This window comes from Rousettus aegyptiacus, unplaced genomic scaffold, assembly GCF_014176215.1.
Source record: "Rousettus aegyptiacus isolate mRouAeg1 unplaced genomic scaffold, mRouAeg1.p scaffold_m13_p_12, whole genome shotgun sequence".
Taxonomy (NCBI): domain Eukaryota; kingdom Metazoa; phylum Chordata; class Mammalia; order Chiroptera; family Pteropodidae; genus Rousettus; species Rousettus aegyptiacus.
This window is the reverse complement of record NW_023416287.1, coordinates 10204145-10459754: the sequence shown is the minus strand read 5'-3', so window position 1 is coordinate 10459754 and position 255610 is coordinate 10204145. Positions and strand designations below refer to the sequence as shown.

At 49.9% G+C, this 255610-nt stretch overlaps 4 protein-coding genes and 2 pseudogenes across 13 annotated transcripts; 3 read left to right on the top strand and 3 right to left on the bottom strand.

Moving 5' to 3' along the window:
• Window positions 1-1375: 1375 nt before the first annotated feature.
• SLC12A5 (solute carrier family 12 member 5) lies at window positions 1376-37975 on the top strand. 2 transcript variants are annotated; one of them, XM_016152342.2, is made up of 26 exons: window positions 1376-1569; window positions 14929-15023; window positions 15368-15499; window positions 15870-16016; window positions 16876-16930; window positions 17425-17555; window positions 19288-19529; window positions 20227-20438; window positions 22038-22208; window positions 22508-22606; window positions 22748-22805; window positions 24112-24286; window positions 24926-25044; window positions 25331-25429; window positions 26366-26485; window positions 26802-26906; window positions 28153-28321; window positions 30054-30249; window positions 31185-31354; window positions 31750-31881; window positions 32746-32853; window positions 33966-34088; window positions 34180-34379; window positions 34718-34732; window positions 34979-35112; window positions 35319-37975. In XM_016152342.2, exons 1-26 carry the CDS (start codon window positions 1449-1451, stop codon window positions 35408-35410), a joined length of 3420 nt encoding a protein of 1139 aa, XP_016007828.1. In that variant the 5' UTR covers window positions 1376-1448; the 3' UTR covers window positions 35411-37975. The 2 variants fall into 2 exon arrangements, with proteins under 2 accessions (XP_016007828.1, XP_016007829.1); XM_016152343.2 differs by lacking the exon at window positions 1376-1569 and adding an exon at window positions 8907-9304 and having other exon boundaries at window positions 35319-37966.
• Window positions 37976-38797: 822 nt separating this feature from the next.
• On the bottom strand, window positions 38798-67700 carry NCOA5 (nuclear receptor coactivator 5). Of its 3 annotated transcripts, none has more exons than XM_016152344.2 (8): window positions 67565-67700; window positions 56439-56505; window positions 47703-48008; window positions 46116-46252; window positions 44884-45010; window positions 42888-43087; window positions 41215-41535; window positions 38798-40748 (listed from the first exon to the last, which is right to left on the bottom strand). In XM_016152344.2, exons 2-8 carry the CDS (start codon window positions 56474-56476, stop codon window positions 40159-40161), a joined length of 1719 nt encoding a protein of 572 aa, XP_016007830.1. In that variant the 5' UTR covers window positions 56477-56505; window positions 67565-67700; the 3' UTR covers window positions 38798-40158. The 3 variants fall into 3 exon arrangements, with proteins under 3 accessions (XP_016007830.1, XP_016007831.1, XP_036085232.1); XM_036229339.1 differs by having other exon boundaries at window positions 40569-40748; window positions 41192-41535; XM_016152345.2 differs by lacking the exon at window positions 56439-56505 and having other exon boundaries at window positions 67565-67699.
• Window positions 67701-85273: 17573 nt separating this feature from the next.
• CD40 (CD40 molecule) lies at window positions 85274-95457 on the top strand. 3 transcript variants are annotated; one of them, XM_016152341.2, is made up of 9 exons: window positions 85274-85396; window positions 88342-88420; window positions 88753-88878; window positions 89190-89336; window positions 89707-89800; window positions 92381-92442; window positions 93724-93810; window positions 94013-94041; window positions 94612-95457. In XM_016152341.2, exons 1-9 carry the CDS (start codon window positions 85346-85348, stop codon window positions 94768-94770), a joined length of 834 nt encoding a protein of 277 aa, XP_016007827.2. In that variant the 5' UTR covers window positions 85274-85345; the 3' UTR covers window positions 94771-95457. The 3 variants fall into 3 exon arrangements, with proteins under 3 accessions (XP_016007827.2, XP_016007826.2, XP_016007825.2); XM_016152340.2 differs by having other exon boundaries at window positions 93724-93825; XM_016152339.2 differs by having other exon boundaries at window positions 93724-93834.
• A 23465-nt stretch (window positions 95458-118922) lies between these two features.
• Window positions 118923-119041, top strand: LOC118610548 (annotated as a pseudogene).
• A 14531-nt stretch (window positions 119042-133572) lies between these two features.
• CDH22 (cadherin 22) lies at window positions 133573-253011 on the bottom strand. 5 transcript variants are annotated; one of them, XM_016121235.2, is made up of 13 exons: window positions 252936-253001; window positions 210199-210251; window positions 202396-203059; window positions 193111-193405; window positions 180158-180277; window positions 170940-171107; window positions 167162-167355; window positions 164376-164629; window positions 155169-155305; window positions 143865-143986; window positions 143627-143744; window positions 137730-137981; window positions 133955-134900 (listed from the first exon to the last, which is right to left on the bottom strand). In XM_016121235.2, the coding sequence occupies exons 3-13, from the start codon at window positions 202651-202653 to the stop codon at window positions 134335-134337; spliced, it is 2484 nt and encodes an 827-aa protein (XP_015976721.2). In that variant the 5' UTR covers window positions 202654-203059; window positions 210199-210251; window positions 252936-253001; the 3' UTR covers window positions 133955-134334. The 5 variants fall into 5 exon arrangements, with proteins under 5 accessions (XP_015976724.2, XP_015976725.2, XP_015976721.2 ...); XM_016121236.2 differs by lacking the exon at window positions 210199-210251 and having other exon boundaries at window positions 252936-253011; XM_016121237.2 differs by lacking the exon at window positions 252936-253001 and having other exon boundaries at window positions 210199-211159.
• LOC118610305 lies at window positions 191236-191354 on the bottom strand (annotated as a pseudogene).
• Window positions 253012-255610: the final 2599 nt, after the last annotated feature.

Here is a 255610-nt window from a genome sequence, read left to right as displayed (position 1 = left end):
GAGGATTCTGGAATGATCGGAATGGTGGTCCGGACTAGGCGAGAGATCTGAATGCTAGATTGAAGAGTGTGGCCTTGATCCCACAGGATAGCAGAGAGAGTTGACTGAAGGGTGGGAGAGGTGAGTGGAGATAATGGGCTTGATCAGATTTGGTCATCTTCTGGACCTAGGGCTCAAGTGGGAATTTAGCAAGGGATTTGGAGGACTTCCTCTGAAGTGACCTCTGGGTGGAGCTCTTTTCTCCCAACTAATTCATTTTTTGCTCAGGAATGACCCGCATCCATCGGCATAAAAAAATCCTTAATATGGCTTGTTTAAAATTCTTCTGGACCTCTGACTTTCTCTAGATACTGTTCCATTTCTTTGCTCTCCACCCCCATCCATAGTAAAACTTCCCCAAAGTATGGATTGCTACTCATTGTCTCCACTTCCCCAATTCCTATTCCATCAACTACTTCCAGACTGGCTTGCACCCCATTACAGCACTGAAACCTCTCTCCTCAAAGTCACCTATGATCTTCCTGTAGCCAAATGCAGTGGGTACTCCTCCGCGCTCATCCTACACCATCTCTCAGGTCGTTTAACACGGTTGATCATGTTCTTCCTGAAATTTTTTCTTCACTTTACTCTTGGTCCTACTCTCACCTCACTGACTGGATTTTCCTCTTTCCAACCTCTAAATGATAGCGTGCCCTTGTCCCCAATCCTTGGACTTCTTCTCTCTGTGCACACTCATTCCTTGTGATCTCGTCTAGCCCCACAAGCTTTAAATAGCATCTCTGTGCTAAAGACTCCAAAATTTATGCCACCAGCCTTAATCTCTCATGTGAGCTCCAGACTTGAACTCTTGGGCTCCACCTTCTAAACAAGCCTTTGCATTAGTCATCACCACCTTAATAAAAGACGATATCGTCTGCTGTCAGTCATGTTTAAAACCTGGTCAACCCCATAATCTAGGAATCTGTTATACTCCTCATTCTAGTACAGTTTCTCAACCTCGGCACTATTTGGGGCCAGATAGTTCTTTGTTGTGAGGGACTGTAAAATGTTTGGTGTCTTTCTCTAGGAGGTAGCTGGATTCATGGACAGATGCCAGACCCATTCAGGGTCCGTCCTCTTCCCCCTACCGCGGGCTGCAATGCATGGTAGGTGGACTGCAGGGCGCTGATAGTAAACCTGTGGTTCATGGCCGGGCAGCCTTGGTATGAGCCTGGGTGGTGCAAGTGGCCTCTACCACTAGATGCCAGTACCTCCCTCCCTCCCGTTGTGACCACCAAAAACGTCTGAACATTGCTAGCACAGCGGGCACTAGGACCCTGAGCGGCGCCGCGTCCGGGGGGCGGCTGGCGCGGAACGGGGGCAATCCGCTCTTTCTGTCTCCCAGAGCCCGGCTGCGGCCACTTGTGCGATCCGGGCCGTACTGCAGCCGCCCGGGCCCTTTCCGCACAATGAGCCGTAAGTTTACTGTCACCTCGCTGCCCCCAGCAGGGCCCGCGGGGACTCCAGATCGAGAGTCCCACCGGGATTCGGCCGCTGAGATCCTCCACCTCTCAGGGGAAGACGCCAAAGGTAGAGGCCGCAGGGGGCGGGGCCTGCCGGAGTGGGCGGGGCGACAGAGGGGGTGTGACCACGGTGGGCGTGTCTTCTGTTGGGGGGGTGGGGCGCCCAGAGGCGCGCCAGAGAAGGGAGACCTAGGGGAGAAGGAGGGAGGAGGGTTGGGAAATTGTGAATGAGGGGACAGATTCGAAGTGGGCGGGGCCAAGGGAAGAAATCGAGATTAGGAGCGAAGCGGTGGCCCTTGTGATGGAGGGATAGGGTCAAGGGGTGCTGGGCTGGAGGACACTAAAAGGGCGGGGTCATCTCGGGAAGGAGGCGGGACCAGAGGGCAGAAGGTGGAACCAGGGAAAGGGGTGGGCGGTGTGATTAAGGATTGGGTCCAGAGCCAATGGGAGGAGGCAGGACTAGGTCGGTTTGGGGGCAGAAAAGGGCAGGACCAGAGGGTAGGTAGTTGGGCCTGGAGGATAGAGGTGGGGTTGAGGGCGGGAGGAAAAAATGAGTTCGGGTCGCTGAGTCAGGTGCTGGGTCATTGGTGCCTGGAGGATCCTGCAATCCTCGACCTCCCTGGAAGCATCGTGGACAGCACCAGGCATCCCGGGCAGGAGATGGGAGAAAGGGAAGCTGGTTTAGACCTTCGGCAGCTAGATCCTGGGAAGATCCTGTGGGGACTCCAGTCCCAACCCTCAGGGACCCACTTAACTCCCTCTGCTCCAGGTCCAGAAGGGCTGAGTGGAGCCAGTTAAGGAGGGATTGGGGGCGTCTTCCTTAACGGCCCAGTGCAGTGGTCTTGCAATGAAAGTTACACGCAGAGTACAGAAGAGAGAAGATGGGCGGGATCCTTTTGGCCTTCAGTAAAGAGTTAATATCTTGGATACACACACAGTCTCCTCCGTAGAGGGCACTTGTCAGGGGGCACTTGCCACTCAGGTCTGGAAGGAACGTAGTTAAGTCGGCTTGGATGGCTCCCCGAAGAGCCTCCCCGGACCGCTAGGGGCCGCTGCTGAGCCACAGGTGAGCTCACACTGACTCCAGCAAAACCAAGCACCGAAACCCCTTCTAGGCCCTTTAGAGATTTCTTTGGCGAATCCTCTCATTGTATAGATGAGTAGACTGAGGCCTAGATTTCCACAGGGCTGCAGCCCGTGAACCAAAGGCTTCCTGGACGTGGCCACTCAGATTTCTTGGGCTCCTTCCACTCTTCATCTTTCCCATAATCTGTCTGCCCCCGTTCTCTTTTCATGAATGTCCTTACCATCTTTCCAAATTTAGAAGTCAGAACTCCTGGAGACATTCTCAATGTCTCCTTTTACCTTCCCAATGAGGGTCATCACCTCTTGACCACTCCGCCTCGAAAACTCCTGAATCTGGCCACATCTTTCCTCCTTGTCGCCATTACCGTGGTCCAAACCTCTCTCCATTGTCTCTCACAAGGCCTTTACTTTTTTCACTGGTCTTCCACCTCCAACCCTACCCTAATCCCCCTCCACAAAGCTCCCCATTGCTCGTAGGATAAAGGCTAAACCCTTTAGTCTGTTATTCAAACTTTTTCCTCATGGGCTCCTGGTATACCTGTCTGTGTTCATCTCCCCACCTCCAGTAGCCAGGGAAACTCCTACTCACTCTGTAAGTTATAGCTCATTTAGCCTGTTCTGAAAAGCTTTCCATCTTCGCTCACTCTCAGGGAGAAGCAGTCATTCCTCTTCTGCCCACCCCCTGCACCATTAGAACACATGTCTCAATGGATGAAAGTTACTTACTTGTGTATCTCCTGCATCTTAAGGGCAGGAACCACATCCTTTTTAAAATGTTATTTTTTATTATATTAATTTTATTTACTTATTTACTCTTAATTAAGGTATAGTTGACATACAATATTATGTTCCTTTTAGGTATACAATATAATGATTTGACATTTATATATGTCTTACAAAGTGATCACCACAATAAATCTAGTAACCATTAGTCACTGTACAAAGTTATTACAATGTTATTGACTATATTCCCTCTGCTGTACATTACATCTCTGTGACATTTATTTTGTACCTCTTAATCTCCTTTACTTTTTTCACCAGTCCCCTCCATCCCGCTTCCCTCTGGTAACCATCAGTTTGTTCTCTGTATTTGAATCTGTTTCTGTCTTGTCTTTTTGTTGTTGTTCCTTTGTTTTTGTTTTGTTTTTAGATTTTACATATAAGTGAAATCATAATTTATCTTTCTCTATCTGACTTATTTCACTTAGCATAATACCCTCTAGGTCCAACCATGTTGTTGCAAATAGCAAGATTTTATTCTTTTTTTATGGCTGAGTAGAGACCATTTCATTTTATCTTTGTGTTCTGAATTCCAAGCTCACAGCCTGGCACTTAGCGGGGGCTTAATGCTCATCAGATGAGAGGGGGAGTGGCAGTAGGCTCCTACTTCTCCTACCCTTGCCTTCTCTCCTCTCTTCCCTCACCCCCTGGCCTGAGAATAAGATGCTCTCTTTCTCATTTTGGCTTTCAGTTTTGGATGTGCAGGTGTGTGCACAAACTGGATGTAAATCTGGAAAGCTGTGTGCCTATGACAGAGGCAGTGTGTGTTGTGTGTCTTTGTGTCTTGAGGGAGGAGCATCCCACGCTAGCTCTGATGACCCATGAGGTGGTCAGTGAGTCAGTGCTTATGTGTGTCACTGTATGCCATTGTGTTGATAGGCATGTTGATGTGTGTATTTCTGTATCTATCTGTGGCGTGAGTACTTGTGTGCTGAGTTTATTGTAAGTTCTATCTTGAGAATGATTGGGGTGACTTTTAACCTTTTAGGCCCTGATACAGCCTCCAGTACCTCCTCCTTGGTATGTCTGCATGGGGAACCGGACAAGGGCTCCCTAGGGGAACCAGATATTTGATGGTATCTTTCCCATAGCTATTCTTGTATCAGCCCTCTGGCCCTAGGGAGGTACTCTTCCCACCTCCTGTCCTCACCTAGACCCACAAGGAGGGATGGCAGCATGTGCCTGGTGGGGGAAGACTTAGGGGAGGTTTTGCATGTCACTTGTATATGAGCATTGTCTTTCATTCTGGACCAGAGGAGTAGAGTTTGTCCCTGGAGTTGCTTCCTGCTGCCAGGAGATCAGCTATAGGTGGGAACATAACTTACCGGGGCGAAAGAAGCAAGTCAGAGGCTGAGCTTCGAATCAACTACTAACCCTGGGCTGCAGCCCCTATGCCTCAGCTGTCTCATCTGTACCGTGGGAAGACTGGGACTTACTTGGCTAGAGAGAAGTGGACCTGACCAGTTGTTACAACTCTGAACTACTCTCCTGTCCCTTTATACCACTCTCTGCTTTGCTTGTTTCTCATGGAGGAAGACAGAGCATTCTTGGGATGTATCTCCATAGAGTGAGAGGGAGTCAACTTATGCTAGGGGGATGGAGCAAGACCACAATATAGCCCATCTACGCTCTAGTTCGGGCTCTGTGTGTGGCCTTGGGCACATTGCTTCCTCTCTCTGGGCCTTAATTCTTTCATCTGTATTATAAAGGAGTTGAACAGGAAACTATATGAGGGTTTTTATAGCCAAAAAAATGCTAAGATTCTTTGATTATCTAGAAGGGTGAAGTTCTCTGCCTCTCCCATACCCAAACCTCATGTTTCAGTCTCTCTATCTATAAATTGAGACAAATGACACTGGGTTATTGGTATAAATATCTGATCTGGAGCACTCCAATCTGCCTAAGGAGTGCTCCAGTTAACCCCTCCTCAAGCCGGAGCTAAGAACCTCACTGCCCAGTACCTCAGCCCAAGGTGAGCCCTGGGAATCTCCATGGCAACAAACTGGTTATGAACGGGGCTGCAGTTGCCATGGTGACGGGCTCCTCGAGCTCTCTCTCTCACTCTCTCTCTCCCCCCCTTCATCTCCCCTTCCCGCTTCTCAATGAACCAGAATGAACTGCAGGCCCCAGTTCTCCAGGTGGGGTTGGGGTGGGAGGTGGTCACAGTGAGAAGGGGGTTTAGATTGAAAAAGAGGGAAGATGGGCTGAATCTGTAGGGGAATAGGGGGCTGTTGGGGTGCCATTGTCATAGTGACAGAGCTGCAGCCTGTTAATTAAGCCCCCGGTTGCCACGGAGACGATGGTGGTTGACGTGCTCTGCAGCGAGCCCTGTATGTGGGGTGTGCTGTGCTCTGGACTCATCAATTCACTGAGGGTTTTGGGTCTGGAGGACAGGGAATGCAGGTGGGGGAAGAAAAGGCTGAAGGAGGGAGTTCAGGGCCATGGCTCTGTGAGGTCAGAGCTGGGGGTGGGTAGGTTAGGTCATGGAGTAATGATACATAGATAAGGATGCACAGAGATTGAATCACTAAGAGGAACACTATGCCTGCCTCCTGTGGAAAGAGGACCCAGTCTGGTGGCTCCAGCTTCCTCCAAAGAGCTCCTCATTCTGTTTCAGTGGATAGATCCTTAAACTGGAGGTTGGAATCTGGATTCTAGTCCCCAGTCTGCTGAAGAAAATTTGCACCATCCCATTTCTAGACTCCAATTTCCCCATAAATGGGAAGTGGTAAAAATAATTTATAAAGTTGCTTCCAATTCCCAAATCCTGATACTTAGGAGGCAGCTTCTCTGAACTTCTTTTTCTTTTCTCTCTGAGAAGTATAAGGCGGGAGGGGGGATCATTTTTCGAGACTCAGAGTTCAAAAATAGGACCCTGCTCAGCTCTGCATTTTGTGTGACTTTCATGAGAGGGTTCCCCCAGCCCCAGATCTTCCTAGGGCACTGTGTGGGGATGGGGTGCTGAGCTGGACACCATGTTCCTGGGGCTCAGGGCTGAAGGACACCTCACTGGTGACCTTATTGGCCAAGCCAGGCTGGCAGTGAAGGAGATGCCTGCAACATATTTGCTCAAAGCTTCACTTCAGAATGTTGGCCTGGGGCCAGAATAGGGACCCATCTCCTTGAGAGGTGGAGGGTGTGAATTGAAGGTCTGGGGTCTCCCACTGGGGCCATGTCCTCACTTCCTGGGCTCCTCAGGAAGGGCTCTGTGGCATTAGTTGGAGATAAATGGAGAGAACACTAAGAGTTTTCAGAGAGGGAAGAAGTTCCAGGGATTATGAAACCTAACCCTTTAATTTTACAGATGGAGATACAGAATCCCTAAGAGAGGGTCTCTGTTTTGCCCAGGGGTACTCAGAGTTTTGGGGCAGAGGACAGGATGGCACCATTATCTCCCAAGTCCCAAGTGCCTTGTAAGATATGAGCTATGGTGAGGGTGGACAGATGGGGTACCCAGGGGAGGAGGAGTCACTCCTTCCTTCACCTGTACTCCCTTGGGACCTAGGTTTCCTCTGTGGATGAGCTCAGTTGTGGAGTGGCCAGGGCTCTGGACCACAAATGAAGGGAAATATTTCCCATGAGAACATCCCAGTTCTAGGATTGCTGAAAAAATCTCAGCATTTAATTTATTTCACAACACTCCCCAGGCAAGCATACTACCATACTACCTGTTTTTACTATGTTACCTTCTCAACAGAGTAGTGGAAAACCGTAATACTGCTGCTGCTGGTAGTGGTGGTTGTGTGTGTGTGTGTGTGTGTGTGTGTGTGTGTGTGTAGTGGAGTGCTTAGAAGTTCTTGAACACTGGCCTATATACCTGGAATCTTTTTAACCCCTGTCACCAATCCAAACTCATCTCACTTTTTGTGGTTTTTTCTCTGGGAAAGCCAAGACCAATTTCCACACCTGTCTGGATAGTTAGCTCTCCAGCCTTACAGTCCTTCCAGTGTCTGCAGAACCCCGTGGCAATGATACCTTATTGGTGGACCCCTCAGAGGCCCTTTTCAGTCAGTTGCTGAGGATTCCGTGGTTGACTCGACTTGAAGCCACTGACAAATGTGTAAAGGGGAATCTGAGCAGCAGGCCCCTGTCCATGGTTCTCAAAACTCACGTTCTGGAACCGGTTCTCCATTCATATGGATGGCTTTTGAGGACCCTTGAAGGTCTTCTGGGCCAACCCTCAGTTCCAAGCTAAGAGACCACTCCAATCTAGCACCTCTGATGCCTGAGCACAAGAAAAGGGAAAGCTCGTTTCAGACGCAGTCCCTGTTCCTTTCTTTTAGTAGCCAAGAATCAGAGGTGCTGAGCAGTGTGGATGTGATTGTATCCTTGTCCCCTCTTTTGGAAGCAGAGCCAGGTTAAAAAGAGGTTATGTTGAGGAGAAGAGTCCTAAACTGCAATTAGGTAACCTGGATCTTAGACCAAGTTCTGTCATTCACTAGCATTGTGTCCACAGGAAGTCATTTATTTTTCCTCTTTGAACCTTAACTTCCTCATCTGTAAAATGAAAGCTGTGCATTAGACAAGATGATCGATGCCGTTCCTTCCACCCCTGGAAATCTCCTGGAACTTAGAGGGTTAGTGTGGGGGGCTAAGTTGAGTTTGGATTCTAGGGGTGTTCAGGGGTCCCAGGAAATCAAGGTTTTTGGGAGCCTGTGTCAGGGAAGGGGGAGATACACAGACAGCATGTCAGCTCTGGAATCCTCAGAAAGCAATCCTGGATTAGGGGATTAGACACTACCGCCCCAGGAGAAAATCTGATTCCAAACAGACAGGCGGCCTCATTTCCCCATCCCCCACTCTGTCCCTAGCTTGCCTCCGACTGGCCTGCCTTCCCTAGAGGCTGCACCATCCCTGATGGGGAGTTAGCACTCCCTGGAACCTCACTGCTGCTTTCTCTCCTCTTCACTACGTCTCCTTCCTAGGGTCATTCTACATTTAGAGGGTCTGTGTCCATGGACTCCAGGTATTTGTCTTGGGAGTGAGATGCTATGAGATGCTAGGACTCTTGTCAGTCTAAGCACAATGAGAGGGTTCACTGTGACTCCTCAGGCTCTACTCCTCTCATTTTAAGACTGGATGAGCCAGAAGGTTCAGCTCAGTGACCCTAAATCCCCCTGGGAGCAGCACAGTGCTTCATTCAGTTAAGGCCTCTGGCCTTTACACATCCCTAGCTCCAACCACTTGAACAGCGATAAGGGAGAGGGTCTGATTCTCCACCCCGCTTCAGGGCTGGCCTCCCCTGCTTTGCAAACAGGCTCCCTAGGGACCCATATTCCATGGTGCTTCACCCCCTTCATCTCAGTTCCCCTCATCTTCCCCCTAGGGGTCACCCCAGACCCCCAGCCAGGCAGCCGCTTTGGGGCCGCTTCCCGGTGGCCGCGACCTAGTTCCCTGCCGTTATTTTTAGGGCGCAGGATGGCACCTGCCCACGTGCCGGCCCCGCCTGCGCCGGAGAGTGGGGGGCGGGCGGAGCTGCGTCTGCTCAAGGGAGGCGAGGCCCGGTCTCCCGCAGCACCCCCTCTTTCCCACTCGTGCACACCCTTAGTTTTAGTGCGAGGGGGCCTCCAGGCACGCTCCGCCTGCCCCTAGTCCCCTCTTCTTCCCTCCCGCTCTCCGCGGCCCCCCCAAACCCCGCCAGTGGCTCACGCCTTCTGCATACGGGATGAGGTGAGCAGCGCCGCCGCTGAGAGGGGGCGCGCGCGGGTGTGAGCGTGTGTCCGTGTGCGAGTGTGTGTGCGCCGGGCGGGCGGGCACTGCAGTTTCTTCCTCCGTGGAACGGAGAGCGAGAGAGCTAGAACGAACGAGAGAGCGGAGAAGGCGGGCAGAGGGGAGCGGGCGAGGCGGCGCAGCCTTCCCCCCGGCCCGGCGCCGCGCCGCCACCATGCTAAACAACCTGACGGACTGCGAGGACGGCGATGGGGGAGCCAACCCCGGTAAGCAGCGGTCCGGGGGCGGCAAGGGAGGGGGCGGCGAGGAGAGGAGGCAGCTCTGGGGTTGGAGGCAGAGCGGGGGCCGCCTCATTCAGAGGCTGGGATTGACCGGGGCGGTGGGCGCCCGCGGCGGCCTGGAACCTTGCTCCATTGGAATGCGCCAGGCGCTGTCCGAGGTGCTGGAATGTGCCGCGCCAGGGGCAGGGCTGGGGACTGAGGGGTTGCCGTTACCCACAGCTTGGGAGGCAGACGTGGGTTAACCAAGCGGGGGAGGCGGTGGGAAGGGGATGGAAGAGCTAGAATGGGCTGACGTGCAGCTCGACGGGCGAAGGAGGGCTCCTTTCCCTGAGAAGGGACCCCAGCGTCCTGGCGCAGAGCGTTGACCCTTGGGGCTGGGGCCGGGGGGAGGGCGGGGGGGCGCAGTCTGCTGCAGTCCCTCGCTCTGAGACTTCCAGCCGAAAGGTGGGGGGAAGGTTCCTATGTGGAGTTGGAGCCATATGACGGCCCCCGTCTGGGCTGCGGTGTCTCCTTAAGAGGACACTTGGTGCAATCCAGGCCCCCTCCCCCAAAGCTACCCGAGGTCCGATCTCAGACTGAAGCGTACCTCTCCCGGAGATTTTGAGCTCTACTTTGCAGAATCTCTCTCTCCCTCTCACGTCCCCGTGGGTTTCTATTCAGGACGGGAAGCAAGATCACCCTTCTTTCTTCCCTCTTTCCCTTTCCTCTCTGTACCCTGAGATGGCAATGAGGTTTCCAGGGCGGGGCAGGGGGGAGTCTTTCTAGTCAGCTTTGCTAGCTTCTCCAGTAAGGCCTCGGGAATGGGGATTCCAGCTGCTGAATCCCCAGCACCGCGTCGCGACACTGCGGACGCGCTGCGGTGGGTGCGGAGACTTGCTAGGAGCCGAGGGGCTTGGAGCAAGTCCTTTCGCTGCTCCGACTCTCCCCCGCCCCCCTCCGCGGTGTTTCTGCTCCGAGGTCTTTGGGGCCAGCCACCCCCTCGGGCTCCCAGGCCCCCCGCCGCCCCCCAGCGGTCTCAGCCATCCATCACGGCTGTCAGCCGCCCCCAGCCCCCACCCTCCAGCGGCGCTGCGTCCCCTGCGCACTAGCGCGCCTCCCGCGCTAGCTGCCTGCGCTCAGTGCCTTCAAACGCTCCCCTGGGTACTGCTTGACTCTCTGGGCCGAGATTTCTGCAGACGTCCCTAGGGGATGGCTGAAAGTTCCTAAGGGTTGAAACAGCAGGGTCTTCCAGGGACTGGCAGCCTTAACTTGAAGTCCTTAGGATCCTGGATCCGAGTCAGAGCCAGGTGCCCTCTTGGGAAAGCTGTGGACAACAGGGTCCCCGATCCTTTGTCTGAGACCCCCCTCTTCTTCCCTAGGGCTGAGTGGTATCCAGGGATATTAACTACTGGCTCTCCAGCTCATTTCTTGCCCCAGTGACACTGGGGTCGCCTCATCCCGCAGCCGCCCTGCTCCCCAGCAGCTTGGGCTGCCAGAGAGGGGGTTTTGGCTAAGTGAAGTCTGCAGCAGCACTAGGCATCTCAACTTGGTGCCCAAAGAATGAAGGGGAGCCATTTCCACTTGGAATCCCCTTCAGATGCTTCCACACTGGGGACAGGGGCTCAACATGAGAGATAATCTTTCTGCTCCCCCAGACAAGGGATATATGGTCTGATCCCCTAGCCCTTGCTTCCTCTACCCTGAGGTTGGTACTTTACAGGGCCTGGGGGTTTCCAGGGGGTCTCAGGAAGCCTGAAAAAGAGGTATCTATGTGTGTGGAGCAGGAGTCAAAATAGGAGTTCCCTTCAGTTACACCCCTTCCTCATTAGTTTCTAGACTCTGAATGTAGAGGGCCCATCTGAAGACCTCTCCCTCTATAGTCTGGAACAGAGTGGCCAGGACCCAGATCAGGCGTTTTGGGTCCCAGAGAGAAGGCCTCCCAGAGGCAACTGGAAATGGTGGTTGGGGGCTTTAAGAACCTGCTGGGCTTGAAGGTAGAGAGAACCCCTAGCATTTCTCATCCTAAATTCCTGGGGATATGGGGTGGGGGGACCTGGGTTCTGACCTCAGGGAGGTGGGAATGGCCTGAGTAAGAGGGCTCCTCTGGACTAAAGAAGAATCCAAGAATATTATCTCTGGCCCCAAGTCTCCTTTCCTCTTGGGGTCTGACGCCCGCCCCCACTACCCCAATCTGGCTTGGGGATTCCCCCAGGCCTGGCCCCAGGCCCCCCAGGGGGAGGCTCCTTGCCGGTGCTGCTCTCCTGTTTCCTTCCCCGGAGCTCTGGCCGCCGCAGCTTAATTGAAAGCCGATTCGGGCTGAGAGCTCCCAAGGGGCGGGGTGTGTGTGTGGGGGGGGGGCGGGGGCGGAGAGGGCTCAGCCTCAGTCTGGCCCTGCCTCTCTTGCGCGCCACTCTGCGCTCCCCCATCACCCGGACTCCTGGCTCCAGGGGAATCAGGGCGAGATTCCCCTTCTCAGTCCCGCTCCTTTGAGAACTCATGAAGCTCACCCACCCTTCCTACTCGCCTTCTCCGCACCCCCGCCCCACCCTTCCATAACTAGTGAGCCCGGCGTTCTGGGAGAGGACGAAATCAACCCTGGCAGACCAGGCCAAGAGTCTGGAGACCAGTCCAGTAAGAGGGTGGAAAGGCGGGACCCAGAACAAGCCTACCGAACCGCCCCCTCCCCTGCCCTCATCTCCTGGCTGCGATCCGGCCCAGAGTCTGGCTCTGCGCTGCGCGCCGCGTTACATAAGCGCCTGCGGGCGCGTGGCCGGCTCCGCGCAGCGCTCTCTGCCTGCGCGGTCGCCTTGGAGACAGGCTTGGGGGTACCTAGTTGCGGGGTCTCCAACCAGGACGCCCCCTTCCTGCCCTGCATTCGTCCCGGGCCCCATGAAGGAGGAGAGGCTTGGGAAGAGGCCTGAAAGGCAGAGAAGAGAGGCTTTCATATGGTTGTCTGGGCATGAGAGCGGAATCCCCGGGGAGAAGGGCCCAGTCCAGGTGGGCCCACAAAAGACAGGGTCCATAAATCTTGCAGCTGGGAGAGGGGTGTGCGATGGGGCATCTGGGCTGGGTGGGGCACCACGTATATTAATAATAATGGTAATAGTAACAGCACTAGCTACACTATGTGCGAGTCATACCCAATAGGCATTATTTCACTTAATCCCCATCCTACAAATTAACCATGATTATTATCTCTTTGCGAAGGAGGAAACTGAGGCTTGGAATTTAAGTGACTTGCCCAACCTGTCAACCCAGCAGGTGAAGCTGGGACTGGGATCTAAATCTTGACTCCAGCCTTTTTTTTTTTTCTTTTTCTTTTTTAACCATTAAGAAATTTGTTCTCATCTTATCATCATTCAACCCCAGTAGTTCTCACCATAGTGAGATGAGAACTCGAGGCATCTTGTTAGCATTTTCAAAGGAGAATGAACCCACCTAACTTTTATTTCTCCTGTTCTCTGGCTCCGGATAGCTCTTCCAAGGCACTGGGGTCAAGAAGGAAGCCTGGGGGTATTTACTTACAAAGACTTTTCCTGAGCACCTATTACTAGCTGGGCTTCCACTGGGAGGATGGGTCTGTTATTCCCAGGAATTCTTATATGTGAAGAGAAGAAAGAGTGAATGGTGGCCCCCTGTTTGGGGACCAGGAGTACCTGGCTTGATGGACGAGGTGGAAGTGATGGCAGGAGTCAGTGAGTGGTGGATTCCTTTGAGCAGTTGAGGCTCCGCTTCTTTCTCCTTTCAGAATTTAGAGTCAGGATGAGATTGGATTAATAAAAAGTCATGTCTGGGAGTGGACCCTGGCTGGGAGACTAAGGCAAGTTTCCAGGAGGTAGGGAGAAGGATGGGGAGGATTCAGACAGATGTAGAGAGTGAGAGATAGCATGCGGTAGCTATTGATTTATTTCAGGTGACAGGTGTGAGGACAGGTAATTCAGAATATGTAGGGCCTCAGCTGCACTCAGGATTTTGTCATCGAAGAGTTTCTGTAGGGTCTAGAAAGATGTCTACTGCTGGGACTCAGCCCTGGCACTGAGCAAGGGTGATGGCTGGAGCTAAGGGAATGTGCCTGTGGGGTTCCCTTATATCTCTTTGAAAGGACCCTCTCCTTGATGCCCAAGAGACTTCTGCTTTGGGCGAGCTCATCCAGGTGCACGGTTTCACACACTTCCTACACATCTTTTTATGGGTTTCTCCCATCTATTTCTTCTGCCCAGCCTCTCTCCTAGGTCTCAGACTGGTCCATATATCCAAGTGGCTTCTGGACTTATTCAGTTGAGCATCTTACAGTGCTTCACTCTCAATCAAATTCAGCTTCTTCCCCACCCCCCAATCTCCTCCTTTCCCATTTATTAAATGACACCATGACCCACCCATTATCCATGCTAGAAACCCAAGGCATTATCCTAGAGTCCTCTTTTCTCCATCTCCAAACATCTGGCATAGAAATATGTGCCAATAATTCCTGAATCTGTTCATTGTCCTGCATTGCTCTCATCTGGGTCATCATCAGCTTTTGCCTGGATTACTGAAAGTCCCTAACTAGCTTTTATATTCTTCATCTAAAGGCCAGAGTGATTGCTGTAAAACACAAGTCTGTTCATGGCACTTCTTTGCCTGAAACGCTTCGATGACTTCCCATCGCCATCTGGATGAGGTCCCAAATCTTTAACATGGCCTAAGTGTGTAAGGACCCAGCCCACACTTACCGTCCCCAGGCCCATCTTTTCACATGCCACCCCTTATCCTTCAGGTCTCCCTGCTCCCACACACCTCCCTCAGACCCCAGCCAGATCCAACTTCTTTCAGCTCCTCCAGCCCACTCTGTTCACTCTCACCTCTGGGCCACCTAACGTGCTCTTCTATCTGCCTGGAACACCCTCCCACTTCCCTCCCAGTCTAGCTCTTACTCATCTTTCAGTTCTCAGCCGACACGTCACTTCCTCTGGGAAGCCTTCCGTGGCCTCCCAGGCTGGGATGAATGCCTCTCTTGTGTTCATACAGTCCCTTTTCCATCTTCTATCACATAACTTACCATTCTGGGTTGGAAGTTCCTGGTAACTGGTTCACTTGCCTTGCCTTTGTGTTCCCTGAGGGCAGGGATGGAATCTTATTTTGTGTTCTACTTCGCCTCCCTCCTGTGCCCATATTGGCACATGGCAGACATCCAGCAAATATATGTTTACTGAAGATGAATAAAGAGCATAGGAGGTGCCAAAGGGGGTCACTTTTCTAAAAAGTGGAGTATCCTTGGAGTCTCAGGCTGTAGTATTCTCTGCCTCCCCCAACCCTGGGAAAAAGCATGCTTCCGCCATAAAATGACAGGATGGGCCCAGTTATGGTCTAAGAGGGGACCCTGGAGAGTCGAGGGTGCCCTGGCAAAGTAGGACCCCCAAGAGCAAGGACACACTCACACATTCATTAAATACCAAGTACATGCCAAGGAGTACACAAGGCTCTTAATACATGCTGTCAACTAAAATTCTGCAGGCAAGGTAGTATTAGTTCCCTTTTTCCGATGTGCAAACCAAGATTCAGAGAGTTAAAGTGGCCACACAGCTGTACTGGCCCAAGCGAGTGGATGACAACCAGTTGGTACCAGGCCCCTGACTCCTCTGCCTTCTCAGGTGATGGCAACCCGAAGGAGAGCAGCCCCTTCATCAACAGCACCGACACAGAGAAGGGAAAGGAGTACGATGGCAAGAACATGGCCCTGTTTGAGGTGGGTTGCTAGGGCCGTTGGACCCACGCACAGTTCATCTCCCCATTCGTCAGGCTCTCCGTCCTTCCCTAGGGAACAGTGCTCTCCTCTCCATCTCTCTGTCAGGGCCGCCTTCTTCCTTGAGCCTCCCACGTCTCTCCTTCTCCTTCACCCCTGCTGCCCCCTCTAGTCATTCTACCATCCTCTTTCCCCGTTCTCCTTGCCTATTCCTCCTCCTTCCCCATCTCATCCCAACCTCAATGGTTTGCCTTCCTAGTCCACATATCTCCCAGCCTCCTACCATCTAGCTCCCTATCCCCTCCTCTAGGCCCCAGTGTCCTAACGATGCTGCCCTCCCTCCACAGGAGGAGATGGACACCAGCCCCATGGTATCCTCCCTGCTCAGTGGCCTGGCCAACTACACCAACCTGCCCCAGGGAAGTAGGGAGCATGAAGAGGCAGAAAACAATGAGGGTGGAAAAAAGAAGCCGGTGCAGGTGAAGGCCTTGGAAAAGAAGGGATGAGAGAGGAAGGCAGAATGGAGGGGAGAAAAGGTGGGGGAGGAAAAATGGATTCAGAGGAAAGGATGAAGGATGGAGGTAGAGAGAGAGGAGTTGGGAGGGAGGGAGGGAAAGGGATGGGAGATGAGGGATGGAAGGGAGGAGGGAGGGGATGATTTGAAGGAGAGGTGATGGACACATGAAAGCCTGGAGATGGGAACAGGAGGGGAGGAGCGAGGGGAGATGAGGATCAGAGGGGAGAGGGATGGAGGATGGGGATGGAGAGAATAGGAAAGCGGGGGATAGAAGGCCTAGGGGATTGGTAGTAATTAGGGGCTACGGAAACTGATGCTGGCCTCCCTGGCAGGCCCCACGCATGGGCACCTTCATGGGCGTGTACCTACCGTGCCTGCAGAATATCTTTGGTGTCATTCTCTTCCTGCGACTCACTTGGGTAGTGGGCATTGCAGGCATCATGGAGTCCTTCTGCATGGTCTTCATCTGCTGCTCCTGTGTGAGTGACACCCTCCCCTCTCCTACCCCCTGACAGCTGGGCTGAGCAGGGACCTGGGGGTGGGAGGAGGGAGGAGGGAAGCATGAGACCTGAGCTTTTTATAGGAGCTACCGTGTATGATCTTTGAGAGTAAATTAGGTCTGACTGGTCCTTCCTGCATCTCACAGGCTGATCCCTGATGGCTGTTAACCAGGTTTTACCTGAATGTGTGTGTGTGTGTGTGTGTGCACGTGTGTGTGTGCACGTGTGTGTGTGTGTGCGTGTGTGTGATTACACAAGTAATTATAAGATTCATTGAGGAAAAGATAGGTGTACAGAAAGAAATAAAATTCACCTATAATCCCATAATAGTTAATATAGGTAGGTCCAGACTCACAAAAAAAGGGATTATGTGTCACAAACAACTTTGTAATAGAATTCTTCTTATCTTTAAGAAAAATCAAATATTCACTAGACATCTACGTGTTACATTTGTGTTTCTTCACACATGACCCTTGAGCCACTTCTGTGTGTGCGATAGCCATTGTGGAAGCTATTATCCTATTTCGTAGATGAAGAAACTGAGGCTTAGAGAGGAAAGTGACTTATCTCAGCCAAGACAGCTGGTCAGAGGCCAGGCTGGGGTTTCCAGAGCTCTCTGATGCTATACCTTGTGCTTTGTCCATGTGAATGGTGAATAAGAGCTTTTCTTGACAAGAAAGACTTGGCAGGAGTGGAAGTTGGAAAAAGACCAGGGAGATGCTCAGTAGAAAAGGACTTGCAGGTTTGGTGGATGTTTATGGGGCATAAGGTTTGGCCCCCACCCAGGTCACTGCAGCCCCCACCCCAGCCGCCACTCTGATGATCTCTTTCCTCACAGACGATGCTCACGGCCATCTCCATGAGTGCGATTGCAACCAATGGGGTCGTACCTGGTATGTGACTGGGACTTCTTGGAGGGGGTGGGGCCTAAATGGTCGGGAGTGGAGTCTGGATCGTTGGAAGGAGGGCCAATGCCCTGGGCTTTGGGGGCCATCAGGACGCAAGAAAGGAAATCTTTCAGACCTGGGGGATGAGTTATGATTTTTGCGGGGTAGATGGGGCAGCTGTACGAAGGGGAGGTGAGGGAGGCGGTTGATGGTGTTGGGCAAGGCAGTGCAAGAACTCCCTTTGTCTGAGACCCTTCTCTCCATCATCCTATTTTCTGAGTCATGACCTCTGTAGAGGGGTAATTAGCAACATGGTAATTAGTGCTGCGAAATCCACTTCGAGTGGCTAGCTGGGTCTTCCGCCAGTCCTAGAGCTGCAGCCTATAAGGCCCGTGAGGCCCAGAGCACCCCCCTTTCTGCTTCTGTCCCTGAACCCCCTTAACCTTAACGGAAGCCCAGTGCCCCTTGAACCTCTTGCTGATACTAGGTTCTTTCTGCAGCTGGCGGCTCCTACTACATGATTTCCAGGTCTCTGGGCCCAGAGTTTGGGGGCGCCGTGGGCCTCTGCTTCTATCTGGGCACTACCTTTGCTGGGGCCATGTACATCCTGGGCACCATCGAAATCCTGCTGGTGAGAGGGGCCGAGGAGGAGGTGTGGGGTCCCAGGCTGTCAGACAGTTAATGAGTGCTCCCTGGACACCTCCAATAGCCCACTCAGTAAGGCCAAAGGGAAATCAGATGTGGTTGTGCCTTTAAAGAGTTCACAGTCTAGTTGGGGAGACAAGATGCAATAATTATGTAACATGAACAGCTGCCGTTTATCAGGCACCCACTGTGCTCTCAGCAGAGTTCCAAGTGCTTTACAGTCATTATCTTGAATCCTCATGAGGTTTAAGTATTATTATGCCCATTTTACAAATGAAAAGCTCAGAGAGGTGAAATGACTTGCTCAAGGTCACTCAGCTACCAAATGGCAGAGGCAGCTTGATTAAGAGTAAAAATCGTGGTAGAAATAATAATAGCAATGTCACACGACGGCTACCGTTTTATGATTGTTGACCACGTGCCAAGGACTGTGCGAAGTACTCTATGAATATTAATTGTCAAGGGCTGATGGCTAGTGGATTGCAAAAGAGAAGGAGGAGTACTTTATTTTATTCCCGACTCTCCCACGAATTAAAAGATGTCCTCGTTTTCCAGACGAAGAAGGCAAGGAAGGGATATGAGGATGTGTAGGGACTGTGAACTTGTGTCTTTCTGACCCAAAGCCAGTGCTTGTCCACCCTGCCACCCTGCGTTGGAGAATTAGGGCCGAAAGGTGTTGCAGCTTCTGGTTTTGGAACAGAATGGAGAATTACAGGGACAGGAAGAATGAATGGGGAATACGAGACTCGAGGAAAGGAAAAAAGGACCTGAGGAACCAAATTATGAGAGAATTGAAATAGACCTTTATGACTTTTACAAAACTACATAATTTTAAAATTATTATAAAAGTAGTTCTGCCCATCGCATAAGTTGGAAAAATATTGAGGAGTGCAGAAAAGGAAATAGCAATCGCCAGAAGAAAATCAGTAACATTTTGGTGTATTTCCTTCTAGTTTTTGTTTTTCTATATGATACTGTATTCTGTCTTTATAAATTATAACTATAGATTACCCTACATAACTCAACACTCTCTTTGTAAATATAATTTATAAATGAAAATAACTTTTTAAAGAATATAAACATATTGATATTTAAAAGAGAAAATACAAATGTGCAAAAAGAATAAAAATTATCCATATTTTCACCATTCAGGGAAAACTATACACACAGACATCATTATGCATACATGTGTATATGTTTGCATATAAGTACACATAAATATTTATAAAAATGAGATCATAAGACATATTTTTTTTAAAAAACTTGATTGTTTTTACCTAATATAACAAGGTTAGCTTTTTGAATCAGTTCATGTAAATCCGTTTTTTTCAAAAGTTCCATAGTCTATATGGAAATGTCATGATTTATTTACTCAATTCTCTAAAGATTATCTAATTTATTTCTGCCTTTTTATTAGAAATAACAAAAACACTAAGTAATTATTAAGAATTATACTCAATAACCAAAATAAGAGAAATTAAAAATTGCTCCCCACATCTTTGTAATGCATTTTTTAATGACTGTATAATAGTCTTTGCAGGAGAGAGCATGACCTCCACCATTCCCTTGTCACAGGATGTCACTTCTAGTCTTGCACTACTGTAAATTTCCTGTGACCGGTATCTTTTCTCTAAATCACTTCCGGTTATTTCCTTGAGGTGATTATCAGTTAGTGCTTACTAGGTTAGTTGCCTGACCTACTTGCCCCTTTCCAACAGGCTTACCTCTTCCCAGCTATGGCCATTTTTAAGGCAGAAGATGCTAGCGGGGAGGCAGCAGCCATGTTGAACAATATGCGTGTGTATGGCACCTGTGTGCTCACCTGCATGGCCACAGTGGTGTTCGTGGGTGTCAAGTACGTCAACAAGTTTGCCCTTGTCTTCCTGGGTTGTGTCATCCTCTCCATCTTGGCCATCTATGCTGGGGTTATCAAATCTGCCTTCGACCCACCCAACTTCCCGTAAGTACTGCTGCTCTGAGCCTAAGGCGTTGTCCTCCTCCTCTGTGGCTCAGTTTCAGGTCTGCACACCAGTCTTTGTCAACACTCCCCTCCCCATCTCCAGAATCAGAGTGGTTGTGGATTCAGAGCAACCTCCCCTGGGAGGGAAAATCCTGGTTTGAGGACAATCTCTGTAGGGTAGGATGACATTCCTGGCAGTGGGCACATTTCCCTTGTGAGGGTCAACTGCTTGCTGGTGGGGTGGACTGAGGAAGAGCCAACTGGAACAGTTTCTAAAGGGATGAACACTCCACGTTAGGAAAACATGCCGGGAGTGGGAGACAACCTCCTGGAATGGGACAGCCACTTAGTGTTAAAACACCTTCTGCAGCATAAGAAAGTACACAGAAGAGAATGTGGTCCTGCCTCTCTCCCTAGGGCAAATTCCCCTGCCCAGGAGAGTCACACACGTATAGTGCTGTCCACGGTGCTGAAACATTTTTTCTCTAAAGCGGTGGTACTGGGCTGTGGCTGCGTATTAGAATCGCTTGGGGGAGCTTTGAAAAACGCCAATCTGGGCTCCATCCTAGTTAAATCAGAATCTCTGGATATGGGGCCCTGGCATCTGTGTTTTTTTAGAGCGCCCCTGGCGGCTCTACTGTGAGGCTGGAGCGAGGTTATGTCGCTCCCCATCTTCCTCCCTTGTTTTTCTCCTTAGGATCTGCCTCCTAGGGAACCGCACACTGTCTCGCCATGGCTTTGATGTCTGTGCCAAGCTGGCTTGGGAAGGAAATGAGACGGTGACCACAAGGCTCTGGGGCCTTTTCTGTTCCTCTCGCTTTCTCAATGCCACCTGTGATGAGTACTTCACCCGAAACAATGTCACAGAGATCCAGGGCATTCCTGGCGCTGCCAGTGGCCTCATCAAAGGTCTGGGGGAGGGGAGAGGGCTGGTGTCCAGGGAATGCTCAGGGGCTGTGGGTTAAACAGTTAGGATTAAGGGACTCTACTTGGGAATCAGTTAAAGTCAATCAATTTTAATTGATCACCTACTCTGGGCCATGTTCTGTCTTTGGGATCACGGAGGGGTAGAGATGAAAGGGAGCCTTTGAGTATCTTATCAACTAATAGGAAATAAAGTCATTAGCTTAACAAGCACCTACTATGTGCCTAGAAAAGTGCTAAACATCAGGAACACAACATAAATAAGTCACAGTCCTTGACCTCAAGGAGTCTAATGGCAGACGTGGATACAATAGCAAATAAATTCTGATATGCATAGATGTGTGTTCAATGAACAGAGACCTTCCAGAAGAGGGAGTGGTCATGTGTATAAGGTGGTGAGATGAGGCTTCCTGGACTCATCCGAGAAGGCTTTTGAAGGACAAATAAGAGGTTTTCAGTTATATTAGGGAAATGAGAGAATTACAGGCAGAAGAACAGCTTGCCTAAAAGCATGCAGACACGGAGGAGCATATTGTGTCCTTCCAACCACAAGTAATTTGGAATGACTGGGGCATAAAGTTCAAAGGAAGGAGGGGCAAGAGATGATGTTGGGGAAGCTGGCATGAGCCGGACCGTGGTGGGCCTTGGAAGCCACGTTGAAGCGTTTGGACTGGGTCCTGAAGGCAACCAGGAGCCACCAAAGGGTTTTGAGTGAGTGAGGAACATGGTCAGCTTGTCATTTCTGAAGGTTTACTCTGGTTGCTAATGCGGATGGGCTAAAATGGGGAAGAGAACAGAGGCAATACGTCCAGGAGGAGGCTGACACTGAGTCCAGGCGATGGTTTTCTGACCTAGAGTGAGGGAGTGAGAATGGAGAACGTCAGTAGGAATGGAGCAGTGTTCTCCACCAAAGCTGTGACGCCCCACGGGGGACATGTGGCAAGGTTTTGGAGACAGTTTCGGTTGTCACACTGGAGGGTTATTGTTGGCATTTAGTGTGTAGATCTCAGAGTGTTGCCACACATCCTATAATGCTATAGGACAGCCCTCCACAGCAAAGAATTGTGTGTCCCCAAATGTCAATAGTGCCTAAGTAGAGAAACACTGGGAAATAGAGAAGGGGCACATTTGAGAAATATTTAGGAGTAATGGACAGGAATTGGAGATAGTTTTGAAATGCAGATGGAGAAAGGGAGCAGTTGAGGGCAATGTCAGGGTGTCTGAATTGATGGTAGTGCCTTTTACTGAGATAAGGGATCCGATCCAGGAAAGTAGTTGGTCTGGGGTGGGTGGGTGGGTGATGAGATCAGTTTGGGACATCGAATCTGTCTGAGATAGGTGTGTCTGCCCCCAATAAACTAGGTGATTTGAGGACAAGGACCAAATCTGACTCGTATGCAAAACTCCCGCATGTGGTGTGGCCAAAAGCAGGATCATAAGAAATGTCCGTGGAAATTAAACAGAGCCAAGGCCCGGGGAGAGGTTGTTGACCTTCACCCTTCTTTTTGGTCACCCCACCTCCTGGCCCCAGAGCTCTGGCATCCTGACTTCTGGTCTTTCCTGAGCATCTTGTCTCGCCCACAGAGAACCTCTGGAGCTCCTACCTGACCAAGGGGGTGATTGTGGAAAGGCAGGGAATGCCCTCGGTGGGCCTGGCTGATGGCGCCCCTATCGACATGGACCATCCTTATGTCTTCAGTGATATGACCTCCTACTTCACTCTGCTGGTTGGCATCTACTTCCCCTCGGTCACAGGTGAAGGGGAGCTCAGGGAGGGAGGACTCTGGGAGTGGATGGGTGGGAGACGGTCAAGGATTATGTGGGGGACTTTCTTGTCTAACAACCCCATCACATAGGCAGGAGCCGACAACTCAGTTCTCATTGGGCAGACGAGGGAATTAAGGCCAGGAGAAGCCAAGTAACATGTCCAAGTTCTCACAAAAATCCATGTGCCAAGATCAGATCCCAGGCTTCCTGACTCCAAAGCCGGGGTCCTCTCTCCTCAGTCAGTCTCTGGTCTCCCGTGGCTCTTGTCCCAGCTGCTCTGTTCACAGGGATCATGGCCGGTTCTAACCGCTCCGGGGACCTGCGGGATGCCCAGAAGTCAATTCCCACTGGCACCATCTTGGCCATTGCCACCACCTCTGCTGTCTGTATCCTGCACCGCTGGGCTGAGACCACAGTGGGTAGGGAGGGCCAGAGGGCAGGCAGCTGCTTCCTCTCCTGCTGGCTCAGGATGGGTGACGATGGAGGGGAATGCAACCCTAGGAATTCTCCTTCATTCTCTGCTGCAGATATCAGCTCTGTTGTTCTGTTTGGGGCCTGCATTGAGGGGGTCGTCCTGAGGGACAAGTAAGTAAGGGAATTGGGGCTGATCCTGTTCTGGGGGGTGGTCATAGGGGGCTGAGTTCTGGGAAACAGACCTAACGGGGTGCTGAACCTGTGCGAGAGGGCTCGTGGGAGCCTTCTTATGTTTCATCCTTCTCATGTCACTTCAGCTCAAAAGCTTGGATGGTGTCTCTTTTCCTTTAGGATATGGACACTTTCCTTTTCTTTTTCTTTAAAATCTATTAATTCATTTACTATTTCCCAGATATATCTGTGTGTTGGTCACTCACTGTCCAGGGTCCTGGGGAGAACAAAATTAAACAACCTGTGGCTTTTGTCCTGAAGGATCTCTTTGTGCATGGTAACCATAGTTGTCAACAGACTTGAAATGCAGAGCGGAAGGGGTGGTGATAAAATAAAGCACACGCCCTATGGAAGCACACGGGAGGCTGCAATCCAGTCCTCAGAGGGTCAGGGAGGAGGAGGTGATGCTAGAGGTGCCTCGTACACATTTTCTTACTTATCCTTCCTACTTTAAATGTCGAGTAGAGATTACTTAGGTGTCGAGAAAGGGAAAGAGTATTCCAGGTAGTGGGAACAGCAGAAACAAAGATGGAGGAGAGAAACAACTGAGAGAGCGAGAGAGAGAGAGAGCGAGAGTGAGTGAGAGAGAGAGAGAGAGAGAGAGAGAGAGAGAGAGAGAGAGAGTGAGTTTGCATGGAGAGTTAGGCTAGAGCCAGTCTTGGAGGCCTCATTTTCAGTACCAGGAAATTGGAGCTTTATTTTATAAAAAATGAGGGAAACTCTGAAGAGTTTTAAGCAGAGGAGTGACCTGGCCAAATGGATGACATATATATATATATATATATATATATATATATATATATATATATATATATATATATATACACACACACACACACACACACACACACACACACACACACACATACTACACCTATTAGTTTTTAGGGCAATTTAACCTCTACTTATCTCATTTTGCTTAATCAGAGACCTCCCGCAAGATTGCAAGGAATTGAGCAGGTCATCCAGTATAATTCATCATCTCATCCTTTTGTATGATATGGGTTTATAATGATCCTCATTTTATAGTTGAGGAAACTGAGGCAAGAAGAGGTTAAATGACTTGCCCAAGGTGACACAGACAGAAAGTGCCCAGAACGTCAGGGCCTTTGTCTCTCCCTTTGTCCCTACAAGAGCTCTGTGGAGGGCAGAGAGATGAACCTGAAGATGGTGTGGGAGACCTGCCTGGAGATCCAGGTGCCACTCCTTACCTAGCATCTCCTGTCCCTTTGCTGCTTCATTCCAGGTTTGGCGAAGCTGTGAATGGCAACCTGGTGGTGGGCACACTGGCCTGGCCGTCCCCCTGGGTTATCGTCATTGGATCCTTCTTCTCCACCTGTGGGGCTGGGCTGCAGAGCCTCACAGGGGCCCCACGCCTGCTGCAGGCCATCTCCCGGGATGGCATTGTGCCCTTCCTGCAGGTCAGTGGAGGGCAGAGTGTGGGGAGAACAGAACAGCCCCTACACCAGCCAACCAGGCCCCCGCCCAGAGAGGCTATGTGGTGAGCCAGGGACATGGCAAGCCTTGAACTGCCTTCTGGGGCCCTTCTGCTCTGTGCTGCTGTTACAAAGAATGTGTGTGCCTTATTTGGGATTTGGCCCATGGCCAGTGCCATCTCTTTAGGCAGAGTTGTCTGCTCTTGGGGGAAAAAATAAATGGTCCTCCTTTGGCCTAGCGATCGGGCAGGGACTCAAGGAAGCAGCCAAAGGGCAAGAAAGGGGCAATGCTCTCCATGATGCTTAAAAATAAAAGATTTATAGTGCACACAGTCACAGCCACTTGCTGGCCTCCTGTAGTTCCTCTCCCATCTGTCCCTTCTTTTCCCCTTAAGGGATCATTTGAACTTTATTGCACTGGGGTACCAATGTCAGGGTGGGTGAGATATAGCAAAATCCTGGTATTCTTTTGGGTACCGCTAAAAGATGAGAAACACAGCATCCTCTCCCTACCTCCTCATTGGTTTGGGGTCCCTTGCCTCTAAAGCACTGGTCCCCAAGACTGGTGGAGACGCAAGAAGTCCATAAGGCCTCAGGCCCCCATGACGGTTGCCCTGTCCTCAGGTCTTTGGCCACGGCAAAGCCAATGGAGAGCCAACGTGGGCCTTACTCCTGACCGCCTGCATCTGTGAGATCGGCATCCTCATTGCATCTCTCGACGAGGTCGCCCCTATTCTCTCCATGTGCGTGTTCGCTGTGACCCTGGACAGCCACCCAGACACAACCCCAGGAGGTCCCCCACTGTCACGGAAACCCATCCTTCGTTATACAGAGATTTATCCCCATATGTGTCAGGGTGTGTTGTAAGGGGATTTGGCCTTTGAACCCCTTTCTAACCACCAGAACGTGATTCGGCCACCACCCTCCCCCCCCAAATTCCTTTCCCCTTTTCTCCCTTTCTTCCTCTATCTTTCTCTTCCTGCCTCTCCTTGCATCTCTGTCTCTCCCGGGGGCCTTTCTGTGTTCCAGGTTCTTCTTGATGTGCTACATGTTCGTGAACTTGGCCTGTGCAGTACAGACGCTGCTGAGGACGCCCAATTGGAGGCCCCGCTTTCGATATTACCACTGGTGGGTGCCATGTGCCCCCTCCCGGCCCCAAAGAACCATCTTCTCATCTCCATCCCAATCCCCACCTCACCTAGCCCATCCCCTCCAGGTCTAAGGGTCCCAAACTCCAGCTTTGGTAGCCCAGCTAGCATAAGACAGTTCTGGAGAAGGTTCCTTTATAGTCACAAATAATAACATGGCACGATCATAAATGGTTTAAACTGTAATCCCTCCCCTGTCCAGAATGTTCACCATCTTACCATATGGGTGAGGAAACCTCAGTTTCCTCACCTGTGAAATGGAATGATAACTGCCCTTGCCTCATAGGGCCCTTGTGAGCATCGCAGTGCTTGGTGCCCGGAAGATGCTCCTTATGTGGAGGCTGGGGTTCTTCTGGTCATTTTACTTTAAGCCTCTTCATCCTCGCAATAGGCCCGTGGGGCAGACAGCAGGAACGATCACGCTTGTTCTGCCAAAAGGAAACAGAGGCTTAATCAGGGGAAGGAACTGGCCCAAAGCCTCCCAGCAAGACTGGCATATCTGTGCTAGAACCCAGGTGCCTGACTCGCACTGAGTGCTCCTGCTTTGCCAGTCACCTCTTCCTGGGGGCACACTCTTCCTGGGAGATCCTGCTTCAAACTCTCCCCAGAGACCCCTGCCCCAGGATCCATCTGGAAGGGTGGTCTGGCAGGGTCTAAGGCTCTGGGGCAGGGCACGGTGCTGACTCGGGAGGTGGGTGGAGCGTGGGCTGGTGCTCTGTCTGTGGCTGCTCGTCTGTCTGAAAGGTGCCTTATCTCTGCGGCGCTCATGGGGGTGATGGCGTGAGTTCCCCTAGACATGGCTGTGCCCTTCAGCTCTTGCCCAGGCCCCGCTTCATCCAACTCTTGCTGTCTGAGCCCTGGAACCAGTGACAGCCCCACCAGGGCTCAGAGGCTGGGTCTCCTTCCCATTGTGTAGGACACTCTCCTTCCTGGGCATGAGCCTCTGCCTGGCCCTCATGTTCATCTGCTCCTGGTATTACGCCCTGGTGGCCATGCTCATTGCTGGGCTCATCTACAAGTACATCGAGTACCGTGGGTAAGTGTAGGAGGAGGGGAGGTGGGGGAGGGGGCAGGGGACGATGGCGTTGGGTGGTTGGGGGCTGGGGTGGGGATGAGACAGGCAGTAGATGTAGAGCGGAGGAGACGAAGTGACATGGGGCAGGACTGGGAGATAGGGGACAGGAGCAGAGGGGCCGAATGAAGCTTCGAGAACTGGAGGTGTCAGGTGCAACATGCATGCCTTGTCTGAGCCTGAGATAGAAGGCTCCGCCCTGAGGCGGCCACTTCGGCGTGGACCATTCTGCCTGACACTCCCCGTTCTGCCCTCATGTGATCCCCTTCCTGGCCCCCAGGGCAGAGAAGGAGTGGGGCGATGGGATCCGAGGCCTGTCTCTCAGCGCTGCTCGCTATGCCCTCTTACGCCTGGAGGAAGGGCCTCCACACACCAAGAACTGGCGGTAAGCATGGGAGCACATGTGTGAAGGCTCGGGGAGCCCGGGAGCAGGCCCTGACCTACCTCACCTGCTCTGTTCTGCTGAGTGGTGCTCCTGCCACAATGCTGTGTCCTCAGCCTCTCAGCTGAGCTCCATCTAAAACCTTCCCACCTACAGCACCAAGGCTGGGCTGAGTTCCAGATGTTTGTTCTCCAAAACTGCCACCCCAGTTTTCTGGCCATCTAGTCATCCATTCATTTATTCCGTTATTTATTTTAAAAATGTATGAATGCATGAAATGTGCCAAGCCCTCTTCTGGTCTGGGGATAAAGTAAGCTCACAGTTCTGTGAAGAAGGCACGTGCAGAGACAGATAAACAGAATATCAGGTAGCTTTTGCTCTGGGAGAGGCGGGATCAACCACTTCGAGGGTTATAGATTTATAACAATCCCTCCCATCTTTGGTCATGTGAAAGTCAGGGACCAGAGAGGGTTCAGAAGTCATAGAAGGCAGAACTGGAGCCAGCATCATCGGCTCCTGCATCTCAGGCCAGGGTGCTTCCTAACCAACTGCTGTGCAAGCCCTACCCCTCATTTACCTCCCTCAGGTTCACTTTGCCAAGAGCAACGCCTGGAACTCTGAACTATACCTAGGGCATCACTGGCTTGTACTTGCTGATGTCTACTAAACTGGGGCTTCCAAAGACCAGAGCTTTGAATTATTTGTCTGTGAATTCTCAAATGCTCGGCACAGGGTCTAGCCTAGAGTAGGTGCTTAGAAAATGCTATTAAATCGATGGGTGGTTGGATGGATTAGATGGCTAAATGAATAAGGAACTCAATGGATACATAGATGGGTGGATGGCTATGCGTGTACATATATATGAGAGGGTGGTTGGGTGAATAGATAAATGTATAAATCAATGGTGGTAGGTTGATGTACGGGTAATTGAGTGAATAATGGATGTATGGGTAAGTGGATATAGATATAAGTGGACGACTGAAGGATAAAATATGGTGGATGGATGGATGAGTGAGGTGGATGGAGAAATGGATGGCTGAATGGACGGATGTGTGGGAGAGGTAGCATGGGTTGATATTAAAGGAAATGGGTGGGTGGCTATTTAGGTGGATGGATGGGCGATGGGAATGGAGGTAGATGTGGGTGTAGAAGATGGATGATTGGTGAACTCACTGGCGTATGGGTGTAAGGTGGGTGGGTGGTGTTGGGCGAGTAGCAGAAGGATCCTGTGACTTTGCACCCTCTTCAGGCCACAGCTGCTGGTGCTGGTGCGTGTGGACCAAGACCAGAATGTGGTCCACCCACAGCTGCTCTCGCTGACATCCCAGCTCAAGGCAGGGAAGGGCCTGACCATTGTGGGCTCTGTCCTTGAGGGCACATTTCTGGACAACCACCCCCAGGCCCAGCGGGCAGAGGAGGTGAGTGGAGGCTCTGGTGGACGACAGTCCTTGGCCCTTTATACTTCCCTTCCTTCCCACCCATGGGATCAGTAGGGGCTCAGACTTTACTGCCCTCTTTCTTGGAAGAGGGGTCTGAGGGCTTAGGGAGTGAGTTCCTTAGAATCCACTCACAGAACCAAAGACCATCAGAAGGCTCATTTTATGGATAAGGAAACTAAGGCTTAGAGAAGCCAGGTTCCTGGTCTAGACAGAAAACAGAGACTCAGATTAGGACTGCTTGACTCCTCCTCCAGACTTCTTCCTGCCAAAGTTAAACCTTTCGAAGTGTTTTCACATCCGTGGATCCTTTCAATCCCCACACAGCGTGGAGTCAGCAAGGGGAGTAGCCGCGTTTGGGGCAGGAAGAAACTGGAGCTCGGAAGGAAAGCGACTTGCTGGAAGCCACAAAGCTGGCGGGAAGCATAGTCAGGATTCGAACACGGGTCCCTGGCTCCATGTCACCTGCTTTTGTCCCCCTCCACTGGTTCGTGCTCGCAGAGCAGTGTACAGAGCCTTGTGGGCTGGGGTGGCCGTTGTTTCTATTAAGAGATACTAACAGGTGTCAGAACCCGGTGGGTAGCAAAGGACGTGGGTTCTGTTCACGATTCAGGCCTCTCTCCCCTCAGGCTGTGACCAGTTTTGGAGAGAAGAAAGGGGGCCCGAGCGAGATGAGGTGATCTGGGTAGGGGCACCCTTAATGGCTTATGACAGTTGCTGTTTCTGCCTCACTGGGCCGTTCACACCAATCTGTCAGAGCCCAGAGCTGGAGGCTTCCACTGGTTAGTTTAATTCAAGGTGCAGTGGCGGAGGATGTGCTGTGCACCAGGCACTGAGCTAGTCACGGGGGAGATGGAGACTTATGAGACCAAATCATAGCCCTCAGTGGGGTCACTCAGGGCTGGCGGGGAAGATGGAACATTCACAGACAGCGCTCAATGGCTCTGATGCTGGTAGGTGCTATGCCACAGTTTACAATTTGTCAGGCAGTACACTAAGCCCTTATCCCACATTATGTCACGTAATTCTCTCTATTCCTAAATGAAGTAGCTGTTGCGAGTCCCACTTAACAGATGAGAAAACTGAGGCTCAGAGAGGTTAGGCGATTTGCCCAAGGTCTCACAGCCAGGAGGTGGCAAAGGTAGGACATCGGGGTAGTAGTTAAGAGTGTGGGGGCTGGGTCAGACCCTCGGAGTTGAACCCCTACCCTACAATAGCATCCATTAGCAGTGTGGCCTTAAGCAAGTTTTAATTTCTCTGAGCCTCAATATCTCCATCTGTAAAATGAGAGTAATGAAAACTAAAAACACTTTTCTCATAATGCAGATTAAACACTAACTTAAAAAATTGTTAAACAAAATGGCCATGCAGAGGAGCCCAGCTGCACTCTGGGTGGGAGGTGGCATCTGAAGAAGGGGACATTTGATTTAGGTCGGGCAGTGGGGAGGGGGTCTGGGTGGTGGTGGAGAGCTTGCAGGACGGTGGGAAGTGTGGGGTTCAGTCATGAAGAGCTTCGATTGATCAACAAGGAATGAGGGCCATAGGTGATGGGGAGCCATGCAGAACTCTGGCACCAGAGGCTGACATGGTCACAGCTGAGCTTCAGGAAGATCAGAACGATGGAGGGAAAAGATGGGAGGAAGGGAGGCTGCAAGCAGGGCCCGGGGGGCCTGAGGCTGGTTCTTTCCTGACGTCCCCCCACCCCCTCCCCCAGTCTATCCGGCGCCTGATGGAGGCAGAGAAAGTGAAAGGCTTCTGCCAGGTAGTGATTTCCTCCAACCTGCGCGATGGTGTGTCCCATCTGATCCAGTCTGGGGGCCTTGGGGGGCTGCAGCACAATACCGTGCTAGTCGGCTGGCCCCGCAACTGGCGACAGAAGGAAGATCATCAGACCTGGAGGAACTTCATCGGTAAAGCTGGGTCGGCTGGGGGCGCTGGAGGGCTGGGGGCGGTGGTGGATCGAGTGGAGGGCTCTCCATTCTCCTGTGAGCCTGGGGCTGTTTCCCAGGCATGAGAAGGGCGGATTCGGCACATGCAGGTGACCATGTTCAAAGCAGCCATGTGCCAAGCTCTGTGCTGGGTGCTGGGGCCCCAGGTGTGAAGGAGACAGTCTTGGCTCCTACTGAGCTCACAGCCTTGGAAGAAGACAGTGCAGGGCTGTGGGAAGAGCTGCAGCTCTGAAGTCCCGGAGACTCGGCTTTAAATCTCACCTCTGGTCCTTCCTAGCTGTGTGACAGCTCACAAGTTACTCACCCTCTCTGAGCATCAGAGTCCTTGGTAATAATAGTTGGTAATGGTAATATAAAGACTAACATTTATAGACTGCATTCTGTGTGTCAGATGAGTTGAAGCTTTTTCTAAGTCTCTAATTCTCTCGGCAGTGCTGTGAGGGCTGGGTGTCATTACCTCCATTTTATGGGCGTGAAGCTGAGGCACAGAGAGATTAAGGAGTTTGCTGGTATATCCAGAGGCTGCACTGTTAACTCCAGGCTATTTTTTGTCCTTTATAGGTAGATAATAGTTACAAGGTGGATGTGAGGATTAAATGAGGCCATGCATGGTAGAGTTTTTAATGATCAGAAAGGGCAGGCGATGCTATTGTCCCTTGACGGGTGGGGAAACTGAGGTGCAGAGAGGTTAAGGGGCTTTTCTAAATCCAAATAGCTAATAAGTGACGAGGCCCAGGTAGATGCTGGTTTTCTGACTACTCAGCTGAAGGCCAAGGCGGGGTGGGGTGAGGTGGAGTGGGGTTCTGGAGGCCAGGAGTCCCTGTAGCAGCTGCTGGGTGCAGAAGGAGACCAGGGTCACTGATTTCCTGTCTGACCCTCTCCTTGGCCTCCCCCAGAGCTGGTCCGGGAAACCACTGCTGGTCACCTGGCCCTGCTGGTCACCAAGAACGTTTCTATGTTTCCCGGGAACCCCGAGCGCTTCTCCGAGGGCAGCATCGACGTCTGGTGGATTGTGCACGACGGAGGCATGCTCATGCTGCTGCCCTTCCTGCTGCGGCACCACAAGGCGAGTGTGTGTGCGCGCGCGCGGGCGCATGTGCGCATGTCTGTGCGCGAGGCTCGGGCTCTGGCCAGGGCCCGCCTCCTTGTGAGCTCGTGGCAAAGGGATATGATCACCTCCTCTGTTTTGATGTTAGGGACTGACCCTGTCTCCCTCGCAGGCGTCCTTGCATTGTAAAGGAGAACAATGCTCAACCCAAGCAAGTGATACGTTAATGGGGGACCCTCACCAGCAGGGGAGTTTTTGTAGGGAGTGGCTGCTGAGATAGAGGATTCGGGTCTGCATGTATGTGCGGCAAGGTGGGCGGGAAGGGCGAGGGACAGGGGCCTCTCTAGGTTCTGGCTCTGGATCTCCTCACTGCATCAGGGCTGGACCTTTCTGGGTCTCCTTCTCCCCTCTAGGTCTGGCGGAAATGCAAGATGCGCATTTTCACTGTGGCCCAGATGGATGACAACAGTATCCAGATGAAGAAGGACCTGACCACATTTCTGTACCATTTACGTATCACTGCAGAGGTCGAGGTGGTGGAGATGGTGAGCGCCCAGGAGCCACCCCTGAAGTTTCGGAGTCCCGCCCACTTGGCCCCCTTCCCTCTCGGTCCTAGCACCAATTAGGGCAACCCCAACGACCATCAGCTTATGATGCTGGGTCCCTTCCCTCATATCCACTTCTTAGCCTCTCACACTTTTACCCTAGTGTCTGTCCATCCACCTGTCGGTCCCTTCCTTTCTCCCTCCCTCCCTCTCTTCTTTTTTAAGAATAGCCATGTCAGGCACTGTTCTGTGTACTTTATATATTTTGGTTCTCGTAGCAACCAATTAAATAGATACAATCATTAGAATTTCCATTTTAGGGAGTCGAGATACAGAAAGGTTAAATAATTTGCCCAACAATACACACTCAGTGGCAGAGCCAGGGTTCAGAGCCAGGCAGCCCAGCTCTAGGATTACACTGTATAACTTCTCATCTATCTATTCCCCTCAGTTGATTTCTCCATCCACCCATCCCTCTGTGTATTCACTAATCTACCCATATGTTTATTAATGTAGTCATTCACTCATCCATCTATTCATTCATGTATATATTCATTCATCCCTTTGCTCCTTTTTAATTTCTTCCCTTTTCTATCCACGCAGGTAATTCATTCATTCATTCATTCACCTGTTCATGTGCCTGGTCCTGTGCTGGGCTGAGGCGGGAATGAGATCCATTGCCTTCAAGGAGCATCGTCCTTGCCTCTGACAATTGTCGATTAAACTAGGTCATTGGCTAGGGAAGCGCTAGGCTGGCAGAAGGAAGGGGGCCTGCTTCCCTTCCCTCAGCCTTGCACCTGAGCTCAGATCTCATGCTTTGCTCCCATGCCCCCTCACCCCTCCCTCTTCCCTGTCTGCCTACAGCATGAGAGCGACATCTCAGCTTACACCTACGAGAAGACATTGGTGATGGAGCAGCGTTCCCAGATCCTCAAACAGATGCATTTAACCAAGAACGAGCGGGAGCGGGAGGTGAGGTTGCCCTGGCTGGGCTCTCAGACCTCAAGCTGCTGCCAGCTCTGGGTCTGCCCAGGGTTGGCACTCCTGGCCATTGGCACTGTCACCTTCACCTAGAGCATTACTCATCACCCTTATTCCTCCTGGCACCGGGCTCACTGGCAGCAGGGTAACATATTAGAACTGCACCTAGCACACCCTGCAGATGGATGCAGAGGGGCTGTGGCATGGGTGACGTATATTCCCCTCTGTGTGTGACTTCTGGGGCCCAAGGGAGAATATGGATCCTAAATACATATGGATGATGGATGAGCTGCCTGTGTAGGAGACAAGGGATCATGTGACAGCTCCTCAGAGAGAGGGTAACAGATGGATATTCAGGGATGTAGCTGATGGTGGGAGTTACGGGTAAACCTCCAAGAATGTGGTGAATGGGTTCTCAGGGGTAATGATGATGAGCCTCCCGTGGGGTATGGGTGTAAGATCTCTTAGGTAGGGGTAATATGGAACCACTAGTGCCCTGGAGTTTGGATAAAAGTCCCTCCTCAGGGAGTGGGGTCCTTTGGGAAAATGAATGATGGTACCTCAGGGCTGGGGATAGAAATCTCTCAAAGATGAGTGACAGGTTGCCTGGGGAATGGATGGCAGATCCTACAGGTGAGGGTGACAGACCATGGTTGATGGGTCTTCCAGGTGTGGATAATATATTTCTCAGATAGTGTTTGATGGATCTTCAGGAGGATGACTGATGGCTACCTCTTCGATCTGGGAAAGAGGTCCCTCCAAGGATGTTATCCAGGGGTGATAGCAAAAATCATAAGAAATGGCGTATGCACTGACCAATCAGAACTGACACTGGACCATAGTGCTAAGGAGGAGCCCTGCAGGGCCATGGGGTAACCCTTTGGTTGCCGGATGGCAGGGAGGTGAGGGGTTTTGGAGAGGCATTGCAGCGGCCAGGTCAGTGAGGCAATAGCTACTTGGTATGGAAGCACTGCAGTGTGTTAATGCTGGTACAGTTCCGGAAAGTGTGCATCCTGGCTGAACATCAGCTCTGGTGGTAGCTCTTTGCAGCGCATGGGTGATGACTCCCAGCAGAGCTGGCACCAACCTTTGTTGCTCCTTAGATCCAGAGTATCACAGATGAGTCTCGTGGCTCAATCCGGAGAAAGAATCCAGCCAACACTCGGCTCCGCCTCAATGTCCCAGAAGAGACGGCCGGTGACAGTGAGGAGAAACCAGAAGAAGAGGTGTGAAGCTGGGGTGGTTTGCCCCCAGCCAGTGGGAGCAGAATTTTGGTCTCCAAAGGGGTCATGTGCTGCTCCTTTGTTCATCCCTCAGGTGCAGCTGATCCATGACCAGAGTGCTCCCAGCTGCCCCAGCAGCTCACCATCCCCTGGGGAGGAGCCTGAGGGGGAGGGCGAGGCAGATCCTGAGAAGGTGCATCTCACCTGGACCAAGGACAAGTCGGTGGCAGAGAAGAATAAGGGGCCCAGTCCTGTCTCCTCCGAGGGCATCAAGGACTTCTTCAGCATGAAGCCGTACGGGCTGGGGGCTAAGGGCTGGGGTCTGGGGTGAGCCTACAGAGTCTTGCTCCCATGGCTGAGCAAACGGGCAGAAGGTGTCCTGGGTTGGCACTCGGAAGACCTAGCCCAGACCTTGTCTTGGTTTCCCCATCTGAGGACTTGGGGATCTGGCCTGACTGCTGAGGGTCAGAACTCCCAGGTGCAGACAGTGGACAGGTGAAGCCTGCGGGGGCTGAGAGAGCAGGGCCGGTGTGTAGACAGGGTGGACGATGGTGGCTCAAGTCCCCTGCCTCTCCTGCTTTTTCTGACCCCTTTCTTTTTCTTCCTCTCTGCTTCTCTTGTGTTTCCTGAAGGGAGTGGGAGAACTTGTAAGTGCTACAGAATTTTTTATTCTCTCTCCTGGGTTGGCCAGGGTCTCTTACTTTCCTCACTCTACCATGAACCCTCCATTTGTGCCCCTGACCTCTGGGGTCTCTGACTAGCTCAGCTTGGAGAGGTCTGGGGTTGGTGGTCCCAGGCTTGCAAGGATCGGGTCCTAGCAGCCCAGTGCACCTGGACCCAACTCTCCCCTCTCCCAGGCTTCACGCGCCCTCCTCCCCTCCTTCCTCCCGCAGGAACCAGTCCAACGTGCGGCGCATGCACACGGCTGTGCGGCTGAACGAGGTCATCGTGAAGAAATCCCGAGATGCCAAACTTGTTTTGCTCAACATGCCTGGGCCTCCCCGCAACCGCAACGGTGATGAAAATTGTATCCTGGACTTAAAATTGGGGAGATGAGGGAGGTGTAGGTCTGTGCACTTTAGTCCTAGCCTTGGGTTGGAAGAGCTGATCCAGTCTGGCTTCAGGATCAGCACCTCGGACAGGGACGCGGGCCCAGAATTCCCTGGGGGCCCAACGCGACACCAGTCCATCGGGAGGGAAGGGGACAGGTCTTTCTCCTTGACCGGAACTCAGACATGGAGTTCCTCGAGGTCCTCACCGAGCACCTGGACCGGGTGATGCTGGTCCGCGGCGGCGGCCGCGAGGTCATCACCATCTACTCCTGAGAGCCAGGACCTTGCCACCCGGGCCCTAGCGCGCCCGGCCCGCGGCTCCGGAGCCCTCGCCGCGCCCCCCGCCGCTGTCACCGTTTACATACAGACCCTGTGCCCGCACCCTGGCCCCTTTCCCCGTCGCCTGAAGCCCGGAGGCCACGCCCATCGGGGTTGGCTCGGAGAGGACCCGCCCCCTACGCGGAGACGAGAGCCCCGAGTCCCCGGTTGGCGCGCGCCGTTCTGTCGCTCCGGCGGCGCCGTCCTTTTTCTAAGCCGGGTCTCGCCCCGCTGGAGGAGAAGCTGCAATAAAGGGCGAGAGGAGGCGCGGAGAGGAGCCGGGGCTATGAGGACCCCTAGGTAGTCCACGCGGGCCCTTCCCCTCGTCCCGCGCCCCGCCCCGCGCTGCCCGGGTCGGTCCTGCAGTGCGCTGCGCCCGCGCTGCTCGCGGCTCCCGGCGGCCGGGCGGGAGCGGGGTGCGGCGGCCGCGCTCCGCCTTCGCCGCCGCCCCTTCGCTCGGAGCCTCCGGGCGCGGGCCGGCCGAGCCTATACATAGTGTACAGGAAACATCGCGTGTATTTTTAACGTCCCCATATTTCTGTGACTGGAAGCGCAACGGACTTCTCTCGCTGCTGTGGAGCTCCCCCGCCGGGGGCGCCCGGGGGCGGCGGAGGCCTCGGGAGGCTGGGATTTCCTGGACGTCCGAGAGTTTGAGAGCAAAAGTGCTTTAGGCCCAGGCGGGAGTCGTGGTCCTGGTCCCTCGACACCCCCGCCCCGCTCTCGCCTCCTCGCTATTTCCGCGCGCCCTCGGCTTCCGACCCTTCTTCCCTCTAGTTCTTTCAGGAGACGAGGTGAGACGAGTGTCCAGCTTGTCCTGGATTCGCCTCCCAGCGGACGTGAGCTTCCACTGAGGCCGCAGAGGGGCGCACAGCCTCGTCTCCTCCGCTCTTGAGCAAGCTGGGGCCAGGATGGGGGGTGGGCGCTCCTCAGGGGAGAAGGGAGAGAGGCCTCGCCCCGCCCGGGCAGCCCCGCCCCGGTGCCTTCGCTGGGGGAGCAGGCGTCTCTCCTCAGTAGGCTTGTCGCCTGCTCCCCCTATCCTGTGGCTCCTTGCCAAAGACTGAAATCAGGGAGCTGGAGGGCGTCCCCTCCCCGAAATTTCCCTGGGACAGGTGAAGGAGGAGAGGGGAGATTTTGGTACGGGGGCTTTGCCCATGGGTGAGGCCCCACGCGGCCCCTGATGCTCCCACCCCTGTCCCCATCCAGCAGCTGGCAGCTCCAGCTTCGGGGACTCAGCCACCTTCTCCGCGTCCCGAGGCGGGCATCGCTGCTTAGCAGCGGCCTCCAGCTGCGTCTCCCAGGCACCTGGGCCTGGGGGAGGGCTGGAATCGCCATGTGCTTTGTTCTTAGCGCCTCTCTGCCCTCCTCCAACTGAGACCCAAGGCCTTTGGCTTCTCCAACTCCAGTCCTTGGCGCTTCTGCTCCACCAGCCGGGTCAGAGGCGCCCTCTATTCTTAGAGAAGGCGCATTGGCCAGGTTCCCTTCCCCCAGGGCACATTACTAGGGGGGACAGGCACTGCATGCTCGTTCCAGCGCCCTCTGGGACTGGGTACAGTACCTCCAGCCCCAGGGCCCCGACTTTTACACCTAGTTAGACATCCTGCCCACGTCCCTGAGCTGGGGCTATTGGGTACTTGTGACCTCACCATCTCTTTTCCTTTGAGCCCAAGCCAGAGAGTTGGAGCTGATGCCATCTAGACTGGGTCAGGTGTGGCTGGTAGGTCTTGACGTCTGCCAGTTAAGCCAAGGCCCCTCTGAGATTTTATCAGGGGCTGGATAGATTCTTCCAGGAAGTAATCAGGAAGTTGGAGATTAAATTAGACACCAGCCCTCCCTGCTACCGCCTTCTTACAAAAGACCTCTGAGCATCATGGCTGGGTCTAGCCTTCCAGGGGCCCAAGCCTTCGGGCTCAAGTGGTGGGCTGGGCAGGACAGGGAAGAGACTGTATCACCACCAGTTAGGGAACCAAAGTTGCACTATCTGGGCCCAGACTGTCTGGCTGGCAAGAGCAGTTTCCGTTGATGAAAACAAACATCCCACAACAAAAACCCAAGTTTTCTGTGCTACATGTGCAATATTTGTTATGAATGTTATCACGTCATTCATCAAATTATCTTTACAATCATTGTAGCTAGATGTTTCATGTCCATCCAAGTGACTTTTATTCCGAGTGCAATATTTCAATAGCCTTGTAGTGATAACTAGTGTTGCTTTTGTTTTAGATGATCTCCGTGCAGGGCAATGCAATTAAGTTGAAAACCCTTGTAAATAGGAGAGGTTGCAAACCAAATCAAGAGTATTTATTACTATTATTAGGCCTGCCTTTAATTTTCAGTGTTTCAGTATTCCGCATTCTGCCTCAGTATTGATCTTGTGTTTTTTGTGCCAATATGAAAAGGAGAGGGTTGGTTCTTTCCTTTATTGTTGAATGCTCCCATTTAATGCTTTACAGCTTTTACTGTATTTTTTAGATCCCCGTCTGCACAAAATGCAATAAAAATAATTTTATTATACCCTTCACAGCCTGAGATGTACTTTTGGGACACATGAGGGGGTAAGAATTAGTAGGTGGTAAGAGGGATACTCAGGACCCCGGAAACACTTTCACTGACAGAAGCGGGACGAGCTGGTCACCCAGGTCTGGCTGCCTGTGAGTGTGCGGACAGTGCTGGGGCCCTGCCCTAGAGGGACAAAGGAACTGCTGGCAGGGGCTCGTAGAGGGAGCACCGCACTAGTATCTCCTCTGAGGTAGTGAGCACTGACTAGTCAGGTTCAGCGCTGTCTGCATTTTGGTCCGTACCCTACTTGGAGGCCTTGCGCCAGTCACTTCACCACACCCGTCCCGAGTTTCTTGATGAGGCTATTAAATGCCTTTCAAGGTTCTTATGGCTTCTGTAACTATGGTTGTGCCAACTTCCTGCATAACGGGCAGAACAGACGGTGGCAACTGAGATGACATCAAAACAGGAGTGCCCTACTCCACTGGCCATCGGCCAGGAATGGCCTCCTCATGGTCCTGTTTCCCTTTCCTAGAATAAGAGGACAAGCCTGCTGACACACTGAAAGCCTACCACAAACAAGGATGTTTAACACAGCATTACAATTAGCCAGCGGGCTTTTGCTCTGAACTGTTATTAAAGTGTCTAATGAGGTGAGCTGTGAAAGAAGAGAAGTTAGGCTTTGAGAGGTTTTGAGGCCTGAACACAGGCTGAGGACAGGAGGGGGCAGGCCTCATGCAGACTGAAACCAGTCGGTGCTCCGTCAGGAACCCTTACTTTCCGACCCTGGGCAGGAAGGCTGCGTCAGGTCCTGCAGATAGTCACACCCAAAAAAGATGACACCGCTTTTACTTTTTCATTTTAATTAAAAAGTAATCATCTCATCTCATTAATAACACAAGAGTTCCAAAGAGGAAAAAAAAAAAAAAACCACTATATAACACAAACAGGTCAGAACATAAAACGCTGCCATCTGGGGACCTTGAGGTTTTGAAACCATTGTTTGCTCAGCCATTGGCAGGGACCCAGCTGAAGTTACTGCTCTCCCTTGTCCCTGCCAGGGGTCCCTTGAGACTGTGATCCACAGGGCTCTAAAGAGCACCATCCCTAGGGAGAGGGCAGTTTCCTTGGGCTCTTTGAGCAGCAGCCATTAGTCCTCCCTCTAATAATCTCTCTCTGGCTCAAGTTATAAACAGTCGCCTATATATCCAGCTACCAAACGTCTGACATCAAAATGGTCCCTACCTCCTGCTTCTCAGAAAATAGAACAAGAGTCCAGATGAAAACAAGAGCCTGATTTTTGAGCCAAGAGCTCAAAATAATTGCTAAAAAATGGGTGTTCACTGCGAGTCCAGAGTTGCCTTCTCAATCTCAACTCCATGAAACTGCTGCTGGAGGAGAGGCTGACAAATGTTAAGGGGGTTGGAGTGGCTGGGGCCCAGAGTCACGGTTTGTGTTAAACTGCTGGTGACTAGAGCTATTCAGTCCATTGGAGATCCTCCAATGAAATGAAAGCAAAAAAAAAAAAAAAAAAAAAAAAAGGAAATCCAAAACAAACAACCCTGGGTCATGCAGAAAAGTACCTGTTTCCGTGGCTGCGGACACTCAACAACTCCAGAGAAGCCGATTTATGAATCCTCAAGCAGATCCCCCAACATGGGGGTGGGGCATAACGCTGCTCCGCCTGCCAAGCCCAATCTGCTATGCAACCCTAGGCAGCTGTAGGCAGGAGCTCGAGCTCTGGTTGGCCTGTACGAGGCTGGAAAACCTTAGTAGGTTCAAAATGAACAAAGGCAGTGGCTACTGACATGAAAATGCCATTCTAAACTCAGCCAACTGGGGCACTCCCCTCCATCCAGCTGTCTGACAGAGACCAGAGAAACCCATTTAATATAAACTGAGCCCGGACACCTATACTGCCACCCAAGTGATCCCAGAGATATTTATTTTCTACAAACAAAAAAACAAAAACAAAAACAACAACAACAAGAACAACAAAAATACAGCCCCAAATGCAGTATAAACTCTCGACTCTGGATGGAATAAGTAACGTAGCCTTGGGCAGAAGAAAGCAGGTGGTAGAAACTTATGACATTCGATGTGGACCTGGATAGGCGTAGAGAACATCCTCCAATAACTCTATTTAAACGCAATAGGTAGGAGGCGGCCAGGGATGAGGGGGCTGGGGGTAGTTGAGAGACTGAGCCTCAGTAATGCCTCTGGTAAGATCCCATGGGTGCCTGGGGCCGCCCCACCTGTGCTGTGGTTTGGCTAACCAGGTGGGAGAGAGCAGGGCCACTCTGGATCAGGGTATCCAGAGCCTTCTGTACACTTGGATTGTCAAAGTTGATACCCGTGGAAGACATGGGCCTCTGGCTCGCTATGTTGCTGGCTGGTGCCAGGCGACTGGAAGGCTGGCCAAAGAGCCCTTGGGAAGGAGCCCCAGGCCTGGGGCCCATGTTCCGAGCAGATCCTGCCTGTCCCAAAATGTTTGGAGGCTGATTGCCAGAGGCCTGTGATCTTTGCTGAGGCTGGCTGTTTGCTGCTGTGGAAAAATTCTGGTTCTGGGTGTTTCCGGCAGCGACTGAGGGGGATGCAGAGCTGCTGTTGGCCGCAACCGTGCCGCTGTTGAAGAGGCTGAGGATTTTGGCCTGAAGCTCTTGCTGGGAGGTGGGGGGTGCAGCTGGAGTGGGTGTAGCAGAGGGGAGCACTTGGCCGCTCTGGAGCGGTTGGGAGCTTGGCTGTGTCTTCAGCGAGGCACCCGAGGTCGCCCCGAGTGGTTGGCGGGAAATCGGGCCTGGAAGACAGGAGGAGGAGGTATCTGGTTGAAAGTACCCACCATGGGCAGGAGGCTTAGCAGCCCAGGGAAGAACAACAATCACTGATCACATCAATCACACAGTACAAAGACTATAACATCGATTTTCCAAAGGGGCCACTTCATGGTCTGGCTATCTCCAGAAGACAGCCTAGTTTCCCAGAGAACTACTTAAAGAAAAAAGGGCATCCACCTTGGTTACCAGGGAGCCAGCATTTCTAGTTTGTTAACTTCAGGGATGAGAATTAACTTCAGATATCAGAATTCCATGCCCAAATCTTAATTATCCTTCTATTGGCACAAAGGCCCATGGGCAAACCCAAGGGATGGGCTCATTTCCATTACCCGCCCCAAAGAGCCCTGGGCTTGACACCCTCCCAACAGAGCCTGGGGATTAGAGAAATGCAGAGTCAGAACTTCACCTCGGCCCTGCCACGTAGCTCACCAGGCAGAGAGTCGGTGCTGCTCCTCATAAGCCGCTCCTTCCTCTCTCGCAGGTAGTTGATGATCTTGTCAGTCTCTTCGGCAGTTAGGTACCTGTTGTCTGCCAGCAGGTTAATGAGGCTTTGGATGGCTGGAGGGTGGCCCCCACGCACTCCTTCTTCAGGGCCTCCTCGCTCTCGTTCCTGTAGAATGGCTTCATTGGCCATCTTGGCTGCCTGTCTGGCGATCTCCTCCCGTTCCTTCTCCCGGCACTCATTCTTGTAGCGCTCATAATTTCTGGCCACCAGCACCATGGCGTCTGCCTGGGGCATGTTGCGGTGTTCTGTAGGAGAGAACATGAGTTATTTTCTCCTATGACGGATTTCAGTACCCACCTGTGAGACTCTGCCCAGCTTTCTCCAACTTCAAACCAGAAAGAAAACCATTTCAGTGACAAAAAGCCTTGGGGTGGGGGATGGGGAAGGACAGGAGATGAAGTTGGGAAGACAGGAGAATGGATTTCTGTGGTGGGGAACACACACCTTTGTAAAGAGCTGCTTCTTTGAGGAATTCCTAGATCACAGACTTGTAGTAAAAACCAAAGAAACATGACAGTCTCCCACAGAGTCAGAAGGACCACGTGGGGAATAACCACGGGAGGCAGGCTGCAGGGGATCAAAAAGACCTTCTGTAAAGCCTGGCTCTCCACTGTGCTTCTCAGGATAGAGCTGATCTACTGTTTTTGAATTCATCAGTTCGAAGGTCGTGGATTAAGACCAAACTTGACCCTAAATAACCTCCTCTCCTCACCTTGGGCAACATGGCTTACAGAGTGGTGAGAAGACTCTTTGGAACTTTATATAAATATCCACACACCTCATGACGCCTATTCCTCAGAGAGACAAATGACCCACTGGAGAGCCTTATTCATTTTATGGTTATGGGTGTAATGGTCAGGCGAATAGAGATCCTGAATGTGGTGACTAAAGGGAAAAGTCTGTGCAGTGAGCAGGGCATCGGCTTGCTGAGTCTCAGCAGTCTGGGTGCAAAGTACTAAAAAAGCCACTTAAGGGAAAGACTTCAAGGAACTTACCCTGGGTCTCTAAGAGGTCAGAGACTCTTCTCTATCCTTACAGTCCCTCTGCCCACTTCTCTAGCACACTTACAAACAGTATCCTAATTGTCTGTTGTATTCTCTGTCCCTCATTAGAGAGTTGGTGAAAGCTAGGATTCTGTTGCACTCAGGGTAGTATGCACCAGAGGTGTGCTGGAACCCCTCACTGGCGAGGGCCGACTGTATGCATCTTTTTCCAACTCTCCCTGAAGTAACTTCATGTTGGTGGCTTGAAACAGGACACAGTGAGGGTATTTACACCACACAAATCAGCTAATGCTATAGAAACCTCATTGCTCCCATCTCCCCACCAAGAACTGATTGCTAAACGTTTGCAGCATACCACCATACATACCTAAAGGTTAAATATAATGTCTTAGAGCAGGCCCAATATCTGTATCCATTAAAAGAAAATCAGATGAATAAATGATTATGTTAGTCTCCTCCAGTGCATTTATCAAAGGGCCCTACCATATGTGAGCTGAAATATAAGTCATTTGACCAAAACCTGCTTTGAGTAAGGCATAAATTAATGGACTAGTGACCACCTCTGGAATTCTGACCCATTTGGGCCTCCATACCTTGTGGGGTTCCAAACATGATGTTGACTGTACAGGAGCGGTGAATCTGGTGTTGCTGGGTGATGACAATAGCAAAAGGAGACCCTCCCCTGCTAACATCCTCCAAGGCTTGTGAGAGTGAAACCTCTGTGTTGAGGAAGATCAAGTCCACTACCATGCCTAGGTCTCGCACCTTCCGCCCCACAGATTCAGCATAATCTCTGTAGAAACAAACAGGATCCAGGTGAGCACTCCCTGACCAGCTCCTTATCTGCACACTATTGTACCTCAGCCAGCTGTATGTGCTCCTACGGAGAATTCAAATCCTAGCCCACCAGTATCTTCAGGCTTCAAGGATCTTAATCACTTCCTTCTCTTTATACTGGCTCAGAATGGTCACATATTAAGTTGCTAGCAGCATAGTATTCAGTAGCCGGGTCCTTCTCTTGATTCTCTAGTCCACTGGTCCTTCCTTAACACCATCCTACTGCTTAAGATTTGCGGCACGTTATCTGTCTTTGGGGAGGCTGCATAACATAGTGGGAAAAGCATGGGCTTTAATGCTAGTAAGACGGGTTGGGATTCCAGCCTTAACATTTACTTGCAAAGCTGTAAAGCTTTAAGCAGATCCTTTTCCCTCTTGTAAAGCTCAGTTTATCAATAAAACAGGGAAAAATGGCTCAACTTTTATGTCATTTCCTTGACCTTCTCTCCAATCTAAATTAGATCCTTGATGTATTTCTTCTCAAAGGACTCATTACCAATACATTTATTTTGGTCATCTGCCCAGCTCGGGTATAATCTCCACAAGAGGAAGGGCTGTGTGTGTTTGCTTACGCTTACAGCCCCAGTACCTAGCACCTGCCGCATATACAAAAATTTGCTGAATGAATACACACGTAACATGATTGTGAAGATTAAAAATAATTTACATACAGTGCCTAGCATGGGGTGGTACAGAGTAGGTACTCGGAAAATAATAGCTGTTAACGTGCCGAAAAACAACACAAAAAAGTTCTACAGTTAAGGCAGCATCTACCTCTAAACAAGGTAGCCTAGAGCCTGTGAACTCTGCCTGCTGCTTGGTGTCGCAACACCTATTTCCCTAGCCTCTGCCTTGGAATCAGCTCTTTAACCCCACACTGCTAGAAGTACTAATCACCTGGGGAAACGGAACAACGCTACTGCCAAGCCTGCAAGCTGCTACACTCCCTCTGCTTCTCTGCTCTGTTTCTTAAAGGAAAGAATGTTAAAACAGAGGTGGAATAAATGGTGCTGTGAACTCTAGATTGACTAGCATGGTCACTTAACAGTTCTGCAAGGCCACGGCACTTCACAAAGAAGGTTTGGTACTTGGCTGACAAATCTCCAAAGTATTGAGGATTTGGAGTTGCTATACAGAGGGAGGCATCTATTGCTTTGCCTAGCCAGCATATATTCCTGCTTCGATTTCCTTTGGGAAGGCAGTCCTCTCACTCAGTCTTCATGGTTCCACAGGGCTAATCTATCTTTAGTTCTAGGGATGGGCACATGACCTAACCCTGGCCAATTAGAGTATCTCAGTACCACTGGCCAAAGTGAATGAATGGTCCAGGGATGGGAAACTGAGCCAGATCAGCTCAATGACAATCAATTCCAGGACTTTAGGTGGAAGCACTGGGAAGGAAAAGCTCTCCACTGGGTTTGCTAAGCCAAAAGGATACATGTCTAGGGCCAGTGCCATTCTGCCTTTTCGAGTAGAAAGCCTGTCAGAAACCAAGTCTTGATGATATGGTTTGAACTTGGATATAGCCATTCATGAACTTTCCAGCCAAGCAAACTAAAAATTTCCCTTTGAGGCCTAAGCCAGTTTGCAATGGGTTTTCCATCACCTACAACTGAAAGAACTCTGGCTAAGTTAGCACAGTGGTGCCAGAATGCACAGACCCAGTGCAGTGGGCACAGCTGTCAAGAGGAAGCCTGAATTTCTCTTCTGACCCTTCTCCTTACTCAGGAGAAATATCCAAAGGGTTCTTACTTAGTCTGCTTGTTGACTACAATCACAGAACAATCAACGGGCCTCTCAGCATCAAAGCGTCTCTGGATTTCTTCAAAATATTGACGATAAAGCTCTTCTCTACGTCGTTCTTCACGTTTCAAACGCTCTGCAAGATACCACCAAGGAAAACTGAAATATGGACTGTTTGTTCTATAAAAATAAGTCAGAGGCCTTACTTTGAATCCTGAACTATTTGTAGGCAAAGGTCGTCATTACATACACACTCTGAGTAAATTCTCTAGACTGTGATCCCCGGCCTGTTAGGACCAGGCTGCAGAGCAGGAGCTGGGTGGCCGGCAAGCAAGCGAGGCTTCATCTGTATTTGCAGCAGCTCCCCAGTGCTAGTAACACCGCCTCAGCTCCGCCTCAGATCATTAGGCATTAGATTCTCATAAGAGCACTGGTCCCTGGTGCCAAAAAGGGGACCACTGCTCTAGACTGCCTCCTAAAAATAACCATTATTATTATTTTTCACTATTGTAAATTCATTGAAATGGAACAGTTGGATTAAAGAACGTGGTCATTCGAATGTTTCATCTGATACATATTGCCACACTGCCCTCTAGAAAGGCTCTTACTGATACATTCCTTCGCAAGGATGGATCACCTAGTGCTATTTTCCCACATCTTAGTCAACATTGGATATTGCTTAAAAATTCCTACCAACTTGACAGGTAAAAGATGGTATTTCATCATTATTCTAATTTGCATTTTTGGGACAACTATTTAAGACTCTTTATTGACAGGCACTTACAATTTGTTTTTGAAAAAAATCAGGTAGTAAAGTTTTATTACAAATTAAAAATAATGCTCTTGACTAGGTATGAAACAATTAAAAAATCTTTAAAAGATGTATTGAGAAAACCAGGCTTTTAAAGTCCACATGCTTCACAGATAATGCAGATAGTTGTAGTTATTTGGTCAATGAGCAAAAAACGCAAGCACTTTGGCTCCGATCTTTTGTTCATTTTATTGTTGGAATTTCATATTTTTTTTCTTACTGAATGACTAAACCATATGATGATACTAATTTGCATTTAAAAATTATTTTGAGCTGAATGCTCTCTATCTAGTAATAGGTTATTTGTATTTCTTCCTTCTGTGAACTGCTTAGCCAAGTCATCAGACGCTTTTCCATTGGTTATTCGTTTATTCTTTCTTTTGTAAAGTGTTCTACCAGTAACAGGAATAAACTGTTTCTGTTACCTTACCTTTTGCTCGAGACTGACTTTCTGGGCCTGGAGGGCCTCGTCCATCAAAGTTATCTCTGTAACGGTCAAAGTAAGAGTCATCCTTTCTCCTGCAATAGTCATCCATTCGTAGGTATCGGTCATAAGAGCTTTCTCTCCTATAAAGAAATGTGCACAAAATTAAGACTGTCCTATCCTGCAAAAATCTGATATAGAGAATTCTTCAAAATGCAGTCCCCCGGGAGGAAGTATGCATAGTATGACACAGGACTTTGGGATTAGACAAACAAGGTTTGTACAGGCACACCTTGAAACTATTGCAGGTTCGGTTCCAGACCACCGCAATAAAGCAAGTATTACAATAAAGGAAGTCATAATCTTTTTGCTGGTGAAGGGACTTGCCCTCAATTGGTAAAAACCACAACATCTGTGAAGTACAATAAAACGAGGTATGTCCCTATCTGGGACTCACTGCTTATCAACTCTGTGGCTGCGACTGAGTTAACCTGGCTTGCAAAATGACTGGGAGGATGTAAAGAAAGCTCTCAGCACAGTCCCTGCCATAAAGTAATTACAAAATAACCGATAGTAATTACTGACATTAGTTTTGAGGAACCATTCCATGCCTCCTTCTTTCTCCTTTTCCCTTCTCTGTGCCTTTTAAAAATTGTGGTTAAAAAAAAATAAGATATATATTATACATAATTTTCATCACCCTGAATAGAACACTCTGAACACAAACTCTGTACCCATTAAGGATTAACTCTTTATTTCCCAATCCTGTAACCTCTAATTTACTTTCTATCTCTATTAATTTGCTTTTTCCAGATACTTTGTATAAGTGGTATAACAATTATCCTCTGTGTCTGTTTGGCTTATTTCATGTAGCAACATGTTTACAAGGTCCAACCATGTTGTAGCAGGTGTCAGAATTAAAATCTTTTTTATGGCTGAATAATGTTCTACTGTATGAATCACATTTTTTATCCATTCATCTATTGATGGACATTTAGGTTGTGTCTGCCTTTTGGCTACTGTGAACATACAAGTATCTGTTTAAGTCTCTCTTTTTAATTATTTTGGGTACAATCAAGAGTGGAGTTGATGGGTCATAGTAATTCCATATACCTACCAATTCACAGCTCACCAATATTTGCTATTTTGTTTTCTCAAAAAAAAAAAAAAAAAAAGAAAAAGAAAAAGAAAAAGAAAATATTATAGCCATCCTGGTAGGTATGAAGTGGTATCTCATTGTGACTTTGGTGCACATTTCCCTAAAGACTAATGATGTTGAGCATCTTTTCACATATTTATTGGTCATTTGTGTATCTTCCCTGTGCTTCTATACTACCAAAACAATTTGCACTTTTTTCCTTCTGCACATTGCCCTTCATAGCATAGCGATAGACTCAGATTCATTGTTAAGCACAATTCATCAAACATTCACACATTTCAGTAAATATTTATTGAACAGCATATCTAGCACTTGAAAGATAATGGAAATATAAGGCTGATAAAGTCATTGCCCTTCAGACTTTCAATTTGTTTAGCAAAACACACATAAAAAAGACTGTTATAAGATAAAAAGCAGAAGAGCTGTATCTGTACCTGTACATGGGATCTCGGGAGTCTCTCATCTCTCTGTATCTATCGTACATGGGGTCCCGGTGATCTCGAAAATCCCTAGAGTCTCTTAGATCACGCAAGTCTCTAAGATCCCTCATGTCCCGAGCATCACGCATACTTCTGCTGTCTCTGTGGTCACGAATGTCTCTCTCTCTGTGGTCCCGCAGGTCTCTGCTATCCCGGACATCGCGCCCATTTCTGCCATCCCTGGGCTCTCGCCTTGGGCTTCCTCGAATTGGGGATCGATCACGTCTTGTATCTCGACTGTCTCCAAAGCCATATGGATCTCTGTGGAAGGTAGCAAGACAATGCTAAGACAAAGAAAATGAAGGCAGCTAACCTTTCAGCTATTTATTGGAGGAAGCTCTCACCCTCCAAGCGTTTTTCCTCTAAAACATGGCAGCCAAGCAGTGAGAACATGACTAAAATTTTAAGGACAACCACCCATATGGTCAGCAAATAAAGACTAGTAGGTTGTAGGATCTCAAAAGATTAGGACAAAAGAAGAATGTATGACCCAAAGCCAAAGGTTCTGACTAAAGTCACAGTATTTATCAGGCTTCAGGGAGTAAGTAATTCGGTATTCCTTACGCATGCCAAACTATCATGTCAATCTCAACAGATTTTCAAAGTGAAAGCATCTTTCCTGCAGAACCTATTTTCTCCCACCACACTTGTGTGAAAAGATTTTAAAAGCGAGAAAAAGTTGGGGGGACATAGTAAAGGGACAGACTCATGACGAAAAAAAAAAAACGAATGGCACAATCTCATACAAAGTAATGGTGATCAAAAGAGTTGTCTTAAAGTGCAGAAAACTTCACTTAAAATGTCTAGGAAGATAATCAAATTAAAGGAAAAAAAATACATTATGATCCACACAGAAGAGTATAAGAACGCTCAGTTTGTCTTCTCACAGTTACTGAGAGTGGTCACTCTCAATTCCCCCCTCTTGATCTTCCCCAGCAAGCATGCTCCTCCTCTAGGTTTACGTAGAACCCGGTTCCTTTTTGCAGAGGTTTGTTCTTTTAAACAGTGTTTGAAGTCAGATATGTTGGGCCTGCTCTGATTCAGTAATCTTCATGACCCATTCCACTCCACTGGAAATTCAACCTCAACAGATCTAAAATTAAGCTTCTTATTCAACCCATTCAGTCCCATTCCTGACTTCTTCACTTATGCCAAAAACCACCTAACCAGTTGCCAAGGTTTAGGTTCTTCAAAGTTAACTTTGATTCTTCCTTATCTTCAGTAAGTCACTTGAATCCTGTTTTTTTTTTTTTTTTTCCCCTTTTCATTGGATTCATAAATTCAACCCAAACCGTTATATCTATTCTGGCACCAACAACTTTCCAAAAAACAAAAACAAAAACCAGCCTTCCAGATTTCAATTCATTCAACGCATAAATACCATATTAATCACTCGAATTATCACCAGTTACCAACTGCAGCTCGACTCTCACTTTTCTGGGCACTCCTCCCTAACAAATCTGGCCTCTTTCCAACTATTACCTCTCTTCTATTTCCTGATTCAACTTACTTGGTTCTACTTAAGCTGTTCTTATGACTTAACTCGCACAACATAACTATCTCAATATTTCTGTTCATATGATTTTTCAGCCTGGAATATCTTCCTGCACTAATCCAAGAATCACCCAATCCTCACAGGCAAGTTCATGTTTCATGTTTTCCAAGAAATGATCTCTAATTTCTCTAGTAACTACTGATCTCTCCTCCTGCTCAACTCTTAAAGCACTTATTATTTCTATTACTCATCTTGATCTGGTAGTTACCGTTTTACGTCTTCTAGTTTGGCCTACATTAAGTAGTACCTCCTCCATAAAACCTGCCCTGAACTCTTGATCTTCCCCAACAAATATGCTCCTCCTCCAGTCCTTTCCATTTGAAAAAATGCCACATCTACCTACTCAGTTACTCACTCAAGCCAGGAAGCTGGATGTCATCCTTTCCTTAAAGCTCCACTCACTCTTCCAATCACATATTCAAACTCTGTTCATTCTTTTTCTGAAATTGCTATCTATTCTGTCCACATTTCTTCACTTCCAGTGGTACCACTGAATGTCAATCCATAATCGCCTCTCCCTAAAACCACAGCAAGTCTTTTAGTTTTCCCATTTCTGCTCTTGCCTCTTTTCTAGTCTTTCTCCAGATTACTCTAGAGCGGTCTTTTAAATATGTAAAACCCTTCACTGGTTCCCAAGATTATTTAAAATTAAATCCAAAATCTCTAGTGAGGTTAGTTAAGATCTTGGCCTGTCTTCTCCAACCCTGTCTCACCCTCTTCCTACTTTACCGCTCTCTTGCCCTACTGATTTTCAACTATATCTAGCCAAGGTTTTTTCTGATGCGTTAACTTGAGCGACAGACGCGAATGCATACTCATTTTCCATGTTTCAGCGTAATTCTCACTCCCTGATTGTTAGTTTAAAAGTGTATCTTCTGCCCCTAAATCCTGGCCACATCTTCTCATAGCACTGCTTTTACTTCTCATTTGTCACAATTTGACCTACTCACTTGTTCAATGTCTGTCTGGCATGCAGATGCCGCAAGAATACATTGAATGAATCTTCCTCCTGTACATACTTCTATTACTTCCCTTATCACACTGTTCTGTAATTGTTTACATGGCCTCCCTACTAAACAGTAGAGGCTTTTTATTCCTTAGACACAGCATGGAGTTCATCAAATGTTCAATCAATTGTTCAAGTAAACTGCAAGGCCTCTCAAGAGCAGGAACCATGTTTTGTTTATCCTTTTGCTATCTATCATGAGTACACATATTAGACAACCATCATGATGCCATTAGCTGGGTAGAAAACCTCAATTTCACTTCATCCACTTGGACACAGCAAGAACAATTTAAATGCCAATTTTGCTCCTATGGAAGGTCCTTGTCACATGCTTTAAGGCTCACAAGTACTCCTGATTTGTGGAAGCAAACATAGAGGACACCAGGGAGTTTAAATGAGGACATCTAAACATTTTTCTTTTTTATTAGAACAAAGTGCAGACTAACCAAGATTCTTACTTCAATTTTTCTTATTATACCATATAATCCTTCCAACATGTGTAACATCTGTATAGTATATAATGTGGGCAAACACTCAGAACCCAATGGGAAGAGACAACTGTAAAGTATTTTTGGATTAATGATCATCAGATAAACCTGCCTTGGGGAGCAGTTAGAAGTAGTCATTAGAGATGGAATCAGATTTCAAGTGTTCTTGGCAATCAGGGATGAAAGAGATCATGAGCCTGACTGGCCACAGACCACACGCAAAGCCTCAGGCTGGTGGAAGTAGGGGTGGGGATGCAGGTAAGAACTCCATGTCACAGCACGGTTATTCACAGCCTTAGGATAATTATGCCGTACTTGGTTCTCATTCTTTAGAATCCACTGAAAATACCTTACTTACCTGTCAAGAGTTCATCCCTGGAGGCTGACCGATAACCTAAATTCCCAAAGCCTGGGTTCAAGCTTCCAGTTTGTGAAGACAAGCACTCCCCCTTCCCTCAATGAAAGTCCATGTGCAACAAAGCTACTAATTCCCTTTCAATTGCCTTCTGGGTAAAAATGTAGAAGAGATGATATTCACAAGGGAGAAAAAGAACCAAAGGAATAGCAAAAGTAGGGACAGAGAAGATAATAATTCTCTAAAATAAAAAGGCTATTTTCCTTCCTTCAAAAGATGAGCAGCATGGTAGACTACTGTTCTGAAGACAAGAACAAAACAAAAAACCCTTTAGGGTCACTTTAGGACCCAAACAAAGAACTCCCCCAGGACAAAAGAACTCCAAGGGCTCCTGCTGCTGTCCCCCCCCTCCACCCAACATCCTTCTCAAAGCAAGAGCCAGCTATCAAAAGGGTGGTACAGTGTGCAGGATTCAGAGTGCCCCAAGGAGGAAGCCTGCTGAATGAGATGCTTGATCTCAGATACCAAGTGGGTTAGAAGCAAGCTTCTGGAACATAAGAAGGTTCACAGTATCATCCCATGGCACCAGAGGTGTTTTACTGGAGACCATATGCAGTGTGCCCTCAGTACCAGGTCATTAGAGGCTAAAAAGAAACTAAACGGTGGTTAAATTAATTTCAGCACTGGCATTCACAAACTGAAGACAGGTGACAAACACTACTAAAATTGTTATGTATTTCTCATCTACTCAGCAGGGAAAAATAGCCGAATGCTCTTTGCCTTGAGAGAAATATAGCCATATCATTTGGAAACACTTGTAGGGGGAGGGAGGGATGGGTAAAGGGAAAAGCCATGGCTCAAATGGCAGGCAAGTGATATGCTTCTGGTTGAACTGCTTTGCTTCCTGGGGACTAAAGGGGTGTGCAGGGTACTATTCATTTGAAAGCCTACAGAGTAAGAACAGATAGATGATTATCTTGAAGACTGTGACGGACTTCGAGTTTGTCTTTGGCCAGAGGCTGAAATCTCAAGCCCAGGACGGGTCTTTGGTCTTGGCTGTACAGGAGGTCAAGAAAGGCCTCTGTCCTTTAGTTAGCATCTCCTTTCTGTTCACAGGAATATTTTCCTTGGGAGGACCAGCCTTATTTTTTTGCTCCTGAAAAAAAATCCTTCATCAGCTCTTTGTACTTCTATTGTTACAGATACTGTCCACAAATATAATTATCTAAATGGCTGGCTGCTGTGTGATGCTGATCCCCCACCATGAAGGCTCCATGCTACTGTCAGAAACGGAGGCAACAGATACATGCGGAATTTTGCCATTAGGTCCAGGTAGGATGTGGAGTGCAATGAGATAGCACATTTTACAAATCCAAATTTTCTAAGTGCCCATAACTCTTTCTTGGAAGCATGTTGATGATCTTCTCAAGCACAACTATGACTTTTCTGTTGGTGGAGGTGGCACTTGCTGAGAACTGTAGGCTCTTCTTGGTGGAGGTGGCACTTGCTGAGAACTGTAGGCTCTTCTTAAGTTCAGTGTGGAGGTAATCAGTGCCTGGAATCTTTAATTGTAAGGCCCACCTAGAGCTAGGGCTGTCTCACATCCAAGGAGCAAGCAGTTATCAAAGGAATTCACACTGTGGATAGGTAGAAACCACCTCAGGCCATATAAGAAACTTGTCTACAGCTAGGTTATTTCTGATGAACCCAGTGCTCAATAACATTCACCGAAGAAGCACCAGGCCTAATATCCTTAATAAAAACATGAAGAAAACTTTCTGCAGAGCTTTTGATGTAGACAAGTTGTTTGTTCTTCTTTAAGTCATATGGGAAGGTTGAAGAAATTCAGTCTCACTTGGAAGCGATGGCTATGTAGGGGTATGCTCCAAGACCTGGATTGCCAAAGTGTTGATCTACGGATGGAAACTGAGAACATCCGAGGTACAACCAGAATCATGGTCCAGTCTTTGAAGGAGGACTAAATCCTAGCACCAGTGATAGACAACTTGCATTGTAACTATGCAATATACTCGAAGGAATCAAATGAAGTGGTCCATGAGTTAGATGAGAATTCAGGTTGAAATCTGGTCCAGAGCAGGGACCTCTGATGCAGAGTTCTGTGCTTGGCTGGGCCAATATTGTCAGAATTACACACTGACAGCTGGAGTCAGTAGGGAGGCACATTACGGAACAGAGAGCCATGCCAGCAGAACTGTGGCTTACAGAGACATTTGAAGAGGTGATAATCCTGTGAAAACTCCCAAAGATACGTAGGTGTTTTGACACTCAAGGTTAAAGTCCAGCAAAACAAGGTGTTACAAAGGTCTTGCCAACACGCTTAAAAACAATTTAAAAGTAGCAGCACTGAACACATAAAGGTATAGCTTGAAGGAAATATTTGCCACAGGTGCAGTGTCGTATGCTCCCGTCCCTACTGCATTCCCTGTGGGAGGGGGCGCATCAAATGATTATGACTGCCAAACGAAGGCCGTTTGGTTGTTGTCAATACACTGGTACACTTCGAATTACTTCGAAGCTTTGAACAGAGGCACACACTCAAAGAGTGATGTCCAGTGTTCACCTTCAGGGAAATGGTCAGCCCCTTCCAGGCTAACCACTCTATCTTGCCTAACTGCATTTCATTCCTGCCCTACTGGTATATCTGACGAGATAATGCATGATCACGGTAATAATCAAAATGTCGTTCTATTTTGAATAAAATATTCAGTTTGTCTGGTTTTGGGGTTTTAAAATTTTTATTTTTAATGGTAAAAAACTGGGACTCTTTGCTCAGGTTTTAGATGAAGCTCAAAATAGATTTTACTAAATGTGAACAACCCTCTTCCCTGAACCTTATTAAGCATGACTGTATGAAACTTCACCATGTTAAATAACATGCTGAGGAGCCCAGTTAGGGGGGACATATCACCCAGGGGAAGACTGATTCTTAATGGAATTTGAATTAGCCTCTCTCTCTCTCTCTTCTACTGACTATAAATAAAGCAGGAAACCACTGCCCTATCCACATCCCAAACCACCTCCTTTTACAATTTATTTCTGAGGAAGGTGTTATTTTAAAAGGTATATAAAAGTGACATATATTTATGTATCTGGAAGGGAGAACATTTAAAAATGTCCTACAATGCTGTGTCTTTTTTTGGGGGTGGAGGGAATATTAAAAAAAAAAAAAAAGCTATTTCTTCCATTACGGATGAAATTAATCTTTTAAATTTAATGACCTGGCAATGGCTACATTGGATTCCAACCAGGGGAGCTTGTTATTTCCCCAACACTGCCAATGTTTGTTGAAAGCTACAATCAATTGAAAATGTTAAAAGCATTTTTGGTCAACTATCATTAATAGGATGACATAAAATATTCTTCTCAATTCATACCGCAAACATGAACTACTCTGTATTCTGCAATGTTTGTTTTTGTTTTTTTTTTTTTTGGTCTGCTTGTTTTTTGCGGAAACACACAGACATTATCTAGAGATCATAAGCATCATGGGGACAACAGAGTAGGGGGGTACTTTACTAGTGGAGTCAGTGTCTTTATAGTTATCAATTCCACATTCCTTTTCATAAGCTACCTAGTTCAGAAACATACACATTGGAGGCTCCTTGGAAATTGGATACACATCCTATCTCCTTTCAAGCCATTTGGCAACCACAGCTTCCAATAGGAGTCCACATTTCTGACCATTAGATGCACACTCTTAGCCTCCTGTACTCCATGTTTATTGGGGCAACAAGGTGCAACACAGATGGGACTGCCCAACATCTGTAGCACAGTTAGATGCAGCATAACGAAAGCAGATATTATATGGAACTGTTAAAGTTCTGCAGGATTCATTTATGTTCTTCAGGATACTCAAACATACCCACAAAATCAACCAACAAAATATTTACCTGCAAGCTGCAGGCCTTCTTTATGGTGTCAGAGAGAACGGACAGAATACCAATGTATATGCTCACTTCTGCAGTGAGACTGGGGCATCCACCTGATAGCTGTGGGGTAGCTGTAGCTGTGGTGTCAAGATTCAACTCCTCTGAGCAGGCAGAGTGCTCAAAGAATACAACTGCAATCGGCAGCATGACCTTGCCCCTAGAGTCTGCTTGAACTCTGCAGATCGGAATTGTGTAATCTATTTCTGGTAGCTTAGAAAATACCCACCCTTCACATCCAAGTGGGGGCATATACATCAAACATACAGCAGCCGTTCTTTCCTTAAGTGGGCAACAAAACATAGGTGGTTTTTGTCCCAAAGCAGATAGCTGTATGTTATGTGTAAGTGCTTAGCTTGGTGTATTTCCAGGTGACCTGCGGAGCTACCGGTACAGACTAGGGTTCATGGTAATCAGCAGTGTTCAGTTCATTGTAGGAAATATAGTCTACTGTAGTATGTGGTTTTGGTATATAGTTTACTGTGGGAACTTGGCATTTTTACTTAGGGGCAAAGGCAAAATCCACTTGGGCCATGAAGAGTCACCAGGTATGAAATATATCAGTCTTCATTTCACACAAAACTGCACACAGTGCATCCGCTTGTGTATTGTTATGGGGCCACAACATACTCATCTTTGGTGTGAACGGTAACATTAATAAGGCTCTTCTTTGAGAGAAGGGGCCAATTTAATGCATTTCTCCAGGTACACATCAGGACTATCTCTTTTGTAAATACTGGAAGAAAAGATATATTGGGAAAATACCTTTATTTCCAGGAAAGCTAAGACAAAGGAAGACTTTTGAGAGGTGGAGTGTTTTCGCCCTTTTTATTTACCCTCGGTAGGTAGGCCACGCATGCGCACAAACGGGATCTGCGGCACAGGCACAGGCAGCAGCAATCTCCCAAGCAGCACTTTCCATAAACCTGGGCCGTCAGCTGGACCGTCAGCCATTTGGAATGAAGAGTTGAATCTCTGCTGCCCGCTGCAGTGCAGCGTGGCACACACCAACGACCCTGGGACACTCCTCCTTCTGTGGAGGCTCTCATTGACACGTGAGCTGGGGACAGACAGAGGTTTATCCTCTTCCAATCGCCTGCAACTCATGTTGCAAACTGAACTTGCTGGGTTTGCCACCGAAAACACAATGCTTCCTCTGCATCTCCTGATGTATGTTTAACAAAAGCAGCAAGGCCCTTCACACATGGTTCATGTTCTTATTGTTTGCTTGAGCTTTTCTTATTTGTTGGGGGAAGAAAAGACCCTTGATGTACGAAGTTGGGCTTAACTCCCCAGAGCCCAACTCTCCCAAGGTAACTCACTGCTTCAGGGTACTTTACCTTCGTGTGGGGCTGGGTCTTGATGGAGCCGTATTCATATTTCTTCTTTCCGCTGCCTTATTAATATCTGAAAAGAATAATCAACCCATCTGTTCAATGCTACGGAATAAAAACAATATCATCAGCACATTTCAAATGAAAGCAACAACAAAAAAAACTACAATGACAACCAGATGGTGAAAGAAAATCCATTCAGCAGACACACTGTCACTTGGGCAATTTTTATTAAGTTATGGCAATACATTGTCATAGCTTGGTAAGGAATGTTCTTCAGTTTTCTAGCTAACACATAATTTGTGTAAAACTGATTATGTCAATGCTTTAACACTGTCAAGTTCTAAACCTATCCCCTCCAAAAGGGGAAAAGGTTGTCTTCAAAACTCTGAGAGCCAGCTGTAAGATTCTTTTTTGAGGGGAGAAGAGTGGGAGAAAGATAAGGAGTGTTAAAAAAAAAAAAAAAAAAAAAAGAACAAAGGCAAATAATTCCATTTTATGTTACAAATAAGAGCTGAACTCCATTGCCTTAAAACTTCCATATTCCATGAAGCAGGGCCTCCTTTTAGTGTGCCTTGTGTTGTATTCCATTGGATAGACTCTTCCAGAATGAGATGTAGGAAAGAAATGGATTAATTTTTTTCTAAACAAAGTATATCACATGTTAACATCTACAACCCTCATAGATAAGTACCTAAGAATTGGCCTTTGGTGTAGTAAGGTTAGGTAATAAAACACCCCTAAGAAGTTTTTATTAGAGAAGCCTGGCATATACGACTAGGTAAGTGAGAATGGTGGAATCACATTAAAATTTATAGAAAAGTCAATCTGTGTAGTTAAATCCTGCTTGCTAAAAATAAAATAAACCAGCTCTGTAAAAACTGAAGTGAATAATAAAGACACTATGTTTAATAAGAATTAAAGTAGCTAAAGAAATGGGCCAATCTATTCCCAAAGTAACACCTGACAATTTTATATCACTTAGATACATAAATGCATTAAAAATTTCATACTATAGTTGAAATGTAACTGCAACTACCTGCTGCAGTGTAGCTTAGTTGCCAATATTGTATCTAATGATGTTAAATGGTATTAAGCACTCATATAATTAGAGTGCTTTAAAATAGTAATTACGTATTTTAAAAATTTCAACCAGAGTCCTATCATGTGAAAGATAACAAAAAACTTAAGAGGTCTGGTATTGACTTCACCCTGCTATGCTGTACACTTTTCTTTTGAGTGTCCGCTCAAGTGAGAATGATCTTCAATTTCATTTTAAGTCAGAAGTCTCTTTCTATCATGCCTAGAAAAATGGCTTCTGACAAAACTGAAGGTAACATAAATCTAAATATTCAGAGAGGCATATTCTATCTAAATTGTCTCTTACTTTTTCCATTAAGTAGACACAAGCTATAATCTCTCTATGTAGGACTCGGCCAGTGACATCTGACCACGGCTTTGGGACTGCATATAGCACTTCACAATTTATAACCTTTGAAGTTCACTAACATCTGAATTACAATACATATTATATAACGATAGGCCCAAGTTTAGAAGGGCCTACTGACCTAGTCTGCTCACTTACTTTGTACTGCTTTCTAATATAGGGTGACTATGATTCAGAGAGAAATGTGAAGTCTTTGATTATTTAAGTAGTTTTCAAAGTATCTCTGGAATACAATGGGGGTGGTAGTGGTGTGAAGACTTCTTTGAAATAACATATTTTCCAGCAGGATTCCATATGCTAAATGGGTCTTGTGAATTAAGAATATGCATCTCAACAATGATTTCACCTGGATAACATTAAGGTGAGAGTACAGGACATATGATATTACTTGAACTGTTAAGTTTCTATTAACACTACGTAATTTGCCCTCATCATATGAAAAGGACTATTACACTGTATAATTATCTCCAGTTCTGTGAGTGCCTACACTAGGGCTGAGGAGACCAAAGTAGTCATACATTATATAACTTTGGGTCAAAACTGCTTCCAGTTAGAATGAAAGAAGTAAATATTTTACTTTGAAGTTGGTGATATTTTTTTTTTTGGCAATTATTCAAAAGATTTTTTAAAATTCAAGATTATATCTTTAAACCATTTTGATTGTAATTTGCCTTCTAGTATCTACTTTTATTGAGTAGTCCAGAGCAATTATATTTGGATGGTATGGCTTGTGTGTCTTCTGCAAAAAAAGAGAACTCTTAAACTATTTTCTTAAGTTTAGGGGTTAGCAAACTTTTAGTGTGGTATGTCATTTGTTTGTTCACCCCTATTTAAAGAGTTCCTTAAATCTCTGTCTTCGGTGAGATATGGAGAAAATGAGACCTGAAAATTTCGGATAGTCTCACTGCCATCCAAGAGGGCTGCTCAAGTTAGGATAATGCTGTGGGGGTTTCCAGTGAGTTATGAAAACAAAACTGTCATCGCCATCAATCCCCATACACAAAAAAATCCTGACATGCATATACGGAACTTTTGGAAAACCTAGGAGTTCAAAAATACAGTTAAGAACACAGAAGCTACCACAAATACAAATAACTTCAAGCAACTAATCACAGTATAGCAAAGACTTAGTTTCAGTCAAGAAAAAATGCCATGCCCCATCCCATTTTTTTGTCACACAATTTAAAAACTTATCAGTTGGAGGTTGATTTGAACAAGTGTCTCTTTGAAAATGCAAATACTGGGACTTGTAAAGGGGGCTTTTGTATTCCATTGAATAAGATCTTTTTCTTCCTAAATCTTTATAGAACTATATAATCTACACAAAGAAAATAGACACAATGTTAATGCAAAGGAAAAGGGAAAAAAGATGGAAAGACAATGTGGGGACCTTTCTGAACATTAGGTGGGGAACCACAACTGGAAAGAATTTAATCGAGAGAGGGTAGTGGCAACTTGGGAGTCCCCAAAGAGAGGTGGAATGCCTCCTCTGCACAGAAAAGGGAAGAAATGGTGTTTGCTTCTCCTCCTGCTCTATTTTATCCCAGCCCACAGTCTCTAGGTATCTCTTCCATCTCAGCTTGGTTGGTACCTCAATACTTTCTTAGTTATATTAGCAATGTGAATACCATTCAAAATCACCATCACCATGAGCTGCTTAAGCTTGGCCTGAATATCTATAATTTCCAAGTGGTTTTCTGAAAAGAGTTAAAAACACTTCTCAAATAAGGATTTTTAGACAAGAAAAACAGCACCAAGTAAAAGGATTTACATAAAAGGAAAAAAAAAAAACACCCAGAAAATAATCTAGAAGACATGACGTTATACAGGAAGTGGCAGAGCTGTTTGAAATCATCAAAGAATGGCGTAAAGAACTCTCAAAGACACAATGCCTAATCTACAATTTTATTTTAGACTAATATGCCAGACAAGGTTCACACAATGGTCCTTGAAGATGCTATAAATATATATATGCATGTTTCATTCACAGTAAGAAGTGCTTTGCTCTATTTTTTTAAAGTGTGCCACTATAAAACAACTCTTTTTACTTTAAAATCAATTTTTATACTCCAAGCTATCACAGTGGAAAACGAGGACTATTCTGAACAATTGTAGTATGAACCACAGCACTTAGTGATAGTACCACTATTGGCTGTTGAAAGAATCCAGAAGCCTATACAATTTCAATAAGTGATTACAAATAAAATAAAACTCCCCAAAAGGCTTAGTTGAAAACCGAGTAACAATCGGGTATCACTATATTGGACATACATGATGATAAAGATAATGACACTTGGAAAACCATACTGACAAGACAGTGGATATCACATGTTAAGCTCCCAAAATTGGAAGGGAAAAAAACAGGACTTCTCACTTAAACTATATTTATGAAGATGACTTTGATGGTATATTGTAACATCAGCAATATTACGAGTTGTATTGTAACTAGTCAGGGATAAGAGAATGTTCTGCTTTAACCATTAAGCTCGCTTTGAAATCTGCGCATTCCCTCCTATTTGATTATCTCTTTCATTCTCTAATTAAAGTAATTATTATCTTTAACTGTATTAGAATATTATTCCTGGGAACAGAAATGGGGGAAACAAGGATAACTTACATTTACATAATGCTTATTCTGAACCAGACACAGAGCCTGTACTAAACATTATACACATTATCTCATTCAATCCTTTCTACAACTCTTGGAGTTAAGTACTATTATGATCTCTGTTTTGTGAGTGAGGAAATCTGAGGTTGAGAAATTAAATGACTTATCTGAGGTCACGATGATTGTGAGGCAGAGCTAGGACTCAAACCCAGGTCTGTCTGACACCAGAGTGCTTAAACATTATGCTCTGCAGCCTCAAACAGGGAGTAGAAAGACATGGTTTCCTTTTTGAACATTCTTGCTAGGTAGGACTGCCTGATCAAATGCTGACGGAACCTGGAAAAGATGCACTCTATGCTAGTCACTTCAATGTTCAAGTGCCCCAGACACCCAAGAGGGTAGGACCTACCTATTCAATTACCGCTTCAATTTCTATCACCTCAAACTACAATGCTTCTTGCTTCTGCTGACATTCTATTCACTACAACTCTCCGGACAAAAATTTTCTATCAAAACTTAATTTCCTGCCCTTTTTATTTCTTTCGAGGAAAAAGCACTTGGTTGGGATCAGCAAATGCGAGTTCTAGTCGTACTTGGGGACGGGGGTAGGATTGGATTTAGTTGAGTCACTTGAGTTCTCTGAATCTGATAAAATAGATATTCTACCTGTGTTATTTATGTTGATTCAAGGAGAATACCAACTAAGAGAAAAAACTAATTTGTATTCACAAAGGTTGTGATCTAAATTAGTAAAAAGTCTGAGCTACAAAAAAAATTAAAATACAGGTTTATTTAAAACATAAAATTTCAACTGTACAAGTGGAGAGCCTTAGAGAACTAAATTAATAATTGAAAATGACTGTTTACAATCAGTATATCAAATACTTCTTTGCCTGAGTCACACTCTACACTAAGCCTTAAGACATGGAAATAACAAGGCTAAATTAGTCTCCGCCTTGAAGAAATTAACTGTTTAATAAAGGAGGCATATATACACATATAATCACAATACAATTTAAAGTGGGATTATGGCAGAGATAGTGAAGGCCTAACTATGTGTATGTGTATGGCCTGGGAGAAGAGCAGGGCAGAGGGGAAACTGGGAAGACCGGGAGGGGAGGTGGAGGGAGGTGGAGAAGGAAGGGAAGGACTAAAAGTAACATTTAAACTGAGTCCTGAAGGATGAGTAGGAGTTTACCAGAGAGAAGTCATTTCAGCACATGCAAAGGTAAAAAGAATGATGTGAAGGACATGAGTAGAAATACTAGAAGAAGTTTAATGTAAGGACTGGGAGACTAGGAGGAAAAGAGAAAGGGGAACTAAAGATGCAAACCAGAGTTAAGACTAGATCGCAAAAAACTTTGCTATGGAAGAGGAAGAAAGTGGCAAGAGGGCCTGTCAGGAAGCTACGAACTGAACTACCACAAACGGAACCTCAATGAAACCAGATAAGGAAGGCCTACTGTATGCATGTTATCCAAAAAAGGGAGGAGGAATTATTTAACCTAAGATGTTTAAAACATTGCCCATTAAAATGTTCTTCATTATATAGTTCTTCATTATGCAGTTTGACACTGCAGGCAACAGGTGGGAGAAAATATTGAAAAGGTTATCATTTTACCTTCAATAAAGACAGATAAAATGAACTGATGGCCAGAGGAGTCAGTAATGAATAGCTAATAATCTACTAGTTTGACCCACTGTTTAGGAAGAAAAAGACGACCAAACATCCTTTCTTTTTTCTAAAATAAATTTTCAAAAAATTTAATTGTGGTAAAAAACACATAATATACAATTTATCATTTTAACCATTTTTAAACATATAGTCGAATACTGATAAGTATAGTCACACTGTTGTGCAACAGACTTCCGGAAATTTTTCATTCTGTAAAACTAAAACACTCTATATCCACTAAACAACTCCCATTCCCATCTCCTCATTTACATGTATATCCTTTTTATTCTCCATTTCTTTAACGAAGATATACCAGCACCACCTGGTAAGATGATTAAAAATCAGATTCCCAGGCTCCATCTCCAACTTTGAGAATCTGAAGAGGAAGCCTAGGAATATGTATTTAACAAGTTTCTTAGGTGATTCTAGGCAGGTATTTGTGAACTACTACTCTTTTATCTTTATCTTTTTAGCATACACATAACATATACTTAAGTCCTCCATTTAGAAATCTCACAAACTCCTGAGTTAAAGGGAAAATAACTTGTAATCTGTTACCCCCCCCCAAAAAAAAAATCACGACAATGGCTAAAATCGGTAAGAGTATATTCCCTGAAAAAAGTACAGAAAGCATAATCACACAGCTACCTCCAAAAGAAATGGAATCATGAACCCAAGTTTCTATAGTGCTAAAAGTAATAGTAATATCCAATAAGGTCGGTACCTTCCACTCCTGGGAGGAGTGCGCAGCCCACCAATTCTCTTCAATTTCATTTGATCTTTTAGAAAGTTATTCTGAAAATTTAAGCTTCTTTTTCCAACTACCTAGTTACAAAATGGCAGGAAAAAATATTAATCACTGAGTTTGCTACTTTTTGATAGCATATTATCCATTTCTTTGGCTAATAAAAGGCAAACTGCCAACTAAAGTTCTCTGAATCCTGTAAACTAGACTTGTTTGTATTGTTTTGCTGGCAGGGGACAGAACTCCTGCTTCTTCTGAAGAATTCTGTTTTCATATCTAAATGCAACTCTTTGCAAAAAGAAAAAAATGGCCACACATATAATTTCACATTCACACCACTAAAAGTGAAGTGGAGGAAATCTGAAGCTAATAAGCAAACCCTGGAATCTTGGTGGGTCTGCTTTCTTTGTTCTCAAGAAGGTGAAAGCAGCCTACTGAATGGAAGGAATTAAAATACTGAAAACTCCACAGATATTCTAACTATTCCTATTACCTTTAGTTCAAATTATGAAGCCAAAAACATTTTATAGTTAAATTAAGGTCTTGCTTAAAATGAATTCATTAATGTAAACCCAACCATAAACCAGAGTTGTCAATTCCTATTAGTAACCTGCGATATGAATAGGTTAGTACTAGAATCTGCTTCAACCTCTATCTCCAGTGAAAACTCATTTTCTAAAGTCCTAAACCAGGGGTTCTCAAAACTTTAATGTACATAAAAACCACAGGGGTGGCTTTTGAAAGGCAATTCCCTAGTCCCCATCTCCAGAGATGTAATTTGAAAGTGGGGGACAGGGAACTGCATCCAAGGATCTGTATTTCCAACAAGCTGTTCCAGTGACTCTGATGCTGTCCTAATGTAAGTTTCTCAAAGGCTGCAAAAGGTTCAATTACATGTTTGTAATCCTAAATTTTAAAACTGAATGAAAATCATGTTTTTCCCATTTTTTCCTTTGGGTATCAAAAGTAATTTTTGAAGAGGGATTAAAAGTAAACTTCTTGTATCATCCCTGACCCCAAATACATGTTATTACTATCTCAATCTCCAATTGCATAATTAAGTATACTCACTTAAAGCCAATTTACTTAAAATTTAGAGTTCTCCAAAGCTAGCCCACTAGCTGCAGGATCAACCAAATCTTCAGTAATTCAATCATTCCAGATCCAAACCAGGGGACCACTCAAGATATTTTATAGAGCTAAAGTTATAAGACACTTTGCTTCATAACTGTTCTCCAATGCAACTTAAGCTGCGTGATCACTGCTTAAAGTTGTTAGTCTTTATATAGGTCAACAATAATGTTGCTTTGAACATGAAATAAAGGTAAGAGTCTTATGGTCTGGAACGTTCTGATTCTTTAAGGGGAATTATTTTAATATAAAAATATTTGGTCCAATTGACTATTATCTCTTAGGTTTTTGGAGACAGGATAAAGAATGAAAATGACCATCCATATAAATAATCATATCTGGTGGTAATAAAATCACTATTTAAAAAGCAGCAGGCATGCTGGTATTAGATATTTAGCTGTCAGTGAACTTCATATTTCCCTAATGTGCTACTGCTTTACACATGGCCTTACCCTGATCCTTTCATTATGCCTCTCATTAATAAGAATAACATAGAGGATAACTTTCTGTTGGTTATTGCCATTTTAACTTCTCAACAGTTTACTTTAACTCTGCTTAAATCGAATAGTCCAGACCAGGGGTCTCCAAACCCAGGGCTGCGTACGGACAGCAGGAGGTGAGCAGGAGGTGAGCGGCTTGGGCCTGCAAGCAAGTGAAGCTTCATCTGTATTCGCAGCAGCTCCAGCTTAGACCAGGGGTTAGATTATCATAGGAGCACTGGTCTCTTATGCCAAAAAGGTTGGAGACTGCTTGTCTAGACAAATGAATATGCTGTCACAGGACACATCTTTTGGCACCTAAAGCTAACTGAGCTTTAAATGCACTTGTCTTAAAGACATACAGCAATCATTAGTAAACCACAAAGTACAGAGAGGAAACAGGAGAAAGAGTAGTACTGGTACTGCCGGTATCTCAAAACACTCACGGAAAGACATCAAGATAAAGGCATCATGATACTTTCCTCTCTTAAACTTCTACATTGCACATGCTTAGCATGTTAAAACCTCTGAGAAGTTCTGGAGTAAGGATACCACTTTACCTCAATATGTCCCAATTTTGCTTGATCATAAAATCTTTTATTTTCAATGTTTTGAATGCGTTCTACTAAATCTGTGATTTGAGCAAGAAATCTAATCTCTCCGAAGCACTATTTCTTCATATGCAAAAAAGATATAATGTCAGTCTACCTATCTCACAAGATAACTGTCAGGAGCAAATGAGTTGATATTTGTAAACTGTATGTTATCATTACCACTAAGAGTAATAGTGAATTTAGAAATAGACATTTCAATCTTTATAGGAGTCAAAAACAAAAATAGCCAAAGGGTAGAAAATATTAAATATATTTCCTCCAAATGGTTTTCATTCTTAAAAGCACAACTAAGTTTCAGTAATATCACAGCAGTAACAAGTCATACAAAGGTACTGCCATCTGCAGGCTAAAGAGATGGAATACTTGCAATGGTTATTTAAAATGAAGTTTTAAACCATTAGGCACTTTTTCTCATCAGACTTCCTAAAACCTTTCCAAAAGATGTTTATTCTTCGCTTTTGAGCATGGTAGATGAGACTGTTTGCTGAAGTTCTGCAACTGACTCATTTGTCCTCTACAAAGGACTGCTGCTTAGAAATGTGAAGAAAATTACCTTAGCTTTACGTACTTACATTGTGCTTTTATCAAAGTAATCAAGGAATATATATTTTTTAAATATTGCTTTTGAGGAAAAAAATCCTTGAATGGCCAGAGCTGACTTTTCAGAGTTACCTTTCAATGAACTAAAAGTAAATCTGCTCTCTCACACACAAAAACAGAACTTATGAACAGATTACAGATAGAAGAGACTAGACTGTTAGCTTACAAATAAATTAGTTAATGCCTCTTTCAAACATGTGGTGTTCACAGGCATGGGACATTGAGCAAACTGCACCTAGAAACATTCCTTCCACTCGCAATATGGTTTCTCCAGCACATTCTACAAGAAAAATCACTGTTTCTATGCTTTAGGTTAAAAGATTTTGTTAGAGGTTTCAAAGAATATCTGGAGGGTGACAGATGAGCTAAGAGAAAGGCAAAAATCTAGAATGAAGGAAGAAACTTATGTTAGCAAATAGCCAAGTGATCTCCAATACCCACAATGCAAAGTTTGGGCTTTACTGGTTTGAAAAAGTCAACATGAAAATTAGTTTTCACACTCAGACTGACTCATACAGAAAACATTAAATCTCAAGTTGTCAAAATCCAAAACTGCTCCATCAGCGTTCGCAGAAACATCTTTTTAGAAACTGTAGTGTGACTACCACACCACAATGCTACAAGAAAACTGAAGAAGCACACACTTGAGCACACAGTTCCTACAGTTCCCTGGGACTATCATTTGTAAGTCAATAATGACAGCGATTTACAATGAGAAAGCTTATAATATTAATGATCAACTCTGAAGATCCTGGAGCATTTCGTAGATTCTGTTATGCCTCAGGGAAAACTGCACGGTGCAAAAGCCAGAATGACAATTAACCCATACTCCTAGGGCAGCGTTTCCCAAAGCGTGGAATGCAGAATAATTTCAGGAGCAACAAGGACGCACTGTTTATTTTAATAGACAGGTATTTATTTTTTTATGAGCATTAGAAAAATAACTGGCTTCCATTATACGGGTTGTGATTTACGTTTCCACCTTAAACAAATATACTTAAGGGGGGGGGAATTTAAAGGGAAAAAATTAACATTTGGTAAACAAACGGAAGTACAGATGGTACCCGGACATAAAGGTGCAACGCGAGAGCCTGGAATTTGGGGAACGCCGTCCTAAAAAAAGCCCCTGGCAGGTTGTCCTGGAGTGGAAAGTGCCATAGATCAAGACACAGGAGAGCCTGCAAGTTGGGCGCTGGCTCTGTCGCTAATTTCCGGGGTAACCACGGCACAGTTTCTTTTCCCGTTCTCTGGGGCCCAGGGTTCGCGTTATAAAATGGGTGGGGGTGTCACATGACAAGGAGACGCCTCGAAGATGCTGTTGAGGGGCCGCGAGGCGGCAGCGGCGATCAGGGACAGCGCTCGGTTCGCCGCACGGCGCTCTACGCCCCGGAACGCCCGGCGAGGCGGCTCGCCTCCGCCCCGGTTCGAATCCCGACTGCGCCATTGGACTCGCCGAGGACCTGCAGGCGAGCGACTGTGCCATTTGGAGAAAGGGGCGCGAAGTGTGCAGCCCTACCCTACAGAGAAGCCTGGAGGACTACTGTCGCCGACTGGTGCACGGACAGGAGGCTGCGGCGCGGCGCCGCCAGACCTGAGCCCACCCCCGGCCGCCCCGAATGGCCGGGCCTGGGCCTGACAGGAGCCGGAGGAGGCCGCGTCCCGCACCGGGCATGCGCAGCCCCGCGCGTACCCGGAGGGAGCCGAGGCCGCAGCCGCGGTCGCGCGTCGAGCGGGCCCTCCCGCCTCAGCCTCCCCATCCGGCCGGGGTCCAACTCAACCGTCTGCCCGTCAGCCCCACGCCTCGGCGGACGGCCACCGCTCCCCGACACTCACCGCTACCAGCGCGGCGGGCTCCCGGCCGCTCCTTCGCCTCAGGCCCGCCGCCGCCGCCGCCTCCGCCTCAGCCCACCTGCCCGCCGTAGGACAAAGGCGCCACCAACCGACCGGCGCGGGCACGAGGCAATGGCGGTCGGGGCGGAGAGTGGGGGCAGAGGGCGCGCACGCAGCGGCAGGCGCGGCAATGTCGCAACAGCGCGCGGGTTTACGGCAGGGCTGAGTTGGGGTGTCGATCTCCTTAGCAAGGAGGGCGGGGAAGTGGCTCCCGGGTGGCCGTTGAGAACGCTGGGGGTTGCCTAGTAACGGCGTCCCCGGCTGTGGTTGTGTCCTAGGCCGGGTCTCTCCACCCCAAAGAGCTTCGCTTGTCTTCTAATTTCCTGAGCTCCTTCCTTCCTCTCTGTGAAAATAGATCGTTGAAACCCTAAAATACTTTGATTTAGTCTCGCGTAAAACTAAAAAAACAAAACGCCTTGGAAGTGTGTCTTGGAGAATAATATATATATATTCCTGTAACTTCTGGATCACAAGGAACAAAGGGAACAGAGGTAGAGAAAATGTTCTATTTAAATTTACATTTAGAGAAAATGTTCTATTTAAATTTACATTTCCATAGGCTGCGTATGTACCCTATTAGTTTCACTGACAAGAGGCAAAAGGCTTTGGTGATATAATCATAGTTTCTTTTTGAGTTCTTTATTTTTTCCGGGAATATTCAATATCAAAAATAAATTTCCCAGAATGTAAATGTCGACTGTGAAGCATGTAAAATGTTGTAGGGAATAGAATTTGCTCTCACAGTTGTAAATACACTCCATCACAGCTATCGCTATAAGAGTCGGGTAGTCTCTTTTATTAGGATGCCTCGGACCCCATGGGGTGTAGTTTTTCTCTTTGTGAATAGTACATGCCAAGTAAAAATGGTGGCTGTGGAATTTGAACACTAGAAGAAGTCAGATTTCTTTGACAACCATTCATATGTTCGCTCCTTCACTCATTTACTCGCCAAATGGAATGTTCGTTATACACCTATTAGGTGGTCCTATGATTTATGATACACCTACTTGCTAGGCATTATCATGAGCAAATGCAGACCCATCTGTTATCTCAGAGATTGCTGTCTAGTGGAGGGATGGAATTAGGTATATCATCACACTTGTGTGTGTAATTGCAAACAAGTAAATACCTGAAGAAAAGAAACAGGGATGCACTCTATTGTCTAGTTTTTCACCTTGTGAATAGTGCAGGGTATGTCCAACGTCTATGAAAAGATAACACTTGGCCTTCAGATCCTTACTGTAATTCATCATGGCACCTGGGGAAATGGAAGCTGGGTGATTTTTCCCGCCTCAGCTGAGAGCTCCTGGGGGGCAGATAGGAACTTCTATTCCCAGGGATTTCCCCTTTACTTTCCCCCAGCTTGTTCACTCTATGTGAGATTTTCAGGATTTTTTGGATTCACTTGCTTTCTTGGTGTACTTTTGTGGGGCAGGTTAGGAACCACACTTGACTCAGTTCAGAATCTTGTTTCTTTCCTTGGTTATCCTTTTTGATGTTTGTGCCATAAAGCTGTATGTACCCTTTTTATCATTTGGTTGAATTGATTGTCTTAATTTTTTGGATATTTTAATTTTTTTTGTTATTTTTTTGGTTAGATATATAGGGACAGAGATTCTCTAACCCAGTTTCATCTTACTATCTTTACCCACCCAGAAATTTCATATGATCTCATTTACTCTTCACAACAACCCCATGAGATAGATACTTCATAATTTAAACTTTAAAAATTTCTTAACTTTGTAAACATACATTAAAGTATATAAAATATTCCACATACCTTTAAACTCACCACTAAGCCTATCCTTCCATCTTATTCCCCTCCCTTCCTGGACATAATCACTTCCCTGAAATATATTCCCATGTATATTTTGTACTTTTATTATGAAGATGTGTGTATCTCTCTCTCTCTCTCTCTCTCTCTCTCTCTCTCCTATCTTTCTTCCTAATCTGTATACTATTGTTTTAATGAATTTAGATATATTTTCTGTATCCTTTTTCAACTTGCTTTTATCTTTTTAACTGTACTAAGTTTTCAAGATTTAACTGTGTCGAAACATATAAGTAGAGTAGTGGTTCTCAAAGTACGTTCCCTGGACCAGTAAGCAGCTTCAATAACGCTTGATAACTTGTTAGAAATGCAAAATTTTGGCTCCACTCAAGACCAGTCGAATCGGCAACTCTAGGAGTAGGACCCAGCAATTTGTCCTTTACCAAGCCATCCTGGTGATTCTGATGCACCATATAATTTTAGTACTGCTCTAATTTATTCATTTTATTTGCTGTATAGTATTTCTTTTATGAATCAACCACAGTTTATGTGTCTGTACTAGGGAATAGTTAGATTTTTTTCTATTGCAAAGAGTACTATATTGAACATATTAGTACATGTCTCGTTGGGTACACGCAGCAGAGTTTTCTAGGATACCTGCTTAGGAGTGAGATTACTGACTTTGTAATATATTACATCTTGAACTTAAGGAGGTTTAGCCAGACTCTTCTCCAAAGAAGTATTAAAGTATACTCCTGGCAGCAATGTATAAATACCATTTCTAGATATCCTTGCCAACCTGGGAAATTTTCAGATTTTATTCGTTTATTTATTTCTGCTGAAGACTATAAATATGCAATGATGTATTGTTTTAGTTTTCATTTTTCTGAATTTAAGTGATATTGAGCATCTTTTCTTACAGGCTATTCACGTTTCTTTATGAATTGCCTGTTGGTATTTCTAGACCATGTTTTTATTGGGTTTATTTATGTTTTTCTTATTGATCCATATAAATTGTTTACCTGTTCTGGATACCAGATACTAAAGTGAGGTCTTCTTGCTGTAGTTTGTTGTTTAATTTTGTTAATGGTGTCTTGTCGTTCAAAAGTTTTGAATTTTAACATACTCATATGTTTCAACATTTCCCTTTATGATTTGTAGTGTTATGTGTCTTGTCTAAGAATTCTTTCCTTTTCCTAATGTCATATAGATAGTCTTCTTGGTTAATACTATTACTATGTCCATTTTATGGATGAGTTAGTTGAGACACAGAGAGGTTACACGACTTACCCATGATCAGAGTACTGGAGGTGAGTGACTTGATTTCTTGACCCTTGAGTTGAATTGAACTCCACAGTTTAGAAACTTCTCCCCATCCTGTTCTGCTAGTTGTCTCATGAGAACACTTCTCAGCCTTTTTCTTTAGATGTAGAGGATGTGCAGAGCTCAGATAGGCTGCAGGTTACATGCAACTCTCATTTACCACATAATGAAGTGCTCTGGATTCTTAAAAATATCTTTACATTTTTCAAATAATTTCAAATCTAAAGAAAAGTTGCAAAAAATAGTACAAAGAATGTCTTTCACTCATTTTCCCAAAATGTTGAGCATTTTACTTGTTTGCTTTATGAGTCTGTGTGTGTATGTGTCTGTATTATCTCTGTACTAGCGAATTTACAGGCCTTATTTGAATTTCATCAGTTGTCCTACTGATGTTCTTTAGAGCAAAAGAAACAAATTTTTTTTTCCTGGTTCAGGATCCGGTTTAGGGTTACATGTTGCCTTTCATTTTCAAGTCGCTTTGTTCTCCTTTAGTCTGCAACAGTTCTCCAGTCTTCTTTATCTTTCATGACCTTGACATTTCTGAAGAGTACAGGCCATTTATTTGATAGCACATCCCTTATTGGGGCTTGTCTGATGTTTCTTCATTGTTAAATTCAGGTTATACATTTTTTGGCAGAAATACACAGTAGTCATGCCATGTCTTTTTCAGCCAGTAATTTTCTTTTCACTCTGTAATATTATGTGCATAAATACATTTTTTTCCAGGCAAAGGGATTAATATCTCTTTATTTCCAATTCCCAAAAGGGTTCACATGACCTAATAAAGGCCAAGAAATTTTTCACTTCTCTGTGTTGGTCTTGGCGGAAGTCCTTGGCCAATAGGACTGTCTGAGAGAGGCAAGGAGAGATGCATTGAGAGTGAGAACAGAAGGGCCTACACCTTAACTTCACAAGCTTCACAACTGCCCCGGGACCTGCCTGTGCTGCTTTGGGGATTTATCCAGTGCATCATGTAAACAGACCTCTGATGCTCCAACTTTCTTGGCTCAATTCTATTAGGGGAATTTACTATTTATGAAGTCTTGGATCAGAACACAGGCTGTGGACCCAGACTGGCCTACGATCATAACTCTACACCACCACTTCTAGCTGGGGAAACTTCGGGCTGTTCTTTAACCTCCCCACATCTCATTTTCTTCATCTGTAAAATGGGAATAAGAATAGTATATACTTCCTCAGGTCAGTATGATTTAAGTTAAATTAAATGAGGTAACACATATCACACATAAAGCTCTTAGAATCGTGCCTGTCTCATCCTGTGAGCTCATTAGTCTATAGATCTCATATTCTCCAGGTTCATTTTATGACACATGATCTGTGTCTTTTTGTAGATTTGCTTGCGCTAACAGACAATGGAACACAAAGGCCCTTAGGTTTTCATGGACTACTCTGTTCACAGGTGGAATAAATGGAATAAGATTCAGTAGAAGCTGATCACTGAGTCCTTGTTCCCCAGGACATTGGGGTGGGGGTAGAGGGGACTTTGTTATGATGATATTGAGTTCTTGGTGAGCCCCAACAGAGCTAATAATTCCATAAAGCAAGCTTCTACTAACAAAGTGGCAGCCCATTAGGGAGCCCAGCCTCTATGACACATCCATTTATGTTTGTATAGCTTTGTACAACTGTGGCAATCAGAACCATGGCCCCCCCAAATTTTTCCATGTCATAATCTCTGGAACATGTGAATGTATCACCTTATATGGCAACAGGGAGTTTGCTGATGTCATTAGTTTTAGGATCTTGAGATGAGGAGGCAATCTTGGATCACCTAAGTGGGCCCAGTGTCATCACAAGGGTCCTTGTAAGAGAGTCAGAGTCAGAGAAGGAGATGTGATGATGGAAGCAAGCAGAGGTTGGGGAAAGATATATATGGAGAAAGAGATATTGGAAGATGTTGCTACACTGCTGGTTTTGAAAATGGAGGAAGGGGCCATACAAGGAATGCAAGACTCCTCTAGAAGCTGGAATAGTCAAGAAAACAGGTTTCCCCCTAGAGCCGCAAGAAGGAACACAGCTTTGCTGACCCATTTTTAACTTTTGACTTTTCTCCCACCAGAAAACTTAATAAATATATTTTTTCATTTTCTAATTTTACCATGGTTCACTCTTCCCTTTTTAATAACTAAATATTTAATTTAATTAGATTTGATTTCGCTATATGCTGTCCTGGGTAGGTAGAATTTGATTCCATCTTTCTCCAAGCTGTCTCAACACCAAATAGCCCCAAACCATTTTTGCATCTCTTTGTCATTTCTTTCTTTCTTTCTTTCTTTCTTTCTTTCTTTCTTTCTTTCTTTCTTTCTTTCTTTCTTTCTTTCTTTCTTTCTTTCTTTCTTTCTTTCTTTCTTTCTTTCTTTCAGACTTCAGGTCTATTCATTGTTTCCATGATATCTCTGTCTCTTTTTGGAGCAATTTACACTGTTTCAAATATTACTCAATTATCTAGATGGGACACATTTAGTTATTTTATTTCCAGAGCCATGTGAACTATACTTGTGAAAACATCTGAAGAGAATGGTCTTTGATGTAGGTAAGTGAATCTTATTTCCACTACTCAGATGACTAGGGCAATCTGAGTAATACCCCCACCTTCACTTGCAATTCTCAAAGGCTCCATTTCCTAATTTGCCTACATATATTGGAGTTAATGATAGAATGTAGGTATAATAATCATAAAAACGGTAAAAAGATAATGTCAGAGAGTAAGATAGGTTAGCTGAGTCAATGGCTCACTGTTTCCTCAATGGCTCACTGTTTCCTGGAGGTTCTGATGCAGTGAGTCTAGGGTAGAACTTGAGAATCCATGTGTGTGTGTGTGTGTGTGTGTGTGTGTGTGTGTGTGTGTGTATGCATGTATTTAAAAAAAAAAGCTCTCCTAGTTTTACAAACCACCGAGCTGGGTAATTAAAACTGCGGAGATAACATACCTAAAAGTCATTTACCATGTTTCAGGGTTCTCACAGATAATCCAAATTGAGAATGTTAGATATCTTTTATGAGGGTTAGAACTGGATAACTGTCCGAGCCAGTACACAGAATCTGAAAGACGAGTGTTCTAGAGGCAAAACTTAGTGACGTAAAACAACTATTTTATTCTCGTTTATAGTTCCTGGGAATCAGGAATTCGGGAAGGGCTTGGTTGAGCCATTCTGGCTCAGAGTTAGTGAGACAGTGGCTGTAGCTGGAACCGCAGGGGGCCGGGCATCTCTCTCCACATAGTCTCAGGGACTCTCCATGGCCTCTCTGCATGGGCTGGCTTGGGCTTCCTCACAGCATGGCAGCCTCAGAGCAGCTGTGCTGCTTCCACAGAACTCAGGGCTCTGAGAGGGTGGTTGAAAGAACCAGGCAGGAGCTATATTGCCTGACTTCTATGACATAGCCTGGGAAATCACATAGCCCATATGTCTGGTAAGTTTCAAAGGGTGGGAACATAGGCCCCTTGATGGGAAGAATAGCATGGCTCCCCTGTAAGAAGGGTGCGGATGGGAGGTACGGCTGTGGCCTTCTTTGGGAAACAGTCTGCCACAGAGTTGTCCTTCACCCCCACATCTAGTGCACCAGATCCTTTCCCTCAGTCTGTTCTCAATTGTCCCCCTTCTCTATGTTTCCCTGGCTACCACCTAAATGATCATCACTCCTAGCTTACCATCAAACTAGGCTCCTTGCTTCCACTTTTTCTTCTCTCTAATCCTTTCTCTTCCCTCCAATTCTTTCTCTTTCAAAGCTAGAGTGATCACTTTATATAACAAGTCTGATCATCACTCCTCATTGTACTTAGAATAATGATAAAGCTGCTTTCAAGACCGTGCAAGGTCTAGAAGCTTTCTGCTGTTCCCCTTGCTTTCCAACCTGCAACCCCATTGGTCTCTTTTGGGTCCTACGGTTACTACATTCTTTCCACCTCGGGGCCTTTGTACCTCCCATTCATTACCTCTGCTTAAAGCACCCTCTCAGCCTCTTTCCTATATCTCCATCCTCCCTCCTCCCTTCTCTGTCACCTCTTTACTCCTATTCGTCCTGAAGTTTTAGTTAAATATCTCACTTCCCATCCACACTCAGAGTAGAGAGATAATATAGAAAGGTAGCTAGAAACACAGACTATAGATTCAGACTACTTGGGTACCAAATCCTCACTATACCATTTGCTAGCTGTGTGACCTTAGGCATGTTACCTAACCTCTCTGTGCCTCAATTCTCTCCTTTGTAAAACAGAAATAGTAATAGGACCTATTTCAAAGAATTATTGTGAATGTTGCTGAGTTAACATTTGTAAAACACTTGAAAGAGCGCTTGCCACGTACCGCTCAGTAAGCATTAGCTAGTCGTATTTGTTAGCCTGTCGTACGTACGGTCTTGCAGGACTGTGCACTTCTGCTGTTGAAATTACTTTTCCAGTCAGAGGCCATGTAATGAAATGTGAGGAGAATTTTCAGGTTACCTCCTAATTTGTCATTTTGGACGCACAGCTGAGGATGAGGGAGTGCCAAATATATTATGTCCTTTAACTGGGGTTCATGTACTTGAATGGGAAAAACTTACTTTCTTATTTTCATTTACCTCTGACTGAAATTAAGTCTTTCTTTCAATTATAAATGTAGGCAGCAAACAGTAGCATTGGCAAAGCCTGCTACATTGTCTCCAATAGAAAGTACAGCTATTTCGTATCACATTACCGTCATTGCAGATATCTTGAGTAATTGTTTGCATTCCTCATTACTTTGAAATTACAGAAATTTTAGACTTGCTACTGTATCTTATTATTTAATCCATTAATATAAAAGCACATACAGTGCTACATCACACATTTGTCTTTTTAATATTTTGATGACTATATTTCAATATAATTGGTTTTCTTTGTAACTCATATTTTATGCACTTACAAGCATTTTTTTTTTTTTTTTGAGAAGGGTTCTTAAGCTTCTCCAGATAGTCAGAGGACTCCACAACATTAAAAATCTTAAGAATCCTGCTCTAAAGAAAGTAGTCAATGACTGGCATGAGAATCTCTCCTCGGGCATACTAAGAAGTGAGTGCTTTCTTTGAGTCAGTCAGTGTCTGAGGACTTTATATATATCTTTATTTAATTCCCAAATACCCATGAGGTAAGTCTTATTACTGTACCCACTTTGTAGAGGAGAAAATTGAGGCTCAGAGAAGTGGGCATACTACCCAAGATCACAGAACCATATACTAGTGGTGGAATCCATATTTCTTAAGGACTTCAATATCCTGCTTTTCATATAAATCCTCTTCATCCTTTCACTACCCTGCAAAGTAAATATCCATATCCCATTCTTCCATTTTACAGATGAGGAAACTGAGACTCGAGGAAGATAAATTTCTTAGTCAGGATTCAAACCCATTTCTGTCAGGCTCCAAAGCCCATGTACCCCACTGTGCCCTGTGGCGGTAACTAAAGGTATCATGGAAACGTACCCTGGGAGAGCTGATGGTTGATCAGATATATGACCTAGGCAGACCTTCCCATGCCATCCATCAGGATTAGATGGTTTGGAAAGAAATGACTACTTCTACTGCGTTTGCTGTGGAGTTACAGAGCTGTGCAGGGAGCATCCTCCTGGATATGAAATACACACCAGCATTTGGAAAACTCCATTAGCTGCTATTGTCTAGACAGAGAGTTAAAAGTAGGAAGCAGGAGATAAAAGAATACATAAAGAGGAAGTTCTGTATTGGGATCATGCTGAAACGGAAAGAACCATTATTTTGAAACCATTAATGATGAACTTGGTAAGGATCAAAGTAGTCTTGTGACCTGTAAATCTAATGAAATGAAAATGAGGTAATGGTATGTTTTATAACTACTGATGATTTGAGAAGCTGGAAATTATCTCAGCATGAATACTATAAAGGAACAGGGAACAATGGAAGCCATCTAGAAAAGGATCTTTATTCAGCTTTATTTATAGCAGATATTCGTCTTGTCTTTCAACACGGGGATCACAAAGGAGTTTGTGTTCACCTTGCTGGGTGTATAAAAATATGGTTGTCACAGTCCCTGATGTTGCCTTGCATAGAACCTCGCCAGTACAAAGGAGGGAAAGTAGGGGGGTGCTGTGAAGAGGAGACTGAATAGCCGGGGCTGGGAGAGGTGACAGAAGGAAAGAGAGAATAGAGGGAGAATAAAAGAACTAAGAGATTCTTTCTGCCGTCGCTCACCTCCCATTCTCTAGATCTGAGCTGTCTAATATGATAGCCATTAGCGATACAGGACTATTTACATATATTATGAGTAAATAATGTAAAAAATCCACTTCCTTGATTGTACTAATCACATTTCAAGTGTTTGGTTGGCACATGTAGTTAGTGGCTAGCATGCAGATATAAAATGTTGTCATCATCACAGAAAGTTCTATTGGATGTCACTGATAACCACCCAATTCCACTTGTAAGTCCAGAAGTATTCAAAGTCCAGGGTAAGTGGAACCCCATGACTGTAACATCCTTGGCCCATGGGAAGCCAAGAAGAGTAGAGTCTTCAGAAATGGGACATCCTAGGTGCCGATGTGACCTTAGGTGAACTGCATGCACCCTCTAGGACTCAGTTTTCTAATATCAATGATTAATATCACTTTTTTTTTTACTAGATATTATGAGAAAATTACATAATTACCTTAATCTTTATAATAACCATGTGAGCTATTAGGCCCACGTTACAGAGGAGGAACCAGAGATTGTGCTCAAGGCCACATAGTCAGGAGCAGAACCGAGCCTGAGACCTAGACCCCTGACTTCAGAGGCCACACTCCTGCCCACCAAGCTGCAGCGCCTCCTGCTGCTGGCCCCTCACCTGCAAATCAAAGTGTCATCGTTGGAGTTTCCCAGAAACAGAAACCGAGACAGGATTTGAGCGCAATTAGCTTATTTGAGTGGTGGCCCCAGAATCACCAATAGGGGACTGAGGAAGTGAAACAGGGAGGGAAAGGAAGCCATTGCAGGGTGGATTCGTGAGCAGGTTGCACTATGGGCAACTGGGGCTTAATCATGATGTAGGAGGTGGTGTGGACGCTGGAACTGGGGTTTTCATCCACCAAACTCCTTGTTTGTCATTGGTAGAAGGCTGCTCCCAGGGGCATTAACTTTGGCACTTGTTTCTTGCCATAAAAGGCCTTCCAGGAGAAGATCACAAGGGCTTGAACTAGAGGCAGGAGCAGTGAGTATGGAGGGTACGAGAGTGGGCTAACAACGAGGTGCTGCTGCGTACGAGATTGGACTAAGTGCACTTTCTGCTCTAACAAACTAATGGCTGGTGGCATTTGGTATTAGGTATTTTTGCATCATTAAATCTGAAACCACGATGATTAACAGTCTGCCAGAAAATGTGGACGGGAAAACCTGGAGGTACAATTTGACATCTGAGCTGATTTTTAACATGAATGACAAAGTAAAGGGTTAGTATCAATGTCACACAAACAGCTCTTTTTAGAGGCCAGGACTTTGCCTAGTCAATGGAATAACCCCAACTTGTGACACATAGTAAGTGCTCAGTGAATTCCTTTTGAATGAATACATGAATAGATGAAATTGGTAAAATAAAAAAACGACAATTTAGTAGAAAAATGAGCAAAGTTAGTTCATGGAAGAGGAAATCAAAACGATTGACAAACATTCAATAGGATGCTCATTTTGCTAATAATTGGGAAAATGTAAATTATAGCAACAATGAGCTCTCTCTCTTATCAAATTGTCAAATACTAAAATGAACGATAGCATTTAGTGATGGAGAGAATGCAAAGTAAAGTTCCTTCCACATATGAGTATTTCTTAAGTTTTTTTTGGAGAGTATTTTGAAAATGCCTGTTAGCATTTATAATATCTATACTCAGAAATTCTACTTCTAGAAATGTATTTTATAGAAATAAATGTATTTTATAGAAATATAGAAATAAAAGCATGAATGCCTGTGGATATGTGTTGTTACAGCATGCTTTGCAGAGGTTAAAGCTTGGATGCGGGTTGAGTGTACAGCAACAGAAGACTGGTTGAATCGATGTGACAAGTTCACATGGCGAACTATTATACAGTTATTAAAAATATAATGTGTCAGATCTGTGTCTACTAACCTGAAACAATTTCCACAATACACTAAGTGAGAAACGTGATCACAAAAAAATAATTAAGATTTATTTTCTTATGAAAAGAACAAATTAAATAGTTAGAAGGATACCTGCTAGGCTGTTATGGGGAGGGAGGTGTAAAGATAAAAAAAAAAGGTATTTACAAAAGTGGAAATAATATATGGTATAATATAATATTATAGAAGAATGTAAAACAGGACATCTATCTATGGTGTACTTGGGAAAGAAAAATCTAAAGGTACAAATGGACAAGGACAAAAAGTTGACATGTACAAATAAAAACATTGATTTAATTTTTGGTCTGTAATGACGTGTCTGTTTCATACGTATATCTTGAACAGGAAAGGCTTGATTTTTCACCATGTTTTATATATATGGAAAGATACAGAATTGTGTCTCTTGATCCTGATTCCCCAGCTTTATATTTTTTCTTTTAATTCACTGAAAAGAAGTTACCTTCCCATAGGTCTTTCCTCAGGGTTTGGCATTTTTAAAGCAATCGGGCTTTTGACTTTTGAGGATATTTCCCCCATATTACTAGGCTGAGCGAGAATCTGCATCCTTTAGTTTTAGGGTCTGGTGTGTGCCCAGACTTAGGAGAAAAGTGCCATCCTGCATAGAAAACTACGACTCATGGTAAGTGTTCTGAAGAAATATTGCAGTGCAAAAGAATTGTTTTGGCTGCTTAGCATCTGAATGTCCTTCTTACTTGAGGGTGATGGTGGGGGCAGGGACAAGACCCACCAAGGAGGCCAAGAAGGCACAGATACTTTATTCCTATCCTTTGGCAGTCAGAATATGGAGTGTAAGCCAAGCATGGCCACTCTGATGTCCTGTCCCAAGACTTTGAGGGAATAGTGCTCAAGTTCAGGGTCAGTTAGAGCTAGTACTAGTGATCTATTGCCATGTAAGAAATTTCCCTAAAACTTAGTGACTTGAAATAACAAACATTTATTATCTCAGAATTTCTGTGGGTCAGGAATCCAGGAGCAGCGTAGCTGGGTGCTTTCGATTAGGGGTCTTTCACAAGACAGCAATCAAGGTATCAGCTGGGTCTGCAGTCACCTGAGGCTTCACTGGAGCTGGAGGATCCACTTCTATACTCTCTTATGCAGATCATGGCTAGATGCTTTGGTTCCTCACCAAGTGGTCTTCTCTACAGACTGATTGAATGTCCTCATGATCTGGCAGCTGGGTTCCCCAGAGGACCCGGTGAGGGGCAGTGTAGAGGGGAAAGAGGAACAAAGAGAAGTAGGGAGAAAGGAGAGGGAGGGAGGGTGGGAGAGAGGAAGGAGAGAAAGAGAGGATATGCAACAGAGCATGTAAGCGACAAACTAACTGTCACTTCTCTTGGTTTCTATTGGTCACACAGACCAACCCTGGTATAATGATGGAGGCAGACTACACAAGGGTGTGAAAACCAGAAGGTGGGCTTACGTGGACTGTCTTGGACGTTGGCTTGTAAGACCTGTTCTGTAGCAGGGTCTTGTCTACAAGGGTCTTGTCTATGTCTCAATTCCTGCGGTTCCTGTTTGAGTTTGACTCTTTAGTATTCCTGTCAATTCTATAAACCTCCCAATCCCTTCCAATAATATTTTCTCCTACATATTTCGATTCACCAGTTCTGTCTTTTCTTGCTTGCAGTGACAACCCTGACTAGAATGGGTGCTATGAGAGAGGGCAGCAGTGGGGAAAGTGGGCTGGCGGTGGAGGAAGTCACTTTAGATAAGGAGATCAGGGTGGCCTCTCTGAAGAGGTGCCCTTTGCTCGAAGACCTGAACGATGAGGTAGTCAGTGGATGAAGAATGGGAGGAGGGGTATTTCAGGCAGAGGGAGCAACACAAAGGCTCTGAGAGGCCTGGATGGCTGGGGTGCAGCAAGCAAGTGGGCAAGTGGAGGGAGAGATCAGCAAAAACCAGATCACATAGGATTTTGAAGCCATGGTGAAGAATTTGAACTCTCCTCTCCCAACCAAAGCCATTTCTTATTCCAGACATCAGAACCCAAGAAGACTGAGGACCAGATCCAAGGTTTCCTTCTCTAGGAATCAGGATCAGCTAAATCAAGAAAAAGTTGTGATCGTAATAAAGAACTTGTATACTTTGTAAACTCACCTATCTGTTTTGTTGGTTCTTGGGTTTCTATAACTTTTGGTTGGGTTATTTCCTGAGTTTCTTAATTCCCTCTGATAAATCCCTTTTGCTCAACTCTGCTGAGTTGAAGGAAAAGCTTTTTGCCCACAGCTGGGCCTGGGAATCCCAGATAGAGAGCCCGGTCACCTGATAGAGATTGATAGCTACCCAAGACAGTGTGGAATGAGCAGGTGGATCCTAATGGATCCCTTCAGTCTCATATAGTTTCATCTTCACTTGACAAATGCTTGTTCAGCATCCAGCATATGCCTGGGCTCTTTGTGGGCATCCGGGTACAAAGATCCTTCTTCACAGGGATCAAGTTAGGTAGAAGGGATGATCCAGTCCAAATGTTATTGAGTGGGAATTCCCTGTTACTTAGGAATTGCCACTATGGTCTCAGCCAATTAGCCCTATGTACTCTGTATTCCAAATGGGAGCCAGATACTGTCCCTCCAATGGTTGCTGAAGGGGGCAGAACTGGTTCTATATCCCAAAACATCACTTTCTTTTTCCTTGACCATCTAATATTCCTAGGGAGGGAGAAGTCCTTTGGTTTTATTGAGGATTATATATTATGGTGGAGGACAGCCCCCCTCATTTTAATTGGGAGCTTCTCGTGGAGATTAAGGGGAGACTGTGAGAAATGATGCAGAGTTGTTTTTCCCCAATGGGAATCTACTTAGTAATGGGCTTGATGATGTCCCCCTGTGCCTTCCTGAGCAGGGTAGAAGAGAGGTGAAGAGAGGGGTCATCGTGGAGCAGCTGGCCAGGATGTGAGTTTCTCTGGATCAAGTGGACCCTGCAGTAGTTAGCCAGGTTTTCTGGTATCCCACCCAAGCAGGCTGACTGATGAGAAAGAGGGTCCCCCCTGTGTCAGGAGCCTAGGTGGTGGCGCAGGAGCCTAGGTGGTGGCCCAAGCTGGATGTCCCCTGCCAGAGAACTGTGCAGTGGGGAAGCCCCCAAGAAACTTTTTCATGGGCCCCATGAACAACCACGTATGGATGGACACTTGCCTCTATGATTTGGCAGGGGAAGCAGGGTTGACCAAGAGGGAAGGGGGCATTGCAGAAGGCTATTCCCATTTCCTCCTCCCAATTTCAGTAAGGGGGAGTGTACTGGATTATGTCTCACAACCAGGCCATACATCCCCTCCCCCATGTTTTTATCCAAGCAGGCAGGGACCTACCTAGCTCAAGACGACCCTTGGATGAGTAAGGGAGAAGATAAAATGAGATTTAAATTGAGTTTGAGAATAAAGCTTTCAAAGATGAAGGTTTAACAACAGAAAGTGATCCAAAAGTAATGCAATCTGCCCGAGATGCCATTAAGGGATGGAAAAGGGAGCTTCAACACAGCACGGCTGAAGGCGGAGATTAGGGGGAAAAAATTTCATTATTATGCCCCACTGAGTTGAGTTGCCTCAGTGCACTGGTTTCATGAGTAAACAGAATAATTGGAGTACAGTGTAGTACTTGCTTAGGTAAGCTGCCTCAGGGTTCTGAGAGGGCTCGGGGAGTTAGGTGTGCACATTCCAGGTTGGCTTTGGGAGAGGGCTTTCCAAAGAAGGAGGCAGCACCTGAGCTGAACCTCGAAAGGTGAGAAGTTGGTCTGGTGAAAGGACAGTGAAGAAGGGCTTTCTAGGCAGAAGCGACACCACAGTCTGGAGCAGCAAGTTGAAAGCTGGAAGGACAGTTAGAGATGCAGGCCAGGAAGCCCACGGCCTTGAGGCCCTGTGAGTTTAAGGAGTGAGGGCTTGGGAGAGTTGCATCAAGCCCAGGAGCAACACAATCTGGTTCGCATATTAGAACCATCTGGCTGACAGATTCTGGCAGTGCTGTGAACTTGGCCCCCAGACACACTTCTTACTCATTCGCTTGGCCCTATGACCCCCATACCTCCACAAAGGCCATTTTTTTTCCTGTGATTCAAAAATCCTGGGTCCCCACTCTTTTGACTGCCTTTTGCCCTACTCCTACCACCGAACCCTTCATAATTCCCCTCTTCGATGGGACTCTGAAATATCACCGCCCTCCCCATAAGTCATCTTCTTTCTTCCTTCAGCATACTTTTCTCAGCCCAAGAAGATTCTCTGCCTTCTCTGGGCCTGTACCCATCAGCACATGATTCCTCGAGATATGCATATACTAAAATATCTTCCCTTTATCTTATCTGGTCTTCGCCCCATGGGGCAACCCGAAGGCTACTATTTATTCTTTCACACATTAATTTAAGCAACTTTAATTGCTGCTCTGATATGTTTTATATAATATAATTAATGTTTTAATCTGTGTACTTGCTTCCCAAGGCAGTTTTGTGAAGGGCCCAATTTTGGAATCAAGCAAATAAAGAATAAGTAATGGCTGAAGTTATTATAGTAATACCCCCCCAAAGGAATTAAAACTGTGCTTATTTTTTTGAAGTGGGTTGAAAAGGGAAAAGACATTTTAATGTTCTCTTCATCTTGGGCAAGTTTGGGTGGCTTTCATGAAGTCCCCTGGATGCTGATTTCTAGTGTTCCTGGACCGTTGGCATCTGACCACCAGCTTCAGGTCTGTGTTTTGACTACCAGCTTTGCACCTCCTGCCTCCGCATCCTTCATGTGGAGGCTGTGCTTAGAATGAGCAGTTACAGAACCCACTCGCTCACTCATTTATTCATTCATTCAGCATTTATATATTGGTATTCTATTATGTGCCCAGGGCTGGGATAGATTCAGCCCTGCCCTCAAGGAGCTCACTATCAAATGGGCCAGGCAAATGATGTTATAGTCCAGCACACTAATACTGTGGGAACACGGGGGAAGGGGAAGGAGAGCTGGAATATCTACCTCTATCTCAGGGAGTTAAGAGGAGGTGAAATTTAAACTGGTTCCAGGAAGGAGAAGGGAAGGAAGAAAATGGCAAGACACAGTAAGAAAAATAGTAAGAAAGAAACAATTGTGTGTTCGGAAAGTTGGGAGAGGGTGAGCATGGTGGAAGCCAGTGTGCGTGGGAGGACATGGCAGAGGGTGAGTGTGGGAAGGGAGGTCGGGCCTGAGTGAAGAGGGGCTTGCTGTGCCGGGAGAAGGCGTTCTGACTATCCTGAGGGCATAGCGGAGCCCAAAGAGATTTTTAAGCAGTGAAATGCTCTGATCAGATTAGATCTGGGGTTCACAAAGAGAACTGCAGCAGTATGAATTAAGAAAGTGAGAGAGAGAGAGTGAGAGTTGTGGGGGGAATGAGGGAGAGAGGGTGAGAGAGAGAGAGAGACAGACAGACAGACAGAGACAGAGAGAGATAGAGAAAGACAGAGAGTTAGAGTATGGCAGTAGCAGCTCGTCTTTCATCATTCCTGATTTGCACAACCTGGCTTTATGGCAGGGCCCAGAAACTCAGAGCTTGGAGGGTCATCACCCTAACCACTGTGTAGTTCAAGTTCCTATGTTTCATTGGGGAAAAACCGTGCTCAAGGAAACTCCGCCCTTCCAAGGTAGAGCTTAGACCAGAACCCCGGCGTTTGTTTCATGCCGTAGAGGAGAGAGTGTTAACACTGGTTCAAGAACGGATTGGAGGGCAGAAAAGGGAAATGTAGGGTGTGTTGGTTTCTGCAGCACAAGAGGGTCTGAGTCTCTTAAAATTCTCAGGGTGGTCCTACGGTCCCACAAAGGCTGTCTACTCTAAGTGTCTGGAGACAGATGAGAACTGGGATGTAAAGGACTCTGGTAGGGGGAGCATGGATGCACGAACGGATGGATGGATGGATGGATGGATGGATGGATGGATGGATGGATGGATGGCTGGCTGGCTGGCTGTGCCTGCTCGAGGGAATTTCCTTTGAAAGAGAACGAAACTCTAAGTTGGGAAACTTTTCCTAGAAACGCCTCCCCAGCCGCCTTCCCCATGCCCCAGCAGTGGCCTTCTCGTTTTTAGGGATGGGGGGACTTCCTCAGGCCTCTCCATCCGCGGTGGGTACGCTTTCGGTTCTGCCGGGATTCCCGGAGGTGGCAGGCAAGAGCCGTGGGGGTCGCTGTGGCGTCTTGCCAGCACCGGTGGGGATCTCTCTTCCTTTCTTTCAGCCCCAGGGAGGCCGGCTGGCTCCTTTCCGGCTTCGTCTTGGCCTCTGTAGTCCCAGAGGCTAAGGACCCGCTTATCCCCCACCCTCACCGCCACCCCCAGCGCGTCCCTAAACTCCCAGGGGAATAAGACTCCTGGGAATGTCCTGGGGAAATCCCAGAGCGTTGTCACCTGGAACTCCGCCCTCCCCGGCGAGACCGGTCGCGATTGGTTCCCTAAGGCCACGCCCCCTTCCTGGACAAGTCCCGGGGCTTCGGCCGGTGAGTTACTAGAGGTTCGGTCCCACGCGCTCCCTCCCACCGCCCGGTTCTCACCTCGCCATGATTCGTCTTCCTCTGCAGTGTCTCTTCTGGGGCTTCTTGTTGACCGCCGTGAGTTGAGTTTCTGCTCCGACCCCACAGGGGAGTTTGGGACTTGAGAGAGGGGAATGAGAAGAGAGTCAATACTTCGGGAAGGCACCTTCTTAGCTGAGTTTTTTTGGGGGGGAGGGAAGGAGGGGAATGGGAGACAGAAAGGTAGGTGGAAGCTGGGTAAGGTACCCCGGGTTCTGGCTGAATGAGATGAGCTGCCTCCTTCTCCTCCCAGTTTGGGGTCGCAGGTAGCCCACAGAGGTCGCGGGGGCCCTGGACAGCGTGGATGGGGTTGGAGTTTGGAGAGCCTCAAACCTTCATCTGGTCAAAGGCTGGCATCTGGGTTTGTCTCAGAGACTAGCCACGCAGAGAAGGGTAGGGGTTTCAGGGGTGGGAGAAAAGCCAGCGAAAGGAAGGTGCGGTCTGGCTGGTTTCCTGTCCCTTTGCGTGTGGACAGATGCTAGCCTCTGAGAGCGGTTATCGACTCCTTGCCAGCTGGGGCTGCCTTCTTCCATGGCATTTTTGTTAGCAAGGGGTGATCCAAGCTAGGCGGAATGCTCAAGGCCGTGTCTCTGCCTCTTGAATTTAAGATGATGTAGGGGACATATGGGGGAGACGAACTGTTCAAAGGACCCAAGAAAGGGTTTCTTTAGGCACCGAAAGGGCTCAGATATGCCCAATCAAGCATATCTCCGGGATTTTCAGAAACCCACGTTTGTCTCACTTTTTGTTTAAATGTATTTTTGTAGTTCCTCATTCTGGAGGCTGGGAATCCCCCAAGTACCTTACTCTCTCATCCTAATCCCTCTGGTCTTTCCCCTGCTTCCAAGAGCTGTAATTTCTGGCACGAAGTCTGAGCAGGAATGACCTATGGAGTAGCGGGAGTCGGGAGCAGCCAGCGGGAGTCGGCAGCAAGGAAAAAAAGTTAAGGGGAAGCTACTTTAGTCCCAGAACTTTCATTTTCACTCTAAGCAATGGCTCCAAAGAGAAAGTAGGCGGGAAGAGGGTGGAGCTGGAGAGAAGAGGAAGAGGGATCTTGCAGGAGAGAGTGGAGGAAGAGCCAGGGGAGGTAGGGTGAAGGGTCGTTTGGGCTTCTCAAGAGCATACTCCCAGTTTAGGCTCCAGGTAGAGACTGGGTTTTGGCAACAATAGCAGTAATTATCTGTTGAGAGTTTCCTGTGTGTCAGGCTCAGAGTAAAAGGCTTTACATGCTTTCTCTGTCTGATTTCTGTCAACTCCCCCATTATACAGATGAGCAAACTGAGGCTCAGAGAGAGAAAATGTCTTGCTCAAGTTCTCATAACTAGGTGGAACCTGGATATAAATATACAGTTGCCTGACTCCTGAGCCTGCCTCTCCAAATGGTGAGAGTCTCTAAGTTTTGGTCCTGAGTGCCTCTGGGTCAGGACTGGGGCTATGGAGCGGGCACTGGGGAATGACAAGCTTTCAGAGGAAGCTCTGTATTTCTCATGTGTTTGAAAATGGCATGAAGGACTTTCACTGCTCTCGGAGTGTGGCGGAAAGGTCTACAGGGTTGCAGGGAGAACATTCACAGGATGGATTTTGCGATGTGATGGTGAAGGATGCCTTTTCTGCATCCTTCCTCATCTGGGGTAAGATGCATTTCTGTAGGGAATGGCTGAATGAGAGCCAGGATCCCAGACAGCCAGCCGGTTAGCCAGGGCGCTAGGCATCCAAGCAGGCAGTCACATATGTGTAACAATTCAAACTGCCATTTAATGAGCACCTACTGTGTTCTAGACAGTGTGCCAGGCCACGAACATATATTCTTTCTCATCTTCACAACCTAATCTATGGGGCAGGTATTATTACTCCCATTTTAGAGATGTAGAAACTGAGCCTAAAAGAAGCAAAATAACTAGTGTTACAAAGTCAAGATTGGACCCTTAAGTATGGTGATCGTGAGGAGCACACGCATACAGAACTAAACAACATAGATTCACTTTCCAGTTCTGTTTAAAATCCTTCTCATTTTTTTCAAGGAAGAAATCTCGGGAGCTAGAATATAGTTAATACCACTCAAGCACTGGCTAATCCTCCTTTTTAAACCAAAATCAAAAGGAGGCCTGGGGCAGAGGACTGTCAGCAAGCAAAGCAACCAGCCTGGGTTTAATGACATTGTTTTGTTTCCGTTGAATTTATTTTTAGGGTTACCTATTATTTATGAGAAGTGAGACTGGTTCTCCTCTCATGGCAATGGTATAAGGTTTACACTGAAAATAAATGTATTTGATTTAATGAGAAATAATTAATAACATGGTTGATATCTGGATGTAATAAAAATTCGTATGAGAGCCAAGGTAGAAGAGAAAGGGAATACTGAGACCTGGACTCTCATTTGGATTCTATCACTTTGGGACCCTGGACAAGTGGCCCAACCTCCCTGGTCCTTAGTCTCATTATTTGTAAAGTGAAAGAGTTGCATTTTCTCCTTCCATCTTCACAACTTTCTGGCATTTCATGAGAGAGAGGTCGGAGGGAAAAAACATGATGAGGCTGGGAGAAGGGAAAGGGATGTGGAGCAGAAGAATAGAAGGAAGAGGCCGGGTACTAAATATAGCCCCAGACAGGAATGGGACCACTGAAGTCAGCCAGCCTCAGGGCTCCAGGGAGGTACTGGGGTCCTCACGTACGTTCGGGTCTTTGCAAAGAGGGGAGACTCTGGAGTCCGGACAAAAAGAAGATCTGTTTAGTTTAGAGACTATTTTGAGGTGCCAGCACAATTGCTTTGTAAAATATCAGAATGATTCTCTGGATGCTTTTGTAATCATATCAGTTGTCAGTTTAGTTAAAAACAAACACACCGGGTAATAGGCGGGCTCCATTTTTCTGTTTTGGACTTTACTTCAGTTGTAACCTCTGTCCTGGCTGATTTTCACCTTCCTGCTGAGGAGGCTACAAAAGAGATTTCAAGATCCCTTTAAATTGCCCAATTCTGTTTTTAGGTCCACCCAGAACTTTCCACTGCATGCAGAGAAAATCAATACCCAATAAACAGTCAGTGCTGTAATTTGTGCCCAGCAGGTGAGATGCCAACCCTTCAGCCCCACAGTGGGACCCCTCTTAGTTTGCTGTCAGATGGACACCCCATGAGCCAACTGTAAACTCGAGTCTTAAAACAACCCCTGAGATTTCCCGTCCCTGCCCTGCTGTCAGAACGTTCTGGGTTCCCTCTCTCCTTAACCTAGGACTAGGGTTCCTATCTCTTCCATGTCTCCCACCAGACTATCAAGGCTGGAAAGGTCCGAGACTGTTGCCTTCGAATCCCCTGCCCTAAAGCCCAGTCTGATCAGTTTTCGGTAACTGTCTGACTCATTGGGCTTGTTGGAGCTGCCTCATTTCCTGATGTTTTCCAGGAGAGAAACTGGTGAATGACTGCACGGAGACCACCAACACAGAATGTTCTCCTTGTAGTGAAGGCGAATTCCTAGGAACCTGGAACAATGAGAGACACTGTCATCAGCACAAATACTGTGACCCCAGTGCGTGAGCTGCTGGGGGAGGGGTGCTTGGGAGCTGGGCTGATATTCCAGCTCATTCTTGATAATGCAGCTATTCTATTTATTTATTTATTTATTTATTTATTTATTTATTTATTTATTTATTTATTTTTTTGATAGCTAGGGTCTGTTTTGATTGGTCGCAGTATAGGTTGTACCGGTTATTAATTTGATTGTCATCCTTACTTGGAAGAGGGTCTAAGAAAAAATAAAGATCAGGAAGTGGGAGGAGCAGAGCCCTAAGCATCAGGGCCACCAAGAGGTTCCCATCCTTCTTGCCCATCTCTGCACAGACCTAGGGCTCCTGGTCAAGACAAATGGCACCTCGAAAACAGACACGACTTGCATGTGTAAGGAAGGCCAACACTGTATCAGCGATGCCTGTGAAAGCTGCATCCCGCACAGATCATGCCCCCCTGGCTTTGGAGTCCAGCGGATCGGTAAGTGGGTGGCCTGTCTGAGAATCAGCTCTAGAGCCAGGAGAGAGGAACCAAGGGCCCAAGGGAAGGGGCTAAGCGGTGGGCACTCGGCTCCAGTGGTGCAGGGAATGGAGACTCCAACCCGAGTTAGTATGTCTGTTAGAGTGAGCAGGAAATGGAAACTTTTTCATTCTGCCTCCTGCTATGGATATCTGCCTTGGGAGGGCAGTGGGAGAAGCCTTCCTATGGGCTGCAGCAGTTGGGGGAGGCTATCTGCTGGGAGAAGAGTGCTTAAGGCAGGAAGGTCTTCCTGTCCTGTCTGTCCACCGATTTCCTCAAGAGCCAGACAGGTGGTCTACTGTGATGATTAATGCCTCTTCCTCCCTCCCAGCTACAGGGGTTTCTGATACAATCTGCAAGCCTTGCCCAGATGGCTACTTTTCCAATGTGTCATCTGCTTTTGAAAAGTGTCACCGTTGGACAAGGTACAAGGACTCAGCCCTTGTGTTTCCTGCTCCAAGTGGGGCATGGGATCTGCTTCCATTCTATCTGGCCGCCTGCCCTTCAGTCCCTGCTCTCCACATACATTTGCACACTTGCGAAACACCTAGAGTGACCTCTTGGCTGACCAAATGGGCACATCTCAGCATTTTCTTGCCCTCTCTGTCTTGGTGATAATAGACCCTGTCACTCTTTCCATCTTCGCGAAACTTCACGCAGGTACACTGTGATACCTCTCCTACTTTCTTTCTACCCTCCTCTGCGCCTCCTTTCTCCTCCTTAACTGGTTTTCTAGGTCTTTGTTCTGCTCTACTCTCCAGTCACTTTGCCCATCTCCTCTGCCATCTCGTCCATATCCATGGCTTTAGCTACCAGCTCTCAAGTGGTTCCAATAAATATCTCCTGTCTGGATTTGTTTCCTGGGCCCCAGACTGTCGTATTCAAGTGCTGAGGGCGCACCTCCATGCAGGTGACTCAAAGGCACCGAATGGGCTTACCCACCACCACCATGTCTCTGGGCACTCATCCAAGGATCCTCCCTCACTTCCAAGCCCAAATCAGTCACCAGGTCCTGTCCATCTGGCCTCCTAATTGTTGTGGGACTTGTCCTTCTCACTATCTCCAGCGTCAGCCCTTAAGTTGGGGCCTCATCACCATGGTCCGGATGATGCCTCCTCATTGGGCTTCCTGTCTCTGGTCTCTCCCCTTCAGCCAGTTCTCCATCTGCTTGCCAAAGGGAGCTTTCTGCAGTTCATTTTAGATCATGGCACACCCTATTTAAGACATTTCATTGGCTCTTTCCCTTTAGAACAAAAATCCAGACTCTTGTGCATGGCCTCCGACCTTCCGGCTCCATTTCCTGACTTCTTCCAACATCATGCTACTTGCAGTCTCCTCAACACACTGCTCATTCTCTTGCATCAAACTCTTATGCCTGGAATACCTTTAAGCACACACCCCACAAAGATGGGTAAGACAGGCACATAGGACAGAAGACATAAAAGGACCTATAGTGATAAGTCCCCCTTGCACTCCTGTCTCCCTAGTTCTTCTCCCCGGAGGCAGTCTCTGTTCCTTGTGTGTCCTTCCAGAAGTTCTGTGTACAAACACACGCACCTGTGTGTGCGAAAGCACATATATTGTCCACACAAATTGTTCCATCCCATATACATTCTGTTCTTTGTCTACTGTCTGCCTTTCTCCGATAGATTTCAAACTCCTCTTTTTTCTTCCACTGACGCAACCCTTATGCCTAGAACAGTGCCTAGAACATAGTAAGTGCTCAATAAATTTTTACTGCTAAATGTTGACTGACAACTGGAGGCACATTGGTGCAGTAGAATCCAAATACTGGATTCCGGTCTCGCTACGGCTTAGAAAGGGTGTGGCCCTGTACAAACGTGTGACCCTCATCTCTCTGAGCCTTGGTGTCCTCATTTGGAAAACGGGAATGACCTTCATCTCGTAAGGCTTGAAGAAGACATGTAAAAGTGTTTTGTAAGCTCTTCTCGTGTATGACTCTTCTCCTGTGTGTACTTTCTTTAAAGCTTTGCTCTCTTTTCCCCACTTTAGAATTTTTTGTGTGTGTGTGTGATGTCCTACTCTGACCATTCCTCGCCATTCTGCCTGAGACCACCTTGGACCAGGTCTTCCTCGCATATCTAGACTCCCACAATGGCCTCCCGGTTGGCCACCTTTCTGTAATTTCTCCTCCTGTGAACTCTCTGGCCATCTGAGTGCTCTCACTACTTAAGTCATCCGGTTGGATGCTAATACTACTCACTAACTGAATCCAGTTAGAACCTCTGTGGCTGATTATCAGGTTTTAAAGACCAAATTTTCCATAGTTTTCTAACGCCATCTGGCATGTCACCCATTTAATCTCGTATCACGCTGTCCTGCTTAGTGGGAATGTACAGCTGCTCTAAATTTTACATTCTTCAGGGCCCACTTAGACCTAACTTCCCTGGGAAGTCTTTCTGGATGCTCCTTAAACCGGAGGTTCTCAACTGAGCAAATTTGTCTCCTAGGGGACATTTGTCAATATCTGCACACATTTTGGTTGTCATGACTGGGGGAGGAGGATGCCACTGAAAATTAGTGGGTAGAGGCTGCTAAGCATCGTGCAATGCACAGGACAGCCCTGACAACAGAGAATCATGTGGCCCGAACATGTCAGTGATGCTGAGGCCTAGAAACCCCGCTGTAAACCGAATGTATCATCTCTCCATTCCAGCCATTGTGGATTTTGTCTCCTCTTCTCTGAACAATTCCCAGATAATTTTAGCCTATACTGCAACACTTGGCACTCATTAGAGACTCTCCTATTATTACTCCTTCAAGATGTGTAATAATCTTTTCTCTGTACTCATGGAAGTACGGACCAGCATCATAACCAGCACAGGAGGGAGCGTACAACACATGCTTAATGAACCTGAACTTGATGGTTGTTGATGGTCTCTTATGGAAATCTTATGGTTGGGGAAACTAATGTGTGTGTCTCTCTCTCTCTCTCTCTCTCGCTCTCTCTGTGCGTGGGTGCACGCACATGTGTCTGTACACAGCTGTGAGTCTAAGAACCTGGTGGAGTTACAAGCAGGGACTAACAAGACGGATGTTGTCTGCGGTGAGTCCTGGAGAATGGGCCCTGGCAGCAGGCAGGGAATTAAAGCGGGAGACTAAGGCACACAGAAGCACAGGGTGGGAGGCCAAGTGAGAAGAGGCGGCAGTTTGGAGTTGTGGCATCTCAGCTCTGCCGCTTATCTGTGGAATCTGGGCATGTCACCTCCCCTCTCGGAGCCTCAGTTTCTTCACCTGTAAAATGGGGTGACAATGGCATCCCCCTGAGTAGGCTGACGTAAGTGCCTGGTGTGGGCTCCATCAATGCTATTCTGCCACCCTGCACTTCGAGCCCCAGCACGGTGTGACACCGTTTCCTCTCGGGGCCCTGGTTTTAATTCTAGAATGAGGAGGTTAGTCTACAGCTCAGATCGCAGACTCACGTAACTACAGGGCAGCTCATGTTAATGAGTGAAAAATGTTAGAGGTAAGAAAAATACGCTCCCTTTGTGTTTTCTTAACACTCAGTTTTCCTTTTGGCAGGGTTGGGACTGGGGTGAGGTGAGCGAGGCCCTTGCCTTGGGCACAAATATTTAAAGGGATGCCAGAAAAATGCAGTAACCGAAATAAATAACATTTTGATGCAATATTGAAAACAAATCAAAGTTCATGCAAAAAAATATCGATAATGAACAAAATATCAAAATTTTAACTAAGGATGGAATCTGACCCTGCTCCTGCCTGACCCGGCCTCCCTTGCCTCCGGCCTAATCCCAGCCTTGGTTCCAATAAAACCTTATTTAAAAAACAAGCAGTGAGCCTGTGGGCCAGAGTTTGCTGATCTGGTTTTTCAAAAACATGACATTAAAATGTTACTTATCTTGCGTCCCTTTAAATTTTGTCCTGAGGCGAGTGGCTTACCCTAGTCCACACCCTGCCTTCTGGCCTCTCTCACTTTCCCGTTTGAAATAGAGACTTAGGCACAAGAAACACTTAAATTCTTCTTCATTCTTGTAAAACAAAGGCAATAGGTCAGACATATACCATGCTGGGCCTCAGCATTGGGCAGAGAGTAGGGAGGGTAGAGACAGGTCTTCTACTAAATTTCTTAGAGAAGCTAGATATTCAGATTTTAAATACGCAATCTCCTAATTTAAAGATGTTTCAAAGAAATTTTTTTTTTTAAATGTTCTGGTCGTACTAAAGACACCTACTGGCCATGTTTTACCAGGGCCACCTGTTTTGAAACCTCCAACGTAGCTGAGCTCAGACGTGCAAAGATTTTGGAATCTGGAGGCAGCTATGGGCGTGGGAGTGGGAGCCATCACTGAAATCTCAGTTTCCCCAGGTTTCCAGTATCGGATGAGAGCCCTGGTGCTGATTCCTGTCATCATGGTGATCCTGACTATTGTCCTGTTGGTGCCCGTCTGTATTAGTGAGTCCCAGATGAGCAAGCAAGGTGGGAGGGAGGGGCAGAGGGAGGGAGGGATGGAGGGACGGAGAAGGTAAAGAGGTAAAGTAGAACTGGCTACCTGCTTCCTGATCTGGCCTCACCAATTCCTCATTCCTTTCTCTCTCTCTCTCTCTCTCTCTCTCTCTCTCTCTCTCTCTCTCTCTCTCTCTCTCTCTCTCTCTAGGAAAGGTGACCAAGGAGCCAGAAAATAAGGCAAGTCGCCCCTGGGAACTGGCTCAGAGTTTTGGCAAACTAGAAAGAAGATTGACTCATTGCTGCCTACATGGCAGGCAAACTGATTCCGGGTCTGCCCCTGTGGCCAGAAGTGCGGGAGAGTGGGGGCGGGGGCGGGGGCGGGGACGGCCGTAGACCGGGCTGCGCTCACCCCCATCCTTGTGCTCTAGGGCCCCTCCCATTCGCTCAGTCAGCGTCAGCCCTGGCCCCTCTCAGAGCTCACCTCCCCACAGATTTGCCCTGGCGCCATTGTCGAAATCAGTGGTGTAATTGTCTGTCCTTTCCTGGTATTCGATACGTGGGGAACCACCTTGGGGCCTTGGTGCTGGGTCCATGGGCTGGACTGGAGGGACAGCTCCTTGAACCACTCGCTGGAAGCTTCTTGACAACTTTGGTGCAGCCAGCAGGGGGCAGGAGGCACCCGTGGAATCAGCCCGGACCCTCTTTTTTGGGAAAGGGGAAGGGGCAGCTGGTGGTGGTGGGCTCCCCTTCCGAGGGAAGGGGCTCCAAAGGGGTGTTGCTGGGTAACCTCACGCCTTGGCTCCCCAGGGCTGCCATGGATCCCTAGGCCAACGGCAGGATCCCGAGGAGGATGATTTTCCTGTCCCCCACTCCACCGCACCGGTGCAGGAGACCTTACATGGGTGCCAGCCGGTCACACAGGAAGATGGCAAAGAGAGCCGCATCTCAGTGCAGGAGAGACAGTGAGGCTGTGCGTGCCCAGGAGCGTGGCAGCATGGACAAACGTCCACGTGGCTGGGGAGCCTGGAGCTGCTGCTTTGCTGTGAGCAGGAGGGGCCGGTGCTTGGCACAGCCCCACTCTGCCTGTACCCCTGCGGCTCAGAAACAGTTCACCTCGGGGGAACCTCCCGCTCCAGCCTGGAGCCCATTCGATCTCCCAACTTGCTTTTAAAGATGGAGGCAAAACTTTGGGGGAGGCGCATATAATAATATTATCAAACTCTCCAACACAGCAGTTTAGTGCCCAGAGATGTGTCATGGTGGTTTCGATGAGCATCTGCACAAATATCCATTGCGGAATTGTTTGTGACAGTGAACAACTGGAAGCCACTTAACTGTCCACCGACAGAGGACTGGCTAAATAAAATTGTAACATATTTATGTAACAGGATCTCAAAAACACTGTCATGAAAAAAAGAAAAAAGCGAGTTGCAGCATGACGGGCAGGGAAAACAATTTTTTAAAAAGCACATACCCCCAAACAATGTGATACATCACCTATGGGTATGTACGCAAACGTAGTATACGTTGTATATGTAGGTGTGACAAGGGTTCTGGAAGAACACACAGGAAATCCAGAGCCTGAAGAGTTGTAATGTCTGGGTTGGGAAAGAAGGCTCTGGGGGAGGGTTTGTTAAAGGAAGATTTGACTTACCCAGAATGCTTCATTTTTTTTTTTTTTTTTTTTTACTCCAAAAGGAGACTGAAGTCACATAATGCTTATGTAATTAAAAAGTCATCAAACATGTAAAAAGAAAAACGGGGGTGGACATGCTGTGTGACACGAGCTGCTTAATTTGCTGTCAGGCTCACAGAATTAGGGCACTTTCTGTGGATAAATAAGAATGTCCCCAGGCTGCTGCCCCGCCAGGCCGGTTTCCCCGTGTGCTCACATCTGGCACCGTGCTCGCAAAGTGTTCTCCCCATTGCATTCATGTTCACAAAAAGCAGCCGCGGGGGCAGGCAGGACCCACGTCCTTTCCTCTTTGACCGAGGTGGAAACGGAGGTCCAGCGAGGTGGAGCGACCTGCCTCTGGGCACACAGCAGTTCGTAGTGGTGCCACTCTCGGCCCCACTCTATCCTGCGCTGCTCCCCTCAGACCCGTCTGCTCGCTGGAACCCAAATCTGTAGCTCCTTCCAGGGGGAGATCTGGGGCCTCCTACCGCCTTCTGACCTCCCAACTGCTACAGGAGCTGCTGCTTCTCGGTCAGATGGTGCCCCCTTCCCCCCAGCAGTATCTTAGGATAAAAATAAACCGTCCTGTTCTCTTTTCCTGCTGTGCCAACTGAGGGGGAGCCTAGCCAGGAGGAGCAGCAGATGGAGTGGGAGCAGAGGGGAAGGGAAGGGAGGAAGGTTGTAGGACAAGGAGAAGGAAGAGCCATGTGAAACCCTGGCATGAAGATTCGGATTTGTGGTGCGGGTGAGGCCAGGCTGATTTAACCCAGGGATCTCCTTTCCCCGCTGCAAGAAGCTGCTTTGGAGTTCCCCAGTGTGTCCTGCTGTTGGGAGGGTAGGGGTTGAAAGGGCTTGTCCCCGATGGAGGCTGTGAGGGCAGCCGGGAGTGGGGAGAAGGGCACCTGGCTTGACAGGCTTCTCAGAAGAGCTCCGAAAGCAATTGGACACACCAGGTGGAGAGGTTTGCTTTAGAAAATGGAGCAAAGTGGTGGTGGGGTTGGATGGGGGAGGGCACTCTGGGACTTTATCCTCCTCTCCTACCTAGAGTCCAAATGCTAGCTCTACTCCTAGGCGTGGCAGTGTGGTAGGAAGAGACAAAAGACCCACCACCTCTGTGACCCATCACCTGTGTGACTTCAGGCAGGTCACTTTCATCTCTTAGCATCTCATCTGGCAGATGGAGACAAGACCCATGACAACTGTTATTGATGTCTCCTTGGTCTTCTCCTGAGTGGGAGGTTCTCGGTCTTGAGCAGAACTACCTATAGGACTTGTTATAAGACAAGTAGCTGGGTCCCGCACTTAACTAGTGTTTCTGATTGAGTAGGTCTGGGATGGAGTTCAAGAATTTGCATTTCTAACCAGTTCTCCAGGTGCTGCTGGCGGTCCAGGGACCACATTTTGAGAACTATCACTCTTGGCATTCAGATTTCTAGACGAGCCGTCAGTTTCCTGTTGTAAGCACTTGCGATCACTTGCCTCGGGGCTTTCCCTGGTCTTGAAAACGTGCTTGGTGCAGATGTGGGGCAGGTAAGGTGTACCTGGAGAGTTAATGCTCAGGAGTACTCTCAACCAACTGGGAATGAAAGTTGAGCGGTAAATGATTCAGCCTTCTTGCCTTTGGATGGGGCAAATGTGAGGTGTGGTCTATACTGTCTCCTGGGTTCCCTAGAGGGATCGAGCTCCAGCTGCCCCTCTGCGTTGGCTTCCTTCCCTTCCCTGTCTCGCTTCCCCACGCCCACTGGTGCTTCCGCGTACTCCTTCTTTGCCACAGAGTGTGCTTTTTGGAGAAGTTCCCCTGGAACTTCTTATGCAGGACTCATGCATAAGAAGGTACACTTTTATACAGTCATCCTCCCTTATCCGTGGTTTCGCTTTCCACGGTTTCAGTTACCTGTGGTCACCCGCGGTCTGAAAATATTAAATGTAAAATTCCAAAAGTAAACAATCCCTAAGTTTTAAATCGCACCCCATTCTGAGTAGCATGATGAAATCTCGACTTGCCCCGCCTTGTCTCACTCAGGATGGGAATCATCCCTTTGTTCGGCATCTCCACGCTGTAGATGCTCCCTGCCCATTAGTCACTTAGTAGACATCTTCATTATCAGACAGGTCATGAGAGAGAGAGAGAGAGAGAGAGAGAGAGAGAGAGAGAGAGAGAGAGAGAGAGAGAGAGAGAGAGAGAGATATCACATCCTCATAACTTTCATTAAGCATATTGTTATAATTGTTCTATTTTATTATTAGTTATTGTTAATCTCTTACTGTGCTTAATTTGTAAATTAAACTTTATCATAGGTATGTCTGAATAGGGAAAACTTGGTATATATAAAGTTCAGTACATCCCTGGTTTCAGGCATCCACCAGTTTTGGAACATATATCTTAGCATCCCTGACAAAGGGATGGGGTTGCTCTTCATGGCAGTTGTAGCAAGTTCTGGATTTTAAGTGAAGCTCAGCCAGAACTTTCTGTAAGACCTACGTAAGACCTATGAGACAGTTACTCTCTGGTTCTAGGATTCTCCCTGCTCCAGATGTGTAATGGAGGGCTGGGGGCCTAGAAGTTCTCAGGGTCCTGCCAATTCTACAAATAAGTGAAAAGGATGGAAGAACTGTAGGGTCCTCTCCCGCCGGTAGGTGGAGGGGTGGGTGTGAGACATATATCAGCCAGAGGGTGGCGCCAAGTTATCGTTAAAGACCCTGCTTTTGCTGACTCTCGCACCAAGTCCTGCCCTCACTTTGGAGAGGAGGCCTTTTCTGCCTGAGCCCATCAGCCTCTACTCTGCAGCTTCTCCCATTCCCTGGGTCAGGTCTTCCTCTCCCCTGCTTCCTTCACTTTATGGCGTCGGCTACATCTGTTCCTACTGTGGCCTCATCCTGAGCAGGGCTGTGCCCAGTGACATACTGAGAGTGCTCCCTCCGTGCTAGGCACCCTGCTAAGAACCTTCCTTGCATTGTCTTAATCAGTAGGACAACCCTACATAAGGCACAGTCTCCTGTATCACCTGTTTTACGGATGGAGCTCAGAGGCCGAATGACTTGCTAAGGTCTGAGGAGTGAGCGCTGGGTTATGAACCTAACTTGGTTGACTCATGCATACAGAGGCTCCAACATGAGGCAGGCCAGCTCAAAACAAGGCAGGAATGCAGCGACTATGGCCAGATGGAGAGGCTCTGCCCATCTTTGGGGGGCAACATTGATTGGCTCTTTCCTGTGGTTTTGCCCTGCAGGAATGAGAGGTCTGGGAATCCAGATTTCCAGGTGAAATTGCCCCATGTTTAAGGGTCACCAATTCCAAAACTTAAAAAACTCAGTGAAAACCAAAGACAGCATGTCACAGAGGCTTGGAATTAAAAGGGTCTGGGAACGTTATCATGTCCAATCCTTTTGTTTTATGTATGGGGAAACTGAGGCCCGGGAGGGTCCGGAGCCCAGGTGAGCAATGTGGCATAGGCAAGTTGTTTCCTCCACACTCCAGCCAGGAGGTGGGAGCGGGCCTGTAGGGGCTTATACTCCACCCTACAAGCTGGGTTAAGGGGCCCAAGGCACTGAGGTTCTAGGATGAAGGGAATTGCCTTGGGATTGGGCCTGAGCTGGGGATAGAGGTCCTCTTCATTCTATGACACAAACCCCTGGTGTGCCAGGCCCTCCCCGCGCCCCAGGCATTCATGAACATACCCTCCCTTTAAGCCTTCGGGGCCCTGCAGCCTATTCCTTGGGCAGCAGAAATTATTAAAGGCTCTGTCCCGAAGGATTTCTCTCCCCCAGAGTGATTCTAACACAGAAAATTACAAACCCACCTGCGGGGGTTGGGAGATACAGTTTTAATTTGTAAAAAGAAAAAAAAAAAAGCCACGCTGTGGGCCTGGAGTCTGGGAGAAGGATGAAGCTCGTGAGGGGACTCCCCAGGGATTCGCAGCATTGTTGCTGGGGGGCTGCTTCTGGGAGGGACTCAGCAAGGTCCGTGAGCAGCTTTTGTCCAGACAGATGGAGCTAGTGGGCAGGGGGTTAGGGAGGGGGCACCGCTTCTCTATTCTAACCGCCCCCTCCCCGTCCCCCACCGTCCCTGGAGCTCTCTGCCTCTCTCCCTGAGACTGGCACCTCCTGCTGGGCCTTGGCACCCAGCGAGTTCCCTGTCTCCTCCTCTCTCCAAGACTCCTTCCCACCCTGCGTAGTCTCTGCCCATCCCTCCACGCTCCTTGCTTTCTGCTTTGCTCTCTGACCAACCACCTCTTTCCTTTCTCCCCGCAATCCCACCTCACCCTGTTCTCTTTCAAACAAATGGTTCTGTTTTGGCTAATTACGAAAGTCAGACCTGGCATTGCGCACCCCATCCAGGCAATAAACAGGAAAACGAGACCACTCGCGAGCCTCCCACCACTCCCACCAACCGCAAGCTCCAGGTCCTTCCAGACTCAGTTTCTGTGCCAAAAACATTTTTTAAACTTGAGTTATTATTGCATACACGGTTTTGTAAGCAGCCTTCTTGGCTTAGCCAATAAGTATACGTCTTGGCAGACATCTCTCCATGCCAATAAGTATAGATCGACAGCATGCTTTTTAATTGCTGCATAGGATTCCATTGTGGAGCTGGATGGAGCCTGATTCGTGTCAGGACTCCATATCGATGGACTTTCAGGCGGCTTCTCCCTTTCCGCCCAGTCCCTTCCTCCTTCCCCAGCGCCTCCACCCCTCTTCCTCTTTCTCTCCACTTCTCCTCTTCCATCTCCCATTTTTTCTTTCCCTTTCACCCTCCCCTCCTCTCCTGCCTCCGTCGTCAGCATCCCAACCACAGTTTCTCCTCTCCTGCCCAACCCATTCCCTTCCAGCCCTTGGCCCCCTGCGGAGGGGTGGGGGGATGGTTAGTGTTTAATACCCGCTCCCCCGCTCCCCCGTGTCAGACATGTGCCATCTCATTAGTGCGCCTGTCCCCCCAAGTGAGGCAGGCAGGAGCCACAGTGGCAGCGAGAGACCTAATTGAATGTAACTAATTATTCACTCCCTTAAATGGGCCTGGGAGGGACAGAATTACTCACTCTGAACTGGGGAGACAGGGAACTGGCCGGCTGGCAAACAAATCCTGGGGCCTGTGGAGCCAGCTCTCCTTGGAATACTAATTAGGCGGGAGCGACACTGGATAAGATCAGGCACAGAGTCGCCAATCCGTCCCCTTTGCCAATCTGCCCCCTCTGATCATGGAAGCCAGGGTTGGGAGGAGAAATGAATCCTTGTGGGACTCTAATTGGAGGCCTGATCCCACCCTGGCTCCCGCCCCGAGGGGTGAACAGACTGGGGAAATGAAATGCTGGGCTTGCGGCCTGAGGAAGGCAGGGGGCTCATGTTTCATACGGAGGGAGGCGAGAGGGCACAGCAGCCCTGGAGGGAACGCACCAGGATGGACGCGGATGGCAAGAAACCTCTGTCCCACTTCGATAGAGACCAGGGGACCCAGCCGGCTGCCAGAGGTGTCCCCTCTACTCCTGAGTACTACTAGGGCCAGACCCTGCGCTAAAGACTTATTATGCCTGCTGCCCTCACTGCAGCCTCGTGGTTTGGCACGCTCCTTATCTGAGATGAGGAAAACGAGGCTTAGAGAGGGGAAGTGATTCATCCAAGATCAGACAGCCAGGCTGGGGCTCAGCGCTGTCTAGCTACAAAGCTCATGTTCCTAACCCTTAGAATGACCCAGGCCTCGTCCCTGACCAGTTAAATAAGACGTTCGTGGGCTGGGGGTGTGATAGGAGCAGTCCAGCCATCAGTATTTTCTAAGAGCTTCATCAGTGACTCCAACATTCAGCCAGGCCTGGAAGCCAACTGGTTTACCTCTAGTTCCTTATTTGAATCTCTGCTCCTAATTCATCCCATTTGTGGAATCTCTTTCTCCACTTGCTTCTGCCCTCTCATCCCACCCGTCCCACCTGACCTCCAAGCTCTAGCCTTACCTGGGACCTGGTTTCCTGATATCCAGAAGTGTGAAGGTTGGGGGCCGGAGGGACTATGGGAACAGGATGAGGGCAGTGGCTTGGGTGGAGAAGGGAGGCTGTGGGGAGAGGAAGGAAACCAGAACATAGTCCCGGGGGGCTCTGGGCTGCACATTTCTGGGCAGTTCCTGGAGGTCAGAGGTGAGAGGTCAGGTAGAGATTGTGCAGAAATGGAAAGAGGGGTGAATCAGGCTATGGAGAGATGCAGAAGGAGAGTGAAGAGGTGTGTGTGTGTGTGTGTGTGTGTGTGTGTGTGTGTGTGCACGCACGTATGGGCATAGTAATCATGATTCTGCCTACCATGTATGTGCTGGACGCTTCTGACAACAACCCTTTGAGGGAATGTTAGTTATTCTTGCAGCTGCACAGGTGAGGCTCAGAAAGGTTGAGTAAGCGGCCCCAGGAAACACAGGACAGCCAGTATCCAGTTTCTGGCGCTCCTGTATTCCAAGCTTCGTGCTCCTTTCTCCTTCATTGCTTTGATTCTGCTATCGCATTTGCGATCTCTTCTCTAGCAGGTGTTAGTGTGGGCGTGTTACTATTCTCTGTGTGTGTGTGCATGCTTGTTAGATGTGCGTGTGTGTTTGTGTGTGTGTCTGTGTGAGATCTCCTTTCTGAAAGGGCTAAGCTGCCCACTCCTGCCCAGCACAGTGCCTCCTGCTGGCCAGTGAGGGGAAAGAGGCGGGGTCACCCAGCCCTGCTGTTTGCAGCTGCTTTTCCCAGCCAGCTCCAGTGCCCACTCAGCAGGAAATGACTCCCTTCCTGGCTGGAGAAGGAGGGTCATCCTGGCAGCCATGTGACAAACAGCCTTGTTTGTGACAAAGGTGGAGAGAGAACCTTAGTGGTTCCAAAGCCAGAAAATGCCCCCTTTCCCATGCTTTCCTGCTGCCCCTTCTCCGGTCCCCAGTGGAAGTCGCAGGGAGAGATGGATGGCGGTCACACTTACCACCCTTCATTCCCAGAGAGACTGCCTGACTGATGGGCTGTAGGCGGGTGAATCCTGAGATGGGCCCAGTGCTAACGGGCCTACGGGAACCCGCAGAACCTGGAGTGCCGGAGCCTTCCTGCTTCCCCCCACCTCAGCCAGCTCTCAGGGGACCCCGGTCCACTGAGCACTGAGCTGGAAGTGGATGCAGCCAGCCGGCTGGGATGCGATCATTCGGCCTCCTGAGCAAGGCCAGCCCCAGTCACAGGGAAATGATGAGAATCAAGGCTCTGCCAGGGTCATTGGGCAGGAGGAGCTCTTCCCAGCCTGCCCTGGTCTTGTCTTGGGACCCCACTCAGCCTCCTCTTCCCAGGAAGGGGCGCAGTGACTTTAGGAGATGGTAAGGGCCAGACAGCCAGACCATCAACACTTAACTGATGTTGCAGGCTGGGTGGGGGGCCGGCATGTGAGGGCAGCTCCAGGCTCACCACAGCAGGGTTGGGGTGGGAGCCAGTTGCAGACTCATGCTGGAAATGAGATTTGCCCTGTTATCTGTGCTGGCTCAGGCCAAGGCCTTGGGCATTAACTAACCCATCAACTGAGTTAAGAAGTGGGGAGGGGCTAGAAGTGAGGGGTAGGGGTAGGGGAGAGCTGAAACAGGCTAGAATAGATGGAGCACCTGCTGGAGTGTGTGTGTGTGTGTGTGTGTGTGTGTGTGTGTGTGTGTGTGTCCTTGGGTGGTTTGTATTTGTGCCTTTTTGTCTCCAAAACCATGTGCATATTTTCCTGGTTAGTGTGGACATCTTTTAAAAGAATGTGTGTGAGTGCTTTGCTTCCTGCTCCTGTGTGTTGATATTTCTCTTTAGTGTGTGTGTGTGTACACACACTCTGGATGGTTTTGTTTGACATGCCCCAGTCATACCCCAGCCTCCTCAGAAGCCTGCAGGCCCAGATACAGCCTAAGGGATGGAGCCAGGTGGGCACGGTACCCAGGGGGCAGTCTGGGGAAAGCTGGGCCCTGGAGGTGGCACCAGCCTGGCAGGGAACAAAAGGGCAATCAGTTGAGAGGCCACAAGAGCACTGGCTGATTGAGGAAGAGGAATTAGAGAGGAGGCTCCCAGGGCCCTGCAGGAGGTGGGGGTGGTTGGGGGCCCCTGGCATCTTGATTAGGGAGCAGGTGCAGCTGGACTGGAGCTGCAGGGGGGCAGGCATTGAGCGGGGGAAGAGTAGAGGGGTATGCCCAGGGTCGGGCCAGGAACACACTGCAGCAGGGTCTGGCGTTGAGGACCTGGAGGAATGACCTTGAGGGGAGGAGCTAGGGGTCTCGGAGGAGGAGGGGACAGCCTCTACAGGGCAGATATCACCATTACTCTAGCAGCTCCCACTTACCCAGAGTTCGGAGGGCCTGACGATGGGCTAAGCATTTGCCATATGATCCTAATGACATGGACGCAGGTTCTATCATCACCCAGGTTCCCAAATGAGGAAACAGAGGCCCAGAGCAGTGAGGGGACTTGCTCAAGGCCGCACAACTACTAATCCATGTTGGTTTGACCTTAGAACCTTCCTTTTAACCTTTCTGCCACCGTTCCACTCCCCAGCCCTCTGCTGCATCACCAGCGGGGAGAAGTTACAGGGAGACAGATGGCAGGGACAGAAAAAGAGGGGATTATGAATCAACCTGACCAGCAGAGCAGACTAACCTGGGAGGTGGTGAAATGCATGTCACTGAAGGGATGCAAGGGATAGCTCACCAATGAAGGGCTTTCTTTCAGGATAGGAGGTTGGGTTCCATTTTCTCCATCACTGTGACATGGACTTGAGACAGAGCCCCTGGGTTTGAATCCCAGCTCCACTGTTTACTCCCTGTGTGACCTTGGACAACTTGCTGGCCCTTTTCGGTGCCTCATTCTTCCCATCTGTAAAATGGAGCAGAGTGAGTATTAAATGGGTAAACATGTAAAGTGCCCTCAATACATTGTAACATGGTAAGTTAGGTGCAGGGCAGAGTGAGAACGGATGGGGGCTATGGAGGGTCAGAGAGGGTTTAGGAAAGAGGTGGGATTTGGGATGAACAGAAATCAAGATGGAAATGTGAAGGCTGGCTCTGAGGCTTGCGGAGTTGAGTGGGGGTTTAGATGGTCTCCCAAAGATCTCTAGGTTTGGTCTTCTCTGCTTCATTCCATCTCTTACTGGGTTGGTACTTCTCCCTTCTCCCTGTTGTTCCTGCCTAGTCCAGTCCATTCTCTGTCCCTGTTAATTTGACCATGTCACCCCTTACCCCATCCATAGCCTTCGATGACTCCTCTTGGCCATTAGAAGAAGTTCTCCAAGTGTACCAGGAGAGCCCAGGAGGTTGTGGGTAACCATGGGTAGTACATGGTCTGCTGTCCCTCGGGGACTTTCCAGTTCTCTTTCGGTGCCAAGGAGGACATCTTGGTTTGATGGTGGTTTGTCTTTCACACCTCTTGCCAAAGACAGGTCAGGCTCAGATCCAGCTATCAGCACACAACTGCATCTGGTTGGAATTCAATAGCACTGATGTGTTTTAAAATTAGATTTCTCCAACCATCTCTTTCTCCTCAAACACCTTCTCCTCTTGGCTCCTCAACTCCACACAGGCTCCAGTCCGGTGGCCTTAAAACACCACCAGTAATTCCCCAGTGCATCTCTCCAGACTCTGAGAAATGTACAGCGGCCTTCTTGACATCTCCACTTGGAGGTCCAACAGCGACCTCTACCTAAGAGTCCAAATGGAGCCTGAGTAACCCCATGCCCCTGCCTCCCCTCTTGCTTGACATTTCAGTAGACGGTTAAACATCTAGGAGTTACCCATGATTCCTTGCTCTTCCTTGCCTGACCCATCCAATCCATCAGCCACATCTGTCAACTTTACCTGCCAAACGTATTCTGAAATAGCCGCTTCTCTCCATTGCTCCCTGCCCTGGCCCGAGCCAGCAGCATCCCTCACCCGCATGTTACAGTAACCTCTGCAATGGCCTCACTGCTTCCACGCCGCACCCCCTCAATCCACCACACAGCAGCTGGAGGGGCTTTTAAACACATTAATCAGATTATGTCACTCCACTGCTTAAAAGTCTCAGAGGGCATTACCTTGTGCTTACAACAAATCCAAGCCCTTCTCTCTGGCTTACGAGGCCCCATGTGACTGTGGTCTTTTTTTGTCTGTTTCTCCCATTTTATCACGTATGACTGTCCCCTTAGCTCACTCTGTTCCAGTCACACCCAGCTCAATTAAACCTTATTCTCTCTGTCCAGAATCTTCTCCCCCTTGACCTTTGCATGTTCTGTACTTTCTCTTCCTTTAGCTGTCTGCAAGAGGGTGACCTCAGGAGACAAGCCTTCCCTACCATCTAGTAGTAAAGTCACCCCAGACACAACTGCACCTGCCTCTTCTAGCTCTCTGCAGAGCATGACATTTTTATTTGTTTCCTTTGGTTTTTGCTTTTCCCCATATCATTGTAAACTAGGAAATTAGCAGGAAGTTTTGTAGGAATGTTACCTGTCTGGTTCATTGCTGTATCCCTAGTGCCAAGAATAGTGCCTGGGTTGTTGGAAGTATTATTAAGGATTTATCAATTAGATTATGTATTTATTTTTACAATCACCCTTTGATTTATGACAGGTGTCACTGTTTTTTCCATCTTCGATAGTGATATAAAGTTTCCTTTTAAGAATAAAGCCAAAAAAAAAAATCCGATAATGGGCTCATATCCAGAATATATAAAGAACTTATAACACAACAATAAAAAGACAGCACAATGAAAAAATGGGTGAAGGATTTGAATGCAAATTTCTCCAAAGAAGAGATACAAATGGCCAATAAGCACTCATAAAGAGGCTCAACATCATTAGTCATTAGGGAAATGCAAATCAAAGCCACAGCGAGACACCACTTCAAACCCACTAGAATTTAGCCGCTAAGATGGCTAAAATGAAAAAGACAGATGATAACAAGTGTTAGCAAGAATATGGAGGAACCGGAATGCTCCTGCTTTGCTGGTAGGCTTGTAAAATGGTACAGCCACTTTGGAAACAGTTTTCCAGTTTCTCAAAAAATTAAACATGGGTTTACCAGATGACCCAGCAATTCCACCCTTAGATCTAGACCCAAGAGAAAAATATACGTCCACACAAAAACTTGTGCATGAATGTAGATGGCGGCATTATTTGAAATATCCAAAACATGGAAACTCATATGTCCATCGACTGATGAACGAATGAACAAAATGGGGTGTAGTAAACCATGGAATATTACTGAGCAATAGAGAGGAATGAAGTTCTGCCACCTGCTACAGTATGGATGAATCTTAAACCCAGAACATTAACTGGAAAAATCCGGTCATTAAAAGGCCTTATACTATGTGATTCCATTCATATAAAATGTCCAGAATAGGCAAGTATGTAGAAATAGAAAACAGGTTGGTGGTTGCCAGGGGCTGAGGGAGGGAGAATGAGAAGTGACCTGTAATGGGTACAGAATTCCTTTTGGGGTGATGACAATGTTCTAAAATTAGACAGTGGTGCTGGTTGCACGGCTCAGTGAATAGGCTAAAAACCGCTGAATCGCACACTTTCAAAGGGTAGATTTTATGCTATGTGAATTATTTCTCAATAAAGCTATTATTAAAAAGGTGAAAAGGTGATAATTTGAAGAAAAAAGCTAATAGTACAGAGACACATGAATTCTGGCAAAATCATGGAAGAGGAATGTGAATGATTGAAGTTGGCTTATAGGCTTATAGGGATAACGTCTAGACATCCTAGTTTAACATTCAAGGCTTAGTTCCAGCTTCGTGCCTGCTCTTCTCCTGAATTCGGCCATGTTGGGCTGTTCCCTATCTCTGAAACACTTTGGAATCTTTCAAGCTGCCTTGTCTTTGCAAATCTAGGCCCCTGACTGGGATGCTCTTTCTCTTCTCCTCTACCCAGTTTAATTCAGTCTGGTCAACATTGGTGGGACTGATAGATGGAGAGACACCTGCCAGGCACTATGCCTGGTAATGGTGATACAGTGCAGAGGAACAAGACAAATCTGGTCTGGGCCCCCGGGCTGGCGCCCAGACAGAACGAGGGAGATAGATGAGTACCTGGCAATAACCAAGCTGGAAGAAGATTCTGGGATGCAGAGAGTGCTGGAATTGCAGGGATGAAGCTGAAGAAGGTAACACAGCTTGCGAGATCCAGAGAGGACAGAAGGGAACATTTCAGCTGAGCAGTTAGCCAGGTAAAGAATAGGCGAGGAAGAGTGTGGCTGGCAGAGGGAACGGTCTGGGCGAAGACCTCAAAACAGTGCACGGCAGGTTGGAGGAGTCATGAGAAGGCGGATGTGGCTGAGCGTAGCCTGGGAGGTTGGGGAGGGTGAGAAATGGTCCGAGAGAGAAAGCTGGGTCTGAGACTGGAGCCCTTGTGGGCACGTCCAGGACTCTGTAGTTTTCCAGTGCTGAATTAGATCCCATACTACACAATATTATGGTTATTTTTTCTTCGAATTGCTGATCACCCCGTCATTATACATCCATCTGTTTATTGTCTCTTCCCTACTAGAAAGGACACGGACATTGTGCTGTTCACTGCTGTGTCCCCAACGGCCAGAGCAGTGCCCGGCTCATGCAGACGCTCAATAAATACTTATTGAATGCGTGAATTTACGTGCCTGTCTCCTCTGCTTAACTGAGTCATTCGAAGTCAGGAAATGGTTGTATTCATTATTGTGTCCTCAGGGCCTAGCATAGAGCTTGGCATGCACATGTTGCTTAATAAATATTTAAAGAATAAGTGAACGAATGAATGAATTATCTTGCCCAATGGGCTACCAATTCCTGAAGGGCAGGGACTGCCTGATTTATGACTCCAGTGCCTAACACATTGCCTGGCAGAGAGTAGAGAGTCAATAGAGGTTTACTGAACTAAATAAGAGTTTTCCCTAGAAGGGGGCCCCTGGCAGGCCTACAGCGGAAGCTAAAACAAGCACACCTTCTACAGTACTAGCTCCCAGGCAGGCAGGAAGGGGAGTTAACTCTACTGGCAAAGGGTCTCAGGACCTGTACCTACAGGATCAGCCTGGATGCGTGGGGTGGCCAGCAAGACCCAGGAGCACCAACGAGGGGTTCCTGGGGGCAGGAGACGCAGCCCCTGCTCATCAGTCCCCCTAGCCCCGCCTTTTTATGGAGACTGGCAGGCAGCTCCACCAATGAAGTGTGGGCACAGCTGGGGTTGGTGGTGGGATGGGACAGATGGCGGGAGACAAGGAAACCCCAATGTTCAGCCTCCATCTGTTACATTTAATTGACTTCCCGCAGAAAGAAAAAAAATAAACCAGTTGCTTGGATGAAATTGCTAATTAAAAGGCCCTCTGATTAGATAGACAAATATTTACCAATTATGCCTGACCCTGTCTGTCCCTCTTATGTCTGCAAATTCCCCCATCAGCACCATGGCTGCATGATACCCAGCTGGTGGCCCTTCCACCAATAGCTCTCCTGGGACTCAGTCTGGCTACGGGTGAAACAGGGTAGGAAAGAAGCGAATAGTCATTCAACAAACACTCACAATGCCTATGGCATGCAGGCTCAGTAGCCTTAGGAAGCCAGAGCAGATTTTCCATGGATAGTTCTTCAGGTTGTGTGCTGCACAAAAGCTCATCCCCGAGAGAGTGGGGCTCCACTTGCCAACCCAGGACCCCAGGTGCTAGAAGAAGAGGATATTTTTATTTTGCACGATGGGCTATTAACTTGTCAAGCCATATTCATAGGATTGTGCCCACACAGAAAGGGCCAATGACAGCTCTACAGAGATGAATATAATTCAGTTCCTCATCCAAGGGCTCTTGGAATAGTGGGAGAGAAAAATATGCCTATGAGGAGTAAACAATTATTTAGCAAACATTTTTTGCACACCTAATGTTTGCAAGTACTGTGCTGGGGGAGAAAGAGATGAGTAATTTGTATTTTCTACCCTCCAGGAGCCTAGGCTACTGGGAAGAGATGGCTGGACATCCTGAGTCTGCCCTTCCTTTTTCCCTTTCCTTCTTTTATTCCAAATAATCTTTAGGAATACCTGGGAGGTAAGAGTAATAGCTCTGGACTCGCAAAGCCTACATTCAAATCCTGACTCTACCATGTCCTGGATTTGTGACCTTGGGCAAGTTATGTCACCTCTCTGAGCCTTGGGTTTCCTTTCTATAAATTGGAGATAATAATGGTATCAGCCTGTCAGGGTTGTTACAATGATTACATGAGTAATGCATGTAATGCATCCCTGACACATAGTAATTGCTCAATAAAGGTTACCTGGTATTATTTTTTTGAGTACCCATTTATGCCAGGCCCTGTCCCTTGGGAATACAGAGCTGGCTGTGCTGGCCACCTTCCTCTCCCTTTAGAACTCAGCGTGGAACACATACAGAGCAATCCATTAACACACATAGGCACACATACACTATGGCTGTGCTGGAAGAAAGTTGAGGCCGTGGGGCGTGTTTCTAGAATGAACGAGTCTTAGCTTAGAAGTCAGATGGGTTGGGGTTGTCTTAAGCCTGGCTGGGGAAATAGCACGATTGCCTGCTAAGGTAGTGAGATTTCTGTCCCTGGAGGTATGACAAAGTGTGAGGCTCCTACAGAGAGGATCCCAGTTATAGGAGAAAGGCAGGCCAATTCCATCAACCGCATACTGGTTAGGGGTGTGACAGCCCCCTCCTGGGACATTGGGACCAGTTTCCCAGGAACAGACTTGCAGAAGCCTGGTACTAGGGAATGTCCTAGGAGTCCATTCCTCTAGCAAAGGGACAGCCAGGCTCCCTGCCATGTCTGTCCATTCTCTGGGGCAAGGTAGGACTGGAGGCAGAGGCGGGAAAGTGGCAGCCTCCAGCCTCTTGGAGAAGTGCAGGTTGGGGTGGGAGATAGTTGGGATGGCTCATTCCTGAGGGAGTGACTCGGGGGGCACCAACTCTGTTTGTGTGACCACTGTCCACTAACTCCCCCTCAGTTTCCCTACCCATAAAATGGGAAGAGAATGGACAAGATCATATCGGTGCCCAGGCCTTGCTTCCTTTCTCGCATTCCCAAATTACAGAAACAACATGTGTTTAGCGCTCCGCACGTGCCAAGCACTGGGCTAAGCTGTTCATGTAGCATCTCATTTAAATCTCACAGCACCTCAGGAGGCAGGTACTGTTACTGTCATGCCCAATATACAGGTGAGGAAACTGAGGCCTTCGGAAGTAAAATAAGTTGTCCAAGTTAGCCCAGCATGGAAATGGCAGAGCCAGGTCTCAAATCCAGGCCCGGCTGACACTAAGCCTTAGGATGCCAGTGACCCTGCCTTGCTGCAGGTCAGTCCTGCCGGGCTCTCTGGAGTAGCCCCTGGCCTGTGCCACATCCCTAGGAATACTCCCCGCCTCCCCGTCCCCCTTCTGGGCTCATACCATGAAAGCCCCACACAGAGCCTTCTCCTCTAGAGGGATATATATTATCTAAATTTGATAAGACAACTTAATTTCACTCCGTGTCTGTTACTGGCGATAAAACCAGGAGACTTTTATGACCCAGCGTCCTCGGCAAGATTGTCAGGAACTTATTATACAAGGTCTAACTGGATTTCTCTCTGCAGATGGCTGGAAGCCACGGGCTGGAACGTAATTCGGCAACACATTTGGGGGAATAAATGCAAAATGCTTGTTCCAGAGGCTTAGATAAGGCAGCAGGCCTCCCCGAGAATCCCATCTGCCTTTCCTGGGCCCTGAAGGGTGATTCGGGGAGGATTTGCTCTGTCAGGGGAGAAGGGGATGATGGGTTCTCTCTCCTTCATCCCTTGATTCTTCTGGCCCCAGGGAAGGCATGTGGAAGTGCCTAAGATTTGGGGTTCAGATCAGCAGTTCCTGGAGAGTCAGCAATTCAGGACAGCGGTGGGATGAAAGGGGGGGGTTCGAATGGGTGGTGAAGGGTGAGACCAAAGATATGTGGATTGTATGCATGGAAAGAGGGGTGAAGGGTGAACAAGAGAGTGGGGAACAGGGCGTGTCTTTGCTTGCTTCCCAGGGACGCCCCCCCCCCCCAGTACTCATTCTTTACTGCCCTGAGATGCCTAGCTCCTTCCTAAATAGGCCCTATCCAGCAGGTGTGGGGTTCACATACCCAAAGGTTTTGGAATTTGCTGCCAGCATACCCCAAATTCAGAGCTCACCTCAAATTCTGATATCTCCCAGGCTTGGGCTCACAGATAGACTTGGGGTTCAGCTCAGTCTTGATAACATCAAAGGTGGATCTGCAGACTCTCAAACCTGGAGCTTCACAGCCTGAGTCAGCCCCAAGTTCAAAGTTCACTCTCTAGTACCGACCACCCTTGAACCTGGGCTTCCATACAGATTTGACAAAACCCCAGATTCAGACATCTCCCCAAACTAGACTTCTACCTTGAGCTTGGGCATCCCCAGCCTTGGGCTCCCACCAGAGTCTCAGGGGTCACCCTCTGATTCAGGCTTGGGCTCTCTCCGTGCCCAGCCAGGTGCAGGAACGCAGCTGAGATATTTTCTTCTGTCACCTGAGCCCTTCAATGCCTCATTTATTTTCCTTTCGGTGGACTCAGGACTCCTTTAAAGGAATTCTTGACTCAGATTTTTCAGCCTTTCCTGCCTCTTCTTCTATCTGGGATCCTATCCCACCTGGGTCCTTCACTTTCCAGGTTTTGGAGGGGTGAGGGTAACATGTACTGAGCATCCTCTGTGTGCCAGGGCCTGGCATGACTGTGGTCTTATCAAACCCTTGCCACAATCTTTCAAGCTAGATTTTTATTATATCCTTGCTGCAGATGAGGAAACGGAAGCACAGAGAGGTTAAGTCACTTGTCTGAAGGCACGCAGCCTAGAAGGGTAGGAGGTTTCTCTCTGTCAAGATCCTGCCCCAGGACTTGGAGCAGAGCTTGGGAGGGTCCTCAGGCTTTGGGGCTGGGCTAGAGGCTGTCATCTATGTGGGAGGCTACGTGGGAGCTGTTGTCACTGAGCCCAAGCTCGTATTGTTTCCACATTAGCAAAATTGTGTTTCCAATAGACAGGAGAATGGGGCGGGGGTGGGGTGGGGGGAAGGGTGGCATGGGAGTAGAGGACCCTGCAGTGAGATTAAGGGTACCATTTGCCAGGGCCAGGCACTTGGGGAGTGGGGGCAGGAGCTGGGATTTGCCAGGAGGTGGTGATAAATGGGCTGGGTGCTAAAGGGCAAACGGAGACCCAGTTCCTGTGCTTGTGTGTGTGGGTGTGGGTGGGGGTAGTGGTGTCAGGAATCACTGCCACCCTGGGGAATCCAGGAGAGTGGACTTCCCCACCTTGAGTGAACGCCAGGAAGTCCATAGGGCCTCCAGAATACTAATAATCTTGGGCAGGCCCCACAGGATGCAGCAGGCAGGCTGGAGCCCACAGGTATCCCCACGCACAACTCCTCAGGTTCCTACAAGACCAAGGTCAAGGTCTGAAAAAGGGCTTGGCTGCAGCGGGGAGCCTATGATTGCTGGAACCAGGTTCTCCCACTTCCCAGCTGAGTGACCTGGGGCAAATCATTTCACTTCTCTGGGCCTCAGCTACGTGTCGACAGGTGTGATGATGCTGTCCTTCAGGGCCGTGAGGGTTGGAAGGGACACAGGAAGAGCTTGTTCCAGAAATGGTGCTTCATATTATAAAGGGGTTGCCATGCATGCACTCTAACGAGCAGGCCCTGAAAATTGCCTCCAAGGGGGTTAGAGTTGGAATGCAAATCCCTCAGCTGAGAGTGATTTTATTTATTTTTTTAAAAAGAGAAACAAGTAACATAATCCTCAAAGGAGTTTCCCTCTTGGCTCTACCAAAAAAAAAAAAAAATCTAATATCTTCATTTCCATTTCCCCTTTTAAGCTAATTTGTGGAAAATTAAAAAGGGGAACTCGTGGAGGCTGGCATTTTAATTGGATCTTGTCTGGCATCCTCCCTAGGATTCCCTGATTAGCATCCTCCATTAAACCCTTTGTGCTCCATTTAGCCAGGTTCCTGCCCTTGGCAGGGTCTGGGACAGGCAGGGCCTTCCCCGGGCCCAGGTGACTTCTCACGCAGAGAAGGGGGCTTCAGGCTGGCACCTGAGCTACCCCAAAGGCTTTGGGGAAAGGGTGGCCCAGGTTGGAATTTCAGCTCTGCTTCCTGGATGGGCCTTGCATGCAGGACACCCTGCTGGCTGCATCCAGGTCCTCGTCTGGGTACAGGGTTCACCTGAATGACGTCACTGGGCACCTACAGATGACCAATGCATGGTGTTTTCTTCAGGTCGGCCTCTAAGATGGGGGGGCGGGGCTTTCACTGGTGGGAAGAAGGCGGCCCCACCCTGTCTGTATGCCTGGAGGGCATCGTCCATCCAGCCCCTGGTTAAAAAGACATTTTGCTGCTTTTCCCATTTTCATGGAATTGAGTAATAATAATGATAATAATTATGATAATACTTATTAAGCACTCAATGTTTCTTGAGTGCTTTCTTCCTGTCAGACGTGTTACCTGCAGAATCTTATTTTGTCCTCATGGGAGGAAGGGACTATTATTTCTTTCCCATTATATGGATGAGGAAACTGATGCTCAGAGTGGCTAAGTAACAGGCTACACACCTAATTTACGTGGCAGAGCCAGAATTAGAATTCGGGCAGTCTGGACCCCAAGTTCCCTCAACCTGACTCAACCAGTTTTGGATTAAAGCACGTTTCTCCCAGTCCTGGGTTTCCAGCAGGTCCCTATGGGGCTCAGATCCTGGCCCTCTGGGTGCCAGCCTCCTTCAATAGTTGAGAAGGACCCCAAGGGTCCTGTGCTCCCCTACCCCAAAGGCCCAGCCCTGAGATGGGGCTCCTGTCTCCACCCTACGGGGGACTGCAATCAGTGCTAATCAGCCCAGGCTAATTACTCAGCCCGTGGGGAGGTGAGCATGGCCGGCTGCGCTTGGAGGGTTCCAGCCCCAGCTTGCTCAGTGGGACGCTGGCATAACGCCTTCTCTTCTGGGTCTGGGTTTCCCTGGCTACACAGAGCTTGGGTGAAGACAGTCTGTCTTTAACTCTGAAATGCAAGGGAAAGAGCCTTGAAGCCATCGTCAGAGAAAGCTAGGGTGGTTGCAGAGCTCCCCACCAGAAGTGTGGGCTCAGCCCAGCTGCTTAGTTTAAAGCCTGGCCCTGCCCTGAGCTGCTGGAGTAATTAATTTAGCTTGGTCAGCTCTCACTTTCCCCATCCATTAAGTGGGAGTAAAGTTAAAGTCCTGACACGTGCTTAAATTGGTTGTTCTGAGGATTGAGCATGGTGCTTAGAACAGCTCCGGACATAGTGTAAGTACTTAATAAATGGCAGCGACGGTTAGGGAGCATTTTGCTTGCAGTATCTCATTTAATTCTTAGAGCGACTTGGCGAAGGAGGCTTTGTTACAGATGAGGAAACTGAGGCTCAGAGAGAAGAATCCTCTTGCTTCGTGGAGCCGTCATCCATTCATTCTGGGTATTTACTGCGCACATCGCATACCAAGCCTCCAAGCCCGCTGCCGAGACTGACAGCTCCCACCCTCTTAAGGCTCACGTCCCAGCAATCTGAATCCCGACTCCTCAGGCTCTCTTTGGGAGGGAACTCTCCCCACCCCGCTGTAGTAACTGGGGAGGAAATAAGGGGGGGTCCAACTAATGGATGTCCTTGGGGTTCGAGTGCCTAATGATCCCCCTTCTTCTCATAAACATCTCATGTAAATTTCTTTCATAATTACACTGAAAGCTATTTAACTATCTAATTTAATTTCTTTGTGAAAATAAATAGCTAACGTGGCCCTAGGTACTGGCATAAATACTTCAGGCAGAACAGTCGGGATCGCTGTTCGCACAGGCCTGACTGGCCACAAGACACACTTAACAAGGGGGTCTCTGCTTCACCCCCTCCTTGGAAAGAGGCGAGGATTCTGCTGACTCAGTCGGAGAGGCACTGGATAACGTGGGGAGGCGGGGGAACAGAGGGAAAATATGCAGGCTAATTAATTATCCATCTTTGTACATCCATAACTTTTTATTAAACAAATATGCAAATGCCTCCTAACTGACTGCCTTCTCCTGGGTCTGCTGTGCTTATGCTAATCTGTGGCTGGGGCCATGGCAAGGACGCCTGTTGACAAAGGGGGCCAGGGTTGGGCCAGCCTGTCCTCGCTCCCTCCCTCACTTGCTGTGGCTGGGTCATACCACTCCGATTTACTCACCCGAGGCCAGTGGATTGTGCCTTCATTACCCCTCAGCATTCTTACCTCTCTTCTCCCCTGCCAGGGCTCGGCATCAGGTGCTGCGCTCTCTTGTTCTGGCTTCTGTCTACTTCTTCAGCCCCATTTCCTGTCCTTCTCCCTCTTGGCTACTAGCCTTGGCGGGACTGGCTTCCAGCCAGATCTGCTCCACCTCAGGACCTTTGCACTAGCCGTTTCTCTGCCTGGAATGCTGTGTTCCCATGGCCAGGTCTTTCTTGTCATTCACGTTTAAGGTCAATGTGGCTAATGCGGTCGCTTTTGCTTTTATGCTATTCTGCTTAATTACATTTTTTTTTTTCCGTAGCACCAATCACTTTGAAAATTTTCTTTTTTATTAGTTTTATAAGTTTATTTCCTTCTCCCACTAGAATGTGACTTCCAAGAGAGAACGGCCTTGTGTTACTTATTGTTGTATCTCCAGTGCCTAGAACAGCACACATAGTTGGCCCCTGCTTGATTTATGTTACCCAAATGAATAAATAAAGGGAGAAAGGGTCCCTCGCTCCTCTCCTTATTCCCAGCCTCCCTCTTCTATTTGGCACACCATTCAGGACAGTCTTTTAAAAACACAAATCTTACCATGGACACCTTTCCATGGCTCCCCTGTTCTTTGAAATAACGTCCGAGTTCTTTAACCTGCCCCCTTACGACCTGGCCTCTGTTTACCTCTCCAGCTCCTTCTCCGTCCACCGCAGCTCTCTTCCTCCCAGACACACATCGGCCTTCACACAAAGCACTGGTCTTCCACGTGAGCCTTGGCACAGATTGTTCCAGCTGCCAAATTCTCTTCCATACCCTTCTTTGCTTGGCCAACTCCATCCTGTCTTTTGCTTTTCGGATCAGGCATCACCTCCTCCAGGAAGGCCCCCCCGCTTTATCAGCTTTACCTTTCCCCGTTGATGCACCTTTCACCTCACTCTCTTACTTTTCTTCTGCTTCTCTGTCCAGATGGAGAACTTCAGGAGGGCAGAGATGGTGTCTAATATCTCATCATTCAGATGACAATTGTGGAGCTGGGATATTAAGCAGGTTCTGGATTAAGAACGTGGATTCTGGGACTTCATCCCCCAGCTCTAGGATTTACTGGCTGAGCTGGTTACCCACTAAGATGGCCCCTAATGATATTCCTGCCTTTGTGTAATACCTTTCTCTTGAGTGCGGGCTGAACCTAGAGACTTGCTTCTAATAAATACAATACAGCCAAAGTGACGAATGCCACTTTTGAGGGTAGGTTAGAACAAGACGAAGGCTCCCATTGTGGGAGCCTTGCTTGCTCTCTCTGAGGGAAGTCAGCTGCCACGTTGTGAATTGCTCTAAGGAGAGGCCCATGTGAAAGGAGATAAGATCTCCAGCCGACAGCAGTGAGGACCTGAGGCACCCAGCTAAGCTGCACCTGGATTCCTAACCTGCAGAAACATCAGATAATAACTGCCTATTGTGTTAAGCTGCTAACTTTGGGGCCGATTTGTTATGCAACAATAAATAAATACTGACTAGATGATCATGGGCAAATTACTTGACCTTTCCGTGCCTCAGTTTTTATACCTAGAAAGTGAGGATAAAGTTACGCCTATCTCACAGGGTTATTGTGGGGGGGTTTAAACGAATGAGTACTTAGAACGGTGCCTGGGATACATTTTGTATAACTGTAGCTATTATCATATTATCAGCATTTTGGAGGCGCTTAATAAGTGTCGAACAGAAATAAAAATGGGAAGAATAATAGTGCTTGTTGCTCTCTGGGCACAAAGTTTCAGCTTCTCAAGACAGCACTCGAGGTCCTTTATGATCCCTCTGACTCCTGCCAGCTTCATGGCTGTGGTGGCGGCCACTGAGTTCAGCTCATCACATCACATCCCATCTCATCCTTACAACATCCCTGGAGGCTAGGGACTATTTTTACAAATATGGAGACCTAGGTTCAGAGAAGATAAGTCATTTGCCCAAGGTCCCACAGTCAGAACAAAATTAATGTAAGATTTGAATCTAGGAATGGCCAGCTTCTGGTTTAGCTTATTTGTATAATCCGTGCCTCCCATGGGCCTGGCATAAAGTAGGAAGTGGGTATGTGGTCGCCAAATGACTGCCTGCCTGCCTGGATGAATATCGCTTCTTCTGCCACCTCCCATTTGTAAGGTGAAAAAGCAACTAAAAAGCTCACCCCTGCCAAGAGACTTTGTAGAACAACGCTTAACCCAAGGGACTGAGTTGCCAGTGGGGGCCCGGGGCATCAGCCCAGCGACCCTGCTCAGTGGCTCGCTTTAATAGAGGAGGAGGAGGCAGTGAGGGCCAGCAGTGAGAGAGCTGCCCATTAGCCCTAATTAGCAGCCCGTCTGGAAAAGAGCTTGGGCTGAAATTAAGATGCTGTCAGTGGATCCCAGCTGTGTCATAGCAGAGTGGCAGCTGCAACATGTCCAGAGCCTGGGCTTGAAACACCCTTCTGGGAAGGCCTCTCTGCCTTGCTTCACCTGGACCCAGCAGCCCCTGGGAGGCAGCCAGACTCTTTCCCAGCGAGGCGATGATCATCGAGATCTCTCACACACCGGAGCACTCGCAAAGCCTGCATGTCTTGACTACCTCGTGGGTCCTCCCGCAGTCCTGGGAGTCGGCACCTCTATACCCACTTTGCAGAGAGAGAAACAGAGGCCTTGAGAGTTTTAATAGTGTGCCCAAGGCCACACGGCTAGGCATTGGCAGAGTTAGGGGTGACTCTTGAGCCACTGCCCTGGGTCCAAGCCTGGGGGTGGGTGGGAAAGGAAGCCCCAGAAAGCAGGGCTTGAGAAGGCAGGGGACAGTGCCTAGGCTCTAAGTCACCATCTCTATCCTCTCCTCCCACCCCTAGGGCTGGACAGATGTCTTGCTATCGCCTCTTTGTGGGGAAGAGACAAGTTACTCGAAGTAGAGAGGTGGGCTGGGTTTGCTGGCAAGTGGGTCCAAGAGCAGGAAAACCAAGAGTCAGGAAGGGCATAGCCTGCCTCCAAATCCCCACTTCCTCTTTGAAGGCACCAAGAATAAATCAGGATTGATTGATTGACTGATTTTTTGTGCTTGTAGAAATGTCTTTATTACAAGTGTTCTTAAACGCTACCCTACATACAGTACAGAATGGGTTTTGCTAACATTCACTGATGTAACACTAATCTGAACGAAGCATGCAAGTATCAAAATTACAATATATTTATTACAAGTGTTATTCCCCCCCCCCAAGTTTGTTGGAGTAACATTGGATTTAATATCAAACTAAAATGAAAATCACAGTTTATGGCCAGGCCACCCTGAACGTGCCCAATGTTGTCTGATCTCGGAAGCTAAGCAGGGTTGGGCCTGGTTAGTACCTGGATGGGAGACCAGCTAGGAATGCCAGGTGCTGTAGGTGTTTAACAAAAAGAAAGAAAGAAAGAAAGAAAGAAAGAAAGAAAGAAAGAAAGAAAGAAAGAAAGAAAGAAAGAAAAACAAAACAAAATCACAAAAACCCTAAAGCTGCCTTCCAAGAAGTCAATGGCAGTGATTTGTGCAGCAGCTGTGCTGAGGCAAAGCCCTGGTGGACAGTGGGTGGGACAGCGTGGCAGAGGGTGGGCCAGGAGGTGCCCGGGACCAAGGGCGCCCTGCCCTGAATGGTGGCCGTTATTCTTCTTGATAATTACAGGTGATGCGTTGAGGGCTTATTCCGTACTAGATACTTGCCGAGCGCTTTGTAGAGATTAACTCTTTAATCCTTGCAATTAACCTTACAGGATGGGCATATTATCGGTTCTTGTTTCGTAGTGGAAGAAATAGATGCAGAGAGTAAAGACCTTCATCCATGATGGGGAGTGAGATTTCAAGTCCAAATTTGTCCATCTTCTAAAACTAGTGGGCGTCTCAGCTACACCGGACTGAGATGGGAGGGTGGGGTTCAAAGGCCCTGCCGGCCCAGAGGGAGTCCATGATTTTCACCTCAGAGATGGACTTAGGTCTTTGTCTGTGAGTGCGTTTTGAAAGGGGAGGTGGGAGAACAGGTGGATAATGGCTGGCTGGGCATTAGGAGTGGGGTCATTTCCTGGAGGGTAGCCTGGGGTCTCAGGGAGGACCAACACCTGACCCATCTCAGACCTGGAACTAATGGGAATTCCTCTTGCCCCTGGGGCCTCTTTTGTTCTCCTAGACCTGGACCAGGTGTTGGCAAACTACCACCTGTGGGCTGGTCCTGCCCGTTTTTGTCAATCAGCTTCTATTGGGACACATGTCGACTCATTTACAAAGCTGAAAATATTTGCTATCCCTTTACTGAAAAAGTTTGTCGACCCTCATCACCCCCTTTTAGATCTCAGAATTCTAGAATTCTTAGAGCCAAATGAGCCTGTAGAGGATATTCTGTCCAACTGAGGCACAGAGAGGGCAAGGGATTAGCCCAAAGTTGTTACAAATAGTGAAAGGATCAAGGTGGGAAATCTCGGGTCTTGCGTTGGACCAATGCAGAGACCAGGTCAGCACTAGCAAACCTCAGAGTCAGCGTCAAGCCCGGTGATTCCAAACATGCAGTTAGCATAGCCCTGGGGACCCATAAATAGCATTAAATAACGCTGAATTGTCACCACCTGGTAACAAAGGGGACTCCCCCTCAGTTCGCTTTCATTCTTCTACATCAATGGGAAAGGATGTATTTGGTGCCCGAGTGTCTTTAACACCTCTCTCTCCTACTTAGTAATCTTCCTTCGTGATAAAAGGAGTGCAAGACTCAGGAATGAAAGGGATGCAGGGCTCGGGCCGAAGCCTTTGGCGGGCAATGTTATCAGAACGGGCGTCAATACCACTGTTTTCACTTGAGCGTGTTTCTTTTCATGTCACTATCTCTGTCCTGTGTTACTGTTTTCCCACTTAATGTGCTGATGATGGAGGTTTTGCTTTCGAAATAAAATTAAGTATAAAGAGGGGGTTATTGGAAAAATATTCAGTAAATAATAGTCAAGTTGGTACTTGGATACAGCAGAAATCATGAATATGGTATTCGAATAGCTGAAACTGGGAAAACACTGATCGATTTAGTAATATTTCTAATGCTGAAGTTCCACGGTTCTGTGATTTAAGAATAGAATCATCTCAAAGCAAGGGTAGGGTAGCTGTGCATGGAGATGCGGGCTGGCCACGGCACAAGGCTGTCATGCCTCACCTAGATGAACAGGTCACCTTTTCTAATTCACACAAAGGTGTGCTAGGGGCTGGCAGGCTCTCCAGCCAGGTCCCATCACCTCCGCCTTCTGACCTGAGATATAAATCCCATGAAGCTGAGACATCTTGGAGCCAGCCAGGTGACTGGCAGAGGTCAGAGGTTAGATGCTGCCGAGATGGAGGTTACTTCCTGTTGCCACTCCCTGCCTGCAGTGAGGCTGTTCCCATCCCAAGTTGCTGCTTTGGCAGTGTTGACATTGGTGGCATTGGGTGACCTGGGTGTAGAGGCTGCCAATTGCCATCCACAGGAGCCAGGCCTTGGAGTCAGATTGGCCTGGGTTGGGGTGCTGACACCGTTGCATCCTCGAAGTGTGACTTTAGGCAACTTCCCTTACCCCTCTCAGCCTCACTCCCTTCGACTGTGAAATAGGTCTCTTTAGTGATTGGAACTGACTTCCAGGGTTGTCCTGAGGGTGAAGATTATGTGGCACAAGGGAGCAGTGGCACACAGTTGGTAGGGAATAAATAGCAGGTGGGATGAGCATTCTCCACCCTGGGGTGGCCCTCTGAGAGTTACTGGGTGCTCAGCTCTGCCAGAGATAATGGCTGGGTCTATAGAAAGTCAGTATCTGCAGAGGCTGGGCTGACTCCCACAGCCCACGCACTCCTGCCTTGGTCTATCTGCCCAACCCACTGCCCAGGCTGAGTTGATGGTAACTAATTCCCCCAGCCATCAGGCAGCTACTGACATCTTTATGGTCAGATCACAGAGAATGAGCTTTCTCTTCGGGACCTGGGGACATTCTAGAGAATCGTATTTGGGTTGGAAAGTGGGAGGGGGATAGTAGGGCCAGGAGGACAGAGGCCCTCCTGCCTCTGCCCACCTCCATCCCCACCTCCACCCCACTGGAAAGGAGGGAATCAGGTGAAGCCTTCAGGCCCACATAGGGGCCCAGAATTACGAGCGGCGGGAAGCAGGCAGACTTCTTTTTTTCCTTGGGATTATGTTATGCTGAACTCTAGTTTTGGAGGCCGATTGCCTGGAATTACGCATGGCACTGTGTGCCAAGGTCATCCTTTCTTCCTTCCACATATTCATTATGCATGTATACGTCCATCATCTATCCATCCACCATCTATCCATCCACCATCCATCATCCATCAATCCATCAATCCATCCATCCATCCATCCATCCATCCATCCATCCATCCATCCATCATTCATCCTCCCACCATCTATTCATCCACCACCCATCCACCGTTAGCCACCATTCATCATCTGTCCATCCATCCATCCAAAAGACATTTATGGGGCACTCTCTTTTGTCAGGTGCTGAGTTAGTTCTTGAGGATAGAGTGGTAGGGTGGCAAACAGGACAAGAAGACATTCTTGTCCTTCCCATGAACATTCATTCACTTATTCATCTATGCAAAAGATGTTTACCGAGCTCCTATTATGTGACAGACACTGTGGCTAGTGGAGATACAGTGATGACCAAAAAGGACATAGTCCCTATGCTCAGGGGCATCAGTAAGGATACCAACCCAGGGCTTGGGGATGGACGCCAATGGATGCTCCTGAGAACACAGGTGATGATCCTGCGAGGGCACTGGCAGCGAACATTGGCGGTGCCCCCGAACTCATCATGGATGAGCACTGATGGTGTCCTCAGGGTATTGGTGCTAAGCCTTGATGCGCTTCCAAGGACCTTGGTAATGGCCATTGATGGTGGTCCCAGGGTATCGAGGGTGGGCGCTGGTGCTGAGCATCAGTGGTGCTCTGGGTAACGGCAGTGGTGGGCGCCGGGAATGACCATTCTTTGCTTCTGCTGCAGATCTCAGTTCGCCCTCCCCTTTCGCTCTTCTTTCCCCTCAATCAGTTAAACTTCCTGCAGGCAGACAGACCTCAGGATGACCCTGCAGCCTGCAATGTGATGTGATGGTGGCTGTCACACCTCCTCCCCCACTGGCAGGGCTGGCTTTCCAGCTGGAGGCCGATTGATCCCCTTGCCTGGGATTCTCTTCGTGGCTAGAATGTCATTTTCCACCAAGAAAAAAAAAAAAAGAAAAAAGAAAGAACCCTCTTTCTCGCAATTACTGAGAATTACTTATGAAGAGAGAGAGAGTGTGTGTATTGATTGCCACCCCCGAGAAGCTCAGGAATCATTTAGAGTAGATTAACCTAACTTTCTTTTGCCTTTTGGGAAGTTGGACTCTAAGTTATTTAAGGAGATTAATCAGCTCATCAGAGAACCAGACAGTCTTCCTCCCTCCTCTATCTCTTTTTGGACTAGCTGGGACCATGTCATTTTCACCCAGCTTTCAAAATATCTGTTTCCTGCCACCCTGCCTATATTCCCACCATCACTGCTCCGTTCAGTTAAGCAGGGTCCTCCGCAGGCTCCTCCCTGGGGAACGGGCGGGCATATCTCTGGCTGCCATTTGTTTACCTCGATGGCCTTGTTGTCCAGATCCCAGTCTGGGCACAGCCTCAGAGAGGATCGGGCCACCCCAGACAATCTCCCCCATCCAAGCCCCGGCTCTCTGCAGCTGTCATATAGGAAGGGGCCAACCTCTTCATTCACGAAAAGGCAATGGCTTCCAGAGGCTTTTCTGTGAGGCTTACACATCGATTTTGCAGATGTCAGTCCTACTCATTCACTCTGAGTTCCCAGGTGCAGCTCAGGCCCTCCTCTTCCCTTCTAGGAAGCCATCCCAGACTGTGCCATCATTCTGGGGAGAGTGGTTCTGCTTAGAGGGGTGGAGAGAAGGGGAGGCAAGAGGGGAAGCTGGAGGAAGGGAAGGAGAGGGAAAGAAGAGAAGGGAAAAGCAAGGAGAGGGCTGGGAGGATTCAGTGACTCCCATGACACATCTTATAATTTCACCAGATGCAGGGAGATCAGGGGCAGGTTGTAGAGCCAGACAAACTTGGGTTCAGATCTCAGCTCCAGCCTTTCCTGGCTGTGTGACCTTGGGCAAATTACTTTATGTCTCTGAGCTTTACCACGTAAATGGGGCAATAACAGTTTCTACCTCACAAAGTTGTTATGCTTGCAAATGAGGTCATGTATGTAACATGCGTAAAACAGAGTTTGGTGCTTAATAGGTGCCCTCCTGATGCAGGTAGCTGTTGCCAGGCATCAGACTCGATGTGGGACTCTCGGTAAGTCCTCTGTGAAGGCTTGCTGTGTGGTCTGGAACTTTGTGCCCTGGAGACCTCTGTTCCTCCCCTGCCTCCCGCCCCCTGTTCCCAGGTAGATGCAATCAGGGAAGCCATGCACCTGGGGCTCTGGGAGGGGAGGCCGGTGGTCTCAGCTCCTGGGGGGCTGGGCTGGGAAATAGCTCTTTTTCAGAACATTGTAGTCCCTCCTGCCCCCTTTCTGCCATTTCTCTCCTCTTCCAGGAAAAAAAGTTTGAAGTTGAATGGGTCCCGAGGTGGAATATTTTCCAAATGTCAGTGCAATCTGTGGTACATTACAGCTAAATGCGATCATCTCAGTGCCAGGCTCTGAATGTCAGCTCACCGGCCATGATAGAGCTACAAACAGCAGGTTGACAGGTGGGGCCACAGCACCTCGCCCCCCTGGGAAATCACTCTGGCTAGGGAGGGAACTGGACCGGCTCTGGGTTCAGTGGGCGGGAACCACGGGCCTCTGTGGGGACACACAGCGGGCCAGCGAGGGGTCCTGTGCATTTCGTGTGTGCCTGCAGGTGTGTACCTGCTCCCACGTTTCTGGGCCAGCACACCTCCTCATCGTCACTGTGTGCGAGTGTGCACATGCTCAGACATCCTGGGAGAGGGTTCACCGAGCACAGGTTGAGATCCGTGTGTGGCTGTGTGTACATCTCTTTCACCTCCATGTGCCACCATAGGTCAGTGTGTTCACACACATCAGTAGGACTCCTGGAATGATGTACACACATTTGCACTAACCAACCATGAGTCTGTGTGTTTCTACATAGATGGTTTCTACACCATCTATCTCACGGTCTTTTATATTTTTCGTGCACACTATTTTCTTGTCCTTCTGTGTAGTTGTGTGTGCGACTGGGTAGGTTTCTGTGTATATGTGGTTGTATGTGTGTGTGCAATCTCAGGATTACATCGTGTGTGTGTGTGTGTGTGCACGTGGCTAGGTTTGTAAATCCCATCTCGAGTGTAAGAGTGGAAAGGGAAACCAGAGTGGGAAGGGGGCTCCCTGCTTCGCTGCCCTCCTGGTGGGGGGATTTTGATGGCTGCCTGTTCTGCAGAGCCTGTGATTGGCTGGGCGGGATGGGGATTAAATTGCCTCCAATTACCAGGGAGTGAATGGTGAGCCGTGAGGCCAGAGGGATGGTGTGTGCCTGCCAGGATCTGCCACCCACAACGGGATTAAAACTTCCTGTGTCTGCAGACGGCCCCTGTGTGTCTCTGTGGGTGTGTGTACACACGAATGCCTGTGTCCGTGCGTTTCGTGTCTTCGCGTGTGGGTATAGGGGCCTGTAACAATGCACACGAGCAGATCTGTATCATGTGTGATTGCGAGACCACAGATGTGTCTGTGTGTGTCTACCAATGTGGCTGTCGTTGTGACTGTGTGGGTGTGCCAGCATGCGTCTGTGTGTCTACACAATGTGTGTGAGTTGCGTTCTGTTCGGTGCATGTCTCCACGGCTGTGAGCACGTGTGTATGTGCGTACAATTCCGTGTGTGTCTCTGCGTGTGAGGATTCTGCGTGACTTTGTGTGCGCGCCTTCCTATATGTGGGTGGGTTGCTGGGGTTTTCTCTGAGTAGAGTGCATGTATTTACGTGTCTGGTTAACTGCGAAGCTCTCAGCGAATCAATGGGTGTGAAAGAAGGAGAAGAAACTATGCCCATCTCCGCCTCACCCCAGCTGGCGATCAGGGTCCCTGGGCCTCCTCCCTCAGACTGTACAAGATTCCACCAAAGGCCAGGAGGACTCGCAAGGCCCTGGTAAGGGGGCCTGGCAAGGGGTCTGTGGTGAGAGCTGGTGCCAAGTCTGCAACGGGAGATGTTATGGGGTGAATTCTGTCCTCTTAGAATTCACATGTTGAAGTCCTAACCCCCTGTGCCTCAGAATGTGTGTGACCTGATTTGGAAATAGAGTCCTTGCAGATATAATTAGTTAAGGTGAGGTCACACTGGAGTTGGGCGGGCCCCTAATCTAATATGACTGGTGTCCTTCTGAAAAGGGGAAACTTGGACAGAGAGGCAGATACCTAGAGGGGAGACGATGCGAAGAGACACAGGGAGAAGACGGGCTTCCTCGAGCCAAGAAGACAGGCCTGGAACAGTCCCTTCCCTTACAGCCCCTGGAACGGGCCAGCCCTGCTGACGCCTGGGTTTCAGACTTCTAGGCTCCAGGAGTGTAAAATAATAAATTTCCGTTGTTTAAACCATCCAGCTTCTGGAGCTTTGTTACGGCAGCCTGAGCAAACTGATACAGGGGATATGGAGTGTTAAAGCGCCTCTCCTTCCAGCTCTCTGCTGCTCCCAGAAGGCCCGTTTCACAGGTGCCTGTGCAGTAATCAGCAGCCGCCACAGCTCCACTCCGCCGGTTGGGATCCGCAAGGCTCCCTCCAGCCCTAAGCGCTCTGCCCTCAAGGCCTCAGTCCATCAGCTCCCCACCTGGGCTAGTAACCCCACCTCCGCCTCTCTCCCATCCATTCTCCTGTCCCTGGATTTTAGCTTCCTCCAAACTCCACTGGCAAGGCTATTACTTTTCTAAGAGTAAGCACACCTTCTCCCCACCTTTTTCCTTTCCCCGCATGGCTTTGTGTTCTGCATACAGCAGGTGCCCACTAAAGGTCTCGGTGAGGGACTCCCAGTCTTTCAGCCTCTTTCTGGGCTTGGAGTGGGAAAGAGGACTCACCTCAGCCCTCCTTCACCCACGCCAAGTCCCAGCATCCATGACCGGATGGCTGCCATTTGTTTTGCTCTGTGCTGGGGTTGAGCAAGGTGCTTGTCTGGGGCACCTTGTCTTACAAAGAACCCCTGGAAGTAGGTACTATTTTTAGCTTCATTTTCCAAAGGGGAAACTGAATCCCAGGGAGGAGAAATAAGTGGTCTAAGGTCACACCTTAAAATTCTTGCATGTTAGATCAGGAAGGAATTTTAGGGATCAGTTAGGTCACCTCTCTCACCTACTCCCATTTTACAGCTGGAGAAACCGAGGTCCAAATGGCTCCTCTCCCTCCACCCACTCCTGATGCTTCCTCGTCGTTCACCCTTGACCCTCTGATCCCGCCACTCTATCCTCCGCTTGGACCTCCCTTGCTCTTATAACTTTAACCACCCTGTAGACGAGGGTGACCGGGAAAGCTTTTTGTTGAGGTCCAGCCCCGAATTTTCATGTCTTGTGCACATGGCTTGCAGGCCCCTCAAACTCAACATGCCTCAAATCAAACTGACTTCCCATGATCCTAGATCTGAGAGATATCTCCTGGTTTCCCTGGCTCATTACCAGCTTCACTGTCCTTGTCACTCAAGCCTAAAGCCTTTGACCTTCTCTATCTGCCATCCCTATGTTTAGTCAATTGCCAACTCCTGCTAGGTCTTCCTCTTGAATATTTCCCAGATCCACCATTGCTGACCCAGTTTAAGCCTCAACATCTCAACATCTCTCTCTCTCTCTCTCTCTCTCTCTCTCTCTCTCTCTCTCTCTCTCTCTCTCTCTCAGATTTCTGTGTCAGCTTCTTGTATCAGGAAGGCTTGGCTGCTTGGAACAGGAAACCAAAATAATAGTGATTTCAACAGTTGAAAGTTTATTTCTCTCATGTAAACCCATTGTGCATGTGGGAAGTTCAGGGCTGGTGGGGTGGCTCCAGAAGGTTGAAAGAAATCAAGTCGTCTTCTGTTTGACTATTCATAGAGTAGAGCTTTTGTCCTTCTGGTCCAAGGTGGCTGCTTGAGCTCCAGCCATCTCAGCTGTGTTCAACCAGCAGAAAGGAGAAAAGAGCAGGAAAAAAGGCAAAAGACATATAGATCAATAGTCATTTAAGGAAGTGTCCTAGAAGCTGCCAAATGACGATTCTATTGGCTGGGACTCAGTCCATGTAATAGATAGTTGTGATGGAGTCTGGGAAATGAGGTCCTTGTAATAGATGGCCATGTGCCCAGCTAAAAATAGGGGGTTCTCTGATTTAAAAAGGTGAGAATGTGAGCTTCTTACCTCTTCACTGGTCTCTCTCCTTTCCTCTCTCTAATCTATCTTGATACAGCAGCCAAAGTGGTCTTTCTAAAATGCAAATCCATATGTAGGGTTGCCAGATGTGATAAATAAAAATACAGGACCAGCGTTTCAGTATAAGTATATCCTGGGCAACATTTAGGAGGTGCTAATGCTGAAACAATTATTTGTTATTTATCTGAAATTCAAATTTAACTGGGAACCCTGTATTTTATCTGTCAGCCCTATCCATATACCTTTCATGGTTCCTTATTATTCTTGGGAAAAGGCCCAAGTTCTTTGGAAGGGCTTACTGGGCCCTTTATAATCTGTCCCTCAAATGACCTGTCCAAGCCCAGTGTTTCCTGGACAAGCTCTGCACTTCTACTGTGTCCCCAAGCCTTCGAGCCCTTGCTTAAGTTGTTTCATCAGCCTGGAATGTCCTTCTCCATCTGAAAAGCCCCATGCATCCAGGAGGGACCATGGCCTCTGTAGCTCCATATTCCTGTGATACGGTAGGAGTAAGAGATTATTTGATGAATGAAATGACAAGTCCAAGGCTGAACAGCAAATGAAAGCCCAGGTTGGAGTGGCCACCTGGACTCCTGATTCCCTCCCCAGTGCCCTCTGCACTTGGGCTGGCTCACACGGGCCCAGTGCTGGGATCCGTCTCCCCAGCCTGCATTCTCCGTAGCCCACATCTAAGCATGAAATCCCCAGCACACAGGGGGTTAAGCCAGCCTTGGAGTGAAGAGCTGGAGCCCATGGAGTCCGTCCTGACAATAAAGCTAATGAATCTTCCTTGCCGTTTTCTCTTGCACAATAACATTTAATCATCATTTGCACAGCAGATGAGAAGTTTGCAGCAGATGCAATTCTGCGTGAGTGGCGATTTCTGCGTGTGGGCAACATTCTCACTGTCCCCAGCACACCTGACAATCTGGGGCTGGGAAAGGCTGCACCCTAGGGGGAGTGTGTGCACCCACGTGCCAGGGCTCTGACCCCACACACGTGTGGGAGATGGGCTTCGGAGGCACGTGTCTGTTTGCGTGCATGCTCGCTAACATGTGGAGTTAGGCACACGTGACACGGCTGTGGGTGAACCACAGCGGACCTGCCTGAAGGTGCGTGTGGACAGAGGAGGATAGGTGCCTGAAGACACGTTGGTGTGGAAGAGGAGGTACACACGTAGATAGGCAGATGCACACGGGTGGATGTCATTGCAAGCGTGTGCGAGCTTGGTGTAGATCTGCGTGCTTGTTGGAGATGCCCGTTTTGATCCTTATAAGTCATCTGGTGTATTATGTATAGACAGACCTCACGTGCTCACATATGCAAATATGCACCACGCACTTGAAGTTAGAGTTTGTAACTGACTTTTCCTGAGGTTATCACGCTTTCCTGTGCATGCATGCCAGTGTGCGTATGTAGTATGAATGAGTGCATGGAGCTGAGTTCGTGTGCACAAGTGCATCTGAGGGGATACATACATGTGTGCTGTGTACCTGCATGGGAATCTCTGGGGTCATGCATATGTTCACGAATGTATATAAGCGCATGCCTGAATGGGAAAACGTGTAGGCTTATTGAATTGTATCAGTGGATACACATGTACATGCATGTAGGAGAACACATCATGGAAGGAACGTATATGCGTACAAGTGAGTGCACACGTGGGAGCCTGCCTGCTTTTAATACAGGGACGGCAAGTGGGCATGCGACCACATTTGTAGGACTGCAGGGAAATGCTCTGGGTGCATGGCTGTGAGCATGCATGTGTCCGCACTGTGCACCAGGTGGGAACGTGTCTGCGGGTACACATGTGCATGCATCTTGTACTGGCATGAGTATGCGGGCGTGCTCTGCATCCGTGTGCACGCACAGAAGCGTGAACTCTAGACTTGCCTCTCAGTGAGCGCTGACAGGGTTACATTTTCCAAAGGCTCAGAGGCCAGTGACAGAGCTGGCCTGAGAATGCTTGCTGATAGGATGTAAGCGGCATTGCTGATTTGTGACCCGAGGGTGGGCAGCAGTGACTGCTGGCTGACGGATGCGGGTGCTTAGCCGCCTCCTATGACAGCAGCTGGCTCTCTCAGCTGCCTGAAGCAGGAGGTGGGAGGTTAATTCTTGACCTGCGTGCTTGGTGCTAGCTTCCCACTTCCCTGGCGTGTGCCCACGGCCACGTGCAGACACACGCACATGGGTATGCAGCAGACACGCAGGCCCGGGCTTGGACTGCAGCCTGAACCCCACCTCCACCTTGCTCCTCAGCTCTGCCATCTGTCTGGAGTGCCTCCCCTTCTCACCAACTGCTTGTTTCTTCTCCTCACCCTCCCCCGGAAACTCCTCTCAAAATCTGAGTCGTCCTGGTCCTGTGCAAACTTGTGTGGAATGGCTCCTGCCCTTACGAGCTTTTGCCTTTGAGCCAGCCCCCCTCGCCTGGGAGCCCTGGGTCCCTCATCTACAAAATTGGGCTAATGACCTTCCTGCTTAAAATTAATCAAGGAAACTTATGCAAAGCACTAAAAGCAGTAAGTCTCGAGTCCACCTTCCACGGCATTTACCGACATGAATAAGAATTACGTGCAGTGCTTAGGACAGTACCTGGCATGCGGCGAGCACTGCGTAAGTGTGGTATCACCATCATCATCGTTACCATCGCGTCATTGTCATTAATAACGCTGGTTCTATAATTTTGGCCCATTATACATTAATTCTTGTTCATGACCCTGAATACTCTTTTGGCCCATGATGATGATGGCGAGGGACATGATGACAGTAAAAAGGGAATTTTTTTTCATCTCAGATGCCTTGTAAGGAGGGCAGATGTGGTAAAGGAGAAGCTCTGTGTTCTCTGAGCTCGGTGCCCAGTTAGAGCCTGGAGCTGGGGTGGCCATGCTCTCGGCATGGAGCAGGGAGAGGATTTGAAGCTTGTGGGGGGATTTGATGGCAACCAATGAGACAGATGGCTAAATGCTGAGTACTCCACAAGTCCCTTCTCTGTGACCCCAAATTATCAGAAAAGTGCACAAAGCTCACAAAAGTCTTGGTGTTAGTGGAGACCTTGTAGAACCCGATGAAGGGGTTGGACTCACTGGATTTCACTGCCGGGTTGGCTAAGGCCCAATGGAGATGCCAAGTGTATGAGCTGGGACCAAAGGGGACTGCGGGGTCATCACCTTTCCCTCCATGGCCCGCCCCGGAAACAGCAGAAAACGTGGGAGGCTTGAGGACTCCCATAGGCAGTGAGTGGAGGGCACACACAGCGACACCGACCACACCCAGGCTACGTGTTCAGTGCTTACTGTGTACCGGACACTGCGCACGCTGCTGATGGCGTAGGTGCTAGAAGCCGGAGCGCCCCAATTAAATCCTGGCATCTCCACTTATTAGCTGTTTGACGTCGGGCGTGTTACTTAATCTCTTTGTGCCTCAGCTTCCTTACCTTTAAAATGAGGGCCGCTTCTTTGGGTGGTTGAAGGAATTCGATGAGTTAATCCAGGTGAAGTGCTCGGAGCAGTGCCTGGCACGTGAAAAATGCTCAGCGTCAGTGGTTATTACTGCGTTTTATCCTCACCGCAACCCTACGGAGGAGGTGTTCGGAATGTACGCATTTTGTGGATAAGAAAACGGAAGCACAGAGGGGACAAATTGTTCAAAGTCACACAACTGGCGAACGGTAGAGCCAGAGGCTCAGAGGATGAATCTGCATGAATAATGTTCTTTATTTCTGGCACGATTTTGGGAAAGTCATTCCCCATGCGTGGGATTTGGACAAGATATTCAAGGGTCCATGTGACTCCACGTTTACATGTCCCTCAGGACACGTAACCTGCCTGTAACCTCCTTAGCAGGGTCAGAATCTGTCAAGGCAGCTGGCACATGTAGAAGGAACAGACTTGGAATCAGGAGTCCTGTGTTGGCCCAGTCTGTCCCATACCAGCCGGGTGAACTTGAGCCAGTCATTTTACTCCTGTGGGTCTCAATTTCTCCCTTTACAACAGAGATGCCATAACCAGCCTCAGAATTGTTGAGCTTCTGTATATGAGAGCTGGGTACACACAGGTTGGAGAGGGAATTGCATATTGTCCCATTGGTCCCCAAGTTACCATACCCATTTGTAGTATGAGCTACAGGAACTATGGGTTAAGAGTCCTACATGGAACGAACATCCCAACATCCCCCCATTTTGGACTACCACACTAACCCTATGCCTCTACCATTAGCCACCCTCAGTGGACTTTAGGAAACATGTTCAAGTTGAGCGAAGCATCAAGTTTCTTGGCTTGACCTTCAAGTTCTTTTCCCAACCTCCCTCCAACTGGCCTTCCCTGCCTCTCATCTCACCATTCCTTCACCCAGTGGTCCAGCCCTGGGACTACCCACCATTCCCGAAGCCACCACATGCTCCTCGCCTCTCCTCCACGCCCGGCTTATGCACTCTTCTCTCTGCTTGGCATGCTCTTGCTTGCTTGGCCATCTCATACATCTCATGCTCATTCCTCAAGATCCAGTTGGAGCCACCGCCTCTGGGAAAGCCCTCCAGGAATTATGTAACCTTTCTTTGGTGTTTCCAGGACTTCGTTCCATTAATTCTGCTACAATTCTTACCAAATGTGTTATTTATTATTGGCTACTTCTGCCCCCCGCCTCCTCACCTCGCTCAGTTGAGCCTTGAGTTACTGGGAGACAAGAATGACTTAAGACCTGTGTAACTTGAGTGTGTTATTACTCTCTTAGCCTCGGTTTCCTCACCTGTGAACTGGGGTGACAGACTTGGACAGACTTTCACCTAACAGATGAAATAATATAGGTAAGGCACTCAGGGCATAATGACCATCTCTGAATCTGTCACAGTGGACCTAAGCAAATATGGAAGGAATGAACGAACGCTCCCCGGGAGGGCAAAAAAATAAGGCTAATGAGTATTTATTGATCACTTTCAATGTGTCAGGAAGGCACTGAGATCAGGGCTTAACATTCATGATCCCCTTTAAGCCTCAACAATTCTTTAAGTGAGGGACTATCATTAGACCTGTTTTACAGATGAGGAAACTGAGGCTTCAGCAGTTGAGGACCTTGATGAAAGATGCCCAGCTATCAGGAGCTGGAATTCACAGCAGGTCAGTGTGGAATGGATGAATCACTCGGGGATGGGTGAGAAGACAAAGATCCTATATCTTAAAATCAAATACTGTTCAAGCTGGAGGCTTAGAGATGACTTAGCTCCTGGGGTTCTTAACTTGGGGTCCATGGTTGGGAAACTGATGGGTTCTTGGACCAGACAGATAAGGTCCCCACCGCACCTCTGTCCCCCACCAACCCTCTCACTTCATCCAAGTTCTGGAGCTGCCCAGCTTGTCCTCTCTTGGCGCTCCTGCCAGGTGACCTGGTCCAGTGTTGCCTGAGACTCCAGAAGGCTCTGCTGTCCCTGGGAAAGTCCCTATCCCCAAGTCAGAGCAGGGGCAGGACAGGCAGTTGAGACCATTTCTTAATCCTCTGGAGATGTTGGGAAAACGGGGAGGGCAACTGGGGTGCTCAGATCTGGGATGCAGACACGCAGGGCTTCTAATAACGACAAAGATAGCAGTAGTATCAAAGGCTAACATTTATTGAACACCTACTATGTGCCAGGCCCTGTCCTAACCACTTGACCTGTGAACTCTTTTTATCCTCACAGCTCTCCCAGGTAGGTTCTGTTATTAGCCTCATTTGACAGATGAGGAAACTGAGGTCCAGAGACGTGAGGTCACTTGCCCAAGGCCAGGCAGCCGGTAAGTGCCAGAGGCTCCACCATCATTGGCTGGGTGTCCTTGGACAGGTCACGGCCACTTCTCTGGGTGGCTTACTCCATCGAATACCTGCAGGGCCCCACCTCATGGTTTCTGTGACAACTAAGATGGTCTCTGTACAGTACCCCAGCACACAGTAGGTGCTTAGTGAACAAACAACCTTTCTTTCCTCTTAAATCTTGGTGGGGGACACCTGGGTGGCACTTCGGCAGCGTCCTCTCCCCAGGTTTTTCTCCCCCAAGCCCAGAGTGACCCCCACCTGTTCCTTATCCGCCCAGCGACCATACCCTACCGAGCTCCCTTTCTAACCCCAGGTCCACGCAGTGCTGGTCTCGCTGCTGTTTTAAAGACGTTGGTCATAGTTCCCTCACATTTGGGCAGAAAGTGGCACCCCTTTCCCCGTGGGGGAGCATTGGGGAGTCCGCCCCCAACAAGTCTCCCTCCCCTCAGGCCGCCCTGGGAGGGTGAGAGAGGGCGTGAGCAGGGGAAATGCCTTGTCCTGGAGCCCAGTCGGGTCCTGGGTGGGGCCAGCAGCCGCGCCCCGACAGCAGGGCTGAGGGCTAGGAGGCTTGGGCCTCGTCGTCCGCGCGGTGGCCGGCGTAGAGCGCAGCCAGGGGCCGGAAGCGCGGGCCCCAGCTGCTGAGATAGGCGAAGTCCTGCTCGGAGCCCGAGGAGCCGCTGTGCAGCGAGCTGAGCGAGGCGGCCGGCGAGTCCGCGCCTTCGAAGGCGTAGGTCTGGAAGGCGTCGTAGGGCGGCACCGTCAGGTCCCCGTCCGCCAGCGCCACCTTGCGGCTGATGAAGTCCCTGAACACCGAGAAGTCCGGCTCGGGGCTCGGCGGCCCCTGCGGGAGCGAGTGGCGCTCCGAGGGCAGGCGCGACGGCGGGGGGCTGTCAGCGGCCCCGGCCGGGCCCCCTCCCGGGCCCCCGTCTCCACCCCCGTCGCCGCTCTTGAGCTCGCCGAAGTCGTAGAGGCTCCGCAGCGCCGACATGTCGTAGGCCTCGGTGTCCTGTTCACCGCCACCTTCGTCGTTGTATTTGATGACGTTGTCCCGCATGTCCTCGTCCTCATCCGAGCTCAGGTGGCTTTTGTGGTGGCGCCTGAGGGTAAGGATCAGCAGGACCAGCACTGCGTGGGAGACAGAAGGGGTGAGTGAGGCCCGGCCGGCCCGGAGCATGCCGCTCCGCCCCTCTTCCCCCTACCTAGCTGGCCCATCCTGAACGCTGCTGTCAATTTCCTACATTTCTGGGTATAAAAGACCTTTCTTATAGTCAGCACTAAACTAGTTATCTAGAGAGCTACCACCCCCATTGGGAGGTGTGCAAAAGATTTCATGGGTGTTGCGGGCTGAACCCAACCTCGGAAGTCTCCATCTTCAACTCTATTGAAGAAATAAATACACCCCTGAGTTCTCTAGCTGCTGGGGTTACACAAGGGGCTGCTGAGGGCCTAGGGGAGGGGAAAATGTCCTTGACCCTGACCTCTCTCACCGTGGCCCTCCTCTGTCCACTCCAGAGGTTCTGAGCACTGTCTTAGTTCTCCGAGCCTCAGGTCAAGACATCTCCTGAGAGCTCCAGGCCAGGTTCAGTACCATCATCTCCAAGCTCCCCTGGCGAGGGGCTCTTCCCCCTATCACACTGGTTCTCAAGTCTCCGTCTCTTGACCAGCAGCATCAAGCATCTCCTGGGAACGTGTTAGAAATGTGAATTCTCGGGTTCAGCCCTAGATCTACAGGTCTGAGGACCACTGCTCCATCACAGCACAGGCCCTGCGGTGTGAACATGTCAGGTTCCTCCCATCCAGAAACAGACACTCTATACTACCCTTGAGGGCCTGGGGAATGTCCTCCCAGCTCGGTGCCTGGCATGCCGTAAGCACTTGGAGCATGCTTGTTGGATGAATGACTTAGTGAAGGGTTGGGTGGAAACTTGGGTGAATGAAGGGATGGGTGAATGAATGAATCATCCCTTCCTGGCTTTCTTCACTTGACTCCCAGCACTCCACACTCTCTGCCTCCTCCCACGTCATTATTACTCAGTCTTTCAGGCAGGCTTCTCCTCTCCTCTTTGACTCCTTAACCTCAGACGTCCCGGGACTCGGTCCTTGGACCTTCATCCACACTCCCTCGCTTGGTGCTCTTCTTGTCGTCTCATTCATGGCTTTAAGATCCATTTAGAGGCCGACGACTCCCTTATCAAAACCTCCAGCCTGGACGCCTCCCCTGAAATCTAGATCGTACATCCAGTTTCCCACTCAACAAGTCCTCTGAGTTCACCAAGAGAATCTCGAACTTCACACGTCCAAATCTTTCCCCCTTCTCATCCTCAGTCTCCTCTATCCCAGTGATGGCAGCCTCAACTCTCCAGTTACTCAGGGCTTTTAGTCTCTTTTGTTCATTATTGAGTCCCAGTGCCTAGCACAGTTTAGCACAGAGGGGGACCTTGCTGGATGGATAAATAAGGAACTGATGAATGAAGGAGAGAATTAAATGGATAGGTGGGTGGATGGCTGGACAGATGTGTTTGGGTACTATGCCAGGCCCTAGATTCTCCTTGCTGCTCCAAACAGCTCTGCCGGGCTGGTGGCCAGAGCCAGCTGCTAGGGCCACGGGGCAGGGTGCTGGCTCATGGCCTAACAAGGTGGCTCATGACAGGGAAGGGGGTGGAGGCCAGGGATAGGCCCGGAGGGAGGGAAGGTGTCAGGAGAGAAGTGGGGAAGATGGATGGATGGCTTTTGGAGCCGGAGGCCGGGAGCTGCAGAAGGGGATGCCCGTGAGAGCAGATGGTGGGGAGCGCAGGCGGCAGGCGACAGATGTGCCAGGCCCGATCAGCGATTCCGCCCGTCACCTTTAGAGCACTGATGTGCACTTTCTTCGTTTGTGGGCAATTAGGCAGAAATTTGTTTGCACTGCCTCGGAAAATGAAACCGCTGTAAAGTGCACCCTGTGGAAAAAGGGTTTCTGAGCCATGGGCTGGGGAGGGGAGAGAAGAGGGGCTGGGGCCTCCCGGCTAGGAGAAGCCTGCCCAGGGCCTCTGTGGGCACCTGAGGAGGTGCAGCCTGGCCACGGGCAGGTCCTCGGGGGCGGGTAGCAGCTATGCCAGTGATAGACAGTGAGCAGTGGGGGGCAGCTGACATCTCCCAGGGAACTCAGCAAAGCCGGTAGGTATCTACAGTGTGGACCCCCCCCCCCCCTTGAGTTTTCTAGCTCTGGCTGTTCTGTGAAGTCCAGTAGTCAGGGGTGAGGTGAGGCCAGAGGAGGCATTACGGCCGCTGGAATCCAGTTTAGTTCCTCTTCCCTGGGAACATTTCGGGGGTTTAATTGGCTGCGGGTGGAACTGATACCAAAGTAAATTTTGCCTCCTGAATTCTTAAGCTTTTGTCCTATTGCCCCAAGGTTTTACCGCTCCCCTCCCCCCCCCCCCCCCATTTAGATTCCTAGCAGGTGGGGCAGTTAAAGGAGCAGGCAGCACAGGGAGAGGAGACCTGACTCTGGGTCAGAGGACTTGTGTACCCTTATGCGAGCCGCTTAACCTCTCCGAGCCTCAGGTTTCTCATCCGAAAAACGGGGTTGATATACCTGGCTGAGTGGTTGTGAGGTTCGTACGAGCCCTTTATACTAAAAATCCTAAATAGAGAACAAAACAGGACAATAGACCTGAGAGAATTTAAAAAATATGCTTGGTTTTTAAAAATTAGGGAGAGTTTGGGGGTATGTAGAAGGTGGGCCAGCGTGACTTGGTCTCAGGTGCGGGCTGACATGGTCCGGAGTCGGTGGTGGGGCTGATCTGAACTTAGAAGACTTTTCATAGGAGCCGCGTGTTAGAGCTCGGAGTCATTCGGGCCAGCCTTTCTTTGTACAGAGAGGGAGACTGAGGCCCCATGAGGACTACTAAGGAAGGAAATCCAAGACCCAGGACGGGGGCTGACAGGGCAGGGGGCGGCTCTCAGAGGACTCACCGACCAGAATGAGGACACAGACCAAGAGGGCGATGAGGGCGCCAGGGCTGAGGGAGGCGGCCATGACAAAGGCCGTGGTGTTGCAGGACTGGATGGTGCCGGAGCTGTCGCAGCCGCAGATGCGGATGGTGAGGGTGCCCGTGCTGCTCAGCGTGGGCGGCCCGCTGTCCACCACCAGGATGGGCAGGAAGAACACGTCCTGCTCCTGCCGGTTGAAGCCCATGTGCTGCGTGTGCACTGCGGCCGTGTTGTCTGCTCCGGAAACAGGGGGCAGCACGTGACTTGGGGCCCAGAGAACAGCGTGTGACGCCCCCGCCCCAGCCACCTCCCGATTCCACCTCGGGATTTGCCTCCCGACGTCCCAAGCTACTGCCTCCCAACTGACCCATGGGTATATTCCTCATCCCCTAAAATTATGTTACCGGCTGTGCCCAAATTCTGCCCTCAGCCGCCGGAAGATCCTGTTCTCAGCCATAGAGCCCACGGTTCTGTCCTTAGCTGTCCCAAGATTCTATTCCTAGCTGTGTCAAGATTCTGTTTTCCAATTCAAGCTATTCCAAGATTTTGTCCCCAGCTGTGCCAAGGTCCTGTCGTCTCTGGCTATGTCACTTTCTTTCTTTCTTTTTTTTTTTGCACCCTTTGTCTCAACAGCCAATTTTTGTTCCAGATTCCACTCCAGCCGTCCAATGCATCCTGACCCCGGGGTCCTGTGGTCCTTGGGTTACAGCTTTCTGGGCCCTGACAAGTTCTGGGTCATCAGAGAAGACCGGGAACTCCGGCTGGCACCTGTCTTTGGCGGAGGAAGCTCTCTGTCAAGCGTTTAAGAGGCTGAGCTTGGAGGGCTGGGGGCATGGCCCCCGGGGCTTGAGGAGGGGACCCTCGTGTGCCAAGCTCTCCTTATCTACCTCTTTTCTTTGTATACATGTGGCCAGAGAGAACAGTGAGCTAATGGAAGTCACACTCATTGCTCTGCAGTTACCTGTTTTTGGGAACGCAAGGCAGGACTTGGAGGGGGTGGGGGAATGGCTGGTCTTGGAGCACATGGTGTCTACTTCCCTTGGACTTTCTGTCTCCTCTGCGCCTCTCCTGTACGGGTCAGGCCATCCCTGAGCCTCAATCATTTTGATGCCTGCCCACACGGTGGTTCAGAAGCACTAGAGCCCAGGTGGCCACTGTCCCCCTGCCCTTCATAGCCAACTCCACAAGAAGAGGCCCAGCCTTTCTGAGTCCTTTTCCCTCTTCTTGAAGTCTTCTGGCTGGTCTCTCCGACCTCGGACTTTGGCGGCCTAGGCCCCTTCCCCAGCTTTGTGGCCCCAGGTAACCCAGCCTCTTTCCTGCAGGCCCCGTGTCAGGGCCCCTGTCCTAGTCTTCCCCATCAAGGACACGATGCAGGAAAAAGCGACCTTGGCGGGCTGACTTGTGACCTTGAGCATGTCTGGGAAGTGGACTAGAGGTCCAGCTGAAACGGGATTGATTGGTCATGAGTTGAAGCTCATGAGATAGGCACATGAGGGTTCATCATATTATTCTATCCACTTTTATACCCATTTGAAAATTTCCATAAACATGTTAAAAATAATGCCGAGTCAACGATTTACTGGCTTGGGAAACTCGCTTAGCTTCTATGGACATCGGTTTCCTAATCTGTAACTGAGGAAAATAGTATCACGTAGGTGTGAGGATTAAATGGTAGAATTCATGCATAACCCTTAGAATAGTTCCCAGCACGTAGAAATTCATAATAAATGCTGCTTTTTCTTTTTTTTTCATGTCCCCACCCCGATGTTCCTGGTACTGCACTATATGCCCACTCTGTCTAGGCTGCTCTGCTGCTACTCACCAAGTTCCCGCTATCTGAAACACCCTCTCCACCTTCTTGCCTGGGCAAATTCCTCATCCGTCATGCTCCAGCTAAATGTCACCTCCTTTCTGTGGCCTCCTTTCTCTGCTTCCCTGGGAAGGAAGGATTTATGGCTCTCCTCTCCTTGCTTAGACTACGCAGGTCCCATGCACATTTCTGTGACAGCGCTCGTCACGCTGTGTTACATTAGCGCATGCCTGTCTCTTGCCTGGCACCGAGCCAGGCTTGAAGAATGACACTTGAATGAACCACAACTTTGGGAGCAACTGGTGGTCCTGGGTTGGTTCCTCAAGCTTTGGCTTGGACCCTAGCCTTCCCGTCAAAGATTGCGTCAATCCCAGCTGTGAAAATATCTGCCTTCCCCTGAGAAAAGCGGGAAGGGGGAATGGTGGGAGTTCTTTGCCTGTACTACATGCTTTCTAAGCATCAAGGACTGCGTGGGTACTTAAATACATAGCAATGTTTAATTTTCACAACCAAGAGTTGTAACATTATCTGCATTTTATATCTGGAAGTTGAGGCTCAGAGAGAAGTGACTTGTCTGAATCTATCCAGTAAATTGTTGGCACAGCTACCTTTTCCATCCGCCCGTCAAATCATCTATCCATCTGTCCATCCTGTACCCACACATACATCTGTCTCCCTAACTGTCCATCCATTCACCTGTCTGTCCATCTGCCCATCCTTCCATCCAATAAATCTTTATTGAGCAACAATTATGTGGTAGGCACCATGCTAGTCACTGGGGGAGAACAATGGAGAGCTAAACCAATTGTCCTGGATCTGAGCTTATGTCTGAGACAATGTTAATCAAATAGACCCCTGACTTAGTCTACAAATCGCAAACCCTGGTGAGTGGTAAATAGAAAACATATAGGAAGAGCACCTAACAGAGGACCAGACCCAGTCTGGAAGGTCAGGGAGGGCTTCTTGGAAGAAGTGATATTGCTGAGCTCTGAATGATTAGTTCAAAGAGAGGAAACAGCCCATACAAAGGCCCTGAGATTGGAAGAAACATAATATACTCAAGGAACCCAAAGCAATTCTTTGTGACTAGAGGAATGAGGGTGATGGCTAATGTGAGTCAAGATAAAGCTGGAGGGAGAGGCAGGGGCTCATCATGGAAAGTCTTAGAGGCCACGGTAAAGAATTTATCATGGGTTATTTTCTTAAAAGCAATGGGAGGCTGCTGATTGTTGGGTTTTGAGCAAAGAAGCGACCTAGTGACATATTCATTCATTCAGCAGCAAATTCTAATTGGGCACCTTTTATGTGTCAGAACTATTCTAGTCCCTGAGTATACAGTAATGAACAAGACAAACATGGTCCTTGCCCTTGCCGAGCCTATATTCCAGGAAAGGAAGCTTCTAATGTAAAATACAAGAGTGGATGTGGAAGAGCAGTTAGGAAGCTATTGTGTGTTTTAGGTGTGAGATAATAGCAGTAGTAGAGGAACGGAGAATTAAACAGATTTGAAAAATGAGTGGCTGGCTCTGGCTCAGCCTCAAATTCCTAAGCAAGAACAGAGGAGGGGAGAGGAATGTTTGTTTCCCAGGGTTGCTGTCTCTGGCCTTGGAGCCATATGTTTTACGAGCTCTGGTCTCCGCCACTCTTTCACTCCCTAAGAGGGAATCCCTGGGCATCATCCCTGAACCCCTGAGCTGTCCTCCTGGGCAGCATCTGGCTTCAGTTGGGGAAGCCACTGGCTACCCCAGACCCCTGCCCCAACCTTCTAGGTGGGCTCTGCGCCCAGCACTGCATCCATCCATCTGGGCTGACATATATCAGTGTCAATCCTTGGCTGCAAAAGCAATATTTATAAATCAGGTTTCCAAACTGGCTACAAATTTGTACAAAGAAACAGATGGGTTGGGGTAGCCGTTTGTCACCTAGGATATTTATACGGCGAGGGAGAGGGGGCTTGGCACAGTGTGGGAAGGGGCTGGGACGCTGGAGCAGGAGACCTTTCATGGCTGCTGCCACCCTCGCTCCTAAGCCTTGTGCCAGGCGGTCCCACCACCTAACAGCTTCGTTGGCCTCTGGTCAAAGAGAGGCATTTGGGGCAGAGAACCTCAGGCTCCTCGGGTTGGGAAGACTTATGAATCAGGCAAGGTCACGCCAGAGTCATTTGTGTCTTCTGGGACCAGCTCAAAACACCACTGGAATAATGAGTAGGCAGGACAGGTCGTACAGATTGTCAAAATATCGAAATAGTTCCAAAAAGGTTCGAGTAGCCATGACTCTGAGCCCCTCAAGTCTCTCCCTGCTGTCTTAGCCTTTCCCCCAGGCACCTCCTAAACTTCAACACAATCAAACCACTAGGGGTTAAAGCCTGGCACTGCAGGGGCCCCAGAGTCCTGCCCCAGGCTATTTATGGCCAGTGTCCTTTCAGATTGGTTATCTGAACTGCACTAAGTGTTCAATATTTTTAATATGACTCCTGGAAATACAGATGGATCCGGCTTCGGAGGCCACGGAGGTCTCTCCCTTTGGAGGAGAGGGGTGTAGAGGTCTTGGGGGTTGATTCCAGACCTGTAACAGAGTCAAAAGGAACCGGAAAGGTCTGGCCCCCGGCACTGCATCTGCTCCTAGTCCTGTCTCTCACTCACTCCAACCACACAAGTCTCCTGCTCCTTGAGCATCCCGGGACGGCTCCCGCCTCAGGGACTCTGCACTTGCTGCCTGTCCACCTGGATCATTCTTCGTCCAGTTATCTGCACGGCTCACTCCCTCATTTCCTTTCGATCCCTGCTCACTATTGATTCATTTAGGTGGCTTTCCCAGGCTGCCTTATTTACAAAGCTTCTACTCTCATCCTGATTTATTTTCTCCTGTTTTGTTTAAGATGCTTTAGCGAACACCTACTGTGTGCCAGGCACTGCTCTAGGCACCCAGGGTCCAGCACTGAATAAAACAAAGCCCAGACTCTTATGACTATTGCATTATTCCTCCCCGCCCCACCCCGGCCACTTACTGTCCCCAGCATATTATTTATTTGTTTCATTTCTTTCTCCCCTCACCAGAACGTAAACTCCAGAGGACAGGGATTTTGTCTGGTTTGCCACTGTGCCTGACATATGGGCACTGTGTTTCAATAAATGCTCAATAAATAATTGCTGAACGAAGGAAATGACATGTCGTAGTTACTAACAATATACCTCATTAGCTCTCATCTTACTGAGGCCACACAGCCACCTGAGGTGGCTGGCATTTTCAGCCTCATTTTACAGATGATGAAACAGGCTTAGAGAGGTGCAGACCTTACCAAAAAAAGAGCAGCGAAGTGAGCCAGGACTGGGACCCAGGTCCCTCCCTCCTGTGTGTTGGCCACTTCCCCCCTGCCTCCCCCGCCAAGTCTGTTCCTTAAAGGTTCAAACTTCAGGTCTTTGGGGAACTTGCTGGGGCGTGTCTCACAATGGGATCAGTTCAGGCTGGGCGGGGCAGTTTCTTTTCAAGGTAGAGCTAAGGCAGGAAGCACACTGGGTCTGAGACAGGTGTGGGTTTGAATCCCAGCCTCACCACTGACTCCCTATAGGGCTCTGGGCAGGTCTCTTAGAGTCTCGGTTTCATGACCTGCAAAACGGGGGTTGGAGTAAGAAAACCACCTCCCAGGGTGGCCGTCAGGATGCCGAGCAAGGGGAGTGGGGTGAAGTATTTATTGAACTGAAGCGCGGGAGTGTGCGCATGTGGCTTATTTCAGCCTTCGCTTAGACTAGGGGCTCTCTCCACCCTGGACTCCGGTCCACCCGCTCCTCATGGACTGCCTCTCTGTATCTCTCCACCTACCATTCTCTGCCCTTGAAATGCCCCCTCTCCACTCCACCAACCCACAACCTGCTTGTTCTTCAGCGTTTGGCCAGCGGGCTGGGTAACAGTTCCAGCTTGGCCCGGACTTTCTGTGTGATCTTGGACTGAACGCTGGCCTGCTGGCCCTCTGGATGCCTCAGTCTCTCCATCTATAATGTGGGGCAAAGGTGGGAAGGCTAGGCCCCTCCCTCCAGGCACCCTACAATTTGGGGGTTCAGAGATAACTCACCTTGGATGTCAAGCAGAGAGAAATGAGGGTTGCTGGGAGCTTCAGGCACCAGGCGGAAATAGAAGCGGTGCCCACCCTGGGGCTCGTCTCTGTCCACCACGCTGATGGTCTGGATGAGCTGCAGGGTGAGGAGGGGGCAGGGGACTGATGTGAGGCCAAGCCCACTCTGGGCCTGGGTAGAGAGGGTACCCCGGTCAGTCCCGGCAGCAACCCAAAGTCCCCACCCCCTTGGTGGTACCTGGCCTGGCTTGGCGTCCTCACACACGGCCGCCTCATAGGGTGTGGCCAGCTCCGGGGGATTGTCGTTCACATCCAGGATTCGGATCCTTAGGGATGCCCGGGAGAGCTGGGCATGATTGTCTGTAACAAGAGCACAAGGGGAGGGTGAGAGGCATCAGGTATGTGGCAACCCTCCACCTGCTGGTGGACAAGATCAGGCAGCGGGTCACACTGAGAGACGTGTGGGTTGATCAGCAGTACTAGGACCAGGATGAGGACGTCGGGCATCAGTGGGTTATCGGCACCATCACCATCGCCACCACCATTGCTGTTACCATCACCGCCATTGGATTATCTCCATAGCCACCACCATTACTGTCACTGTCACCATGACTACCACCGCCATCAGCACTGGCACCCCTGGCATCATCAGCCAACCTTCACCACCATAATCACCAATGCCGCCCACTGCCATCGCCAGTAACACCACCCGCTGTCACCATTATCATCACCGTCACTATTACCACTACTGCCGACATAGCTATCAGTACCACCATCGCCATCCTCACCACCACCACCGTCACCAACGCCAGCACGGCACCTCTGTTACCGTCACTACGAGATCATCACCGTCACTACCATCACCATTAGACTTATCACCACCACCACCCTGTCCGCTAGCACCTCCTTCACTCGCTCTACCAGCATCACAAACGCGAAGTCCATCGCTCACCGCCTCCGCTCCCACCTCTGCCGGCTCCATCCCCATTGCCGGCTCCATCCCCTCATCGCAGAGTACACAGAACGGACCACAGAACGGACCGGACAGGAGCATCCACGCCTCTTACTTCAGGTATCTGCGTAGAAACCCTGTGGTTTGGTACAACTTATATCCCCATATTGCAGAAGAGAAATGAAAACATGGGAAAGTTTATAAAGACTTGGTCAGTTGGCAACTGAACTCTCAAACTTCTGCTCTTTCAAGACTTGATCCCGAAAGGGCAAGACAAGTCCACTGGAGGTGGGTCTTGGCCTGGGGTCCTCAGGAAAACTATAATGTCCTCAACCCCTCCAACTGTGATGCCTTTGAGGCCAAGGTCTCTGTCATATTATTCCTTGGGTTCCCAGACTTATGGAATATGGCACAGAGTAGGTTCTAATACATTTGTTTAATGAATGAATGAATGAAGCCTGGAAGGATTTAGATGGAAAGAGGCTTGAATTCCAGGCGTGGCTCTGTCCTTGACCCAGTGCTCGACCGTGGGTAAGACCTTTCCCTCTCTGAGTTCAGTTTCCACACCCAGAAAATGAATAGAGCATAGTGATTAAGAGCAAGAACTCTGGAGCCACGTGGTTCTATCCCAAATCTGTCACTTAGTTTCGTGTGATCCATGCCAAGTTGCTTGTTTTCTCTGTGCCTTGGTTTTCTTACCAGCGAAATGAGATTACTAGCAATGGGTTGGTTAACGGGACAGATTGAGTTAATATCTGTAAAGTCTCTAAAACACACAGCAATTGCTACATAAGGATTTATTGAACAACAACAAAAAAACACCCTTGAAGGGGCTGTTCAGCAGTGACATCAAGTGACTAGGATGCTGGGACACCTCATCTCAGCCTGTCCTTTTTGAGAAGCACCCCAAATGTTGGCCCTTTCTAGCCTCACCGCCCAGACCTCTGAACGCCCACCGGCTGTCTCAGCCATGAGTTCATTCCTGACACGCTCCTCCCCCCAGTGACTTCAAGGATATCCCTGGGGAGAGGAAACTACCCCCTTTCTGGTAGTGACTCAATGGCTGGGTCTCTGGCCTGACTGGCAGGGAGCTACTTGGGGGGCAACCTGGAAGTTTCTAGCAGCCAGGAAGCCCATGAGTTTTGGGGGAGGCTGGGGCTGGTCTTCTCCTCGTCCTCTGAACTCGGGGTCTGCTGGGTGCCGACTGCAGCTGCTCATGTGTGTTGACAGAAATGGAGACTAAAAGGCAGCTGCAGCCACCTCCTGAGGTGTCTGGGAAAGGACGTGTGTGCGTGTGTGTGTGCGCGCGTGTGTGTGTGTGTGTGTGTGTATGTGTGTTTAATTAACTCAGACTCTGACCCCTCTCCGCAGCTCCCCTTAGCCAGGGGCACCTTATCTCCTCAGCTCACCCAGATCCGCTGCTTCAGTGATTAGAGGGGGTTTTTCCGAGGGCGAGAGATAGGAGTCGTGACTGGGAATGCCGGGTGAGTTGTTATTTTTAAGAGTGTGTTGCTGGAGAATTTAAACAGACAGACGGTGGGGAGGGTGAGGGCTGCTACGGAGAACAGCCACCTCTCTCCCCGCTGAGTCAGAGGGAGAGTAGGGGGTTGGCACGGGCCTGAGTGCCCTTCCTGGGACCCCTCCCCTGACATGGGGGTGGCGCAGGGGCTGGAGGCAGAGACAGAGTTCCGTGAGCCATGCAGAAGGAAGGCCTGGGAGCAGGACACGTTCCTCTTTCAGTGGGCACCTGCTGGAGGGCTGGGTCCACTGCCAGCGAGACCCCCATTATGGCTCCTCTTCTTTGGGTTCTGCTGGGCCTCTTCTCTTTTTCTTTCTTTCTTTCTTTCTTTCTTTCTTTCTTTCTTTCTTTCTTTCTTTCTTTCTTTCTTTCTTTCTTTCTTCCTTCCTTCCTTCCTTCCTTACGTCCTCTTTCTTCTTTCTTTCTTTCTTTCTTTCTTTCTTTCTTTCTCTTTCTTTCTCTTTCTTTCTTTCTTTCTTTCTTTCTTTCATTCATTCATTCATTCATTCTTTCTTTCTTTCTTTCTCCAGCTTTATTGACATATAATTGTCATATAACCTGGTGTTAGTTTAAGGTATAGAATGGGATGATTCGCTACCTGTATATATCGTGACATGTTGACCACAGTAAAGTCAGTTAACGCATCCTTCACCTCACATAATTACCGTTTTGTTGTTGTCCTTCTTCTTCCTATTTTTTTTTAATGTCACAAGTCACCTCTTGGGAAAGCCTTGAATGCTTTGGCATGAGTCAGGTGGGGCACTGAAGAGGGGAGCCTCTACCTTGCCAAAGTCGCCACCTGCAAAGCTTACCCTAGGGACCCCTGAAGCCGGGGCTATCCTGGAACTCCCAGAGTTTGTGGGCCAGCCCAAAGTCAGGATCCAGTGCCCTTGACCCTGCAGCAGTCTCCAGCCTGGTTGCATATTGGAAGCACCTGGAAAAGCTTTAAAATACACCAGTGCCCAAGGCTTGGTCATTGATGTTTTTTAAACAGCTCCATGAACCTAATATGTAAGAAGGGTTGCCAGCCACGGCCTTGGGTGACTGGCAGTTGGCAAAATCTGAATGACTTCCTCCAAACCCCTCCTGACCACAGTAAGCACCATTTGTAAGAATTGATAATAATAATTCACACTTTTACCACCTTAGATGTTTCTGATATAAAACAAAGAATTCGTCCATTAATTATTCTTCACCTCTGTGCAGGACTTCTCAATTTACAACGAACTTTCTTATCTATGACCCCATTCGATCCTCAAGACCATCTGTAAAGGAGGTCTCGTTAAACCCATTTTGTAGACGAGAAAACTGAGGCCCAGACATGAGCAGGAATTTGCTCAAAGCCACAGGCAAGTCAAGGGTAGAGCTCGGTTGGGTCCTACGTCTCCTGTGTCCAAGTCTGGTGCTTGGTTTAGATACAATATCCAGCTGCCTGGATATTAGTCCGTCCAGCAGTGACTACTGCTTGGACCTGGGCGCACGCTGATCTCACCCAATACCCAACAGCAGGTGTCCTCTCCAGGGGCCAGATCCCCCACGGGTCCCACCCCTCCTCTTGGCATCTCAGTTCAGCTGACTGACATGCAAATTAGTTTAATTATTTCTTCTTCTAAAATAAATTATATTTTGCAGTAGCTGCAATATGTTGTGTCAGGCAAAATTACATTCAATATTTTTAAACTAATTGATGCAGCCTTGAGGAAGGCTGATTGACAGCCCAGAGCTGAGCAGGCCTGCAGCCTTAACGGATTCCTAAATTAAAATTAAACGTGCTTCGGCCCGATGCTTCTTCCCTGAGCTGGCTCACCATTAATCTGGGAGGTGGCAGGTGAGGCCCTGGGGGACCGATGGGCCAAGGGGGCCGGGAAGTTCACTGGCTGCCTCGGGAAGAGACTGGACTTGGGGCAGGAGAATGGTTGTGCCGTGCGGGCAGATCTCTTACCTTCTTTGGACCCCAGCGTCCCTTACATATAATGGATCGGGGGGTTGGACTGAGGAATTTGGAGCTGAGACTTCTGGTTTTTGCTGTTGAGTATGGATTGAGCTCCTCCTTTGTACCAAGGACACAACAGTGAACAAGACCAACATGGCCTCTCAGTCTAGTGGCAGGGACAAACATTACTCCAGACTGTGATAAGAGCTGAGAGATAAAAGTTCAGGAGCTGTGAGAGCAGGCAGCAGGGGACCCTGCCTTGGTGGGGTGCTGGGGTATTTTCTCTAGGTGAGTTTTAGGCTGAGATTCAACTAGGAAGTAAAGGAGGTAACGTGAAAGCCATTGTTAAAACGATTAGATGAAGGGGATGGGAGGGAAAGAGCGCCCCAGGGAGCAGAAAGAGCATGTGCAAAGGCCCTGCGGTGAAGGGAGGTGTGGATAATGACTCTAGATCTCTTCCAAGGAGCACCCCAACCCCTGGCAGTTACTCACCTAGCATCTGAACCGAACCGGGCTTGGAGGGCTGAGGGCCACTGGGCAGGGGAGATGGGACGTGGCCTGGTGACTCTGTTGGGGCACTGCCAGGAGGGTGCCCGCACGTACTGGGCCCCTGCCACGGGCCGGCGTCTGTGCCGCCCACTTCGTCCTGTCGACAATTGTGGGAGCTACGAACCAGTATTAGTGCTATTTCATTGATGAGAAAACCAGCCCAGAGAGGAAGAGAACTCGCCCAAGTTCTCAACGGGAAAATCGATGGAGCCAGAACTTTAACGTGGGTCTAGTTCCAAAGGGAGACTTTCCAACCACCAGATGGTATTGACTTTCTTACCATCTTTAGCTGGCAGAGCACTACTTGCCTTCCAGGTCCCAAACGGATGTCCCTGCCTCCACCTGGAAGCTTCCCTTGACTGCCTCAGTCCTGGGCAACCAGAGTTTAAAGTCCTGCGTGCCCATAAGACCCCATGGCTCCTCCTGTCACCGCCTTCCTGGCCTCGTCCCTCAGCCCTCTCTCCCTTTAGCTCTGCTCCAAGTTTGTTCCTTCCCCTCCTTCAGTTCTTCGCCCAAATATTTTCTCGGAGGGACCTCCCCTTATTTAGATTTGCCCCTCGCCATCCCCCCAGACACCCCTTCCCTGCTATTTCTCTCGGCAGCAACGCTTCTCCAACATCCCCGGTAGTTCGACTTGCCTAACGTGTTCTCATCCATCTCCCCTATTAGGAAGTAAGCAGAATTGTTGTCTATTTTGTTTACTGCTGTATCCCTAGCACCCACGTGACTGGCGCACAGTAGGTGCTTAACAAAGATTGTCGAACAAATGCATTTCATTGTCTGTGACACCCCCGACTAGGCTGGGATGCCGGGGAGGTGACAGGGAGAGACCGGGACCTTCTCGGATGGGCTGGCTCTGCGAGGGTCGTTCCTCCTCCAGGATCTCTCCATCTAAGAAGTGGTCTGGCCGTGACCCTGTTCCTGCCTCCCTCTCCGGACTAAGGTTTCTCATCAGTAAAGCAAATGGAGTTGGACTTGGAAGTTCTCCTTGGCTGTCGCAGAAAAAGAGAGAAGCTCGGAGAGAGAGAGACACACACGTGAGGTTGCGAGAGTGGGAGTGGGAAGGAGAGTGGGAAGTGGGGAGAGGGAGGGAGGGAGGTGGGGAGGGGGGCAGCTGGAAGGTGCCTCCTTCCCACTCACTTGCTGTGGTAGGGGGTAGGAGCAGAACCCGGACCCCTTTCTCCACCAGCTCCTCAGCCCCTCCTCCTCCCAAGGGAATTAAATTGCATCTGAACACCAGGCTCTGATTAGAGCTGGCCAGCTGAGCAGGAAGATTTATCATCCCAATTACCAGCCAGCCAAGACAGGACAGTGAGGGGGGCTGGCTGAGCAGGTGGGGGTGCTCTAGCGGAAGGGCTGTCAGGTCTGTCAGGAGTGGCCTCCTTGCCTTTCCTGCCCTGTCTCCGCTCACCTCCTATGGGAGCGAGAGGTTCAGGTGCTTCTCTGTCCCTCGTATCATGTGTTTGGCTTCCACGTGGAGACTGAAGGCTTTGACCTCGTTGTGGGGAGTTCAGTCCCCCAGAGGGTTGGGGAGGACTTCCAGGTGAAGTAGGGGCTCTGGAATGGGGGTGGGGGGAGGGTGGGACAAGGTTTTCTTCCCTAGGGCTGAGCTGGGCCTGATGTTCTGGGCTGTCCTACGGAGACTCTACAGATGTTGCTCTTGTTGGGATCCGTTAGGTGGCACGGGATCCCGGAAGTTACCCAGCCCAAGAGGAGCCCAGGCCTGAGTTACGTACTTCTGGCGACAGGAAGTTCACTGCAGGATTGTGCCAGACTTCTCCACCACGCTCAGCCTCTCTGGCGCTTCCTCCCTCCGCCCCAGCCCTGCCCTGGCGGCCCCCAGCATGCATCTAAGCCTGGGTCTTCCTGACAGCCTCTCATTCGTTCTCCTGCTCCAGGCCGCCCCCTCCTGTCTGCCCTCCCCTATCAGCCTGAGGGAATGTTGGGGTCCACACATCTGACCATGTCACTCTTCTGCTCAATGACTTCCATTTGCTCCCCTTCGTTTCCGGAGGCGTCCGGCTCCTCACAGGACATCCTGTGAACTTCCGCATGCCCACCTCATCTCGCCTGCTCCATCTTCCAGCCCCAGCCTCTGGACACAGCGCATCTATCTGTCCTCAGACTGGACAGTAGACTCTGCCCAAGCCTCCAGGCCTTTGCACTCACTGGTCGTTCTGCTGGGAACACTCAAATCCCCTTTCAAAGGCTTCCTCAGCCTTTGAGACCCAAGTCAGATGTCCTGTTTTCTAGGAAAGCCTTCCTGCCTTCCTCCCGTCTGGCTGGGAAGACCCTCCCTGCTTCTCCCAGTGCCCACTGCCGCCTTACTTCCACTCATGTTGACCTGTGTCTCTCCTGCCCACCTGTGAGCTCCCAAGGTCAGCGGCCTCATATTCCCAGGCCCTAGTGCCCAGTCAGGGCCAGGCAGGTGACAGGGGCCATCGGGAACGCTGGCTGAGGGCAGACATGGGGGTGTTGTCCCTGGAAGAAACTGAGCACTCTCTGCCACTCAAACCCCACTGCAGCCCCGCACCCCCTCCCTGCTCCTCCTTCCGGCCTCCTCAGGTCCCTCTAAGGAACACCTGATGGGGTGTCAGAAAGCCACCTGTTATTGGTGGATTGGGGCAAGTCGCTTTCCTTCCTTAGGCTTCGTCTCCTCCGCGATGAAGTGGGGGGGGGGGTGCCGCAGCCCATCATGTCAAACTTTCCCTCTCCCCTCAGATTCTTCCTCTGGTTATAAATAGCAACTACCGTGTGCCAGTTACCGTGCTAGGCACCTTACATGAGTGATTTCTAATGTACGTGACATGAGATGTTTTATATAAAACACTCAGCATGATAGAAAGCGTTCAGTATGATGTCTGGCATATTGTAGGCTTCAAATAAATAGAAACTGCTATTATTAACAGTTATTATCCTTCTAGTCATTTAATACAGTACCATTTTATAGATGAGAAAACGAAGGCAACAAGGGGAAATCATGCAGCTGGAACCAATTCTCTATCATGCTGCCCTCCGTCCTAACTGGTGGGCAAGCCCACGTAGCCATTCGTTCAGGAAGAGAGATTAACTAACTGCTCTCACAAATGCACACAGAAATCCTAAAGCACGCTCTGTGGTACGAAGGAAAAATCAGGGTGTTGTAAGACATGACTCGGCCTAGGGTGACCCGGATGGGGAAGTTTCTAGCTAATCTGGTTAATCCTTGGCTATCTCTGGCAGCTGGATACCACCCCTCTGGATCAGTTTAGGGCCTGAACACCCTGGAAGAGGAGGCCAGATGCAGCCCCCTGGTACCCCCCACTCAGCGCTGGCTTTCCAAGTCCCCCGCCCCTCCCTTACCCCGTCTCTTTGAAGACTGTCCCTTTACAACTGCCCTTTCCACCGAAGGATTCAGACACAAATTGTACTTTAAATTCAATATCGGTCATTAATATTTCATGATTACAAAACGTTAAAGATAATGTCAGGGAAGGAGCGTCTGCATGGGCAGAATGGATGACTCAGAAGTTCGGGGAGAGGGGAGCTGGCATACTAAGTGGTTTGGGAGTCTTGAGGTAATCCAGTGCGACAGGCAGCGCCTCCCCGGCCGAGTGCAGCTCTCTCTGATGGGTTCGCAGAACTCCGCTGCTGTGTATAAATATTTCCCCTCTGATTCTCGTCACCTTATGTTTGTTATACCTGGCGCGGGTGGGGCCTCAGTGACCCTGTGAGAATCCCCTGCTTCTGAGGCAGCCAAAATGGATGATTTAGCCCGAGGGGACGGGGACGGATGGGCAGAGCCATTGGCATTGCGCTTGGGGCTCAGGCTGGCTTCCGGGAGGTGAGAAGTCTGGGGTGGAATCCTAGCCTCACATGGACTTGCTCTGTGACCTTGAGGCCACTGTTCTTCCTCCCTGAACCTCTTTCCTCATCTGTAAAGCAGGGATAATAATTTTGTCCTTGTCTCTTGGAGATAGTGAGAGGCTGGAGTGGGTGGATTATTGGTGACACTCCTGGCTTCATGCCTGGCACCAAGGAATTATGACTTGAGGGGCATCTGGCTGACAGCTGGGCTCTGGAGTCAGACAGGCTGGGGCTGGGAATTTGGACAAATGACTTTCCCCAACCCTCACCTACCGGTAGGGGATAACGGCTGACTGACACCTCAGGTGGGAAGATTCAATGAGCACATCACTGTAAAATGCCTGGCCCACAGTCAGTGCTTAAGTCAAGTGCACAGAGTTGAGATCAAAAGATACCACTAACTGAGCACTTATTAAGTACTATGCTGAATTCTTTCTATGAATTTTCCTACTTAATCCTCCCACAGATATTGTGAAGTAGCAAGCATTCATTTTCTGTTGATTACTATCCCAGTTAGGGCTGGGCAGAGGTTGTGGAATGCAGCTCAGAGAGGGTGGGTCTCTAGCCCAGTGACCAGTCTTTTCCTTGCCCAAGGTCAGTTGCTCAGGATTGGTGGGTGGGACGGGGGTAGGGCTCAGAGAGCAGACAGTACCAGGAAAAAGGAGCCCACACACAGCAATGCGGTGATGGGAACTGGGCAGCCTGGGTCCAAATCACAGCTCTGCTGCTGCGTATCCTTGGGCAAGTCTCCTATGCTCTGAGCCTTGATTTTTCTCATCAGTAAAATGGGTGCTGATCTGTTACTGATCATGATTCAATAAAAGCACGTGCTAGAAGTGATTAGCCTAGAATATGTATTAGGTAACATTAGAAAATCTTTATGGGGGAGAGTCCCCCACGTTCTTTCTCCTGTGAAATAGCATTATTGCAGACCTCATATGTGACTCTAGCTGCTTTCTGAAAGAGGCTCACTGGGTAGAAGCATAATGTTTAACCCAAGAGGGGGCATGCTTATGGTGGGAGGTCAGGCAGGTGACAGGCTGGTGGGGGAGATGTATTTGTAGGTAGGGAGAGGAGGCACCTCTGCCCAGCAGCCAGGCCAGTCCCCCTGGCTGCCCAGGGAGCAGGTTCAGGGAGGCTGGGGGCAGGGGGGGGCTCTCTTCTCCCAGTCCGGCCGCCACTTCCTCTCCAGCCACCTTTGTTATCTCCCTTTCATGTGGTTGAGGAGTGGATTCAAAGGCTTGGGAGCAGCAGGCACTGAGGTTTGAGCCAGCTTTGTATTTTCTTTTAAACAGAAGTTGAAAGAGACGAAGGGAACTTCAGCCTAGGGACTTCCTCGTCCCCAGCCCCAGAATGGGCTGGTGGGGCCTGCAGAGCGGGAGGGCGCAAGCAGAGGAGGAGGAGGAGGAGGAGGAGGAGGAGGGAGGCTGGCAGGAAGGCTCACAGCAGCTGGAGGAGCTTGGGGCTGAGTGTGCAGAGGGGAGGGGAGTTTGAATGTCGCCCACTTGAGGCTCAGAGACTGTGAGTATTCCTGATGTTATGACTGCTTACTGGTGGCTCTGCTGGCTTCTGAGACCTTGGGAGCTGCCAGGGTGGTCCAGGCGGCCTTGCTCTAGTTGTGGAGGAAGACTGGATCTGCAGTCTCCCCTCTCCCGCTGCTCCGTGAATCCTGTACTCTTAGCTCCTCACCTGTCTGGCCTTACTTACCTGCGCCCAGTGTCTTAGGCCTCCTCGCTTTCTCCACCAGCTTATACTCCTGCCCAGCTGCACCAAAGTGTGCATGACACATTCTCTCTCTCTCTCCCCTTCCCCTGCCCCTCGCCTAGAAACTCAGGCCAAGCCCCTTGGAGTCATCCTTGACCCCTCTCCATCTCTTACTTCCATGTCAGCCTATCGGCAGGTCCTGCTGGCTCTCTCTTCATCCTGTCTCTCAAAGCTGACCATTTCTCACCTCCTCCATGGCTGTGACCCCGGGCCAGGTCACCATCTTACCTTCCCGGCACTATCGCTATTGGCTTCTAGCCGAGCCTCTGCTTTCTGCTCTCAATGCAGCAGCTAGAAGTATTCTGTCAGGTAACATCCTTGCTCAAAGCCCCCTAGCAACTCCTACCTCACCTGAAGTAAAGTCCAAAGAGCCTACAATGACCGGCCACTCTGCCTCTCGCCAACACACTGGCCTCCTTGCTCTTCCTCCCACGGGCCGGACGAATTACCACCTCAGAGCCTTTGCACTGGCCGTTCCCCTCTGCTCGGAACACTCTTCCCTTGGACGTGGGCATGACTCCCTCGCTTAACTGAGGCCTCTGTCGAAATGGCTTTCTCGGTGAGGTCTTCTCCTAAGAGAAACAACCCCCTCTTCTCCCCCATCTCCCCCCCCCCGCCCCCTGCTTTCTTCTACCTGTTTCTTCCTCCACTTCATGTTCCCTGACACGTGATGTGGGCTCTCTCTCTCAGTCTGTCGGTGGGCCTGCTCTCCCCCATGAAGACGAGAGCTTGTCTGTCTTATTCAGGGCTGTATCCCCAGCCTCTAAAACAGAGCTTGGTATGTAGTGGGTGCTCAATAAATGCTGACAAAACCAGCCTCAAGGCCGGCCCTGCCCATTTGGCTTAAGATCCTTCCCAGGTCTTCGTTCCCGCCCATCAGCTTTGCCTCCCCCTCCCCCACCATCTTCGCCCTGTTTCTTCCTCTTGGCCCCCCTCAGCCTTGCCTCTCAGTCTTAACCCCTCCCCTCCCCCAGCTCACCTGCCTCCATGGCCAGCACCGTGATGTTGTGCCAGCCGGCTGTCTCTCGGTCCAGTCCCTTGCCGGTTACGATGGCACCTGTGTCCGCATCGATATCAAAGATCTGGTCCAAGTCTGAGTCGCGGTCAATGGCGTACCTGAGGGAGGAAGGGCGGGACTGATTGAAGGTGCCCTGGCGCCAGGTGGAGCCTGTGCCCATATCCCCCCACCCCGCCCACTCCACCCCAAAAGAGGGACCACCCGCCTGGGTGACAAAAGGAGCAGAAAAACCCTTGCCAGCAGAGGGGTGCATCTCAGCTGCACTTGACCTCTCTGAGCCTCAGTTTCCTCAGCTGGGTAATTGGGCTAATAATTTGCACCCCACACTTGTCGCGAGGGCTGGAAGTGGGCAGAGTCCCTGGCACAGAGTTAGCATTTGTTGGATATTCAATTCTTACTTTTCCGTAAGGGATGACCCTAGCACTGGCATTGAGAAGGAGACGGGGCTGGCATCAGGCAGGGGGAGCAGAAGGAGCAAAGGTTGGCAGGTGAGAATTATTCAGGAAATAGCCAAATGGTGCATAACGGTTAGAACTGGGACGTGGGGAAAGTTAGGCACCGGAACACGCAGGAAGGAGAATGCAGGGGGTTGACGTGTCCTTGGGGGGTCAGGGGGAATTTTGAACAGGAGAGAAGCGGTCGGGCCTGGCGTTATGAGGCTCTCTCCGGCCGCGTGCGCGCCTGAGCATGGCGGCCCCAGACCAGGGACACGCGAGCTGAGCCATGAGCTGAGCGACGCTGTGGTGAGAGGGTCTGGGGGGGACGCTCCACTGGCCCCTCCCCACCTGCCTAGCACGCTGGAGCTAATCTGAGGCTTTTCAGCTGCCGCGTGAAAAAGCCCTTTGTTCCACCTTCTTCCCGGGCCTTTGTGCAGCGGCTCCAGGCCTGAAAGGCCCGTGTCCAACACACGTCTCCGGCGGCAGCCCAGAGAGGCCCCGCCAGCACTGGCCGCTGCTTCCCTGCGCTGATAAGGTGGGCGGGGGCGCCGCCAGGCTGTGCGGGCCTACAAAGGCCTAGAATGCCAAGCAAGGGCTCTTTGTGCAGCAGGACAAAGCAGTTTAGTGGGCGGGACTCGGCCTGAGGCTCGGGCCCCTCCCACAGGCAGGAGGAGAGGGGCTATTTCCCCAGCTCCCACGGGGAGAAACTGAAGCTCAGGAAAGCGAAGACACCAGAAACACTCCTGCTGGGGCCCCAAAGCCCTGACATGACCCTTCAGTGGGGCCCTTGGCTGTGTGTGTTCCTAAAATTCTCTGGGCCTCAGTTTCCTCATCTGTTGAATAGGGATAATGATACCCAGTGGGAGCCGCTGCTACTTATTCTGTGTGACCTCTAACAAGTCATTGGACCTCCTTGGCCTCTGTGTGCTTATCCGGAAAAGGGGGCGATTCAGAGTCACCTCCCACTGGTGTGGCTTAGAGGAGATGATACACAGATCTGGGTGTCGGTGACGGCACTAATTTTTTCATATTAACTGTGGTGGTGGAGGTGAAGGGTTGTGGTAAACCGTGGAGGGCTGTACATGTGGCTCTAGTAGGCATTATAGCAAGTCCTCTGAGTCCCTATTTAATGCTCCTTTCTGTCCTTAAGCTGCTAAACCCGCATCCCCCTTGTCCCTGAGCATCCTGGATCCTCCTGACCTGGGTGACAGTATATGGGAAGGTCTTCAGACCCAAGGCGATAACTCGCCACTAGTACAGCTCTTAACAGTTTGTGGCTCGCTTTTCCTCCAGCCATCCCTCCATTCCTTCCTTTATGCCTAGACATCAATTGAGTGTCTTCTCTGTGATGCTCTGTGCTAGGCCCTGGGGATGAAGGCGCTGATGAGGCAGATGAAGTCCCTGCCTGGCATCCTGAGGCTGCTGTGATTTTCCTGTTTTGCAGATGAACGCACTGAGGCTCAGAGAGGAAGCTTAGGACTGCCAAGTATGGCTGTGCAGATCGTGTCCCGCACTAAGACACAAGGCTGAAGGGGCAGCGTAGGGGTGAAGTCCAGCCAGTGTTCTGCTGGCTGAGCCCCGTGTCCTCGTCCAGGGAGTATCTTCTTAAAGAGGGGCCCTTTTTTAAAAATTTACGCAAAAGTGCCATGTGGGCTAGTGATGACCCTGCCCAAGGTTGCACAGAATTGGAATTTGTACTCAGATTTGAGACTCTATACCCAAAGTTCTTTTTAGCTTGTTGACCCATCCAAACCTACAAAGAATGGAGCCTCAGGTCCCCTTTGCGCCCAATCTGGCCTTTTTAGATGTTTGGGTCCAAAGGAGGTAGAACCAGACTGAGTGTCAGCTCAGCTGGAAGGCACTATGGTGACCTTCTAGGTTTTCGGGCAGGAGGAGAGGGAGTCGGGAGAGGGCCAGGGGTGCCCGGGTCAGGGCTGGGTATGAGGAAGGCTCTGGGAGGGTGCTTCTCTTCCCCTTTCTGCTCAGAGATCTCTCTCCTCTTCTCCCTCCTCCTCATTATCCTCCTCCCAGTTTTTCTCTTTTGTTCCCTCCCAGAGGGGAAGAGTGGGCTGGAATCTAAGTGGAGACAGCTGTTCCCAAGGCCAAGGGGCGGGGGCTGCCATTAACGAGCTAAAGACTTGGGGCTGCAGGTCAGCGTGGCTGGCTGAGGCCAGTGGTTTTGTTTCAGCTCAGGCAGCCAGCGAATGAGCGAGTGAGCGAGAGCGTGAGCCAGTGAGCAAGAGGGAGAGGCCGGATGGACGCAGCATGTGGCAAGGACTGTGGCCTGGCAAATGTGGGAGGTCGGGGAGAGGCTTGTGTGCCTCACGTGTAGGTACATGAGTTGTGTGTCTGGTCTGCTTTGTGGGTGGAAAGTTGTGTGTGTGTGTGTGCGCGCGTGCACGCGCACCTTGGATATGTGACTGATGTGTGTTCTCTCTGTGTGTGACATACTGTGTTGCAGTTGGAAGAGCAAAGGCACAAGAGGCAGCTGCTCAGCGCCGGGTCTGGATCCAGGACCGGGCTGACCCCAGACAAGTCACTTCCATCTTTGAGCCTGATTTTCAGCAAAGTAGAGATGTTAATCCAAACTTGCAAGTCATTGGATTAAATGCCCAGCTGGGGGATAGGTGCCTAGCTGAGTTCCAGGAAAATTACTCTGTGATTGAGAACACAAATTACTCTGTGTGTGATTCTAATTATTATTCAGAAATGTCTGGCATGGGGCATACAGACGTCCCTCTAATTCAGTGTGTGGTCTGCATGCCTGGGGCTGGGAGGGCCCATGTATGGACACTGGAGTATTGCCAGGGGTCTGAGAAGGACAGGAGACAACTTTGGGTCTGCTCGAATCTCACCATCCTGCTTCTCATTCAGTTAGCCAGGACCTGGAGGCCAAGGAGTGGGTGGAAGAGTTCAGTGAGAGAATGTGGGTATGTGTCAGCTAGTGTGTGTGTGTGCACGCGTGTGTGCACACGTGTGCATGTGCACGTATACGTGCGTGCACATTCAAGCCAAGCCTGGGAATGGTGGCTCAGAGCATGGATCTGGTGCCCATCTTCCTAGATTTGAAACCTAGCAACGTGACCTTGAGCAAGTCACTTAATTTCTCTTTTCTTCAGTTTCCTCCTCTTAAAAATGGAGATGATGATGATAATAATTATAATAACTATCTCACGGGGTGGTTTGTAAGATCAGATAAGTGACTACCAATAAAACACTTTTAACGGCACTGGGCACCTGCCACATGATGTGTGGACTAGCTCTTATTTTTATTTGCTGAGCAAGACTTTGTGCCGGGCTCGGGTAAGGGCTTTGTATGCATGAGCTCCTCAAAACCTCTTGGGTACTGTCGTCACCCCTCGTTTTACAGATGAGGAAACTGAGGCTCACAGAAGCCAGGTGCCTAGCCCTAGGTCAAATGAGCTGGTTAGTGGCAGAGCCAAGTTCCCAGCCCACGTCTGTCCAGAGCTGCAGGTCTAAGAGCACCCTCCTAAGGTCAGCCAGGTACACCTGCCGGCTCCCATGTGCTAGGAGCAGCACACGATGCTGCTGTTGCCCAGGTTGAGTGGGGGAAGTGGGGAGGGTACTGCTTCCGGCTTGGGTGCGCATATGGACATGGAGACCACGTACATACGTGCATAGATAGCGGCACACACAGACATAATAATCATGAAAGGCTGCAGACTTCTGCATGTATAGGCTTCCTGGTGGTCCTGTGTTCAGGCTCATGTATATATACATGCAGCAGGATGAATGATGCAGACCCTGCCCTGGCTACTAGTGCAAGGGACTCTTCAGACACAAAAACGTTGCCCCCAAACCAGGTGATCCCGCTCTGCTCACTCCACCCTGTCCATGACTTTTTCCTCCTTCTCCCCCACCCCCACTTTAAGGCACACACTCAAAGGGCACATACTCAAAACCCGCGCATGATGCCTGGAAATTTGCATACGGTTAGTACTGGTTGCAGAATGAAGGGGAGAAATGGATGTCCAGACCACTGAGAAAAACGGTCATGTCCAAATGCATAATCCTCCCTCCAACCTTGGGAGCACTGGGCACAGAACCTGGTACATAGTAGATATTTAATACCCATTTTTTGAATAAATGAATGAGGCAGGTACTATTATGATGCCCATTTTAGAGCTGGGAAAACTGAGGCTTGGAGCAGGTGCAGTGATTTTCCCACAATGTTACAACTGAACTGGGCTTCAAACCCAGGTCTCCTCTGATGCCAAAGCCCATGTACGTTCTGCTGCACCCATTGTGGAGTGCTGGGAGGAAATGAAATGTTCGCTTCCTCTGGTCCAGTGTGAGCTTTCCTGTTTTTGATGTTCAAAAGAGAGTCATGAGGGGGCTGGGGCTGGTAGGACTCTGGCTGGGCTGATAAATGGCCAGTCTATTTGCAAGGCTGCCTGTTCCAGAGATGGGCCCTCTAAGCACTATCCTCCATCCCTCAAAAGCCTTCCGAGGCTTCCCACTGCCTAAGGATAAAGTCTCACTCCTTCACCTGACATTTCAAGTCCTTCACAGCCTGTCCCCTCTGTCCTCATCTCCCAGCCCCTCTCACATGAGCTCATCCAGCTGAGCTCTCTGCTCCTGAACTTAACCTCCTGGCTTCATGATTCCATTTCTGCCACGGGGTCCTCATTATCACTCTGACCTGGAGCACCCTCTTCCCATTGCAACCTCATCCTTTTCATCCTTGCTCAGGGCCACCTGAGAGAAGCCCGTGTTCACTCCGGTCTTTGGTGCACACCCCTCGTTGGAGTTCCTTAGTCCTCAGGCCCCTGCCTCAGCCCAGGCCCACTCAGACTTAGATCTGTCACCAGATTCATTCACCCGGGGACCCCAGCCTTCCTGTCAGCCCATGTCAGACTCATCTCTGTGCCTCAGGCACAGAAGAGGGTGTGGCACACGTTTGGGAACTGCACTAACCACAAAGAGAATAATAAGCAGGGGTGAACTGGCAGGAGGCTGGATTCAAGAACATTCCTTCCCTTTTCAAGCTGAGTGCTATTGGGCCAGTCACTTCTCCTCTCTGACTCTCAGTTTCCTCATCTGTAAAATGAATGAAATAGCTCCTGAGGCACAAATGCAGCACTGTGAGGCATCTTCCACTCTCCCCAGTGCAGGGACTCGGAACAGTCACTCTGCGCGTCTACATTTCTATATTTCCCAGGTGCCAACTGTGCTGGGCGAAACCTCCCAGGATAGCACTTTGTGCCTTCATTTCTGGGATTACACCAAGTTTGTTCCTGCCTCAGGACCTTTGTACTTCCTGTTCCTGGTACTTCCTCACATCTCTGTGTGGTTGGCTGTCTCTCTATCATTCTGATCTCAGCTTATTTGAAAAACTCCTTGATCACTCAATCCGAAGCAGTCCCCCCGTGGCCCCAATCCTCCTTATCCTACTAACCGTTTATTCCATTCATAGGTCTTATAAGCAACACCCCATTTAACCACTTGTTGACTTGTGTCAACAAATGTTTAACCACCTGTTGAGTATCTCCCTGCAGGAAAAGGGAAAGTGTGCGTGGCCAGGGACAGGGTCTTGTCACCACTGTTTCCATATTGCCTGGAATGCTGCCGGATGTGCTGCCTGAATCCATGGCCCTTAGAACTCCCGGCCCTGGACAGCACATGGGGCCTGTGAAGACCCCTTCGCTGTCTCCTCCAGCCTCGCACTGCCCCCCCACCCCACCTTTCCATGTCTGTCCCTACAGACTGGGCAGTCCTCCCCAGCTCTGCCCTTGGCTGAGTCATCTCTGCAGTGTTCCAGGCCTGGCTCCGGGCCTAGCACGGAGGAGGAGGAGTCGGGTAAATGTTTGTGGTGTTAAATTGGACCTGTCTCAAACTCCTTACCGCATCCACATCTGAGGAGCCCCAGGGAAGGGGCTGCAGAGAGAGATGAAAGAAGGTGAGAAGCAGGTTTCAAAGTTGGCCCTTTCAGTGCAGATAAAAGCAGGAGGGAAGGGAAGGGAAGGGAAAGGAGGGAGGAGGGAGACTGGGAGAGGGTGCGGAGAGTGATGTCGGAGAGGAGGAGAGCAGGCAGACAGGAGCGCTGACCTGGGAGGCAGCAAGTTGGCTCCTACTCCTCGTTCTTAACTCTCTGGGAGAGTCCAGGGGAGTCCCCTCCCCTCTCTGAGCATCAGTTTCCGGACAAATATGGGTGCTGATTCCCTTCCCACCCCAGAAGTCTGGGGCCCAGGCAGAGGCCGAGGGGAGGTTGAAAAACTGTACCGAAGCCCAGGCCAGCCTGTGTGGAGGGAGGTGGCGGAGTTCAGAGGCAGGATGGTCTGGGCAGTGAGAAGGGTGGAGGCGGCCCAGGCATTCTGGACCTCTAGGCGGAGTCTGAGCCCCTTAGCCTGCCCTCGAGGGCTGAGGGCCCGGCCCTCAGACTTGGCTCTGCTGCCTCATCACCCCAGTCCACTGTAGCCGGCACAGTGTGCTCTTCTCCAGGCACATCGCCCCCTCCCCTGCCTCCGTACATCTGCACAAGCTGTTCTTCTGCCTGGAATGCCCTTCCCCTCATACTGACACCTGACCAGACCCAGGTACCCAGCTCAGTTTAATCTCTGCCTCCTCTGGGAAGTCCTTCCAGACCTTTGAGGCTCCTTCCTAGTCTGGGGACCCACAGGCAGTTAAGCAGGATGGCATCTTTGTGTCTTTATCTAGGGCTGCCGCAGAAGGTTGCACAGGCCGTGCACTGTACAATTCCAAGAGAGCCATTCACACGATGGCGATGGGAATGTTACCCATCTGGAATTGGGCAATGCAAAGATCCTCAAACTAATTGCCCTTCCCACTTTACCCAACGCTCAACGCACAGCTGCGCACGTAGTCGGCTCAGAGATCACTCACTCACTAGGTACAGGGGTTTTAGGGAGAGAGCAGGGAGCTCCAGAAACTCTTTCCCCTCTGTCCAATAATAGCCATTCCTCCCACCCTTGACCTCCTCCGCTAGATCAGTTTCTCCTACAACCCTTTTTCCTTTCGCTTCTATCTGACCTTCTTCCAACCAGGGTCACAGCCAGGGGCTCCCCAACCCCTGCAGCCTCCGGACCCTTCCGGGGCCACCAATGGGTGCTGCAGCAGCCCCTCCCCTCTGCCCGCCTGCACCCATCCCTGCTCGCCTCTCTCTCTTCCTGTGTCCGTTTCTATTTCTTTCTCTTTCTGACTTTCTCTTCACGTCTCTCTCTGTTTCTACATTGCCAGGTAGGTCCCTCTGTCTCTCTTAGTTACTCCTGTCCTCTTTCCACCGGCTTTTCCTCTCTCTCCGATCTGTTCCTCTCATTGTTGGTCCCTCCACATCAATATGAGTCTCTCTCTCTCCCTGTTCCCCGCCGCCCCCCCCCCCCAGTCTTTCTGTTTTTACGTTCCATTCACTCATCACGCAGTCAGTGAGCGTCCGCCAGGAGGTGGGCATCGGGGCAGGCCTCGAGGACACAGTGGTGAACACACAGACATAAATCCTTGCCCTCACAGAGCTTATCTTCTTGTGGGAGAGACAAAGTAATCAAAAACTAAGCAGCGTGTTAGATCGTGATGAAGGCAAGCGGGGACAAAGGAACACGAGGGGAGGGGACATGAAGGGTTGGGGTGGGATGGAAATTTGGGAAAGGGTAGTCAGGGGAGGACTCCCTGAGAAGGTGACCCTTGAGCAAAGACTTGGAGGAAGTGAGAGAGGTCACACTGTGCCCATATTGAGGGGGAGAGCATTCTAGGCAGAGGGATCAGCAGTTGTTACCAAGGCCCTGAGGCGGGAGCGAGCTTGGTATGCTGTGCAGCTGTGGGAGGCCAGTGTGGCTGAGCGGAGTGAACCAGGGAAGGAGGGTGAAGTCTGAGGGGTTTCAGGGAGGCCACAGCACGCAGGGTCTGGGGTCCTCGTGAGGGCTTAGTGTTTTATGTTGAGCCAGAGAGGTGCCTCGAGGGGGCTTTGAGTAGAGGAGGGCCATGCTCTGACGTGCATTTGGGCAGGATGGGTCTGGCTCCTGTGCTGATTCTAGATTAAAGAGGGGTGAGGACAGAAGCAGGGAGACCACCGAGCAGGCAGCTGCGATAGTCTAGGCCAGAGAAAGCGGTGGCGGGGACCAGGAGGGAGCAGCGGAGGTGGGGAGAAGGGGCCAGGTTTTGGATGTTTTTTTTTTTAAATTAGAGATAACAGGATTTCCGGATGCCTTGGAGGGAGGTGAGAGACAGAGAGGGGTGGAGGATGTCTCCAACGTTTTTGATGCAACAGCTGAAAGCATGGAATTGTTTTTTTTTGGGGGGGGGTGTTGGGGGGGTTGGGTGGGGGGAGTGGTGAGACCAGGAGCTCAGCTCGGTTCTGTACAGGATGAGTTTGAGGTGTCCAGTGGCGATCCAGGCGCGATGCTGAGGGAGAGGCGGGGCGAGGCAGTGGGATTGGGGAGTCAGAGGACACGGGTGGACTGGCTGAGGAGGCAAGCGTGGGCAGACGGAGGACCCGGGCCGAGCCCGGCTCGCTCCGCTGTGTCCGTCTCACTTGGATCTCCCTCCCTGTCCCGCGTCCCTTGTCCCTCTGTGACTGTTCTCGCATCTGTGTCCTTTGTCTCAGGACTCCAGCTGTGTCCTGCGTCCGTCTCTTTCCCCTCCCCCACACCGTCTTCTCCTCCTCCCCTCCTCTCCCCCTCCCCCTCTGCCCGCAGTCTGTGCGCGGGCGGTGGCGGGGTAGCAGGCAGCAGGCGTCGGCCCCGGGCGGGGGTCTCACCGGACGGGCCGGTTGGCGGCGTCGGGGTCCCGCGCCGTCACCACGCCGACCAGGGAGCCCACCTGCGCGTCCTCCTGCACCTCCAGGAGGCCAGAGGGCGGCCGGAACTCGGGGGGCTCGTCCACATCTGTCACGGCCACGCGCACGATCGCCTGGTCGCGGAACGTGCCCAGGTCAGCGAAGCGCGGGTCCACGAACTTGTTCAGGGCCTCCAGGACCACGGTGTGCACAGGCTGGGACTCGAAGTCCAGGCGCTGGGGGAGGGAGCAGAGGGCCGGTGAGCGGGCTGGGGACTGCTCAGGTACCGACAGACCCCAAGTCTGAGAGGTGGGCCCAGAGAGGGCGGGGCTGGCCCAAAGTTACAAGTGGGCTCAGCAGGGGCGCCTGGAGAGTCCCGGACCAACCCTCTCTGGTTACAGGTGGAGAAAGTGAGGCTCTCAGGGGGTCAGTATTGCTTAGGGACGCAACAGCCGCTCAGGGCTGACAGGAACTGACATCCTGACTTTTGCTACCCAGTACAGTATGTTGGGGCATTTCATTAATTAATTTACAAAGCACTTACTGTGAGCCAGTATTTTAAATATATTAACTTATCTAATTTAAAAACACCCCCAGAGGGTTTTATTTTTATTCTTATTATCTCATTTTACACATGAGGAAATTGAAGTCCAGAAGGCTCTGTCACTCGCTCAAGGTCAAGTTAGCAGGTAGTCACTCCAGAGGCAGGATTCAAACCCAGGCAGTGAAGCTCCCACATCCCGGCCCTTAACTCCACAAGAGGAAGGGGCACCGGCTCTGCTGCTGACCAGCTGTGTGTCTGTGGGCAATCTATTTAGCCTCTCTGTGCCCCATTCGGGAGGATAAAACATGACATTCCCTGGTACGTAGCAGCTTAGGCCAGTTGAGCCTGATAAGCCAGGCGCCTTAGAGCTTTCCTGGAGATCTGACTAGACCCAGAGAAGCAGAGCCTTGCTTCTCTCATCAGAGAGTACTAATGGGCGACCCTCTGATGAATGAGCTCCATGGCTGTGGGTTGGCTCTGGCTTTCTCAAGACAATGGCTTATAGCAAAGAGAAAATTGCAATGGCGGGGCTGCCGGCTTCTCGGTTGCGTGGTGGGGGAGCAAGCGCGCGACCGACCTTCGTAGAGACCCACCCTGTGTGTAGGGAGGGACCGTCCCTTCCTCTCAGGACCTCCCACCCCACCTTCTCCAGCTGCAGAAAAGGGCCACCTCCTCCCTCCGTCCCGTTGCCTGGGAAATCAGGATGCAGGGAGGCAGGCGGCGGCCTGGCTTGGGAGTGAGCGATGGTTTCTGGAGCCAAGTCATCAATCAGGCGGGGGTCTGCTCCCTGAGCCAGCACTGATTTCACAGAGACACCTCAGGCGCCAGTGCTGGAGCCAGTGGGAGGGGCCCTGAGCAGGGAAGGGAGGATGGGGTGGGGGAGGGGCAGCACTGAGCAGGAGAGCAAGCGCAGGGCTGGAGGCCAGAGGCTGGGCGTGATGCAGCGCCTCCCTGTGCCTCCAGCTCCCCATCTCTGAAATGGGCTCACCTTACAATGCGGACAGATGGAGATCAGAAGACTGAAAACCACTTAAGGCTTGAAGTGGTTGATTCTGGAGCCAGACTGCTTGGGCTCCCATCTCTCCTCTGCTCTGCATGACGCATGACCTTGGATGCAAATTACTGAGATTCTCAGGGACTGTGAAATGGGTATAACAGTACCCCAGAGGGTTATTGTGGGGTTGGGATGAGTTAATGCATGGAAAGCAGTTGAAGGGCGCCTGACACATCGTAAACACTTTATTATAAGTATCAGCTTTCACATTACTATCCTCTGGGAAGAAATTGTAGAAACTGGGAGTTTTCTCTGTCCTCATACCCTAAAGGCCAGGTAGAGAGTGGGTCTAATGTGCTTATTGAGTGAATGGAGGGTTGTCAGGGGCAGATGTTTCTGTGGGTCCCGGAAGGCAGATCCCAGGCTGATTTGTGTTTTAGGAAGACAGGTTTTGGCTGAATGGGAGGAGGAAGAGCTGGACAATTACAGGGAGTGAGCATTCCGTTCCTGGAGGTGTACAAAGTTCTATAACCATCTGAAGGCCAGTGCAAGGGCTTTAGACCTCCTGTGGGAGAGCAGGGTTGGAGGGGACATTCTGCACAGCCCTGAGTTGCCAAATCCAGGACCACGTCCTGGAAGATGGATTTTTGCTTCTTTATTTGACCTCCGTCTCTTTCCTCTAGGGATCGCTGAGTTTGCATTTTTGGCTTCTCATTCCTAGGTAAGCCGGTGGGTGAGGAAGGCTGTTAGACTCAGGAAAGAGAGAGCTTGGAGTCACTAGACCTGGGTTCCAATCCCAACTCTACCCCTTACAGGTGTGACCTCGGGCAAGCCCTTTTACCTCTCAAAGCCTGTTTTCTCACCTGTAAAAATGGGCATAATGATGCCTCCTTCAGAGGGAAAAGGGAAGATTAAAAAAAATAATGCAGGTGAAGATCCTGGTATGGACTTGAAGTAGCACATTGTAGTTATTAAAAGCACCGATTCAAATCTGGGTTGAATCCTGCCTCTGACAGCTGGCTGTGCAACCTTGAGCAAGTCACCTAGCCTTGCTGGGCCTCATTTTCTCACTTATAAAGTGAGACTGGCACCATCAGCACTTTGCCGGGTTGATCTGGGCTGAACTAATCCCCAGAGTGGAGTGGAGCGGGGGTATTTGGTTGCTCAGAGGCCTCCCTGACTCCACCCTCTGGGGCCTGCCTCTCCCCTCCCTTCCTGGGGTAACTGTACCTTCTGCACTACAATGATGGCCTCCTGAGTGTCGCTGTCCGTGGTGACCTTGAACACATGGCCACCGCTGCCACTCTCCTCCTTGAGGTGATAAGTCATATCCGTGTTCTCACCCACGTCTGAGTCCTCGGCCTTCACTCGTCCCACCGCTGTGCCGATGGGGGCCGACTCCTGAATGCTGAACTGGTACATCTCTGTAGGGGATACGGCTGTGAGCAGCGGTGGGGCAGCCCATGCCTCAGCTTCCACCAATTCTAGGGGAGCGGTGAGGGGGTCCCAGATGGGCTCCAGGGAGGGCAGTGTCTGCATGGGGCTCTTAACCTGGCCAGGATGGTGCTCTGTATACATGCAGGAGGCAGTGTGAAGAGGAGGGTCCTCGCTCTGAGCCTGAGTTTGTCTGCTTATTGATTTGGGAACGTGCCTGCCGTTCTTTGGGCCTCAGCTTCCCCATCTGCCCAGTGAGAGGGACAGAGGAGCACAGTGGTCAAGGCTAAGGCTCTGCAGTCAGTCCTGGGTGTGTAATGCTGAGCTTTGGTTCCCTCATCTGTGGAATGGGAGTAATAATAGTGCCTTCCTGACGGCATTGTTATCATGGTTAACTTAGATGACAATGCCTATAAAATGCTTAGTACAGTGCCTAGCACATGGTAGCTACTCAATAAATGGAAGGAATTGTAGTAAAATGGTGGGGCTTCGTGCTGATTTTTCTGATGCCGTGGATGACATCAATTCCTTCATAGCTGCGTATTTATTGAGGAGCAATGATGTCCCAGATGCAGTTCTAGGCATTGGGGTTACAGGAACGGGCAACACAGACCTAAATCCCAGTTCTCACAGTGCTTTCCTCTTACTGGGAAGAGAAAAACACTGAACAGTCACCTCGGTAAGACATACAGCATGTCGAATGGTGGCGGGTACTTTGGAGAAGGGGAGGGCGGGGTGATGACAGGCTGTGTGTTGTGGAGCTGTAAACAGGGTGATCAGGAAAGGCCTTCCTGAAAAGATGACATTTTTGCAAAAGCCTGAGGGAGGTGAGGGAGTGAGCCAAGCAGACATGTGGGAAAGAGCATTCTGGACAGCGAGGACAGCAGGTGCAAAGGCCCTGAGGAGGCTGTGACGCCCGGCATGTTGGGGGAATGGCGTGATGAGCGCGATGGCTGGAGGGGTGAGGCAGATGGACAACCCGAGCACGGGCGGTCGGACGGAACACAGACGGCACCCTGCTGCCTTCCCGGAGCCCAGGCTGAGGCGAGGGTGAATTGCTAAATGACGGGCTGGTACAGATGAAGTGAGCAGGGCCGTGGAGGTGGGGATTACGTCTTGGGGTCCCCACACAGGTCTGGATACCCCTTGTGTGGACTAGGATCTCTGATTCATTCTCACACAGCGGCTGGGCGGGTGGGGGGGAGGGGATCTTTCTAAAACACAAGCTGATCATGCCATTTCCCCACTTTAATCCTCTCCAAGGCTCCCCACTGCCTTTGGGCTGGAGTCGTGCAAGCCCCTTGGCAGCGCTACAAGATGCTGGCTACCTGGCCCCTGCTGACTTCCACAGCCTCATCCCCGACTTCCCTACCCCATAGCTTCCGCCAGGCTGAAGTTCTTATAATTCCTTAAAAATGACCTGCTCTGTCTCACCTCCAGGCAGTTCCGCTCTTTATTCTCCCCTCTGCCTTTGCCTCCTCAATCGCCACTCCCCTTTTTGTTTCAGGAATGTTACCTCCTCCAGGGAGCCCTCCCAGACCTCTCGTGTGCCCAGGGCCCCCAAGCTTATCCCTTTGTAAGGATTACTGCATTTCCCTATCATTTTCTGTTTATTCTCTCCCTCTTCCACACACCCATTTCTGGAAGGCAGGGACCATATCTCTCAGTGCCGGGCAATACACCAGACTCTCACATAAAATAGATGCATGAGTGACTGTAAGTGAATGAATGAAAGCAGCATGTGTTACCAGTGTACAGTCACCAGGTTAACACAAATGAAAGAGTCTAATAATACCAAGTGCTGGCGAGGATGTGGTACAACGAACACATGCATTTCTTCATGGCAGAAGATGGTTTGGCTTTATTTAGTAAAGTTCAGGATGAATAGATCCCATGAGCCAGCCGTTCTGCTCCTCTGTGTATACACTAGAGAAATGTGTGCAAAACGGCGCTAGGAGATGTGCAACAATGTTCCAAGCGGTGTCTCCAAAACAGCCTCAAACTGGAAACATCCCAAGTGTCCATCAACAGTAGAATAGATAAACCGTGGACTACTATACAACGATGAAAAAGACCGAATGATAGCTACAAGCAACAACATATGATTTCACAACCATAATTCTGAGAGATCAAATACTTTGTATGATTTCATTGATATAAGTTAAAAACAACTGAAATGGAACCCTGATGTCGGGTGATGCACACACAGATGAATTGGACCCTAAGGACAAGCGCGGACGTGATGCTCACAAGAGCAGATCCTGGTTCATTCCGGAGGAAGGGTCGGGGAGAAGTTATGACCAGGAAAAGGCATGGGGGGTTTTCGGAGGCCCTGATCCGAGGTTACAGGAGTGTTTGCTTCACATTGACGTTGCTATTTTACCCCCTCCTGTTTGTGTGCTGTATTTCACAATAAAGAAATGTTGAAAATAAAGAATGCATAAGTGAATGAGTAAACAAGAGTCTTCCTGGGGCCCTGGAACCTTTTCTCTTCTTTGTGCGCCGGCCTAGAACCTGGCATAACTGGGTGGGAGACTAGGCGGCCCCCACTCCTCTGCCTGGTGCTTTGAAGCTTCCCCATAGTGGGTGGAGTTGGGCTGGGGGAGTGAGCAGTAGGCTGGCTTCTGTTCCAGGCTCCCTGGTGATGTGGAGCTGGCTCTGCCCACCCCACTTCGTGTCTGGGCCGAGGCGCTAGGCCGCGATGACGCTGCGTTCTCAGCTAAGGGATTGGATTCCTTATCTCGCGGGGGTCAGTCCCCTGTGGCGGGGCCTAATGTGAGAGCAGCAGACCTTGAGTAATAACTCGCCCGATAGGAATCAGCCCAGCTCCCCACGGCATTTAGTCTCTGCCAGCCTCTGTGGCTTCCTCGGCACTGCTCTTGGCCTGAGCCTGGGACAGAGGGGCTGGCTGGGCTGATGGGGAGACAGGGGATTGGCCCAGAGAAACCCCTTCCCCTGCTGTGCCAAGAGAGGCAGAGAGTGGAAAGACGTCATGATTCAGAAGCACAGAATCCTGCCCTCAAGGCTCAGAGGAGGAGGGAAAAAGACCTGTCTCTCCAAACGTCAATTCTCCAGGCACAGTTAGGTGTCCCTCGGTATGGCTGCAACCTCTGCTTCATTCCATCCCCACCCCCCCACCCCCACCCTTTGCAAGCTTGGGTCAGTGGCAGATCAAGTGCAATAAATGGGATAGGGGCATGTGGACAGATGGGGGCTCACCGTCCGCAGGAAGCAAGGTGAGCGGTGTCAAGGTAACCACCTTACTTGGAAGTATGGGAAATTGGATGACTTAGGGCCCTTCTCTGCAAGAAGCATGACTGAAGGGGGACTGGGGGAAAGAGGTCAGCTTGGGTGGGTAGACAGACAAACAGATGGGAGGCCCTCTTTTGCTGGGAAGCTGAAAGGGAACTCAGGGTCAGTGGGTGGCTTGGAAGATGAACAGACACCCACAGTGCTCCCCTCCCCCCACACGGAAGCCCAGTGAGGGGAGTGCTGGGGGTCGGTGGGCGGCTTGGATGGGCAGACAGACAGACACACAGACGTGGCCTCCTCCTTCTGGAAAGGCCTCACTCACTCTGTGGGAAACGGGGAGGGTTGTCATTGACATCGGTGACCACGATGGTGACGGTGGTGGAGCCCGAGAGGCCGCCCAGCTGGCCCGCCATGTCCATGGCCTGGATTACCACCTCGTAGCGCTCCTGGCTCTCTCGGTCAAGGTCAGGCACAGCCGTTCGGATCACACCTGTGGGCGAGGGAGGATGAGCCCCGGGAAGCCCCCGCCAGCTGCCCGCTGACGTGAAGACCCCGCACGGGCAGAAGCTGCCTCGTCCAAGGTCAGGGGTGGAGCGCAGAAGACACAGTCATGGCCTTGGCGCAGGTGCCGGGCTCAGCAGCCACCACACACACTCACGCACTCACACGTGCTCGTACAGATATGCTAGTACACTCACAAAGTAACACACACACACTCCACACTCACACGCAAACACACAGCTATCAGATTCACCACTTTCCAAGAGACACACACTCTCCCACACACACACACACACATCTATATACAGGCATACTAACGCACACTGCCACACTCACACCCTCACACATCCATGCATACACACGCATACTCACACACGCACACACAATATAAAAGCAACAGAACGGACTATTTGTTTTACTGAAAAGAGGCGTAGGGACTAGAGCCTACCACTGGTGACCCCTTGGGCAATTTATTCCACTTTTGGGGCCACAGTTTCCCCATGTGGGGGTGAACCCAGACACGCCCTGAGTGAGCCTGGCCTGTGCCTCTTCATCTCTCTGTCTTTGGCACTCGGCCCAGAGCCAGGCATGGAGCGGCAGCTTGGCGAGCATTTAACAAAGTGAACTGGACTCCCCCTCACACTCAGGTACACTCACTGTGGAGTCGTGCTCACCTGCACACACACGCACGGTATGTCACACACTTACGTGTCACATACACAAGCACACATGTGGTCACATACACACATGCACGCTGACACACACTCATGCTCACACACACTCTTCCACAGTTACATCATCCCCTGGCCCCGGGAGCCCCAGCTCCTGGCCCCCAGCCTGGCACCAGCTAATGGCCAAACAGACAATCCTTCAAGCCGTTAATGGACATGGGGGGCGGACGGGAGGCAGGAATGGGGGGACCGCAAGATGAATTCTGCTGAGGCCAAGGCTGTGTTTCTTGTCTCCCTGCCAGTGGGAGACGAGGGTGGAGCAGGGAGTCGATGAGGCATTCAGAGCCTCCCCCACGACCTACTCCAACCTGCCGAGCACCAGGTGGTGACAGGTGGTGCCCAGGGCTTGAGCACCAGGTGGAGTCATGCACCAGCAGCCCATGATGAGCCCAGTAAAACCTAATCTCTGAGTCCTGATGTCCCCAAGCAGCCTGAGGACTCCAGTAAAGGCAATGGAATGAGAGAAGAGGCTGTAGTGTGTGTGTGTGTGTGTGTGTGTGTGTGTGTGTGTGTGCGCGCGCGCGCGCGTGCACGCGCACACGCGTGTATGTGTAGCAGCAGGAGCTAGAGGGGAGCACCTAGTGGTGGCCCTGCTTTTTTGGGACTATGTGAAGAAATGGCATGTGTCCTCCATCTAATCAGAGGCTACACAGACCCTTTATCAGTGGCCTTTGAGACTCCTCAGTAGGCCCATCCTGCCCCCTTCTCTGTCAAAACTGGTCTCCCCTAGGAGAGGGGAATCTTGGGAGCAGATGAGCTTGGGCAGCTCTGCCGTTTTTAGGCCATATGACTTGAACAAACCCCTTCACCTCTCTGAACCTCAGTTTCCTCATCTGCGAAATCAGATAAACACAAGACCTCACTAAAAAAACATAATTTCTCCACCTCAGCACTATAGACGCTTGGGAAGGATAATTCTACCCACTAGGTGCCAGAGGCAGCACCCTTCCCATCCACCCCAGTTCCAAAAATGTCTTCGGACACTGTCACATGGCCCTGGTGGCAAAATCAGTTGAGAACCACTGGCGTAGAGTTTCATCTCATGACAATTGCATGTGACAATAATGACAGCCACTAACACTGATGTGCATTCATTCACTCTGTGCCTGGCACTGTTCTAAGCACCTGAAGTGGATCGCCTCATTTAATCCTCTCAGCACCTTATGAGGAAGGTGCTGCGAATATCCGCATTTTACAGATGGGGAGATGGAGGCACAGAGGGGCTAAATACTTGCCCAGGGTCACACGTGTAGGAAGCTCACAGCCAGGATTCAAGCAGCCACCCCGGGCCCAGAGCCCAGGCTTTGAACTGCTCTGCAGACACCCCGTGAGGGTGGAGGGTCCCTCCCCAAGCCTCCCTGTCTCCTTTGCCCCACCCACCCCCAGGTACAAGGATAGAGCCCAGGCCTCTGACAGAGGGGCGCCACTCTCGTGGTGTTATCCCAGCTTCCAGAATATCCTTCTTGCTTTTCTCAGTCCTAACCAAGCTATTCTTTCAATCACGCAGCCGGCCTTCCTTGACCTACCCCTCGCATGCTGCACCTCAACGCTGGCTTTGCGAGAGGGGCACCCTTCCTTCCGGGGATGGGGCAGGGCCCAGGGCCTGTTAGCTGAGTCTTTGCAGCCTGGCAGTGAGCCGGTGCGGCCCTGCATGTCAGGGGCTGTACAGGGAGGACAACGGGAAGGCGGGCCTATGTGTCTTCTGCTCTGAGGTGGGGGGAGGGGGCTGGGAGGGGTTTGAAAGGCGAAAAAGAGCAGAAGAGGAAGAGAGAGGACAGGATAAAGGATGAAGGCGACAGAGAGAGAGAGAGACTGAAAAGGAAAGAGGGCCTGCGGAAAAGAGAGAGACAGAAACCTAGCGAGAGCTGGAGGAGACATGCACGTGGAGACAGAGGCAGAGGAAGAAAGCGAGGCGAGGGAGACAGAGAGGGAGGGAGACCTGTAGAGACAGAAAAAGAGAGAAGGAAAGAGGGAAGCAGTAAGGCCGGAGGAAAATATACACCCAGAAGGGGGACGGTAAGAGAGAGATCAATAGAGAGACAGAGACCTGCAGAGAAACAAATAGAAACAGTGAACATATTCACAGACAATAGAGAGGCAGAGAGACTGGAAGGGGCGAAGAAAGGCGGGGGCAGGGAGGAAAGGAGAGGGCAGACTGACAGACAGTGGAGCGGCCACCAGGCCAGAGACAGGGGAGCCCAACGTGAACAAGGCAGAAAGGCAGGGAGGGGAGCTGACCAGTTGAGCACTTACTGTGTGCTAAGGTTTGTGTGTGTCACTACGACTAGGCTCTCCCTGAACGTAGAGGTTGCCGATGGGATTGGGGCCACTGTGCCTCTAAGAGCTTGTGGGGCTCAGAGCAGATGTTGGGCTGAGGTCCATACCTGTGGGTGAGGAGCCATGCTGATGTTGCTGGCCTCCTTGCTGGCCTTGCCACTTGCAGCTCTAGGGGAACGAGGGACACTAAACTCTTTCTTGGAAACTAGTCAAAAAGAGTATGTGATCAGGTGCCATCTCTGGGACTAGGAGGCCTGGGTGCCCCAGGGTTACACTCAGTGATAGGTTGCTATGGTAACAACTCCCAATGAATCACACTTCTCAGAATCTTTGCCGTGGGTCATCCCCTCCCACACAGATTCCGGCTTTGGCCATGCAACTTGCTTTGATCAATGGGACATCAGCAGTGTGACAAAAACAGAGGCCTGATAAACCCTCGGGTGCTGGGGCCTGTCTTCTCAGAGCCCTGAGACCACCATGCTGTGATCAGAAGCCCAGGATGAAAGACCATGGAGGGAGAGAGGCCCAGCCATGCCGGCTGTCCCAGCTGACCTGCCACACGAGTTCCCCCAACAAACCTACAGAGCTAGGACAATTAATAAATCACTGCTGTTTTAAGCCGCTATGTTTCGGGGTAGTCACTTATATAGCAGTGGGTAGCTGATAGAGAAATCGAGTTCTCTGGCCCGTTCCTCTCCTGGGTGCGCTCATGCAGCTGCTGGAGGGTCAGCTGTCTCAGAAGGCCCAAGGTGGCTTCCTGCACATGTCTGGCAGTTGACCCTGGCTGTCGGCCAGACCTTCTCTCATCCTCCAGCAGGCTGGGCTGACTTCCTTAAATAGCAGTCTCAGGACCACATTCCCAGAGCCGGCCCAAATTCGAGGGGTAGGAGGAACAGCAAAGTCACCGTACTAAGAGGCCGGTTGCAGGATGGGAGGAATTGACAGCGTATTTTGCCGTCTGCTACGTTTCCACTCCCCATTCTGCCTCCTGATGCCGGGAGAAGCATCCTGGAGGCTGGTCCACTCTTGGGGGCCCGGGGTACAATTCCTAAATTGGTCCATGGAGTTGTTCTTGAAACCTTCTGGCTCTGCACATTCAGCCATTCATTCATTCACTCATTTATTAAACTCTTACTGCAGGCCTACTATGTGCAGGGGCTACAGAATCAGATATGAGGCAGTGCAAAAAGAAGGGACTTTGGAGTCAGACAGATATGGTTCAAGACTGCTTTCTAGCTCTTACACGCTATCTGACCTGGGACAAGTTCTCGAGTCTGTCTGAGCATCAGTTACCTATCCTGTAAAGTGGAGATACCCAGTTGAGAAGGATATTGGGAGGGTGAAATGAGATAAAGGTTCCAGCAGCAGATTTGAAGATTCCTCTCTGATGCCCCTTCTCGCGTCCTGGGTCGGGTACCCCATAAATTAGCTCCACAAGGTCAGAGGTCCACGGGCTTTGTTCATCATCTTATCCACAGGGTCTGGCACATAGTAGGTGTTCAGTAAACATTTTGACTGCCTGACCTAGCCCCACAGGCCCTCTGTCCCGCCTTGTGCAGCCTACCTGTGATTGTCTATTTGTTTCTGGTTTCTCTGTTGGAACAAAAGCCCCACGAGGGCAGAAACCAAACCTAATTTATCATCTTGACCCAGGATCTGGCACTCAGAAGGTACTCAACAAAGGTTAGTTTCATTATCTCCCAGGAAAACAGACATCTCTAGCCTAGCTGAGAATTTTCAGCGGATATCTTGAAGTTCGGGCGAGTCTTTCTATTCTTGCTGGGGTGGTGGTGGATGGGGCTGGGAATTAGAACCTGGCTATGGCTCCCTGCAGCCTTGTCCTCACCCATCACCCCCAGTTCCAGCTGTTGTCCTCGCCACCCCACCATCCCCTCCAAATGCTGCAGAAGGGGCCCTAGAGCCCGAGTGATACCTCATTAGCCTGCAAATGCCATCCCTGTCGCCCCTGTGGGGGGGATTGCTGGCAGGCCTGGCCTTTAAAACACACACGTTAATTCTTCCTCTGGCACCGGGCACCCCGCCTCCTCCCTTCCCTCACACCTTCCTCGCAGGCCCCGTTCCGGCTCTGCTCCCTGCTATCTGCACAGCGAGAACAGACTGTACCTCACAGCAGCTGCTAAATATAAACCTGCATCAGTGGAATATTCCTGGCTGGGGAAATGGAGCCTGGGCTGAGAAAAGGCACCGGGGTAGGTCCTGCAGTGGGGCTGAAGGCAAGGGGAGAACAAATCTGGTCCTTCTTTGGGAAATGTCAACAAAGACCCTTTCAGCCTGAGAAAGTTGAGGGGCCCTAGAACAAAGACCCCACCGACACTTTCGCCTGCCTTGTCTGGTGCCCACTTTCTGGCTTTTTGGGGACTAACTCTTCCTGCCCTCCCAGGCTCCATGGCTCCCAACTTGCCCACATCCGCTTGACCCTCCGCAGAAGGGGATGTTCTTCTTTAGAACCTGGCCATCCTCCTCACTCTCTCGGAGTTTGGTCCTTCATCTGCTCACCCCTGCCACTTCCCAGACTCAGTCCTGGCCCTAACCTCATTTCTATGTTTTGTTTCTTCCTACCCTTCGTTCCCTGAAAGCTGATCAACTCTAAGGGCCTCGCCTCCTCAGGCTCTATCATCATCATCATCATCATCATCATCATCATCATCATCTCCACCATCATCATCATCATCCCCACCATCATCATCATCTTCATCTCCTTGGTTTCCATGTATGTATCAAGTATTACGCTGAGCACCTCACACATTAGCTGTTCCCTGGGCTTGCAAGCTCTCCCCTAAATACTGAGTGGCTTCCAACCTCACTTCATTCAGTTCTCTGCCCCAAGGTCACCTCCCCAGCAAGGCTTGGCCTGATTTCTTTATCTAAGTCTCTCCTGTTTCCCTGCTTTCTGTTTCTTCCTCGCACTCATTGCTACTTGACATTATGTCATATGTTTACACACTGATTTTCTATATTCTCAACTTGAATAAAAGCTCTACAAGGGTGGGCTCTTGGGTTTGCCTACTGCTACAGTCCTAGAATCTAGAACAGATCTGGGCACATAGTAGGCACTCAATAAAGAGATGCTGAATGAATGAATTCTTCCATTGAATCCTCACAATAGTCAAGTGAGATGGGTATTATTATCCCTCTTGTGCACATGAGGAAACCAAAGCTTACTAAACCCCAAACATTACTGAATCTCCAAGCCTATATTTTAGATGGCCTACTAGATGTTCTAGATGTTTCTTGTCTCTTTCTCTCTTAAGGCCAGTATGTTCAAAAAGGAATTAATTAGCTCTGCACCAGATTGCAGGGCACAGTTGCTGATTCCTTGGCTCCTAGATAGTTCTTAATCCACATTTCTCCTTCTGTGTCTGTAGATGGCATCCCTCCCTATCACAGGGCCCAAAGTTAGGAACCCTAGATTCCTCCCTCAATGTAGTCTGTTACATTCAACCAGGCCCCCAAGGTTTGCCCTTCTCAAGATCTCACTGTCAGCCCTCTACTCTAGAGGTCTCCAGACCCCAGGCCGTGGACCAGTACCAGTCTGTGGCCTCTTAAGGAGTGGGCCACACAGCATGAGGTGAGCAGCAAGTGAGCAAAGCTTTACCTGTGTTTGCAGCTGCTCCCTAGCACTAGCATCACTGCCTCGGCTCCACCTTAGGTTATCAAGCATTAGATTGTCATAGAGGCACCGGTCCCTGGTGCCAAAAAAGGTTGGGGCCCTCTGCTCTAGTTCCTCCTCAGCACCTCAGCTAACCTGCACAACCAATCCTACATCATCTCTGGCTCCCTGACTAGATGAAGTAGGTTAAGGAGTCTGGGCAGGTGCCTGAGAATTGGCACAGGCTTTGGTTTTTGTCCTTCAGGGCTCTCTGCTGGCCATCCCAGGCTCCTGGGTCTCCCTGAATTCAGTGCCTGCCTCTGAGCTATGCTATACAGCAGCAGCCCAAGGGATCTTGTTAAAATGAAAACCTGAGCATGTCACTTCCTTGCTCCAAAGTCATCAATGAATCCACGGTGTTGGTGACAGGAAACAGGCTCCCTTGCATGTGGCTCTCAAGGGTGCAATCTGGTACATTTTGGCATTATCTATCCAGATTCCAAATAAATGCATGTGCTCTTTGACCCAGCTTTTCTACTTCCCGAAAATTATCCTGCAGATATACTCACACACGCACAAAATGATATATGTACGAGGTTATTCACTGTAGCACTGTTCGTTGTAGCAAAAGATTGGAAAGACCGTAAGTGTCCATCAATAGGGGACTGGCGAAACAAATGTTTGTATATCCACAACAGCTGTTAAATAAAAGAATGAGAGAGCTCTTTATGTACTGATACGGAATAATCTTCAAGATGTATTGGTAAGCGAAAAAGACAAGCAGTGTGTTATAGCTACTCTTCGTGTAAAAAAAAAAAATAAAACAAATCCATGTACCTATTTTCTTGTACATGCATAGAATAGCTCTGGAAAGATACACAAAAAAATTACATTGGTTGCCTTGGAGACACGGACTGGGTGGCTGGGGGACTGGAAGGGGTAAAGAATTTCCACTAAATATCCATTTGTACTTTTTGAATTTTGAACCTTGAAATATATTTTCTATTTAAAAATAACTTAATAGTTTTCAAGTGAATGAATCCAAGATCTTGTAGGATATATACACCAAGTGGCTACCTTTGGGGCTGCAATTACTGGGGATGGGGGAGGGAAGCACTTTTTTTTAAAAAAAACATTTCTTTAATGTTTGAATGTTCTCTAAAATATCTTAGTTTTGCAAGGAGAAAATAATAAAGACACTATGTATAAGAAAATACAGCTATAACTGTGCTCATAGACTGGACTCTTCAACTCCTCCCTCCTAACAAAACAAAACAAAATAAACACACAAACAGAAACCCTAAATGCAAATCGATCAACTACCCCCTCCTTCCCTCTTTGCCCTGAGAATAAAACCCAAGCTGTCCAGCCTGGCTTACACTCTGTACAGTGAGGCCCCAGCCCGCCTCTCCGCATCACCTCCCCACAAACTCGCTTCCCAAACCCTGAGTTGCTTACAATTCCCCTCACGCCTCAGGCTGTCCTATTCCTCTCACTTCTGCCTGCACCATACCCTCTGCCTGGAATGCCCTTCTCTGAATCTACATCTGGCCAACACCTTCTTATCCTTTGGAAATGCTGCTACCCCTTCCAAGAACCTTGCATCTTAATTGCCCATGCATATGCCTGTCTCCCTGCCCCCACCAGACTGTGAGCCTCGTGATGGCACTTGTCCCCTCCTATCACAGGGACAGAGAGAGCACTGCTGCTGGAATTGGCAGCCACTCCCAGCTGGGCGACTCGAGTGAGCCACTTCACTTCTCTGAGCCTCCGTCTCCTTCTGTCCTCCCTGACGCTCTTGCAAGGCCCGTCAGGCTCTAACGTCAGAGTGAAGTGAGGGACAGCGGGCGGGGGTGCCGCACCATTGTTTGGTGGTGTTTGGGGAGGGCAAAGAATCAGAGAAGCCATTCTTCCCTGGCAGCCTCTGTCTTTCTCTCAGCTCCCTAACAACTGCCATTTGAACAGAGCTTTCACAATTGCTGAAAAGGTGCCCTTCATCGGCCAGTTCCTCCAGACTACACTTATGATCGGCCCCGTAAGGGCTGAGGACACGCCTGCCTCAGTTTAGCTCCAAGGACAAGGGGGCCCTTCAGATCTCCAAAGTCCTTTTAAGGCGCCTGTAGTGGCCGCCTCCAGCCTTCGCTTTTCTGCCAGCCTTGAAAGCGCCCCCTCTCTATTCCTTTCTGTTTCTCGGTCTCTCTTCCTGCTCCGTTGCCCCTCCCTCTTTGCGACCCTTGGGGTCTCCAGGAGCTGGCAAGATGCTTCCTCGTCTTGCGCCCTACCCTCAGCGCTCTTTGATTAGAAGGCAGAGAGCAGACCTCTGGCTGTGGTCCTCGGCCCGCCCCCTCCGCCCCCTCCTCTTACGTCACTCCTCCGGTTCCGCCCCAGGCCCCGCCTCTTCGGCCCGGCCCCGCCCCTCACCGGTCTTTGGGTCCACTGTGAAGTGGTGCTCTCCATCCAGCAGGCTGTACACCAGTCGAGCGCTGCTGCCGTAAGTGGGGTCATCCGCATCCGAGGCCATCACCTGCATCACCGACGTGCCTGGGCCCAGGGGACCAAGCAACACAGGGGTCACCTGGGGCTGCTCAGCTCGTCGTGCCCACTTCTCCCCACCCCCAAGGAGGCCGCTGAAGCCAGTGCCCTCACAGTTCCCATCCCCACACCGAGTCCCAACACGCTTCCTGATCTGGGGCCTTCCTAGTGGCTGGCACAAGTATGACCGTGGAGTCGGACCTGGATTCACATCTCCCTTCCGCGGTTCCCAGTGGTAGGACTCTGGCAATGAAAAACAACCTCTCTGAATCTGTTTCCTTTCCAGCAAAATGGGGAAAATCCTAGTCTTTGGTTCATGAGGGAATGCGTTCTAAACTCCCAGTGCAGAATGGGCTCAGAGCGGCATCTCAGGGGGTGGTGGCCATGGTCATTTTTGTGGGTTAAAGTCATCACAGAACTGGAGCTAGGACTGGAAACAAGGCACCTGACTCCACCCACCCAGGCCCTCCCTCCAGATTTCTCAAGAGAATTCTGCCTTCTTTCCCCCTCCACCCCTCACCTTCACACCTCCCTATCCCCCTACCCGGCCACGGGATGAGGGAGGGGGGAGGGGGCCGGCCCGGAAGAACAACCAAGTTTATTGGGATTCGGAGCCCAGCGTCTTTTGATCCCTGGGGAAGGAGATGGCAGTGCCCAGCTTTCCCTTTGGGAAGTAATTGTCTGTCAGCCCTGCTGCCCTCCTGGCCCCTCCCTGCTCCCCCCCCCCGCCCCCGCCCCCGCCACCCCCCCACTCCCGCCCAGACAGTCCCCGCCCCTTCATGCTCTGCACTTCTCCTCATGCTCTGCACGTAGGCTGCTGGGGAGAGTATAAATTGGATAAAAGTCCATCAAACAGCGGCAATTAAGTTATTGATTTTCGACGCTGCCTCATTAAACTGGGAGCTTCTCTCGGCCTGTCCCAGAGATGGCTCTAATTTGACATCATGTTCAATTTGACGATTGCAGGGCTTGGGACGTGAAGCTGGACAGGGTGGGGATGAGGGTTAGGCGGGGGAGGGGTTGAATGGGGGGGGCAGGGAAGCCATTTAGTCTATCTGAACCTTTTCAGAAAGGAGGGGTGAGGTGAAAGACCCAGGAAGGAGTCTTGGGGGACTCGGGATACGACCAAGGGGGATAGGATTCAGATTTCACTTCAAGATGTCCTCTTCTGGGTGCCCTGCCAGTGAGGGGATGGGGCTCAGGCCTGCTGAGGTTCTGGATGGGGCCCTCCCAGGGCCAGATGTGGCCCTCCTCTGGGCCAGCGGGGCAGTGTGTTGGGAGGGGAAGCCAGTTCACTGCTTGGCTAATGAGCGAGGCTCAGGAAGTGCTACTGCAGCAATTCTGCTAAGCCCAGCCTGCCGCCTGCCTCTCCCGCCTCCAGCCTGGGGCCCTCGATCATTTCAGACAGACACATGTATTTATTTTTCACTCTTTTGCATTTCTCATTTCCCTCTCCTGTCCCCCCTCCCATCCATGCCAAGCCTCCTAAACCCACCCTGCAATGCGCCTCTCTCTTTGGCAGCTCCAGCTCCATGTCAACCATGCCAGAGTTGCCAGGAGAATCTGGGGAAGAGGTTTGGGCAAGCTTCTTTCCTCTCGATGCCTGGTGCCAGGGGTCTCCTGCTCAGGGCCCAGGGAAGGATCACAGGTGCCTCCACCCATTATACAGAGAGAGGAGAACGGAATAAACTATTGTACGCTTACTCCACGCCTGGATTCACCAGCCACTTAAATTCATCACCTCTAATCCTCACGGAACCTGAGAGATAGAATGGGCCCCTCCAAATTACAGATGAGAAAAAAGTCAGATAGGAGAAAAGACTTGACTAAGGCACAGAGGGAGGAAGTGGTGGGATTTTAACCCAGGATTCTCTGAAGCCAAAGTACTTCTAGGTGCCAGAGTCAGGACAGGCACAAGAGCTTTGGAGATGGTGCCCTGATAAACTGATTCACAATTAGTGATGACTCTGCCACTTATCAGCAGTTTGGCCTCCGGCATGTCACAAACTCCTTTTTTTTTTTCTCATTTGTGAAATTAGGGTGATAGTACTACCAAATTCTTGGGAAGGGGTTGGGAATTCGAATAGATTTTCATTTTTCAGCACTGAAGACAGTGTCTGGCCCATGCTAAGAACTCAATAAATGCAGGTTTTTGTTGTCAAATCAGGAGGTACTGCATACCAGTATACAATGGCACAATCGTACCTCCCTAACAGACATACTGAAATGGGAGAAGATACATAAAGCATCAGGCTCATGGTGGGTGCTCAGTAAGCAGTGGCTGTTGTAACTGTTGTGAGAGGGTCTCCCTGTCACTCCCCTCTGCATGTTCCCTCCACCCTCTAGGCAAGGCACAATGCCAGGATGAGTGACTCCCCAGGGACATGGCTGAGCTCTCTCTCTCTCTCCCTGGCTGCATCCCAAGAACTCCCGTAGGGATGATGGAATCATCTCTCCAATCTGGGATTCTTTATTGCAGCCATTACAGTTAGTGCTGACATGTAGGGATGGTGAAGGGTCAGTGACTCACAACTGGTTCCCCAGGACCCAACATCTTCACAAGTGGGCAGCTCCCCAGAATTGACAGACAGAAGGGTTCCAGGCTTGTGGCTGTTGGGGGACCACCTTGAAGTCATACCCCTAGGTTCAGCAGTTTGCATTTTACAAGGCACCATCATGCCCATTCTGCCTTTCAGTCCTCATGCCATCTCTATGATGTGATGCAGTGGAGTGCTGGTAAATGTTTAACCATTGGCTCCAGGGGATAGAGGGGCAGGGAGTAATGCCTTACTTTATAGAGTTTGCTGATTTTTACTCCCTCCATAGCCAATTTCAAGCTATCAGTGTGATATTAAGAGGCTCATGAAACTCCTAAAAATCAATATTTGGCTCTCGTGAGCTGATATGAGATGACTCCAGTACAATCCTGCATCATTCTTATTTTACAGATGAGGAAACTGCTACGCATAGTGAAGAGTGAAAAGGTGAATTAATAATGAATAATAATAAAACCCATTATTATATATCATTATTCAATGATAATGATAGATTGTGTTTACTGAATGACTACTTTGTGCTAGATATTATGATAAGCCAAATATGTATACTAACTAATCGAGTTTATATAATAAAGCCTTGAAATAAGCTGTAATAAGATTTCTACTCTACAGATGAGGAAAGGGAGGCTGAGTGAAGTTAAGCAATCAAATACTTTGCGCCTAATTTCCTCATTTGTGAAATGAGTGTGATAGTGCTACCAAACTGTCAGTATTGTTATGAGAACTCGAATAGGTTTCCATTTTCAGCACTGAGGACAGCGCCCGTTCACCTGGCACGGAAACAGGAGCGGCAGGATTCAAACCCAGGTCTATCTGATGTCAAAACCCACGTATCCTGCCGCATAAGGTAGGAAAAGAAGACAGATCGATAGCAGTAGGAGTAGACATAAAGTAAAATCGGGAAGAGTCAGAGAAAGAAGAGGAGGGGAAAAGGAGGAGAACGGCCAGGAGTCGTGTTCAGGATTCTCCCTCCCCAACAGCTGGTTCAAGCCCAGATTTCCAGAAGCAGGGAATGAGCTGTCCACTGTCCATGGTGCTGCCCACAAACCCTTCTGCTATCTGCGGTGAAGAGCCTAAATCCAGGCTGGCATAGGAAGGGGCGCCCAACTGATTCTTGGACAAACAGGATCTCAGAGCCAGGCCCTATGCGGAATGTTAGATATGGAAAGGCTGGTCCTTGGAGAGGACAGAACCAGCGGTTCTCAGCCTGACTGCACATTAGAATCTCTTAGGAGCTATAAAATAAAACCGATGCTAAATCCCATTCCAGACCAATTCGATATGACAGTCTCAGGGTGGAGCACAGGCAAGGGTACTTTTCAATGCTCCCACATCGATTCTAACGTGTATCCTCGCCTAAGAACTGATGCCCTAGGCCCAACCCCTGGTTGAACTGATGAGGAAAGTGAATCACGGAGAGGCTCAATGATTTTCCCAAGGTCATATCACCAGTAAGTAGCAGGGAAAGATTCAAACCCAGGTCTGTGCAGCCAGCAGGTCGCTCTCCAGGGCTCACTGTGCCTGTGCTGAGGCTGACTCCAAGAAGGAAGAAGCAAGGATGAGGCATGCCACCAAGTCGGCAGTGCTCCGCCCAGGTACAGTCAGCAGGAGGCGTTGGATGCTCCTGAGAGCAGAGGCCCCTCACACCTCCATGGAGACCAGGTGGGATTTGGCATCAGAGAGTCCTGAGCTCAAACCCTACCACTTCCTCCTCTATGCCTCGGTCACATCTTTTCTCCTGTTTGACCTGAAACTTGGAGGGGCCCACTCTGCCTCTCATAGACGCTATGAGGATTAGAGGTGATGAATTTAAGTCACTGGTGAAGCTGGACACGTAATAGGTGCTCAATGGGAGTTATTCTTTTTCCCTGTCTCTGTATGACCAGAAGATCTCTGGGGCCATGTCCTTGGCCATGAATAGGAAATCCATGGGTACTAGTATCAGGAGGAAGGGGGATTGCCCAACCCTCATCTCTGGTTTCCCTGGGTGATTCTGACATGGTTTGTCATAGAGCCAGAATTAGAACCCAAGTCCTGGCTCCTAGGCCTGAATTCTTTCCTTTCTAGTCCCTTAACCCTTTCTATCAGTGGGGTTCAATTGAGACCCAAACTTGGGCTTCATAACCCGCAGGAGAAACCCCAGCGGGTTCGGGGAGGAGTGGAGCTCAGAGACCGAAGACATAAATTCTCATTCTAGCCCTGTCCTCGGCTCTCTGTGCAGCTGTGGGAAAACTGTCTGACCTGACTGGGCCTCAGTTCCCCTTCTGTGAAATGGAGTTGAGGCTTTATCCTTCCTGCCTCACTGGGTGAGGGAGATGCCTTAATGAGATGAAAGAGATGAAGCACTTTGGAAAAGAACAGAGTCTTCGACTGAGATGACCAAGTGTCATTATTATGGAGATGTTTGTAATTATTACCATCCGGCCTCTTCCCTCCCTCCCTGTGCTGCCCTGCTGGGCCTGGGAAACCCTCGGCTCACATTTAGCTTCTCAAACATTTATAAAAAAATGAGTCCCACCTCCTGCTGCTGCCAGAACTATGCGGAATGCTTTCTATTAAAAATTAAAAACCACTTGTCGAGTCCCTGGGAATGCTCAGATTACACAGGAAACAAGCCCCTTCTCACGTTCCTCCCTCACCGCCCCCCAGCTCCCTCTTTGATCATCACTTATGATGCGCTCGCTGGGCTGGCCTCAACCCCGCTTCCCCTGCCCAGCCAGGGCAGCCTAATGTAGACGAATGATGCGCAGGGATGCAGGAAAGTGGCTGCACAAGAGAAGGAGGTCACAGGACAGAGTGAAAGGAGGCCGGCCCAGTGACAAGTGTCAGGGAAGGTGGCGGAGGCCGGCCCAGTGACAAGTGTCAGGGAAGGTGGCACAGAAAGATGGGGAAAGAAAGTGGGTCAGAGACAGAAAGACAGGAGAAAGAAATCCTGAAAGATGGACAGAGGGAAAGTGGAAAAACAGAGATACCCAGACGCACAGGGAGAAATTAAGAAAGAGACAGAGAAATGAAGGCTGGAGAGGCAGAGATAAAGACAGAGATAGAGAGAAAGTGGGAAAGAGACAGCGTGACAGACAGGGGTAGAGAAACGGAGATAAAGTTAGAAAGTAGAGTTATATAGAAACAGAGATAGGTGGAGATGCATCTGAAGCAGGAGAGGGGGAGACGGCAGGAGGGGGAGCAAGGAGAACGCGGTCAGGCCACTGTGTCACAGACACACTTCTCCAGAGTCTTCAGGGAACTCTGCGACACCCTCCTCCCACTCTTTCTCTGCTCCTGGGTCCCAGCCGTGGACTCTCTCATGCAGGCAAGCCTTAAGTCCGCGTGTGGGGATCTGATCTGTTCCCCTGAGAGAGAGGACTTTCCTGCCATCTCATATTGAGACTCTTGCTCTCTTCTCTCCACATTTAAAGGGGGCCCTCTGTTAAGCAGTCTCCTCATCTTATTTGTTCGGGCCAGCAACATTCTAAGTGTCTGCGATAGTATCCCTCTGCCAGTTACAGAAAGTAAACATTTTTTTTTTTTTTGCTTATAATTCAGTTCCATTCAGTCACCCAACATTTACAGAATACCCACTATGTGCTAGATCCTTGAGGGCAGCATGGTGGCTTTGTCACCTCTGTACCCTCTGCTGTGTGGGCACAGGGTCTGGCAGAGAGAGTGCACATGTTTGTTGAATGATTTGCTGATGGAAAAGACATAGACATGGGTACACTCCTCCCTGTCTAGATCACCAGGGTCGTGGGCTACTCCTGAGGGCCAGTGAGTGTCTGCTCCTCTCTGACACCTCTCTCCACCAGAAACTTCCTGTCCCGTTCCCCCAATCCTAGGCGGTGAGAGCCAGTGCCGTTGCTAGGCAAGGAGATATTGCACATATAGATCTTCCCGGACTTTAATTAAAAACATCTTTAGAAGTTGTCTCTGCAGAGGCCAGCGATTGATTCCTGGCTTGGGCCTGAGGGCTGCTGAGCTATACTCTCTCCGGCTACAGATGGGACAATCGGAAGCTCCCAGCCTGCTGCCGCTGCTGCCCTCCCCAAATGAGACCCGTGGGGAACACGCGGCCTCCTGCCTTCCTCCTTTCCTCTCTGCCACCATCGTCCCAGCTCTGGATTTAGCATTCAGACAGTGTGCTCTCCCGATTTTATTTCTCTTTCTCTCTTGAGCCTCAGTTCCCTCAGTTGTAAAATGGGGATGTCAACACTTAACCCAAGAGAGTTCCTGAGAAGATAAAATGAGATTAGGGGTGTGAAAGTGCTTTGTAAACTGCGAAGTTTTGTGCGTGCCACAAAACTATGTATTAAAGATGCTACTCACAGGGGGATTGGAATATGTGGGAAAGTGGCTATGGCAGGGTCCCTGCCCATTGCCAGTCTGTTGAGCCCCAGTCTTACGGCCCAGCAATGTCAGTCCTATGAGTATGAGCCCCCACATTCTCCTTCCTTTGCTCACCACAGAGATCACAAATGGTTTATGGGTTTCTTTTCTGCTGAGCCTGAATGAGGAATCAGACTCCTTCTCCACACAGCGCTACGGTCACTACCAATTGATCAGAGTTGAAGCCAGAGGTAAAACTCATCTGCCACCACTTCGATGCCTTGCTCATCTTCGCATCCCCACATACCTAGCAAAGTGCCCTATACTTGGTAGGCATGAATATATGTTTATCTAATTAAAGCAACTATTTATTTTTCTATCCCCTTGGGACTATATATATATAAAGTAGGTGCTAATAAATGTTTGCTAAGTTGGGTGACTCATCTTTGCAACCCCTACAGAGCCAAGTACACTAGAGGCCTTGTATATAATGGGTGCTAATAAACATTTGTGGATTTAATTCAATTACTTATCTTTACATCCCCTGCAGTGCCCAGAATAAAGTGGTGGCTAATAGATGTGTGATGGATGGAACTTCTCATTTCTGTATCCTCAACAGTGAGTGCCAAGTATATTGCCTTACGCGTAGTTGGCATTAGTAAGTGGAGTTGAAGTGGGCACAGGAAATCCCATTTGAAACCCTTTTGCTGTCTACTGGTCAGGTTGTGACACCCTAGGGAAGGGGTCAGGCCCCTGCCCCCCCCCCCCCCCGCATCAAGAGATTATCTAGTCCAACTCTTCTCTATCAGAACTTAGTCCCTCGTTGATTTCATCCGGCCTCAAGCTTTAAATTCCCTGTCTGTGGGTGTTACAGTTATATCTCTAGCCCTGATCTTACTCCTGACCTTCAGATTCAGAGATCCAACTGTCCCCTTGACAACTGTACTTGAATTTCTAGCAGACATCTCAATCTTAATGTGTCTAATAATGAATTCTTAACTTTGTGCTGCCAATTTGCTCTTTCTGGAGCATTCCCCATCTCAGCAAAGCAGCCGCATCCATCTCGTCGTTCAGGCCCAAAACTCCAGCACCATCCTTGTCTCGTCTCTTCCTCACTCCTCACATTCAATCCCTCGCACACCCTGCCGGCTCCCCCTCCAGCATACATCCATCATCCCAAGTCTTCTCTCCACATACACTGGTCCAAGTCACCATCAGCTCTTGCTCATATGATTACAGCTGTCTCCTCAGTGATCTCCCTAATTCCAACCCTGCCCCCTACAGTCTATTTTCAACATGGTGGCCAGTAGTCAACCTTTTAAAATATAGGTTGGATCATGTCATTCCTCTGCTCCCTGTCTCACTCAGAGCACAACCGAAAATCTTTCAGTCCTAAGTGCTGCTAGTACATCTCCCAATCCCATTGGACACTCTCCTCCTCACTTCTTCCTCTCTTGGCCCACACTCACTTTCCTGCTATTCCTCAAACATGACAAATACGCTATACCTCAGGATCTTTGCACTTACTGTTTCCTCTGCCTGGAACATTCTTCCTCCAGCTTAGTGTGGTCCCTAAACCAGCAGCATCGGCATTTGTTAAAAATGAAAAAAATATCTCCAATATCCCAGACCTACTGGATCAGAAACCCTGGGGGAAGGAGGCAGCCATCTGTGTTTTAACAAACCCTCCAGGTAATATGGATGCACAATAAAGTATAAAAACTACTGTTTCATGTTGCTCCTTGGCTCACTCCCTTGGTTCCTTCAGATCTTTGTTCAAATGAGCTCTTGTAAAAAGAAAGGCCTTCCCTGACTCCTCTATCTAAAATAGCAATCCCCCAATATAATTCCCAAGTCCCTTATTCTTCACAGCACTTACATCAGAGGATGTATAATATATTGTCTTGTTTATTTCTTTCCTGTCTCTCTCCCTGCTCTACACATAGGCTTCCCAAGAATCCCCCATGCTCAGAAAGGTGCCTGGCACACCGCAGGCCCTCAATGAGTATCTGTTGCATGAATGAACACCCCGAATGCTCAGAAGGGAACTTGGGGCCCAGAAACAGGCAGGGACTTGCCCAAGGTCATGGGGGCAGCCAGGCCTCCTGACTGTCAGCTGCAGGAGGACCTGCTTTGCTGAGTTAGGCTCAGTTTGGCTGGTGCCCCTTCTCAGAAGCGTGGCTCTGTGGCTTTTCGAGCCCCCCACCCCCACCCCCGCACACTTCCCTTCCCTTTTGAGCCGTGAGTGGTTTAATTTGCGAGCGCTGCTGCCTTTCATGTCCCAAGCTACGTCCCTGCTCCCTCTGATCTCCATGCCGCTTGCCGGCCCCGCCCCCCATCAAGCCCAGATCAGGAGGCTCAGTAATTGTGACTGATTTTCAAAGCCGCCTGGAGTCTCCTCAAGTGCCCGGTGTTGAATTTGCTTCCCCTTCAAAAAGTTGCTCAAATGAAATAAACTAATTTAATTTCTGTGTCCTCCCTCCCCCCCCCTGGGTTCCCTGGCTTGTCTGAGTTGACTCTTCCTGCCTGACTTTTTCCTGAGTAGAATGTCAGAGTGAGTGGGCTAAAAGAGGGAGGTGAGGCAGGGCTGGGCTTCTTAGGCTGGTGCTCTTGAAGCTGGAGGCTGGCTCTGCCTAGGTGACCCTGAACCAGTCCTTGCCCTTCTCTTGGTCTCAGTTTCCCTACGTGTGATGCAAAGACACTTGCCACTCCCCCAGTCTGGGAGCCAAGCTCTCAACTCACCTGGTCACTGACTTCTATGTGACTGTGGGCACGTTTTCGTCTCCTCTCTGAGCCTCAGTGTTCCTATCCGTTCAATGAGGATGCTACCATCAGTTGCGCCACCTCTCAGAGTCGAAGCGAGAGTGAAGTGATGGATGAGCCACCACGATGGGTACGGGGCTGCACCTTCCTCTGGAGCACTCCTATCCTCACTCATTCTCCATACTGCAGCAGAGGGATCTGTCTAAAATGCAAGTCTACCCATGTCACTTCCTTGCTTAAGCCTTTTCCGGGCTCCATGCTTCTCTTTGGATACAGCTCCTACTTCCTTCTCCAGCCTCCTTTCTGGCCTTTACCACGTGGAAATGTGCAGGTCAGCTTTGGGTGAAGCGAGACAGGGCCGCGTCTTCTTAGGCTAGAGTTTGACTCCAGGAGTAGGGGCTGCTGGACCTGGGAAGTCAGGGGCTTGAGCGACCTGCGACCTCTCCACTGGATCTGTATGTCACGCTGCCTTTTTCAACATCTCCGCTTGGCTGCCTAACAAGTACTTCTAACTTTGCACGTCTGAAATCAAACTCCTGATTTCCCTCCATCCCCCAAATCTGCCCCTCTCATTGCTTCTCCCATCTCAGTAAATGGAAATTCCATCTATTTAATTGCCTGGGTCAAAATCTCGATAGTCATCTTTGAATTTTCTTTCTCTCACACCCCGCATCCAATCCATTAGCGAATGCTTTCAGCTCTACTTTCGCAATATATCCAAAAGGCGACCTCTTTTCAATATCCTTACTGGTACCACCTTGTTCCACACCACCATCATTTCCTGTCTAGACAATTGCAGTATCCTCTTCAATGGGCAATCTGCCTCTGCCCTTGCCCCCCCGTCCCACCTAAGCTTCACAGAACAGCCAGGGGATTCTGTTACAACTAAGTCAGATCATGTTGCTCTTCTGAACAAGCCCCTCCACTGGCTTGCCAGCTTGCTCGGCACAAAAGGCAAACCCCTGACGGTGGTCTACATGGCTGTACCATCTGGGTGCCTCTCCACTTCTCCTTGGGGCCTTCGCACATCCTGTTCCCTCTGGCTGGAATGCTCTCCGCCCAAGGCCCACGCCCTCGCATCCTTCAGGTCTCTGCTTCAATATCATCTCCTCGGAGAAGACTTCCCAGACTCATTATCTGTTTATTCTCTCACTGCCTGTCTTCCTTGGCCAGAACGTACCCTCCATGAGAGCAGGGAGGCTTGTCTGCTTTTTAAATATTTTTATTTATTTTTATTTTTATTTTATAGACGAGGCGACCCTTGGTTGACCTCACAGATTGCAAGGACCTTGTCAGCTTACGAGCCCTTATTTAAAAAAATTTTTATGCTGACAGCACCTCGTCTTCCTAGGTGGTCTCCCATCCTAGTACTAACCAGGCCCGACCCTGCTTAGCTTCCGAGATCAGACGAGATCGCGCTTGTTCAGGGTAGCATGGCCGCAGACTTGTGTGCCTTTTCACTGTTGTATTTCCAGAGCCTAGCATATAGTAGGTCCTCATACATATCGGTTAAATGAATGCATGAATATACTTAAATAGACACATTGTTTGTCACATGCATGCACAGGTCTTAAAGAGTTGTTTGGCTAGCCATGCATACGCATATCCGCACGTGAATATGTGAATGCGTATACACAGACCTCTGTGTGTGTGTGTGTGTGTGCGTGCGCACGCACCAGCCAGCACTCACACCTGTACCCTCCCTGTTCCCTGTCCTCTCACCATCCCTTCATGGCCACCGTTTTCTCTGGTCTGCTTCCTCCTCTTCCATTACTGGCTGCCTGCTCATTACCCACCAGTCTGCCAGATTAGCCCAGTATGGGAAAGATGGAGTTGACTGTGCCCTCCCCTAAGAACACAAATACCCCTGGCCTCTGACATACAACCGTAGAGCTGGAAGGCCCAGAGAGAGGCAGCACCGAGCCCTTGGCCACAGTGTGTCAGTGATGGAACACGGTCTAGGACCTAGGGTCATTGCTCCCTGTCCAGCCTGGCTCACAGGTGCTTCGGTTAATACAGTGCGGAAGGAGATGGCGGCTGCTGGCTGTGTCCCTCACCCCATGACTGCAGCTTCTATAAGAAGCCCCAGGCTAATGGAGCCTTGATAGTCAGCCAGCTGCCTGGGGCTTCACAGAGGGAGAGGGCAGATTCATTTGACCTTTGGCTCCAGTGTCCCCTGCTGGGCAAATGTGACTTTCTGAGTGTGACCATGTCGGAGGTCTTCTTGCAGATGTGTGTGCTCCCTTTTCCATACGTACCTGGTGTGTGCCCAGTGTCTCTGGTGTATGCAGCTATGCCCAAATATATGCAACTGAATCTGTGTCTGGGGGGCTCAGCCATCTCTGTGAACCTGCGTCCCCAGGTGGCTGAGTCTGGATTCTGGGGCTTCCTGCAGGCAATGAATGAAGCTGTCTGATTGTCATTGCACTTGGCTGCGGCCAGACCTGTCTGCAGCTATACTCTGGTGGAGCTCGGCCCCAGAAGGGTAATGGCTGGTGTGGCTTTTGCCTGTGTCTACGTAGGTGGCCATGTCTGCGTGATGGGCTGTTTCCTAGGTAGGGTTACATGAGTCTATGTTGGGGGTGAGGTTGTGTCTGGTTGTGTCGTTGGGTCTTGTTTCAGCTGTGCCCCATCCTGGTTGTTTCTGGTTATAGGTGTACCCCTGTTCAGTTATGCCTGCATCCGTGTGGGGACGGTGGCTGTGCTGTGTCTGCGTGGAGTTGAACTCTCATGAAGGGTTGTGTCAAGGCGGACGGCTGTGCCTGTGTGCGTGACGGCCCTGGATGTCTCTGTGCATGGAAGTGCCTGAGTGGGTCTGTGTCCCGCAGGACAGCTGAGCTGGTATGTGGGGCTGGGCCCGTGTGTGTGACTGTGTGTGGGTGTAAGACCATGTCCAAATCTGTCTCTGTGTCCACATGTAGACCCATGTTCATGTGGGGACTGTGTCCATGTATGTTCCTGAGGTCACACGTGTGCCTCTGTCCGGGTGTGCAGCTGTGACTGTGCCCAGGATTGTGGATGAGCCTGTGTAGGCACCTGGGCTCACGTCTGTACTCTTTGCCCTGGAGTAGCAGCTCCTGTCTCTCCCGTCCCTCCTCAGAGTACCAGCTGCTCCCCTCAGAGCAGGCTCCCACTCAGAACCTGGCAGCTTTCCTTCCCCCTTCCCCTCCCCCAGCCCACCACCCCAACCCTGCAGCCCACCTGTGGGCGAGAGCTCAGCCACGCTGCCGATGTAGGGTCCATGCAGGAAGCGGGGCTCGCTGTCGTTGATGTCCTGCACCTTGATGATGAACTCCGACTCAGGCTCCAGCAGGCGGTTGGTGGCTCGGTCCCGAGCTTGGGCCCGCAGTGTGTAGAAGGTTTTCTGCTCACGGTCCAGGCGTTCCATGGCGTGGATGTCCCCTGTCAGCTCATCGATCAGGAAGATGGTCCCAGCGCCCTCGCCAGAGATGGTGTATTTGATGGCTCCGTCACCCTCGTCTGAGTCTGAGTGGATCTAGGGAGGCGGGGAGGAAGGTAGAGTGGAGGTTGGGGAGGAAACTCTTCTCGGCCTCCCAGCTTAAGTCCCATTCGAGGCCTGTTCCCAAGCTTGTCTCTTCTTCAACATACCCATTCTTTAGTGAAAACACTGAGGCTGAGCAAGCCATGACTCAACCCAGTCTGGGCCTCACTGTATGGACCAGAGAACTTTGCCAGCTCTCCTTGCTCTAGCCTTGCCCTTATAATCTACCTTCCCCTCTGCAGCCAGAGCTATCAGCCTCAGAGGCAGATCTGAATAGGTCTTCCCCTGCTTGCATCTAACTCTTCCACTGCTCCTCATTGCCTTTACAATGAAGTTCAGAGCCACCTCCACACCCATATGCTCTGGCTTTGAGCACCCTGTCCTTATTTCTCTGCCTACTGAAACTCTACCCACCCTGCGAAGGTTCGGTTTAAATGCCACCTCTTCCCTAAAGCTTTTCTGGATCCCCACCTCCATTCCCCTGCAAGATCTTTTCAGTACATCGAGCCATCATTATCATGTTCAGATTGTAGGATGGCTTAGCCGGTGCTTCTCAAACCTTCTGTGCATGCAAATCACCTGAGGATCTTGTTAAAATGCAGATTCTGACTCAGTAGGTCTGGGATGGGGCCTCAGAGTTTGCATTTCTAACAAGGTTCCAAGCTGCTGTCCAATCTCCCTGGGCTCTGAGCCCTCAAAGGTCAGGGCTGGTATCTTACTCATCTAGCTATCTGGAGAGCCAGCCTCAGGGCTTGGCACATGGTGGGGACAGGGCATGAAGGTGGGGAGGATGGAAGGGAACACAAATCGAAGGAGCGCTTACTATGTGCCAGGCACTGTGCTAAACAATTACGTACTTATTTGGTTCAGGGCTCTTTACAACAAAACCCTACCAGAGTAGATTTTGCTATCCTCATTTCACAGATTCTCCCCCACACAGACCTTTTTCCTACTGAGGATTAGAGAAGTGGGATGATTTGCTCAAGGTCAGACCACTGCGAGAGCTGGCCTGGTCCACAGCCTGGGCTTTCCCACTCCACTCTCAAGCCTCCAGCGGGAGGAAGGGGCAGTATAGCCTGGCCTTGGCTGCAGCATCATTTTTCTGTGTGTCTCTGCACAAGTCGCTGCACCTCCCTGGGCCTCAATCACTTCCTTTATCACATGTGGATCATAATAGCACCTTCCTCCTAGAGGTGTTGGGGGCTTATTCAGTTAAAGTCCACATAAGGCCCTTAGCACCTGTCTAGTACCATGTGATGCTTACAATATTAACAGCCAGCATGGCAGGGGCACTGTCCACAAAGTGGTACCACAGCAGGGCTCTACTGGGCCACTTAGGAATACAGTGCTTGCTGCATCACGGAGAGGTCCAAGGGGCTAAGGGGGCTGGGGGCGATGGCGAGGAGAGGGACTATCTACCACTGGTAGAAAACTATCTCTACAACCGGCACAACTACACCAGTATGTACGAGCTGAAAATCAGCCCTGCCTAAGACATAATAAGTGTCCAATAAATGGTAGCCATTGTGATTATTATATTATTGCTAAATGTTGGCTATATATAACTGGGATTTAATCCAGGCACTGTTAGGCTTCAGATCCTAGGCTGTTTTCACTGAATGAAGATCTGTTGGTCAAGAAACCAGCAAACAGACTGTTCTCCCAAACGGAAACGCTTAAGTCCTCATCCTTCAATGCTTAAATCTCCAAGGCACCTCTAAACAAAGGAAAATGCATCTGATGAAGCCGGTGACCTTGGGCAAGTCCCTGCCTCTCTCCAAGCTTCTGCAGAGATGGGCTGTAAAAGAGAGAATCCCCAAGTTCCCTTTCGGGCCAGGACACTGTGTCCCCCAGGCCACTCGGCAGGATAACAGGAGCCAATGAAGTCATCACGAAGGGGGATGAAAGCCCACCCCCCGCCATGCAGGAGGAGCCCGGGTATAAATTCTGCTGGTGGAACTTTGTGTCTGAAAGGTGGATTATAGAAGTGCCATTTGGAAGATTGAATGGCCCATAAACATTTTCATATTTCATTAGCCGATTAATGGGCATCTCTCTCTTTTTGGCGAGTCTGCTGATTCTCAGCAGAAATTGCGGGGAGTAAATGGAGGCATTTGGTGGAACCTTTCCGGGTCCCCGTCCTGTTATAGATTGCCCCAATTAATGCTTGTCCTGGGCTTCACCAAGAAGCCTTCTTCCTGTCCAGTTACTGTTAATAGATTTCTCATAAGTGGCTGGATTGTAAAAACCTCATAACTCAGTTTAATGCCCCCAATAAAATTATCTCAGGACGGCAGCCCTGAATCATTGGCAGCGATGAGGATGAGGGGACCTGTCTCTCCTGTTTGCTGTTTATGCTTTTCCTTTCATCTCTGCCCAGGGGACATGGCCATAGGAGAGGGTAGACTTGTTCCCTCCGAAGGTGCCGCCACCCTCTTCCTAGTCACACCTGGCATCTGCTTACTCAATCAGCAAACGTCTCTGTATTCTGAGCAGTGTGCAGAGTACAGGCACACCTCAGAGATGTTGCGGGTTTGGTTCCAGGCACTGAAATAAAGTATCACAGTAAAGCGAGTCATAATCTCTTTGCTGGTGGAGGGTTCTGCCTTCTGTTTATAAATATGCAACATCTGTGAAGCGCAATAAAGCGAAGTGCAATAAAACAAGGTATGCCTGAAGATACCATTCGGTGGGATGCTTAACCGCCATAATCTTATTAGTCTCCATCCTTGCCACGTGGAACATTAATATTCTTCCCATTTCTCAGATGAGAAAGCTGAGGGACAGAGAAGGGAAGTCATTTGCTTCGTCACACAGCTAAGTTTAGGAAGCCAGCTCCTGATCCCATGACTCACTAAGGTTGTGACCATGGGCTTGTTGATTTTTTACTTTTCTGAGCCCATTTTCCTACCTGAGGTATCAGATGGAGCCCTCCTTGGCACAGATGTGGTGAGGGCTAAACGGGAACATACTTGTAATGACTTACACACTCTCTTAATGGTTGTTTCTTCCCTTTCTTGTCTCCTGGGTCGCTCTCATGTCACTCAAGCCATTGACGTCTTAACTCAGACCCCGGATAGGGATCACTTATGAGTGAGGAGTGGGGAGGAGGGGAGTGGAGCCCAGCGGTGATGTCATTGATGTTTTCCCATGAAGAATGACACGGGGTAGACAATGGGGCTCAGTGGCTACCTCTGGGCACTGCAGAGACAGGGCAGGGCTGATTGGCCTGAGGCTGAGCTAATTGCTGCGGATTTGGGGCGGGGCTGCCTGCCCTGCCTGCTGGGCTCTGTGGAGAGGAACTGGCTGTGGCTCTCCCCTGGGAGGACATTTCTCAAGACTCGCAGCCGTGAGTGGAAGATGGTGCTCTCATTTATTGAGCAACTATTATCTGTCAGACATGGGTTGCAGGCCTCTGCAGAAATCTAATTTCATTTTGTGGCCCACATAAATGTATCCCCATCTCTCAGGTGAAGAGGCTGAGATTGGCCTAGTTTTGTTTGACTCCAATGCTGAGGTTGGACCCTTGCAGCCTTTGGGAATCTGGGGAGAGACCAGGACACCAGGTTTTTTTTTTTTTTTTTTTTTTTTTTTTTTTGCCCTGTGCTCAGCAGGCCACAGTCATGGAAGGCCTCTTTAATCCGAGCCTCTGTTTCAGCATTTGGAAAAAGGCTTCGAGTCAGGAAAGGTGGCAGACTTTCGCTTTGGGAATGGCTGGGGGATGGCTTCAGCTTTGTCACTGACCTATTGCATAGCCCTGGGCAAGAGGCAATCTTTTTCTGAGCCTCAGTTTTATCTGTAGATCAGGCTGATATTATTTTCTCAGGGATTCTATTAGGGTAACATGTGGTAGCTCTTGGCACATAGTAGGTGCTCAGTGCAGATTCATTCCCTCTCCCTTTCTCACCCTGGTCTCAGGAGGCTTTGGGGGACATCCTGATCCATTGGAGATACAGGGGCCAGCGTCTAATACCTGCGTGGAGACTTAAACTCAGCCCGTTTCCTCCTTCAGGGACCCCTCTCGGAGGTCCGACCATTGGGTTGGAGAGTCCTCACTCTGTTCTGTCCCCCTGGCCCATTCACACTCCCCGTAGCACTCCATTGGTGTACCTCTATCTCCCCAGTTGTCATGGGCTGCAGGGGCAGGGACTAACTTTGATTACTTTCTTTCTGAACTCCCCATGCCTGGCGCACACGAGTGCCCTGACAATGCCTGCACAGAAAATACAGGAAAATGAGGAAGTTCAAGGTGTGTGTCTGTGTGTGTATGCACATGAGAGTGTAAGCTTTTGAGCTCCTTGAGGGCTCAGCATATGCTTTGTTTCACCCAGCATAGGGGACAGTACCAAACATATTGAATAAATGAAGAATGAAATGCACGGCTGTCATTAGAATTCCCCGACTGTCTTCTGGGACTTCTGGAGGGTCCAGTCATTCTGCTAAACACCAGGTACACACGAGCCAGACTAGGGAGGAGAGTCCACGGGGCACACTTCCAAACCCTTCACCGTGACCTCATTGATATCTCATACCGATCTTGGGAATCAGAGTATTCTCTCCCCATTGTGCAGACTGGAAAACTGAGGCTCAGAGAGGGCCCATATCCTACACGAAGTCCACAGCTAGCAAGAGGCAGTCTGACTCTACATCCTGGGTTCTTTCCACTGCATCCAGTGTGGACAGCTGTCAGGGGAGACTGGCCCTCCCCAGAGCCCAGCCTTAGATCACAAACAACACGAAAAACACCAGAGTGAGGGCTTCTCATCCCGGGGGCGGGGGGGGGGGGGCAGAGGGAGGCTGAAAAACGGGATTTATAAGGCCATTAATTACTTCCTCTTAATTAAATCAAAGTTAAATGCAAGCAGAGGTACGTTTTCCTTATTAAAGACAATTAAACGGACAGTGCAGCTACACAAATAAAACGAGTCCAGGATTTAAACGGAAAGCAAATCAAATAAAAAGCCTCCCCCGGAATAAGGGGTCTGTTCATGCCCATGCTACTCGTAAACCAGTTCATCAATTTTCTTTAAATATTAGCAACTTAATTAAATCTGCTCTCCTCCCCACTTTAATCCTGCCGTATATCTAAAATAGATCTCGCCGCCCACAGGAGTTGGTCATAAGTGCTGACCCCATAATTCTAGCTTTTTAAAAAAAAAAAAAAAAAAATTAAGAATCCTACAAAATCCACATCCAGCTGACAGAAGCCTCAGGGGAAATTACACTTCGGAAAAGGGATTAGTCAAAGTACCTAGATTGTATGAAAATTTGGGGAGGTTGCTTTGAGGGTGGGTCTTACAAGTAGGTGAGGGGAAGAGGTGGACTGGGCTGCAGAGAGAGACAGGACCGCGGAGGTGGCCGCTGGTGCGGGGGCCTTGGTGACAACTGCGGGGGCCCAGCGGTTCCTTCGGGTGCTGACAGGAGCCTGGCAGTGAGTGATGGAGGAGGCGGTGGTAAAATAGGTTACGTTGGGGCTGGGGTTCACTCTGCGATGGTGCTGTTGCTAAGCTACCTTTGGAATTTGACAAGGACAGATGCTCCCAGCGGCTCCCTGGGGCAGGGGACCAGGAGGCAGTGAATTAACTGAAACTGTGGAGAAGTCCTTTCTCCCTGAAGAGTGAGAGACAGTGTGGCGTGAGCACATGTGTGTGCGTGTGTGTGTGTGTGTGTGTGTGTGTACATACACCACTTGTACAAATGTGGGACTCAGCTGGAAATGGGGACAGGTGGTTTTTAAAAGATCAAGCTCATATTCTTAGTGAGGGGTGGGCTAGCGACCACCTCCACCCACTTTGTGGTGGAAAACTAGGCCATCAAGTTGCCAAGAGGCTTTCAGGATTTGGGGCAGGGTTTATAGTGTCCATGTAGATGGTATTCTTAAGGTGGTGGAAATATCAGGCGAGACCTATGATAATAACAGTTAATACCTACTGAGCGTATGGCAGGTGCCAGGCGCTCCTCACCCTTCTAGGTTCTTGACATATGCTAGCTCATTGCATCTTCATCGCAATCCTTTTGGGAGGTCCTAGTAACAGCCTCACTCAACAGACAAAGAAACTGAGGCACAGAGACGTTAAATAACGTGCCTGAAGTTGGAGATAACAAGGAGCAGAGCTGGGATTTGAGTCCTGGCAGTGTGGCTCCAGTTGGCCCTCACATTGTACCTCACCTTTCATAAGAAAGAGTGCTTTGGGCAACTGCTTGCAGAGAAATGGAAACTTCCTTCTCTTTCCTCCCTGCAGGAAGTGCTTTTCTGGAGGTGGCCTTGAGAAGAGAGGAGGGGCTCTGTGTGAAGATGATGGAGGAGGAGGATGACATAGTCCGGACCGCAGCTGGAATGTTGGGAGAGGTTGCTGTGAAATGAAGGGAGATCCCTAAGCACAAGGCCTGGCTCATAGCAGATGCTACAGGACAATTCAATTGCACTGGGCTGGGAGCTGGTGCCAGGAGATCTGGTCTCTTGAGTTGGTTCCGTCACCATGTTGCCGTGTGGTCTTGGCATGATGTTCTCTGCCTCTGGCCTCAGTTTCCCTATCCTACAATGAAGAGACTTACTAAGGACCTCCCATTGCTGACAGATTTGGTCCTAGGAGATGGGGTGGGGTTTGGTTTAGCTCACGCTGCCAAGATGATAACAACTGGGCAGATGCAGGTGACGGTGGTGAATCAGGGGTATCTCTCATCTTTTCAGGATGCGGGTGGCTGGGGAAGCTAGCTGCTGAGGTTCCTGAGACCACCACGGCTGGCAGGCAGATGTGTCAGAGTCCCTCCCTATCTCTCTGGGGTTTTCCTGGACCAAAATCCTTCTCCCAGGCTTAGAGGTCTCAGATGTTTGGTGAATCGGGCTGTGACTGGCCTCCAGCACACACAGGTTCGAATTCTGACCAAGCTACGTGGCCGCACTCCATAACTTAGCCCTCTCTGAACCTCAGTTTCCTTGCCTACAAAAGGGAACAATGATTTCTACCTTGCAGTGTAAGAGTTAAATGCTTCATATGGGAATAATGAGAAAACCGCAATGAACAAACAACCAGACCGCAGGTGGAACACTTTCATGTGCTCAGTTTTCTTCTTTAATCTTTTCGACAACCCTAGGAAGTGGGCTTTCTTAGTCCCACTTTTACAGATGAAGAGACTGAAGTCCAGAGAGGTGAAGCGACTTGCTTAATGCAACATGGTTCATGGGTTGGCAGAACCAGGACTCAAACTCAGTTGCTTCTCATTCCAAAGTCTGCATCTTTAAATACCTCCCCATTAGCTATTGTCTAGCTGGCACTGGTTCCTCCTTCTCCATCCCCTGACCCCATTCTACCAGCCCCACCATCTCACAGCCCTGGCTGGGAGTCAGGAGTCCTAGGTTCTGCTACCAGTTTTTCGGGTGACCTTGAGTAAGGATATGAACCACTCTGAACTTCGTCAAATTCTTACTTTGTTCAGCCGTGGGGTTCAACTTCAGCTACATGTATGGAGAAGAAAGTAGCCAACGACCAGGGATTACTGTGTCTAAACAAAAGAAAATCTAGGTCTCCTGCAAGGCGAACCTAGAGGTTTACGCCAAGGCTTTCCTCCCTTCCTGGTTGAAGGTCCTTTTCCCCGAGCCTCTGAACTGAGCAGCTTGGTCAGCCTCCCAATCTCAGACTCATTTGAGCACACAGGAAACTCCAGAGTTGGTCTCCCTCCATCTCTGCTGACCAAAACTTCCTGGAAAGCTGACTGGCCTTAGCAGAAGCCAGAGAACTGTCCCTGGGCACCACCCTGCTTTTCATGACCAACAAGCAACCCTCCATCTCAACACCTCAACTGCTGACAAGCCTCCAAACTAGCCAGGCTCTGTCAGGTCTCTAAGTCTTTGCCTAGGCTATGTCCTCTTTCCCATCAGGCTGATGAACTCCTGCCCGTACATCAAAACGCTGCTCTTCTATGAAGCCAACAACTCAGTGCCAGGTGCTGCTCTGTGAAGTTTTTTATGTACCAGGGTGTCTCTGCCACTCTGGGGAGCCCCCAAATGGCAGAGGCTGGGTCTTACTTCCCTTTGCCTCTCCAGCATCATACCCCTGAGGAGATCAGGGATTGAATGCGTGAACCAAAGACCTTCTCAGCCCCTTACATGCCTAAGGCACAGATCTTCAGCCATATTAACCAGCATTTACTCCGAGAGTTTGAGAAAGCAGCTTTCATTCATTCATTCATTTAATGAACAATTTGTGAGCAATGTCTACATTAGGCACTGGGGGTTTAATGGTGAGTGAAACAAACACAGTCTAATAGGAAAGACACATTAATTGCAAAATCAAACAAACGCATGCATAATTAAGTGTTATGAAGGAAAGATACGAGATGTTGGAAGGCATATAACAGGCCACACGCAGCGATCTTTCCTAGCCTGGTGTGGTCAGGATGGCTTCTCTGGGGAAGTGGCATTTGAGCGAACTTGAGTGTCAGGATAAAGTAATCAGTAGAAGGACCAGGACAAAGCGGTTCGGGGGGGGAGGAAACCACCTGGGCAAAGAGGAGGTGGCGGGGGCGCATGGGGCATTGACAAGACAGTCAGAGGGCGTCCCCCGGCTCTGTGGCTGAAACTCTGAGGGTGGGGAAGCCGGGTCTTTGTGGGCGGTGGGATGGAACTTGAGCTTGACCCAAGGTGCATGGAAAGCTACTGAAGAATTTTAAGCAGAGTGAGGAGAGTATGTGTGGGACACGATTGTACTTGCAAACCTGTTTCTACCTTCTAGATGCATCTAGCTACAAGACGACTGGATTTACCTGCTAGCAGTCTCTGCTCGAAGATGCGAAAGGGAGAGGGGCTGGAGCAAGGCCTGGGGCAGGAGCGAGAGTGGAGCTCAGGACCCTGGTGTCTGCCCCAGGCCGGGGACAGCTGGGAGGAGGCGCCAGAGACTGGGATGTACGAGGTCAGGGGATCTGGTGCCCTCACGCCTACCAGGGGGTCCTGGGCGCAGGATGGCAGGTGCAGGGTCCCACTTTACCTTGCCCACGTACAGGGGCTCGGTGCCCGTGTACTCCTCCACCACGAAGAACTGGTTCCACACCCAGCCGCGCTTGACACGGCCCATGCTCAGCGTGCCGTCCTGCTGAGCCCCGGGCGCCGGCGTTGGCGTGCCCGCCGCCCACAGGTGTCCCAGCAGCGGTATCGGCGGCGTCAGCAGCAGCAGCAGCAGCAGCAGCAGTGGGGTCGACAGCGCGACTCTGGCCAGGAGCCCCCGGCTGTCCGGCCGCGGCCTCATGCTTGGGCTGCGCGGGGCCCCAGGAGCATGGACAGGAGCACCAGGGCGTCACTGCTTGGTGGCACCACGGAGCGGCGCCCCGTCACATGGTGGCCTCAGCGTGGCCGCCGGGGCGCTGCCCCCGACGGGGCTCCCGGGCAGGCCCGCGGCCCTGAACGCCGCCCAGCCACAGGGGCGCTGGGCTGGAGGCGGAGGGGGCGCAGCTGCACCCCAGGCATGGACGGCCTTCGGGGTCCCCACCCGTGGCTCCCTGGCACCACGGTGGGCCAGATCACCCCGCAGCGCGGTCGGATCACCAGGCAGCGCCTCCGCAGTTCCCGAGTCTGCTGTGCGCCATGGTCCTTTCGCAGAGGGATGCTGAGCGGAACTCGAAGATCCTTTGTTGGTTCCTTGGAGAACTAGGAGCCTGAGAGACAGACAAGAAAACATCAGCAGAAAACAAACAAACAAAACAAAACAAAACATCAGCGGAGGCTCTAAGTGAGGGCAGGGCAGATTGAGCCTATCTTTTGTTCTGTGGGTACTAATTAAACACCTACTGCGTACCTGGCAGAGTGCAGGGCAGGGCGAACCCAACAGGAGAGTGACCTACAGTGCTTCCTGACTTCTCCTTGGGCCCTTAGGGAAGCAGTCCTGCCTCCTCCCCCACACCCCCAGTGCTGGGTCCTTCCTTTTAACTCCCATTTCACACCTCTTCTCTCCCACCCTCTCCCAGCCCCCACACCCTTTCTCAAAGGCCACTTACTCAGCTCCCTCTAAGGGTTCTCCGCCTGACCCTAAACCCACCGGAGCAGGAACCATACTGAGCTGCTTCCCCTGCCCTCGGCTGACAGCATCTCCAGCCCAGCCCACCCCCTGCAAGTCCCTTACCCCAGAGAGGAAGCAGGCCCTTCTAGAAGGGGTCTTCAAGAGCTCCCAGGACCCAGGCCTTCTGGGTGCACAGAGTCCAGCACCCAGCCTGCCACCCACTACTCTTACCCTCCCACAGCATCACAGAGAGGTCATTCCATCCAACACAGGAGCCCAGGGCAGGCCCTCAGATCTCATGCGAGTCCTTCCACACTCCCTTTCATGAGTGGGGCACCTGAGGGCCTTGCTTGGAAGCGCCCCGAGTGACTTTGGGAAGGGTCATAACCCCTCTGAGCTTGCCTTTGGCGTCTCCACATTCCCCCAGAAAACCTTCCTTTCCCAGAGTCTGAGACACTTCTCCTCCTCCCTCCTGGACCAGCACTATTGTCCCAGATCCATCCGTCTCTCCTTCCCTCCCCCCATCAGATCCTGCTTTCAGCAAGAAAGGGTCCAAGGGACTAACTCCTACTCAAGCAATAATGATGAATAATGGCTTGATGTGGGTGTGTACAGGGGACAGCAATACCGCTTTAATGGGGGAATTTCAGGCATTGAGAAGAGTGAGTGGAAGGGAGGGCCTCGGTCCTCCCTCCGGTCCCCTAGCCAGTTCAACGCAGCTCAACGACTCAGTTCCTCTGAGTTTCTTCTCTGTGCCAGGTTTGGGCAGGATGCCGGGACAGAGATACATAAGCTTGGTTTAGTGGGGTGTGAGACAAGACCCCCTCTCACCACCTAAATAGCAGATGACGGGCGATCAGAGCTATCAAAGAAGGTGCAACCTGAGACCTGTGGGGTTCAGGGAGGGGAGTGGGTACAGGTGTCTGGAAGAGGCAGGCAGTCTGGGAGGAATCAGGGCCACTTTTTGGAGGAGGGGGCAGCATCTGAGCAGGTGGGATGAAAGGGATGAGCATTCCAGCAGAGGAGTGTGCAGGCGAGCTGTGCGTGGTCTGGCCAGTTCGGGGAATTAGGAGGGGAACATGAGGTATGTGGCTGGGCAGAGCACGTAGGAGGGAATGACTTGGCCCCAGCCAAGTCCTTCTGCAGACAAAGGAAGGGGCTGGAATCCTCCAGACGGGAGAAATGCAGACCTCCTCCTCTGACCTGATGCCAGAGCAGGGCCATTCCCTTGCCTTTAACTCGCTAACTCGCCGGAGTCACAACTGTGAGAGTTGGTGTCTTACACCCTTTCCGCAGGTGCTTGACTACCCAGTGCTCTTTCCCAGTAGCAGCTCCAGAATGTCTACATGGAAGGGGTTTTGGGTTAGGGAGTCGTCTGTTAGGGGTGATGGTGAGGGATTAAACCTGCATTTCGGGGCAATGGCAATGAGAAAACAACAGTCCGCAGGGAAGAATGGAGGAGCCGAGTCCTGAACATGCGGTTTCCTCCTTCCCTCCGTGCCCCACCTGAACTAATAGAGGTCAGAAGGACCTGTGACCCTGCTGGCCCACTCTGTGGGGCCTGGGCCTGACGGCTGAGCCAAGGGATGTTGGCAGGCCCTCCCCGACCCGGGTGGCCCCGCTCTGAAATCCCAGAGCTGTGCCGACGTCTCTAGGGACCCGGCTTTGATGCCTCGCATTATGGCCTGGGCCGGTCTTAATGAGGCTGGAGTTATGGGTGAGGAGGAGACACTGCTCCGGAGCCTTCATTTCCTGGAGCTTATGACTTCCCTGCGTGCCTGGGAACTGTTCCCCTGACTCCCTCAGGCAGGCAGTTGCAGGGCCCATCACGGCCCTGCAGGGATACAGAGGGGAGGGGCCGGCGGGAGGGCGGTGTTGAGGGAGTCTGGGGCAGCCTCTGGGCAGGGCTGTGTGAGGCGGGAACAGGGGGCGATCCTCCAATGCTTGCGGGCACCCCATTGTTGCTCTCTTCCTCTCTCTCCCTCCTTTCCTTTCTTTCTTTATGATACTTTTTTCAAGAAAGGGCAGAACAGTAAGATACAATCATTCATTCATCAAACATTAGCATCTTCTACAAATGGGAGACAGAAAAGCATTTCATTTATTCATTCTTTCAACATGCTTTGAAAATAATCTCTGTCTAAGACAGTAAGATACAATCAACTATGTATCAGGAAAGAGATGCATTTCTTCTGGTTCTTCATTTACTCTTTCTACAAATGTTTACCAGCACTTCCCGGATGCTAGCCCCTATGCTGGGCGCTGGGGACAAATCAATCCACAATATAAAGTCCTGGCCCTCATGGAGCTGACCTTCTGGTAATAAAGGAATGAAAGGTATGATATAATTTCAGGGAGTAATAAGTGTTAAGATGGAACATAAAGCAGGAAAAAGAGAACAGGAGAATGATGGAAGGGCTGGGGTGGGTGTGATGTTGCAGATGAGGAATCAGGGAGGGCCTCACAGAGGACGTGACATTTGGCAGAGGGAGCATGGGCGAAGGTCCAGAGGCCGGAACAAGCTGAGGAATAGCAAGGAGGTCACTGTGGCTGGGACGGAGGAAGGGACTGCCTGAAGATGAGGCGGGCGAGGGGGTCGGGGCCAGATCAGGCAGGAGGGAAAGCAGCTTCCATTTTATTCTGAGTGTGCAGAGGAGCCCTTGGAAGAATTTTGTACAATGAAAACCGCAGGAGTCAGAAATAGTACAGGGCCGTAAGGGGATCTCACGATGCGAGCCCTTAACCTCCGAGGATCAAGCGCAGAAGGTCGCAGAGTGGGGACGGCATCACAGAGAAGGTGGCACTTGAAGTGAAGGCGCAGCGAGGATTTGGACATGTGGAATTTGGGGTGTGGGGGAGGAGAAGGAGCTCTCTCTGGAGAAGCTGCCTGGGGCAAAGGCTTGTGGTCTAATCTCACTAATCTCACATTAGGGAAAAGGCACATTCCGAGGGTGTTGTCTGAGGTTGCCTAGGAGACTTACTGAGGGAGCAGGACCTCAAACCCACGGCTTGGATTCCCTATAGTGTAGGGAACCTTTGGGAAGTGGGAAAAGATGTTCCTCTGAGTGGATGCAGCCTGGTGCCTGGGGCCACCTTTGGCAGGACAAGGGTGGCCGCATCTCACCTGTCTCCTTGGCTGGGCACCCTTGTGCAGGGTACATTCTGCACTATGGTTTGAGGGGCGGGGCCTCCACAGCCCCCATCTCTCCCAGTGCCTCATACCTCAGCCCACCAGGTCCTCCCTTGGGAGCGTTGGCCAGGTTTCCTGAGTATCTGCCAACCCTTCACCACTCCGCACAGCCCTGGCAGGGCCGCTGCAGACACTTCGGCCTCCTCTCTTGCCTTTCCTGCTCCAGCTGCTTTTCATGAGTGGGCGGCAGTGACAAGATCCTGCCCTGGCATTCAGAGTCCTTCAGGGAAGGTAGCTAGGGAGCCCTGGGGCTGCTTTTGGCTCTGCTGGGTCTCACCATGAGATCTAGGCATGTCGGTGGCCTCCTCTGGGCAGCAGTTCTCAACTTACCACACAGTTATTTAATCTCAAATGGGATTAAAAACTGTGACTCAGCCGAAGCCAATAAACGCTGGTTTTGACTTGTCTATTCTGCAGCCTCATCTCCTATAACCCGTGTGCCCTCAGGTCTACATACGTGCAGGTGGTTACTGTGTGCCTGCTGGCATGTGCCTGCAATTATGGATGTCAGTGTGTACGTGTGTGTGTGTGCGCGCGCATGCGTGCGCGCACACGCATTCACTCGTTCCACAGATATTTGTGAGTTTCCACTCTGTGCTGTTCCAGGCACAATGAAAAGAAACAGAGTCCTTGACCTTGCAAGTCTAGCGGGGGACGCAGACAATAAACAAATAAATAAATAGCATGTCAGCCGACGCTAAGTGCTAGGGAGAAAACCGAAGCAGAGTCAGGGGCATAGGAAGCGCTGGGGTGGGGAAGATTTGCTCTCTCTGTCTCGTCTGTCGTAAGTGGTAATTTATACAAGGTGGTCAGGGAAGACCTCCCAGTCAAGATGACGTTTGAACAGAGATCCGGAGTGAGAAAAGGAGAGAGATGTGCACGTAGCAGGGACAAGAGTGTTCCAGGCTGAGGGAACAGCAACTGCGAAGGCCCTGAGGTCAGCACGTGTTCGGCGTGCAAGGGAAACAGCAAGGAGCCCAGTATTGCTGAAGGGAAGTGAGTGCAGGAGGGCAGCAGGAGATGGGGTCAGAGGGCTGGGGGTGGGCGTCCGAGCCTGCACGAGCTCCTTTGGATTTTTACTGTGAGCGACATGGGATCCCTATGAGGATTTGAGCAGAAGAATGAGACGATCTGATGACTGTTTTAAAAGATCATGCTGGCTGCTCATTGTGTTTAAGATAGAAGGAAGCTGGGGCTGCGGAGGGGAGTCTAGGGTGCTAACATAGGGAGGACCAGGGATTCCTTATGTCAGGGACGAGCTGACCGGGGGTTGGGTGGACCTCAGGGGGTTGGAACAACAGCTGTTTACATCGTAGCCATGCTGCGTGTAAGTGCTGCTCAACAGCTGGCGAGGTAGGCCAGATGTGCTCCTCGCTCTCGGGATGCTCACAGCCTAGGGCTGAGACATTCATTTATGCGTTCATTCATTCCCCAAACCCTTCCAGAGCAGCCCCTCTGGGTCAAACCTGGTATTAGATACTCTGGGAGCGGTGGAGACATAAGGACCTAATCCTTCTAGAGAGTGGCAACATCCCTTTAGGATTTATGGCATATCTGATATGTGCCATTTACTCATTTATTTATTCAATTAACATTTATTGAGCTCCTACTGTGTGCCAACCCCTGGGTTGGACTCTTGGCAGGTTTGGTGGTAAATAAGCCAGGTCCTCGCACTGTTCTTAATGGGCCAAGTCACCAGATTTGAATGAGAGAAGTCTCTGCAGTTACTCCCTTACCCAGTGAACCAACATCTAGTGAACACCTACTGTGTGCCAGGCCCTGTAAATTAAATGCATATAGCTACAAATGAGTAAAAGAGACTAATGTATAAAATCAGACAAACTAACTAAAATGAAGCATGAAAAAATGGAAAATATAGGAAAACTATGCTCAGTCATGAAGGCTCAGAAGAGCTCATGTCTAGCTGGGTAACCATAGTGGGCTACCTGGAAGAGCGGCATTGGAGTTGATACTTGAAAGGTGAGGAAGATTAGGGATTACAAGAAGAAAAAAGAGCATGAGCAGAGGAAGCCTCAGGGCATAAACAAGGAACAGCGAACAGTGAAGTCTGGCTGGATATTATGCTATGTAAAAGAGAGTGATGGGAACTATAAAAGATTGGTTGGCTACTAGCAGGCGATTTTTTCCCCATCCTTCTTTCTTGTTTCAATATTTATCCTCGCTCAGCTTGGTCATGTGCTCAGCCCCTCCTATGTAAACAGTGGTCAGTCTAAACCAATAAGAATCATTCTCTTCTCCCGACCAGTGATTGGTTTAGAAAATATCACGTGACACAATTCTGGCCAATGAGATATAAAAGATAACTGCTGGAGAGCTTCTGGGAAAATTTTCTTTTTAACTCTTTAAAAACGGATGCCTTGAGGAGAGACTTTTTGTTTTCTGCATGGGCGAGGAGCTGATGGCTGGCGCTATGGCAGCCGTTTTGGAACAATGAGGGGAGCCGCTCCAAGAGACCAAAGGGGCCCACTTAGAAAAGATGGAACAATCTGTATCCTTAAAGATGTTGTTGAACAACTGAAATGATCTACCGTCTGGCTGGATTTTCCCCTAGGGTCTAGCGTCAGCTGTGATGGCAAGCTTCTAGAGAGCAGAGACCATCCCTTCCTCCATCTTCCCACACACACCTAGCAGAGCCAAGTACAGAGCTGGGGCCTAGGAGGGATTCAGGAGAGTCTTGCCGCAGACAGATTTTGGGAGCCTCTTGGGAAACATGTCTTTCCCTCTCACTGAGAATCTGCCAGGCTTGCTGGTTTTCTATGGCCCCCTCAGTGGTCTGGGCATCACCACCACTGCCCACACTATGTCCCTCCAGAGTCTGGGCTGGGTAGCCAGCATGTCCTTTCTTGATTTCTCAGGGCCCTGGTACCATTGCTGCCAAGGCTGTATGACTGCCAGCTCAGTGGCTCCAGGCCCTCCTTCGTCATCTAGCTGTCTCCCTGGGGACAAAGGAAGGGCTTCTTATCCTATCTATCCCACACTTGTTTCTCAGCCTCTCTCTCAGCCAAGACCAAAGAGAGTTACTATGCCCAGGGATTCCCAGGCAGGAAAAAGCAGGAGAGACTTTATGGGATAGCCTGGGGTTCCTCATCCCTGCCTCCTGTGAAGTTCCCGATAATCTTCCTAACCCTTATCTTGTGGGCCTAGTGTCAGTTGTGGGTAGAAGTTAACAATCAGGGGACCTAAGACCACAGGGTCCAAAGTCGGACCAGGATTCGCATCCCAGTTTCATCGTTTGACTGTGTGTACGACCTTGGCAATTTACTCCATTTTTCTGAGCCTCGAGTTTCTCATCTGAAAAATGGGGATAATAGTGCTTATCACCTAGGACCAACGTGAGGCATAAAGGAGATGATACAGGTGAAGGGAGCTTCAGTGTTTGGCAATAATGAAATGATAACAACTATTGTTATTCTTAGTTCTAGTCACAGATACTCCTGGATACTATATACAAAGTATCTTGACAAGGAAGAAGGATATTCACAGATATTTGTCTACTCAGTCGTTCGTTTAGTCACGCATGCATTTACTTAATGAGGCCCACGGGTGCACCTCGTCCCAAGAAGAGTGAAGAGTTGCTCAGGGCTTACCCTGTGGTTGCCTCCTGCTCCGGTTGCCACCTGCTTTGGTGTTAGTCTGGTACCTGGGGGAAGAGTGATGAAGGAAGAGGCAGCTCATTCACTTCTTTTGTTTGTTTGTTTGTTTGTTTGTTTGTTCACTCCCTCCACCCTGCGCACTGGTGTGGTATGTATGTGTCACGTCGCCACGCTCACCTGGCTCCCAGGTCTGCCAGTGGGAGCCGTGCCTGGCACTCTGGCTCACGTCTGCCCCATCCGAGTCCCAAGGGCACTGTGCCCACGGGATCCTGAGCCCGGAGCTCTCTGTGCTTGGCTGCTGCCTACTCCCTGAAGGAAAATTATTTCTACCGGCTCAGTGCTCTCCCTCCAGGCCAGAATGGACCCTAGTGTAATACAAGAGCTATTGAGGTGTGGAGGGATGCTGGGCAGAGCCACCTGTCTCTGCTAACGTCTCACTGTCCCCCCTCCCCAGGTGGAAGGCACAGTGGAGCTGTAAACAAGAGAGCAAGCCGGTTACCGCCTCAGGGCGCCTAGACGTGCATGAGCACATGTGTGCCTGAGCACAAGCGTACATTCGTGACGTGTGCGGGGACAGCACTTACGTGCACTGTATTCCAGCACCTACTACAATTCCCAGCACGTCGTAGGTGCTCGGTAAGGGTGGAGTGCATGACTGGACGGGGGCTGGCTCCCCGTGGGCTTAAGGGACTTACTTCTCTGAGTGTGTTTGTGTGTGGGGTCAGGATATACATGCCAAAGCTTCTGAGCTTGGTAGCTGGATCATAACCCGGGAGGGGGGTGGTAAAAGTGGGAGGTCAGGGGAGAGGAGATGAGCAGAGCTGGGGCCACACACACCCCATACACACGGTTACCCCATTTGCAAAGGCCGGTCAGAGGGCCCTCAGTCTCGCCCCTAGACTATGCGGAGCATGCGGCCAGGTGCGCCTTCGTGAAGCCCAGCTCAGTCTGGACTGTCCTCTTGTGCAAAGCCTTCCTCTGGCTCCCTTTCGCCTTCAAGAAAAAGTCCGGATTCCGATCTAGCATTTATTAGCTGCCGTTCAGAGCAGCACAAGGTTATTCACGCTCCATACCCAGCCTTTGGAGGTGGGTACTGTTATTTGCCCTCATTTTTCAGACGAGGAAACTGACGCACAAAGAGTTCATGAGACTTAAGGTCACACAGTTGGTATGTTGTGGCTCCAAAGCCTGTACCTTTAGCCACTAATCAGTGGCTGGTCGAGGCCCTGTGAGATCTGGACCTGCCCCCTCTATGTGATCACCACCGCATCTTCTCATGCGCCCGCCTCTCTGAGCAGATGGGACCACCAGCTGTTTACTACTCTCATGCCCCTGGGCCTTTGCTTCTGCTGTTCCCTCTGCCAGAAATGCCCTTCTCCCGTGTTGCCCCGCGTTCGACCCTGACCCTTCTCTCAGAGCCAGGCCAACTGCCCTCTTCTCCATGCAGTCTTCCTGCCTCTTCCCCCCAACCCCAATGAGCTCGTCCATCTAAGCCACGGCACAGAAACAGGCTCTCCCTTGGCTCAGACTCAGCACCCTGCCTGCTGGTTGTGAGCACCTCTGCGACTGCTCTCTGCCCTTTTCAGCTCATACCTCCGTGTTCAGCTACTAAATGTGTGAATGAATGGACGAAAGAATGTGTGTATGTAAGTACAGATGGATGGATGGATAGATGAATGGAAGTACGGGTGATGGGGTTGCCTGGTTACTGCCGTATCACCTTCTCCTGGACTGCCCTTCTATGGTATCATTTCCTCCTGCTTGTTCCATTTATTGACTCATCAAATATTTATTGAGCACTTACTATATGCTGGCATTGTGCTGGAGGCTGAGGAGGTAGCAATGGACACATCGCAGTCCCTGCCCAAAGGCCTTCTGGTGTGTGTGTGTGTAAGGGGGGATATATTTATTAATCCAATACTATCAGTAAGTGTGCAATTACCAACTGGGTCAAGTTCCACAATGAGAAAGTACAGGGGACCCACACTTAGCAGGAGACATAGCCACATCTGGGATAAATGGGTCAGCGAGGGACGGTTCCCTGAGAAAGGGGTTTTTGAGCCAAAACCAACATGATGAGACAGACAAACTCAGGCACAGGTAGCAGAATGTGCAAAGCCACATTCAAGGGACTTGAAGTTCAGCAGCTGGAGGAGCACGGAGTGGGAGGGGGAGAGGCGGCTTCCAAAGGGGCTTAAGGAGTTCAGACTTTGGCTTGAGAGGAATGGCAAGGCATTGAAGCCTTTTTAACAGAGGAGATGTGATCAGATTTGCGTTTTTAAGGAGATCACTGTGCTTGCCACTTAAAGAACACACTGTGATGTGGCCGGAAGCAGGGGACCAGGGAGGAGGCGGTAGCAGTGTCTGGGTGAGAGGTGGTGCTGGTGGCTCAGGCCAGGGAGGCCATCGTCGGATGGAGAAAAGGTGACAGATTTGAAATATTTTGAAAGGAAAATGGACCGGACTTTGTGATGGATCAGAAAGGGAATGAGGGGGCAGCAATGTCAAGAATGACTCGCTGGCTTTGGTTTATGTTTTAGCAGACATGTATTAATCACCTTCTAAGAGCCAGGCACTGTCCTAGAATTTTATGTACATTACCTGTTTCTTCCTGACAACAACCCCATCCGGGCAAGTTATCATCACCCCTCTCCGCAATCTCGTTTCATACCGATAAGAATGCTGGGGCAATGGGACATAGTGGGGTTTGTCGGTTTGTCGCAAGCTTTGTTCCTTTGGAGAACAACCTTGGAGATCCAAGGAGTAGAGAAGGAAGAAAGGGAGGCAGGTTGCATATACTGAGCTGATTCTGAGTCAGTGAGAATAATGACTGATAACATTTATAAAGCTTTTACCATGTGCCAGGCATAGTGCCATCCAGTTAGCTAAATAATTAGAGGCGACACTTAGTTCCATGCAAGGTACTTTATAGCAACGATCTGATTGAATTCTCGCAACAGCTCCGTTTAAAATTTCTATTACAGAAGAAGGGACAGTGGCTCAGAGAGGTTGAGGGACTTGCCCAAGGTCACACAGCTAATTAGTGGTAGATCTGCAATTCGCACAGGCCGTGGCAGGGGGAGGGGAATGAGGATGGGAAAGAGGTCCCTATTGGCTGCTGGGAAGGGAGGAAAGACTCGAGTTTGGCTCTGAGCATGAACAATGTCCCTCCCCACAACACCTCTTGACACTGCTTACCCCCGGCCACAGTCCCTACTCAAGGCCTGACCTTCCACACAGGTTATGAGCACACATGTGTATGCACACTCACACTTACACACACACACTCACACGCACACCCGTTGTCCACCACGGCTCACCTGCCTGGGGGTGGCCTGCCTAGAACCCCCCACCCAGGTGCCGGGGGCCTGTACCTGTCTCCCGCCCTGCCCCCGCCCTGCCCGCCTGCTGGTGCTGCAGGCGAAGCCCGCTGTACATCATGTTGACAGTAGAAATTACATCCCGAGCTGCTGTTTTACACCGAGCCCTGTCAGAACTCACCGCAGCCCAGTGATCAGGACAAATTGAATACCATCCTGGCCGTGTCAATATTTATTCCATTTTACAAACGTGGCCGGATAGGGGGCAGGGCCTGCCGTGTTGCCAGCCAAGCAGAGCCCCAGGAGGCCCTTCCCTCTCTCAAGCCCGAGCGGCCTCTTTCCTTAGCCCTCCTTCTCTTCCTCGACTTTTTTGTAATAAGTTAAAATTGTGGAATTCAACATTCAAACAAAAAAGTGCATAAATCATAAAACGCAGAGTCTAACAAATAATTATAAAACGAATCTCAGGATACACCTTATGATCAAAACACTGAAGCCCCACAGCCCGTCAGAAGTCCTGCACTGTGTCTCTTCCTGACCGTAATCCACCGCTTCCCTCTTTCCTGGTTTTTATGAGAACCAGCGCCCTTCCTTTCTTTATAGTTTACCACCCAATTATGCAAGCCTAAAGTCTTCATTTAGCTCTGCTTGTTTCACTGCTTGATCTAGACGGAGTCATATTGCGTACACTCCTTTGCATCTTGGTTGTGTTACGTTTTTGAGATTCGTCTTTGCTCTCTCCTGTGTTCCTTTTCACTGCTGTATAGTACTCCAATGCGTGACTATACCACAATTTATATATCCATTCTCCTTTTTCCTCTTCTTTCCCTTTTTTTCTGTTCTTCCTCCTAGTCAGCCTCTTCCTTCCCTTCCATCTTCTTCTCACCCCTGCTCTGCCTCCTTGATTGTCTGTCTCCCGTTGTCTGTCACATTTGTTCACATCACACACACACACACACACACACACACACACACACACCCCACACCGGATTCCGAACTCCTGGAATACATAGCTCCAGTCAGAGGAAGGTTCCCCCAGGACTGAGACTGTTAAAACTTATCTGTGCAAAGGATCCCTGGAAAGGATCCCTGGGGACAGAAATTGGGGGTCATCAGCAGAATCCTTTGTCCCTGTAGCCAGCTATTACTCTAACAACCTCGGGAGACACGGCCTCACCTCTCACTCTTACCCAGCTGGTAAAACACTACCCTCTGGACTGGGAGGAGACTGGGTTGCCCCTGAGTGGCCCGGCAGCCGTCTGAGTGGGGGAACAAATAAAACCTGGGCTGGACATGGGCCGAGCCCCACCCACAGCGCTGCTCACTCATTCTCATGTGCCCAGCACCAGGTCTCACCCAGGCCACAGCAGAGAAACCAGCAGGCTGGTGTGCGTCCTGATAGGGTGGGGGGCTTGCCAAAGAATCATTAGAAAGCCCTCTTGGATATCCCAGGAACATGTGTGACACAGTGCATTTGTCTCCCTTAGTCCTTTCTCTGTCTTGGAGCTGCGTTGATGATGCCCATATTCAGGGTAGTTAATTTTTATTGCAACCAGATGACATTAAGGAATCTGTCCCTTCACAGTCCAGAAGAAAGCTCTCTAGGCTGGAAGGCAAGTAGACCAGGCTGAAACTTGGCTTTGATCTGGCCATGCTGGGTGACCTTGGGCAAAGCCCTTCCCTTTCTGGGCTTCTGTAAAATGCGAGATCAAACTGTGGTTCCCAGGGCCTGGTCAGAGGACCAGGGTCATGCCGGCAGCATAACAAGGGAGACTTGTTCAGAACGCATGTCCCCAGGTCCCCTGAGCATCTGAATCAGTAGCAATGGTAATCCTAACAGGCAACATTTATAGGGTGCTTCTACGTGTCAGGACTTGTGCATTCAATGAGCTCAAAATAAGGGGCTGTGCTTATCGGCCACTGTGCCAAGCACTTCACCTGCATTACCTCGTTTCATCTGTGTCTCTGCCTGTTTTGATGATGATGACGATGATGATGATTGTTCTTCTTCTTATTATTATTTTACAGATGAAGAAACTGGGGCATGGAGAGGTGAAGTAACTTGTCCAAGAGGACAGCCAGGGGAAGTGAGAATCCAGGCCTCGAACTAGGAAAGTCTGGCTCCAGAGTCCGTCCTAGGTCTGAGACAGCTCCCTGGCAGAGTCTGATGCTGACCGGGGAGCCTGGGAACCAGTGGCCAGGAAGTTACGTTATGGAGATCAGGCTTTGTGCACCTACTATGAGCAACACATTTTCATAGTGATTTATCGAGATGTACGTGAAGGGCTCCCCACACACAGCCAGCGCCAGCTCTCACTGTCCTTATTCTAGGCAACCCTCACACCACCCTCCTGAGATAGGTCGCAGTGTCTCCAGTTACTGATGGGAAGTAGAGGCACCAAGAAGAGGTGGCTGGCTCGGGACCATGCGACTAGGGTCCAGCTCCAAAGCCATGAGCTTTCACTCCAGCACACTGCCTCTGTTACCCCACTCCGTCCTGTACCCTTTAATCAATGCTGAATAATACCCCTAACTCTCTGGGCCTCAGTCTTCCTGTCTGTAAAGTGGAGGAGTTGGATTAGTGGGCTGAAGTCTGGCATCCCAGCTTCTGCCCCTAACACCACGGGATCTTGCATAAGATTCTCCTTTCTCTGGGCCTCCATTTCCTCGTCTGGTAAGAAGGCTGTGTCTATAATCCTATTCCAACAGGATACACAAATGCTGCTTTAAGACAAGCCTCCTAGTGAAGGAAGGCCTTCGGTCTGACTCCCAGGAAACAGTTTCCAGGGCGGAGATTTGCCTGTGGGAGGTTTACTGGGAAGGGTTCTGCAGAACACCATAGAGGGGCTGCGGGAGGCAGGGCCGCTCAGAGGGAGGAGTGGGATTACGGCACCGTCTCAGCGGAGGCCGCAGCTGGTCCCATACAGTATGCTGTTGCTGCAAAACTCCAAGCTGAGGCAAGGGGCCCGACCTCTGAATCCTGCAGCTACCAGACCCAGCTATGGGTGGGTCGCCTACCCACTCAGGGGGTGTGACCTTGAGCCAAAGAGTTCCTTTTGGCTAAGGGCAATCCCTGCAAAGGGGCTCATCTGAGGGCTGTCAGCAGCCACTGTCACAGCCGTCCTGGGCTGTATGTTCCACTACGTAAAATCTTCTGAAAAATCAGGGCCTGACCTCAGCTCTCAAGACGACAGCAGACAAGACAGAGGCCTGAGCCCTGGACTTAGCCAGCCAGGCCCTGGCCCCGCTCTGGGCCCTGTGCCCCAAGTCTGCCACCTGCTGTGATCACAGCGGGATCAGCGCCCCGGATCTCATCTCGCTTAAAGCCTGGCCGCCACCGCCTGCCTCGCAGCTCATCTCCCACGGTTCCCCGAGGTCCAAGCGATTATGCCACTGAAAATTCTGCTTTCATGTTGTCAACCTCGCAGTAAATTACAGGCCCGGGGAGGCGTGGGCCTCCTCCTTAAACAAGATTCAATTCCACTTAGCTGCCCCGCTTCCCGCCCCACACATGTGTTCTCTCCCTCCCGCCACCCCGGGCTCGGGATTTATGGCCTCTCCTTGTAGGCAGCTGGTAACCATGGCAAGCTCCTTAGGGAGGCCTTGTGCCGGAGCCTCGTCAGTCCCAGACTCCAGAGTAGCCACTTCTTCCCAGGATGGGAGCGAGAAGAGGCCCAGAGAGCCGATGGGGCTTCCGCAGGCCAAGTGGACAAGTCATAGTAACCCCAGCAACGACGAGCACGTTGATGCTGTCACATCTACCCCTCGCAGTCACCATGATGCAGACACTGTCATCATCCCCATTTCGTAGATGGGCAAACTGGGGCCGAGGAGTGTGAGGTCAACCGCCAAGGTCACACACCAAGGAAGCGGCTAACTCCAGGGCTTCAGTCCCACTTAAGCCATTGCTTCTCCCCCCAACTGCTGCTTTGGGAGGGTTTAAGAGTCTCTTAGAGGGTTTCGGGCCCCCTAAGGTCTTGGACAACCCACATAATGTCAGAATTCTCTCTTAGATCTCAGCCTCTGTTTGTACTCCTCTGGCAATAGGGAGATCACTGCCTCTCCAGGGGGCCCATCGTCTCTCTAATGATTGAACACAGTCTCCAAATAATTGATCAAGTGCTGTCACTGCTTAGAAGCATTGTTTTGGCATTTAAGGTCTGGCTGCTAACTTCCTTCTGCAAACTTACCTTGCTGGCTCCCCTACACTGTAAGTTGCCTAAGGTGGGGTGGTCTCCTCTCTGCTCAGTGCCCATCTGTGCCCCTGGGTCTTTTCCTACCCCCTTACAATTACCTACCATCTTTCATTCCCATCCCAGAATATCAGAGCTGGAAATCTACTACCTTCTTCACTGCCTGATGGAGAGGGGCTCAGAGAGGGGATGAATTTTCCTATTGCACAGGGGGACCTGATCATGGCCCCAAATCTCCTGCCAATTAAAATAATAAATAGTAATAAAATAGTTAACATCTCTTGAGTGCTTGATACCACAATTCTAATCATCTCACATGTGTAATCCACTTAATTCTCAAACAACCCAATGAGGCGGGTCTTATTTCTATTACCATTTTGTGGAGAAGATGAGGCAAAGAGGGGTCAGGTGACTTACCCAACGTCACACAGTCTGACGTCAAAGCCACGCTCCCAACCAGGTGCTGCCCCTGCTCCGCGATGCCTCAGTCTACTCTATGTGGCTCGTTTATGGACAATTGAGCAGACAGAAAGTGCCAAGGGGGGCGAAAATGCCAAGAAGAAAGGGCGGCCGATCAGCCAGGGAAACTGCCTGCCACTTATGTGCTTGGGTCTGGTAACTGAGGTCAGCACTCGCTCTCTGACCCAAGCCTGCCCATTAGGGGTTGCTACTTCCCACTTCCTCTGCAGATTCCCATTCGCATCCCCAGGGACCTCCAGCCTTGTCACTTCTTCCTCCTGTATTGCAATCCCGGACCTCTGGAGGCAGTGGATCTGATGCATCTCTACACCCCAGAGCCTAACCCAGGGACCGGCACAGAGTAGGTGCTCAGTAAAGGTTTGCTTTTATTTAAGAGAATCAAGTAGGGCTTCCTGGAGCAGGTGGCATTTGCACTGTTTCTTGAAGGATAAGCGGGGCCTCACCATGTAGAATAAAGGGGAAAGGAAATGCCACGCAGAGGGAACTGCATAAGCAAAGTCTGAAAGGAAGGAATATTCAGAGTGGTGAGGGGTGGGAGGATGAAGAATAGGGTAGAAAAGTAAGGTGCGGCCAGGTGAGCACCCTGGTTAAGGACTGAGTCTTGGAGACAAGGAGGGAAACGCTCATTCCGACCCAGTTTCGCCTGGAGCAGATGGGAGAACGGAAAGAGGAAAATCTCTTTCACAGGTCTTACATCCCTAGGTCAGACTGCTGGGGCTGCAGGCTGCAAACCCGTTTGGCCAGATCTTCCCCCCAGACTGTGAACAGGGCCCTGTCTGGGGTGACGGACAGGCAGCGCTGCTGCCAGGCCCGAGGGAGATGTTACTTTATTCTCTCTCCTGACAAGCGATGGAGCGGGCAGATAGGGCATCTTCTTCCCTAATCTTCTGTCTCAGGCTGGAACAAGAAGGCAAGCATCTTGTTCAAACCTTAATCCCTTCTTTCCTGAGTTTAAAGCTATAGCTTTTAGTCATGGACACCCCCCCTTCCCCATCCCTTCAACCAGGAGGCACCACACATATTCAAGAAAACATACAGGGCTGTGCCGTAGAAGCTGCCTAAAAGGGTGAGGAGGCCTTAAATCTGGTCCATCTTTATGGAAAAGTCGGGAGCCGGCATGGGGAGAGCAGACTTGGGAACTGAACCTGGACTGGACTCTGGACTCTCCTGCTACCAGCTGTGTGACTTCAGGTAAGCCGCTTCACCTCTCTGAGCCTCAGTGTCCCTATCCACAAAACTAGGAAAATAAATCTTCCCAGGTTTGTTGTGAGGCTCGAGTAGGTGATGAATATAAAAGTAATCCTCTGGAAAGAGTCAAGTGCTGTACTAGGTGAGGTTAGATTATTATTGTCCACAAGTGAGAGTGGATTGGATTCGTGAAAGACAGTAATCACAGCTGCTGTTTGTAGAGCTTTTACCATCTGCCATTATCACCCTGGGCTGAGCAAGGGGCAATCCACTGAGTCTCCGCTCATCCTCTCAAAGCAAGCACTATTATTATCCCCATTTTACAGACGAAGAAACACATCCGTGTCCATCCTCTATTCTTGCCTTCTGCAACAGAGAAAATATCCCTCCTTTTGTCTGAGGGCAGTCCTCTGATCTGGGCTCCGAAGCCCATGTACACCATCCTGGCGTCTGAGAAAAGTTGCACTCTGGATTGGTTCTTCCTTTTCCTGCCTTACCTTCTAATGGGTTTCTGGCCATCAGCATTTACACGAGCTTGAGTAGATTCCATTAAAAAAAAAAAACAACCCACAAACGACAAGAACAGAAAAGAAGTATACACCTCCTGATACCTCCTAGCTCCTTCTCTAACAGCAGAACTTCTCTGAAGACCACTTGTATTCACTATCTCCCTGACTCGCTTCCCACTCTCTTTTCAATCCACTACCATCGGCTTTCCTCCTCAACGCTGCATCAAGACGACTCGCAGAGGTCACCAATGATCCTCGTCTTGCTAAACCCAGTGGTTGTTCTCCACTCTTCATTTTACTCAACATTTTATCGACATTTGAGACATCAAACTAGACAACTCTTTTTTCCCTAACTCTCTAATAATGCCGTCTGTAGCTCTTTTGCAGGTGTATCTCGCCTTTAAATACCGCCATCTTTTCCTGGGCAATCTCAGCCATACCAATAGCTCCAATTACTATCAATACTATGATAACTCACACTTAGTCTCAAATTCCTTCTAAAGCCCAGGGATGAAAACACAATTGCTGTCTCAACACCTCCACTTAGATGCCTCTGGGAAACCTCAAACCCAACATGTCCAAAGCCAAATACATGCTCTTCTTCCTCAAAACTGGCCCTTCTCCAGGGCGCCCCATCTCAGTGAATGGCACCCATACCTGTCAGGTGGTCCACCTACGAAGTTGGACGTCGTATTTGACAGCTCTCAACCCTGCGTCCCCAATGGACAAGCTATTATCTAGTCCGGTTCACTGCATTTCCTAAATACTTCTCTAAATGGACTACTTTGCCTCATGTCCATCACTGCTCTAATTCAAACTCGGGGTTCAGAAGGACTGTTGGATTTTTGGCTTGACACTGGATGGTGTGACACTTACCATTAGGGGGTGAATTAGGGGAGAAAGGTTGAGGGAGGAAACAGGAGTTTCTTTTCAAGTATGTTATGTTTAAGACGTTCGCGAGACATGAACATGGAGCTGTGTGGCAGGCAGTTGGATGCCACGGCGTGGAATTCCAAGGAGAAGGAGATGTAAGTCTGAGATTCATCAGCATGTGGGTGATGTTTAATGCTGAGGAAACGAATGAGATCACTTGGGGGAGAGAGAGAGGGCAGGCCCAGCAGTGATCTTTGGCACACTCCAGCGTCAGAGATGAAATAGAGGAGGAGAAGAGGCAGAAAGACTGAGAGGAAACTGCCAGGGAGTTTGGAGGCCATCCAACATACCGTGGTGTCATGGAAACCAGAAGTGGAATTAGAGGTCAGCATGTTCTAAACTGCTGAGAGGCAAAGTAAACTGAGGACAGAGAAGTGACTCCACTGGGCAATGCAGAGGTTGTCAGTGGCCTTGGTAAGAGTTTTGATATCTGACTTTCCTGCTAGACTATAAGCCCCATGAGGCAAGGGCTGTCATTTATTTGTTTACACTGCACCTCTGGTGCTTAGCCCATTAGCATTGTTTTTCTGGTATGTCTGGTTATCTTTGACTGTGTATTGGCCATTGTTCTTGGATTTTTTTTTTTTTCAGGAAAAAAAAAAACTTAGGAAGAATTTCAAACCCAGAATGAAGGTATTTTATTCTAACAAGAATTTGCATTTGGCTGTGGTTCTACCATTCTGGGATTGCTTAAAACAAACTTCAAGATTGAGGCGAAAAAAATTCAAGGCATGAGGTTTCCTGGCATACTCAAATAGTGTGGACAAGGCTGCCAATCCACAGTTCAAGGCTGGGTTACCTTTGGTTCATCCTTACCCCAAGGGTAAAGCCCTCTGGAGTCTCAGCTTATTTCAGTGAAAGTCTCTACTTGATTGCACACCTTGTGCAGGCCATGGACTTTGATTTCAATTCCCTTTATGATGTGAGATCATCAAAAAACAAATTTAAAATTTCTGATATCAGCAGACGCCCTCAGGACAAAAGCAGACTCTATGTTCTCTAACTTCTCTGGGTTTCTGTTTTCCCTTCAGTTTTGACCTAATAATTCCTGGTGATTCCTTACAAAGAGCTTACTTGTCAGCTCTTTGATGCTTTAATAAGATGCTTTTTCTATTTTATCCAGCATTCATAGCTCTTTTCAACTGAAGGGTTATTCCAAAAAAACCTAGCCTTGTATTTCTAAACACAGAAATTGCTAATCCTTAGGGCTTAGCAAATGCATGGAACATGGTAATGGCTCAATGAATATTTGTTGATTGAGTGAATGAAGTGAACTCAGATCTCCAACATCTCTGCTCTTCCAAATGCATCGGACATCACACTCCCAGGTTAAGATACTAACAGAACACTGTGGTCAGAGCTCAGTGAGCTGTGCAGAGAGGCTGGGCTGTGAGCTCAGAGGACAGACATTTCCTCGTGAGACATGGAGGGACGATGGCAGGGGGTAGTGTAGAGGACAAGGGTGAGCACAAAGACAGACTTGCACCTTAGCAAAAGAGCCACTGGGCTGGGAAAGGACGACTCACAGGAAGTCACGTTGTGGTAAAGGCCTGAAGTGAAGGCTGCAATGTGTGAGGGATCCAAGTGCTAAGTGTGGGCAGAGCAGCAAAGACCAGACAGGGAAAAATCTCGAAGGCCAAGGGAGGCTCCTCAGTCCTGTGTGAATTCAGAAGCAGAACTAGGCAGGGGCAGTTCCCTGCAGCCACCAGGAGGAGGGAGGAGAAATCACTTTCGTTGAAATGCACACATGGTAATTGCTAAGAAGAGCATTCCCCCTAGTTTAAAAAGCGTTCTCCTCTGCATTTTCCTGGGTCCCAGTTTCAAAGGAATTTTAATTGCAAAGAAAATTTTGTCATCTCCCTAGGGGGAGAGGGCTCAGTAGCTTCGAACAGTCATGCTTGATGCCAATTCTTCTCCAAACTGGGGATTTTCACGCTTTGGCTGCGTGGAAGCGAAGCTGTCTAGGGATCGAGCAGTAGCGGGGTGGTGAGGGCCAGGGGTGAGGGGTGGGAGGAAGTGGTGAGACAGGCCTCCCTGAACCTTTCTGGAACTCAGAAGGCTGGGTTTGCAGCTGGGGGTTCCCTGGCCCGGGTTCTCCATGAGGGTCTTTGGTGCCAGCCTTGTGACAGTACTGACTTCTTTCTCCTCGAACCCACTGGGTTTATTTAATTAGCTATGCTAATTAAGTGACTGGTCTCTCAGTTTTCATCCTCATCCTACTGTAGGCTATTCCCCACGCAGCAGCCCATTTGCAAAACATTCGGGTCGTTACTTAAAAAGCTGAACATAAATGTACCTGTGAACCAGCAATTCCATTCCTAGGTATCTACCCAAGAGAAATGAAAACATATGTCCACACAAAGGAATACTATTAAGCAATAAAAAGGAAGATGCTGCTGATAAATGCCGTAATATGAATGCATCTCAAAAACATTACACTCAGTGAAAGAATCCAGAGGAAAAAAACCCACGTATTATATGACTTTGTTTATGTGAAATGTCCAGAAAAAGCAAATCTACATATAGAGAAAACAGATTAGTTGTTGGCTGGGCTGGTGATGGGAATTAGGATGGATTGCAGATGGGCATGAAGGATCTTTCGGAGGTAAAATTAAAATTAAAATTGGAGAGTAATGGTGGTTGCACAACTCTGGAGTTTACTAAAAATCATTGAATTGTATACTTACAAATGAATATTATAGTATGTAAATTACCCCTCGATAAAGCTGCAGGAAAAAATGGTTCCCATTTCTCTGAGAATAAACATCAGAGTTCCTACAACGCCCTGCAGGATCTGTGCCCACGGCCTCTTTGACCCCATCCCCTCCTTCTCTCCCCCTTCCTCACTCCGCTGCAGCCCTTCTGGATTTTCCTTGAAGACAGTAGACAGGCTCCCACCTGACAGCTTTTGCACTGACTGTTCCCTTAGCCTGGAATGTTCTTCCCCTAGACAACTGCAGAGCTCCCTCCCCGACCATTTTAACATCTTTGTTCAAATATCATCTTTTCAGTGGCAAGTAACCCAACCACTCCATCTAAAAGTATAGCCCCTCTCCAAGGCTCTGCCAACCCGCCTTTCTCTTCTTATTTTTCATAGTGCTTATCACTTTCTAACATATGATTTTCTTATTTATTATGCTTTTGGTTTGTCTCTCTCTTTTCACTAGCACGTAGCCTTTGCTGGGATAGGAATTCGTGTTGGTTCGATTCGCAGATATGCCCTTAGGACATAGAATGGTACCTGGCACAGAAAGGTGCTCGACAAATATTTGTCGAGTGGGTGAATTAATAAGCGATTCAACAAATGTTTTCTGCATGCCCTCCTCTGAGCCGGGAGCTGAGCGTACAAAAGTGAACTGAGTGAGCAGGTCTTTCACTACCAGTTGGCTTGCATTTTAGTGGTAGAGAAACCATAGGCAGGATGAATTTTAAATCAGTAATAGAGAGAAACCCCCAGCCCTGTTACCAAGAAATCACAAGTGTGATAAACTTTACAAAAGACTGTTACGGGAACAGGATGAGAGAGGGTCTTCTTGGAGAGTGACCTGATGGATAAGTAGGAACTGGCCAGGTGGGGAGGAAGGGAAGAGAGTTTTGGGCTTGTATGAAGGCCCAGAGGTCAGAGAAAAAGTGTGTCCTGATGATGGCTACGGTTGAAACGTGAACCACAGGGGACTAGGGAGAGGTGGGGCTGGTGAGGTGGCTGGTGGCAGACCACTCAGGACCTTGGGCACATCAAAATGCATAATGGTCAGTTCAGTAGGGCACCAACCAGTCAGAAACCATGGATGGCGATAAACACTAGGACATGCCCACTGGATCTCTGCTATGCCCTAAGCCATGGGAGTGACCTTGAAGTGAACATATTGGGACCATTGAGGGGTTTGAACAGGGGTATGACAAGGATTAGGTTTGCCTTTTGGAAGGGTCACTCCAGCTATCAAGAGCGGAACAGATTGGTGGGGCCAGTGATGACTTGGGGAGGACGGGCAGGAGACTTTAAGCCAGTCCAGCAGGGAGGACGGACAGTCATGGGTGATTGATTGGATGTAGGTGATTGGAAAAGGGAGGGGTCATGGGTAATAATAATAATCTCACCTGTCTTGTTGAGCAGGTACTGTGTGCCAGAGAAGGCTCTGACCACCTGACAGGTGCTATCTCTTAATCCAACGACAACGCACCAGGAAGCTGAAACACTGGAGGCCCCACGGACTAAGTGCCGCATCCAGGATTCAGACGTTAGGCTTTCACGGGTGACTCCCAGGTTGCTGGCTTAGATGCGCTGTAGAGCCACTTGGGGAGACAGGGGTAGGCAGGCCCGGGGGAAGTAGGAGGGGGAGCTGATATATAAGGGAAGATGCTAGACCCACAAAAAGTGTGGGGTTCTAGGGATCACCCAAATGGAGATGCCAACTTCTTGTTCGAATACATGGGTCTGGAATCCAGGGGGAAAATTAAAGCTGGCAACAGGTGATCTGGGCATTGGTGACATGACCGTGGCCAGAGACGAGAATGAGGAGTATGGCAAGGGTGCCAGCATGATCCCTTCAGGGCAAATAAAAATAGTGTAAACACACGTGTGCTGCAGTAGGAATGGAACATTTTCCTAGAAGGCATTGTGAGACCTCGGGAGCAGGGTTGACCTCTGCAGAACGGCTGGCCGGGCGGCGGGGGAGGAGTCTCTGTACACGGAGCACGCTCCCCCACACGTGGCACACGTGCCACGTCGCCGTCTTAACAAACGTCCACAGAGGAAAAACGGGTCGGCGAGACGTAAAGTCATTGGTGTTCGTTTTTTGCTTCCCCTCAATACATCTTTCTATTTTTTTTTAACTTAATATTAATTGTTTTCCAACACATTTAGGGGCAGGGGGAGAAAGAGGCGGCAGTGGTGATGGAGAAGGAGCGGTCGGAGAGGCAGGGAGAAAAGCAGGAGGGGAGCGGGGTTGAGGAGGTCAGAGAAGGGCGATCTGGAGGGAGCACTCGGTCCTGGGTATCTGATGTTGGAGGAGCCCAGATGCCTTATGAGGCAGTGCGGGGGTCAGAGGTGAGGAACCGAGCATCGTAGTACAGAGTTAGAACAGGGCGGGGGCGGACGCCGGAGTGGAGTGGGCTGAGGAGTGAGTGGGAGGGAGGGAAACAGAGACAATTCGATAAGTTGGGCTAAGAGGGGAAGGAGGGAGTGGGTGCAGCTGGAGAGGAATGTGGGGTGGAGGGAGGGCCTTTTTAAAGGAGAGAGTCGAGTGTGTTCAGTGCTCATGGGAAGGAGCCGGCGGCACAGTGGGTGAGCCTGGCCTGCGGGAAGAAGACTGTGGGCAGGAGCAGGAAGCAGGGGTCTGGGGCACAGGCAGAGAGGCCGCGGCTTCCTCTGCCAAAATGGTGCTGAGCATGGCAGAAGGGCGAAGCTAGGAGCAGGAGCCAGGCCTTGGCTCCCCAGAGGCACGCCTCCTTTCCCATTTGGTTGCCGCCTTCTGCGAACCCCAGACCAGGCTTCCAGGCCCCTTGGCTTAACCTCTCAGGCCACCAGAGGGGGGAAAGGCAGCCTCCTGACCTTGCTCATCCTCCGGCTGACCATGTGGCCTTCAGCGAGTCTTCCTATCCCCACCCCTGGGCCTCAGCTTCTCCTTATTAGTCGGTCCAGCTCAGAATCCTAGGATTCCATGGTTCAATGTCCCTGCGTGCCTGCCTCTGTCACCTCAGCCCTGATGTCTGCATTCAGAAAAACTCATGAGGTTTGAGGTGGTCCTGTCGACTGACAAGATGAATCTCCTGGTGGAGAGGTGCCCTGGACACCCTTTCATATTCTCAGAACACCTTGCTGCTTGGAATTTTGTGGGTTCCGGGCTCTGGGTCCAGTTACTTTTTCCAGATAACCTTGCCCTAAAGCCCCATGAGTGAAGGGAACAACCACTGTTGGGGTAGGCGGTGTGTGCTAGGGTGAGGAAAGCCAGATCCTGGTCCAGACTCTGTCCCGACCCTGCCATGTGGCTCTAAGTAAATTCTGCCTGTCTCTGGGCCTCAGTCTTCTGGTCTGAAAACTGAGCACAGTCGTTGCTCCCACGTGGATTTACTGAGAGAGTTAAATGAGATAATGCATGCGACGATCCTAGAACACAGCAAAAGCTCAGTATTAACTAGTTATTTTTAATATGCCCACCCCGATCTATTACAACGGAAAAAGTATAAACCCTGTGACCCGATCTCTGGTAGAGAAACGCCAGCCTGCGTCCCAGCAGATGCCTACCTAGATAGTCAGTGCAGCCCTGCTGATAGCAAGGGGAAAGGGGACACATGCCCCATGACTCTTGCTAAGGCAGTGGACACATAAAAAGGGAGTACATTCACACGACAGAATACAGCCACTTACGCGGAATAAACCAGAGCTATATATATCAACGTGATAGCTTTCAAAAACAACGTCGGGGAGAAAAAAACAAATTGCAGAGTGATGATACATCTAGTATGAATCCATTTACATTAAAAAAAGTACAAGACAATGCTACTTATTTTCTGCGGGTACATATAATACATGCTCAAGTATAAAAACGGCATGCAATTATATACACCGAGCGCATCACGGAGTGACTCCCGAGAAAGAGAGAAGAGGCCAGATTGGAAGTAGTGGTAAAGGGGCCTTAAGCTTTATTGAAAAGTGTCCCGATTCATGTATTTCTAATACAATGAAAATTAATTTTTTAAAAGAAATCAGCTTTAAAAAATTCCTGCCTTGCCTATTTCACCGACTGGTTTGGAGGATGGAATTGCAGGTGCGTAGAGGATGTGTGATTCCTTTTCTAGTTGACGGAGCTTTTTTTTTTTTACCCATGTGACTCAATGAGACTTGGTCTCAATGAGACTTTGAGGGATGGGTTATAATTTCTATCTTATAGAGGAGAAAACTGGAGTATACAGAGTTGATTTGTCCCAGGTCACACACGTGGCATGTAGGGACAGAATTAGGATTTAAACCTGAGCCTGTCTGGTAGCCCGGGCCCCTATTTCTACTGCTTCGGGCTCTTTGGAACTGTCTCTGTACCACTGTGGTCATTAGGACAAAGATGGTAGAGTATCATCCTGCCTCTGAGCTCCCTCTCAGGAGGACCTTTGGTCTCCAGGGAGACGTCCCACGGTCCCACCTGAGCTGGCCACGTGGTCTGGAGACTGTCCTCTCTCGAGACCCTCACTCGCCAGTTTCTGGGAGGTTGTATAGTGCTAAGGTTGGAACTTGGTTATTAGACTCAGAGAAATCTGAATTTGAATCCCAGCTCTGTCACCAGCTGGTGACCTTGAGCAAGCCAATTCCTTGCTCTGCAAGATAATATCTAGTTTGCAGGCTGCTGTGGGCAAAGTGAACGCAGTAAGCACTCCGTGAATACTGGTTCCTGGTCTTTGCTTCTTCCCACAGTTTTCTAACTCTAAGCAGGAGCCAGACTCAATCTGGAACCCTGTGCCAGGCATAAAGTAGGTGCCCAGGACAGTTTGTGGCCTGGCTTCTCATGGGGCTAAATTATTGATGAAACAAGAAAAGTCACCACAAATGTAACGGGGGTGGCAGAGCCCACTCACATGTCAGGGTCCTCCTGATCCCAGTTGATTGCTGGGGTTATGTCACTGGGGCCATCTTGAACTCAACATTGCAGGCAGTGGGAAGCCATTGAAGGTTTAATCAGGAAAGTGACATAGTTCGATCGGCTTCAGAAAAAACATACCGTGTACAGTGTGGCTTTGAAAGGAAGCCAGGGAGACCTGTACTGAGGCTGTGGTGAGTAGTTCAGGTGACAGATGGGGCACTGAGGTCCCTTCTAGTCTTGTGGGAAACTTAAGGAAGCCAGGGAAGAGTGGGGCGGCTGGAGTGGATTTTGAAAGATGCCAGGATTTTACAGAAGATTGACATAAAACACACGAGGCAGACAAGAATGTGTTTTGTAAACTGGAAAAAAAGAAATCATGCACACCCACTGTGATGCTCTCGTTGTCACAGTCACAGCCTTTCTTGGGCACACAACATCCCTGCCCCTTTGTATTCAGAGAGCATTGACACAGGTCTCGAGTTAATTCCCAGCTCACCTGAATCACTTGGCAGAAACAAGTCTTCATGTCAACTCACAGGCCGACCCATAGGAGCCCTCTGACAAACACAGAGCATTATTGCGAAAGCAGGTAGCCAGCGACAGGGGAGGGCCAGCTCTGCTCTTTCTTGTTCGTCTGCTAACCTGCACTTGGCATTCGGGATAAGACCCCACATGCCCAACACTTCAGATTCAAGGGAGAAGCAGGAAGGGCAGGTGAGAATATGGACAGCGTGAGAGAGGGAGGCAACTACTCATAACGACAGGAGTAGCTGCCATTTGTCGAATGCTTACTCTGTGCCGGGCACGTGCACTCATTCTTGTATCAATGTCTGACGTGGGTGGTGTTTTGTAGATGCCTTTTACAGATGCGGGAACGCAGACCTGGATTCACACGGCTGGTAAGTAGCAGAGGGTTTTAGGGTATGTCTAGCTCTGAGGTCCACGGTGACAACCTATTCTCATCACCAGACTTGATGTATACAAACATTTTCCTTTTTGTCCCCAAAGACACCGATACTGATGATTTGAATGACGCTGCTTCATTTATTCATAAAATAATTATCGAGCGAGTACTCTCTGTTTGGCAATGAGGAAAAAGGACGGCAGAGGAAGGGCACGAAGTGCAGAGGTTGGGAGGCAGGGACGTGTGTGCGCTGTGCCCAAGAGACCTTGGACTTGGCAGGTAAGATCCCAAGTAGTTTAGCCTGGGTGGGAGGAGAGCAGTTCTGGGGAGTGAGGGGTCTATAAACAGTGGGCGGAGATGGGGGTGGGGCAGGCGTGCCCGAGAGAGCAGAGAAGGAGTCTTGCTTCCTTATTTATTACCTCTGGGCTCTCAAATGCAAGACTACCAGGCAGAAGTGACAAAATAAAAAGGGAAAGGAAAAAATGCCAGCTACAGCCAGAATAAAATCAGGGCAAATAGAATAAAACCTGACAGCCAAGTATAAATAAATATTCGTAAAAGAGTTAAAGGACAGATTAAAATAAAAACACCAAATGCAATTCTTACCCCTTGACAAATGCAGTGCGAATTGGGTTCTTTTAATCAAATGTTTGGCAGGTGTATGAATTATTTATAATTCAATACCGGGTGGTTAAATGGAAAATGGAAGATGTTCCGTCTGAGCTTATCCGCCTCCCCCCCTTGAGTTCTCCCCCGAGAGTGGGTGGGCGACGGCCCCTCCCCCACACCAGGTTTACAGGCCTGGACTCTGGAGCCTGGAATCTGGCCTGGCTCTGGGCGTCGCCATTTGTCAACTTGCTCCCTTGTCACACAAGCCTTCGTGCTGCCCAGGGCCTTGTTTGGGAAGGAGGCTCCTCAGAGCTGGGGACAGGAGGGGGATACCTGAACAGATGTAGGGGAGCTGGGAGTCCAGACACCTGGGCCCTCGTCCTCAGCTTCCACAGACTCTGAGCAGGCTCTGTGCAAGTCTTCGCCCCTCCCTGAGTCTTCCTCCCTCACACAAATTTCTCCGTTGCCATCCCTTTTTCTGTCACCTCCGTTTGCAGAGGAGAAAACTGAGGCTCAGAGGGATGCCAGGTTGTGTGTCTGGTCACGACTCTGGTACGAGCTTGAGTTGGGGGGGTTGTAGGCCAGGTCTTCCGACCCCAGGTTCAGTGGGAATGCGAATCTGGGGCCTCGCTGTCTGCATGACTTGTCACCGCCTAACCTCTCTGATCTCCCATTCTCTGCTTTATATACTGCTAATGATAATAGCTGCCCTCTGGGCTACTGCCGAGGACTAAGAGTGGGTGGGGTCAGCTTGCAGTGCCTGGCCTCTCTGAGAGCTGGACATCACTGTTACCTGGTAACAAGAAATTCCCAGGAGAAATCATCCTCAACTGTTCCAAATAAACAGAGACATACAGTCACCCAAAATATTAGTTATTTAATCAGGAAATATAGCCTAAAAAAGATGGGATTTGACATCCTCTCAACCTGGCTTAGAATCCCAGCTCTGTCACTTGACCAGTTTGGTGACTTTGAGCAATTTACCCAATTTCCGTAAACCTCGCTTTCCTCATATAGAAAAATGAAGACTGTAGTAGTTCCTATTTCTCCGTGTTTTGGTGCAGGTACAATAATACACGTAGAGTACTATGCAGTTACTAGCCTGTAATGTTCCTATGTAAACGGTAGCTAATGTTACAAATGGGTACTGTAGATGTGTAAGTAAAACTTGTCACCTTATGAGAAAGAAATAATTAAATGATACATCCATGTTCTCTCAAAAAAAAAATCACCCTCATATTACAGATGAGGAAACTGAGGCCCCCCCCAAAAAACAAAGTGACTTTTCCAAAGTCATTCTGTGAGTGACAGGAAATCTAGGTCTCTGGGAGCTTGTCGGGCCATGCGTTGTTGGCTCATGCCCATACCTCCCCCAGGAACCCACCCTCCCCTGACTCTGAATTGGATCCTGCCAATGGGACATTTTGCTGTGGTCTGTCTGCCTCTCTCCCTCCCTCTCTCTCCCTGTCACACACACACACAGGAGTGGAGAATCCACGGCAGCCAAGTGTTGACTGACTTCCCTGAGCAGCAGATGAATGAGCCCTCCCAGCTAACAAACGGCTGTCGGAAAGGTGGGAGAATGAAGGTAATTAGTCCCCTTAATGCCGATTTCAGACTAATCTTTCACACTTAAGGAAATTGTTCCAATGATTTTCTTATTTTCAGGGGAGCTCGTTAAGTAAGAATTAGAAAAATAGATATGGTAGGAGATAAGAAAATGGATTTTTGGAATGACAAGCTGCCTAAACTCACCAAGAGGGGGCCTGGCTGAGCCAGGATGGAGAGACAGATCCAGGTCCTCCTGGGATTGACCATAGTTGGCTGTTCCAGGGCCCCTGGGCAGAAAGATGGCCCCCAGGGGAAAGAGTCCAGGGCCCGCAGCCTCTGCTGCCTACATGCTCAGGGCACGCAGAGTGTAGTTGATGTACTTGGACTTAGCACATCTCTATCAGCCTCTGCTCCTAAGCCCTAGCCAGGGGAAGGCTGCCTATCAGACAACTTTTCTCAGCATCTGGAAAGAGAGGTCTTTTCCAGGAGCCAGGGTCCACTGCAGGGAATTCAAACCTCAGCACTTTCTGAATATTCTGGGGGAAGTTAAGGAATATTTACTGATCGCCTGCTGTATGCAAGCTGACGTGCTGGGTGCTTTACCGCCATTTCACCCCATAGCCCCAAGGGGTAGATATCAGTGTTGCCATTTTTATAGAGGTGGAGATGGAGGCTCAGAGGCAGGGCTGCCCCAGGCTCAGTCAGCCCTACCGGTTGTTTGCATCTGTTCTGACTGGTCAGTGCCTGTGCTGTTCCAGTTGTTAAATATTTAGAATACCGCCCTTGGTCACGTGACTTGGCAAGGCCGCAGGGCTGTAAATGCCAATCTGCGGTTGGAACCTATGGCATCCCACACCTGAGCATACTTCATTTCTATCTCCCCCCAAGCAGCCTCCGTGTCATGAGTCCCAGTGGGAAGGAGGCTTAAAGCAAATGAGTTGGAGCCAGAAGAAACTATCCCCTGCAGAGAAGGGGTGGCCTCCCCAGGTGGGCAAGCAGGAGGGAGGGGCTGCTGGCGAAGGGAGAATACCCTGGTGTCTATCCTCTGCAACGGACAGAGGTCACGTCTTCCCTCACTCCCGCCTCCTTGTCTTTGCTCCCGTGGCACGTGCCCTCTGACCTGCCTATCACTTCACTTTCTCTCGCCTCTCCACATCTTCCAGAGTGCCCCTGGAGGCCAGCCTGATTACGCCCGGCCTTCATTCCAAACAGCCTCAGACCTCTCCCTCACCTCTGAACCCAGTAGAGACCCAGTGGTCCCTGTTTTTAGCTGCAATGCATTCTGGGAAGCTTAACCCTGCATGTCCAGTGACCTCCTATGTATCATAGGTCAGCGTCATCAGCAGAAACTGCCAGGCGATTGGCTCTGGCAAGGAGAAAAATTGCTCCCTAACAGGACATGTGGGAACATGTGACTCTGTGAAAATGTCAGTATGACATTTCTCCTCAGGTCACAGACCAGGTCGTGCTTTCAAGCCTTGTCTGCCCCATTCTTCCAATCACGACGGAAACCTCTGCTGTGCAGAGGTTGTCGGGCTTCTGGGGGAGCTCTGAGAGCAGTGGTTCTCACCCCGGGGGCGATTTACTCCCCCCACCCCGCCCGCCCCAGCACGTACAGCAGTGTCTGACATTTTTGCTTGTCACCACTGGGGGGATGCTACTGGCATCTAGCGGGTGGAAGCCAGGGATGCTGCTAAATATCTTACGGTGTCCTGGATAGCAACCCTCCCCCACCAAAAGGGAAGTCTCCAACCCAAGATGTTGACATTCCCAAGTTTGAGAAACTCTCCCTAGAGTCATTTGATCCAATGCCCCATTCAACCCACCTAAGAGTTGGGGTTAGAACCCAGCTCTTCTGACGGGGTCTACCCATGGGCTTAAACAGTGGATAGGGCGGTAGGCCTCCAAGTCAGATTCTGGGTTCTGACACGTTTTGTTTTCAATTCGACAAGCAAATATTGTGCTCCTATTAATGTACCAGGCATTGTGCAAGGTGCTCAGCTGTAGACGAAACAGATACAAGCTCGGTCCGCTTGGAGCTCACGATGTAGTGGACTTGTCTTTTTCTCTCTCCAAGCCTCGACTTTCCCATCTCTAAAACAGGCATGGTACTTTGTCTCTCCCTGTGTTCTTGTGAGAACTTCAGAAATTTAAACATCTAGTACAACTACAGATCGTTGATAAACAGTTAAGTGGTTTGGATGCTTCTTCGTGGAGAAGGCTAGGCAGGTGATGGAGATGGTTTTCCATTAAGAAGAAAAGAGGGGAGAAAACTAAGACATTATTGAGCATTTACTGTATGCTTCTCACGGGTCCTCTTACCAACCCTGCAATACGGGTATTCTTTCACTCAAGGTACCGGTGAGGAAACTGAGGCTCAGAGGGGGAAAGAGACACACTTAAGCTCGTCAAGCAGAGCTGCTGGGATTTGGACCAAGCTCCCTTAGCTTTGTGGGCTCTCTCTCCTTTTCGCCATGTCCAGGGCGTTTTAATATGGTGCCGCACGGGGGAGTTGAGGTCTGAGCCTAACCAGGCCTGGCCTTCCAGCCTTATTCCCCAACATCCCCCGGGGGCTCGGTCTCACCCCATTAGCGCTGTTTTAAAAAGTGCGGACCGACCAGGGTGGCATTATTGCCCACATAAATCAGGCGGCTCCGAGTTCGGAACACCTTTAAACAAACAGCTGATGGGAGTGAAGTTCCAGGATCATTATTAATAGCTTTTCATTTCGGTGGCCGCTGTGCTGTGACATGCCTTCCCAGCAGAAGCCCCGCGCAGCCAGCCCCCGATCTGCTGATCCCCCGAGTCCGCCAGTCAGAATGAATGACTGTACCTTTGTGTTAATTGTGGAGCCCACGACACACGCGGAATGCTAATGGGGCCAAGTAGGAGGGGGCAGGTGCCAGTCTTGCCTGGCTGCTGGGCAGGGAAGGACCCCACCTCTGGCCCTCCTCCACAGCAGCCGGCAGCGGGATCTTTCTAACACTCTTAGCTGAGCTCCGCCCTCCTCTGCTCGCCAAAGCCCCATGGTTCCCGTGGCCCACGGCATTTGGCTGCCATTCAGGGCCCTTCAAGTCTCATCCTATTGCTCCGGCCTCCTCGCTTGCATCCCGGAAGCACCGACTCTGTACCACTCAAACGCCTTTCTTTCATTCACTCATTCATTCATTCATTCATTCATTCATTCTTTACTGGGCCCTCGGAAGGATATGGGGGATGAAGCTATGGAAAACATAGACATGGTTTCATGGAGTTTAACATCAGGCTGTGGGCTCTGAGCGGGGCTGCCCGGGGCCACTTCAGGGTTCGGCTCTTCATCTGTGTGACCTTGTGGGAAAGGTCTAACTCTCCAGTTTCCTGCTCTGTAGAACGGGAATCATAGTATCTGTCTCATAGGGTTGCATGAGGAGCTAGATGGCTAAAAATATACAAAAACACTTAATATACTTACGAGCATTTATTATTGAGCACGAAGGACTCAATTACTGTTAACTTTTATTATCATGAACTCATGACTTCATTAAAATATACGATAATGACCACAAAAGAAAGGTCCAGGGAGTAAGGGGAGCATCGGACAGAAGGGCTGGGCCAACCTGGCCTGATGTGGGGCTCTGGGAAGGGTTCCCTGGGGAAGCCCAATTTTCCCAAGCTGGAGGGATGAGTGGGATGTAGCCGAAGGGTGGGTGTGGGGAGGGAGAGAGGGCCGATGGGGGAGAGGAGCATGGATAAAGGCCCTGCGGCTGGGCGGGTTAAGGAGCTGACAGAACTGGCAGGCGGCAGACGGCCGGCGGGTCTGGAATGATGGGGAAGGAGGAGGAGAGGAGACTGTAGGAGCAGGCAGGGGGCCGCAGCGCGGGGCCTCATGGGTCTTATTCAATTTTGAATTTCATCCCGAGAGCAATGGGAAGCTGTTGCAAGCTTCCGAAGCAGAGTGGCATGAACCTTACTTCGTTTTTAAACTCACCCAGGCCAACGTCTGTGTGAAACAGACGGATGCCCCTCATTGTGCTGAGACCCTCACTGGGTGGCTGAGAAAGAGCCTGGGAGAAGAGCCCGTTGTCCAGGTGAGTGATAACGGTGCCCTGGACCGGCGTGGGGGCAGTGAGGGTGGAGTGGAGGGGGCTGACCTAGAGATATGCAGGTGGTAGAATACTCGGGGCACCGCAGGGGAGCTAGGGGAAGTGAGGGAGAGCGACCTGCTGGGGAGGACTTCAAGGTGATCCCATTGGTGATGTGGGAAACAGAGGGGAAGTAGCAGGCTTGGAGGGTTGGGGACCATGAGCTCTGATTATATGCCCTGGTGGTCATAGGCCTCTGAGTCTTTGCATATGCTGTTCCTTCTCCCTGGCATGCCCTTCCCCAATCCTGTCTACTGATGGGGGATTTCTTTTTTTAATTACTCAAAGCCAGGCCTCAATGTCACCCCCAACATATGAAGCCTGTCTTGGCTATCCCAAATTTGGCCTCTCTCCCTTCTCTGTACGAACTCGTGACTTCGTTAAAAGCTGTAATAAAGACTGAAGAAAAAAAAAAGATACAGGGTACAAGGAGAGCATCACCTGCCCCTCCCGGCCCCCCAACTTCACACTGCCTCACAGTGCCCTTGGTTGCTTCCACCTCACCTCCCTCCACGTGTTGGAGGGTCCCAGAGCTTGGTCTTTAGGTCACTCCTCTTTTCTGCCTACACTCACTCCCTCGGTGACCACGTGCCATTTCACGGCTTGGAGCCTCATCGATTTGCTCATGACACCCAGTGTGTTGGTCTAACTCAGCTATCTCCCTCTGTAAACCCCAAGTCCTATATCCACGTGCCTGTTCAGCATCTCCGCTTGGACGTCTAAAACACACCTCAAAGTCATCACGTCCAAAACCAAACGCCTCACTTCTACATCTCCCCAACGCAGACAAATAATAATAAAATAAAATACATTTAAAACGGCTCCTCTTCCAACTTTCCCCATTTCAGTAACTGGCAGCTCCATTATTCCAGCTGCTTCCCCCAAGAGCCTTGGTGTCATTTTTGACTTCGCTCTATCTCGCAACCCACACCAGATCCATCAGCAAATCCCGCCAGCTCCGACTTAAAATAGATCCAGAATCTGACCATTCTCATCACCTTCGTTGTCAGCAGGCCGGGCCAGGCCCCCATCATCTCTCACCTGGGTTATTGCGGCAGCCTCCTGACTGGTCTCCGTGCTCCTGCCTTTGCCCCCTACAGAATGTTCTCAGTTATGGTGTTAAAACATAAATCAGATCATAACACGCCTCCTCTCAAAATTCCTTCGGCTTCTCATCTCACTCAGAGTAAAATGGCTCAAAGGACCCGACGTGATCTGGCCTCTTGTTACTTCTCTAACCTCCTCCTACCATCCCTCCCTCCCCCCCTCATTTCGACCGCACTGGCGTGCCAGCTCTTCTCTGAATAGAGCAGGCATGTTCCCATCTCGGGGCTTTGCCCCTGATACCTGCCTGGCTTGCTCTCTCCCTTCCTTCGGTGGCTGGCTCAAAAGGCTGAGCTCAGTGAGACTCTCCCTGACAACCTGAGACAGAACCACTCCTCCACCCTCCAGGTCCTCCCTGTCCCCTCACCCTTTCCCCCTGCAGAACTTATCACTGTCTGACGAATCGTAAATTTACCTATTATTGCCTCCTTGCCCTTTCACGGAAGTTCTGTGTGAAGGGGTTTGTCTTTTGTGCTTAGTGCTGTATCATCAGCACTTAGAACAGTGCTCGGCTTATAACAGGTTCTCAGTGGCTATTTCTTGAATGACTGAAATAATTGTTTTTAAGTATCTGTCTACTTGTTGGTCTATTTCTTTGTCTCTGCCAATAGACAGTAGGCAGCAACTGGATCCAATTCTCCACTGTTTTTCTGGTGTCTAACACAGAGCCCGCACAGAGTGGGTGCTCATTAAATGTTTGAATAAACAAATGAATAAATGATAGAATTTCCAGATGGGTTGCCTGGGGTGGAGTGACGGAGGCGGGTATTGAGATAGACAGAGTAGCCGTCTGAAGCCTCTTACTTCCTTTTGCCCTCCCTGCCTCTCTCTGGGGACTTGGGGGCCACCTTGGAGGGGAAGAGGCTGGAAACCTGAGCCAAGGAATCTCCAGAGACTGGAAGAGACAGGGGTGGAGATTAGGAGCGGATGCTGAAAGAATCTGGAAGTGAAGTTTTCCTTTGGGGCCAACCTACGGATTTAGAATTCTGTCTGAGGTTAAGAAATCTGAAGTTTTGGAACAAGTCAAGGGTTTAGGGTTAGGATTTGAATTGAGGCTTGTGGTTTGAGGAAGAGGGATGAAGTTTTGGATTTAAGGTTAAGATTCGGGGTTTCTGGTTATGGCTGAGAGTTTGGGAGTTGGGCCAGATGCTCGTGGCCAACTAATTTTGAGAGTGGGTCAAGCGGACTGGAATTTTGGTAAGAAAACGGGACAAAGTGGAGGGTGGTATCAGGGGCCCAAGTTGAGGACATTTATTCAGTTTTAAAAGCCTCTCTGCCAGGACACCATAAGACAGAAACTCATATTGCACAGCAAAGTTCTAGAAAAGAAGTTCTCCACCAGAGACAGTCTTGCCCGCCATGGATGCTGGCAATGTCTGGACACATTTTTGGTTGTTGCAACTGGAGGAGGGGCGCTCTTGGTACCTAGTGAGTAGAGACCAGGGATGCTGCTAAACATCCTGCCACACACGGTAAAGCCCTCCGCAGCAAAGAATTATGGGCCCCAAATGTCAGTGGGGCTGAGATTGAGAAACCCGATGCTAGAGGATGTATCCGTTCTCCGAAGGGTTAGCCAGGGGCTAATCCAGGTGGGCCAGGAATGAGGATGTGAGTGTTCAGGGCTGAGGTCTGCATGATGCTACCAAGTGAGGTGTAGGCGCCCACAGTCGTCCTTCTCACAGCTATTTCTGGCTCTGGCAGACGCAACACAAGATGAAGAGGGCGAGGATGGAGATGGAATTTATAAAGGTCGGAGGGGGAGATAGGCAGAGAGTCGTAGAGAGATGGCGTCTGGGGAGGCCAGTGTCTGAGGTGAGTTCTGCGACTTGTATGACTGCCTGTTCAAGATAGAATCGAAATAATAATAACAATAATAATAATATAATTATATTAGTAGTAGCAATAGCTAACACTTGCATAGCACTTACTCTGTGCTACTCCAAGTGCTTCGCATCTGTTAACTCATTTTACACCTTCTGGCCAAGCCTATATGGTAGGTGCTATTTGGAATCCTCATTTTACAGATGAGAAATTGAGGCACAGAGAGATTAAGCAGGTTGTCTGAGATCCCATAGGTCTGAGAGGCGGATCTGGCTCCGGAGTTTGTGCCTAAAGGCTCAGGGCTTGCATTTGCAGTAGAGGGGCTCAGGGTTTTGGGGGGGGGTACCCTGACTTCCTGTGCTGCTGTCTTCTTCTCCATCTGCATATGTAACATCTCATCGCACCCTCTCAACAGTCTCCTGAGATAGGTGCCATTATTACTGCCCTGTTCCAGTGATGAAGCAAGCAAGGCTCAAAAAGGTTAAGTCTGCCCAACACAAGCCCACTCTGCTTCTCTATGTTACAGCTTGGGGTCACCTCCGCACAGCCCTCAGTGGTCACACCTGATCTTCACAAACAAGGCTCAGGGTTCCAGGCTTCTCCTACTCATTGCTATGGACATTTTGGACCGGGTAATTCCCTGTTGGGGACCTGTCCTGTACATTGTGGGAAATCAGCAACATCCCTGGCCTCTACTCACTAAATGCCAGTAGCACCCCTTTCTCTAAAGTGTTACAACCCAAACTGTGTCCAGATAGTGCCAAATGTCCTCCAGGGGCCCACATCATCCCTGCCACCATAACAACTATTAAGAACAACTGCCCAAGAGAATAGGCAAGCAGGATCCTCTTGTGATACAGCCGATCATGGAAACCAAGGCCTGGAGAAAGGTAGTGTCTTGGCCAAGGTCACTCACAAAGTCAGGGGCAGGACTGCAAGCAGCACTCAGGTCCACTCCAGCCAAGAGGAAGGCCTTGCTGCTGAGCTTTCCTGCTGGAGCTGAGCTCCTTCTGGTCAAGTGTCGAGTGCCAACAATGTGACAGAAGCCCGTCCAGGTTGCCTGCCCCACCTCACACACGGGTCTCACTGGGGCAGCCTGTCCTTGCCCAAGCCCTCTGCTCTCCAGGTGAGCTGAGGCGGCACTCACCCCGCTCCCAGCTTCGGCGCCGTGAAAATAGTTTAGGCTTTGCTATCGGGTAGACCAGATTTCAAATTCCACCCCGCTACATCCATATGTGGGACTCCAGACACAGCACTGAACACCTATGACCCTCTGTCTTCCCATCTGAAAAAAGAGAAAGTTTGGACTAGAGTCTTTCAGAGAATTAAATCTTTCTGATTTTCTGACAAAGGTACCTCGTGTTTTACTCCCGACTGGACCACAACTCGAGGTGGCACTTCGAGCAACTTAGGGCCCCTCTCTAGACTCGGTTTCCTCCACGGCGGCCACACAGAGCTTCTTGCTGTCCTCTAACCACGAGCACATCCCTGCGTACGCCGTTCCCTCTCACGTGCTCTCTCTCCCTCGCCCACCCGGAGAACTCTTATTCATCCTTCGAGACCGATCCGCGTCGTCGGTTTCGGGAGGTCTTTCTTATTCCTGCAGGCAGAGTCAGTCTCTCCCCACCCTGTGCTGCCTTGGCACCTGCCACCCACTAACCCCCTGGAAGACTTGCTGGCCACTGCTGAGGCGTGTGCGTGGGCGCGTGTGTAGGTGTGTGCACGCACGCGTGTGTGTCTTCCCCCTAGACTAATATCCTGATAGTCATATTCTCAGTGCCTGGCACCGAGTAAGTGCTCAATAAATGTTGAATAAATAAGAATGAATGACTGGGGGCAGTAGGTGATTGCCAAGACCCTTAGTGGTTCCAAGACTCTAGAATGCGGGGAAGGAAGCCAACGGCTTGCTGTCACCCAGTCTCGCATTGAAAAGGACCGCTTCCACTTTCCGTCCCAGCAGGTGCCTGCCACCCCAGTCACCCACACAATCCGCGGACCCAGAGCGTGTCTTGGACAGCGACCAGACACTTCTTCGGAAATGCTTTCATCCCCCGTGGAGCTGCCGCCGCCGGGAGCTGTCTGTGCAGACCTGCGTCTTCACGTGCGCGTGGAGACGTGCACTCGTGGAGGAGGCCGTGCTTCCTCCATTTCTCAACCCATCCCAGCACGAGGAGTGGGCAGGGGTCCCCGTTGCTGACATTTATGCTTCTGAATACACAGCCTTCAACCCAAGCTAGGGGTGGATGCGGGAGTGGGGATGAGTATTTTAGAATTCCCTCCCTCTCTTATCTCCTCCGGAAATCTCTTCTCCTCCTCCTCTAAGCCACAATTTCTTCTCCTCTTCCTCTAAGCCGCATGTCCCAAATTGCCCTCAACCCCCTCTTCCAGGAAGTCCTCTCGCTGAAGAAACCAGGGGGAATAGGAGAGACGTGAAGAGAGAAAGAGAGAGGTGTCTCTGCTCTTTGAGATCTAATCATTCAACGAGTATTTTCAGAGAAGTTATAAAAACACTGTATGAGACTTAACTCTTTGGGACTTCAGTTTAATCACCTGTAGAATGGGGGCGGGCTGGATAAGGCTTCGTACAAAGCAAATCCTTAGACGGAGGCAGCTCTATAGTTTTCTATCAACTCTAGACATCAACTCCGGCTTCCGTGGAAAAACAGAGCTGCGCGTCCTAGTTCAGCTGCTTCCTTCCTGTGTGACCCTAGTTGAGCCCCTTCCTTCGTCCTCTGTGCTTCTGGTCGCGAAAGGAAGGGATTTCTGGTTTCTAAGTTCTGGTTTAGCTCTGGGGGGCCTGAGATTTTAGGATTCTATAATTAAGCCACCTCCTCTTTTCCCCTCCAACCCAAGGAAGGGGCGCAGCCTCAGACAGGAGGCAGATTGGGGCCAGAGCTTCCTGGGGTAGGGAGAGGAGGATCTGTCCTAGCTAGGATGTGAGAGACGAGTTAACAGCTCAATTGTTATTTCAATTACACGGATTATTTGAAAACAATGTTATGAGTTTCATCACTGACAACTCCGGGAAATGGCTGCTATGGCAACCAGGAAAAAGAATGGGCCTGACCAGCCAATCAGAAGTTTCAGCCTTGCCCTCAGTTTCTACAAGTCTCTTTTCGGTGGGGGTCCCTCCCATCCTCTGCTTGAGGAGGGGTTTGGGATGAGAAGAGAAAGAGAGGGGCAGGTGGATGGGCCACTTGGTAAAAAAGAAGAGGACAAATAAGGAAACTGAGGCCTAAGGAGAAGAGGAACTCTAGGAATTGGCTGCTTCTCCCAGATTCCTGGAGGGCAAGGACCACGTGTGGTCCACTGTCTCCTCCCCATGCCCAGCAGAGGCCTGACACAGAGCAGACACTCAGGACTATTTCCAGACCAGACCGTGTTTGAGGCGGGGGTTCCAGGACACACCCTCCAGTCCCTGCGCAGCCAGGCGGTGGGAGGGGATACTCTGAGACCCCCTGACAAAGTGTCCTGGTTCCCTTTCATCGAGGGGACCTAGCAATGGGCCTCACCTTTTATAGACAGGTAGAATATAGTCATGCCAGGAGCCTCCGCTGGGGCTGAGAAAGGGCAGGTGAGACCCGCAGGGGCTCAGAGGTGCCTCTGAGAGCCCGGCCTCCCTGTCCCTTCTGTCCTCTGCAGAGGCTGCCTCCATGTGCAATTTCCCGGGCACTCCGGCGGTCTCCAGAAAAAGCAGTTTTTCTTTGACATCTTATGCTCTCCTTATTCAGAAAGAGGCCAGTTTGAGGGGCAGCTGGCTGGACTCTAGCTCTGTGAAAATCCAGTTCTGAAAACCCATTTCCTATCTTGCTTGAGCTGCTCTGCTGCCCACTCCTCTGTCCCTGAATCCCTCATCAATTTTATTTGACAAACTCTTTTGTAGGGTTCACTAGTTGCCAGCATCGTCTGAGCATTTTCCAAATATTAGCTCGCATAATCTTCACAATCTTGTGAAGCAGGTACTGCGATATCATCCCCCTCTCACAGATGGGGAAGCCGAGGTGGTTAAGCAACTTGTGAGAGGTCAGGGAGCTAGGGAGGGGCAGCACAGGGACTCAGTCCCAGACAGTCTGCCTTGAGAGTCCAAGCTCTTGGCTACTATCCCAGTTCCTCCTGACAGAAGATAGCCTGGCTTGAGTCTTGCCTGATGGCCATTGGACTCATAAAAATCCAACTTTTATTGCTTCATCTTCTTATATCAGGAATACCTCAAGCGCTTGCCCTAAAATTGATGCACTTTTTTTGTGTGTCTTCCCAGTAAGGGAATAGTAGGAAGACAGACAGATATAGTAGAGCAGGCAGCTCTAGATATTGTTGATGGGTGGTATTCCTAGACCAATGCTGGCCCTCACACAGCCCAACGTTCTGATCTGTTTGTAAAGTGGGGCGAGCCCCTTCATTAATTTGGTACCTACTCTGAGCAGGACACTGCGTGCCGATGACCTCATTCATTCCCAGTAACAACTCGGCAAGGGAGGTCTTATCTTCCTCCATTACAGATGAGGGGACTGAGGCTCAGAAAGTCAAAGGGACTTGTCCAAGGCCACTCGGTCAATATGTATCAGAAGAAGATTGGTGCCCCAATCTGTCTCCCTCTGTCTGTCATTAATATAAGACATGGTTCCTGTCCTTGAGGGACCATCAAAGAGATAAGACAGGTAACAATGGCTCTCGAAGGGCTGAAAGGGGGTGCTCAGACTGAATGGATGGACGAGCTCAGCCCAGGTAAGCAAAGGTCCGCAGGTAGGAATAGACCTGGGAGCAATGGCTTAGCTGGAGAAGGTCTGTGTCAGGGCTCGGCGGGTGACCATGTCAGATGCCAAGCAGATGATTTAGAGTGGACGGGTGAGGCCATGGGGACCCATAGCTGGCTCAGGAGCCTCTTTCCCTCCCTCCTGAGGCAGCCTCCCGCTCACACGGCAGAGCAATTTCCCAAAGCATTTTCTCTAATTTGTGATTGTTTTCCTAACCCAGAAGCAACCAGAGTCGCCAGCTTCTCCCAGCCCACAAACAAGCCAAGCACAAGCAGAGCTGAGCTGCCAAAGCTGTCGGTCTCCACCCACAGTCCAGCCCACTCAGGGACCTATGAATCCAACCACACCCAAAGCCTCCCCTGTGGGGATGGTCTCCGTGGGATGACTGAGTTGATGCAGAGACCCAGGAATAGCTTTAGAGCTGGAGCCACTACCTGCCCACTGATAGCACCTGAAGGAGAGTGAGGTCTGGTCCCTGGGATGGGGGTGTCATGAGGGCTCTGTCGGGGGGGCGGGGGGCCAGAGCAAGCTCTGAGTCCTGCTGATCCAATTTCCTTGGTACCTTTTCCCTTAGTATCTGTCCCTTGTTCTCCATGGTCTCATTCAAGCTCCAACCCCACTTTATCTCCTGAATGATCTCTGCTGCCCCTGCTCCTCGCTTCCTTTCTCTTTCCTTCAAGTCAATCCTAAAACAATGCCATCAGCATGATCTTCCTAAAGTTCAACTCCAGTCAGCAACCTTCGTTAGCTCCCTATTGCCTGCATTCCTCAGCCTGGAGTCGCACACCTGTATCCAGCTGACCTCCCCCCTTCTGGCTGTTTCCTTCCTCTGTTTTATGTATTCTGTGCTACAGTCTAACCAGGCAGCTGGCTGTCACCCCAAACATTCACCGAGCTTCCTCCCCTTTGTTCATACTGTCCCCACCACTGGGAGTGCCCTCCTGGTCACCTCCACTAGCAGCGGTGCCGTTCTAGACATCAACGCACAGCTCAAATGCTACCTCCCAATGAAACCTTCCTTAATCGCTTCAACCAGATATCATCAAGCGAGCCACTTCGTCGAGGCACATTGTTGAGTACCCACTATGTGCCCAACTGTCTAAAGGGCCCTGATGGTAGGAGGTCAGGCAGCTAAGGGTCCTTCATGGGGACAGCCTGCTATGTATGCAGGGCATGCACCTGCATACACATACACACACACACACACGGAACTCAAAGGGAAAAGTACGGGCAAAATAGTGCATATCAGGAGTTAACACTTACAGAGGATAACTATGGGCCAGGCACTGTTCTAAGTGCTTTACTTCTATTAACTCATCTAACCCTCTTAACACACCTGAGATAGATGCAGATGAGGGAACTGAGGCCCTGGGTTGGGCCACTTATTTAAGGTCACTCCGCTCCTAAGTGGCAAGGCCAGGACAAAAGCCTGGCAGTCTTGCCCCCGGGTCTGTGCTCTCCACAGTGCACAGCAGTGTGGTATAAATAGGATTGTGGGAGGAGGGTGGACAGAGAGATTCATGACAGGTCTCCCAGATTTCCCAGGCCCCCTCCCCTGCCTGCTGTAATCTCCCCCTCTGTCAACCTAGTCCCCTCCCCTTCGAGCCCAGGTGAGAGGCTCATTTGAAAAATGCAAATGAGAATAGACTAAACTAAGGCCAAAGGGCTCAGTCTGCCTCTGAGATGCTGCAGGATCCTGGGAGAGCGCCCTTCTCCCCCTGGACTTCAGTTCCCCGTCTATCTATATAAATATATCTCTAGATGGTTGAGCCCATCAAACCCCAAAGCCGTTTCAACTCTAACATGCATAATCCTACACACAACTGCTTGGATGATAGAAGACAGAGCCCAGAGCCTCTTGGCCTTGGGGCCTGGCTGCACCTTCCAAGAACTCCCTCTTGTCTGTGAATACACGATTTCAGCCCCTGGTTCCTGCGGGCCCCACTGTGAGGCCCAGTCCTATATCTGTCTGGTCACTGAATCTGTTGGGCTCGTCACTGCCCATCATCTTGTCTGCCCACTGACCTGGATCCATCTGCCTCGGTTACCCATCCATCAGCCTGCCTGGGCCCATCCACCTTGTGTCCCCTGCTTGCCTGGTGTCTGTCACTCTGCCCATCACACACACAGAGTCCTCATCCCTTACTTTGCAAGCACCACGTGACAACAGAGAAACAGGGTGGGGTCTCCCGCTTTTTCGCATATAGTGAAGTCCAGTCTTAACATCAGAACCTGCTTATCAGGAGCCAAAACAACTCTCCGCCATCCAGCATCCTCTCCCTTTCCTGGGGACCCTCCAGCCCTCTCCTCACTGGGCCCGAGGGCCTCTACTTGAGCAATCTGGTCAGGGTCACATGCCTCCTGCCAAAAATGTCCAAGTGGTCCCTGAGGAAATCATCGGACAAGAGCGTAGAGATGTGTGTACAAGGATGTTCATCGCAGAATTGTTTGTAATCGCAAAGAATTGGAAACAGCCCAAATGTCCAACAGTAGGGGCTGGTTAAATGAATTATGGTCCAGCCACACAATGGAGAACCATGCAGCTCTTAAAATATGATGATGTAGATGTATATTTATTGAAATGGCAAGACATTCACAATATATTATCGAGTGAAAAAAGCAGGTTACAAAGGATATATATAAAGCGAGATGCCATTTTTATTTTTTAAAGATCTATATATGTCAAGAAGGATATGCACCGAAATGGTAGCCAAGTGGTGGTGGGATTATGGCTAATTAAAAATGCTTTTGTATATAAAAAGATACATACATATACATGCACACATATCTATAAATTTACGCACACATACACAGTTGTGTGGTTGCTCTGGATCGAACACTTCCTGTGTGCCCAGTGCTGAGTCCTTTGTCTCTATAACCTCATTCCCTCTTTCCTACAGTCAGACAAGGTGGGTCCATTAAAACCGTCTCACAGATGAAAAAACAGAGGCTCGCTGGCCTAGTCTGTGGCAGAGCCAGGATTCCAACTTCCTCTCTCTCTCTCTGACTCTAGAGCCCACGCTCTTAAACAGTGGGTTGTCACATTTCTCATTTTGTTTATCTGTAACTTGCTTATTTTAAAAAATAACATTTTTACTTGAGTGATAAAGAAATGACAGAAGTTAACAAGACAAGGGAGAAAAATGAGGTGGGTGAACTATACGCAGCCAATATATCCTCAACCTCTGGGGTGTCTGGCAGCTTTTCGGCAGGTTTTCTCTGTTGGTCTATCCTTCCATCCCACCATTGGCTCCTCCTGGACAGCAGGCCGATCCGGTCTGCTCTGGGGGGATGAGGGGCAACCCTGGGCTGTACGTGGTACAGGCTTCAATGCTGCATGGCCCAAGGCCTCCTCTTTAAGCCCAAATTTAAGTCAGTAAGCATGCTCGGCTTGTGCCATATGCTGTGCTAATCACGGGGGGAGGCCAAAATGAAAAACAAACAAACAAACAAATAAACAAACAAACAGTGGCCACCTTCAGGGTCTTCTCATCCAGGCTGCACTATGAACATTATGAGCTGCATAATTCTTGGGGGCGGCGGCGGGAAGCGGGGCGGGGGGAGGCTGTCCTGTGCGTTGTGGGAGGTTTAGCAGCAGCCCTGGCCTCTACCCACTAGATGCCAGTAGCAACCTCCTCTCCACTTACCATAACCAGAAGTGTCTCTAGAAGTTGCGAGATGTCCCCTAGGGGGCAAAATTGCCCCTGGTGGAGAACCACAGATCTGGTAGATGATAGATACAAGGCAGGCAGTAAACAAACAACAAAAAAAAAAAAAAAAAAAAAAGAAAAGAAAAGAAAAAAAAAACACCTAAACTAATTACTATGGGCTGAGTAGAGATGGGAGTCATATGTGCCTGAATGGGTTAGAGAAGGCTTCCTGGAATGCACTTGTCCTTGAAATTCACGGGTCTCTCAAGGTTCTTTTCATTCTATAAACTTATCCTGGGTCTCATACATCTGTGGCTTCGGAGATCTGTTTCTGGCCTAGAACTCTCAAGGTGGGTCCAGCCAGTTCTGCACAACTATCCAAAGGGCATCTCCACCGCATGTCCCGCCCAGCATCTCGCACACGCCCTGTCCACGGCTGGTCTCTACCTCTTCTTGAAAGCCCTGCCCTGCTCCTCGCTCGACCCACACAGGCTCCCATGTTAGAAACGGCGTCTTTCTCAACCCCCCATGTCCACAAAGTCCCCCAGCTCTGCCTGGTCTACTCCTCTCACCCTCACAAGTCCTCCTCTACTCCCCAGGCCCAGCCACCAGCATTGCTGGACCCCGTCTTTCCCACCAATCCATCCTCCACTCAGCAGCAGGGTAAGGCGTCTAAAGGTAAATTGCGCCATGCCCCTCACTTGCTGAAAACCCTCCAGTGATTCCCACTGCTCCCAGGATGAAGTCAAAGTTCCTCCTCGTAACCTTCAAGACCCATAGGACTCGGCTTCCGCCCACTTCGCTGGCCTCATTTCCTGTAACTCCCACACCCACGCCGCAGGCTCCACAGGACTCACTTCGGCCAACTGAACTTGCAGTTCCTCCAGGATTCTCCATCACCTCCAGGCCTTGGTACCCCACCACCCCTTGGCCTGGAGCCTCCTTTCCCTGCTCCCACCCTCCCCACCCCTTTCATCCCCTCAGAAGTACTGCTTAACCTGCAGGTCTCTGTTTAAACATCACTTCCTCTTGGAAGCCTCTGCTGCCCATCCCTCCATTGGCTCTTATCATGGCTTATGAGAATTGTTTGATCGTCTCCTTCCCAGGACCACCAGACTCCTGCTGGCTGGGATCCTGTCTGCTTGGTCACCATTGTTTCTCTAACATTTAGCACAATGCTTAGCACATAGGAAGCAATATGTGTGTGACTATGTTTTAAACTGGATAATGAACGGGTGGATGCTCAGACAGACAGAAGGATGGGTGGATGCAAGGACTAGGTACTATTTGGGTTAGGTCTTTAATGCGTTGAGAGATCTCCAGGGAAAGGGAGTTCAGGTAGAAGGCAGGTGTGGCTGAAAGCGGGAGTATGGGATTGGAGGCACAGTGGGAGATAAAGGAGGATGCAGACGGATTACAAGGACCTTGAATGTCATGGTGCGGAGTCTGGACTTAATTCAGTAGGCGATGGGGAGCCATGGAAGGGTTTTAATCAAGCAAGTGACACGATCCCACCTGTGTTAGAGAAAGATCATTCTGACTGCAGCAGGGATTGCAGTGGAGAGGGTGTCAGAGGCTGGAAGGCCATGGAGGAGTCTGCCATAAAGCTTTAGGCAAAGCCAGCGAGGTCTGAGCCAGAGCAGGGATCATGAGATGGATGGGAGGGGACAAAAGGTAGACCTAGGGTGAAATGAATCTGGGAGAATCTAGCATGTTCTGACACCCCGGCCGCATGCAGGAACTGGGCAGTCCCTTAAAGGAGCCCGAGGTCAGAGACGGATCCTGGGGGTCCTGACTCAACTCTACCCTCCCGCAGGGGTGCAGGCAACCAAAGTCATGCACAAAACCAAACAGAGGGACAGCGCCTTCAGTCCAGAGGGAACCAAGGGACACAAACAGAGAGAAAATAACAATAACCAAACTGTTTCATCTATGGAGTGCCCTGTGTGCCGGGCACTGTGCTAAGCACTATGCATACTCATGCACCTTTAATGTTCACAACAACCCAGTGAAGGAGGTGTTACTTTTCCCCTCCATTTTGCAGAGGAGGAAACCAAGGCTCAGAGAGGCAAAGTATCTCGCCCAAAGTCACACAGCCTTCAAGTCACAAATCCAATCTGGTCCAACCCCGATGCCCATGTTCTTAATCAGCTGTTCATCTCACACAAAGGAGGGAGCTGGTAGCAAGTGGATGGCTGAAGGCTCCTGGGTCTGGTGAGGAAGCAGGAAGTTCCCAGCCTAATCCCAGCGGGACAGCAGGAAGAGGCCTGCTCATGGGGGCATCGAAGGAATGGAGGGGAGGAAGGCCATTCCTCCGGGTTCCTGCACTTCACGCGTCCAGGCTCAGACTCATCTATTCGGAAATGTGCGTCCCCACTGTGGGTCACTAAGAGAACTGGGTGAGGGAGTGAGTAGGGTGCAGATCCTTAACCCCGGCTGGGCTGCCGTCATGGAAATTAAAGAAAGGCATCCTCCTCTGGGGACATGTAGTCCCACAAGCCCAGGGCTGGTGAGCATATGAAGCCTTTTTTGCATGTGAGGACAAGGGCGCCTTCCTCCTTTAGGACACCTGATTCGTTGAGTGGAGCTTAAGGTGGATTTCAGCCCCTACTCTCCTCCTTCACTGAGTCCTCGTGGACCGTCAACAACCTGCCTAACTGTACATGCCAGCCATGCCTCCAGTCTCCCTGTCCTACACCCATTTTTCAGTAGCCACTGAAAAATGTCCCCTAGGGCAGATACATTGAGCTCAGATCATTCCACAGACTTAGGTTTCTTGTTAATCCTTACTTCTGCCATGGGAGAAAAGACCAAGTCCTATTTACCCATTGCTCTTATGAAAAGTTGAGGTAAGAACCTTTCTTGATGGTTAGGGGTGGGGGGAACATCAGGTTTTTTTTTTCTAGAGAGGTTCAAAACACAAGGTTCCAGGAAGCAGAGGCCTCTAGGCAAGAGCTCCATCTTAAGGGCACTCTTAAGGTGGGTGGAGGGTACGCCCACTATCACTGGGGGCAGAAGGCTTCTCTCCCTGAGCCTGGACTGGTCTCTTCTCAGCCTGATCACAGTGGATTTCCCTTCTTGGCCTCCTTGGGGTAACTCTGGGGCCCCACACCAAGCTCCCCTCCTCAGGGTCTCCTCACCCCGGGAGCCACCTGACTCCACCCTCAGCTCCTGACCCCTCCCTGGCTGAGCTGTGTTGGCTGCTGCCTGAGTTATATAAACAGGAATCATTCTCTCTCTTGGAATACCTGAGGCTGCATTTCCGAATGGAGCTTCCTGATGGAAGAAAAAGGGGGCAAGAGAGAGAGAGAGGAGAGAGAGGAGAGGGGGGGGAGAGAGAGAGGGAAAGAGAGAGAGGGGGACAGGGGGAGAGGGGGAGGGAGAGAGGGAGAGAGGGAGAGAGGGAGAGAGGGAGAGAGGGAGAGAGGGAGAGAGGGAGAGAGAGAGAGAGAGGAGATTTAATTGGCTGACTCCTGTTATCCATGTGGTAAATAACTGGCTGCTCCAAACTTTGCTAACTCGGAAGAGACTGGTCCCTTTGGGGTCCCTGCCCGGCACCAGCCCAGCCCCCTCTCAGTGGACCTCCAACACAGTCCTGCAGAATCAGACCCTGGGGAAGCAGCAGGGGGACTGGAAGTCCTGCCTTTAGGCGTAATTACTCCAGACCACCAGTAACGTCCTGAGATCGCAGCCACTCCCTGCACACATGCGTGTTATAGAAGGGCTGTCACTTGCCTAGGGTCACACCCCACCTTTAGCGGCCGAACTGAGTCCTCAGTGTCTGTTATTTAGGTTTCTCCACCAAAGACATTTCAACAGCTTTCCCTGGCACTGGTCTGGGAGCGCTGGGGGTCTAACTTAAACACCTCTTGCTGCATCGAAGCAGGTATCTTCTTATTCTGCTTGCAGTGTAAAAGCAAGGAACTGCTCCATTTCCCCCCAGATCTGCCCACATGGAAGGAGAGTGGGTGAGCCCTGGAAGTCAGGACACCTGGGTTGCCATTCTGGCTCTGGATATAGCTCATTGGGTGCCCCTGGCCTCTGTTTCCAACACTTTAACATGAGAAAGAGGGGCCCCCAGGTGGTCGTTAATTGCTCACAGTCAGGAAGAGGGGAGGGGCTTCTCATCTCCAGGAGCCAGCTGAGAGGGTCCCTCAGGAGGGGCAGCTGCCCCTTAGCTGGGAGAGACGTGACGGGCTTAGCAAAGCACCTGCCCCAGAGGCGCTGGCAGGGGTGGCCCCAGAAGGGCACGCACATATACCCGCAGGAAGCAGTGTTTAAATGTCGACGGCGGCCTTCCCTTCCAGAGGAATCAAAGAGGAGCGTCCCAGACACTGGGAAAGAGAGAGAAACGGGCGGGGGAGGGGGGGCGGGATGCTGCGGCGAAGTAGCTGGGGAGGGAGCGGGTAGGGAAGAGGCCATTGCTGCAGAGAGAAACTGAGGCAGGCAGGGTGGAGGAGGAAACGGTCATAGATGGGCAAAGCCCAAAGGATGTCATTATGGGTATAGAGGCCAAATTCCAAAAAGGGCTGTAGGAGTAATTAAGGGGGACAGAGTGGGCATTGACTGACAGACAAGTATAGGGGAGCTAATGAGGGACAGAAGGCGTGGTGGTTAGGGAGGCGCCATAGGTTCCGAGGCAGTGGTAATGCTGAGATTGGGTAGTAGCGCTGACTAGTGGGGGAAGATTGAATCCAGAACGCCACCGGAGGGGCGCAGAGAGGGCCGGCCGCCGCCAAAGCCCTCGAATGAGCCGCTGCTTGTGCTGTGGGCACCTTGGCCCGCCCCAGAGACCTGGAAAGAGCTGGAATCAGACTCATGGAAAACGGAGTTTGCTTGTGCAACCGCCAGTCAGGCCTGAGTGGTAGGAGAGAAGACAAGGGGGTTCCCAGAAGCGTGAGGGTTGGAAGCCTCCCGCCGGCTTCAAGCGGCGGCCCCTCTGCCCGCCAGCAGGGGGTGCCCCTGCAGCTCGGGGAGACCTCGAGGGACTCCAGGTCAGCAACTCCAGCTGCAGCCAGGCCTGGTGGTGTCCAGCCGCGCCCCAACTGGGACAGGGGCCTGACAGTGCCAGAAAATAGCGAGAGGGGAGGTCAAGTCCGGAGGCGCGAGTGAGACGGGTCCGGCCCAAGCCCATTGCCAGCATCCAGGGCGCCCACACAATCCATGCCTCCCCTTCCTGCGTCCCAGCCCTCCAGAGTCAGTCTCCAGTGGCGCTCCCTTTGGACGTGAGGCCGTCGGTCCCTGTCCTTTTTCCGTGGAGGGAACAGTGTTCCCAGAGCCGGGTCCTAGGGAAGAGGGCAGCGCTGGCCCTCTCTCGCTGCCTGTCTGCGGGTGGGCCCGACGGCTCCAGGGCAGCGGGTATGAGCTGGTGGGGCGGCGAGGGTCCCCGTGGGCCAGCCCCCTTCTTCTCCCCGAGGTGGCTGCAGCCGTGCGTGCCGCCGCGGCTCCAGTCGGCCCCTGGGTGCCCCCGGACACTGCACGACCTCGCACACACACACCCGCGCGCACACGCTCACGCCGTGCGGTATTTCCCGGCCCCGGACCCCGCCTCTGGGAGGGGCGCGGGAGCCGAGCCCCGATGCCGGGGGGTGGGGGGCGCCGGGGACGCCGGGGTCTTGGCCCCCGTGTCTAGGCTGTGCGCCCCCTCCCCGACCACTTTCGGCGCGCGGGGGTGATCCCCTGGCGCTGTCACCCTTCGGCCCGCGGGCGTTCCGGAGGCTCCGGGTCTCGAGCGACCAGGGTGGGTGGGGGCGGGTGGGGGCCGCGGGCTCCGGGCCGAGAGGAGGCTCGGCTCCGCGCCGGGGAAAGTTTGGACGTGGGAAACTCCCTCCCTGCCTGCCCCGCCAAGAGGAGGGGGCGCGCGGGGGCCGGGCGCGGGAACCCTGGCTCCCCCTGCGGCGGGAGGCTCGCCCCCCGCGCCGCCCGCCCGGCGGCTCCAGCGGGCCGGGGGGCTCCCTCCAGGCTGGGCAGCCTCCCCTCGGCGGCGATGTGGCCGCCCCTCCCGCGGCACCCCGCGCTCTTACCTCGGGGAGCGGCCCGGGGCTCCCCCCAGTCCTGCCGCCTCGGGGCGCTGCGTGCGGCGGGAGCCCGGGCGCCGGCGGGCGGGCGAGTCCGGAGCCCGGCGGCCGCCCGGAGGAGCCGGAGGGAGAGCGGGCGCGAGAGGGGGAGCCGCGGCGGCGTGTGCGCGCGTGTGTGTGAGCGAGAGAGCGAGAGAGCGAGGGAGCGAGGGAGTGAGCGAGCGGGAGCGAGGGAGGGTGCGTGTCTGACTAGGGGGGAAGTGTGCAAGGGACGGATCCCTTCCTTCCTCCCGCAGCCTCTGGTGGAGACTCCGAGAATGCAGCGCCCGCCGGGCAGGAGCGACGCGTCGCGCGGAGCTGCAGGCGGCCGCCGGGCCCCTGGACCCTGCAGCGGGGGAGCCCGGGTCTCCGCTCCCCGGGTCGCGCCCTTCCCCCGCCGGGCGGAGCCGGCCTCTCCATCCCACCCGCGGCCCAGTCCCAGGAAACCCCCGGGGGGCGGTGCCCCTCCTTCCTGCAACCCCATATCCATGCGAAGGGAGCGCCCCCAGGAGGGGGACCGTCTCCCGCCTCTCCTGGCAGCTTCTCCGGAGACCCCAGTTTGAGACCCGACCCTTCTCTGCCGCCTGACTTTACTGAGTCTAAGGTCCCCCCATTTTCCCCACATACTATGGGAGCCCGGCTTCAGAGAAGGGGGGTGCAGGCGAGGGTGGGGGCAGGCTTCTCCAGTGGCAGCCCCTGGCTGGCTGCCCAGAAAGGCCCCTGCACAGACTGGCCAGTTCAGAAGCAATCACTGCGCGTCGAGGTGGACAGAGGCCAGAGCCCCGGTTTCCTGGGGGTGTGAGGTCATGTGTCCTAGAAAAAGAACTACATAGGCTTTTCCTTTTGGGGAAGGGGGGTAGTTCATGATAGATATTCCTACAACCAACCAACAAAGTAATCAGGCAAGACAGCCCCGCACTAAATTTAGTGCCACCTTGGCCCACAGAGCCTCCAATAAACACCCCCAGCTCCCCAGCCCCACCCAGAAACACCTTTCAGGCTGATTTATCACTCTCTTTAAAAGCCAGCTGCCTGAGGTCTTTTCTGCTGGGGCCCAGTTTCTTTCTCTTGGCTGCATGGCTTTCTCTTCAGTGGTATCTATTTAAGATGAGGCCTAATTGAGAAGCCCCCTGATCCCTGAGTTCTCAGTAGGAAATTTTTGATGGTGGACTAGGACCGGTGACCTCCATAGACCCGCCCTTTGTCTTGGGTTGGGGATCCGGGTAGGAATGCGCACCCCCTCCACACACACACACACACACACACACACACACACACACACACACACGCAAGGGCTGGCTGTCAGATAGGTGGCTGAAGGATAACCAGACAGGACCGCCATCCACCTCTGCCCTGCCATGCTGTCACTGACCAGACTATAGTGATATATGATCGGCTTTTGAAGTTCAGGGCAAAGAAAGAGCAGGTCCTTGGACTCCTGGGAGTCCTCAGGGACTCAAGCTCTACCTCACCCCCATCCTGCTCCTCCTCTTGCCTCTTCCCTGATTTCTCACTCCATCCTCGTGCCTGGAACTTACCCTCTCTTTTCTCCCAGGTGATTACAATCCCCACTCCCTGGGCTCTAGCTGCCCCTCCAGCCCTTCCCTCTTAACTCCATCACTTTTTATTTATTTTGAGATTTATTCTCCAAGCGCCAGCCCGTTCCCTCCCCTAGGTCCTTCTCTCAGTTTATTCCCCTTCATTGATCTCTCGCAGCCCTGGCTTTGTATCTCCCTCCTCCTCCTGGTCTCTCTCCTCCCCTCTCCTCTCTATTCTTAGCCTTCACTCTTTCATGCTTTCAGAGACCAGAGGCCAGCCCTTCCAGACGCATCTCCTCACTTTCTGTTCTCTCCCGCCCCTCCGCCTCACTTTTGCCATTTGCTCTGGCTCCCCCTCCCTCCCTTTCCTCTCCCTCCAGGCCTTGGCCTGCTCCGTTCATCTCAGGTGTCAGATCTGTTTAATTGTCCACAGGTTGTTTTGGCCTGAGACACCGTTGCTCTCACATCTACATATACACAGTAGGTGCTCAATAAATGTTTGCTGAATGAACTACTCACACATCTCTTTATTTTGAACTCTTTTTCCCATAACTCTTTTTTTTTTTTTTTTGATCTCCTGCTTTTCCTCTCTCAATGTCTTCCCTTCTCAGACTCACTTCCACCATTATCTCTAATTCTTCCTTCCTGAGCGAACTTCTGAGTATTCACTCTGTGCCAGGCACGACACTAGGCTCTGAACACACACTGAGGTCACCGCCAGCAATTATTGAAAACTTGCTGTATGCCATGATTTTGCTTTTCAGTCATCACAACAATCAGATACTGATGTGAGCCCCCTTTCACAAATGAGAAAACAGCGGCACAGAGTGTGGAAATGTCAAGATCACACAGCTGGCGAGTGGTGAGATCAGATTGGCACCTGGTGCTCGGGCCCGACCCCGTACTCTGGTCTGGGAGAAGATAAGTGTGGACTTCTGCTGCCGTGTGACAGAGAAAGTCCACGCTTTCCTCCCCCCGGAACTGGGAGAAGAACTGGGCACCCCTGGGCTGAGAGCAGCTCTGCCCCACACAGGCTGTGTGACATTAGGCAAGCCCCCTCCCTCAGCTTTGATGTGCGGATAAAATGATATGGTAATAACAATA

What these genes read in the sequence shown, in the direction of transcription:
- SLC12A5 (XM_016152342.2), top strand. Translation starts at nt 1,449, where the DNA reads ATGAGCCGTAAGTTTACTGTCACCTCGCTGCCCCCAGCAGGGCCCGCG. An exon ending in AGAACATGGCCCTGTTTGAG is followed by an intron (nt 15,024 to 15,367) that starts GTGGGTTGCTAG and finishes CTCCCTCCACAG; the next exon opens with GAGGAGATGGACACCAGCCC. An exon ending in AGGTCGAGGTGGTGGAGATG is followed by an intron (nt 31,882 to 32,745) that starts GTGAGCGCCCAG and finishes GTCTGCCTACAG; the next exon opens with CATGAGAGCGACATCTCAGC.
- NCOA5 (XM_016152344.2), bottom strand. Translation starts at nt 56,476, where the DNA reads ATGAATACGGCTCCATCAAGACCCAGCCCCACACGAAG. An exon ending in AGACCCAGCCCCACACGAAG is followed by an intron (nt 48,009 to 56,438) that starts GTAAAGTACCCT and finishes TACCTTCCACAG; the next exon opens with AGATCCATATGGCTTTGGAG. An exon ending in CATGTTTGGAACCCCACAAG is followed by an intron (nt 41,536 to 42,887) that starts GTATGGAGGCCC and finishes TCTCTCCTACAG; the next exon opens with AACACCGCAACATGCCCCAG.
- CD40 (XM_016152339.2), top strand. Translation starts at nt 85,346, where the DNA reads ATGATTCGTCTTCCTCTGCAGTGTCTCTTCTGGGGCTTCTTGTTGACC. An exon ending in CAAGACGGATGTTGTCTGCG is followed by an intron (nt 92,443 to 93,723) that starts GTGAGTCCTGGA and finishes CAGTTTCCCCAG; the next exon opens with GTTTCCAGTATCGGATGAGA. An exon ending in CCAAGGAGCCAGAAAATAAG is followed by an intron (nt 94,042 to 94,611) that starts GCAAGTCGCCCC and finishes TTGGCTCCCCAG; the next exon opens with GGCTGCCATGGATCCCTAGG.
- CDH22 (XM_016121236.2), bottom strand. Translation starts at nt 202,653, where the DNA reads ATGAGGCCGCGGCCGGACAGCCGGGGGCTCCTGGCCAGAGTCGCGCTG. An exon ending in CCATCATTGTAGTGCAGAAG is followed by an intron (nt 164,630 to 167,161) that starts GTACAGTTACCC and finishes TCCCTCCCCCAG; the next exon opens with CGCCTGGACTTCGAGTCCCA. An exon ending in GGTGCTGGCCATGGAGGCAG is followed by an intron (nt 143,987 to 155,168) that starts GTGAGCTGGGGG and finishes CTCTTGTTACAG; the next exon opens with ACAATCATGCCCAGCTCTCC.